This window comes from Euprymna scolopes, chromosome 45 (assembly GCF_053919585.1).
Source record: "Euprymna scolopes isolate OS-2025 chromosome 45, ASM5391958v1, whole genome shotgun sequence".
Taxonomy (NCBI): Eukaryota; Metazoa; Mollusca; class Cephalopoda; order Sepiida; family Sepiolidae; genus Euprymna; species Euprymna scolopes.
In genome coordinates this window covers 67,245,895-67,495,894 of record NC_136526.1, presented here as the reverse complement: position 1 = coordinate 67,495,894, position 250,000 = coordinate 67,245,895, and the positions used below count along the sequence as shown (strand labels likewise).

General features: G+C 34.3%; 2 protein-coding genes and 1 pseudogene across 4 annotated transcripts in view; 2 read left to right on the top strand and 1 right to left on the bottom strand.

The window, feature by feature from the left end:
• LOC145269871 (A-kinase anchor protein 10, mitochondrial-like) overlaps positions 1 to 53,725 on the top strand; it is a 165,610-nt gene extending 111,885 nt beyond the window's left edge. The window contains 12 exon segments of the mRNA XM_080125615.1: positions 1,205 to 1,303; positions 3,777 to 3,861; positions 9,526 to 9,649; positions 11,534 to 11,670; positions 18,977 to 19,121; positions 26,202 to 26,313; positions 26,434 to 26,623; positions 31,983 to 32,060; positions 40,059 to 40,141; positions 40,459 to 40,496; positions 50,315 to 50,443; positions 50,649 to 53,725. Of these exon segments, the coding sequence (XP_079981741.1) occupies positions 1,205 to 1,303; positions 3,777 to 3,861; positions 9,526 to 9,649; positions 11,534 to 11,670; positions 18,977 to 19,121; positions 26,202 to 26,313; positions 26,434 to 26,623; positions 31,983 to 32,060; positions 40,059 to 40,141; positions 40,459 to 40,496; positions 50,315 to 50,425 (1,202 nt within the window). The 3' untranslated portion in view covers positions 50,426 to 50,443; positions 50,649 to 53,725.
• Positions 53,726 to 57,961: 4,236 nt separating this feature from the next.
• On the bottom strand, positions 57,962 to 219,121 carry LOC145269870 (uncharacterized). Of its 3 annotated transcripts, none has more exons than XM_080125613.1 (4): positions 218,346 to 219,115; positions 209,273 to 209,692; positions 61,269 to 61,335; positions 57,962 to 58,810 (listed from the first exon to the last, which is right to left on the bottom strand). In XM_080125613.1, exons 1-3 carry the CDS (start codon positions 218,686 to 218,688, stop codon positions 61,301 to 61,303), a joined length of 798 nt encoding a protein of 265 aa, XP_079981739.1. In that variant the 5' UTR covers positions 218,689 to 219,115; the 3' UTR covers positions 57,962 to 58,810; positions 61,269 to 61,300. The 3 variants fall into 3 exon arrangements, with proteins under 3 accessions (XP_079981739.1, XP_079981738.1, XP_079981740.1); XM_080125614.1 differs by having other exon boundaries at positions 58,673 to 58,810; positions 61,269 to 61,332; positions 218,346 to 219,118; XM_080125612.1 differs by lacking the exon at positions 61,269 to 61,335 and having other exon boundaries at positions 218,346 to 219,121.
• On the top strand, positions 90,625 to 90,699 carry LOC145269970 (U2 spliceosomal RNA; annotated as a pseudogene).
• Positions 219,122 to 250,000: the final 30,879 nt, after the last annotated feature.

The window sequence follows — 250,000 nt, the reverse complement described above, 5'->3', positions numbered from 1 at the left end:
CAGGTGAATTTCCAAAAAACTGTTCTTTTTTTTTTTGTTTTAAATTAGAATATATTATTTATTGATCTTTTATCTTCAATTTGTGATATATAAAACTTTGGCATATAAATTAATTATTTACTTTTTAATAGACATTTCAAAATGGGGGGGGGGCGTGAATTAAAAAAAAAACGTTTGTCTAAAATATTATATTCGATTTATTGGAAAGAGCATAAAATTTCACATTGACCCTGAAAATATCGTAAAAATTGAATCAATAGAAAAATTTTGATAGATTTTTTAAGTTTAAAAATTGAAAAATACTGAACTCGTAAAATTCAATTAATTTCATTAGTTTTTTTTTTTTTTTTTTTTTTTTTTACACGGTGGTCACCACTTATCAAGGCCCGGAAGCCACTCAGGGATAAGGATTATTGCAAGTACAGTACGTTAGTGTGGAGATTTAATGAAGTGTTTACTTAAGAGAGCGGTTCATTAGGAATTTGTTAACGTTGGACTTAAAGACATCCAAGTTATAGTCAGGTGGGAAGCAGGCAGATGGAACAGAGTTCCACAGGTGTGCAGTTCTAAGAAAGAAGCTTTGTTCATGGAATCCACGTTTTGATTTAGGCACAGATAAAGAGTTTTTAAAAAATAAAAAAAAATATTTCTATTACTTTTTATACAACTTTAATAGTTTATTTTGGAAGTATAATCTATAAAGAAAATAAGCAATCCACCTTTAACAGAGAAATTACGAGATTTTTATATTTTATTCGCAGTTTCGTGTTAGGGGTGTCAAAAATTCCTACAAAAATTCTGATACACCTGTGCGATACAAATCAATCTAATACTATAATAGCATTAAGCAATTAAAGCCGAAAAAGCTTGCGGAAAATGTGGAAATTATTTTCTTGTCATCCACAAATTCATTGAACGTATTCCTTATGTTATTTATCGCTTAAAAATTACAATATTTTATAAAAGATGCGGCACAAGGGCAAAGTGGGTGTGGCTGTCTACTTTGTCTATTCTAGTTTACAGGCACCACAATACTAAGAGACGGCAATGTCGAAGAGACAAAAGCTTATTGCTTGGGTTTTTCACTTGCAAACGTTCAAGTGGCTGAAGTATTTCAAACACAAAACTTATTGCATGAAAAATTAAAGAAATCGAATTTGTCACACTTAGATGTTGATGTGCGTTTCGTTTTTTTTTTCTTCAGGTATAGAAAAAGATGCAGTCAGTATTTATACAAAGTATATTTCTTTTGATGCGAGCCACCCGATTGGCATCACGGATGAACTGAGGAACGAGACAACCAGTACGTCAATTTTGTCCTTTTTTTTTTCTTTTTTTTTTCTATTTTCACCTTTTTTTTTTCTATTTTCACTTCTTTTTTTTCTATTTTCACCTCTTCTTTTTTCTTTTTCTATTTTCACCTCTTCTTTTTTCTATTTTCACCTCTTCTTTTTTCTTTTTCTTTTTTCACCTCTTCTTTTTTCTTTTTTCTATTTTCACTTCTTTTTTGTTTTTTCTATTTTCACTTCTTTTTTTTTTCTATTTTCACTTTTTTTTTCTATTTTCACTTTTTTTTTCTATTTTCACTTCTTTTTTTTCTATTTTCACTTTTTTTTCTATTTTCACTTTTTTTTCTATTTTCACTTTTTTTTTCATCGTTCCTTATTTTTTTTTACATTTTTTTTTAATTTTTCTTTTTTCAATTTTTTTTTTCTTTTTTCAATTTTTTTTTCTATTTTCACTTTTTTTTCTATTTTCACCTCTTCTTTTTTCATCGTTCCTTATTTTGTTTACATTTTTTTTCTTCTTTCATTTTTTCACTTTTTTAAAAAATTTTCTTTTTTTAATTTTTTTTCTTTTTTTAATTTTTTTCTTTTTTTAATTTTTTTTTCTTTTTTTAATTTTTTTTAAAAATTTTTTTTCTTTTTTCAAATTTTTTTATATTTTCACCTTTTTTTCTTTTTTCAATTTTTTTTTCTTTTTTCGATTTTTTTTTCTTTTTTCGATTTTTTTTCTTTTTTCGATTTTTTCTTTTTCAATTTTTTTCTTTTTCAATTTTTTTCTTTTTCAATTTCTTTCTTTTTCAATTTTTTTCTTTTTAATTTTTTTTCTTTTTTCATTTTTTTTCTTTTTTCATTTTTTTTTTCTTTTTTCAATTTTTTTTTCTTTTTTCAATTTTTTCTTTTTCTTCACTTCATTTTCTCTTTTTCTTTTCCTTTTTTTCCTTAACTATTTCAACATTAAACTAAAAGATTTTTATATCTTATTATTTTATAAATCAATTAAAACATTTTTTAATAAAAAAAATTCAATTCCATGAAAAATCTATTATCATGCAACTTAAATTTCAAAATCCGATTTTAAAAAGTTTTAAATCCGAAATTATTTTTTATTCAACATGTTGGCTTGTTTATGAAGAAACAGAAATGCATTTCGCTAGATTTAATTTTGTAACAATTTTTTTAGTGGGATTTTTTAAATGTCTTTTATGAATTGTTGCATGTTTCAAACAAAAAATATGAAAGTCATATAAAGGATGGGAACACACACACAATTTTATTAATAAATTAGCAGGGAGACCTGACGTTACCCAGGCTCCAGTGAGGATCAACGAATGTTCCATGCCATATTTTTATTATCACTGATATCGATAAAATCGCACATTTTTTGCAATCAAACCTATCTAAGAACACTGCCAGATACATAAAGTATCTACTTTGTCAACTAGGTTCTAATTCCTGTTCCATCACCGCAATGTTGCATCCTTATGCCTATTTTACAAGTATTTTAATGGAATGTACTCTGATGAACTCTTTACACTTGTTCCCCCCTCAACATACATATCCCCAAATAACCTGCTTAGCAACAAAACCAACCCCGTCACTGTTGAGGCCCCTAAATACCAGAAAGCTTTTTACTCTAATAGTTTCTTCCCCCAAACAGCTAGACTTTAGAATTCCCTTGCTGCTACCTGCTTTCCTAACTGTACTGACATGCAGAAGTTCAAAATATCTCGCTAATCTTTCTTAGGCATGGTCCCAATTAGTAGCCTCTTACGTCCACGTCGCGATGTGTCTTGTTTAGCGCGAAGGTGAGTAAAAAAAATATTTGTGTGAAATTTCATAATCCATAAGGAATGAACTAATACATGGGAAGTGCTCGTCTGAGCTCCAATCTCTGGTCCCCCCTTGCCAATCTTTCACAAAAAAACACTCGTCTAGCTGAAACCACTGTCAGTAATTTTCCCCACTCTTTATCTGTGCCTAAATCAAAACGTAGATTCCAAGAACAAAGCTTCTTTCTTAGAAGTGCACGCCCGTGGAACTCTCTTCCGTTTGCCTGTTTCCCACCTGACTACAACTTGGATGTCTTCAAGTCCAACATAAACAAGTTCCTGATAAACCGCCTCCTTAAGTAAGACACTTTATCAAATCTCTATTACTAACTATTACTACAATATTGTCCTATTGATTACTGTACACGCAATAACCCTTATCCCCAAGTGGCCTCCGGGCCTTGATAAGTGGTGACTTCCATGTAAAAAAAAAAAAAAAAAAAAAAAATACACACACATACGCACACACACAAAGTTCCTTTTATACATAAGTAAAGATTTAAATTATTATTGGGTTATTTTGCATATTTGCCGATGCAAATCTTTTCATGTGGATCACCTCAGAAGTCGTTTGGATCGATAAATATAAATATATGAAATAACCAATTTTTGTAATCATTTATGAAAAAACTGAACGTCTTTTGTATTTCTTTCTTTTCAGGTAAAATCTGTCAGGAAGACGGCAAAGTCGATCCACAATGTTTCGTTGATTGTCAACAATACGTGCTCGAACGGATGGAAAACGAGTAAGGAAATGATTCTTGGCTGATGCCGATGTCTTCATGTAACTTGAGATTAGATGCTATGTTTCGAATAATAAGGATTTTCCTAAACTTAATCTTGAATCAGTTCGTAAAAAAAAAAATAATGCACTCTTGAGATGAAATAGTTTTTAAAAAGTTTGAAACAACGTGATGATGGCCGCTAACTATGGAAATTAAATTATTTAAAAAATAAAAAGTTTAATTAAAACAAGGGAAATTAAATTATTCAAATAATAAAAAGGTTAATTAAAAAATGGGAAATTAAATTATTTAATCAATAAAAATGTTAATTAAAAAAAGGGAAATTAAATTATTTAAACAATAAAAGGTTTAATTAAAACAAGGGAAATTAAATTATTCAAACAATTAATGGGAATTTTATCATGACGTCCAATGAAGGTTATCCCATTGCACAAAAAACAAAAAAACAAAAGAATACCACGATAAACAATTTTTTTTTTTTTTTTAATACATGGAAAGGTAAACAGGGAAAGAAAGGTATAGTCAGTTTCATGTTCACCAATAACAGTGTCTGCCAAATTAGTCCCTCTGGCGGTTCTCAAAGAACTCTATTAACAATATTGTAAGGGATAGTAGGGGTAAGTATATAGGTGTAGTCAGGGCTTACTGCGTGTCAAAGAACTGAAATAAAACACATCAACACTTAATCTTTTTAAGAGGGTGTATGTAAATTACCTCCCTTGCGCCATCAACTTAAATGTTCTCATTCGAGAAAATTTCAATCCTCTTGGTTCTGTAATCCAAGAAAATAATCCAAATCTTCTGTGGTGTAATGTATTTCTATAGAAGATTTCTTGATTCCTTTTGACGTAAATTCTAATGCCTCACTCGAGTTAATGTTCTTTTTTTACAAGAACAATTCTAGGCCTTAAATTAGTTCTTTCTTCCTCGGTGAAGAGGTCGTTGCAATTTCATTTACAACTCGGATTTTTTAAACAGTCTTTTCTGACTAATTCTGTATCGTCTTCCTTGATGAATCCCGATTAAAGAAAAAGAAACCAAACCACTTGTTTCTCTTGTTTAAAACTTGCGATTTTTAACGTCTTTTCTCTTGACACAGGATACTGAGACGACTTCTTTCTCTTGTTCAAAACTTCCAACAAAATGGTGCACACATCTCCTTTTATCAATCGAAAGGCACGCATTCAACACGTGATAATAGAAGCAGTAGCAGCACAAGATACACCAAGAGAGGGGGGTAAAGAAGGGGAGGGAGAGAGAAGGAAAGACAGAAGGTGGAAAAAAGTTTCTACACAATAAAAAGTTTAATTAAAAAAAGGAAATTAAATTATTTAAACAATAAAAAGTTTAATTAAAAAAGGGATATTAAATTATTTAAACAATAAAAAGTTTAATTAAAAAAAGGGATATTAAATTATTTAAACAATAAAAAGTTTAATTAAAAAAAGGAAATTAAATTATTTAAACAATAAAAAGTTTAATTAAAAAAAGGGAAATTAAATTATTTAAACAAGAAAAAGTTTGATTAAAAAAGGGAAATTAAATTATATAAACAATAAAAAGTTTTATTGAAAAAGGGAAATTAAATTATTTAAACAATAAAAAGTTTAATTAAAAAGAAGGGAAATTAAATTATTTAAACAATAAAAAGTTTAATTAAAAAAAGGAAATTAAATTATTTAAACAATAAAAATTTTAATTAAAAAAAGGGATATTAAATTATTTAAACAATAAAAAGTTTAATTAAAGGAAATTAAATTATTTAAACAATAAAAAGTTTAATTAAAAAAAGGGATATTAAATTATTTAAACAATAAAAAGTTTAATTAAAAAAGGGAAATTAAATTATTTAAACAATAAAAAGTTTAATTAAAAAAAGGGATATTAAATTATTTAAACAATAAAAAGTTTAATTAAAAAAAGGGAAATTAAATTATTTAAACAATAAAAAGTTTGTTTAAAAAAGGGAAATTAAATTATATAAACAATAAAAAGTTTTATTGAAAAAGGGAAATTAAATTATTTAAACAATAAAAAGTTTAATTAAAACAAGGGATATAACATTATTTAAACAACAAAAAATTTAATTAAAAAAAGGGATATTAAATTATTTAAACAATAAAAAGTTTAATTAAAAAAAGGAAATTAAATTATTTAAACAATAAAAATTTAATTAAAAATAAAAAGATTAATTAAAAAAGGGAAATTAAATTATTTAAAGAATAAAAAGTTTTATTAAAAAAGGGATATTAAATTATTTAAACAATAAAAAGTTTAATTAAAAAAGGAAATTAAATTATTTAAACAATTAAAAGTTTAATTAAAAAAAGGGATATTAAATTATTTAAACAATAAAAAGTTTAATTAAAAAAAGGAAATTAAATTATTTAAACAATAAAAATTTAATTAAAAAAGGGAAATTAAATTATTTAAACAATAAAAAGTTTGATTAAAAAAGGGAAATTAAATTATATAAACAATAAAAAGTTTTATTGAAAAAGGGAAATTAAATTATTTAAACAATAAAAAGTTTAATTAAAACAAGGGATATAACATTATTTAAACAATAAAAAATTTAATTAAAAAAAGGGATATTAAATTATTTAAACAATAAAAAGTTTAATTAAAATAGGGATATTAAATTATTTTAACAATAAAAAGTTTAATTAAAAAAGGGATATTAAATTATTTAAACAATAAAAAGTTTAATTAAAAAAAGGGATATTAAATTATTTAAACAATAAAAAGTTTAATTAAAAAAAGGAAATTAAATTATTTAAACAATTAAAAGTTTAATTAAAAAAAGGATATTAAATTATTTAAACAATAAAAAGTTTAATTAAAAAAAGGAAATTAAATTATTTAAACAATAAAAAGTTTAATTAAAAAAGGAAATTAAATTATTTAAACAATAAAAAATTAATTAAAAAAGGGATATTAAATTATTTAAACTATAAAAACTTTAATTAAAACAAGGGATATTAAATTATTTAAACAATAAAAAGTTAATTAAAACAAGGGAAATTAAATTATTTAAACAATAAAAAGTTTAATTAAAACAAGTGATATTAAATTATTTAAACAATAAAAAGTTTAATTAAAACAAGGGATATTAAATTATTTAAACAATAAAAAGTTTTATTAAAAAGGGAAATTAAATTATTTAAACAATAAAAAGTCTAATTTAAAAAAGGGATATTAAATTATTTAAACAATAAGTCTAATTAAAACAAAAAAAATTAAATTATTTAAACAATAAAAAGTTAATTAAAACAAGGGAAATTAAACTATTTAAATAATAAAAAGTTTAATTAAAAAAGGAAATTAAATTATTTAAACAATTAAAAGTTTAATTAAAAAAGGGATATTAAATTATTTAAACAATAAAAAGTTTAATTAAAAAAGGGAAATTAAATTATATAAACAATAAAAAGTTTGATTAAAAAAGGGAAATTAAATTATATATACAATAAAAAGTTTGATTAAAAAAGGGAAATTAAATTATATAAACAATTAAAAGTTTAATTAAAAAAGGGATATTAAATTATTTAAACAATAAAAAGTTTAATTAAAAAAGGGAAATTAAATTATTTAAACAATTAAAAGTTTAATTAAAAAAAGGGATATTAAATTATTTAAACAATAAAAAGTTTAATTAAAAAAAGGAAATTAAATTATTTAAACAATAAAAATTTAATTAAAAAAGGGAAATTAAATTATTTAAACAATAAAAAGTTTGATTAAAAAAGGGAAATTAAATTATATAAACAATAAAAAGTTTTATTGAAAAAGGGAAATTAAATTATTTAAACAATAAAAAGTTTAATTAAAACAAGGGATATAACATTATTTAAACAATAAAAAATTTAATTAAAAAAAGGGATATTAAATTATTTAAACAATAAAAAGTTTAATTAAAATAGGGATATTAAATTATTTTAACAATAAAAAGTTTAATTAAAAAACGGATATTAAATTATTTAAACAATAAAAAGTTTAATTAAAAAAAGGGATATTAAATTATTTAAACAATAAAAAGTTTAATTAAAAAAAGGAAATTAAATTATTTAAACAATTAAAAGTTTAATTAAAAAAAGGATATTAAATTATTTAAACAATAAAAAGTTTAATTAAAAAAAGGAAATTAAATTATTTAAACAATAAAAAGTTTAATTAAAAAAGGAAATTAAATTATTTAAACAATAAAAAATTAATTAAAAAAGGGATATTAAATTATTTAAACTATAAAAACTTTAATTAAAACAAGGGATATTAAATTATTTAAACAATAAAAAGTTAATTAAAACAAGGGAAATTAAATTATTTAAACAATAAAAAGTTTAATTAAAACAAGTGATATTAAATTATTTAAACAATAAAAAGTTTAATTAAAACAAGGGATATTAAATTATTTAAACAATAAAAAGTTTTATTAAAAAGGGAAATTAAATTATTTAAACAATAAAAAGTCTAATTTAAAAAAGGGATATTAAATTATTTAAACAATAAGTCTAATTAAAACAAAAAAAATTAAATTATTTAAACAATAAAAAGTTAATTAAAACAAGGGAAATTAAACTATTTAAATAATAAAAAGTTTAATTAAAAAAGGAAATTAAATTATTTAAACAATTAAAAGTTTAATTAAAAAAGGGATATTAAATTATTTAAACAATAAAAAGTTTAATTAAAAAAGGGAAATTAAATTATATAAACAATAAAAAGTTTGATTAAAAAAGGGAAATTAAATTATATATACAATAAAAAGTTTGATTAAAAAAGGGAAATTAAATTATATAAACAATAAAAAGTTTAATTAAAAAAGGGAAATTATTTAAACAATAAAACGTTTAATTAAAAAAGGGAAATTAAATTATATAAACAATAAAAAGTTGAATTAAAAAAGGGAAATTATATAAACAATAAAGTTTAATAAAAAAGGGAAATTAAATTATATAAACAATAAAAAGTTTAATTAAAGAAAGGGAAATTAAATTATTTAAACAATAAAATGTTTAATTAAAAAAGAGAAATTAAATTATATAAACAATAAAATGTTTAATTAAAAAAAGGGAAATTAAATTATTTAAACAATAAAAACTTTAATTAAAAAAGGGAAATTAAATTATATAAACAATAAAAAGTTTAATTAAAAAAGGGAAATTAAATTATTTAAACAATAAAAAGTTTAATTAAAAAAGGGAAATTAAATTATATCAAAAAAAATTTAATTAAAAAAGGGATATTAAATAATTTAAACAATAAAAAGTTAAAGAAAGGGAAATTAAATTTAAACAATACAAAGTTTAATTTAAAAAAAAGGGATATTAAATTATTTAAACAATAAAAAGTTTAATTAAAACAAGGGAAATTTGATTATTTAAATAAAAAGTTTAATAGAACAAGGTTTAAGTTTACATCCACTTGGATGTCACAAAAATCAAAATCAAAACGAATAGTTTGAATAATTCAACATCAATTTTCATCCCCCAAAAATTCCAAACACCATTTTTTACCGTTTTTTTTTGTTTTTTTTTGTTTGTCTGAAATGATCCCTTTTTAGCCCTAGTTTTTCTCTCCCTTTCTCTTTTCACACTTTCTCACTCTCTTCCCTTTTCCATCTCACTCTCTGAATTCTCACGTGCCTTATCTTCTTTCTTTCAGTTATTACGCTGACTTCCTGCACAGTGTGTTCCATTGCAAGCATCAAATAAACGTGTTGACGAGCGGCAAAGTCTACTTGGCAGATATCTTATACAACGACACGGCCATTTTCTACTTTATGGAAGTGAGAACTCAACTTTTTAATTTTTTTTTTTTGCGATTCTCATTTTAGAATTGTTCTTTGCTATTCTTTTAGGTTTATTTTTAGCAAAACCCACAACCCATTAGCACAGAATCAATACAGCTATTAGTATGTTTTGTGGGTGTGTATATATATATATTTTTTCTTATAATATATATCAATCCTTATTTAAGGAGCTCAGTGTAATTACAGAGCAATATAGAGAATAACTGACAAAAATTTATATTCCAAAATTCATGATGTTGACCATCTTATAATTTATTCCTTTAATTCAGTTGACTTATACAATTCTTGACAGTATCTGTTTTGTAGCGCAAAATCAATCAATTATTATATCAATCAGTGAATCTATTATCCCCTTAACTCATCAGAAGAAATAGCAACAATCAATCCGTGAAAAGGAATTGAAATGTGATTTGACATGATTAAAATCCGAAAATTGTATAAGTCAACTGAATTAAAGGAATAAATTATAAGATGGTCAACATCATGAATTTTGGAATATAACCTTTTGTCATTTATTTTCTATATATGTATTATATATATATATATATATATATATATATATATATATATATGTACAACAATAACAGTATAGCAGTATAGTTACATTTCAAGATCCAAATATTTATTTTTTAGATAAAACACCTCCAGCATGTTAAAATTTCAGTACATTTTTTTACAGATCTGTTTCATTATGCAGAAGCAATTGGTTATTATGTCAATACCGACTCTTCTTCTGCATGTACTCTTCAGAAAAAAATAGAATTTCTTTGCTTAGAAAGAAAACTATGCATGACAATATGTTGGAAAAAAGACAAAAGAAAGAAAAAGAAAATTCATAGCCGATTCAACATTGTTGGTAGTTCCAGAAGGTATCTTGGTTCATATTGATGAATATGAACTAAGATGGCATTTCAAAGCTAAATGCTTCTCATCAGAAGGAGAAAAAAGTCAGCATTATATAAGAGTATAGGCAAAAAAGATAATACTATTTAAGTTTAGTAATGGAATAATTTAGGGGGAGAATTAATAAAAGAGGAGTAAAACGTTAGAAAAAATTTCAAAAGTGAAAGAAGAGAAGTGTTGAGTAGGACAGGGATTAGGGAAAGAATATATTTAATAAGAGAAAAAGATGTTGAATAGATTAGCATCCCCTCTCATTTCATCTTTATTTGAATCAATTTTTTTTTTTTTCTTATTTTAATTAAGAATTATCAAAAAAAAAAATTTTTTAAGAATTATTGAAAACACTTTTTGCACTCTTTTTCTTTTTTTTTTTTAAAAGAATTATTGAAATTTTTTTTAAAGAATTATTGAAATTTTTTTAAAAGAATTATTGAAATTTTTTTTAAAAGAATTATTGAAAACACTTTAAAACTTTTTAAAACTATTTTGTATCAGATACGTTTTTTATGGTATTTGATATTTTATTTTGATTTCAATAATTTTATTTTTATACTTTCATAAGCATACATTTATTATATAAATTCAAATAAAAACTTATTTTTGAAATTAAAAAAAAAAATTGATTTTATAATTTCATAAACATATTTCTTATAAAATTTCAAATGAAATAAAAACTTTTAAAAGATTTTATTAAAAGTGCAATTTTTATCTGTTTAAGTTTGTTAATTTTTATAGTATATATTTTTTAATAATGCCCTTTTCTTATATTTTGTTTCGATAAATCGCTTCAAAATAGAAATACTGAAAAACAATGAAATTGAAGGAACTGATTTGCTTTGTCACCGTTTCCAGTAGCGTCCCACAGAAAATTAGGAAATACATTAGTTGGTTATAACCCTTTTTTTTTTTGTTCCCCTCCCCTCATTTAATTTTTTTTTTTCTTTTTTCTGTCTTCAGTTTATGGAGCAGGAAAACGCGATAAAACTGTTTCAATTCTGGATGGCGGCTGAGAACTTCCAACAACATTTGTCCCTCTCGCATGGTTGCTATGATGGCCTTCAAGCACAGGACGATGCTATGGTGCTTTACGACAAGTATGTCAGTTTCTGATCGTGTCCTCCCCTTTTTTACATATTCATGTATACGTGTATATATAAATATATATATATATATATATTTATATATATATATATATATATATAAATATATGATGATGATTGCAACGTTTTGTCAGACGAGTGCCACTCCCTTAGACACTTAATGTCTATGAGCCGAAAAATGACTTTTTTTTTTTTTTTTTTTTAGTCCTGGTGAATTCACATGCTCAAGCAGGCATGATATTGAAAACGGTCATTGAGATCAATTATTGCTTCCAGCATTTCAAGCCTCCACGCGTCACAACTTTTCCATCGCTACAGGACCATTTTTATAGACAAATGCCTGAGAGAGTATCTATACACAGATGATGTTACAGAGTTTCTCTCTCAGTTCAAAATGTTGAGATCCAGCAACAAGCAAGAGCAAAATAGCCAGCAACAAGTTAAACTGCAGACCAGCTTAATGTGGGTACTGGTCTCCAGCTTTATGGTTTTTTAAATCAGAAATTAGCTTCTCCTAGAAAGGTTGCCTTTGCCACGACTTACGGGAGCCTACTCTACCGCAACACACACATACATACACACAAACACACATGGTGCTAGTTGGCCGTTGACCTTGAAAAAGGGTTCATTCGCCCTTTGAAAGGTCTTGTTTTTAATCCTTCAGGGAGACTAGCCACCCTCCTCACCAAACCAGTCTTGTGGGGGAACCAGTTTAGTCGCCGGTGACCTGACCATGAGGCAGGTAGTATTGGGTTGCATATATATATATATATATATATACTAGCCTTGGCGCCCAGCATTGCCTGGGTGTTTGGATGTGTGTGTTGAGAAAAAAAAAAATTGGTTGTAGGCAGGCAGGCTCGAACCCGTACCGTGAAGGAGGAAAAGAACATGAAAAAAAAACGTGATGTTTTTGCTGTTTTGCCCATCGCCAAACCAGAAGTGATGTAGGTTTAAATTAAGGCTAGTCAATCGAAAAGAGAGGATGGCTTTCGAAAACATCGGCAAAAAAGCACCCAGTTGAGGGTGAAGTGATTGATGTTTTTAGCCAATTTTTCTGTATTTGTCGTCCGAAAGGTAGGTTTCACAATGATACCGATCTCGTGAAAATCTGTCGCCTGTCGAAAATTTTAGGCAGACAAACATACATATATACACACATTTAAACAAACAGGTTAGATTTATAGTATAGATTATATTGGACGCAATATATAGTAATGATTTAAAAAGTTTTTAAAAAAATTAAAGACTCGTGCGCCACCACCGAGAATCAAAACCAAAACCTTCAGCTTACGATCTTTTTTTGCCTCTGCTGCCAATGACTGGGCAATGGAGACATATTTACGGCAAGGCTAAAAATTAAAACATGAACAAATAGCTAATACGTTATGCGTTCGTAATGACGGTATTCGACCGTCACCTGGCAAATTTCATTTTTTTTAATTTCCACCGATTTTTCTGGGCTAAAACCCAAATATACAGTTTCGCATGGATTCGAATACCTTATATATGAAGTTTCATGTATGTAGACCAAAAACTTCAGGAGGAGTTTGGTAGGCAAAATTTGTTAAATAAAAATATATACGCATACATAAATATATATGCAAACAATTTTGTATTTACTATAAACTTTTTACGCAAATATTATGCAAGTATAAATCATGTAGAATATCTGCATGAATAGAATTACACGTAATAGTTAACTAAAGATGATCATCCCATAAGAAAACCGAAGAAACTAATAGGGAATTAATTAAAATGAATGTTTAAAAGAATATGCAAATTAGTTAGATCTTTTGCTAGTGAATGCAATTCAACGAACCATACATAACAAAATTGTATTTTCTTTTTAAATAAATAGAGAAAGGGATTTTAATATGAATATCAATACACATGCTTGAAAAACGAATTTATAGGAGTATATATATATATATATATATATATATATATATATACATACCATATATATATATGATGTTGATGATGATGTTGTTTGCCCATTGCTTCCTGGCTCGTCAGTTTGATCCAAGCTCTGAAGTATCTTCCGTATGTAAGTTTTTTCGAATCATACGTTTCCTCTTGTGTTCCTCAATTCAGTAATCATGGCTTTTTGTGGCTTACAATATGCTAGGAACATCTATTTTAGGCTTTCCCACCAGTTTAAATAAAAACCAAGCTGTCCTTGAACCGTTTCCCCTGTCCTTTTGTGCTTCTTCATATATATATATATATATATACTAGCAGGATCGTCATTTTCCCGTTGGCGACTGTCGATGAGAACACACGCGGTTCACGAAATAGAAATATGAACAAAGGAAAAACACAAACGCCAATGTTCACATATAAATTGACTGTTGGACTTGTGAGTGTGTGTGTGTCTTCTCCCCGTCCTATTGATATTACATTCGTCTATCTCTGTTTCACAGTCAACTCTAGAATTGTCCACGTCTCTATTTCACAGTCAACCTTATAACTGTTCAACTGTAGTCGTTATCAACTCCCATGCGCCGTCAAGGGTATCTAGTTGTCAACTCTAACTGTCCAACTTCCATCCGCCGTCTAGCACATCTAGATGTCAACTCCTGTCTCCTCTGTCTTGGTATGTCAGGGCGCCCACCCCACCCTGGCTACCGGAAGCTGGCCTTCCCTGTTTTATCAGTAGGTTTCTATTGTTATTGTTTGTTACTTTCTATCTATTGTTGATTGTAGGATATTTCCGATTTCTTTGTTTATTCTAAGCTATTTCCTCTTCCTTTGTCTATTCCCCCCTCTCAGCACTTAGTGGCTAAAATCCACCTCTGGGCCACTTTATAGTATCACAAAACCCAAATATAAAGTTTTGCATGGGTTCAAGGTTCAAATACCTTATGTATCAAGTTTTGTCTGTAGACCAAAAACTGACAGAAGAGTTTGGTAGGCAAAATTTTTAAACAAAAATATATACATAAATATATATAGAAAGAGGTTTGTGTTTATTATAACCTTTTTACGCAAATATTACGCAAGTATAAATCATGTAGAATATCTGCATAAATATAATTACACGTAATAGTTAACTAAAGATGATCATCCCACTAGAAAACAGGAAAAAAATCTAATAAGGAATTGATTAAAATGAATGTTTATGCAAATTAACTAAATGCAGATGAATGCAATTCCACGGCCCATATATAACAAAGTTGTATTTTTTAAAAATAAATGAAAAAAAGGGTTTTTAATATGAATATCAATACAAAAAAAAAACAACACAAATTTATAGGAGTATAGATAGCAGGTATCTCATGTCAACAGACAAAATCACGAAAATGATTATTTTGGTTATATGCTATTAACAAAAGGATTGAAATGAATAAACAAAGGATGAAGACATTTTATGACAAGTGTTTGTTTACATTAACTCCCGGACTTGGAGACAATCTCTTTCAATCCTGTCACTAGCCAGGCTCCACTCTTGACTCTGTTGTCTCTCAACTAAAACTACATGTATATCTAAACCCTTTATCACATTATGTCACAACCACGTAGCCAAATAATCAAAATCATTTGATACAAATTTGTCCGTATTTTGTTTCATCTGAACATTTAGTGTCATATATACATATGATTGTTAAAAAAAAAAAAAAAAGAAGCTAAATATATATTGTTTATTTATTTATATATATATATATATATATATATTTTGTGTACAGAAAGTTGTTAGTTGAGACAGGTCATTGGTACCGTCGGTTTCAAGCCCGATAATAAGGCCCGTTTAAGGTATCCTTATCGAGCTCTCTTCAGCCAATATTCGGATACCTTAAACGGGCCTTATTATCGGGCTTGAAACCGACGGTACCAATGACCTGTCTCAACTAACAACTTTCTGTACACAAAATATAAGTACGCTCTTAAAATTTGGATTTTCCTTTTAATTGAGCACTCTGCTGGAATTCTTTTTCCAAAAAAACTAATCAAATTATATATATATATATATATATATCTATAAAAGTGAACGTGTCTGTCTGTATATATATATATATATATATGATTGTAAAAAAAAAATAAAGCTAAATATATATTATTTATTTATTTACTATATATATATATATATATATATATATATATATATAAAAATGAACGTGTCTGTCTGTGTACATTTCCCTATGCAATAACTCTGTCAATTTTTAATCTATAGACTCGAAATTTGAAATACCGGGTACTGAGATTTGGGAAAATCGATGTGACGGGTGTCAGCTAGAAATTTGGCTATTAAGGGGTCAAATTTCAACGATTTGACCTTTAAGAACTCTACCAAACTCCTCCGACAATTTTGGGTCTAGACACTTGAAATTTTAGATATAGGTTCCTTGAACCTGGATCTAACTTAATAAAGTGATTTGAGCCCGAAACTATAAATTTTAAGGGGTCATAATAGGGGTCAAAGTTTTAAAAAATTAACCATTTTTTTTGTTTTTTTGCTTTTTTTGCACAGCATACACCTCCAAACACCCGAGCAACGCCGGGCACCCCTGCTAGTATATATATGTATTTATATACTATATATGTATATATATATATATATATATATACTATAGATACAAGAACCAATGTTGCTTGTGATTGAATGAAGAAAACAGAGATTTGAGACCATTTCCACTGCCTTCTCTGGGAATTTTTAATTTAAAAATTTTTTTCCTTCAAAGTGCTCAGAAATCAAGGGCTCCCATCGTAGGATCTAACATTTGATTTCTATACGAGACTCATCGATATTTGAATATTTTATTTAAATTCTCATTTACATCTCGAACATTGAGTTAGTAAAGAAATTGGGAACCTAATTTTCCTCTTCTTAATTGACCATTTAAATATATGTTAGAGTGTATCTTTCTTGTTGTCTCTTGTTTTTACTGGATTCCATCACAAGAATTCATCTAGTCTGGTAGAGACTCCAGCTTTGTGCTTTTACTTGCGGTAACATCACTTGGAGAAAGTGTACCATTCGTCATGCCAGGTTGCCCTGACAAACCCCTGTACAGAGAAACCTTAAACACATTAGTAGATATTATGTGCAATCTTTCCTTACTCAAGGGATGCAACTCTTATGGAGTTATTTCCCCTTAAATCTTCACTGTTTCTTTTTTGTTTTTTTTAACTGTCATGCTTGAAACAGGGAATGGAATAGGAGAATGGGAGTAGATCCCCATGGTAGGGTTTAATCCAAATTTTATTACTTTTGTTGCATGTAATTAGTAGTTTTTCTTTTTTTAGGCGATTACATAAGCATGGAAGTGTGATTTTTTTTTTTTTTTTTTTTTTTTTTTTTGTATTTTATTGTTATTGACTTTTTTTCTGAGTTAAAAACTGAATAAATTCACTGTTAAAATACATCGGTTTTCTGTTGAAATGTTGGGGTTTGTATTAATGTACACATAGATTCGAAAAAGTTGTCAAAAAACAAAGATATAACAAATAAATGTTATCAAATGCAAGATAAGTTACTTTTCTACCAAACTGGATATATTTTTTGTGTTTTTATTCAATGTAACATGTGTATTCAGCTCGAAAACCATACAGTGTTTACCGATGTATTGGAAAATTCAAGATGGCGTCTGACTCTCTCTTTAACACGGTAAGTTTGGGACAAGGTGTTATAAATAAAAAACTGGATAAAATACTGTTAAAACTCGCTCAATATATGTTACCGTGACATAGGTTGACATATATTCGGCGGGTTTTTAATAGTACTTTGTCTATTTTTTTATTTATAGCACCTTTTCCCAAACTTACCATGTTAAAGAGAGAGTCAGACGCCATCTTGAATTTTCCAATACATCGGTAAACACTGTATGGTTTTCGAGCTGAATACACATGTTACATTGAATAAAAACACGAAAAATATATCCAGTTAGGCAGAAAAGTAACTTATCTTGCCTTTGATAACATTTATTTGTTATATATTTGTTTTTTGACAACTTTTTCGAATCTATGTGTACAGTAATACAAACCCAAATGTTGAAATTAAATTAAAAGCTATGCTTTCGTGTGATTTTTTTTTTTGGGGGGGGGGGGTCGGATTTTGTCCAGTATTTCTACTGGTTGTCTTCTTTTGCTGGATTTTTATTTACCACAAGATCACATTGTTACAAATTTTTCATTTGTTGAAAGTTAGTGAAAATTAGCTTCTCGTCCATTAGCACTTTTGTGATGGCAAATTTTCAAATTTCCAACAAACTTTGAATAATTATGATTTGTTATGTCTAATTGAGTTACGAAAATAAATTTCGTACAATGTGTCGACATAATTTTTCTTAAATATGATGAAAATAAAACTTTAGTTTTGGATATATGCTATCAACAAAAGATTAATTTGCTTGACTTGTTTACAAATAAACTGAAATGCATTCTGGCGGATAAAATTTTGTAATTAAATAGTTTTTTAAGTAAGATTTTTTTCTTATCTTATATTATTAATCAGGAGGTATTAGAAATGGCTACCACAGAAAGGTTTCTAATAAGAATAATACGAAAAAGACAAATGAGATTCATGGGTCATGTCTTCAGAAAAAGCGGAACAGAACAGATTAGTTTGATGGAAACGAAGCAGAGGAAGACAGCAAGAAACATACGTTGATAGTCTGAATACCTTGGCGAGACCAAAAATGATGAGCAACAATGCCTCGAGAGAGATGGAGAACCATAGCCGTCAATGTCTGTACCAGGCAGGACACCACTTGATGATGACGACGATGAAGAATTTTTTATTAAAAAAAAAATTCCAATTTTAAATAAGACAAGAAGGTACTTGTACAGTTCAATCAACTAAAATGAAAATATCGAAAAAAAAAGGTTATATTGTACGTTTCCATTTTGGATTGAAGATCTCCGAAAAAAATTTCATTTAATTTGATCGAGTATTTTTTTTTTTTTACAGCAGAAAAACATGTTCTTATGAGAGCGCGTTGAAGTCAGCCATTATGGAATTTGTTGAACATGCCACGGGGAGATAACTCCATGTAAAGTGCCGATACTCCCTCCCCATCTTTAATTCTAGCTTTTCTTCCTAAAGATCAAATATTTTGCTCGGTATCATAACAAATTGTTTTTTCGTTGTAAAAAAAAAAAACTGCTTGATGAAATTAAGTGAAATTTTTTTTCCGGAAAACTTTGTTCCATAACGGATACGTGCAACATTAGCTTTTTTTGATATTTTCATTTTTTAATGTGTTGATTAAACTGTACAAGTACGGAGAATATAAACTCATAAATTTCAAATTGTCCCCATGACCATTTGTTCGTAACCAATATTTTTTTTTTTCAACAGATATTTTTCGTTGCAAGCCACTGAACCGCTCGGCTTTGACGATAAAATCCGATTGGAAGTGGAAAGCAACATTTGCCGCGAAGGAGGGCCATTACCCGACTGTTTTGCGAAACCAAAGAATATGGTGCTTCGAGTTATCGAGAAGGTAAATCAGACTTGTTTCTGTTTACATTGTTTTTTTTTTAATGAGTCACCAACATGGTTAAAAGACACTCAAGGATAAGTGTTGATTAGGTGAATAAATTTTTAGTTGAATGATGACGAATATTACAAGAGGATTGAAATGAATGAACAAAGGATGAAGACATTTTATGACAAGTGTTTGTTTACATTAACTCCCGGACGTGGAGACAATCTCTTTCAATCCTGTCACTAGCCAGGCTCCACTCTCGACTCTGTTGTCTCTCAACTAAAACTACATGTATATCTAAACCCTTTATCACATTATGTCACAACCCACGTAGCCAAATAATCAAAATCATTTGATACAAATTTGCCTGTATTTTGTTTCATCTGAACACTTAGTGTCATATATACATACGATTGTAAAAAAAAAAGAAGCTAAATATATATTGTTTATATATTTACTAGTGTTGGGACGATTCCTAATTTTTATACGATTCCGATTCCAGGAAAATATTGATTAACGATTCCGATACCAAGTACAATTCCGATTCCTAGGGAATTTATTGTTTTGAAATATACCAGGTAGTTTTATACTTATGGTCGGTAGTTCCCAAATATGTTCCCTAACTTTGGAAGAGATATTTTATGTCTACACCGTCGTGTTTTGGTTTAAATAAAATTATTATATAGTAAACTAAACGGAAAAATTAGCAAAATTTATTTTAGAGAAAATTTATTTTACTTAATTGGAATACAGAAAAAAAAACTCAAAGAAAATAGAATTTATCCTTCAGAGAAAAAACAAATAAAATAGAATTTATATAACAGAACAAAAACAAGAAAATTAGAGAATAAATACACACGATTCATTATTTTGGTCCTCATTATTAACAGATTTGATGAATTAAATAAAAAAAATATAGCGGAAGAGAAAGAAAATATATACTAATTAAATATAAAAAAGATAAATATTTGATTTAATAATTTATAAATGAATGTGCGTAATGAAAAAAAAAACAATATACCACGTGACATGGCGCCGTAGATACAAAATAACCTTTCCAAAGTTAACGACCATATATGAGAAATACCATTAATCGAAAGTTTTTGTGTTTTATACCAAAAGGTAGGTATAGCGAAAAGTTACAATTAAAGGAATTTCAAAAACGATTTTTTGTTTAGCTATTGATAGTTGTATTTGTGACGGCAGTTCTTCAGACCTCCATAATTCACAAGGAGTAGTTAACACCTATTATTTTTTCTTACTTTTTCATTGCTTTTACACGTTGTTTCTAACGTGAAGAATAAGTTTAGCCAAACTAATTTTGAAATAGGGTATATCAAAGGAACACATATAAAAATGATACCACTATAAAAAACAAATGAAATACTAGATAAAATTGAGCAAACATAATTACCAAAATTACAGAAAAAGATTCAAAAAAACAAACAAAAAATGGTGAAGTTTGTTGAGTGAAATGAATTATTGAAAGAAAATTAATTGAACTAATAGAAATGTTAAATAAAAAAATGTCACATTTCAATATTTTTTTAATAATTAAATTCTCAGGGTTGTCGAAATTAAAAATTAAGTGATTTTTTTTTTTATTAGACTTCTTTCGAAGCTTGTTACCTTGAAAAATACATTTAAAACCCTGTTTTTTTTTTAAAATAAATTGAAAAATAAATGCAATTAAAAAAATTTAATTGATAATTGAAACTTTTAAAACATATTAAACATTGAAAAATTACTTATCTCACAAATTAACGTCCAATAAAGTAGATCCAGTCTTCATACAGGAATTTGGTTATAATAAATATATCTTTCCCAAACTTAAAAATTAAATCTTTTTTTTTTTTTTTTTTTTGAGAGAGAGAGAGTGCTTTAAAATCGCCGGGGAGTGCCGCCTAAAATTTTAAAGAAGTAAATTTTAGGAGTTTAGTGCCTTTCAAAGACGGTTATCATAATTTATTATCATCATTTAATTTCCTTTCCCCCCCCCCCTACACCTTTCCACGTGGTTCAGTAGTTAACCAGTGCTCCTGTTGCTGTCAGTCAGCTATCTTTACCTAAGTTTTAATTTTTAGTTAAAAGAATTTTTCATGAATGGAATCAGCATTTTTAAAAATTATTTTTTTAGTTGTATATATTGTATTTACTCTTTGAAGTTAAGGAGGGTTAAAAAAAAAAATGGTGACACCTAGATGGTGACGTAGGCAAAAAAAAAAAAAAAAAGACACTGCGATTTCGACCCTCACTAATAAAACTGCTCTGAGTGACTAGTTGGTAATTTTTTGTTCCTTTTCTTTTTTATTTTGCTCCTCCAATTTATTTGGATGCTTCATAGTAAAATGTTTTAACATGTTGGTTGTGGTCATGTTAGATGGTTTTATTCCTCGCAATATTTTAATTTGACAGACTTTGCAAATGGCTTTCAACTCATCATCTTCAAAAAGACTTTTTTTTTGGACTTTGGGCCATATTAGAAAATTCAGTTTATCTGTAAACAAATAATTTACTATTAAATTTTGTTTTAAAGCTAGTCACTTATTTGGATAATTAATTGAAAATAATCCGCTAAAAAAGACAAAAAGAAAAAAATATAAAGGGATGGGGCGGTAAATTGTACCAACCGGTAGTTAACAAAAAAAACTTATAGAATTTAATTTTTGAAACCAATGTATAAAAGTTTACATAATGAAATGCAAATATGCATTTTCGGGTTTGTATTACTGTACACATAGATTCGAAAAAGTTGTCAAAAAACAAATATATAACAAACAAATATTATCAAAGGCAAGATAAGTTACTTTTCTACCAAACTGGATAATTTATTTTGTTTTTATTCAACGTAACATGTTTATTCAGCTCGAAAAACATGCAGTGTTTACCGATGTATTGGAAAATTCAAAATGGCGCCCGACACTCTCTTTAACATGGTAAGTTCGGGAAAAGGTGTTATAAATAATAAACTAGACAAAATACTATTAAAAAAACACCGAATATATGTCAAAATATGTCACGGTAACATATATTGAGCGAGTTTCTAGCAGTATTTTGTATAGTTTATTATTTATAACATCTTTTCCTGAACTTACTGTGTTAAAGAGAGTGTCGGGCGCCATTTTGAATTTTCCAATACATCGGTAAACACTGTATGCTTTTCGAGCTGAATAAACATGTTACATTGAATAAAAACCCGAAAAATATATCCAGTTAGGTAGAAAAATAACTTATCTTGCCTTTGATAACATTTATTTGTTATATATTTGTTTTTTGACAACTTTTTCGAATCTATGTTTACAGTAATACAAACCCGCATTTTCTTTTGAATTTTTTTTTGGTTGACTGTGTTCAATTCACACATGGTTGATGCGGTTCAATATTGCTAAACTATAAGTCCTTAGTAAAATTCTATTTATAAATACTTTTTAAAATGAAATTATTTAATTAATCGTAAATATTATTTAGACATAAAAATTAATTGATTACAAAACCTTTTAAAAATATATATATATTAATTTCTTTTTCGTTCGGCAAAAAACTGCGCAAAACACTTTTAATTTTCAATTTAAAATTCTAGAAAAAAGATTATATTATTCTGCTTTTAATATAATCAAATTCAGGGTTTTATCTTTCTGGAGAAAAAAAAAATAATGGATTTTATTTCAATTAAATTAACAAAAAAAAACTTGACTGAATTGAATTAATTACCCTTAAATTAACGAAGGGGTTATTTAATAACTTTAGGTTTGGAAGAGATAGGTATGGGGTCGATTTTTTTGAAACTTCAAAAGAAACCGACTACTGTCAAAACTTTGCGAAATAATACAACGTGATCAATTTCATTTTAGAGATATTTCTTTCAAAAGCCTTCTTTTAAAAAAAGAAAAAAAAGTATATTGTTCTATTAAACCTTTTACTGTTTAAATAATTTGACTTTGCTCGTTTTAAGAAAATATAAGTTGAAAAAGCATTTTCATTCAGTATTAGAAGATTTGTCAGTAAAAAAAAAACAATCGCCAAAAAGATAAGCGTTTTTTTTTAATTTTTACTCGCAATGTAGAGCCCTGCATACTTCTTTTCAAGTTAACTCTTTTGTAGTTTTGATTACAATAGATCTGAATGAATGAACCTTGTAAGGGAGGGGCACTAAGCATTGCCCTGTTAATAATGAATTTCTTTGGTTTCTTTTTATTTCTCTCTTGCGGTTAGAAATATCAGGAAATTTTTTTCTTTTTTTCAACATCAGACTAAAAGAATCGTAATGAAGGAATCGGAAAATTAAGGTATTTTTTAACGATGCGATTCCGATTCCTCCCAAAATACACGATTCTTACGATTAACGATTCCGATTAATCGATTATGATTGTAAAAAAAAAAAAAAAAAGCTAAATATATATTGTTTATATATTTACTATATTTGTTTTATCTAAGCATTTAGTGTCGGCTTAAAATTCCTGACATATTTTTTGTAACATTCCTTTTTATTCAAAATTTTTCTCTGATTATTTTCCTCTACATAACATTTAACAAGATCAATAATGATAATCGTTTAGGGTTATCTTGCGTTGCCCCAGCACGCTAATAAAATGTTGCAACTGAACTTTTTTTCTGGCGAAATTGTTTAATGTTTTTCAAACTTGATGAATGTAGAAGAGACGGGTCAGATGATCAAAAAATTTTGAATTCCTAATTTTGATCTTGAATACTTCAAAGACGATTGAAACAAAAAGTAAAATGAATAGCAGTGTTTCCGACATCATAAAATATTTGATATGGTACTTGTTTTTTATTCTTTTTAATGGAAATCGTGTTGTATAGCCGACACCAAAATGTTGTATATTGCGGTGTGTGATTATTTATGGGTGTATATATTTATCGGTGTATGTATTTATGGGTGTATACATTTATGGGTGTATATGTTTATGGGTGTGTATGAATGAGTCTTTTTACTGTGTTAACGTGTTTGTCATAATCTCCTGTTCGTCATTGTCTAATGTTCAAAATGTTTGAGTTGATGCATGTATAACGTGTATATATATATATATATATATATATATATATATATATATATATATATATATTGGTCTCTCCCATCAATTTCCAACAACTTATTGTTTAACTTCATTTCTGTTTCAGCCATCACTTGATGTAAGGAACTAAAAAAAAAAAACTTCAAGGTCAAAAACTTGATAACGATAAATATTATGCAGAATAGATTCTGAATCAGAAAACAGCAATTCTTTTCCCTTTGTCAGAAACGTTTCTCATGGAATGTGAGGACAAAAAAAACAAAATAAGGGATGCTATAGTTACACGGCTGCTGAAATTAAACCCAAGATCCACTTCTAAATTTAGTTGTTAGAATCGGCACTAATCGGGGAAGCGTTTGATATGATACGTGGGATAAGATCATTTCTGACTGATGGACTTTCAAGGCTGCTTTTCACATTAAAAGAAAGCGCAAAAACGGACAGTATTAAGTTTGTTATTCCAGAACAACAAAAATTTTTTCAGATGAAATAAAAGATTTATTTGGCAAAATCAAATCGGGGCAGGTGTTCGGATACAGAAGCAACTGTTGATTTTATTAAATTAGTTTTTACATAATCACTGGGATTAAAATTAAATGTACAAAAGTCAAGTATCATGGTTCAAGTTTGCTCTAAAATAGAATATTCATTTCGAATGTATCCCTGTCGTATAAAAGAATCTACTGTTGATTTTATAGGCTGGGCCTTTCTGCTTGTGTGGTGATAAAACTTTTCAAATTCACTTGTGATGTTAGGTTGTATAAAAGTGTTAACTTTGTTTAAAATTGAACTGTTCCTTTAATTGATTTTTTTTTTTTTGGATTATCGATTTTTGATACTTATCAGATGCATTCCGATACAAAACTTACATAAGAACACTCCCAGACACATCAAGTACCTTCATGTAAAATTTTTTTAAATTCGTTCCAGCCGTTTCTGAATCCATAGGGAATGAACACACACACACACACACACACACACACACAGAGTTCCTTTTATACAATAGGTAGAAGTGCTATTTCCATTTGATTCTCAACAACATTTGTCTTATTTATTAGCAGACTGTTATCCTCATCTTCATAGTTGTTTCACAAAATTTCGGCCAACTATTCCTCTGGCTTTCGTCAGGTGATTAACTGCAATGGGATAGGAATGCAGAGTCTCTTATCCTCAGTAATTACTGCCTTCCATAGTTGTTGTTGTCTCACCAGGTTGTGGCCAACTAACCCTCTGGCTGGCTTTGGGTAGGATTGAAACTGCTATCTGCAGACATTACTCAACATCTTTATCCAGTGCACCACAGTTTACAACCTGACGAAGGCCAGAGAAATAGTTGAAACGTTATGAAACAACAAATAGAAGATAAGAATAATAGTTCGAAAATTAATAAATAAATTAATACGTAATAGATAAATAGTAAATTAATAAATAAATAATAAATAAATTAATACATAATAGATAAATAATAAATTAATAAATAATAAATAAATTAATACGTAATAGATAAATAATAGTTCGAAAATTAATAAATAAATTAATACGTAATAGATAAATAATAGTTCGAAAATTAATAAATAAATTAATACGTAATAGATAAATAGTAAATTAATAAATAAATAATAAATAAATTAATAAATAATAGATAAATAATAAATTAATAAATAAATAGTAAAATAATACATAAATAAATTAATAAATATAAAACTAATAAATTAATAGATAAATAATAAATAATTTAATAAATTAATAAATATTAATTAAATAGATAATAAATTAATAAATGATAATAAATCAATAAATTAATAATAAATTAATTAATAAATTAATGAATAATTAATAAATAAATAACAAATTAATAAATAATAAATTAATAAATAAGTAATAAATAATAAATAAAAAAAATTAATAAATAAAAAAAATTAATAAATCAGTAATAAATAAATCATCTCCAAAGAATTCCAAAAGTAATAAAAGAAAAAATTAGTCATAATATGAAATTTGGACTATTTCCAACCTTTGACCTCTGCTGCCATTCTCAAAAGTCTTTTGTTTTATTTTTCAGGTCTACTTCCCTAGTTTTCTCAGTGGAGATCTTTATTATAAATTCTTGTCAGAATTAATCAACACGGTTCAGCTTGCAAATGACTTGCCACAGAAATCGAGAAAACGCCTCGGTAAGTTTTGACACGATGCCACCAACCCCTTTCTCATACGACCACTTTAGTCGTTTCAAACTGCATTCTTCGTTTCTTTAAATATTTTAACTTTGCCTTTATCATTTTTTCTCCCCCTAGGGAGTGATGCTTCGTCGGAACATAGTGCTGGCAGCCAAAGTACCGGTGCAGAGAGTGTTGGTTCCCGCAACACCCTTTTGGCAACTGACACCAGCCACCTGAAGAAGGCTTTGAATAAAATGCAAGTTGACTTGCGCATCGACTCGGTGCTTCTTAATCCAGATTCTTTATGGAAGCGTAGTGCACCAGGGTACGTACAACTCCCTACTCTTCTCTCCCTGTTATTGCCACACACACGATACCAAAATTTCAAACAAAAAAAAATATGTATCCAATACATGCATATTTTAACAGTGTCGGCAAACAGTCCATTGGAATCTCGGACAGTCAGGTAAAGACGGTAGTTTCCCGTTGATTTACGTCTTGATTCGGGAGTGTATCTCCCCCAGTGAGTTAAACGCACCCTCAGATACCAACTTGGAAATTTCTATGAGGCCCCTAGATGCCAGAAAGCCTTCTACTTAAATAGCTTCTTCCCCCAAACTGCTAGACTTTGGAATTCCCTTCCGGGTCCCTGTTTCCCTGACTGTATTAACATGTAGAAGTTCAAGTGTAATGTAAAGACATCTAGCTGCTCAACTCCCTACATAGTATTGCTGCAAATCTGGTCCTTAAATAGTAACCACTTATGACTTAGTGGCACTGTGCCTTATTTCGGGTGAATAAACAGTAAAAAATAAAACATCTAGCTGAATCCACTTTCAAAAATTTTCCCCAACCTTTATCTGTGCCTAAATCAAAACGTAGATTCCATGAACAAAGCTTTTTTCTTAGAACTGCATGCCTGTGGAACTCTGTTCCGTCTGCCTGCTTCCCACCTGACTAAAACCTGGATGTCTTCAAGTCCAACATAAACAAATTCCTGATGAACCATCCCCTTAAGTAAACACTTCATTAAATCTCCACACTAACGTACTGTACTTGCAATAACCCTTATCCCTGAGTGGCTTCCGGGCCTTGATAAGTGGTGACCACCTTGTAAAAAACGAAAAAAACAAAAACCTAACATATACAAAAAGATCTTCCTTCTGATGACATAGTGAACACGTAATCAACTCACGACAATTGCGTGATGTCAGGTATTCTTGTTTATCAGCTCATCAATATTAAAATTCTTGACGTGTTTCTAAATTCCATTCTATCAAATTAACATTCCTGTTACATTCTAACGTAACAAATTCTCTTTTGCAAACATATGTTCAGGTTACTCAGCATTTTCCCCGGAACCAACAACATGATGATAAAAAGGCCTAAAATGTAAGGAAGATAATTCATAGCATGTGGTGGTGATGATGATGTCTATATTTGGATTCAAATGTGGTATTTCAGCCTGTTTCTACTCCATCATTAGTTTCATAGCAAGTGCTCATCTGTTCCACTGGTCGATTACAATATCGTAGCCTTCAAATCCAATGTTAACAAATTATTGTTGAATCGTCCCCTTAAATAATCAAATTCTACTCAATTTAAATCATTAACGGTTACTGCACTTTGTTCATTAACATTCATTACATTCATTAAGCCTTATCCTCGAGTGGCCTTCGAGCCTTGATAAGTGGTGACTCCCTTGTAAAAAAAAATGCTTCACTTGTCAACCTGAATTTGCCTTTAAGAAAAATTTTTTAAAAAAATCGTAAAAAGTTAGTTTCATATTAAAAATGCAAATACACTCATTGTAGATTAAAGCGTTAACATAATTTTAGAGAATAAATATTAGTTATTTTTAAATAATAAATAAAAGACAAAAGCGACGGATTTTTACAAGATGAGTATCATTTGAAGCTCGATCCTTCAGACAAAAAATACCGAAAAATTGGCTAAAAACATTAATTTCTTCACCTTCAACTGGGAACTTTTTTACAGGGAGGGGTTGCTTTTTTCGCCGATATTTTCGAAAGTCATCGCCTCTTTTTGATTGTCTAGCCTTAATTAAAACCTACGTCACTTCCGGTTTGATGGTGGTTGTAACAGCAAATACGTCACTTCCGGTTTGATGGTGGTTGTAACAGCAAATACGTCACTCCTGGTTTGATGGTGGTTGTAACAGCAAATACGTCACTTCCGGTTTGATGGTGGTTGTAACAGCAAATACGTCACTCCTGGTTTGATGGTGGTTGTAACAGCAAATACGTCACTTCCGGTTTGATGGTGGTTGTAACAGCAAATACGTCACTCCTGGTTTGATGGTGGTTGTAACAGCAAATACGTCACTTCCGGTTTGATGGTGGTTGTAACAGCAAATACGTCACTCCTGGTTTGATGGTGGTTGTAACAGCAAATACGGCATTCCTGGTTTGATGGTGGTTGTAACAGCAAATACGTCACTCCTGGTTTGACGGTGGTTGTAACAGCAAATACGTCACTCCTGGTTTGATGGTGGTTGTAACAGCAAATACGTCACTCCTGGTTTGATGGTGGTTGTAACAGAAAATACGTCACTCCTGGTTTGATGGTGGTTGTAACAGCAAATACGTCACTCCTGGTTTGATGGTGGTTGTAACAGCAAATACGTCACTCCTGGTTTGACGGTGGTTGTAACAACAAATACGTCACGTTTTTTTCCTGTTCTTTTCCTCCTTCGCGGTACGGTTCGAGCCTACCACTTTTTTGTTTTTTGCTCAACATACACCTCCAAACACTCGGGCAATGCCAGGCTGAAATGCTAGTATCTTATAAAGTTGTTTTTGCTGTATGTGGAAGATTAATATATTGTACCCAATAATATAGTAATGATATTTCAAAAGTTAAAAAAAAAAACTATACATGACTATGGTGTCATCAGAATTGAAACCAAAATATGTAGCTCTCTAGCATTATTTCATACCAGGGATTTCAAAACCTAAAAAATTAAGGCAGTTATTAAAACCTGGAAAACATATCGTAGTTCATGATGCTCTTTTCTCTTCCCTGTAACCTCTTTCCCACAGAAGAGACGTCGCGAGACTGCTCTATCATTATTTTCAATGGCAAGTGCTTGTCTGAGCTCCGATCTATAGTCCCCCCCTCACCAAACTTTCTTAAAAAGCACTCGTCTAGTTGCAACCACTATCAACAGTTTCCTTCCACTTTCTATCTGTGCTAAATCTAAACACAAATTCCATGAACAAAGCTTTATTCCTAGAACTGTCTGCTTGGGGAACTTTGTACCATGGGTCTGCTTTCCAGCTGACTACAACATGGTTGTGTTCAAGTCTTAGGTAAACAAGTTTTTTTTTAGTTATCTCCTTAAATAGTCCACTGCTACCCAATTTTTACCACTAACAATCACCACAATGTTGTCTTACAGACCAACGTACATGCATTAAACGTTATCCTCGAGTGAGCTTTGGGCCTTGATAAGTGTTGACACTCATGCAAAAAACAAAAAAGAAAACAATTTTTCTTTTCGTCCTTATTTTAATTATATTTTAAATTAGTGAACATCTTGTTATCTCGTTCGACGCTCATTTTGAGGAACAATATACAAACAATATAAACAATATACAAACAATATAAACAATACAAACGATATAAACAATATACAAACAATATACATACGATATAAACAATATACAAACGATATAAACAATATACAAACAATATAAACAATATACAAACAATATACAAACAATATAAACAATATATAAACAATATACAAACAATATAAACAATACAAACAATATAAACAATATACAAACAATATAAACAATATACAAGCAATATAAACAATATACAAACAATATAAACAATATACAAACAATATAAACAATATACAAACAATATAAACAATATACAAACAATATAAACAATATACAAACAATATATAAACAATATACAAACAATATACAAACAATATAAACAATATACAAACAATACAAACAATATACAAACAATATATAAACAATATACAAACAATATAAACAATACAAACAATATAAACAATATACAAACAATATAAACAATATAAACAATACAAACAATATACAAACAATATAAACAATATACAAACAATACAAACAATATATAAACAATATACAAACAATACAAACAATATATAAACAATATAAACAATACAAACAATATAAACAATATACAAACAATATAAACAATACAAACAATATATAAACAATATACAAACAATACAGACAATATAAACAATACAAACAATATACAAACAATACAAACAATATAAACAATATACAAACAATATAAACAATACAAACAATATAAACAATATACAAACACTATAAACAATACAAACAATATAAACAATATACAAACAATATAAACAATACAAACAATATATAAACAATATACAAACAATACAGACAATATAAACAATACAAACAATATACAAACAATATACAAACAATATAAACAATATAAACAATATACAAACAATATAAACAATATAAACAATATACAAACAATATAAACAATATACAAACAATATACAAACAATATAAACAATATACGAACAATATAAACAATATACAAACAATATACGAACAATATAAACAATATACAAACAATATACAAACAATATAAACAATATACGAACAATATACAAACAATATAAACAATATACGAACAATATACAAACAATATAAACAATATACAAACAATATACAAACAATATAAACAATATACAAACAATATAAACAATATACGAACAATATACAAACAATATACAAACAATATAAACAATATACGAACAATATACAAACAATATAAACAATATACAAACAATATACAAACAATATAAACAATATACAAACAATATACAAACAATATAAACAATATACAAACAATATACAAACAATATAAACAATATACAAACAATATACAAACAATATAAACAATATACGAACAATATACAAACAATATAAACAATATACAAACAATATACAAACAATATAAACAATATACAAACAATATAAACAATATACAAACTATACAAACAATATACAAACAAAATCTATTTTATATAAAATTTAACAATAGCTAAATTTTAACATTCCAATTTCTAACATTCTATTTCTGAACGTTGCTTACAAGGTTCGAGTCTCGGCTTATCCTAATCTCATTTTCACTTATCTAATAAGGGGACAGCCCTGTTTCCTGTAACATCTGCAGTGATGGGACAGAGGATGAAGTTTAGCAGACGGTGAGGGATCAATTAGGTTAAAAAGTTTTGTTTGTCTGTTGTGAATATTCCAACTTTTTGTGGCTGTCTTTTGCATTTTGTAAATCTCTTAGGATTTTGTCTGAAAATTGATGTTTTTGTTTTTAACTTTTTTTTTACGTTTCTGCTGTCCAATCCTATAAAGATTCCCCCCCCTCCCTCTATGGAGCAATTTCTCTTTGACTCTTTATTATTAGCATTTTGAGAGCTCTGGAAAAACCAAGGTACTTTTCTTTGAGAGGAACCACACATATTTAAGCACTATTTTAAGGAGGGTGAAGATTGAGCGGATGTGTGTGTGTGTGTGCCCTTCAATAATGATTACTGTTTTTGTTTCCCTTCACATCTGACCGTCATTCTTATCCGACACGTGTGTTATTTCCAGATCGTCATCGTCAGCATCATCATTGTGCTGCCATTCTTCGACCTCTGACACGTCTCATCATCCGACCCACAATGAACCGTGAGTTTAGTTTTGTCAACAACAACATTATTGAAACGCAACCCTTTCCCCATTTTTTTTTATTTTTTGCTTTATTTTTGATTTTGCTAAATAATCTGATTTCCGACTCCCCACAACTCTCCTCCTCGCAGTCACCTTATCCCTGTTTGGCTTCTTTTTTTTTTTACGGTTGTTTTTCTGTTCTTTTTATCAGTTTCTTTGCAATCCTTGTATTTGTGGCGAAAAAAAGTTTTGTAAAACAAAAAAACTTTCATGCATGTGGCGGTGGAAAAGGTAGGGGCAGTGTTTGATTTTTATTTTAAAGTTAAGTATGTGTATTTTATTTGCCTGATCGTAAAGTATGCTTCAATATATTTTAATATTTTAATTAATGCAGATTTCGTATTTATTATTAAAATCTTTATTATCTTTATTGATTATATATTTTACCCAATATATAATAATGATTTAAAAAGTAAAAAAAAAAAAGAAAATGACTTGCATGCCATGAGCTAGAATTGAAACCAAAGCATTTAGCTCTGCAACCTGATTTGGTACTGTTTGAGCAATCATCAGATTAATAACAAAAACATTAAAATTTAACATATCAATGTATTTTTGCACATGTGTAGAAGATCATTTTAAGTTGTAGTTCCAAGTTTTTTCAGCAGCTATTTTTACTGGCTAAAACCAAATTGAATTTGTTCCACAGCTCCAAATCTCCTACATTTCAAGTTTTTAGACCAAATTTTGACAGAGTAGTTTGGTAGAGATCGTTCCTCAGACACACGAACAAGATCACTTTTTCTATAAATTTGCATGTAGAGAATTTATTTCTAAACTAATGAGGCGATCAGTATGAATTTTGAAGATGAAGAGCATAGTGGTCAGCCATCGGATGTTGACAACGATCCATTAAGGGCCTTCATCGAATCCAATCTATGCATATTTGAGAACTTGCTTCTGTTTTTTTTTTTTTTGTTATTACATTTTCACCCCAAACAAGACACAGTGCCACTATGATGTAGGGGACAGTCAGTCAGTCAGTACAGTTGGAGAAGCAGCAACCCAAAAGGGAATTCCAGAGTCTAGCAGTTCTAGGGAAGAAACTATTAGAGTAGAAGGCTTTCTTACAACTAGGGATGTCTATCATGCAAGGGTGGAACTTTGCTGCTTTTCGAGTTTGTCGGGGGTATTTACATTGAGGTGGTACAATTGCTTGTAGTTCGTCGGAGCCTTCACCATTAAAATGGCTTGTAGAACAGGCAAAGGAATGCAACATTTCGTTGATTGGACAGGAGTTGAAGCTTTGATGACAGTTCAGGGCCTGTCAGGTTGGCGACTCTTTTGAAACCCTGGCCAGGAGTGAGAGACTAGTAGCAAATGTGACAACAGTACTCCATACATGGGCGAATGGTGATACTTTCAGGCGTAACTTTCTAGCACAATACAAAGAGCCCACCTTTTCGCAGTAGCTTTGGCAATGCTCTCAATATATCTGTACCAACTCATGTTCCCTGTGACCATTAAGCTGAGTAGTTTGAATTACTTTCAGCTAATGAATCTTTAGTCACAGCTATTGGTGGTTAAAAAGGTTTCATGTAATTATTGAAGGAAACGAGCTTAGTCTTGGCAGCGTTGAATGTGATTATCCGTTTTTGTCCCCATTCCACTACAGATTGGAGGTCTTCCTCTAGTGTTTCTACCATTGCCTTTGATATGTGTTCATTTGTTTTCCCTCATACCTGTTCTAGAGCGTGATGCCATCAGCAAATATACCCATCTTATGTGACGTACGATGATTTCCAACCACTTGAGAGAGATTAAAAACAAAAACTTGATGAGTGCCTCACAAATTGAACGACACGCAAAAGATACGTCATTTAAAAAAGTATCATCTTCCTTTTTCACGCAACAAAAATGACCAGTTTCTCGACTGGGTTGTGACTTGTGTTGGAAAGTGGGTTCTTTACGACAACTGGCTATGCTCAGCTCAGTGGTTAGATGCCGACGAAACTCCATGACACTTCCCAAAGCCAGAGTTTCACCAAAAGGAGATCATGTTTACTGTTTGGTGGTCTGTGACTGATCTCATTCATTACTGTTTTTTGAATGCAGACGAAACCCGATGATGACAAAAGTAATGTCAACAAATGGATGAAATACATCAGAAACTTTTGTTTAAAATAGGATTTTGCAAATTGAATTAATTTTGTTTAAAATAGGATTTTGCAAATTGAATTAATTTTGTTTAAAATAGGATTTTGCAAATTGAATTAATTTTGTTTAAAATAGGATTTTGCAAATTGAATTAATTTTGTTTAAAATAGGATTTTGCAAATTGAAATATTTTTGTGTAAAATAAGATTTTGAAAATTGAATTAATTTTGTTTAAAATAGGATTTTGCAAATTGAATTAATTTTGTTTAAAATAGGATTTTGCAAATTGAATTAATTTTGTTTAAAATAGGATTTTGCAAATTGAATTAATTTTGTTTAAAATAAGATTTTGCAAATTGAATTAATTTTTTTTTTAAATAAGATTTTTCAAATTGAATTTTTAAAAAAATAATATTTGTCAAATTGAATTTGATACATCAAGGTGCCGTACTTTCAACTAAGCTCCAACCTTTGTTCCATCACTGCAATGTTGCGCCTTTTTTACAAGTATTTTAATGCAATACGTTCAAATGAACTCCTCGCATTTATGACCCCTCGGCATACCTCTAACAATATTTTACTGCAATGGTCGTTAGATGTCGCAAAATGTTTTGCTCTAATAACTTCTACACTCGGACTTTAGAAGTCCCTCCAAATTACCTGTTTCTGACATGCCAAAGTGTAAACCAACATCTCACTCATCTCTTCTAAACATGGTCTGAAATAGAAGGCATTTATTTATACGTGCGAATAAAAGCCTTGGTTCACGGTAAACAAAATTTTTTTTAAAAATCGTTTGATCATTAAATTTGTAATCCAACCAAACTTTTACGAAACAATAAATGGCTAAGAACAAAGTGTGGTATCTGTTCTGATGCTACACTTCACCTTTTCTATTCTCGGTCAGTGGAGGAGAAATCCTTCATGACTGAGACAATTTTTAGTTTTGTTTCTTTCTGAAGTGTCCCTTTTTGGGAAGCTGGATTTTCCCCACCATTAAAAAACGACCGTACGTTGAACTCTACCCTTGTGAGGAGGAAAGTACATAGGAACATTAAGTGATTCTAATTTTTTTTTTTACTTGGGAGTCACCACTTATCAAGGCATAAAAGCCACTCATGAATGTAAGGTGATAGTGTAGTAATCGTTAATAGTGTAAATTGAGTAGAATTTGATTATTTATGGGGACGGCTCAACAAGAACTTGTTTACATTGGAGTTGAGGGCTACCATGTTGTATTCAACAGGGAAGCAAGACAGCGAAATAGTGTTCCACAGACAGGCAGAAAGAAACTTTGTTTCTGCATTTAGATTCAGGCAGAGATAGTGGGTCTTTTTTTTTTTTCATGGAGGTCACCACTTATCAAGGCCCAGAGGCCACTCAGGGATAAGGGTTATTGCGTGTACAGTAATTAATGAGTTAGTATTGTAGTAATCATTAGTATTGGAGATTTGATAGAGTGTCTTAGTTAAGGGGGCAGTTTGTCAGGAATTTGTTTATGTTGGACTTGAAGACATCCAAGTTGTAGTCAGGTGGGAAACAGGCAAACGGAAGAGTTTCACAGGCGTGCACTTCTGAGAAAGAAGCTCTGCTCATGGAATCTACATTTGGATTTAGGCACAGATAAAGAGTGGGGAAAATTACTGACAGTAGTTTCAGCCAGACGGGTGTTTCTCGTGAAAGATTGACGAGGGAGGACAAGATTGGAGCTCAGACGAGCACTTGCCATGGAAATAACGATAAAACAAAGACAGGCTCGCAACGTCTCTTCTGTGGGAGAGAGGCTGCAGGGAAGATAATAGGGCATCCCCCACTAAGCTACGAAGTCTATTTTGTACTCTGTCAAGGTAGGATAGGTTGTTTTTAGCAGCTCCTGCCCAGATGTGGCAGCAGTACTCCATCCTTGGACGTACTTGGCTTTTATACAGATAGAGAATTGCATCAGTAGTAAGATATCTTCTGGAGCGGTAGAAGGATCCCACCATTTTCCCAGCGTCCTTGGCAACAGACTTGATGTACATGTTCCATTTCAGATCAGGAGTAAAGGTCAAACTTAGAAGCTTGTCAAAACATGGAGCCTCTCCAAGCTATCCTGTTTTCTCAATCATTAAATCATTTCTCTTCGATAGGCTCATAAGAGTAGTGGTAGATGGACAAAAATCGGAGGCCTGCAATATAAATGCTGGAGTCCCTCAGGGGTCAATCCTAGGCCCAACTCTCTTCCTGATCTACATCAATGACCTCCCTAAACACATACTTAAATCATTCGTTGACATCTATGCTGATGACACGACCATCTACGGCAACACATCAAAGGCTGTAAATGACAAAGTTCTCTCTGATTCTCTCTCCTCTGATCTCGAGCGCGTGGTTCAGTGGGGGAAGATGTGGCTGGTTACCTTTAATGCATCCAAAACCAAACTGCTATCCTTACATCATCAACGCTCTGATCCCCATCTGGCATCAATTGTGATGGATGGCTCTCGTCTAGCCGAATCCACTGTGAAAAATTTCCCCCATTCTTTATCTGTGCCTAAATCAAAACGTGGATTCCATGAACAAAGCTTCTTTCTTAGAACTGCACGCCTGTGAAACTCTGTTCCGTCTGCCTGCTTCCCACCGGACTACAACTTGGATGTGTTCAAGTCCAATGTTAACGAATTCCTAATGAACCGCCCCCTTAAGTAAACACTTCATCAAATCTCCACACTAACGTAATGTACTTGCAATAACCCTGAGTGGCTTCCGGGCCTTGATAAGTGGTGATCACTGTGTAAAAAAAAAAAAAAAATTTCAATTGATGCCAGATGGGGATCAGAGCGTTGATGATGTAAAGATAGAAGCTTGATTTTAGATGCATTAAAAGTAACCAACCACCTCTTCCCCCATTGTACCACGCGCTCAAGATCAGAGAAGAGAGAATCAGAGAGAACTTTGTCATTTACGGCCTTTGATGTGTCATCAGCATAGATGTCAACGAATGATTTAAGTATGTGTTTTGAGAGATCATTGATGTAGATCAGGAAGAGAGTCAGGCCCAGGATGGACCCCTGAGGGACTCCAGCATTAATACTGTGGGCCTCTGATTTCTGCTCATCAACCGCTACTCTTATGAACCTATCGGAGAGAAATGATTTAATGATCGAGAAAACATTTCCAGTGATACCGTAGCTGGAAATCTTGTGAAGTAGGCCCTTATATCATACCTTATCGAAGGCCTTCGATATGTCAAGAGCAATTGCCCTGGGCAGGAAGCCTTTGTCAAGAGATTCACTAATCCTATGAGATATAACCATTAGCACATCTGCTGTAGCTCTTGCGGAGCGGAAACCATATTGTGTGTCACTAAGAAGGTTGTTTCTGTTGAGGTGGTTGACTACTTCTTTATTTAATATGGATTCCAACAACTTACTCATGACACACAGGAGACTTATTGGTCTGTATTGAGAGGGAGATGACTTTTCACCTGAATTCTTAAATATAGGGCATACTGATGAGGTTTTCCAGGGTGTTGGAAAGCAATTCTCCTTAAGGCAACGCTTAAATAGTTTTATAAGTATGGGGGCCAGTGCTGGTTGAAGCTTTTTCAGCACTATAACTGGAATGCCATCAGGGCCAGTTGCTTTACTGGAATCAAGGTTCTTGATTAGTTTGGCGACCTCACGCACAGATATTTGTATGTTGCATAGCATGTTGTCTGTTATAGGGGGAAATACGGGGAGTCGATGGCTTCGCCGCATAGGGTAGAATTAGCTGCAAAGTTCTTGGCAAATAGTCTGGCCTTGTCTGATGCTGACGAGATGACCTCAGGTCCATTGATGATGGTTGGGATAGAACGCACGCTTCTGTTCAGGATCCTGTTTGCTGATTGAGATTGTCGGACTGACTTCCTCATCTTGGTTGTTATTGTCACAACGTTTCGGCCGTTTTGCCCTCCGGCCTTCGTCAGGTGTTTTGTATCGAACTGGGGGACCGTTTGTTAGAAGTCTCGAACCCAACCCTTTATTATTATTACAGGGTTACCGTGTTCGGACTCCAGCTAGGCTTTGGGACATAGTTGCTGATTCTCTGTTTTTTGAATGTTACTTTTTCACTGCCTTCGTTCAGGATTGAACTCAGCACCTTTGGGTAACTGTAAACTTTGATACAACGTCTAGGACCACTCGGCTATATGTCACTAGGTGCTGAGTTCAATCCTGAACGAAGGCAGTGAAAAAGTAACATTCAAAAAACAGAGAATCAGCAACTATGTCCCAAAGCCTAGCTGGAGTCCGAACACGGTACCCCCGTAATAATAATAAAGGGTTGGGTTCGAGACTCCTAACAAACGGTCCCCCAGTTCGATACAAAACACTTGACGAAGGCCGGAGGGCAAAACGTCCGAAACGTTGTGACAATAACAACCAAGATGAGGAAGTCAGTCCGACAATCTCAATCAATGAAAACACCTCATCTCAAAAATACAGACAATTACTATCCTGTTTGCTATTTGCCAAAACTGGTGGGAACCAAGCCGCTGCTCAGCTACTTTGGATTTGATGGACTGAGTATATAGCTCTCTTGCATTTTTTATTACTCTTTTACAGTGGTTGCTGGCAGTCCTGAAGGCAGCTTTAGTCTCAGTGCATCTATTACGTTGGTAGCTATGGAAAAAGTGATTTCTGCGCGCGATGGCAGCAGCACATTCTGGGGAGAACCATGGCTGGCTGTTAGGTTTTTGTTGGAATTTTTTGGATGGTATGAATCGGTCTATGCCTACAATTAACCATTCGGTCAGGTCTGATACTATAGAGGACACTTCCTTTTTAAACATGGAATGCAAAGGTAGATCAGATATGAATGTACGGAAGCTATCCCAGTCAGCTGTAGAGTATCGATATACAGTATGATGGAGAGGTACGTCTGAAGACTTATTACATTTTGTTTTTATCTTAACTGATACAACGGAGTGGTCGGAGGATCCCAGAGGAGATAGAACGGAACATGAACATAGCTCAGGGGAAGTTGTGAGAAAAAGGTCTAGAAGGCTTGCATACTGACCTGTAGTATCGAGCACACGGGTGTGTTCGTGAACAATCTGAGTGAGGTCATAGGCAGTGGCAAATCATGACAGAACCTCCCCTCGTCATCTGTCTTATTTAAGTGGGTCAGCCATTCCACATTATGGCCATTGAAGTCACTGCAAATGTGAATCTTAGCCGAAGGATGAGCAGACAGGATGTGGTCAATTTTCTCAGATATGCTCTTAAAGATAGTAACCCCGCTGTTGTGGGGGCGATAGAGGGCAAATATGAATGCAGTGGTGTAAGCTAGTGCAACCCGGAAGCACATATAAGGTAAATTAGGGTCTTTGCAATCGTTTATAGTATTTATACATTTATTGGATGCAAAAGAACTTTGAATTGTTTTTATTTACATATGAATTTGCTAAGAATTAAAATGTGCTTTTTTTTTTTTTCAATCAATAAGAAAATATATTTTTGCCGTTTCCATCAAAAAAAAAAAAAAAAAAAAACGCACATGCACACACAAGATGTTTTGTAACTTTATTACAAAAGATTTTGTTTCCTCTTACAATAATAAAATTGAGGATTCTTTCATGAGTAAACTTTAAATTCTTATTGTCTCCCGATATAAGGTTTTTATTGCAAAACCCAAGAGAAACCAAATCGCTTTATTGTTTTCTTTTTTTCTTTTTTTAATATGGAGGTCACCACTTATCAAGGCCCAGAAGCCACTCGGGGATAAGGGTTATTGTGTGTACAGTAATCAATGGGATAGTATCGTAGTAATATGTACTGATTCCTTTAACCCCAACACACGCAACATGATTAATAGATTTTTTTTTTTCCTTTTTAGGAAGATGTCATTCGGACGCATCAATGACCTTGGACAGTTTGTATCAGAGTATGACCCTGAACCAGAACTGGAAAGGAAAAAATGTACGCTATTGTTTTTTGTGACATGATATTTGTGACGTGATATTTTTGTGACATGATTTTTGTATGACATAACTATATGATGTTATATTTGTGAGGCCATTATGTGATTGTGTGACGTGACTTTTGTGTGATGTGATATCTGTAACATGATTGTAATAATTGTGACATCATTGTGTGACATATTTGTGTGACATCATATGACATTTGTGTGACATTTCTCTGATGTGTTATGATTATGTAACGTAATATTTGTGTCTTGAAAATTTTTCGTCAAAAAAAATTTTTTTTTTCTCACTTTGTCTTCATTATATTTTCAGCTTCAATGTTTTTCCGAAAAAGGAAGGATAGAGAAAAGGTAAGCGTGCTAATCTTATTTTCTGTTTGACCAACTTTCACATCTCATCAACTCTCACCTGAAAGAAATATATATATATATATATATATATATATATATATATATATGTATATATATACTTCATATTTTACACCAGTTTTTTTCTGTTTGCAATTTTTTTTTTTTTTATATATATATATTCAATTTTCACCCCAAACAAGGCACAGTGTCACTTTGAAGTAAGGGGCTACTATCTGGGACATAAGTTGCAGGGATATTATGAAGGGAGATGAGTAGCAAGATGTCTGTTCACATTACACTTGAACTTCTGCATGTCAGTACAGTTGGAAAAGCAGAATCCTGGAAGGGAGTTCCAAAGTCTGGCAGTTCTGGGGAAGAAACTATTGGAGTAGTCACAGAAATAACCGTACGACCTATGTAAACAAAAAGTAGCTTTACACATATTGTCACATTTTCCGTTCTTTACCATATATATAAAATGGATTTGCTCTTCGATTGGGACATATTTTTCATTCACACAATAATTACAGTGTCTGAGGTGCTGAATACTCTTTTGTTTACAGAAATCGGAAAATTCTGCTGCGAAAATGTAGTACCATTCTCACAAACTAGGATTTTAGGGATGGCAAACCTGCTGAAAATTTCCGGTTTCTTTACAGTTTCATTTGAAATAGTATGATTCATCTGAAAGATTTCTGGTAACTTAATGTAAACATCAACCAGTATGATGTAACGTTGTCTAAAGAAACTTCAACAAAAGACTTTTTTTCATGGAAACATGCAAGAATAAAGATGAAAAAGAAAATAGAAAATTTTTTTTATATCTTGTTAAACTATTTCCAAATTATTTTATATCTTGTTAAATTATTTCCAAATTATTTTATATCTTGTTAAACTATTTCCAAATTATTTTATATCTTGTTAAACTATTTCCAAATTTTTTTATATCTTGTTAAATTATTTCCAAATTTTTTAATATCTTGTTAAATTATTTCCAAATTATTTTATATCTTGTTAAACTATTTCCAAATTATTTTATATCTTGTTAAATTATTTCCAAATTATTTTATATCTTGTTAAACTATTTCCAAATTATTTTATATCTTGTTAAACTATTTCCAAATTATTTTATATCTTGTTAAATTATTTCCAAATTATTTTATATCTTGTTAAACTATTTCCAAATTATTTTATATCTTGTTAAATTATTTCCAAATTATTTTATATCTTGTTAAACTATTTCCAAATTATTTTAATATCTTGTTAAATTATTTCCAAATTATTTTATATCTTGTTAAACTATTTCCAAATTTTTTTATATCTTGTTAAACTATTTCCAAATTATTTTATATCTTGTTAAATTATTTCCAAATTATTTTATATCTTGTTAAACTATTTCCAAATTATTTTATATCTTGTTAAATTATTTCCAAATTATTTTATATCTTGTTAAATTATTTCCAAATTATTTTAATATCTTGTTAAATTATTTCCAAATTATTTTATATCTTGTTAAACTATTTCCAAATTTTTTTATATCTTGTTAAACTATTTCCAAATTATTGTATATCTTGTTAAATTATTTCCAAATTTTTTAATATCTTGTTAAACTATTTCCAAATTATTTTATATCTTGTTAAATTATTTCCAAATTATTTTATATCTTGTTAAACTATTTCCAAATTATTGTATATCTTGTTAAACTATTTCCAAATTTTTTAATATCTTGTTAAACTATTTCCAAATTATTTTATATCTTGTTAAATTATTTTCAAATTATTTTATATCTTGTTAAATTATTTCCAAATTATTTTATATCTTGTTAAATTATTTCCAAATTATTTTATATCTTGTTAAATTATTTCCAAATTATTTTATATCTTGTTAAATTATTTCCAAATTATTTTATATCTTGTTAAATTATTTCCAAATTATTTTATATCTTGTTAAATTATTTCCAAATTATTTTATATCTTGTTAAATTATTTCCAAATTATTTTATATCTTGTTAAACTATTTCAAAATTTTTTTATATCTTGTTAAACTATTTCCAAATTATTTTATATCTTGTTAAACTATTTCCAAATTATTTTATATCTTGTTAAATTATTTCCAAATTATTTTATATCTTGTTAAACTATTTCAAAATTTTTTTATATCTTGTTAAACTATTTCCAAATTATTTTATATCTTGTTAAATTATTTCCAAATTATTTTAATATCTTGTTAAATTATTTCCAAATTATTTTATATCTTGTTAAATTATTTCCAAATTATTTTATATCTTGTTAAACTATTTCAAAATTTTTTTATATCTTGTTAAACTATTTCAAAATTTTTTTATATCTTGTTAAACTATTTCCAAATTATTTTATATCTTGTTAAATTATTTCCAAATTATTTTAATATCTTGTTAAATTATTTCCAAATTATTTTATATCTTGTTAAATTATCTCAAAATTATTTTAATATCTTGTTAAATTATTTCCAAATTATTTTAATATCTTGTTAAATTATTTCCAAATTATTTTATATCTTGTTAAATTATTTCCAAATTATTTTATATCTTGTTAAACTATTTCAAAATTTTTTTATATCTTGTTAAACTATTTCAAAATTTTTTTATATCTTGTTAAACTATTTCCAAATTATTTTATATCTTGTTAAATTATTTCCAAATTATTTTAATATCTTGTTAAATTATTTCCAAATTATTTTATATCTTGTTAAACTATTTCCAAATTATTTTATATCTTGTTAAACTATTTCCAAATTATTTTATATCTTGTTAAATTATTTCCAAATTATTTTATATCTTGTTAAACTATTTCAAAATTTTTTAATATCTTGTTAAACTATTTCCAAATTATTTTATATCTTGTTAAATTATTTCCAAATTATTTTATATCTTGTTAAACTATTTCAAAATTTTTTAATATCTTGTTAAACTATTTCCAAATTATTTTATATCTTGTTAAATTATTTCCAAATTATTTTAATATCTTGTTAAATTATTTCCAAATTATTTTATATCTTGTTAAATTATCTCAAAATTATTTTAATATCTTGTTAAATTATTTCCAAATTATTTTAATATCTTGTTAAATTATTTCCAAATTATTTTATATCTTGTTAAATTATTTCCAAATTATTTTATATCTTGTTAAACTATTTCCAAATTATTTTATATCTTGTTAAATTATTTCCAAATTATTTTATATCTTGTTAAATTATTTCCAAATTATTTTATATCTTGTTAAACTATTTCCAAATTATTTTATATCTTGTTAAATTATTTCCAAATTATTTTAATATCTTGTTAAACTATTTCCAAATTATTTTATATCTTGTTAAATTATTTCCAAATTATTTTATATCTTGTTAAATTATTTCCAAATTATTTTATATCTTGTTAAATTATTTCCAAATTATTTTATATCTTGTTAAACTATTTCCAAATTTTTTTATATCTTGTTAAATTATTTCCAAATTATTTTAATATCTTGTTAAATTATTTCCAAATTTTTTAATATCTTGTTAAATTATTTCCAAATTTTTTAATATCTTGTTAAACTATTTCCAAATTATTTTATATCTTGTTAAACTATTTCCAAATTATTTTAATATCTTGTTAAATTATTTCCAAATTATTTTATATCTTGTTAAATTATTTCAAAATTATTTTAATATCTTGTTAAATTATTTCCAAATTATTTTATATCTTGTTAAACTATTTCCAAATTATTTTATATCTTGTTAAATTATTTCCAAATTATTTTATATCTTGTTAAATTATTTCCAAATTATTTTATATCTTGTTAAATTATTTCCAAATTATTTTATATCTTGTTAAACTATTTCCAAATTATTTTATATCTTGTTAAATTATTTCCAAATTATTTTATATCTTGTTAAACTATTTCCAAATTATTTTATATCTTGTTAAACTATTTCCAAATTATTTTATATCTTGTTAAATTATTTCCAAATTATTTTATATCTTGTTAAATTATTTCCAAATTATTTTATATCTTGTTAAACTATTTCCAAATTATTTTATATCTTGTTAAATTATTTCCAAATTATTTTATATTTTGTTAAACTATTTCCAAATTTTTTTATATCTTGTTAAACTATTTCCAATTTTTTTTATATCTTGTTAAATTATTTCCAAATTATTTTAATATCTTGTTAAATTATTTCCAAATTTTTAATTATCTTGTTAAATTATTTCCAAATTTTTTAATATCTTGTTAAACTATTTCCAAATTTTTTTATATCTTGTTAAACTATTTCCAATTTTTTTTATATCTTGTTAAATTATTTCCAAATTATTTTATATCTTGTTAAATTATTTCCAAATTATTTTATATCTTGTTAAATTATTTCCAAATTATTTTATATCTTGTTAAACTATTTCCAAATTATTTTATATCTTGTTAAACTATTTCCAAATTATTTTATATCTTGTTAAATTATTTCCAAATTATTTTAATATCTTGTTAAACTATTTCCAAATTATTTTATATCTTGTTAAATTATTTCCAAATTATTTTATATCTTGTTAAATTATTTCCAAATTATTTTATATCTTGTTAAATTATTTCCAAATTATTTTATATCTTGTTAAACTATTTCCAAATTATTTTATATCTTGTTAAACTATTTCCAAATTATTTTATATCTTGTTAAACTATTTCCAAATTTTTTTATATCTTGTTAAACTATTTCCAAATTATTTTATATCTTGTTAAACTATTTCCAAATTTTTTTATATCTTGTTAAACTATTTCCAAATTATTTTATATCTTGTTAAACTATTTCCAAATTTTTTTATATCTTGTTAAACTATTTCCAAATTATTTTATATCTTGTTAAACTATTTCCAAATTTTTTTATATCTTGTTAAATTATTTCCAAATTATTTTAATATCTTGTTAAATTATTTCCAAATTATTTTATATCTTGTTAAATTATTTCCAAATTATTTTATATCTTGTTAAATTATTTCCAAATTATTTTATATCTTGTTAAATTATTTCCAAATTATTTTATATCTTGTTAAACTATTTCCAAATTATTTTATATCTTGTTAAACTATTTCCAAATTATTTTATATCTTGTTAAATTATTTCCAAATTATTTTATATCTTGTTAAATTATTTCCAAATTATTTTATATCTTGTTAAATTATTTCCAAATTATTTTATATCTTGTTAAATTATTTCCAAATTATTTTATATCTTGTTAAACTATTTCCAAATTATTTTATATCTTGTTAAACTATTTCCAAATTATTTTATATCTTGTTAAACTATTTCCAAATTTTTTTATATCTTGTTAAACTATTTCCAAATTATTTTATATCTTGTTAAATTATTTCCAAATTATTTTAATATCTTGTTAAACTATTTCCAAATTATTTTATATCTTGTTAAATTATTTCCAAATTATTTTATATCTTGTTAAATTATTTCCAAATTATTTTATATCTTGTTAAATTATTTCCAAATTATTTTATATCTTGTTAAACTATTTCCAAATTATTTTATATCTTGTTAAACTATTTCCAAATTATTTTATATCTTGTTAAACTATTTCCAAATTTTTTTATATCTTGTTAAACTATTTCCAAATTATTTTATATCTTGTTAAACTATTTCCAAATTTTTTTATATCTTGTTAAACTATTTCCAAATTATTTTATATCTTGTTAAACTATTTCCAAATTTTTTTATATCTTGTTAAACTATTTCCAAATTATTTTATATCTTGTTAAACTATTTCCAAATTTTTTTATATCTTGTTAAATTATTTCCAAATTATTTTAATATCTTGTTAAATTATTTCCAAATTATTTTATATCTTGTTAAATTATTTCCAAATTATTTTATATCTTGTTAAATTATTTCCAAATTATTTTATATCTTGTTAAACTATTTCAAAATTTTTTTATATCTTGTTAAACTATTTCCAAATTATTTTATATCTTGTTAAATTATTTCCAAATTATTTTATATCTTGTTAAACTATTTCAAAATTTTTTTATATCTTGTTAAACTATTTCAAAATTTTTTTATATCTTGTTAAACTATTTCCAAATTATTTTATATCTTGTTAAACTATTTCCAAATTATTTTATATCTTGTTAAACTATTTCCAAATTTTTTTATATCTTGTTAAACTATTTCCAAATTATTTTATATCTTGTTAAACTATTTCCAAATTATTTTATATCTTGTTAAACTATTTCCAAATTATTTTATATCTTGTTAAACTATTTCAAAATTATTTTATATCTTGTTAAACTATTTCCAAATTATTTTATATCTTGTTAAACTATTTCCAAATTATTTTATATCTTGTTAAACTATTTCCAAATTATTTTATATCTTGTTAAACTATTTCCAAATTTTTTTATATCTTGTTAAATTATTTCCAAATTATTTTAATATCTTGTTAAACTATTTCAAAATTATTTTATATCTTGTTAAACTATTTCCAAATTATTTTATATCTTGTTAAACTATTTCCAAATTATTTTATATCTTGTTAAACTATTTCAAAATTATTTTATATCTTGTTAAACTATTTCCAAATTATTTTATATCTTGTTAAACTATTTCCAAATTATTTTATATCTTGTTAAACTATTTCAAAATTATTTTATATCTTGTTAAACTATTTCCAAATTATTTTATATCTTGTTAAACTATTTCCAAATTATTTTATATCTTGTTAAACTATTTCCAAATTTTTTTATATCTTGTTAAATTATTTCCAAATTATTTTAATATCTTGTTAAATTATTTCCAAATTATTTTATATCTTGTTAAATTATTTCCAAATTATTTTATATCTTGTTAAACTATTTCAAAATTTTTTTATATCTTGTTAAACTATTTCCAAATTATTTTATATCTTGTTAAATTATTTCCAAATTATTTTATATCTTGTTAAACTATTTCAAAATTTTTTTATATCTTGTTAAACTATTTCAAAATTTTTTTATATCTTGTTAAACTATTTCCAAATTATTTTATATCTTGTTAAATTATTTCCAAATTATTTTAATATCTTGTTAAATTATTTCCAAATTATTTTATATCTTGTTAAATTATCTCAAAATTATTTTAATATCTTGTTAAATTATTTCCAAATTATTTTAATATCTTGTTAAATTATTTCCAAATTATTTTATATCTTGTTAAATTATTTCCAAATTATTTTATATCTTGTTAAACTATTTCAAAATTTTTTTATATCTTGTTAAACTATTTCAAAATTTTTTTATATCTTGTTAAACTATTTCCAAATTATTTTATATCTTGTTAAATTATTTCCAAATTATTTTAATATCTTGTTAAATTATTTCCAAATTATTTTATATCTTGTTAAACTATTTCCAAATTATTTTATATCTTGTTAAACTATTTCCAAATTATTTTATATCTTGTTAAATTATTTCCAAATTATTTTATATCTTGTTAAATTATTTCCAAATTATTTTATATCTTGTTAAACTATTTCAAAATTTTTTAATATCTTGTTAAACTATTTCCAAATTATTTTATATCTTGTTAAATTATTTCCAAATTATTTTATATCTTGTTAAACTATTTCAAAATTTTTTAATATCTTGTTAAACTATTTCCAAATTATTTTATATCTTGTTAAATTATTTCCAAATTATTTTAATATCTTGTTAAATTATTTCCAAATTATTTTATATCTTGTTAAATTATCTCAAAATTATTTTAATATCTTGTTAAATTATTTCCAAATTATTTTAATATCTTGTTAAATTATTTCCAAATTATTTTATATCTTGTTAAATTATTTCAAAATTATTTTATATCTTGTTAAACTATTTCCAAATTATTTTATATCTTGTTAAATTATTTCCAAATTATTTTATATCTTGTTAAATTATTTCCAAATTATTTTATATCTTGTTAAACTATTTCCAAATTATTTTATATCTTGTTAAATTATTTCCAAATTATTTTAATATCTTGTTAAACTATTTCCAAATTATTTTATATCTTGTTAAATTATTTCCAAATTATTTTATATCTTGTTAAATTATTTCCAAATTATTTTATATCTTGTTAAATTATTTCCAAATTATTTTATATCTTGTTAAACTATTTCCAAATTTTTTTATATCTTGTTAAATTATTTCCAAATTATTTTAATATCTTGTTAAATTATTTCCAAATTTTTTAATATCTTGTTAAATTATTTCCAAATTTTTTAATATCTTGTTAAACTATTTCCAAATTATTTTATATCTTGTTAAACTATTTCCAAATTATTTTAATATCTTGTTAAATTATTTTCAAATTATTTTATATCTTGTTAAATTATTTCAAAATTATTTTAATATCTTGTTAAATTATTTCCAAATTATTTTATATCTTGTTAAACTATTTCCAAATTATTTTATATCTTGTTAAATTATTTCCAAATTATTTTATATCTTGTCAAATTATTTCCAAATTATTTTATATCTTGTTAAATTATTTCCAAATTATTTTATATCTTGTTAAACTATTTCCAAATTATTTTATATCTTGTTAAATTATTTCCAAATTATTTTATATCTTGTTAAACTATTTCCAAATTATTTTATATCTTGTTAAACTATTTCCAAATTATTTTATATCTTGTTAAATTATTTCCAAATTATTTTATATCTTGTTAAATTATTTCCAAATTATTTTATATCTTGTTAAACTATTTCCAAATTATTTTATATCTTGTTAAATTATTTCCAAATTATTTTATATTTTGTTAAACTATTTCCAAATTTTTTTATATCTTGTTAAACTATTTCCAATTTTTTTTATATCTTGTTAAATTATTTCCAAATTATTTTAATATCTTGTTAAATTATTTCCAAATTTTTTAATATCTTGTTAAATTATTTCCAAATTTTTTAATATCTTGTTAAACTATTTCCAAATTTTTTTATATCTTGTTAAACTATTTCCAAATTATTTTATATCTTGTTAAATTATTTCCAAATTATTTTAATATCTTGTTAAACTATTTCCAAATTATTTTATATCTTGTTAAATTATTTCCAAATTATTTTATATCTTGTTAAATTATTTCCAAATTATTTTATATCTTGTTAAATTATTTCCAAATTATTTTATATCTTGTTAAACTATTTCCAAATTATTTTATATCTTGTTAAACTATTTCCAAATTATTTTATATCTTGTTAAACTATTTCCAAATTTTTTTATATCTTGTTAAACTATTTCCAAATTATTTTATATCTTGTTAAACTATTTCCAAATTTTTTTATATCTTGTTAAACTATTTCCAAATTATTTTATATCTTGTTAAACTATTTCCAAATTTTTTTATATCTTGTTAAACTATTTCCAAATTATTTTATATCTTGTTAAACTATTTCCAAATTTTTTTATATCTTGTTAAATTATTTCCAAATTATTTTAATATCTTGTTAAATTATTTCCAAATTATTTTATATCTTGTTAAATTATTTCCAAATTATTTTATATCTTGTTAAACTATTTCCAAATTATTTTATATCTTGTTAAATTATTTCCAAATTATTTTATATCTTGTTAAATTATTTCCAAATTATTTTATATCTTGTTAAATTATTTCCAAATTATTTTATATCTTGTTAAATTATTTCCAAATTTTTGTTTTAAGTAAAACATTTGATACATCTGCCTCTTCAATTTGAATTTTATTATTCAGACCTTTTATGTTTTAAAAGAACGGAAGATTGTAAGTCCAAAATGTTATTGTCATTTTTTGGTTGCTTTTTTCAGGAGCAAGAGGACATGGCTGTCCAGATTGCCCAGATGATCATATCAGACGTAACGTCCATTACCCAAGCCAACCAGAAGCCATCCTATTCATCTTATGAAGAAGCCACATGATATTGGCATTCATTAATGGTGAGCAGTTTTCTTTTGTTTTTTTGCTTTTCAAAATGAAAACAAAATTTGCTTTAATTTCAATTAGATTCAGGAGGTCATCGATGTGGACTCAATGTGCTGCCATGTCAGAGTTGTCAGGACTGTTGCATCATTTTTCTTAATCTGTTTGTCGTCCCTATCATGATTCCATCTAAATCAAAATTTCTTTTTTCTCATCTTTCAGGGCTGAACATGATGTCCGTGTACAGAAAACTGAGAAAAAGTGAATGAAAAACAACCATATTGGACTGTTACTCATTCAAGCAAAATGAATCCCACCCTCTTTTCTTTCTTTGAAATTTCTTTCTCTTTCAATCGCAAATGATTCTGTTTGTTACAAAATCTTGTTACGTATTCAGAATTGCACGGAAAACTAGAGAGAGACGTGTGTGAACGCATGAGAAAAGCAGGACATCAAATTGCTGTTGGTGAAAAACAGAAATAAAAACTTTAAAAAAATAAAAACTTTAAAATAAAAAAAATGCTTTATCATTACCCTCTGCCCCCCCCCTTCGCGTCTTTGTCTTCCCTTCACCCCACCTCCAGTTTCCCAAATTAAGTTGCTCACATTCCCCCACCCCCTTCACCGACATCATGAAAAGTTATATTTTTTATTTTTATCAAATGTTTATGCTCCCCTCCATTTCTTTTTAGACTCTATGAACTGGATTCATGCGCCTACTTGACACCACACACTTCCTCCTCCTCCTCCAAAGACAAAAACATGGCAACCCAATAGAAGAACCCAATTTCTGCCTGCTGAGATTCTACTCTTTTTTTTTTTTCCAAGGGAATTACAGATTTGCAATAATTCTACCTTTGATATCTTCGACCTGATCCACACATGCACACCTCCACCTCACTACTAGGTATTGGTTGTGACCACCCCACCTACACTTTTCTACCCTGAGAGCTCCCTACATCCAAACAAAAAGGTCAACATTTGCTGCTGCTGCTACTCGGGTTTTTATAGTGTCCTCAAATTGTTTTGGTTGTTTTTCTTTTTCCTTCAGATTCTATTTTGGGAGAAGATAGATAATTTCCGGGGGGCGGAGGGAGACACTGAAAAATTTAATTCTTGCAAAATTTTTTCATGAAGGAATGAAAAGGAAATGAAAAGCCTTAAGTCAGAAGAAGAATGTTGCATAAAATAGAAACAAAAAAAAAAATTATAAGGCCTCCATTCCCCTAATTTATATTATTTGCAACTTCAGTTAAACAGGTGAAACACAGAACAATATATATATATATATATATATATATATATATATGACATTTTTATCCAAACTCAATCTAGAACCGTGATTTCATTTCAATTTCATGGACTTTGAATCTAGCAGTGGATTTAAGTATAACTTATATATGGGGAAGGCTGAAATGATATATATTGTACTCAATTTTTTAAAAGTGTTCAATTACTAGTGTAAAGTTTAATATATAATATAGATATTTACGTGTTGAATACATTCATGCTAATGGTTTCCTTGCAAAAAACAATCCACTGTGTCAAATATGTAAATATTTCAATATATATGCGCGTGTGTGTGTGTGTGTGTGAATTACAAGTGCAAAATTGTCAGATGCAAAATCTATTATGTACTTAATTTATGTAAGTCACTTTTGCTAGCGTGTTGTGGATGTGGTAACCAAAGTATTAACCATCCACAAAAGAGGAGGAAGAGGTTGGGCACTGCTTAATAAAATCCTCAGTAGGCAAGTTGTGAAGTGGTCCATATTTTTAGTTACAAGTTCAAATCCTTTTGGAGTCTTGTTGTTTTGTAGATAATTTTAGCCGTTTATGCAATACAGAATTTGTCTATGCAAAACACATTCTGTAAAATGCAACAATTACTCTAGAATCCAAATTATAAGAGTCTCTGATGTGTTGCTTAACTTTTCCAAAATTCTTGCAAACTTTCGCAAATAATAGGATAAAAAAAATAAATGCTATGTTTGGCTTTTAACTTTTAGTCGTCTTCCGGTGAAATTGTAGCGCACACACACACACATTTTATTTTGATGAAATACGGGATGCACAAATAAGAAGATTTTCATTGGAGGAGGTCGTATGACATCACATTCAGTTCTAATTACAAATGTGATCACGTTCACGGTGATCACAGTGTCTAAAAGTACTATGGTTCATTACAAACATTTGAGGGTAAAAAAACCCATGCAACTAATTTTGTTAAGAAGAATGTGAATTGCTTCCAACACTTTCGATCCGTTTTGATATTTGAAAATTCTCTATGTAAGTAGATAAAAAAAGAACAAAGTTTGATAAAGCAACCACAACTTTTGGAAGAAAGTTTTTATTTCTCTTACCGAGTTAGCTGACATGCAAGAGTTTGAATTTTGAATATCTCTGTAATTTTTTTGCTTTTGCATGTAAAACCTGTCATCCCTTCTGCAGATCACAGTACAAGTTATCATTCCTGTGACTCCACCCATTTACAGTGGGATCACTCTACCCGGGTCACAACATAAATTGTTATACCTCCTGTTAATATACTCCCCTCCTCCCTTTACACATGACACGCACAAAAAAAAAAAAAGGTCCTCACATACACTTTTCTGAATTTAAAAAGGAGGCTGGACAGAAATTGGCAGAAAAAAAAAATGGAAGAATTGTCTCCCCCCCCCCTTCTTTTTATAAATTTTTAAATGAAATTTTATTTTTTTATCCAAGTAGCTTGTAGGTATGTTAGTTTCCCAGTGTTAAAACTAAAAGGGTTAATTTGCCATAAAACTCAAGCATTTCACTAGATTAGAGTTATAAAAATTCTAAGTGGTCATCGTGATATTTTTTAAATGAGCTATATTAAAAAAATTTGAATTTTATTTATCTTTTTTTTTATTTCATCGTCTGGTTTATTTTTATATTGTGGTTGTTGTGCATCTTTCTTTTTTTATTCATGGTCAGTGTGCATTTGGAATGGTAAGTGGATTTGTGAAGAAATCCTCCGTTTCATCGCCAATAACCAAAATGTACAAGCAGATTTTGAGATTTTTTTTTTTTTTTTTTTTTTGACCAACCCATCTTAAAACATGTCTAATCCTCTCTGCATTGGGGCAGGGAAGAGGGTAGTTGAAAAGCAAAAATGATTCACACACACACAAAAAACTGTAAACAACTTTGTATAAAATATTTGAATGATGAAAACTGATTCTGTAAAGAAATTGTTTCAATTTATGCTTGAAAGGTTTTTGTTTTTTTTTTCTGTTGTTGATACTGAAATAAAATTGTCTGTATGAATTCTTTCTAGTCTTTTCATTGTTGTGGTTACAGATTCTATGGAATGCCTATTAAAACAACATTAACAAGACAAAGTACTAAAAGTTTTGTCTGATACATTTCTTTACCCTGCTGAAAGTGAAAATGGTCATCTCTGACTGAACAGATTTTTTTTTACCCCAAACAAGACACAGTGCCATTTTGACATAGGGGGCTACTATCGAGGACATAATTTGCAGGGATACTATGGAGGAAGTTGAGCAGCAAGATATCCATTCACATTACACTTGAACTTTTGCATGTCAGTACAGTTGGGAAGAAGGAACCCAAAAGGGAGTTCCAAAGTCTAGCAGTTGTGGGGAAGAAGCTATTAGAGTAGAAGGCTTTCTTTCTGTATAGGGGTGGGATTTTGCTGTTTGTCGGGGGTATTTACGTTGAAAGGGTACAAGGGTTTGTAGTTCGTCAGAGCATTCACCGTTAAAATACTTGTAGAACAGGCAGAAGGATGCAACATTTCACCCAAGGGACAGTGGTTGAAGCTTAGATGACAGTTTAGATGACAGTATGGCGACTCTCTTTTGAACCCTGTCCAGAAGCGAGAGACTAGTAGCAGATGCACCAGCCCAAATGTGAAAACAATACTCCATACATGGGCGAATGGTGACCTTGTAGAGATACAGGATACTTTCAGGCATAAGTAGCTTTCTAGAATGGTAGAGAGAGCCCACTTTCTTCGCAGCAGCCTTGGAAATGTTCTCAATATATCTGTTCCATCTCATGTTCCCTGTAATCGTTAAGCAGAGGAGTTTGAACAAAGTATTTTCAGATAATGTATCATTAACCATTGCTATTGGTGGTTGAAAAGGTTTCTTGTAATTATTGAATTAAATGAGTTTAGTCTTGGCAGCATTGAATGTGACCATCCATTTTTGTCCTCATTCCACTACAGATTGAAGGTCATCCTCAAGTGTTTCTGCCATTTCTTTTGATATGTGTTTGTTTTCCCTCGTGGCTGTTATAGAGTGTGGTGTCATCAGCAAATATACCCATCTCAGAAACAATTTTATCAAGGAGGTCATTTATCAATATTAGGAATAATAAAGGTCCAAGGGTAGACCTCTGATGTACACCTGCATCTGTATCATATTGTTTAGATGTACGACCGTCGAGAACAACCTGGATTCTTCTGTTATTTAAGAAAGATTGAATTATGTTAAATATTCGTCCAGTGATACCATATGATCTGATTTTTCTGAGAAGACCATCGTGCCATATCCTGTCAATATATGTAGGGCTACTGCCCTACCCTCACCTGCTTTATCCAGTGTATGGTATATACGTTCAGAGATTACAGTTAAGGGCTTGTCTAAATCCATATTGTTGGTCAGTCAGAAGTTTAGCAGCTGTAAAGGTGATGGACTAGAGCTTGATTAATTATGGACTCAAATATTTTGGCGAAAAGCAGGAGGAAGCTAATGGGGCGATAATTTAATGGGTCAGTTCTTTTGACAGAATTCTTGAAAATTGGTATCACAGAAACAGTTTTCCAGCAGTCAGGAAAGAAAGATTCGTTAATTATTTGGAGAGAACTGGAGCAACCTCAGCGGAGTATTTTTTTAAAAGCACAGCCAGGATGGGATCGGGTCCACACGCTTTTAAGGTGTCTAGGTTTTTTATGATAGCATGCACCTGAGAAGGGGTGATTTTCAGATCATCTAGTGTGGCGTCTGTCTGCAAAGGAAAGTCAGGGAGGGAGTGGTTTGCTGGGTCCAATGTGGAGTTGGAGACAAACTGACTGGCAAGTATGTTAGCCTTCTTGGTTGCCGTGCCAACAACCTCATGATTTTTGGATAGTGGGGGAATTGTTGATTGCCCATTATTTACTACACTGTTGTAGATTTTCCAGAAATCATGGGTTCCTAATTTCTGTGCTTTGATGTGTTTGTTGGCGGTTTCAGTAAATTCTCTCTTAGCTGTCGCTATTTCTTTCTTACAATTATTTTTAGCTTCCATAAACTTTTGTCTGTTTGTGCTGGACTTATGTCGGTTAAATCTGCAGTACACATGCTAACTTTGAGCAATGGCAGTTGCACAAGTAGAAGTAAACCATTGGGAACAGTGGGGTTTGCTATAGAATTTCCGCGTGGAACATGCTTCAATTGCCATTTTGAACGATTCAGTCATCTCATTTGTGCACTGCTCCATAGGAAGAAAAAAGATGTTTCCCCATGGGGCATCTCTGATTAGATCCCTGATGGCTTCCCAGTCAGCTTTCTTATAGTACCTTGTCATTTTGAGCAATGGCTCTTCAGTTTTGGGACAAGAATTAAGGGCGATTTCTACCATTATCACAGCATGATCAGTATTCTTGGATCGGCTATGGGCATTCGGTACACAATCATCAGGAACTGTTGTCAGAAATAGATCTAGATATTGATCTTGCTGGTCTGGGAAATGTAACCGTCTGTGATAGGGAATGAGATATAGAGAAACTATGCGTTAGACTACTAGCTGTGTCTTTAAGTAGAGAACCCAAGCTAATTACTGTGGTGGACATTGAAGTCACGAAATACACGTACTTGTGCGCTAGGGAGAGTGCTGCATCTATGCTGTCAGAGACTTTGTTTATTAGGGTACAGTCCTGGGTAGAAGGAGATTGGTAGAGAAAATATAGGTAGCTACTGTTATTTTGCTTGTTAAGTCTAAAGCATATAAAGGCCTGGTCGTCTGATTCTAGTTTTGTTTCTCTAGTCAAAACTCCCATCAAAACAACAAATAAGGATTCTTCTGGTTCAACTGTAGACATCAGTTCCAGTGAAGAATGTCATCATTTTTTGACTTCAAGAAACTTTATTTTACATCTTACTTACAATAATACTCACCGGAGATGGAGAGGAGAAAGGTAGGGATCTTTAAATGTGGAAATGAAATCCTCAAACAATTTGAGCAGTGATCAAGATTATTTCTCTGGAAACTCTGATAAAAATAATTTATATCATAATTCACAAGAAAACTTTTTGTTGCTTCTTCATAAATACAAGAACATAAGTCATGAGACTGCATATTTCTATCTGACAATGTAAAAAGGGGCCAAAGTGTTACCTGGACCAAACTTCTATATATTGGCCCAATGTTGTGTCATGGAAATGTTGATAAGTCATAAAATATTTATCTGATAAAGCTGAAATTTTTCATGGTGGTTATTGTTATCAAATAGCATCAGATCCATAATCAAATTTGGAAAAATCAGAAGTTGAAATTTCGATCATGATCAAACTTTTTATGGTCATGATCATATAAAATATAAGACTTCATTGGCTAGTGTGATTCTTGAACAAAACTGGTTATTACCAAAAGTAAGTGACTTTCACCTTTTCTATGAATTTGACTTTTGATCTAGATATCCAAAAATGAAATCATTTTTAAGTCAGACCATAACTGATATTTTGATCAAGTTTAGTGACCAATGGTCATTAGGCTGTACACAAAGAAGCAAACTTGACTGAAAACATAATCTCTATCTTGGCATAAATACCATAAAAAAAAGTTTCTTTCAAAGATCAATAATAAAGCCAGTTCTCATAAAAGGTTTCAAGTTAAATTGAAAATTGTTGTGAAAACAGTGAGGGAAGGAGTGTAGGGAGGGGTGTGTTTCCAAAATGATATCCCTGCCATCCTTCTCTCCACTTCCAGATTTGATGAATGACACTTCATGACTTTGATCAAACATTCAACAATTACATAAAAATGTGTAACAGACGTTTTTTTATTCAATTTTTGAAAAGGTTCAGTTTGCTATTCTATAAATTTAATATAAAATGATCTCACATATTGCTTGAATTTTCGAAAGGGAACATTTGGCAAAAGACTGGTTGACAAATGAAATATAGGTAACATTTGAGATTAAAATTCCATAGAAAACTGAACCCTTTACTAAAAATTGAACTATTAAATAAAAAAAAAAAAGTACTCTTTATAATCTGTAAATTGTGTGCTTAATTTGTAGTATTCGTATGGCTAAATATTTTCACCTGCAACAACTATTCCAGCCATTGTCCAGATAGGGAATCAAATTTTGACATGGGGAGAATACAAATCTCTGAATTGTTATTTAAATAAGAAATGGCATTTCAAACGGGCAGCATTTACAGAGTTTCATTTCTCCCTCTTTCAACCTCCTCTTTTTCTTCTTTAACTGTAGAGAATACACAAAAAAACAAAAAAAAAACAGACGGAATAAAACGACAAAATCTGGAAGATAATGATGCAGCTTAGGTTTTTGTAAAGGAGGTGGGGAAGAAAGCAAGAGTTTATACTTCATTCCATGTCAATTTTTTGCCGTAAGATGGTGTTCTTAGAAATAAAACTTTTTGAACACCAATAAGAAAAAACATTGAATGCCCTAATTTGATGTCTTTCAGAACAAAAGCGATATCACATGACCGAAAGTGAGGGGGGAGGAAGAGACAAATTATGAATAATGTGCTAGTTGTCTCCCCTCAAATGTCAGATGTACACGTTGATGTTCAGCCAAAATAAGTCTTTTTTTTTATCGATGATGATGATGATAATGATGATGTAAGAATGTTTTTTAGGGGGAGAAAGGGGTTGTCTGATTGTCTGCCCTTGAATGATGAAAGGGTTCGGCATTTTCCCTAACACCACTTGATTAAAGCAATGTTTAAGATTAAAAAAGCCCATGTGGACACGGTTCCATATTGCAAATTGAATGAGCTTCTTTTTTTTTCTTTTTTTTGCATAACCGAATCTTTTCCTAATTCAACAGAATTTAACAAGTATCTTTGGCTTGTGATAGCGTATTTGTGGACATTGTGTCACTTTCTCAAATATATGGCACTCACAAAAGAATCGGATAGATAAAAAACGAGAATCTCGTCCAATAATTGTCCGCAGAAAGCGACTGATATCAAACACCATCGAGAACTGGGTGAGCCTCATGGTGACTGTGTGCAGTTCGTTGAGAGTCACTGAAAGCCAAATGTCAGTCGCCCCAGGTGCTGTTGACACGTTGACCAAAACGAAGGCTTCGTGCAGGAAATCAAAATCCAAAGACAGCCGGACATACGTAAAAAAGACTGTCCGCATACTTTCTGGAGAAAAAAAGGGGGAAAAACATAGAAATGAAATAAAAATCAAAAATGCAAAAAAGACAACTTTTTTATGATTGTGTTAACTATTCATCTATAAACATTTCATTTAAATGCAACACCAGTAGATTTACTTAGTAGAAATAACCAATTTATATAAAGGGTAATTCTGTGTTGCATACTTTTCTAACGTTGTAAGTAACGCAATTTAAATTGAAAAATAGATGCATGTTTCCTTAAAATCATGTCTAAATAAAAATAAATGACATTAAAAATAAGTTATATCTAGTTTTATCATATGCATGGAATATGTTTTCTTTTAGAAATGAAGATAGGCAATCATTTCTTTCCAGTTTTTTTTATTCAGTTTCTTTCTGTTATAACAATTTAAAAGTAGATTAGAGTTTATCTCATAGTTTTCAACACAATAGACCAACTCATCAGAAGTGTTTCTTTAACGTTGCTTAAATTAAATCATTTCTGTCTCATACCAAGAGACTAAAAACTTACACAGGAACTAGAATATATATAGATAGTTGTGTTTGCTACATTTATATATTTTTTTTATTACGGGTTCTGTTAAAATAATGAAATTGAGAGTTGAAATAGTTAATGAAAGAAATGTTTTTATTTTGAAAAATGCTTTATTAAACAAATACACAACTGAATAATTAAAATGTACTCACCCAATGCTGGTAAATAAGGCTGCTTGCATCATTTCAGTAAAACAACATTATCAAAATTTTGGAGAGATAAATATTCGATCTACTGTTATTAGAGGCAATTAATTTTAAGAAATACATAGTATAATAGTTAATGTAAACGCATGCAATTGTTTACCTCAAAGTTAAGCTATAAGGTCATGTCAAATTTTAAAATTAAAGCTGATTTTTCTCTTTAGATTCTTAGTGAAAAAACATCTCCATTTTATCAATCCTCCGGGCCAGAAATAATATTGAAAAAAGAAAATTAAAGTAAAGTACATTCATTTTATTGCAAAGAATGTGATGTAATAATGACGAATAAAAATTGGCTAATAAGAATTAAATATTGCTAAAAAAATTCTTTGAAAATCTGACTAATTTATTAGATAAGCTACTTTTTACATATCTAAATAGACCAATTTTCTGCAAGCATAAATCTGAAACGGAATTTAATTTTGTTTCATTAATAACAAAACCATTTTTTGTTTTTATTTTAAAGCATTAAAAAAATTTTTGCGTGACACATTTAACATCTTTTCATAAAGAGAACAAGTTGTTTTCAAATTTGCTCTTACATATCTCATGGTTTTGTTTAAAAAAAAAAAAAATTTTGAAAGACAAATTTTCATTCGTATTCGAAAAAGTTAACAAACCTGATGGAGTTAAAGCCCGGAGATGATTGCTAAGATGGTATGAGAGAAATAATGTTCATCAATCATTAAAAAAAAAAAAAAGTTAGAAAGGGTCAAGACGAAAATAATATAAACTTAACACATAAACAAAACAATGGTTTTTGGAAATTTTGTTTATAAAAAAAAATGTTAAACGTGAAAAACAATAGCGAATTTACCAAAAGTGGAAATGTAATTGCTGAGAAAATTGTTGTCTACTGAAAGCCTTGTTGTAAAACTAGTTGGAAGGAGAACTGGTCATTTACCATTCTTTGACATAAGAGACACTGGAAGAAGTGAATCTTCTGAGCTTTTCAAAACATTTGCATGCTAATATGTATTTCCTATTCTTCCAATTATGATCCTTATTGTAGCCCCCAACACTACCACACACACAAAAGCTACTGCTATGTGTGCATTCTGCATCCCTGGTAAATAAATATCTAAAAGGATGCAGAAAAGGTACACATTTCATACTTTTGCTTTATAAAGAATCTTACCATCTTCTGTCCGATACATATGTTTTCTATGCCTATCACATTTCTATTTTACTTTGATCATTACCACAACTTTTTTTCTAATTCCGGAAAGAAGGTAAGGGGATTGAAAAATTGAAGGTGTTTTTCTTATTTTCCCTGTTAAAATATTTCTTCTACAAACACTAATGACCTATGACAACTATGACAAAATTTTTTTGTATTGAAATATGAGCATCACCAAATTGCGACTGGAAATCTTTCTCATTTTTAAAGAAAAAAAAAAAGAGTTTACTTGAACTATAATTAAATGTGAGTATTGTTTTTAATTTAAATAAAATAAAAACAACATAACAAAAAAAAAAAAATCTTCTGTAAATTTTAATCATCTGAAATTATTTTTTTAGATGATTCAAATTGTTTTAAATGGCGATGATGCAAAAACAAAAACACTTGAATAACTCCTTAGTTCGAATCTATGTAATTTATTTAGAAATTTAAATTAGGACCCCGTTGCATTTCCTGAAATCACCAGCTGATCTCCAAAATTCAGCATCACTGGAAGAGCAAAGAAATTGGCCACTTGTGGAAAGTCTGATTTCCTACTAACCTATGGAAGCTTTGACCTTATTTTGTCTTGGCTCACTGCTCCAGGTATGCGGCCGGGTCTCGGTCTGCTGAAACAAAAAAAACAGAACAGCCAGCTAGATTATGCGTAAACAAGCTGAGCAAAGTTTATGAAACATTGCAATCTGATGAGAAAAATGTTTGCAAATATTTTAGAAGGAAGAAACTAAAAAAAAGTCAAATTTAATCCAATTTAGGAAAGGTGAAAATAAAACCTTGAGGGAAGAAAGAGATTGCTGGGTGCACCCACGCACTCGTAAAAAAGATTTATTTCAGATTGAAATTCTGAACCAGGTTGTTTGTAAATGTATCTGAACATGTGCCACATTGTCTAATTCCAACCACGTTAGAAACAACTGCTGCTGCAGATGTGCTCTGACATGTTTACCTTAATTCATGAGGGAACTTTTGACAGCATAACAAAACATAATTGAAATTGATTAGCCTCAGCATAAAAACAAGCAAGATTAAATTTCCATACACGCAAAGTATTAAAAATAATGTATTTACAACAGCATTAACGTTGACTTTAAGATATTACTGACCCAGTTCATGTTATTTATTATCAGACATCTCACTTCCAGTGGAAATCTTTTTATCGAATAAACATGTACCGAGAAACAGTCAGTTTTTCTGTCCACTTAACACGAGTAAAACCAGGACGGATCTATTTTTGATATGCGGCCATTAAATTTGCGGGAAAGCATGACAGACTGATGGACTTCTAAAGATGCTTGAATGCATCTAAAATAAAATGTGTCAACATCAGCTGCTGACACAGTTGCGTGTTTAACAATGAAAATGTTAAACTTAAACATGACGGACTAACATAGCCATATTTAAAGTAAACAAAAAATCCCCCTCTATACAAACGGTCAAATGTGTTTATAACAACTTTACAGTTCTATTTTTTAAACAATATGCCATCAAACTGCACTTATTTTTTATTCAACTAAAACAATTCTAAAGCTTATATATATGAAATGAATAAAGTTTTGTAAAAAAGATCCTCAACTCATCTCTATACAATATTGCAAGCAGCAAGGCTTTAATTTGTCCAATGAAAACGAGTGTCATTTCTTCACCTTTAATATTTCTTCACCTTTAATATTAGATTAACTTTGGCATGTTTGACCAATACACTCGGACATATTGTGAATTGGATTTAAAAAGATAATTTTCTAATTATACATCTCCAAATAAACTGCTTAACAAGAAAGTTAGTTAATCAAGTATGAAAGATGTATTTTGGCTTTGTGTCTTATGGCATTTGCCAATTGCCGGAAGCGTTGAAGTGACAAGAATTCTGTTGAACGACCCATTCCTACCACAAATTACATGGGGAAGTCAATGCTTATTAATATCTATGAGATTTAAAATGGTGGTTCAAGTAAACAAGACTGAAATCTCTATTTTATGCAGAAATTTTCCGCAATATAATCCATGGAAGATCTGACCCATTTCACTTGATTAATAATCAAGCACTTTTTGGATAAAATTGATTATTAATTGTCTTAAAATAAAATTCTAATTTACTTTGAAAATTTTCATTTAATGTTTTAAGCTACTGGCAGCCATATTTTTATTCATTTTTTTTTTTTTTAGATCAAAAATATTTTGAAGTTTTGAAAATGCTTTCTATAGCACAACTTTGAACATTTACGCAAATGAAAATAAGTTTTAACAGAATTTAATAAATCCAAATAAAGCCAAAATGGAGTTGATGATTATTATATCAATAAAATGGTCAAAATGTTGATAACATCAAAGTTATATCTATTAGGCCGTAAACTAGAATATTAATTTTCTGACAAGAAATCTAATTTAAAACTAGCAACTTTATCTAAACATGGACAAATATCAAGCAGAATAGGCGAGATATTTCATGGGACCTTAAGGCTAGACGGAACAGAGTTTCCTTCCCAAAAGGTTCCACCAAGACTTCAGTTCCTAATATATGGTTATAATCACGATTAAAAGAAAAAAATAAAACAATTTGAAAACATCGAGTTTGTACAAACGCCTCTCTCACATTGTTTACACATTGCTCCAGAAATATTTCTCGTTTAAAAGAAGAAAAAAAACGTAAGCCTGTGGAAATTCCAGTTAATTAAAAACAAATCGGTTTAATTTTATCTACTTATCGTATATTTGTATTAATTTTAATCAAATATAACGAAAAAATATTTTCCCAACATCTGTGAATAAACTATCTTCCGGCCTCCATCGGTAAGCATCCCTATCGCCACATGTTTCATCACTACACTACCTTCTCTCTTTCTCATAGTATGTAGATTACAGTGTGTATATAGACAGCTGCTGCTGGATGCCGTGTATGATACTTTTTTTTTTTTTGGTCACCAAGACGAAATAAAGTTTTATTATGTAAATGGTCCAAGTTCTGCACGTTAAGGATAGATACGAAATGTGAAATTGAATATTTGTTTCCATCCATGTGATAATATCATGATGGAGTAATAAAAAGTTAATTGGGAAGGGAGGTTCAGCATCATAATTTCCTGTTGATTCATCCTTACACACTCCAACGGTAGCCCCCTCCTCCCATAAGATTTCCTTTAGGAAAATATTTGCAAAGCTTTTCTCAGTTTCATCAACTTTGTACAGTTTGTCATGAAACAATCTAACCATTTGTTCAGTTGGAAAAGGGGACTTTTTTTTGTTGTCAGAAAGCAGATGACTACGGCATACCAACTAATTTGTAAATGAACGTCCATATAAATCGACGAAAATATCCTGACACAAGATTAAAGGCATACCAAATATTCTTCGAGTGGCCTTCCATATAAATTGAGCAAAATATCCCCCAAAATCATTAAGGCATATCAACAAGCTACCTCTTCCTGCCCCTCCCTACATGTATTGCTACCTCATTGTGGTGGGGAGGCTTGTGTGTTTCCATAACCTTGAAGGTTATTGCCCCGGCGGGGGTGGGGGTGGCAATATCCCCTAGCCAGTTAAACCAAACTGGGCAGGTTTCAGGTGAGAGATCAGATGATAACCAATATCTGGTCCTCAAGGGGTTGGACATAGAGCCAAAGCAACCCCTTCCTTTAAAAACTTTAACATTACAGAATGTGAACAAGGAAATTCAATGAATCAACAGCCCTCCAACGGGAGAATGTATGACATCAAGTAGTGAATGTCATATTCATCAGGAAGCTACTTGGCTGACAACCGTTATCTCAATGAGGACCATCATCAAAACATGGACTACATGAGAACAGTTGTAAGAGTTTGCCAAGGACCGGGAAGATGCTTGAAAATCATAGTTTACGAACCCATACCCAAAGTTAGGTGACAGGGGTTGATGATGCGAATGAACTAGTTTTCTAATGGTTTTCCATAATAATTTAGCCAAAGATTAAAGATTTTAATAGGATTGAGTTAATCATCATGATAAAATATAAATGCATACATTTTAGTTTTCTATTGGGTTTCCATGTTAATATAGTTAAAATACTAATGCTGAATATCTGTCTCTGGGGTACTGGAAATAACACCTGACCGGAAGGATACTACCCAGTTGATGGATGAGGAGACTCTTCAGCTGGCCGGAAGAATAACAACCAGCTGATTGATGCAGAAACAGATGTAAGAACACCTGCAGACGTATCAGGAGAAAATAGATTACATAGCTGGAAGCCATGTTCCATAAAGGGCATGGCTAGACTGAGTGCATAGGCAAAATCCCGGAATGGGTGTGGCAATTGAGGATGCGTGGGTGTCCCAACATGTTATATTAATCGGCTGGAATTTAAATTAACAGAACGTGGCTGGTTAGCAAATTGGAGAGATCAACTTTTGGCAACTCTCGTGCACTCTTTACCATTCACGACTCTCGCTGACTTTATTCGTTCGCAGCCAACAATAAACATTATACATAAATGATGGCACCATTCTTTTAAACACAGCAGCAAATTAAAAAAAAAAACATAAAAATTAGATACAAACAATTTAAAAAAGATAAAAGACATATGGACTAATTTCCAAATGGACGTGTATAAAACATCAAATAATAAAAACACATCAAAGCATATCAACTTATTTCAATTTTCATATAAATTAATAAATGAAGCAAAACATTGAATAATACTTCAAAAGTGGGCATGATGTAAATATAAAAAAAAAATATCCTGGTAAAAGATTGATAATGATCACGGCCTACTCATAAATATGACCCTATATGTCACATTTACAGGCTGATTTCTTTTATTGCCTAACGTCAAATGTAAAAGCAGGAAATACAAAGTTATTTTTGTTCAGTAAACTGTTTACAAATATTTTTTAACAAATAAACAAAATAAAAAAAATAAATATTTTGTGGGGAGAATTAGGAAGAGTTATATAATGCGTTCAAATTTACCAAGTAAAATATTAAAGGCATTCACACTGGCTGAGTGATTGTCTACAACAATAGGCCTAACAAAGATCCAGAATTTATCAGCGGAAAAATACACTTTAGGATTTCCTGAGAAAGCCACTCACCATTTATTGTTACATCCAAACAACTGATGATACTGTTTTTTAGATCAGTAATCATGAATACTATTATTCCTTTTTAAAGCTCGTGATTTTCATTTGCATCAACATACTCTTCGCCATGAAACTGTGTTCTTTTTTGAAGCAACATTTCATCAACTAATAAAACACAGAAAGATAACCTTTTTCCAAGAGTGATTTTACTGCTTTAATTGATCCCACACCCCCATTTGAATTTTTTTGAACAAAGAAAAAGATGGTAATGGAAATTTCTCCAGAAGTAATTTGTAAGCTTGCCTTGATATATAGTGCAGTAGTAAGGCATGACGTATTAGATCTGCAGAAAATGAAGGATGGTCTTTTGGTTTATAATCTTGTCTTTTTTGTAACTCGTTTAAAATTGAATCAAGTATGGCTCTTTTTGCACTACGTTTTTGATGTAGGTTGGAAATTTTTCTAACATGCTAAATTTTGTAAGTTTAGCATTATTTCCATATATAAACCATGATGGTAATGGTATAGGATTTCCATTGCATTGGACATGAAGGATTCGGTCAATGTTGTGATAGTTGTGTCCCCTTGTTATAACTTTGAAGTTGAGAAGAGTTATTGCCCTTAGTTATTATTGATTTTCTTATAATGGTGTCATATAAATAAAGCATGTGTTTACCTAGTTCTAATTTTATCCAGTTATCGCAGTCATCCTGTCTAATGAACCCCATAACGTAACATGGTGTTAGAAACGGAATTTAAGGACACACTTATACCAAAAATGAAATGAATTGAAATAATGAATTAGCCATGACATATGTTTTCCCTTCACAAGGATTTAAAAAAAGCAAAAAAAATGAACACGTGTTCATCTTTATACCATAACATAATATTTTGGCAACTTCATCTCAAGTTTCTCCCAATAATAGATTGGTCCAGTACAAACCTTGCCAAATCAAAGGACAGATTTATTTGGCAAGTCAGGCTGCATTTTGAGGGTCCCATGTGTGACAATGACTAGAAGCTTAGATATCTTTTATTATGAGCTGGTGTCGAGGGACAAAAATAAGTTACACATCTGTTTTTCGCCATGAAGAAGAAAGGACTGTTGAAACATACATTAAATACTTTAGACAGTATGCGAACCAAAGGTCGAATTTTCGTGTAGCAAGACACAAATGGCTGCAGTGCAAACAAAATTCAGACGAATCGGCACACTTGTTCTTGAAACGGCTTTGCCAAATAGTCAGTGTGAATATGACCAAATGGTGGAAGACACTCTTATAGTTGATCTCTTCATTCTAGCATTAAATTAATTAAAGAAGGTAATGATTTGGAGATAGAAACATCATTATGCATAGTTGAGACCAGAAAGGGTCTACCTGGTGAATATACCATTCATGTGGACTCAGAAATACCACCAGTACCCAACTCAACGAATCCTGATAACTCCAAAAGATAAGTTAAAACTGCAATTGAGCTCCTTAGTAGCCTAAGACATAATATTCCCTGCAACTGAACCAACCCATTGGGTGAATTCATTTGTTTGTGTAACTAAAACCAATGGTTCGGTCAGACTATGCCTAAAACCTCATGACTTAAACAGGGCAGTGCGTTGACCACATTATGAGGATGTTGCTGCGGCGCAAAATGATTCACAACTGTTGACATCAAGTTTGGATACTGGCACCTAAGTCTGGACTAGAGTTTAAGAAGGCTTACAACATTTATAACACCATATGGCAGATACATATTCAACAGGTTTCCTTATGGTAGTAAAATAAAAATGTGCCCAAGATGAATTTCAGACAGCCATGAAAGAGAAATTTGGTGACCTTAAAAATATCCTTTGTATATGGGATGACATTCCTATATGGGATGACATTTCTATATGGGATGACATTTCTATATGGGATAACATTTCTACATGGGATGACATTTCTATATGGGATGACATTCCTATATGGGATGACATTTCTATATCGGATGACATTTCTATATTGGATGACATTTCTATATGGGATGACATATGGATTCCAAGAAGATGGTAGTGATCATGGTGAAGCACTAAAGCAAAGGACAAAATCTGCAAGTTCAACGCAGCAAAATTTGTGGTAAAGACATCTGAAATACCCTTTTTCGATCATATCCTTTCAAAACATGGCATCAAACCAGATCCTAGCAAACTAGAAGTGATTATACAAATGCTACCACCTGAGGATGTAAAACGGTTCACCAGTTTTCTAAGATTGATTAATTACTTAAACAAGATCTCACCACGACTTACAACCTTGACTAAACCCCTTTGTGACTTGATATTTATAAAAAATGATTTCATGTGGCCATCGCAGCAACAGAAAATATTTGAGGAAATCAAAGAAGAGATTGGAGGAAATACAACACTCCGATGTTTTGACCCAAAGTAATCTATTGTGCTCTACAGGTAGATGCATCAAGTGCAGGTATAGGTGCAGCTCTGCTAGGAGGATGCCATTGCATTTGCAAGCAAGACATTGTCAGGCCTAGAAACTTGATACTCAAACATCGAGAAGTAAAAGTTGGCCATCGTTTTTGGCTTGGAGAGATTTCATCATTATGTGTGGCATCAGAAAATAACCACACAGATCATAAGCTATTAGAATTAATAGTGCTAAAAATCCTATCATGAGCACCTCCAAGACTTGCAAAAATGCTATTGAAAGTCGAAGGATATGATTTTATAGTGAAATATAATCCAGGAAAAACAGTACCAATTACATCATATCATGAGTATCACGTAGAACTAGAAAGCACATTGAAAGAATTGATCTCAATGTTCACAATATGATAACTTATTTAACCAACTTTTTCAGTTTAGAATATCAGAGTTGAGAATTACTAAAAGAACTTATAAATATAGTTGGTCTACCAATCGAGTTGACTGTCCATATTATCTCTTACCTTTTTGAAACTTTACAGATGTGATTTGGGTTCAAAATAGTAAGAGTCAGTCTCCCTGCAAAGAGGTATATTGGAAGAACTCGATACATCACATCAAGGAGTTGACAAAACTAGATTATGAGCTCGTTCAGTTATATACTGGGTAGGAATGAATAAAGATATTGAGGATATAGTACTTAATTGTCACACCTGTCAAAAGTATCAGCCAAATATTCTTGCCAAATCGATGCACCAGCATGAAACACTTACTTACCTTTAGCAACATGTCAGCACAGATTTATTCTCAATAGCTGGGAAAGAATATCTGCTTGGACCGGTACAGCTGAAGTCCATTCATACAATGCCTCTAGTCCACCTTATCAGTAGCCATCATCAAAAATATAAAGGCAATATTTGAAGAACAAGGTGTACCGGAAGTTCTATACTTGAACAATGGTTCACAGTTCACGAGCAAAAGATTTAAAGTCTTTTCTAGATTGTACAGCTTCCTACACAAGACATCGTCTCTACATTATCCAAAATCAAATGGATTTGCCAAGAGGATGGTCGGAATATGTAAGAAAATACTGCTAAAGGCAAAAGAAACAAGACAAAACAGTTATCTAGCGATGATGGCATACAGAGCCACACCAATGTCTGTGAGCATCAACTTTCCAGCAGGATTGTTCAATGGCCAAAAAATATGGACATCACTAATATTCAAGCAGAAACTTGGCACTGAGCAGACAAGAACAGCATTACAGTAAGAACTGTTATGACAGGCAGCATTATAGACAACACTCACCTCTACATGCGGGTCAGAAAGTTTATGTTCAGCAAAACAAAGCTATGAGAGCCTGGAATCATTCAGCATTCTGCTGCGGCACCAAGATCAGACATAGTTGAGTCTGAAAGTGGTAAATCTGCCGAAGGAATAGGCATTATATCAGGCCAGCTAGAAAAAACTCGATACTTGAAGGCAAATCTGACCAACCTCACACATCTGAAGAAATTGCATCACAAAGGGAACTGCACATCAGCAATATTCCAATACTATACACATTTCAGAACACATCATCACCAGACCTTAGTCAGAGAAAGAAATCTGAGAGCCAAGCATCACCCACATGGACAAAGAAGCCAAATACTGAATCACACACGAGTGGATCCTGCAGATTTACACCAGAGATAAAAAGATCCCAAAGATGTATAAAGGCTCTACAGAGACGAGATCTATAAAGCTCCCTACATCCTTAGAAAAATAGATTTTATATTCTCCCATTAACAAAAAAATAAAAAATAAAATGAAATTTTCTTAAATAATTAGATAAGTTCACTCAACTAAAAAAGTGATATTTTGTGATAGTTATGTCCCCTTGTTATAATTTATTATAAGTTATTGCCCTTCGTTATCATTGATTTTCTTGTAATTGTGTCTTATAAATAACGCATATGTTTACCTATGAAAGTGCAGCACAAATCCTAGTCAGGTTTAATGGCTTCCTCCAAAGGAGAAAATTTCATGGGAATATGAAATTTACAAGTGGTCTCCAGTCGCATGTATATCTCTATTAGGGGAGGTGATGACGTTAGGTTTTTGCAGCTCTTGCAGAAAGGTGTCACTGTTCTCTTAGATACAGCGCCTGATATTCTCAAATTGGTCACCCATCTGGTACTGACCAGGTTCAACATTGCTTAATTTCAGTGTGTTTACCTAACTCTCATCTTATCTATTTATTATCGCAACCATCCTAACAGACGAACGCCATAACGTAACAGTCAATACAAATACATTATTTCACAGATAAAAAATGTGTTTCAAGGTCAAAGACTATTCTATAAATTAGAATATAATCTTCAATTTTTTTTCATTCAAATGGTACAGCAGTTCGCAGTCAATTTGGTAAAATCTGTTATAATGTCAGTTGGAAGAAGATCTTGTAATTCATCTTTTTCAATCTGCCATTGCTTTAGGAGTTTTCCAAAATCTGTTTGAATCAGATGATTTTTCTAAAATTTGTTCTGAATGTATGGTGGGTAAGTTGGTATATTGTTATGTAAATTCTAATTCTATTTGTTTCTTTTTCTTTTCTAAGTATATTAATCCTCTAAATGTTTGATGCAAAGAACTGAATTTTTCGATTAACAAATTTTATCCATTTTTTGAAAAGATCGGATTTTCCAAAAGGAAAAAGAAAATTTCCACTGTTCATATCATATCCACTAGAACAACCAAATGTCAAATATTTGTTAACTATTGTTTTGTCATACAAAAATATCACAAAAACCTTTAAAATTTAAGAAATGCAATTAATGCCTTAGCAAAAATATATGATATAGAGTTTAAAAAACAAAAACATCGCTTATGCAATTGAAAACCAAGCAAGATCATTCCTGGTCGCTAATTATTTATTGTTTTAATTTTTAAAACCAAAGTGTAAGCATGCATTTTAGTGTTATGATAAATTTTCTTGAAATGTATAAATTACTAGACTACCCGTGACCCGTTGGGTCAGTATATGTTATAGCTAGCTATGGAATAGTGAGTATACAGAATTAATGTATAAAAGTGTAAGTGAGCATACAGAATTAATGTATAAATGTGCAAAAATTGAATGCACACACGTGCAAAAACAAACATGGCGACCAGTGAAAACAATACGGAATACATTGAATAATAAAGGTTTTAACATCACTGCTCATAGATTAAATGAAAAATCCTTTATATAAGAGGGGTGTAAAAAAAAAAAAATTGAAAAAAAAAAAAAACGAATAGAAAAAAAAGATAGGAGGGAGTGTGCATTACACAGGTCCACCCTAGGATTATTTTTTTTTGTGTGTGTTAACAGCCTTAAAAATATCAGGAAATAATAATTCACTGAATAAGTAATATTTAACGGTGAAACCTTTTTCAAAGCAAATCACAAAGAAAAAAAATGAAAAGTCCAAACCACACACACGTATTGAAATGTTTCTATATATTTTTCAAATGTTTGGAACTTATGATCTCACCCCCCAAGAGAGCTATATGTCCAGTCTGTTAAATCCAAAGTAGCTGATCAGCGGCTTGGTTCCCACCAGTTTTGGCAAATAACAAATAGGATCCTGAACAGAAGTGTGCGTTCTATCCCAACCATTATTAATGGACCAGAGGTCATCTCGTCAGCATCAGACAAGGCCAAACTATTTGTAAAGAACTTTGCAGCTAATTCTACCCTATGCGACGAAGGCCATCAACTCCCCATATTTCCTGGCATCAATTGGGATTGATGGCTCTCGTCTGGGAGAGGCTGCATGTTTTGACAAGCTTCTGGGTTTGACCTTTACTCCTGATCTGAAATGGAACATGTACATCAAGTCTGTTGCCAAGGTCGCTGGAAAGATGGTGGGATCCTTCTACCGCTCCAGAAGATATCTCACTACTGATGCAATTCTCTATCTATATAAAAGCCAAGTACGGCCAAGGATGGAATACTGTTGCCATATCTGGGCAGGAGCTGCCAAAAACAGCCTATCATGCCTTGACAGAGTACAAAATAGACTTCGTGGTTTAGTGGGGGATGCTCTTTTCTCTACCCTGCAACCCCTCTCCCACAGAAGAGACGTTGCGAGCCTATCCTTGTTTTATCGTTATTCCCATGGCAGGTGCTCGTCTGAACTCCAATCTCTGGTCCCCCCTCGCCAATCTTTCACGAAAAACACTCGTCTAGCTGAATCCACTGTCAAAAATTTCCCCCACTCTTTATCTGTGCCTAAATCAAAACATGGATTCCATGAACAAAGCTTCTTTCTTAGAACTGCACGCCTGTGGAACTCTGTTCCGTCTGCCTGCTTCCCACCTGACTACAACTTGGATGTCTTCAAGTCCAACGTTAACAAATTCCTAATGAACCACCCCCTTAAGTAAACACTTTCAAATCTCCATACTAACGTACTGTACTTGCAATAACCCTTATCCCTGAGTGGCTTCCGGGCCTTGATAAGTGGTGACCACCGTGTAAAAAAAAAAAAAGAAAAAAAAGTAGATTTTCTTTTTAGGTTAAGTCGTAAAAACCCAAATATTTTTTTTAAATATGTAAATTGATCAAGTAGTTTTTTTTTTTTTTTTTTACATTAGAAAAATAAATATTGGTTTGAAAACAATTCCAACTTGCAATGAAAAATACAAATAAAATAATTGTAAATAAATAATTTGGGACACAAAACAAGAGTTTTTTTTTAATTAAGTTCTCATTTTAATCACGCACAACTTGAGTAAAGAAAATACTTTAAAAAAAATATGTAGGTGCACCTGAACAATCAGCAGCGCCTTACAATTTTTTCTTTTCGTCTTTCTTCAACTATTTCTGCGGATTATTATCGATTGGACATTAAGCTGCCAGATAATAAAAAATATTGAAAAAAAAATCAATATCTAAAGATTTGAAGGGAGTTCAGTTTTGTGTACAACGTCCTAAGTCGATCCCCCATTTCAGAACCGATTTACAGCCTTGCTTTGACGTTGGCTTTTCAGCCCTCCCCCTCACTGTTATTATTATTTTTTCTCCCTTTTTTTTTGTGGCTTTTCACTTTGAGAAAAGTTCGGTCTGCCCCTCCCATCATTATTTGTTTAATTTACTTATTTACAACTTTTTAAAAGGTGTTTTTGCATTTAACGACCCACACTATTTTTAAAAAATAGTATTTTCAAATTAAATTAAAGTTTACAATATATTTTTTGTAAATTGTTAGTTGAAAGTGCAGAATTATTACAAAACACCCTACCCTCTCATGCTAAATATTAGGTTTCTAAATAATAACGTTATTTCAGCATGGGTCGTTAAATGCAAAAGTATCATTTTTAAATAATTACATGTAAATTCATGTAAACAAACTGGGGGGGGGGCTGAAGAATCCTTTATATAAGAGGGATGTAATCCGTTGAACAAAATTTAAAAACAAAAAGAAAAGAAAAAATATAGTGTGCATTGTATAGGTGCACCTAGAAGTGACTTTTCCAGGGCATTTTTATAATGTTAAAATATTGTAACATTAAATATAATAGTTGAAAAAACGAAACATTTTTTTGTAACAACTACTCAGAAGTGAGTTTTCCAGGGAATATTTGTAATTAATCAGAAGTGACTTTTCCAGGGTATTAAATAAATAGTTGAAAATAGATAATTTTTTGTTCAACTAATCCGAAGTGACTCATGCACGGTATTTTTGTAATTAATCAGAAGTGACTTTTCCTGTACATTTTTTTTTAATTAATTAGAAGTGACTTTTCCAGGGCATTTTTGTTATGTTAAAACTTTGTACCATTAAATATAGTAGTTGAAAAACAAAATATTTTCCTGGCAATTAATCAAAAGGTACTTTTCCATTGTATGTTTGTAATTAATCAGAAGTGACTTTTCCAGGGCATTTTTATGTTAAAATTTGATAACGTTAAATATAGTAGTTGAAAAAAAAAAAATGCAGTATTTTTTCTTACAATTAATGAAAAGTGACTTTTCGGGGGCATTTTTATAATTAATCAGAAGTGACTTTTCCAAGGTAATAAATAAATAGTTGAAAAGGAGTTTTCCTAACCACTGACACCAATTTTTTTTGTTTTCCATTTGGATGAAACATTCCACTTTCATTTTATGGGATGGTCAAGATGATAACGATCAAAACGAATTAGCGTTTATATAAAGATTAAGTGATATTTAATAGTGTGACTATATAAATTATAAAAACTTCTATTTATATTTGTTTAAAATTAAAATAAAAAAGGTTTAAAATTTTGAACAGTTGTATACATATATTGTTTAAAATAAATAAAAAGCGTTTATTATTTTAAACGTTTTCTTCATATTGTTTATTTTTGAAAAATAATTTCTGCTTATGGCTTTGTTTTTAGTTCTTCACACATGAGCATTGTAAAGCGGAAACGGAAACAAGCAAACGATTTGAGTTTTATAATATAATAGATTTACGTTCAAAAAACGAAATTCTTAAATTCTTTCAATTTTTTAAATTACTAAAGCGGTCAATCTGTTGATTGTTTTTAGTTTCAAGTTCAATCATCTCATAACAAATCAGCCTGTAATATGACATATGGTCTATATTCATAAATGGGCCATGTAATGACTAATTTCAATCGGATACTCCAACCATCACTATCATCAAATAAAGGAACGATAACACTGTCATATAAAAATAAAATATATGGAATGAAGTTTCCAAATGAGATTCAGTGTAAACTGAGACAGATATCATGACACACAATTACTGGATAAAAATTATTTTTCTAATATAATTACATTTAGATTAAGAAATGAAATAAAGAAATAGAATTTTTTTTTTTAAACTGTTTTTCACCCCAAACAAGATATATTGCCGCTTGAAACAAAATGCTACTATTTGAAATCATATCTAATGGGAGATTTGGGAGAGTTGAGCAGCAAGATGTCTGTTCACATAACATTTAAACTTCTGCATGTTAGTACAGTCAGGGAAGCAGGAAACAGGGAGGGAATTTCAAAGTCTAGCAGCTCGAAAGAAGAAACTATTACAGTAGATTTTTTGGCATCTAGGGACCTCAACAGTGAAGAAGTGGGACTTTGCTGCCTGTCTGATTAGTCAGGAGTGTACGTTGAGGGAGCACATGTGCCATCAGTTCATCAGAGCACTTGTACAACAGGTACAGAGATGAGATAGTGCAGTGATGGAACAGAGGTTGCAGCTTGGCCAACAATGTAGGACCTATTTGATTGGAGACTATTTTTTGGATACGCCAGCTCAGATGTGACAACAATACTTCATGCATAGGCGAATTATGACTTTGTAAAGATTTTCTAACATGGTAAGGAGCCCATCTTCTTTGCAGCAGTCTTGGCAATTTCCTCAATGTATTTGTTCCAATTCATGTTGCCTGTGAATGTGAGGCCAAGTTTGAAAGATAGGCTCTCAGGTAGAGTGTTATTTGTAATGGCAATCGTTGGTTGAGAAAGTTTTTTGTAGCTGTTAAAGGAAAGAAGATTAAGCTTAGTAGCAGCAGCATTAAATGTTATGATCCACTTACGGTCCCATTCCACTACTGACTAAAGGTAATTTTCTAGGGTTTCTGCCATTGCTTCAGATATGTGTACATTCGTTTTTCCCTAATGTCTATTACAGAGCGTGGTGTTATCAGCACATATAACCATCTCAGACACAATGAATACCAGGAATAATAAAAGTCCAAGTATTGGCTCCTGGGGCACACCTGCATTAATAATTAATATGTTGTTTTGACATACAGCCATCAAGGACAGCCTGGATTTTTCTCTTGTCTAGGAAGGATTTGATTCATCCAGAAATACCATAGGATTTTTTTTCACAAGAAGCTCTTCATGCCAGACCTTGTCAAAGGCTTTGGATATATCAAGGGCTACAGCTCTACCTTCCACGGTTTTATCCAGTGCATGGTGTATTCGTTCAGAGATGACCATTAAAATATATGCAGTAGAACAGGTCAGAAAAAAGCTTAATATTTACAAGATGGTGGACTAGTGCTCGATTGATTAATGACTCAAAGATTTTAGCAAAGAGAAAAAAAGAGACTGATAGGACAATAATTCAGCAGATCAGTTCTTTCACTAAAATTCTTGAATACTGGTATCACAGAGATAATTTTCCAGCTATCAGTGAAGCAAGACTTGGCAATGCATTTGATGACGAGTTTGGAGAGGACAGGGACTAGCTCAGCTGAGCATTTCTTAATTAGTATGACAGGGATGAAATCAGGCTCACGTGCCTTGGAGGTGTTTAGTTTTTTTTCTTTTATGATATCATGGACATGAGGAGGAGTGATTTTCAGATCTACAAGTCTGGTTTCTGTCCGCAAAGGGAAATTTTGAGAGGGAGTCGTTTGAAGGGTCTAAGGTGGAGGTGGAAGTGAACCGCCGGGAAGGCAGGTTAGCTTTCTTGGTTGCCATACAAGCGATCTCATGATTGTTGAATAGTAGGGGAGTTCGTGATTGTCCATTATTCCCTACATATTATAAACTTTGAAGAAATCTTTTTCTGCAATTCCATCTTTTCCTGATTTTGTTTCAATATTTATTAAATAAAGCATTAAGGGTAGATCAACTTGTTTTTTTTTTTTTTTAACAAAAATGAATATAAATTGTGCAAAACTTATTTTCTAATTATTGTAATCGATATAAATTGAATAAAGTATAAAAGCCATAAGAACGTTTTTATAATAGAAAATCATGTGTTGTACAAAACAGCTTCTTGTAAAGTCGGTTCTCTCTATCGCTCTGAGCATTTTCTCACACCATGAGGCTATTTTCTTTCTCTACAGATCTATTATCAAACCATGTATAGAGTATTATTGTCATATTTGTGCTGGTGAATCTCTGTTTTATTTGTGAGTTCTTGAAAAGATGAAGAAACGTATCTGCAATTTAATTAGCCCAATACCTTCTTTCCTGTATCCTTTCTTGCACAGATGTGATATTGCTAGTCTCAGTCTTTTTTATATGAATATTATTATGGTATGTGTTCTTCAGAATTGTCTGATCTATTCCCTGCTTCCTTTGTTTCAGCTCGTTTAGTTTCATCAATTCACTGGTTTGAAACCTCATTGTATGTTATGACTTGCAATAAGCCACAAAGAAAACAGAACAACGGAATAGAGTTTAAACAATGTATTACTGGAACAACAACGTAAAAAGGTTACAAAAGAGTAGTAAACGTCATCGAACAGGCGAGGGTCGCTCTAGTGTTTAATCCACACCTGAGATCAAAAGGTCTATGGTTTATATAATGGATAGAACAGTCCATTTGGAGGGTGATTCCCCACAACATTGTAATAAGAGCTTCCTATTCCAGTAGAAGTTTTCCAAGAACTGCAAACTTGTGGAACACTCTTACTGCTGACTGTTTTCCTCCTACTTATAACCTTAGTCTTTTTTAAAACTAAAGCCAATAGACATCTCTTTTTGCGATAATTATCTTTCATTCTTGTTAGCTCCTTACATCAAGTGGCTTCACATCTTGTCTAGAGCAATTTCCATTAAAAAAATACCATAAAAAATAAGCCAGAATAATTTGTTATTAGAATATTAGAAATTAGTATAAACTGAGAATCACCATCAACATCATCCTTTAAAGATTGTTTTATATATTGGCATGTGTAAAAAATAGTTCTTGGAAATTTAATCTCTAAAATAATCTTTCTTTCAAATTCATTCACTGTTAACCATTTATCAAGTGCTAAATTAACCGTATTTATTGTTTAACATTGCTTGGATGTGATAAAGGTAGTAGTCACAGTTTTGGAAGAATCAAATGGCAAAACCATGATAAAATAAATTTTGTTTTCTAATGGAAATTCATAAAATCCAGGCAAAGCATTTTTAAATTTTATCAATCTACGGTACCATGGTTTCTAATATAATTTATATGAATTAAGAAAAACATAATAAATGTTCAACTACAACAATTTGTTTTCTAATGGAAATGATAGGAATTGGACGAAATATCCTGAAATATTAAACTACAACTTGGTTTTAAATAATGATATATACGAATTTGCCAAAACCTCATACAATATTGGCCTACCACAACTGCTTTTGCAATAATAATTCATAGAAACCTCATGCAATATTGAGCCATGGATGAGTTCATTGGAAAAAATCATAACTTATTTTATATAATGAAGATTGATAGAAATTGAACAAAACTTCATAAAAAAGTTTTTAATAAAATTGATGGCATACATAGATACCAGATGTTCATTTACAATAAAAAATTAATATAAATTGTACCAAAACCTCATAAAATATTGAACCACAACATCATGTTTTCTGATGATAATTTACAACAAATTGTTTTCTAATTTAATTGCAAGAAATTGCATGAAACACCCTGAAATATTAAGCCACAATAACTTTTATTGAATGATAATAACATAAATTTGACAAAACCTCATGAAATATTGCATCACAAAAACGTGTAATAAAAGTTGATAGAAATTAGACAAAACACCAGCTAAAATAATTTTTTCCTTAGTGAAATTGATATAAGTTAGGGTTTTCAATAAAGAGTCAATATATTTAAGAGTTCGACTGGACTTTATGACAATATTGGCAGGTTGGAAAAATCAAATAAAGGGTGATATGCAATGGACACAAATGTCAAAGTAGACAAAGAAGGGCAGAAAGAAAAAGGGAAAGGAAAGAGAAGAATAAAAACTGTTAAGTGCTCATAAAAGAGGGGGATTCGATAAGAATTGACCTGTTTCTTCTCAAGAGAACCTCTAAGTTATTTTAAGCAATAAAAAATAATTATAGATTCGATAATGGAGAGATTTTATCTGTCTTGGGGACATGGAGCAATAAAATTGTTGACAAAATGTAATAGCCCTTTGTCCAGATATGCTAAAACATTTCACTGAATTAGCCATCTGTTTTTGTTTTTTTTTGTCATCATAAACCAAATTTTGAATTGATATCAGGAACGGGAGCGGGGCATTGACTGCGTTTTTCAAAATATGTTAGGATTGCTTATGGTAAACTAAAAATCACACACGCACGCACGCACACACACACACACACGCACACACACACACACACACACACACACACACACACACACACACACACACACACACACACACACACACACACACCGTGCATTAATTAAAATACTGCCATTAACCACTATTCTGAGGTTTGAGACTTTGATAACAAGTAAACACATTTGTGTGATTTTAAGGGATAGACTAGAATGGTGAGAGGAAAACTTTTTTCAGAGTAGTAGTAATAGATTGAGTCTCATGCAGAAGAAGGAAAGAAAGAGCACATGGTAAATCTGCTGACCATTCCCGATGAAGAGAACCAGTAAACATGGCAAGAAGTTAGAACAATATTATCAATAATTGGAAGTTAAATTCTACTGGTAAGAAAGACAGTTATGGCCCCAGATTCTTGATATAACACAGTCACAAAGAAGACAGAGAGCCAAACAGAGAGAGAGTCAGAAGTCAGAGAGAGGCTCAACCAGACTGGACTGAGACACTTCTCTTTGCTCCCCACACCACAGCACTGAAAGACTAACCCACAGACTTAAGACTAAAACTTGAAAATCACCAAACTTCACAAAGGGGTCTTGTCCAGACATGAATGATAAGGGCCTAATTTTAGACTTGTGAAAAATCAGTTTATAATCTTTTATTTTCTACAAATAATTATTGTTATCCAAAATACCAGTTGTTGAAGTGTTGTTCTTTCTTTTTTTGCTGGAATGACTTCTACTACCTATTGATACAGCCCTTGGCAACCGATGCCGGGCAAGTTGCCCTCTCAATCTTTAACAACATGAGGGGAGTAGTAATTCATTGGACACGACCTTTCAACACTCAGGGTCTTCACCAAAGTGACTGCCGAGCACTAAGAGATCAACCAGGACACAGAACGGCCAAATTTAGTGACGTCACTCACTAGGTGTCATTGGAGTTCCGTATATTTGCTTCATTTCTCCATCTTGTGGCCTGCTGGAACGGCAAAATTTATGATCTGGCAGAATTGTTCCTGCTTGGTAACTATTATGACATCTGGTCTTCTTGTTTGGATGGGTTTATCTGTTTGTATGTTCATCTCCCATAGAATTTTGTGATTTCTGCTTTCAAGTATTGCAGTTTATTTATTTTTGCACTATTTGTTTGAGTACAAAAAATTCACAATACTACATGAAAGGCTAATTCAAAACCTGAAAAGATATACCCCACCCTCCAAACAATATCTGAAAAGATTTGCTAGAATGGATAACTAAAGATAGAACCACACTGATACAAAAAGACACATGAAAAGAAACCGCTCCCCAGCAACTACAGCCCTTGCTTAGGTATCATCTGGAAAATGTTAATAGTACATGTGAGAGCACAAATTTACTATTCTCTTAATAATTGTGGACAATTTCCAGAGGAACAAAAAGGATGCCAAAAAGGAAAAAGAGAAACATATGATGTACTATACATAGATTAAAATATCCTGAAAGAGTTAAAAAGCAAAAAAAAAATATAGCTATGATGTGGATCGACTACAAGAAAGCGTACAACAGGGTCTCTCAAATGTGGATAATAGAAAATACCATACAAGATTATCAACTTTATAGAAAATGCAATGAGAACATGGAAACTTGGACTGACAACTAACAACAAAGAGGTATCTCCCAAGGAGATTCCCTATCACGACTACTGTTTATCATAGTCATGATGCTCCTTAAGGAAGTGCCAAGTTGGATACAAGTTCACTAATACAGATAAAAGAATGAACCACCTAATGTATATGGATAACCTGAAACTTTTGCAAGAATCAAAAAGGAACTAGAAACACTAATATACAAAACCAGAATCTTCAGCCATGATAGCCAAATGGGATTTGGTATGGAAAAGTGTGCACTGCTAGTTATAAAAACGGGAAACTGGAGGCAACAGAAAATATGGAACTACCCAATCAAGCAGAGATGAGGGCATTAGTTGATTATGACACTTACAAATATTTGGGAGTTTTGGAAGCAGACTCCATCAAAGTAACAGAAATAAAAGAGAAAATCGGAAAGGAATACATAAGTACAAAAAACTCCTAGAAACTAAACTATATAGTAGAAACCTAATAAAAAGTATATTTTCTGTTGCCTCCAGTTTCCCTTTTTTATAACTAGCAGTGCACACTTTTCCATACCAAATTCCATTTGGATATCATGGCTGAAGATTCTGGTTTTGTATATTAGTGTTTCTAGTTCCTTTTTGATTCTTGCAAGAGTTTCAGGTTATCCAAAAAAGTGCTCAGCCGAAGTAGCTCTAGTTCTCTCCAAACTCCTCAACAAATGCCTTAATGAATCTTGCTTTCCGGGCTGTTGGAAAACTGCTTCTGTGGTACCAGTATTCAAGAATTCTGGCGAAAGAACTGACCCATTAAATTATCGCCCTATTAGCCTCCTCCCACTTTTTGCCAAAATATTTGAGACCTTAATTAACAGTGCTTTAGTCCAGCACCTTACAGATGCTAAACTTCTGACCGACCAACAATATGGATTTAGACAAGCCCGTTCCACAGCAGACATCCTAACTGTAATCTCTGAACGCATATACCATTCACTGGACAAAGCGGGAGAGGGCAGAGCGGTAGCTCTAGATATATCTAAGGCTTTTGACAGGGTATGGCATGAGGGTCTCCTCAGGAAGATTAGATCATACGGTATCACTGGTAGAATACTTAACATAATTAAATCCTTCTTAGATAAGAGAAAAATCCAGGTTGTCCTCGACGGTCGGGCATCTAAACAATATGATATAAATGCGGGAGTGCCTCAGGGATCTATCCTTGGACCTCTACTGTTCCTGATATTCATAAATGACCTCCCTGACAAAATTGCCTCTGAGATGGGTATATATGCTGATGACACCACACTCTATAGCAGGCACGACAGGAAAACAAATGAACATATATCTAAAGTAATGGCAGAAACACTAAAGGATGACCTCCAATCAGAAGTGGAATGGGGACAAAAATGGATGGTCACATTTAATGCCGCCAAGACTAAACTGGTTTCATTCAATAATTACAAGAAACCTTCTCTACAACCTGTAGCAATGGCCAATGACTCTTTATCTGAGAGTACGTCTTTCAAGTTCCTTGGCCTAACATTCACAGGAAACATGAGCTGGAACAATTACATCGAGGGCATTGCCAGGGCCGCTGCAAGGAAGGTGGGCTCTCTCTACCGTGCTAGAAAACTACTAACACCCAAAAGTATCCTGTACCTCTATAAGGCAACCATTCACCCATGTATGGAGTATTGCTGTCATATTTGGGCTGGTGCATTGGCTACTAGTCTCTTGCTCCTTGACAGGGTTCAAAAGAGAGTCGCAAATCTGATAGGCCCTGAACTGGCATCTAAGCTTCAGCCTCTGTCCCATCCACGAAACGTTGCATCCCTCTGCCTGTTCTACAAGTATTTTAATGGTGAATTCTCTGATGAACTGCAAGCACTTGTGCCCCCACGACGTAAACACCCTCGACAGACCCGACAAGCTGCAAAATCCCACCCCCACACTGTAGAGATCCCTAGATGTAAAAGATCTTTCTACTCCAGTAGTTTCTTCCCCAGAACTGCTAGACTTTGGAATTCCATTCCAGGTAACTGCTTCCCCAACTGTACTGACATGCATAAGTTCAAGTGCAACGTGAACCAACATCTTGCTGCCCAAATCCCTACATAGTACCCCAGTAGTGGTTTCCCCTGATAGTAGCCCCCTACACCAAAGTGGCAATGTGCCTTGTTTGGGGTGAAAATGTAATAAAAAAAAAAAATAAAATAAAAATAAACAAATGTCATTAGTAACATACTCCAGACTGTTCATAGGTTAGATCAAAGAAGAACTGAGGTATCTTGACCAGAAGATCAGGAAACTCATGACCATGCACAATGCACTACACTCAAAGGATGATGTTGACCAACTCTATGTGAAAAAGAAAGATGGAGGAAGAGGGTTTATATAGAAGACTGTGTGAATGATACAAAAAAAGAATTAGAAAAATACATAACACAGAAAGGATAATTACTGCAGCAAGAGACACTGAAAAAAAAAATGAACAAAACAGATAACAGAGAATGGGCTTTCCTGAGGCCACAGTCCTAGTTGAAGAAAGGTCAGCTAATGGTCTACTTTTGTTGCATGTCTGATACCCTGCATAACCTCTTGTTCAGCTCCCCCTTACCTAACTGAAACTCTTTAAAAACATGATGACAGTACAATAAGAAAATAAGCTTAAACAGGCTTAGGGACAAACAAATCCAACTTGCCTCCTCCCTTGAGGCTCGCACTCACGAACATCCGTGGACTTAGAACTAATTTAGCTGATGTTGAAGCATTTCTCTTAACAAATACCCCGGATATCTTAGCACTACGTGAGACTAACCTACACTCCTCCATCCCCTCTAACTACTTTAACATGGCTGGCTATCTCCCACTCTGCCGTAAGGACTCTGACAGACATATGCACGGACTTGGAGTCTACATTTGTGACACCCTCCCCTTGACTAGAGAAACAAACCTAGAATTGGACGATCAAGCCTTTATGTGCTTTAGACTTAACATACAACACAACATTAGCTACTTTTATTTTCTCTACCGCTCTCCCTCGACCCAGGACTGCACCATAATAAACAAAGTCTCTGACAGCATAGACACAGCACTCTCCCTCGACACTAGCACACAAGTACATGTATTTGGTGACTTTAATGTCCACCACAAAAACTGGCTTGGATTTTCTACTTACACAGATGCAGCGGGCAGCACAACACAGCTTCGCTATATCTCACTCCCTATCACAAATGGTTACGTTTCCATCCCATTTCCCTGACCAGCAAGAAAACCACGCATTACTTCTAGACCTATTTCTGACCACAGTTCCCGATGATTGTACAACAAATGCTGACAGCCCACTCGGGAACGCTGATCATGCAGTGATAATGGTCGAAATCGCCCTAAACTCTGGACCCAAAACTGAAGAGACAGTGCTCAAAACAACGAGATATTATAAAAAAGACTGACTGGGAAGCCATCAGAGATCTTATCAGAGATGCCCCATGGGGAAATATTTTTTCTCTTCCTGCTGAACAGTGCGCAAATGAGACCACTGAATGGTTCAAAACGGCAATTGAAGCACATGTTCCCATGCGGAAATTTTATAGCAAGCCCCACTCTCCCCAATGGTTTACTTCTACTTGCGCAACTAGTATCTCATCCCAGCTGTGTTATTAAAAAAGTGCTCCGCCGAAGTAGCTCCAGTTCTCTCACAAACTCTACAACAAATGCCTTAAGGAATCTTGCTTTCCGGGCTGTTGGAAAACTGCTTCTGTGATACCAGTATTCAAGAATTCTGGCGAAAGAACTGACCCATCAAATTATCGCCCTATTAGCCTCCTCCCACTTTTCGCCAAAATATTTGAAACTATAATTAACAATGCTCTAGTCCATCACCTTACAGATGCTAAACTTCTGACCGACCAACAATATGGATTTAGACAAGCCCGTTCCACAGCAGACATCCTAACTGTAATCTCTGAACGTATATACAAAGCGGACAAAGCAGGGGAGGGCAGAGCGGTAGCTCTAAATATATCTAAGGCTTTTGACAGGGTATGGCATGAAAGTCTCCTCAGGAAAATTAGATCATACGGTATCACTGGTAGAATACTTAACATAATGAAATCTTTCTTAGATAAGAGAAAAATCCAGGTTGTCCTCGACAGTCGGACATCTAAACAATATGATATAAATGCGGGAGTGCCTCAGGGGTCTATCCTTGAACTTCTATTGTTCCTGATATTCATTAATGACCTCCCCAACAAAATTGCCTCTGAGATGGGTATATATGCTGATGACACCACACTCTATAACAGGCATGACAGGAAAACAAATGAACACATATCTAAAGAAATGGCAAAAACACTAGAGGATGACCTCCAATCTGTAGTGGAATGGGGACAAAAATGGATGGTCACATTCAATGCTGCCAAGACTAAACTGGTTTCCTTCAATAATTACAAGAAACCTTCTCTGCCACCAATAGCAATGGCCAGTGACTCTTTATCTGAGAGTACATCTTTCAAACTGTTTGGCCTAACGTTCACAGGGAACATGAGCTGGAACAATTACATTGAAGCATTGCCAGGGCCGCTGCGAAGAAGGTAGGCTCTCTCTACCGTACTAGAAAACTACTAACACCCAAAAGTATCCTGTACCTCTATAAGGCCACCATTCGCCCATGTATGGAGTATTGCTGTCATATTTGGGTTGGTGCATCTGCTACTAGTCTCTTGCTCCTAGACAAGGTTCAAAAGAGAGTCGCCAATCTGATAGGCCCTAAACTGGCATCTAAGCTTCAGCCTCTGTCCCATAGATGAAATGTTGCATCCCTCTGCCTGTTCTACAAGTATTTTAATGGTGAATGCCCTGGCGAACTGCAGACACTTGTGCCCCCACGATGTAAACACCCTCAACAAACCCGACAGGTAGCTAAATCCCACCCCCACACAGTAGAGATCCCTAGATGTAAAAGATCTCTCTACTCCAGTAGATTCTTCCCCAGAATCGCTAGACTCTGGAATTCCATTCCAGGTCACTGCTTCACCAACTGTACTAACATGCAGAAGTTCAAGTGTAACGTGAACGGACATCTTGCTGCCCAAATCCCAACATAGTACCCCAGTAGTGGTTGCTCCTGATAGTAGTCCCCTACACCATAGTGGCAATGTGCCTGGTTTGGGGTGAACATGTAATAAAAAAAATTAAAAAAAAAAAAAAGAAGCAAGGGATAAGACAAGAAAAGAAAAATGGGAAGAGAAAACTACACGGACTATTGATAAGAATGACAAAAGATGAGACTCATGAAAACGCTTGGATATGGCTATGAAAAGAACAACTAAACAAAGAAACTGAATCGCCGCACAAGATAATGTGATTAGAACACATTACATTATTATTATTATTATTATTATTATTATTATTATTATTATTATTATTATTTAGAAAGACTGTTTTAAGTAAACAATTGCTTCATAATTTAGTAGAAAACAAAACTATTACAGCATCTTTTATTATAAAGATCTTTACAAACTTCATATTCACATAAACTCCCTATCTTATGTTTAAGTTAGGGTGTGGTATCAGTAGTCCAAATGTTAGACTCTCCACCACCTGAAATTTTAAAGACTACAGAAATCTTCCCTCGCTAGTAATAAAATATATATATATATATATATATATATATATATATATATATATATATACTAGCATTTCAAAACCTTATATATATATATATATATATTAGACCTTTTCAAAATTGACCTTTTTCTTCAAACATATGGAAACTGCTATTATTCCCATTCTCCAAGGTCAAAATTAGCTAAATATACCAGTTATTGTGATCTTGGACCTTAGCTATGCCTGCCTCAAGAGCCATGTAATTTTATTGTTGACGTTTTATTGTGCTTACTACCATATGCAAGAAGATTTTATTAGCTTTCATTTGGTACCATTTTCAATGCTATAGCATCAACCTCTGGAAAGCTACAATGAAAATAAGGACATAATATCCCATATTTTGCAGCGTTTTTGAAAAACGTCAACAATAAAATTACATGGCTCTTGAGGCAGGCATAGCCAAGGTCCAAGATCACAATAACTGGTATATTTAGCTAATTTAGACCTTGGAGAATGGGAATAATATCAGTTTCCATATGTTTGAAGAAAAAGGTCAATTTTGAAGAGGTCTAATATATATATATATATATATATATATATATATATATATATATATATATATTTGTTTACTGTATTTTGGGGAAAGAGTTCCGACAGAGTGCTCGATTACAAAGAAAAACTTTTTCAAAATAAGAGCTATATATTTGTTTATTAATTATACAGAAGTTCAGAAAAACATTGGTACTGTCGGTTTCAAGCCCAACACAACGGGAAACCGTTCATGGTAACACGTAAATAATGTTCAGCTCTCGTCAGCCATCTTGTTTTCTGCTCCCGGGGCAAATTTTTCCAGGTCCGCATTTGTTTGTTTATATAATGATGTATGTTTTTATTTAACTATAGCTTATTCCGATCTCTGTGTATTATATTTTAATCCAGTATGAATATCCTGCTTTTTTAATTTTTAATTTTTTTTTTTATTTAATGCATTTTTATTTAATGCATTTTAGTAATTATGTACTGTTTGTTTTGTATCCGGTCTGCCTTCTATTGATTTTTGTTGGGGCAAAGGGGTAATTAATTTATCTTATTAGACTTCCTTTCCTTTTTTTCAGTTAAGGAGAGATAACCCTTGTTTCAGTGGTCTAGGGGAGGTAACTAATCTATCTTATTTATTCTTTTAACCTTTTTTGTATTAATTATTATAATAGTTGAGGGTAGGTGTGTAATTTAATTCTTAATTCTTCTATATAACTGTTTAATGTATTTCAGGCAGTCTTATTCTTCTTCTTATATACAAATATTTATGCTTAATGTATACTGACAAATGTCTAAATGTCCGTTACACTTTACTAGTTTATGCGTTAAGTTGGCTGCATCTGGAATAGTCTTGGAGAACTCCTTTAGGTGGGGTCCTCGTTTATTGTTCTGCCTTCCCAGTTTATTAGTAGCGCTTGTCTCCTATGCAGACATTCTTTGAGTGTCTCACTGCGTACGTTCAAACAGGTCTTTTGAGGATCATTAATAGCCTTTATGATGTGGTACTTCTCCGCGTCACAAAGCGGGCATCGTTTTGAGGCTGGTGAGTATGCTGGTTTTCTTTCAATGATCCTCCATTTGATGCTGAATTGTGTTCCTTTGTCTTTAAGCTGCGATACTCGGGCGGCTAAAGCTGTCTTTAGCCTCGTCTTTGCTTGAACGTCCCTTTCGTCATCCCTATGTATGTCTTTGGTTTATCACTGGTCTCATGCGTGAGTGTCGCTTCGTATACGAGGGATTTCACCTTGCATTTTCCCTCTAAAGGGCAATCTTCCCTGGATCTGCAAGAACAGCCCTCAATTTCATTTTCATTGCGTTCCTTTGCGATGATCTTTTTTATTGATGGAGTGGTGGAATAGCTGACCTTAATCGTGTTTCTATTGAACAGTTTGTGCAGCTTATGTTGTGGAGGGAAATTTCTGTCTAGCAGTTTCAGGAACAGGTGTCCTACTCGTGTTTTTGCGTTGAGGTAAAACGGAGGTGAGAACCAAATGATGTTCCGCCCCCTGTTGCGCTTGTCTTTTGTTAGCCGATTTTGGGTTGGCTGGTATTTGATGCTTTCCATGAATCCGCTTTTTTGGAGCGCTTCATTGTAATATGGGGCTGTTTGGTTGAAGATGTCAGCGTTTGATGAGAGTATGGAGATTCTTTTGCTAATATTGGCAACCATGTTTTTGAAAACCGTGGGGGGGGGGTGACAGGATTCTTTGTTTATGTACCGGAGTGTCTCTTTGGGTTTGTGGAAGAGTCTATGTGTCTTATTATTTAGATTTAGAGTTGTGTCTAGAAAGTCCACTTCGTGTATGTTGGTGCTAATAGTTATCTTAAAACCTAGTTCATGAAAAGTTTTGGTTAGATCCTTTCTAAGCTTATCTAGGCTAATCCCATTGTGATCGCGTGAGAGACAAAGGCCGTCGTCTCTATACAGGCCAAATGTATGGTCTGGGAATTTTTTGTTTAGAGTCTCTAGTAGGAATAAGCCTATTAAGTCGCAGATGTCTGCACTATCGTAGGCCCCCTTGCCATGTCAAATGGGTCTTCTGGGTTTGATTTTTTTACCCAGGTCTTCCCTTCATAGAATAAGAGGGTTTGTCTAGCATGCATGATGGTTTCTATTTCTATATTGCAATTTTTATTTGTATTTTGATGCAAAATTCAATACTTTTTCTAGTGTGTCTTTTGTAATGGAGGGGTAAAAGTCTGTGATATCTAGTTGAGTGAATTTGCATCTATGTGGGTCGGTTATATTGTTGAACCATTTTAACACTGACTGCATATTCCCCCATAGGTTGAGGTTGGTTTTACTTATTATATATTCTTGACTATTTCTTTAATAATAGCTTTACTGGCTAATCCTATTTCGCTTTTGACTGGATTTATAAGTCTGCAGGATGGATTGTTGGCAAAGTTTTCCTTATGGTCTTTTAAAGTTACGAACGCTTTTCTCTTAGCTAGGCGGTTAGTTCTATATTCTATGCCTAATTTCGTAGCTACTTCTGTGGCTTCTATGTTAATAGATCTGTATGTTTCTTTCTTTGCTATTTGGTATTTATCGTTAATTGCGTTTAACGTCAGCTGGGTTTTCTTTGCTTTGTCCATTTTGTATAAATTTTTGGTTTTATCAGAGAAAACTATTGCGTTATTATTCCTTTTTAATCTCTTAATATCGTTGGCTCTGGAATTTGTTTGGCTTGTATTTGAACTCTAATGCTGGAATAATGTCCAATAAGTCCTTTTCAAATTTATCTAATTCGTCTATTTTTCCTGGGTATTTAATTGATTTTAACCCAAAATAGTTTTTTCCTGTCTTCTCCTGGTTGCTCACCTCATTCAAAACTTTCCATCTCATCCTCTTGATGACCTCTTCTATTTTTGTTAGGAGAATCCTCGTATATAGCTGGTTGCTGAGAAGCCTTCTTCTGTGATGTGGGTTTCTTTCTCTAGAGTGCTCGACCGTCGGGCTGTTGGTGTTCAACTGTCACTCCTAGCTGGGGCTATGTATTTGTTTACTTATTTTGGGGAAAGAGTTCCGACAAAGTGCTCGATTACAAAGAAAAACTTTTTCGATATAAGAGCTAAATATTTGTTTATTAATTATACAGAAGTTCAGAAAAACATTGGTACCGTCGGTTTCAAGCCCAACACAACGGGAAACCGTTAATGGTAACACGTAAATAATGTTCAGCTCTCGTCAGCCAGCCAGATGGTTGACGAAGAGGACAAGCATATTTTTTCCAATCTGACTGAATCTTACAATGGACAAAATCTAAAGAATTAAAACAAATATTAAAAAAAGATTAAGCAACGATTCTTGAAAATGAAAATTAAGAAAAGTTGGACAAAATATCATTTTCTAACGATATCTTAAGTAAAACTTCTTAAAATACTGAATCACAACTTGTTTGTAATGTAAATTAAAAGAAATAGACAAATCATTATAATATTATTATCAACAGCAACTGGTTTTCAAACAATTTATACGAATTGGACTGAATATCATTGAATCTTGTTTCTAATAATCATCATCATTATTACGCTTATTTATCGCTCTGTCCATTATCATGCATCCCAAAAAAGGGAAAGCTTATCAACCCTTGAAAAGGAAAAATATTTAAAAAAAATTTGGTGTCGCTGTTGAGACAAAGCTAATAAAAATGATTTGTCTTTCTTGGCCTTTTGGCTAAGATCAAAGTGTAGTATCTGTTCCGGCAGATACTGCAAGCAAAGACCCTATGTGGGGGCGACCCCACGGATAAGACCTTGGTCAATGTAGGGGCAACCCTTCATACCAATTTTCACTATCCAGCTCCCCTACTCCCCGGGGAGTTGGTCCCCATTTCCCCTTCACTCCTCACATTAAAAATCGGCTTTGTGCCTAATTTGCTCAGTGGGGGAGCAAATAAATACCGTATCTGTTCTTCAGGTGCTATATTTCAATTTCTTCTCTCTCAGTGGAAGAGAAATCCTTTACGACTAAGACAATTTTTTCTCCACGTTAAAAAACGACCCTGGTGTCTAAATCATCCCCGTGGGGAGGCATTGTGAATAGGTACTATTTTTAATGTAACAAAGTTTTAATATTTAAAAAGTAACTGGAAAAGTTATTTCTGATTTAATTACAAAATGCCCTGGAAATGTCACTTCTGATTAATTATAAAATGCCCTGGAAAATGTCCGTTCTGAATATTTTTTTTTGTTTACTTGCCTCCCCACAAGAGCGGAATTGGACATGAGGTCGGTTAAAAATTTAGAGGGATATCAGCTCCCCAAAAGGGGCACTCTGGTCAATAACAAAAATACTAATGAAGGATTTCATCTCCATTAACCAAGACCAAAAAGGGGGGTGGATTTAAGTCACTGGAATTCTGAAACTGATACTACACTCAGACATTCATGTTGAAACAATGGTTGCCTAATCTCTAACCATGTTAATGTTTTTATGTATTACTTTCGAAAAGCTGCTGAAACAGTTTATGATTTAAACATTACTTTATTTCAAGTATATTTTAAGCAGTAGGTTACGGGATATGAAGTCATTCCCGGAAATTACTCAAACCGTTAAGGATTTAAACATTACTTTATTTCATGTATATATATATATATATATATATATATATATATATATATATATATATATATATATGTATATTTTTACAAGGTGGTCACCACTTATCAAGGCCCGGAAGCAACTCAGGGATAAGGGTTATTGTAAGTACAGTACGTTAGTGTGCAGATTTAATAAAGTGTCTACTTAAGGGGGCAGAGTGGGGTTGGGGATATTAAATCAGTCCCGAAAATGGGTGAAACCGTTTACGCATTACACATTACTTTATTTAATGTATATTTTTAACATTGGGGTGGGAAATATGAAGTCGGTTCCGGAAATGGCTGCAACCATTTACGTTTGGGATATTACTTTATTTAATGTATATTTTTAACAGTAGGATAGGAGATAAGAAGTCAGTCCCGGAAATGGCTGAAAAAATTTATGATTTATACATTACTTTATTTCATGTATATTTTCAACAGTGGGGTGGGGTTATAAGTCAGTTCCAGAAATGGCTGAAACAGTTTACTATTTAGACATTACATTATTTCATGTATCTTTTTATCAGTGGGTTGGGGATATAAAGTCAGTCCCGGAAATGGCTGAAACAGTTTATGATTAAAACATTACTTTATTTAATGTATATTTTCAACAGTGGGGTGGCGAATATGAAGTCAGTCCCGGAATTGAATGAGATGTGCAAATATATACTATCAGAAAGCGTCGCCCAGTATTGAATGAGATAGGTCAAAAACATATAGTAGCAAAATACCTAGCATCGCCCGGGATCGAATGAGATAGGTGAATGATATATATTAGCAGAATATGCGGTGTCACCCGGGATTGGATAAGATAGGTGAAACATATATACTATGAGAATACCCAGAATTGATTGATTTGTTTGTAATGAAATAATCATCCCAGGCAATATATCAAAGTTATTATTTAAGTAAGGGGGAGCGACATAGTAGGTTAAAGTTATGAAAATTATTGTCGAAATTAGTAACATATCCAAGAATTATGAAAAATGATGAAATGTGAGTTACTTGATTGGTGTGTTTGTAATGATATAATAAGCCCAGACAATATATCAAATATATTATATAAATAGGAGGGAGAGGCATAATCTGGGTTTTAATTATAAAAATGATTCTCGAAATTAGTAACATATCCAGGATTATGAACAAAGATTAAATGTGAGTTAATCGATTGTGTGTTTATAATAAAATAATCAGCCCAGGAAATATATCAAAGTAATTATGTTAGTAAGAGAGGGCGATAAGGATGGTTTAAATTATGAAAAATAACTGTCAAAATTAGTAACATATCCAAGAATTATGAAAAATGATATGTTATTTAATGCATTGGTGTGTTTGCAATGAAATGATCAGACCAGACAATATATCAAAATTATTATTTTAGTAAGTGGGGCGATGATGTGGGTTAAAATGATGAAAAATGATTGTTGACATTAGTAACATATCCAAGAATTATGAAAAATGACGAAATGACAGTTAATTGATTGGTGTGTTTGAAATGAAATAATCATCCCAGATAATATATCAAAGTTATTATTTTAGCAGTGTGGGTTGATAATGTGGGTTAAAAATAATTGTCGAAATGAGTAACATATCCAAGAATTAAGAAAAATGGTGAAGTGTGATGTAATTGATAGTTGTGTTTTTTATGAAATAATCAACCCAGACAATATATCAAAGTAATTTTTTAGTAAGATAGGGCGACGAGGATGGTTTAAATTATAAAAAATTATTGTCGAAATTAGTAACATATTCAAGAATTACGAAAAATGACGAAATGTGATTTAATTGATTGGTGTGTTTCTAATAAAATAATCAGCCTAGACAATATATCAAAGTTATTATATATGTAATGGGGAAGGAGATAAGGAGGGCTTAAATTATGAAAAATTATTGTCGAAATTAGTAACATATCCAATAATTACGACAAAATGATGAAATATTAATTAATTGATTAGTGTGTTTGTAAGGAAATAATCAGCCTAGACAATATATTAAAGTTATTATTTAGTAAAAAGGGAAGGGCGAAAATGATGGTTAAAATTATGAAAAATGATTGTCGAAATAAGTAACATATCCAAGAATTATGAAAAATGATTAAATGTGATTTCATGCATTAGTGTGTTTGTAATAAAATAATAAGCCCACACAATATTTCAAAGTTATTATTTTATAAAGGAGGGGGTGGTAATGTGGGTATAAATTATGAAAATCTATTATCGAAATTAGTAACACACCCAAGAATTATGAAAAATGATGAAATGGAAGGTAATTGATTAGTGTGTTTGTAATGAAATAATCAGTCCAGCAAATGTATCAAAGTTATTATTTTAGTAAGGTTGGGCGACAGCGTTGGTTTAAATCATAAAAAAATATTGTCGAAATTAGTAACATATCCAAGAATTACGAAAAATGATGAAATGTGAGTTGATTGATGTGTGTGTGTGTGTGTGTGTGTGTGTGTGTAATGAAATAATCAGCCTAGACAATACATCAAAGTTATTATTTTAGTAAGGTGTGTTATATGGTGAGTTTAAGTGATGAAAAATTATTGTCAAAATTAGTACCATATCCAAGAATTATTAAAAATGATGAAATGTGAGTTAATTGATAGTTGTGTTTTTTATAAAATAATCAGCTGATACAATATATCAAATTTAATATTTTAGTAAAGGGAGGGGCGATAATGTGGGTTGAAATTATGACCAATTATTGTTGAACATAGTAACATATTCAATAATTATGAAAAATGATAAAATGGGAGTTAGTTGACCGGTGTGTTTATAATGAAATAATCAGCCCAGGAAATATATCAAAGTTATTATTTTAGTGAGGGGGCGATACAGTTTTAATAAAAAGTAGAATAATATGATTGTGCCTTCATTCATGCTGAACAAAACGCCCACAGCATGCCCAGCAACAATATATGACATATGAAAAATGCTGCTGTGGAATTTCCACAGGTCTTGCTAGTTTATATTAATTCGATAAAACATGATAAAATATTGAACCATAAGTTGTTTTTTAATAGAAATTGATAGAAATGTAACAAACTGTGGCTTCATAATTATGATTGAAAAGCTTTATAAAAAAATAACTATGCTACACTTTTAAACTCATTTAATATATAAACATTTGTTGTAAGTTCAAAAAGTTACAGGGGTGAATCAATAATGATAGGCAAAATTAAATGAAGTCATTTTTTTTTTTTTACAATTTGAAAAGAAAAATTAAATAACCTTGACTCTCACCTCCAATCCTATAAGGTTCCTGATTCTCCTGGGGATCTTTTCAAAACTATATGTAGCCTCCATGGCATCCGATCTGTGATCCTATCACCTTGGTCTTCCTCTTCTTTTATTTTCCTTGATTGCTCACTAACAAAATCAACAACACAAAGCAGTGTTATCACCAGAGAGATAAGGCCAGCTACAGGATGGCAATATTCATGACATGTGGTTGAATCAATGAATAGTGGTGATAAATGTACAAAAGAGAACAGCTGGGCAGAAGCAGTAAATTGTCTGTTTATCTGTCTATCTATCTGTTTATCAAATTATCTGCATATCTATCTATTTATCTGCGTATCTATCTATCAATCTGTCTATATAAATATCTATCTATCTAGTGATGAGTGAACAACAGAGATCTGAAGTCATGTTTGGACAACATGTCAAACTGCGACCCGGTCAGTTTGCACAGGAAAAATGCGAATAAGGATTGGAAGTGACGTGTCACATGTCACATGTTCCGGTTTACACAAGCATAGTTGATAGTTGGATCTGGGCCACCAAGAGAGACAGATAGGCTTAAAATGGGTCTCCCCATGAGAGAGGAGAAGTTTCAGAATTGAGGCATAGAAGAACTCTCCAAGCCAAAAATCATCGATCACTCCCTTCTGCTATGACGAATACCTGAGAGTGAATAAAATACATAAAATCCCACATTGTCTTCAGTCTTGCCTTGAGTGTTCCTTTAAACAGATTCCAACTACCCCAAGGACGGTTGAAGAAGCTCCTAGAGACAAACAGCAGAAACGGGTATGCCATCATGTATTTGTTACGTGTATTGTGTTCTGACACCACTAGATGAGGCAAATCACGGGCTGCTAAAATAGACATTTAGGACAAGGACAACAGTCTGTTACACAACATAAGATACATATATATGATCCGTTTATGATAAGAACATAACAGACTATTATTAGGCTACGTATACACATTCAACACATCAAGATGCAAACAGTATATGCATATGTAGACCCTCCCCCATATACAATATAACACCTGGTCGCAGGACCAGAAATGTAACCCAACCCGGCCTTAAATGTACCACTTGGGCACTAACTATAAGTCCCAGTGACTACACTTTTAACTCTGTCTAGTAGTGGATCTTTCAAAGGTGACCAGACTCTCACTGGTTACTAGAAAATACCACTCAAATGCTTAGAACACACAGAATGTGCATTACCCTAAGTCTGTGTGGAAATAGTCTTCTTCAGATGGCTGTACATCGCTTCAACTTCAGACTGAATTCTTTTCTCAATGGCTTGGTCTGTGTCTTCTCTATGTGGGCGTCAGGGTAGATTTGAAATCAACTGCACCTTCAATTCGACAGGCAATCAAGAAAACCAGTGGTCATTTTCCTTATAAACAAAAACATAATTATTCACTGAAAGTTACAAAATTCTAATCGTTCATAAGTTCTGACTCTAAATACAAATACTCTGGAGACTGGCGGCTTCCATTAGTAAAGTGAGGGCTTGTATTCTTCACAGTGTAGATTCAGGCGTTAGAATAGGGTGAGACTTAAGTCAGAAGTTTCTCTCTGACTGGTGTGAAAGTCCTAAGGAGTTGGCAGAGTGTGTCTTAAGTCAGGGATTCCTCTCTGACTGGTGTGAAAGCCCCAGGCAGTCGGCAGAGAGGCTATTTTTGCCTTTTATTACATTAAGAATCAGGTGAGCTTAAATCAACCTCCAATTCCCAGAATTTTATTTCACAATTCTCAGAAAACCAATCTGAAGCAGTTTTTGAAATTCTCCAGCTCTAAAAAATGTTCCTTTTTTTTTCTTCCTTAAATCTGAATCAACACATTGCCACTCTGAACAGGAGGGTCCATTGCTGTCACCTTCCACCATCACTTACATAGGAGGGTCCCTACCTTTTTTGCTTCATTTGTACAACCAAGTTATTTTTTTTCAAGTGCCATTTTGTATGAGTAAGAAAACAAATAATTTGGTTATTTTGGGGGGAGGAATCAAATTCCTGGACAATAATTAATAGACACTTGTATCTACCATTCTTTATTCCAATAAACTCATAATATCTGGCCTATATTTCGGATGACCCAATAATAAATTTTGACCACCCAGAATTTGGTTACTTGCTTTTATTAACAGGGGTGGCCTATTCATATGAACTTGTCAAATCGCCAGAAGGCACCATTTCTAACATTTTTTCAAGATCTCTTTATATTGTAAATGTCATTTCCAGCTAGTGTTTCTTTAATGGTCGTTTATGCCAACACAAATTATCATGAAAGAAATCAGATTTCTTCTTTATCAATATCCACAAATAAGTGTGTGCATGTATTAAATCAATAACAACTTTCAGAAATACTCCTTCCGGTCAATTGATGGAGCATTTAGACCACCAACTATAAAAAACATTAGGAGTAGAATTTGGACACTGCAACTATTGCATTTGACAGCCGTTTATTATTGTCCAATTCTATCTGTGAATTACAATTGTAAGCAGTGGAAACCATTCTCTTTTAACTCGAACTCTGCATAGAATAAAGTTGTAGTAGGTAGTTTGTTGATCATTGGGAGGAAGTAGAATTTTTTTAGACGTCATCGCCTCTAACATTTTCTTTATTGCACTGCAAGATTACATAATCTTCAACATAAATCGCTGCATTTTGGATGTCTTTGTGCAATCAACTTTCTGGAATAATGCAATGTCTTGCTGTATTTTTTAAATATATCCTTTGAATTCCTTAGTATCAGACATCAAAGAGGAAATATTAGTGTAGATGGTGTTTAGGGCATACAATGTACTGATTCTGCTTCCAGACAGTTAATACTCCTGTACACTAGATAATTGCATTAATTCCTGAGCATATCTGACCCCCTTTTGTAGCTTGATAATCATCAAAAATGTCCAGAGATAACTTTGCATGATCGGTGCATTTCTTATGGTGATACATTGAATGGAAATAAAAGCTATGTTTGAAGTAATAAAAAGTTGTCTTTGTGTTAACTATAACATGACAATTAAGTCACATTGTAGCTCAATTTAGGCTTTTTTCTTAATCTATTACTTCATATTTGAAGTAATTTCATGCATTTTTGAAAACTTTTTTAAGTATTGATTATTGGGAATTCTTTCTTATAAAATTCTTTCTCTTCAAATTTTTGTCTTCGATATTAACTTTCATATTTATTCCGTCTGGCTCTACTTATTAGATAACAATCAGTATGTCTATTGATGTATGCTAGGGACAACTATTGTAATCTGTTGTGATATGTCAATGACAAGAAGGTTCTTGTGGAATTTTAAATTTTGATTTCAAATGATGTATTTTTAAATAAGTTTTCGTTATAATATCTTTACTTTATATATAATTTTAAAGAGTGTTTTTCGCTCTATCTGATCGTTTAAATTACAATTGTTTTAAAACAATTGTCTTCTTTTCAGAACGTTAAATACAAGATGAAAAAAAGCACATTCATACAATTTTTTTATTTCAATTCAAGCTTGTCCAAAAAGCTGCTGAAACAGCTTACGATATCAACGAAGTGTTTGGCCTAGGAATTACTACTGAATGCACAGCACAATGGTGGTTTAAGAAATTTCATGGTGGCAATGACAGTCTTGAAGAGGATGAGCATAATAGTCGGCTATCCGATGTTGACGCCAATCCATACACAACTGTTTGAGAACTTGCTTATGAATTACAACGATTTCCAACTACTTGAGAGAGATTGGAAAAACAAAAACTTGATAAATGGGTGCCTCACGTATTGAACGACAAGTAAAAGAAATGCCATTATGAAGTGTTATCTTCCCATCTTTTATGCAACAAGAACAACTAGTTTCTCGACTGGGTTGTGACCTACGCTCATCTTAGTAGTTAGAAACTGATAAAGCTTCACAACACTCCTGAAGTCAGAGTTGCACCAAAAGAAAGTCATGCTAACTGTTTGGTGGTCTGTGACTGGTCTCATCCACTAAAGTTTTTTGAATGTAGACGAAATCATTACGGCAGAGAAGTACTGTCAACAAATGGATAAAATGCATTAGAAACTTTAACAACAACATCCAACATTAGTCAACAGAAAAGGCCCAATTCTTCTGCATGACAATGTCCGAATGCACGTTGATAAACTGACCCTTCAAAAAAGAATGAATTGAACTACAAAACTCTACCTCATCTGCCATACTCTCCAGACCTCTCACCTACTAACTACCACTTTTTCAAGCATCTCGACAACTTTCTGCATGAAAAATACTTAAAAAACCTAAGCAATATCAAAAATGTCTACAGCGACTTCATCACCACCAGAACGCAAGACTTTTTACGTTACAAGCATAAAGACACTTGTTTTGCATTGGCAAAACTATGTTGATTCTGATGGTGTTCATTTCGATCAATAAATCTTTGTTTGAGCCGAAATATATTCATCTGAATTTAACAGTTAAAAACGGCAAGAACTTTCTTGTCAACTTGATATGTGTATGTGTATTAATGAATGAATGAATATGTGTCCTATCTGTATTGTATGCATTAGGATAATCAATCAATGAGAAGCCTCTGACCTTATTATTAAAATATCAAATTTATCTATATACAGAACTAATGTCTTTAAAACTTAACAAAGATGAGACGATTACGGACTATGTAATATAGGGCAGAAACAACAGCAAATGCATTAAAACTTTCAAGTGAAATAAGCAATAGCCTATCAATCTCAATGACGCTTAAGGGATTTACAGCCGATTTTAAACCCTTTACAACTGTTATAACGCAAAAAGACAAACCCATAACTTTCAGTCAATTTAAAGTGGTATTGCATAGTTACGAAGAGATGAATCGGATGATCATGGACAATAATAACTAACAATATCATGAAGTTCAAAAATTCTTCTCGAAAACCGACACAACCAAATTACACATCTCACCACAATGTTTTCTCCAAAATAATTTTCCCAAGAGAAAGAATAAAATTATCTGCTATAATTGTGGGCGGTTTCCAACATCGATATAAAAACTCAAAAGTGGACGCCATCAAAAACATTGAGAACTTTAATGAAGAATAATGAAGAATATACATTTCTATTCACATGTAAATTTGGCAATACGACAAAAGGTAAAAATTTTCTTGAAGACTGCAGCATTACAAGGAATCTGATTTTCTTAATTTTGATATGAACTTTAATCCACAGAGTCATTTTGTCGAACTGGCTAACGGTAGTCAAATAAATGATATAGTCTTGAAAAGAGGCGATGCTAAAATATCCCTAAAAAATAATAAAGGCCAAATATATAACTGTATTTTTAAAAATGCTCTTTACATACCTACATTTAAGTAAAATATATTTTCCGTACAAGCAGCCATAAAACAAGGCATGGATATAAAGTTTGGCCATAACAAGTCAAAATTGATATACCCAAATGGAACTGTATTTGACATTAAAGAAAATGGCCGACTATATTATTTAAAAAGTATGGTCCCTCAAAAACCGCCTGTCATGATTTGGAAACCTGGCAAAAAATTCTTGGACACTGCAATACTACTGATATTAAAAAGTTGCCAACTGTAGTTGAAGGCATGAAAATAATACTTCAGACGATCTCCCAAATTGTGATGTTTGTGCACAGGGAAAAATGGTGAAATACATAAGCAAAACACCAGACAAAAAGGCCACCAAAATTCTCTCACTTGTACACTGTGACCTTGTGCATTGGGATCCAATGTCTAATGGAAAGAGATAACTTCAGGTATGCATTAAATTTTGTTGACGATTATTCCGGTTTAATTATGGTTCATTTTTTAAAAAACAAATCCGACACTATTCTAGCCACTAAGAAATATTTAGCTGACATCGCCCCATACGGCTCTGTAAAATGTATTCATGGTACTGAATTTATTAGTAAAGACTTTGAACTTCTATTAATTAACCATCATATCAAACATGAGAAATCGGCCCCTTATTTCTCATTTCAGAATGGCACTGCTGAAGAAACCCTTTTTGAAATCGCAAGATGTTTACTTATCAAATTAAAATTAGCCCAAAGTTTATGGGCGTATGCTTTAATGGCAGTGGCATATATCAGTAATAGATGTTCAATAAAAGATTAGGCAAGAAAATACCTGTAAACTAAGTATTAAAAGCAAAAATGATATTTTCATAGGTTATGATAAAACAACCCGACTTATTTAATTTATTCTCTTGACCAAAATGCCATAAAAAAAAGTTAGATGTGTAAAATCCAATGAGACATTTAATTTAAAAAATGACGAACCAATGAACAAAAAACGTGAGGAAATATTACTTAGTGTTTTTGTCGATCACTACGAAAATATTAATAATGATGACAATTGCAGTAAAACTACTGACGTAAATATTAACCAGACACGCCGAGACTCAACCCCCCCCCCAAAAAAAAACAAAAAAAAAACAGACTCCTTAAAAATTGAAAAGCTACAAGATTACACAGTAGATTACTATTACTTGTTGAAAAGCGCTCCAGAAAGTTATATTAATTCAGAAAATCACCAAGAATGGAAAAAAGCTATAGAATCCGAATTGGAAGCTTCGTCTGAAAAATAATACATATGAAATGGTACCAAAAGGATAAGAATATAATTTCTTCTTCCTGGGGGGGAGGGAGGTCCCCCCAAAAATCATGGCTACTGATAGAAGAAACTTTTAAAGCAAGATTTGTTGCAAAAGGTTTTTCACAAATTCCTGGGGTTAGATATTTTGCCATATTCTCACCAATGAAAAATTTAATGACAATTAGGATTTTATTGCAACTTGCTATGCAATACAATTTAAAAATACATCAAATGGATGTAAAAAATGTTTATTTAATTGCTCCGATTGACTGTGAGATTTATATTGACCCTCCTGAGGGATTTAAAATGAAAAAATAAAAATTTCATATGGCAACTGAATTTCGCTTTATGGTCTCAAACAAAGCGCTCACAATTGGAATCTAACACGCCATAATTATTTAATAGAACAAAAATTCAGGCAGCGTCCCGTAGATGCATGCATGTATACCAAAAATATAGGTAATAAATTGTTGATTTTGTTTTTTTTGGGTTGACGATATATTACTTGAGTCAGATTGCGACAACACTTTAAAAGATGTTAAGAATAAATTAAATGAAAAATTTAATATGGCCGATCTTGGACAGTTATCATTGTTCCTTGGTATACAGTTTACATGAAAATTAAACTATAACAAATGAACCGATCATGGTACATTGACAAAATCCTGCTAAAGTTTAGAATGCAAGATTCCAAACTACGAACAACTCCCATTGAGATTGATATAAATAAAAATACTGAGACCAAAACTAAATTAATAGATGATCGATTATATAGAGAAATTATTGGAAGTCTAATCTATTTGATGACCGCCACTAGGCCTGATATATGTTAAACTGTAACAAAGCTATCTCAAAAATTATCAAAACCGACAATTAAGGACTTAATTCATGCAAAACAAGTCTTCATTATCTAAAAGGAACCAAGGAACAATCTTTAGTATTTAAAAAATCCATAAACCCCCCCAAATTAGAGGGATTTTCAGATTCAGATTGGGGAAACTTTGAGAATCGAAAAAGTATAACTGGATACTGTTTTAGACTGTCAAAGACTGAACGTATGATCTCCTAGAGAACTAAAAAACAACAAATTGTGGTCCTGCGAAGCAGAGTTTGTTGCACTTTCGCACTCAGTGCAAGAAGCAATTTTTCTAAACACCCTTCTAAGATCTATTTTAAAACCAGATCTAAGTAAAAAACCTGGTGATTCATTGTGACAACCAGAGTAATATTTTATTAGCAAATAACCATGATTCATCAAAGGCATATTGATATCAAATATCATTTCATAAAAAATAAAGTCAGTAAAAAATCTATCATTCTAAATTATGTAGAATCGGAAAATAACATAGCCGATATTTTCACTAAATCGGTAACAAAGATAAAATTAAAACATTTTATTGCTGAACGTTTTGGAATTTAATTTTGAATAAATCTATTTTCAGAAACCCAAAATGAGAAGTCGAACCCGAAGGATGTTTCAAGTTTTTGTTTAACAAATAAAAAAAAGATTTTTTTCTTCCTTCTTCAGAAAACCCTTTCGTTTTTAGAAAAAAAAACACACACACACACACACATTGTATGTATATAGATATGCATGTGTATGTATATGTATTAAAATAATTGAATTAAAAGTGTCATGGCTTCCTCTTAAAACGTACACGTTCTGTATATATCTATGTAGTTAAACAATTGAATTAAGTGTCATAGCTTCCTCTGTGAACGTACACGTTCTGTATATCTGTATAAAGAACCGTGCGTATATGTATGTATTTGTATATATGTTTAAAAATAAAGAAATAAATAAAAAGTAAATAAATAAAAAAAAAGAATCTTAAACAATTGGATTAAAAATGGCTTCTTTTTACATACATTACACCAATATACTTACTTGAGAGTAGTTTCTGACCAATGAAAATAAATATCACAAAAATAAAACAAAAAAATGAAACCAAATTGAGTCCAGATAGACCTTTTCATTATATCAAAAAAGGGGAGGGGGTGTTAAAACGTTTTTGCTATAATTGGAGGGTATGACTTCCATAATTTTATTTATATTTAATTATTTATATCTATTTGTGTCTTTATTTTTCTTGTTTTGCTAGCTTGTCTTAAGATGAAATTCGTCACCCCCCCCTCCCCGTACAAAAGCCTGCCAAAGTAGTTTCCAGAATTTACCACAAACCGAGATTTATTTTCTCCTACATTAGAAGATAGGACTTTATTTAAGTAATATGCTTAATATCTAATATTACTATAAGCTCGCTTGTATTGAAAATGTTGCTTCCTTGCTAGCTATACCAAACCACTGAATATAGCTTGTCTTACTTTCAATTATATTTGTAACTGAAATGCACAGTGACCTTAGCTACGTCACTAGGACTATTACTGAATAGATACACAATGCTTTGAGCCTGACCTAATTGACTGTATTTAACTATTCCGACGCACCATGTACTAATAGTTTCTCTCATTACGGTACAAACAAAATAAATAAATTTTTATATGTATTTAGTAATAAAAAATGCAAGAGAGCTATATGCCCAGTCTGTTAAATCCAAAGTAGCTGATCAGCGGCTTGGTTCCCACCAGTTTTGGCAAATAACAAATAGGATCCTGAACAGAAGTGCGCGTTCTATCCCAACCATTATCAATGGACCAGAGGTCATCTCGTCAGCGTCAGACAAGGCCAAACTATTTGCAAAAAACTTTGCAGCTAATTCTACCCTATGCGACAAAGGCCATCAACTCCCCATATTTCCTCCTATAACACAGAACACGCTAGGTAACATACACATATCTGTGCATGAGGTCGCCAAGCTAATCAAGAACCTTGATTCCAGTAAAGCAACTGGCCCTGATGGCATCCCAATTATAGTGTTAAAAAAGCTTCAACCAGAACTTGCTCCCATACTTACGAAACTGTTTAAGCGTTGCCTTAAGGAGAAGTGCTTTCCGACTCCCTGGAAAACCTCATCAGTATGCCCTGTATTTAAGAATTCAGGTGATAAGTCATCTCCCTCTCAGTACAGACCAATAAGTCTCCTGTGTGTTATGAGTAAGTTGCTGGAATCCATATTAAATAGAGAAATAGTCAACCACCTCAGCAGAAATAACCTTCTTAGTGACAAAAAATATGGTTTCCGTTCTGCAACATCTACCGCAGATGTGCTAACGGTTATATCTTACAGGATTAGTGAATCTCTTGACAAAGGCTTCCTTTCTAGGGCAATTACTCTTGATATATCAAAGGCCTTTGATAAGGTATGGCATAAGGGCCTATTTCACAAGATTTCCAGCTATGGTATAACTGGAAATGTTTTCTCAATCATTAAATCATTTCTCTCCGATAGGCTCATAAGAGTAGTGGTTGATGGGCAAAAATCAGAGGTCTGCCATATTAATGCTGGAGTTCCTCAAGGGTCAATCATGGACCCAACTCTCTTCCTGATCTACATCAATGACCTCCCTAAACACATACTTAAATCATTCGTTGACATCTATGCTGATAACATGACCATCTACGACAACACATCAAAGGCTGTAAATGACAAAGTTCTCTCTGATTCTCTCTCCTCTGATCTCGAGCGCGTGGGGGAAGGCGTGGCTGGTTACATTTAATGCATCTAAAACCAAATTCCTATCTTTACATCATCAACGCTCCATCCCCATCTAGACAGCCGTCTAGCTGAATCCACTGTCAAAAATTTTCCCCACTCTTTATCTGTGCCTAAATCAAAATGTAGATTCTATGAACAAAGCTTCTTTCTTAGAACTGCACGCCTGTGTAACTCTGTTCCGTCTGCCTGCTTCCCACCTGACTACATCCTGGATGTCTTCAAGTCCAACATAAACAAATTCCTAATGAACCGCCCCCTTAAGTAAACACTTCATTAAATCTCCACACTAACGTTCTGTACTTGCAATAACCCTTATCCCTGAGTGGCTTCCGGGCCTTGATAAGTGGTGACCACCGTGTAAAAAAAAAAAAAAAAAAAACACCCCTGCTGGATTGCTACGTTTATCCAATATATACTTCTCCAAGACGATTGCCTCTGTCTGATTTGCATGTTGAATTAAAAAAAAAAAAAATTTTTTTCTTCTCTAACTAAACTTTACTTGACGCTCTAAATTATAATAATTAATTCTACTGTATTCCGTAAGTTTAATCCTCTCCTGAAAACTAACAATCTGCTCTACTCCCCAAGCTGCCACTTACACTCATACATTACACACGACTGAGAGCGGGGTCCTAAACCTTCGCATGCTGACCGATTGGAAGTCATTATCACTAAACATCTATACATTTCTACTTCTAAGACATGCATTAGTTTATTCTTATCCAGGTAGATACTAGCTACAGTCTATACTTAGAATTACAGCTATCTATATTACATAGCAATAGCTGTCGCTTCCTTAGCTTTTCAATGTTAAATACAAAAACTGAACCGATACTCTGCAAAATACAACTTCCTGATTTTTAAACGAAAGCTGAAGATATCTTCATTAGAACAGAAAACATACTTAATACCTACAACCTCCATATATTCGCATCTGCTGGAAATCTGCCCATATATCTATTTACTTTATTATACATACTGAATACACCATAACTTATAATTTACTTCCAATTATACTTGTACTGTATTGTATTTCATATCAAAAATGATGTTACTTGTATCTACATTGAATATACATCTTAACCCTCCTGCCATCTAAAATATCCAGAGCTTGTACAACAAATTTTTAGTTAATTCTAATATCAAGCCAACATAAAAATAAGAAAAGGAAAAAAAATTTTTTTTAATTATAAATCTAAAAGAAAAAAATATTAAACCATATTAACTCCTTCCAACAAACCTGTTGCAAATATAACTGCTTCCACTGCATGAACTCTTACTCACCCCCTCCTCCAGTAACAAACAATGAAATAGCAATGTCCCGTAATCACTTTGAGGAGTGTAATTTTTCAGTAGATATATAACCTTTATAAACTAATCCAGTAACATTAACAACCCATGCGGGGTTACAGATATACCTGGATTAGGACCCAGGTGCAGGGCAAACCCTCTCGGTGCTGATGGACCCATAGATCTTCCCAGATCATTCATCAAGAAGAAGGAAAACTCTGAAACTAAACCTAAGGAGAGGGGGGTCTCTCCAGTATTGGATTACAACCTTCCTAGAGCTGGTGACTCAAAAAAATTACCGGTCTGCAAACCTAAACTGCTTAAGGAGTAGATAGGCTCTGTCTATCGGCTGGCTTCCATACTCCTTCTTTGCCTATTAGCCAGGTGTACAGGTTGAATCACAGGGATTCAAAAGAAACACTCAGTGGTCGATCTTGTTTCCTGACTAGGGAAATGAATGCCGTTTTCCCCACTCCCAACACATCCCATCCCTTAAACTAGGCACTTGGGAGTGCTTGAATGCCATAATGCCAGTGTAAGTAGATTGGGTTGACCATCGTCTGATGGGTTGAGGGTACCGGATAGACAGTTCCTGGCTGCTGTTCCCAACTGGTAGTACAGGAGCCCTAACTCTTTGGTAGCGCTTAGAGCGGCTGCTCCATCAACAGTTGTATAATATTGGGATGTTTGTAGTGCCATGTCGCGCATGGAAAGGAACCCTGCACTCATCCCCGGTGGGCTATCCTGAGGCTATAATCCTAGTAGATGGAAGGTCAACTGATGATGGTCTGCTTGTGTTGCATGTCTGGTATTCTGCATAACCACTTGTTCAGCACCCCTTACCTAAACTAAAACTCTTAAAAATAGTGACAATACAATAAAAGACTATGCTAAAACCAGGCCAAAACTCAAACAAAACCAACCTGCCTTCTCCCTTGAGGCTTGCATTTATGAACATCCATGGGCTTAGATCTAATTTAAATGATGTTGAAGCATTTCTCCTAACAAACACCCCGGATATCTTAGCACTAAGTGAGACTAATCTACACTTCTCCATCCCCTCTAACTACTTTAACATGCTTGGATATCTCCCACTCTGCCGTAAGGACTCTGACAGACATATGCATGGGCTTGGAGTCTATATTCAAAACACCCTCTCCTTGACTAGAGAAACAAACCTAGAATCGGACGATCAAGCCTTTATGTGCTTTAGACTTAACATGCAACATAACATTAGCTTCTTTTATTTTCTCTACCGCTCTCCTTCGAACCAGGACTGTACCCTAATAAACAAAATCTCTGACAGCAAAGATACAGCACTTTCTCTCGACACTAGGGCACAAGTGCATGTATTTGGTGATTTCAATGTCCACCACAGCAACTGGCTTGGATTTAATACTTACACAGATGCAGCTGGTATCACAACACATAACTTCTCTAAATCTCTATCATAAATGGTTACGTTTCCAACCTGTTTCCCGGACCAGGAAGAACAACATGCATCACTTTTAGAGCTGTTTCTGACCACAGTTCCCGATGACTGTGTAACGAATGCCCACAGCCCACTTGGGAACGCTGATCAGTGATGCAGTGGTAATGGTTGAAATCGCCCTAAACTCTAGAGCCAAAACTGAAGAGCCAGTGCTCAAAACAACGAGATATTATAAAAAGGCAGGGATCTCATCAGGGACGTCCCATGGCAAAATATCTTTTCACTTCTAGCTGAACAGTGCGCAAATGACACCACTGAATGGTTCAAAACAGCAATTGAAGCACATGTTCTCATGCGCAAATTTTATAGCAAGCCCCACTCTCCCCAATGGTTTACTTTTACTTGTGCAGCTGTCATAGCACAAAGGCAGCATGCGTACCACAGATTTAAGTGACATAAGTCCGGTTCAAACAGACAGAAGTATATAGAAGCCAGAAGTAACTGTAAGAAAAAAATAGCGACAGCTAAGAGAGAATTTACTGACACCAAAAAGCACAGAAATTAGGAACCCATGACTTCTGGAAAATCTAAAACAGTATAGTAAATAATGGGCAATCAACAATTCCTCTACTAGCCAACAATCATGAGGTTGTTTGCTCAGCAACTGAAAAGGCTAACATGCTTGCTAGTCGGTTTGCCTCCAACTCCACACTGGACCCTGCTAACCACCCCCTCCCTGACTTTCCTTTGTGGACAGATGCCACACTAGACAATCTGAAAATCACCTCTGCTCAGGTGCATGCTATCATAAGAAATATTAAATAGAGAAGTAGTCAACCACCTTAGCAGAAATAATCTTCTTAGTGAAACGCAATATGGTTTCCGTTCTGCCAGATCTACAGCAGATGTGCTAACTGTTATAGCTCATAGGATTAGCGAATCTCTCACCAAAAGCTTCCTCTCTAGGGCAATTGCTCTTGACATATCAAAGGCCTTCGATAAGGTATGGCATAAGGGTCTACTTCACAAAATGTCCAGCTACAGTATAACTGGAAATGTTTTCTCAATCATTAAATCATTTCTCTCCGATAGGCTCATAAGAGTAGTAGTTGATGGGCAGAAATCAGAGGTCATCAATATTAATGCTGGAGTCCCTCAGGGGTCCATCCTAGGCCCAACTCTCTTCCTGATCTACATCCATGATCTCCCAAAACACATACTTAAATCATTCATTGACATCTATGCAGATGACACGACCATTTACGGCAACACATCATGGTACAGTGGGGGAGGAGGTGGCTGGTTACTTTTAATGCATCTAAAACCAAGCTCCTATCTTTACATCATCAACGCTCTGATCCCCATCTGGCATCAACTGATATTGGTGGCTCTCGTCTAGAGGAAGCTCCATGTTTTGATAAGCTTCTGGGCTTGACCGTTACCCCTGACCTGAAATGGAATACGTACATCAAGTCAGTTGCCAAGATCGCTGGAAAAATGGTAGGATCCTTCTACTGCTCCAGAAGATATCTCACCCCTGATGCAATTCTCTATCTGTATAAAAGCTAAGTATGTCCAAGGATGAAGTACTGCTGCCACATCTGGGCATGTGCTGCTAAAAACAGTCTATCCTGCCTTGACAGAGTACAAAATAGGCTTTGTGGCTTAGTGGGTGATGCCCTTTTCTCTTCTCTGCAGCCTCTCTCCCACAGGAGAGACGTTGCGAGCCTGTCCTTGTTTTATCGTTATTTCCATGGCAGGTGCTCGTCTGAACTCCAATCTCAGGTCCCCTCTCGCCAATCTTTCACAAAAAACACCCGTCTAGCTGAATCCACTGTCAAAGATTTTCCCCACTTCTTATCTGCGCCAAAATCAAAATGTAGATTCCATGAACAAAGCTTCTTTCTTAGAAGTCCACGCCAGTGGAACTCTGTTCCGGTTACCTGTTTCCCACCTGACTACAACCTGGATGTCTTCAAGTCCAATGTGAACAAATTCCTGATGAACCACCTCCTTAAGTAAGACACTTTATCAGATCTCCAAAACTAATGTACTGTACACACAATAACCCTTATCCCCGAGTGGCTTCCGGGCCTTGATAAGTGGTGACTACCTTGTAAAAGAAAAAAAAGAAATCTTGATACTGCAAAAGCATGTGGACCTGATCTCATCCCGGCTGTGCTATTAAAAAGTGCTTCACCGAAGTAGCTTCAGTTCTCTCCAAACTTTACAACAAATGCCTTAATAAATCTTGCTTTCCTGCCTGCTGGAAAACTGCTTCTGTAGTACCAGTTTTCAAGAATTCTGGCGAAAGAACTGACCGAGTAAATTATTGCCTCATTAACCTCCTCCCACTTTTCGCCAAAATATTTGAGACCATAATTAACCAAGCTCTAGTCCATCACCTTACAGATGCTAAACTTCTGACAGAACAACAATATGGATTTAGGCAAGCCCGTTCCACAGCAGACATCCTAACTGTAATCTCTGAACGTATATACCATTCACTGGACAAAGCGGGGGAGGGTAGAGAGGTAGCTCTAGATATATCTAAGGCTTTTGACAGGGTATGACATGAAGGCCTACTCAGGAAAATCAGATCATACGGTATCACTGGAAGAATACTTAACATAATTAAATCTTTCCTAGATAAGAGAAAAATCCAGGTTGTCTCCGATGGTCGGACATCTAAACAATATGATATAAATGTGGGAGTGCCTCAGGGGTCTATCCTTGGACCGCTATTATTCCTAATATTCATAAATAACCTCCCTGACAAAATTGTCTGTCAGATGGGTATATATGCTGATGACACCACACTCTATAACAGACACAACAGGAAAACAAATGAACGCATATCTAAAGAAATGGCAGAAACACTAAAGGATGACCTCCGATCTGTAGTTGAATGGGGACAAAAGTGGATGGTCACATTCAATGCTGTCGACTAAACTTGTTTCCTTCAATAATTACAAGAAACCTTTCCTACCACCAATGGCAATGGCCAATGATTCTTTATCTGAAAGTACATCTTTTAAACTCCTCAGCCTAACGTTCACAGGAAACATGAATTGAAACAATTACATTGAGAGTATTGCCAGGACCGCTGCGAAGAAGGTAGGTTCTCTCTACCATACTAGAAATCTACTAACACCCGAAAGTATCCTGTACCTGTATAAGGCCACCATTCGCCCATGTATGGAGTAGTGTTGTTATATTTGGGCTGGTGCATCTGTCACTAGTCTCTCGTTCCTAGACAAATCTCAAAAGAGAGTCACCAACCTAATAGCTCATGAATCATCATCTAAGCTTCGGCCTCTGTCCCATCGATGAAATGTTACATCTCTCTGCCTGTTCTACAAGTACTTTAACGGTGAATGCTCTGACGAACTGCAAGGCAAGCACTTGTACCCCCTCAACGTAAATACTCCCGACAAACCCGACAAGCAGCTAAATCCCACCTCTTAATAGTAGAGATCCCTAGATGTAAGAGAGCCTTCTACTCTAGTAGTTTCTTCCCCAGAACCATTAGACTTTGGAATTCTCTTCCGGGTCCCTGCTTCCCATACTATACTGACATGCAGAAGTTCAAGTGTAACGTGAACCGATATCTAACTGCCCAACTCCCTACATAGTACCTCTGATTCTTATATCCCTGATCGTAGCCCCCTACATCTAAGTGGCAATGTGCTTTGTTTGGGTGAAAATGTAATAAAAATAGAAAATAAAAAATTTGGACGATCTTAGAACAATCAATCAATCCGACCTCATTATAAAAATATTGAATTTTGAATTCTAGTCAGTTCGCTATTAGTCTCCATCTTGACACAACTAAACCACTGCTTTTTGTAACTGCATTGATTCTTTGCCGACTAGATTTCCTAACACTATCTTTGTTCTACAGAATGACTTAATACTTAACATGAGTAATCTGCAGTTTCACAGAATGACCCATCAATCATGATCCGATACTAATGGTTAAAGGGTTTCAACAACTCAGCCTGCTGTCAAAAAGTAGTATATCATTGACTTTTGTTTTGCAACAAATGTTTTTTAATTATTTTATATGTCTATGTGTATAAACTTTCGAGGAGGCTAAAATATCCCTGAAGAATCCACCGGAACAGCCCCACTTCATCATAAAGATTGTATGTGGCTGAAATTCTACATCTCAATTGATTGAGTGATAACCTTCTGTTGCATCTAAAACTTCTTTGGGATAGGGAAGTTGGTAATTACATTGAGCAAATATTTAGAAAGAGGATGCTTCTAATTGAAGATCAACTGTAGTTTGATATATCATTGATGCTTCACCCCTAAAAAGACTAAAGTCGAGAGGGCAGTCAAGTTCTTGGAACCAAATTGAACAGGTCAGAATTTAGAATGTCGTACAAATGCTGACAAGAACCCCCCCCCTTTTTTAATTACAAGCTAATTCGCTATGAAATATAAAGTTGATGCGACTGAGACTAAAGTGGGATTTGTAAAAATTGAAAGCATTGAGAAATGAAAAGATTAAAATTATTGTGTTGAACTTTGAAAATTAAAAGCATATAATATAATAATAATATGTAATGTTCTTTCCACTCCCATGTCGTACATGTCATGCAATTCTTCTAGTTCACCAATCCCTAGGCAGCATAATGGGACATCTTCCTTCTCAACTTACTACTGTTTTTTATCTATGTTAATACATCTGCTTTGTTTCTCTCTGAAGCCATAAACACAGCCTTTATTCACAGTTCAAATTCAAATACTAATCTCTTAGCATCTCTAATCTCCGTCTTACAATCATTTCTCCAACATCATTTGTTTCAATTCTTCCATTCTCTTCCACTGCAGAGTTCATCCAACTTAGTACTGTGGTTGAATCGGTTTGTATTTTGATTTCTCTCAACCCCCATTTTATAGCTACATTGATGCCTTTCAGAACAGTGTATAATTTGGCCACATTAATATGATTATAGTCATTCTTTTTTCTCAACCATGCTGCATCCTCTGCCACCAAACCATCAATTTCTTCAACCATGCTGCTTGAATCATACCACATCACTCTTATTTCTGTTTTAAGTATATGCCAAGCTCCAGTAACAGGATGATTTTTTTCTACATCAGCTAGAATTTCCTGTATTAACAGTTTTGCCCTCCCAGTCTACTCCACTTTCCCTTCTTTTAACACAACTACATGCTATCACAAATATCTGGCAACTGGACAGTGTCCTAACGATTTGCCGCAGATAGAAAATAACTCCAATCTACCAATTTTTCCTCCTATTTCTGGGATCTTGTTGCCATGTCTGAATATTAGTTCTTCCATCGTTCTTTCATTAGTTTAAGACAAAGTGCTGTTCCTCCGTCCAGACATTCTGCTAATTTTGTTGTCAGTCCAAATCCTGTCAAATGTTCCACAACTTCTTTTGTTGAAATTTTCGTTACATTCATCATTATATCATCGAATTTTCGTTACATTCATCATTATATCATCGAATTTTCGTTACATTCATCATTATATCATCGAATTTTCGTTACATTCATCATTATATCATCGAATTTTCGTTACATTCATCATTATATCATCGAATTTTCGTTACATTCATCATTATATCATCAAATTTTCGTTACATTCATCATTATATCATCAAATTTTCGTTACATTCATCATTATATCATCAAATTTTCGTTACATTCATCATTATATCATCAAATTTTCGTTACATTCATCATTATATCATCAAATTTTCGTTACATTCATCATTATATCATCAAATTTTCGTTACATTCATCATTATATCATCAAATTTTCGTTACATTCATCATTATATCATCAAATTTTCGTTACATTCATCATTATATCATCAAATTTTCGTTACATTCATCATTATATCATCAAATTTTCGTTACATTCATCATTATATCATCAAATTTTCGTTACATTCATCATTATATCATCAAATTTTCGTTACATTCTTCATTATATCATCAAATTTTCGTTACATTCATCATTATATCATCAAATTTTCGTTACATTCATCATTATATCATCAAATTTTCGTTACATTCATCATTATATCATCAAATTTTCGTTACATTCATCATTATATCATCAAATTTTCGTTACATTCATCATTATATCATCAAATTTTCGTTACATTCATCATTATATCATCAAATTTTCGTTACATTCATCATTATATCATCAAATTTTCGTTACATTTATCATTATATCATCAAATTTTCGTTACATTCATCATTATATCATCAAATTTTCGTTACATTCATCATTATATCATCAAATTTTCGTTACATTCATCATTATATCATCAAATTTTCGTTACATTCATCATTATATCATCAAATTTTCGTTACATTCATCATTATATCATCAGATTTTCGTTACATTCATCATTATATCATCAAATTTTGTTACATTCATCATTATATCATCAAATTTTCGTTACATTCATCATTATATCATCAAATTTTCGTTACATTCATCATTATATCATCAAATTTTCGTTACATTCATCATTATATCATCAAATTTTCGTTACATTCATCATTATATCATCAAATTTTCGTTACATTCATCATTATATCATCAAATTTTCGTTACATTCATCATTATATCATCAAATTTTCGTTATATTCATCATTATATCATCAAATTTTCGTTACATTCATCATTATATCATCAAATTTTCGTTACATTCATCATTATATCATCAAATTTTCGTTACATTCATCATTATATCATCAAATTTTCGTTACATTCATCATTATATCATCGAATTTTCGTTACATTCATCATCATATCATCGAATTTTCGTTACATTCATCATCATATCATCGAATTTTCGTTACATTCATCATCATATCATCAAATTTTCGTTACATTCATCATCATATCATCAAATTTTCGTTACATTCATCATCATATCATCAAATTTTCGTTACATTCATCATCATATCATCAAATTTTCGTTACATTCATCATCATATCATCAAATTTTCGTTACATTCATCATCATATCATCAAATTTTCGTTACATTCATCATCATATCATCAAATTTTCGTTACATTCATCATCATATCATCAAATTTTCGTTACATTCATCATTATATCATCAAATTTTCGTTACATTCATCATTATATCATCAAATTTTCGTTACATTCATCATTATATCATCAAATTTTCGTTACATTCATCATTATATCATCAAATTTTCGTTACATTCATCATTATATCATCAAATTTTCGTTACATTCATCATTATATCATCAAATTTTCGTTACATTCATCATTATATCATCAAATTTTCGTTACATTCATCATTATATCATCAAATTTTCGTTACATTCATCATTATATCATCAAATTTTCGTTACATTCATCATTATATCATCAAATTTTCGTTACATTCATCATTATATCATCAAATTTTCGTTACATTCATCATTATATCATCAAATTTTCGTTACATTCATCATTATATCATCAAATTTTCGTTACATTCATCATTATATCAACAAATTTTCGTTACATTCATCATTATATCATCAAATTTTCGTTACATTCATCATTATATCATCAAATTTTCGTTACATTCATCATTATATCATCAAATTTTCGTTACATTCATCATTATATCATCAAATTTTCGTTACATTCATCATTATATCATCAAATTTTCGTTACATTCATCATTATATCATCAAATTTTCGTTACATTCATCATTATATCATCAAATTTTCGTTACATTCATCATTATATCATCAAATTTTCGTTACATTCATCATTATATCATCAAATTTTCGTTACATTCATCATTATATCATCAAATTTTCGTTACATTCATCATAATATCATCGATGCATGAATCAGTAGCTTCTTTAGATTAGCTTTCTTTCTCGAACACCATTTTAAAAACAGCTGCCATAATCTTCGGCGCAACATTCAGTCCGAATACAAGTCATGTTAGGCAATAAGTTTTTCCCTTATAGCAGACCAGCTTGTACTTCCATAGTTCCTTTGCATCATGTAGTTGTAAGTAAGCAGACTTAAGGTCCACAATCGCAGTTCCTCCCACCAACTGTCTCCACTTCCTCATCTTTTCATCACACACATCTATGGTTAAATTCGCAGAAGTCTAACACTGGCCTAACTTTCCCTTTTGTGGTCTGAAACACTGCCATCAATGGTAAAACACCTTTCTCCTTTCCATGGTAGAAGAATACCTTCTGCTATCCATCTTTCCTATCCTTTCTACCTCCTCCTCAGACTCTGAGATTTTATCACTTTCCAGTGAATTCTTATAATGTCACTCTATTCCCTAACACTGGAGACTCTCCATTCCATTTTCATTTTACTGTCCACTTCTTTCTATCAAAATTTACCTCAAAGTCTTTATCCTTAAGTTTACAAACATCCGGTAGATGGGCAGCTACAGCACAGTGTATGTAAAATGTTTTTGACTCCTAATGGGGGTATGCGACCAATGGATTCGCCAATCATTTTTATAACCACCGGCTGTGCTAAACAACCAATGAAAACATTTCAAAATTATTATAAAAATTGTCGAATTTTGGATTCAATCAGTTCGCTGTTAACTACGCCACGGACTGCATTTGATTCTTGGCTACCATCTTGGTTACTGCCAATTATTGATCTGAACTACGCCGCCATCTTTGTTACTGCCAACCGCATTTGATTCTTGGCCACCATCTTGGTTACTGCCAATTACTAATCTGAACTACGCCGCCATCTTTGTTCAACATAATATCTCAAAACTTAACAGGTTATGCGCCCAGCCATCGTCTTTTCATTGATGGATCGGAATCTAAATTCGAATTGTATCAGGTAAAATTTCTGGGATATCTAAGGATTCGAAAACTACACAAAGTGATACAATCTCCAACAGAGAATCCTAACGACCCCGAATTTCTCGAAAAGAACGCGACTGTTTTTGCAGATCTGATTCAATGCGATAGAAGTCTGTCTCTGATTATAAGAGACGCATTGGATGACGGACAGAAAGCATTGAACATATTAAGAGAACATTATTTATCAAAAGGGAAACTGAAAATTATATCACTATATACAGAATTAACGTCTCTGAAACATAACGAGGATGAAACTATTACCGACTACGTTATAAGGGCAGAAAAAACTGCCAATGCCTTAAAACTCTCAGGTGAAATAATAAGTGATAGCTTGTTGATATCAATGACCCTCAAGGGACTTCCAGCCGATTTTAAACCATTTACAACTGTTATAATTCAGAAAGACAAACCCATAAATTTCAGCGAATTTAAAGTGGCATTGCACAATTACGAAGAGACTAGTCATATGCTTGTGGACAATAATAACTCCAGCAATATCATGAAGTTCAAAAATGCTTCTCGAAAGCAGACACCACCAAATTACGCACCTCACCGCAACGTGTTCCCTAAAAGTAATTTTCCTAAGAAAAAGAATAAAATTATCTGCTATAATTGTGGACGACCCAATCACAAAAGTTTCCAATGTCGATATAGACACTCTAAAATGGACTCTGTAAAAATGTTGAGAACTTTGAGGAAGAACATACATTTCTATTCACATGTAACTTTGACAATACCACAAACGGTAAAAATCCCCTTGTAGACTGTGGTGCTACAGCATACGTTATCACCAAGGAATCTGATTTTATTAATTTTGATTAAAACTTTTAGCCACAAAATCATTTTGTCGAACTTACTGACGGTAGTCAAATAAATGACATAGTCTTGAAAAAAGGTGATGCTAAAATATCCCTAAAAAATAATAAAGGCAAAATCTGTAACTGTATTCTAGAAAATGCTCTGTTCATACCTACATTTAAGCAAGACATATTTTCCGTGCAGGCTGCAATTAAACAAGGCACAAATATAAAGTTTGGCCCAAACAAGTCAAAATTGATATACCCCAATGGAACTGTACTTGAAATTAAAGAAAATGGCCGACTATATTATTTAAAAAGTATGGTTCCCTCAAAAACTGCCTGTCACGACTTGGAAACCTGGCATAAAATTCTAGGACACTGCAATACAGCTGATATTAAAAAATTACCAAATGTAATCAAAACCATGAAAATAATACCTTCAGACGATCTCCCAAATTGTGATGTGTGTGCACAGGGGAAAATGACAAAATATATAAGCCAAACGCCAGACAAAAAAGCTACGAAAATTCTCTCACTTGTGCATTGTGACTTAGCAGGTCCGATCAGCCCGATGGGGAGAAATAATCTAAGGTACATTTTGAACTTTATTGATGATTTTTACGGTTTAATTATAGTTTATTTTCAAAGAACAAATCCGACACTATCCTCGCCACTAAGAAATATTTAGCTGATATTGCCCCGTACGATTCAGTAAAATGTATTCACTCAGACAATGGGACTGAATTTACTAGTAAAGACTTTGAACTTCTATTAATTAACCACCGTATTAAACATGAGAAGTCTGCGCCGTATTCCCCCTTCCAAAATAGCATGGCTGAAAGGGCATGGCGAACCCTTTTTGAGATGACAAGATGCCTACTTATCGAATCGAAATTAGCGCATAGTTTATGGACGTACACTTTAATGGCAGCAGCATATATCAGAAATAGATTGTTCAATAAGAGGCTAGGAAAAACGCCGTATGAAGCGTTTTGCGGTGTAAAACCTTAAATGAACAGAATGCATCTATTTGGTTCTGATTGTTTTGCATTTCTAGAAAACACCAGCAAACTAAATACTAAAAGCGAAAGAGGTACTTTCGTAGGTTACGATAAAAACTGTCTGGCATATTTAATCTACTTTCCAACCCAAAATGCCATAAAAAGGTTAGATGTGTAAAATTCAATGATACATTAAATTTTAAAAATGGCGATCCAGTGGATGAAAAACGTGAAATATTACCTATCATCTTAATCGATCACAATGAAAATATTAATAACGATGACAATTACAGTAGAACTTCTGACGAAAATATTAAGCAGACATGTCGATACCCAATAAGGGAGCGAAAAAGGCCAGACTTCTTACAAATTGAAAAGATACAAGATTACGCCATGGATGACTGTTACTTGTTGAACAGCGCACCGTAAAGTTATAATGAGGTGATTAATTCAGAAAATCACAAAGAATGGGAACAAGCTAAGATATCCAAATTTAAAGCTTTATCTGAAAATAACACATACAAAATAGTGGCAAAACCAACAGATAAAAATATAATTTCTTCACGTTGGGTTTTTTCCAAAAAAATCACAGCTTCTGGCAGTGAAAATTTTAAAGCAAGATTTGTTGCAAAAAGGTTTTTCACAAATTTCTGGAGTGGAATATTTTGCAACATTTTCACCAACAACAAATTTAACGACAATTAGAATTTTATTACAACTTGCCGCTCAATACAATTTAAAAATACATGAAATGGATATAAAAAATGCTTATTTAAATGCTCCAATTAACTGTGAAATCTACATTTACCCTCCAGAGGGATTTAAAATGAAAAATAAAAATTGGGTGTGGAAATTAAATAAATCATAATATGGACTAAAACAAAGTGCACATAATTGGAATTTAACACTCCATAATTATTTAATAGAATAGGAATTCAAGCAATGTCTCATAGACGCGTGCATGTATACCAAAAATGTGGGTAATAAATTGTTGATTTTGGTTTTCTGGGTTGACGATATATTACTCACCTCAAACTGTGAGAAAACTTTAAAAGATGTTAAAAATGAATTAAATAAAAAATTTCAAATGGCCGATCTTGGACGACTGTCATGGTTCCTCGGTATAAAATTTACCTGGGAAAATGAAACTATAACTATGAACCAATCACGATACGTTGAAAAAATTCTGCTCAAGTTCAGAATGTAAGATTGCAAGCCGTTTTCAACTCCCGTTAAAATGGACATAAATAAAAATATAGGGACTGAAACAAAATCCATAGATAATCGAATATACAGGGAAATGGTAGAGAGCCTCATCTACTTGATAACTGCAACTAGGCCTGACATATGTTACACTGTAACAAAGCTATCTCAAAACTTATTGAAACCGACAATTAAGGACCTTAATCATGCAAAACAAATCCTTCGTTACCTAAAAGGACCAAGGAACAATCTTTAATATTTAAAAAGTCTACATATCCTCTAAATTTAGAAGGATTTTCAGATTCAGATTGCGGTAACTCTGAGGATAGAAAAAGTATAACGGAGTATTGTTTTAGACTGTCAAAGACTGGACCTATGATCTCTTAGAAAACTAAAAAGCAACAAATTGTTGCCCTTTTTACTTGTGAAGCAGAATATGTGGCTCTTACTCATTCTGCGCAGGAGGCAATTTTTCTGAACACCCTTTTAAAATCTATTTTAAAACCAGATCCAAGTAAAAAACCTATAGTAATTCATTGTGACAATCAGAGTAATATCTTATTAGCAAATAATTCTATGATTCATGAAAGGCCGAAGCATATTGATATCAAATATCATTTTATAAGAGATGAAATAAGTAAAAAATCTATTACTCTTACTTATGTGACGTCTGAAAAAAATATAGCTGACATTTTCACTAAACCTATAAAAAGAATAAAATTAAGACATTTTATAACCGAACTTTTTGGAATCTAATTATGAATAAATCTCTTTTCAAAAACCCAAAAAGAGAAGCATGAACAGTCAAAATCACAAACACAAAAAAAATTGTAAATTATCCCGGCACGACGTTAAACTGCAACCATTTCTACCTTACTAACCAAATTAACTAACTAATAACTAATATAATGTTTCCAGTTTTTGTTAAAAAAAAAAAGAAAAAAAAAGAAAAAAGTCACTTATTGGTTTATTTTTATTTGTTCATTTATTTGTTTATTTTTATTTTTATTTATTTTTCTTTCCGTTTCTCAAGTCAAACCAAAATTGAATCGGAAAGGATTTTTCCATTATATCAAAAAAGGGTGTGTGTAAAATGTTTTTGACTCCTACTGGGGGTATGTGACGAATGGATTCGCCAATCATTTTTATAACCACCGGCTGTGCTAAACAATCAATGAAAACCTTTGTCCCTTCCACCAACTGCCTTCATAGTGCCACTCCTACTGCATGCACTCACACGTCTAGAATTGATTAAAGTAGTGGTGCACCAAGCATCAACAACTGCAATCATTACGATATGGTTCACCACCACTTCTATTATCAAAAGAAGCCAATACTGCACCTTTATTCTGTTGGCAAGGTAGCTACTGGCACAGAAGCTCGCCTTTGCTTGTTTCCTTGATGCTACAGACAATATCTTGCAATGTAGCCAAACTTTCCACAATTGCAGCACCTTATTCTAGGTAACTCCTTACAATCTTTTATAAAGTGCGATCCTCAACATCTGAAACACAGAATGTATTGGTGATTTCTTATTTCTCTTTGTATTTCTTTGTGCACTCGCTGCCATTGTTCCAGTATCTCAAATTCTTTTGATGACCAAAAGCCATGCAGTTCGTATTAGTTTGCTAATGTCTATTCTTTCTTCGTGAGATAATTGCTACAGATACATCGTCTGGGAATCTCGTAATGAAAGCAAGTCTGGCTGTATGATCCAGCCCTATCCTTAGGTGTCCTGCTAATCCAGCTAATCTTTTATTGGATTGGCATAAACATTAATCGACTCTCCTGTCCACTTCAAACGTTTTAGCTTTTCATATGATTCAAAAGGTCCTTTGGTGAATATTGTCACTAGTCTTTACAGATTTGTATTATTATTTTAAGTTATAAATTACAGAAAAGAAACAAATTTTGAATTTGTTAGCATTTCAGACCACAGAAAATGCAGCAGTGTTTAAGAGGCTACTAAAGTCTAGCAGTGTTTGACAAGCTAGTAGAGTCTAGCAGTGCTTGAGAGGCTAGTAAAGTACAGCAGTGCTTGAGAGGCTAGTAAAGTCTAGTAGAGCTTGAGAGGCTAGTAAAGTCTAGCAGTGCTTGAGAGGCTAGTAAAGTCTAGCAGTGCTTGAGAGGCTAGTAAAGTCTGGCAGTGTTTGAGAGGCTAGTAAAATCTAGCAGTGTTTTAGAGGCTGGTAAAGTCTAGCAGTGCTTTAGAGGTTAGTAGCTTATAGTATTGTTGGAGAGGCTGGTAGTGTTGGCAGTGTCTGAGCGACTTGTAGTGTGTAGCACTGTTTGAAAAGCTATTAGTGTCTAATGCTATTTGAGAGGCTAGTTGTGTCTTTCACTGTCTAAGGTACTAGTAGTGTCTAGTGCTGTGTGAGAAGCTAGTAGTGTTCAGCAGTGTTTTAAAGGCTAGTAGTCTCTAGTGCTATTTGAGAGATTAGTAGTGTCTGGCAGTGCTTGAGAGGCTAGTAAAGGCTGGAGGTGTTTGAGAGGCAAGTAGTGTCTAGTGTTGTTTAAGAGGCTAATAGTGTCTAGAGGTTTTTGAGAGGCTAATAGTGTCTGGCAGTGTTTGAGAGGCAAGTAGTGTCAAGCGCTGTTTGAGATGCTAGTAGTGTCCTGCACTATATAAGAGGCTAGTAGTGTCTAGCGCTGTCTGAGAGGCTAGTAGTGTCTAGCGCAGTCTGAGAGGCTAGTAGTATCTAGTGCTGTTTAGGATGCTAGTAGTGTCTAGTAGTATTTTAGAGGTTAGTAGTGTCTAGTGGTGTTTAAAGGCTAGTAGTGTATGTCAGTGTTTCAGAGGCTGGCAGTGTCTGAGAGGTTAGTAGTGTCTGGCACTTTTTGGGAGGCTAGTAGTTTCTAGCGCTTTTTGGAAGGTTAGTAGTTTCTAGTGCTATTTGAGAGGCTAGTAGTGTCTAGCAGTATTTGAGAGGCCTGTAGTGTCTAGCAGTGCTTAAGATGCCAATAGTGTTTTGCACTGTTTGAGAGGCCTGTAGTGTCTAGCAGTGCTTAAGATGCCAATAGTGTTTTGCGCTGTTTGAGAGGCCTGTAGTGTCTAGCAGTGCTTAAGATGCCAATAGTGTTTTGCGCTGTTTGAGAGGCCTGTAGTGTCTAGCAGTGCTTAAGATGCCAATAGTGTTTTGCGCTGTTTGAGAGGATAATAGTAACTCGTATTGTCTGAGAAGCTTGTAGTGTGTTCAGCGCTGCTTGAGAGGCTAATAATAGTGGTGCTTGAAAGGGCTTGTAGAGTCTAGTGGTACTGGAGAGGCTAATAGTGTCTAGCAGTGCTTGAGAGGCTAGTAGTTTCTAGCGCTGTTGGAGAGGCTAGTACTGTGTAGCGCTGTTTGAAGGACTAATAGTTCTTAGTGCTGTTTTAGAGATTAGTAATGTTAGCAGTGTCTTAGAGGCCTGTAGTGTTTAGCAGTTTGTGAGAGGCTAGTAGTGTTTAGTGCTGTTGGAGAGGTTAATAGTGTCTAGCACTGTTTAAGAAGCTAGCAGTGTTGCCAGAGTCTGAAAGGCTTTTAGTGTCTAGCACTTTTTGAGAGGCTTGTAGTTCCTAGCACTGTTCTAGAGACTAGTAGTGTCTAGCATTGTCTGAGACGCTCGTAGTGTCTAGAGCTCTCTGAGGGGCCCGTAGTGTCTAGCGCTGTCTGAGAGGCTCGTAGTGTCTAGAGCTGTTTGAGAGGCTAATAGTGTCTAGCGCTGGTTGAGAGGCTAGTAGTTTCTTGCACTGTTTAAAAGTGTAGTTTGATGTAATTTGCATATCAATGAGGCTACGTACAGGAATGAGGTAATATAAGGCCGGAAGTCATAATAGCAGGGTTCGAGTTGGGAGAACCGGACTGAAGGGACGGATTTTACAATATCGTTAGAATACTGACAAGAATCCATTTTTTTTTAATTATAGAGAGGCTAGTAGTGTCTAGTGCTGTTTAAAATGCTAGTAGTCTCTAGCGCTTTTTTAGTCTAGTAGTATCTGGCGGTGCTTGAGGCTAGTAGTGTCTAGTGCTGTTTAAGAGGCTAGTAGTGTCTAGCGGTTTTTGAGAGGCTAGTAGTATCTGGCAGTTTTTGAGAGGCAAGTAGTGTCTAGCGCTGTTTGAGATGCTAGTAGTGTCCTACACTATATAAGAGGCTAGTAGAATCTAGTGCTGTCTGAAAGGCTAGTAGCGTCAAGTGATGTTTAAGATGCTAGTAGTGTCTGGCAGTATTTGAAAGGCTAGTAGTGTCTAGTAGTGTTTGGAGGCTAGTAGTGTCTGGCAATGTTTCAGAGGCTGGCAGTGTCTGAGAGGTTAGTAGTGTCTGGCACTGTTTGGGAGGCTAGCAGTTTCTAGCACTTTTTGGGAGGTTAATGGTTTCTAGAGCTATTTGAGAGACTAATAGTGTCTAGCAGTATTTTAGAGGCTATGGCTCAGAGGTTTTTTTTGGTTAGTTTATAGATGGAGAAGGGGTGAAGGAAATGAGGCCATAGAGGTCACGACAAAGAATACATTTAATTGACAACGTTTGAAGTATGTAGAATCTGACTCCATGCAATTAAGGACAGACGAATATTGAAGGTTGAGAACCGGTTTATTTATTAATGACAGTTTTAATTAGAAGAGGTAAAGTGTTCATAGGATGTTTGTAGGTGTGTATGCATTGATAAGGAAAGAACTTTTGTAGGCTTGTATAATTTAACAAAGAATGAATGTTCGTAAGCGTACTTATCTTTTCGGACGAAGGGGGTGGTAAGTGGGTGGCCAGTCGTGCTACTGTCAGTGATATGTGTCCTGGCTTTTAACTTGAAAGCGGCGACTTCTTTCCTCAACAGCTAGCAGCACGGCATCTTTGCCTCCTATGTTTTTCTCCTTTCTTTTTCTTTGGTTTGTGTGAATTAGGCATTGGTTAGAATTGAAGGCCCATAACATGAGAGCGTAGTCGGCTTCAGTTCACTGGTGCCTTATTTCTTTTTCTTCTTCATCTCTTTAGGTCGGGTGGGAGAATCCGTCCGTGCGTTCACTAACGCAGCAGGGCGAATCTTCTCTCTCTCCTTTTTGGTCCCCTCATTTTATAGTCGCAAACCGGCTCCCAATGACTGTGATATTTTAGACCTTTATTTTAGGCGCGGAGCTCTGCCATTGGTTGATAATTCTTTTGTGGTTATCTTATTTTTTCTTCCCAAGCGGAAGCGATGCGTGGAGCCATGTGCAAACAACGATTTTTTATTTTGTCTCTCATGGTGGATGCGTTAACATCAGATTGGCTGCCAATTCTCATCATGTTTCCACAGGCTTGTAGTGTCTAGCAGTGCTTAAGATGCTAATAATGTCTTGCGCTGTTTGAGAGGCTAATAGTAACTAGTGCTGTTTGGGAAGATTGTAGTGTCTAGCACTCTTTAAATGGCTAGTAGTGTTCAGCGCTGCTTGAGAGGCTAATAGTGTCTAGTGGTGCTTGAAAGTGCTTGTAGTGTCTAGCGGTACTGAAGAGGCTAGTAGTGTCTAGTGCTACTGATGAGGCTAAGTGTCTAACAGTGGTTGAGAGGCTAGTACTCTAGCACTGTTGGAGAGGCTAGTGCTGTTTGAAGGGCTAGTAGTGCTTAGTGCTGTTTTAGAGATTAGTCGTGTTAGCAGTGTCTTAGAGACTTGTAGTGTCTGGTGGTGTTTGAAAGGCTAGTAGGATCTAGCAGTGTGTGAGAGGCTAGTAGTGGTTAGTGCTGTTGAAGATAATAGTGTCTAGCACTGTTTAAGAAGCTAGTGGTGTTGCCAGAGTCTGAAAGGCTTTTAGGTCTAGCACTTTTTGAGAGGTTTGTAGTTCCTAACACTGTTCTAGAGGCTAGTAGTATCTACCATTGTCTGAGACGCTTGTAGTGTCTAGAGCTGTCTGAGAGACTAGGAGTGTCTAGAGCTGTCTGAGAGGCTAGTAGTGTCTAACACTATTTTAGAGTGTAGTTTCATGTAATTTGCATATCGATGAGGCTACACACAGAAATGAGGTAATATAAGGCCGGAAGTCATAATGGCGGGGGTCGAGTTGAGAGAACTGGACTGAACGGGATGGATTTTACAATGTTGTTCGAATGCTGACAAGAATCCATTTCTTTTTTTAATTATAGAGAGGCTTCTAGTGTCTAGTGCTGTTTGAGATGCTAGTAGTCTCTAATCCTTTTGTAGTATAGTAGTGTCTGGCGATGCTAGTGCAGCTAGTAGTGTTTCATGGTGTTTGAGAGGCTAATAGTGTCTTGTGCTGCTAGAAAAGTTTGTATCTCTAGCTCTGCTTGAGAAGCTAGTAGTGTCTGGCACTGTTTGAGAGGCTCAAAGTGTCTAGCAGTATTTTAGAGGCTAGTAGTGTCTTGCAGTGTTTAAGAGGCTAGTGGTGTCTGGCAGTGTTTTAGAGGCTAGTAGTGTCTGGCAGTGTTAGAGAGATTGGTAATTTCTGGCAGTGTTTGAGAGGCTAATAATGTTTAGGGGTTTTTGATAGGCTAGTAGTGTCTAGCAGTATTTGAAGGTGCTGGCCTGGACATGCGGTTATGAGATGACTTTTAAGGATCATGAGAGGAAACAGTTTGATATGCATTGATTTACATATCAATGAGAGATTATAAAAGACTAAAGTCGAGAGGGCAGTGGATTTGAGTTTTTCAAACCAAACTAAATGGGTTGCAACGTAGAAAGTTACAGATACTGACAGTAAATCTTTTTTTAATCAAACTTTTCAAACCATAGCGCATATCAGCAACTTTCATTTTATGGGAAATATTTTTAATGAATAACATGTATAGATATGCATTGGATGACTTTTAGAAATTCACTTCTAAACTAACCTATCTCAAGCCAGGTCTTTACTGATCCCTATTTTCCCACACACCTATTTTTATCTCTTCTTCCCATGTTTTTCTTAGCCTTCTCTTGAACTGACTATCCTAACTGTTTTTATCTCCAAACTCAACAACTCGCATTCATTCTTTCAACATGCCCATACCATTTGTATACATCTCCCTATACTGTCCAGATTTAATCTTCCTCTAAGATTATCACAACCAAGTTTGTCTTTAAAACGCATATATTTATTGTAATATTCTCATATAATTTCTCTCCATGCAACACATGTCCTCATCCCTTACTGGCTAGGTTCCCTTGTTTTATTTTACTTCATTCATCCTAAACAAGACACATTGCCACTGAAACGTAAAAGGATACAGGACATTCTAAGTGGAGAGTTGTGCAGTGAGATGCTTGTTTACATTCCATATCCATTTCTGCTGGTAGAATAAAGGTAATAGAAAGCAGAGAGGGAATTCTGAAGGCTAGTACTTTAAGTAAAGAAAGTATTGGAGTAAAAAGCTTTCTGACATCTAAGAACCTCTAAATGAGTGTGATTTTACTGACTGATGGATCAGTGGAGGGTATTAACATCGAGGGGGGGCATCAATGCTATCAGTTCATCAGAACACAATCCATTAAAGTACTTGCAAAACAAGCACAAGAAATACAACACAGTTACGAAAGAGGCTTGAAATTAGTGATTAGAGTGGAAACTATTAGATGCTCCATGCATTTCCAGTGGCATCTAAGTTCTTCCCCATCACCATTATGTCTCATTTTCGTGTACACAAATTTATCTCCCTCTACATACCAACAATTCCAATGCTAACAAGCACCACAAGAAATGAATTGCAACAAATTTATTGTATACACAATGCTTACAGACACAACAAAAATTGAATTGCACTAAACTTATTGTGTACCCAATGCTTACAGACACAACAAAAATTTAATTGCAGCAAAATTATTGCGCACCCAATTCTTACAGACACAACAAAAGCTGAATAGCAATTAAATTATTGTGTACCTAATACTTACAGACACAACAAAAATTGAATTGCACTAAACTTATTGTGTACCTAATACTTACAGACACAACAAAAATTGAATTGCACTAAACTTATTGTGTACCTAATACTTACAGACACAACAAAAATTGAATTGCAATAAACCCAAATTGAATTGAACTAGACTTTTTGTGTAACTTATACTTACCTATACAACAATAATTGAATTGAACCAAACTTATTGTGTACCTAGTGCTTACAGACACAACAACAATTGAATTGCAAAAATTTTTTTGTGTACCCAATATTTACAGACACAACAAAAATTGATTGCAATAAACATGTTGTGTACCCAGTGCTTAGAGGGACAACAGAAATTGAATTGCAATAAACTTATTGTGTACCCAATTCTTACAAAAACAATACAAATTGAATTGCAATAAACTTTAAATTATTGTGTACCAAATGCACACAGACACAACAAAAACTGAATTGCAATAAACTTATTGTGTACCCAATACTTACAAACACTTCAAAAATTGAATTGCAAAAACATTATTGTGTACCCAATGCTTACAAAAATAACAGAAATTGAATTGCAATAAACTTATTGTGTACCCAATACCTACAAACACAACAAAAATTGAATTGAACCAAACTTATTGTGTACCCAATGCTTACAGACACAACAACAATTGAATTGCAATAAACTTATTGTGTATCCAATGTGTACAGACACAACAGAAATCTTATTCAACCAAACTTATTGTGTACTCAATACTTACCTACACAACAAAAATTGAATTGAACCACACTTATTGTGTACACAATGCTTACAGACATAACAGAAATTTAATTGCACTAGACTTATTGTGTACGCAATACTAATAAACACAACAAAAATTGAATTGCAATAAACTTATTGTGTACCCAAATGCTTACAGACACAATAAAAACTGAAGTGCACAAATCTTATAGTGTACCTTATGCTTACAAACCCCCCAAAAATTGAATTGCACCAAACTTATTGTGTACCCAATTCTTACAGACACAAGAAAAATTGAATTGCAATAAACTTATTGTGTACCCAATTCTTACAGACACAATAAAAATTGAATTGCACTAAACTTAGTGTGTAATCAATGTGGGGAAAATGGCTTACCGTACAAATGTCCTTGTGTGTGTCTGTTCTGTGAGTCACACGTGTCGAGAAAAAAGAAAGAGTCCATTATGGCTAAAGTGACGTTTTGTAGTGAGCGAAATCTCACGAGATCACGTGTGCGTGCCTTATAAAAACAGGTCACTTGTCAGTGGGAGAGGATCAAGAAATCATTTGACATTTCAGAAGCGGCAAAATCAGTTGGGAGAATTTGTGTGAGCAGTGATTTTTGTCTGTTGATCGACCGCTAGCTATTTCAGCTCATTTTTATGCAATGGACAAGTTTGACCTGAGATTGATACTGGAGTTCGACGGCTCCTCCGGCGAACCCTCGGAAGTTGAGTGGTGGGAAAAAGCTGAGCTTATCTGTCGGCTTTGCAAAATAAAGGATCCCACACTTGTCATCCCATTGAGGCTGACCAAGGGGGCATACTTCATTTATCAACAGCTCAGGTACGAACCAACTCGAGGAGGTTAAGGAGGCACTATACGCGGCCTTTGCTATGGACCCTTTTATTGCCTGGAGGCAGTTCACCGCCGCCACCTTGGGTTGGATGAGATGGTGTACATCTATCTGGCAGATTTAAAGAGATTAGCTGCGCTATTTGGTGGAGTGACTGAACGCATATTAAGTTGTGCCTTCTCACAGGACTCCCGGACGACACCAGCCGACTGCTACAAGCATTGTCAAGGCTCAGCGTGATTGGGCTTCAGGAATTGTTGGCTAGAGCCCGCAATATTTTAAAAGAAAAAGATGCAAAGCTGGTGCTAGCAGCTGCAGAAGCATCTAGTCCATTAGAAGATGGCGTAAGCTGTTATAAATGTGGCGGGCCAAACCACTTTTCTAGGGACTGCCGAAGCCAAAGCAGAGTAAAGGACACGTCTGCTCAGGAAACACCAAGACGCATGCGTTGCTACCGGTGCAGCAAGCTAGGTCACGTAGCAAGGAGTTGTCTGGGAAATGGACAAGGGGAGTAAACCAAACTCCTATCCTTAGATCATCAACGCTCTGATCTCCATCTTGTATCAATTGTGATGGATGGCTCTCGTCTGGGTGAGGCCCCGTGTTTTGACAAGCTTCAGGGTTTGACTTTTACTCGTGATCTGAAATCGAACACGTACATCAAGTCTGTTGCCAAGGTTGCTGGAAAGATAGTGGGATCCTTCTACCGCTCCAGAAGATATCTCACTACTGATGCAATTCTCTATCTATATAAAAGCCAAGTACGTCCAAGGATGGAATACTGTTGCCATATCTGGGCAGGAGCTGCTAAAAACAGCCTATCCTGCCTTGACAGAGTACAAAATAGACTTTGTGGCTTAGTGGGGGATGCCCTTTTCTCTACCCTGCAACCTCTCTCCCACAGAAGAGACGTTGCGAGCCTATCCTTGTTTTATCATTATTCCCATGGCAGGTGCTCGTCTGAACTCCAATCTCTGGTCCCTCCTCGCCAATCTTTCACGAAAAACACCCGTCTAGCTGAATCCACTGTGAAAAATTTCCCCCACTCTATATCTGTGCCTAAATCAAAATGTGGATTCCATGAACAAAGCTTCTTTCTTAGAACTGCACGCCTGTGGAACTCTGTTCCGTCTGCCTGCTTCCCACCTGACTACAACTTGGATGTCTTCAAGTCCAACGTTAACAAATTCCTAATGAACCGCTCCCTTAAGTAAACACTTCATCAAATCTCCACACTAACGTAATGTAGTTGCAATAACCCTTATCCCTGAGTGGCTTCCGGGCCTTGATAAGTGGTGATCACTGTGTAAAAAAAAAAAAAAAAAAAAACTATAGCGCCAGAATTCTCCCTAGATCATTGACAAATAGGGCGCTACCCACAGTGAGCGTGCGCATGAATCGGTGTGAATGCTTTGCGCTCATAGACACAGGGTGCACGCAGACTCGTGCACAGGCATGCTGTGATGCATGGGACAAGAAGAGGATTCCAGTACTGACAGTTGGCAGGGGCACACTAGCCTCTTGTGGAGTTAGTGTCATTCGTACACATGTCAGTGATGGCTTACAGTAACTGTATGAGCCCTGGTTGTGAGCGGGGACATCTCTGCTATTAGGAATGGACGTTATCAAAGAATTGGGTGGGGTCCGTATTGATGTTTGGGGTAGGGCACATTTCTCTAACGCCTGCCTTGCTCTAGATGCATCCATGAAACTGGAACAGCCTGACTTTCATGTGGAATTCAACCAGCGTATGAGATCGTGGACAGTTTCTTGGAAATGATCGGACGAGCAACCACCCGCGAAGTTGTACAATAGGGTTCTGGAATATAAAATTCCCCCTGGAGCTCATGGAGAATACGGTAAGGAACTACAGACTTGGATAAAAAATGGATAAAAAGATGACTAGTTCCCTATCCAGAGAAGGAATTGGGCCACCCAAAGTGTTTGATCCCGTTAATTGCGGTTATCCAGCATAATAAACAGAAGGCGAGTCCGGTATTCAATTATCAGGAACTAAACGAGCACATAAATGTATGTACCGATAAGTTAAGGGAATGGCGGCAAGCAGGATCTAATGTATCTGTGATGGATCTTCGTAAAGCATACCTTCAAGTGAATGTACATCAGTTACTATGGCCCTATCAAATAGTGCTCATCAACGGAGAAAGGTATTGCTTAATCCACATGGGATTTGGACAATGTGGCGCCATCAATTATGCAAAGGATTGTTGACGCTATATTGACTAAGGATGAGCACATTCAGCGGGCAACATCTGCATATATTAACGATGTGCATGTGGATGAAGAAAATGTGCCTGCAACGCGCATAAAAGAACATCTTCACAACTTTGGCCTTCTCAGCAAGGAACCAGAAAGGCTACAGGACGGTGCAAGAGTGCTCAGTTTGCAGGTCTGGAAAGAAGATAATGTCCTGTGTTGGAAACGAGGCAATGAAATCCCAGGTATGCCCTGTGTTTTTACATGACAGAATTTATTTTTATTGTGCAGAAAGTTGGTTGGAGACCTTCCTGTGGGTGGCAGCCTTCGTATTGGAGTGGCATTCATCAAACAGAGAGCCTCTGACGTCACTACCGGATAAGATAACAAAATTTATGACACCCCTCTCAATACAATGGTCAGAGAGGTCCTCACCAGAGTGCACAAAGAAGATTCAGCATGGGGCACATGTTGTGTCGACAGCCAGGATCGTAGTGTATGGGTTGACACTAGCTCTCTTGCTTTTGGCGTGTCGTTAGTCCATGATGGAGCCGTAGTGGAAGACGCTTGCTGGTTATGCTCAGAAATGGACTCCCAACATATAAACCTGGCAGAACTCCATGCAGTGATCAAGGGAATAAACTTGGCAATCCTTTGGAAGACAACCACCCTGCGACTATTCACAGATTCTACTTGTATCCATAAGTGGATTTCAGACACTCTTACCGGACGGGCTGGAGTGCGAACCAAATAATATATGCACTATCAATGGAGGTCAGGTCCAGCATAAACAAGGCAGAAGGGTACCTCAAAGATGGCTTGATGCCATAAAAAGAACTGTTGACCCTACGCAACCTCCCTGCGCCGCATCTATGATCTCTGGTCAATCTAATCAGATTAAGTTAATCCACCAACAAAGCGGGCATCCTGGAGTCAAGCGGACCCTATATTTCGCTAACTTGGTTGAACCAGGAGTGCGAAGGGCATACGTCATGAAAGTGGTCAAAAACTGCGTGGAATGCCAGTCCCTTGACCCGGCACCCGTTCGCAGGGAAAAGGGGAAGTTGGAAGTTAGAAGCCACTGGAGTCAGCTAGCGATAGACATTACTCACCACAATGGCGAGGATTTCCTAACTCTCATTGATTTTGGGCCATCAAGGTTTGCCATATGATACAGTCACTACTGTCTGTCAACTAAACAATATTTTCCTTGAATGTGGACCGCCAACAGAGATATTGCTTGACAATGGTGCTGTATTTACCAGTGAGCAGTTTAGAAAGTTTACAGACAGCTAGGGAGTACATCTGAGGTTTTGATGCGCCCATGTACCTAGTGAAAATGTGATTATTGAATGGAATCATCGAATTGTCAAAACAATCGCGGCTAGATCAGGCTGCACAGTGTTCGAGGCAGTTTACTTGTACAATGTAACCCCGGAAGATGATGTTTCACCCTCTATGGCGCCGGCTGATACATTGCATAGGTATCACATCAGGGTGAAGGGCATAGAGATGAACCCGCTGCCTGAACTGGAAGTAGCCGGAGAGAGAGTGAGGAAAGGGGATGTTGTTTGGATCAAGAACCCGCGAGGAAAGTGCATGACAAGGTATGGAGTCGGGCAAATCACTGAAATAATCAGCCCAAAAGCAGTGCGGGGTGGATGGCGTGCCCCGTCATGTTAAGACATATGGTTAGTAACGCTACCATCACTAGACGACACGAGCGAATCAGAGTCAGAATCTAGTGAGGCATCACTCTGGATTGCAGCACCGCCATTAGACAGTAACTCTGAGATTAGTAGCCCCCCCAGAAGACATAGAGATTAGTAACCTCCATGAAGAAAGAGAGATGCTCGACCCACAGAGCGCAGACGAAAGCACAAGTGAAGATGAGACGTGTGTCGTCCCCCCTGGAAGAAGCACCCGGCAAAGATGATCACCACCCCCTTGCCATCTCTGTGATCATGAGATCAGGAGAGAGTGTGGGGAAAATGGCTTACTATAGAAACGTCCTCGTGTCTGTCAGTCCTGTGAGTTGTGCGCATTCAGAAAGAAAGATTCCATCATGGTAGTCATGACGTTTTGTAGTGAAGGAAGTCTTGCAAGATCAGCTGTGCGTGCCTTATAAAAACAGATCATTTGTTGGTGGGATAGGATCGAGAAATCATTTGATGTTTGAGAAGCGGGAAAAGCAGTTGACAGAATTTGTGTGAGCAGTGATTTTTGTCTGTTGATCGACTCCAAGCAATGCTTACAACAATTTAATTGCACTAAACTTACTGTGTACCCAATACTTACAGACACACCAAACATTTAATTGCTATGAACTTATTGTATACACAATACTTACAGACACAAAAAAAATTGAATTGCTGAAAACTTATTGTGTACCCAATGCATATGGACACAACAAAAATTGAACTGCACTAAACTTATTGTGTATCCAATACTTATAGACACAAAAAATAATTGAATTGGATTAAACTTATTCTGTACCCAATAATTACAGAAAAAAAATAATTCAAAGGCCCATAACTCATTGTGTACCCAAGGCTTACAGACACAAAAAAAATTGAATTGCAATAACTTATTGTGTACCCAATACTTGCAGACACAACAAAAATTGAATTGCAGAAACTTCTTGTGTACCAAATACTTAAAGACACAACAAAAATGGAATTGCAGAAAACTTATTGTGTACCAAATACTAAACCAAGCAATACAAATTGAATTGCAGCAAAATTATTGTGTACCAAATACTTTAATTGAACCAAATTTATTGTGTACTCAATGCTTATAGACACCACAAAAATTTACTTGAACCAAATTTATTGTGTACCCAATGCTTACAGGCACAACAAAAATTTAATTGAACCAAATTTATTGTGTACTCAATGCTTACAGGCACAACAAAAATTTAATTGAACCAAATTTATTGTGTACTCAATGCTTACAGACACCACAAAAATTGAATCGAAATGAACTTATTGTGTACCCAATAATTACAAACACAATAAAAATTGAATTGCACTAAACTTATTGTGTCCCAACCGCTTAAAAACAAATTTAATTGCACTACATTTATTGTGTATCCAATGCTTAATGACACAAAAAAAATAAAATTGCACTAAACTTATTGTGGACCCAATGCTTACAGACACAACACGAATTAAATTGCAATAAACGTTTTGTGCGCCCAATACTTACAGACCCAAGAAAAATTAAATTGGAATAAACTTATTGTGTACTCAATACTTATCAACACAACACAAATGCTTACAGACACAACAAAAATTCAACTGCAATAAAAATATTATTGTGTACCCAATTCTTACAGACACAACAACAGTTGAAGCTACTGTGTACCCAATTATAACAGACACAACAAAAATTAAATTGCACTAAACTATTTGTGTACCCAATGCTAACAGACACAACAAAAATTGAATGGCAATAAACTTATTGTGTACTCAATACTTACAAGCACAACGAAAATTGAATTGGACTAACCTTATTGTGTACCCAATGCTTACAGACACAATAAAAATTTAATTGCAATAAACTTATTGTGTACTCAATACTTACAGACATAACAAAAATTGAAGTGCAATAAATGTATTGTGTACCCAATGCTTACGGACACAATAAAAATTTAATTGCACTTAACTTATTGGACACTAAATGCATACACATGTAACAAAAATTGAATTGCAAATAACTTGTTGTGTACCCAATGCTTACAGACACAACAAAAATTGAATTGCACTAAAATTATTGTATACCGAATGCTTACAAACACAACAAACATTGAAGTGCAATAAACTTATTGTGTACTGAATGCTAACAGGCACCACAAGAATCAAATTGCACTGAATTTATTGTGTGCCCAATACTTAAGGACACAACAAAAATTGTAATATCTCGAAAATAATTGTGTAGCCATGCTTACAAACACAACAAAAATTGAAGTGCACTAAACTTATTGTGTACTAAATGTATACAGATGTAACAAAAATTCAATTGTACTAAACCTATTGTGTACCCAATGATTACAGACATAATAAAAATTGAATTGCAAAAAACTTATTGTGTACCCAATGCTTACAGACACAACAAAAATTGAAGTGCAATAGACTTATTGTGTACGTAATGCTTACAGATATGACAAAAATAGAATTGCACTAAAATTATTTTGTATCCAATTGTTATATTCTATATATTGTGGGCGAGAAATGCGTATGGTTGCAAAAACAAGAATATGACAACTTAGTAAATTCAATTATATTTATTTACCACAATCGGATGAAGTATTGCTGATTTTTTTTCCCGGCATCAATGATGGTCACAATAAAGTCTTGTTAAGTTGTAAGGGTCGTCTAGAGGCGAGAGCAGGGTTTAGAGACAGCTGGTCTGTTAAGACGTGGTTGTTCCGTGACGCAGGGTATCAGCGCGGCTTGTCTGATCGTGACGTTGTGGAGATGTCGCATGATACAGCAGCTATCGAATAAACACAAAGCACACAAATAAATGCCGTTCACTTGTGTATAGAAAATCCCGTAGTGGCTGCGATTTTCCGGTTGGCCCTCTATTTTTTCCCCCCCGGAAGTTCCGCCCAGACTACCTCCCAGATGTTCAAAATCACCTTTTCTCTGCACTCGAGATGACAAAATCTTCCGTTTCTCGCATCAGGGCAAGATCTCATCTTGTAACACAATACTTACAGAAACAACAAAAATTGAATTGCACTAAACTTATTGTGTAATTAATGCTTACAGACAAAACATAAATTGAATTGCACTAAAATTATTGTGAACCCAATTCATAGACACAACAACAGCTGAACTGCACTAAACTTATTCAGTATGCAATTCTTACAGGCAAAACAAAAACTAAATTGCACTAAACCTATTGTGTACCCAATGCTTACCGACACAACAACAACTGAATTTCACAACAGTCTTTGTGTACCAATTGTAACAAATATGTGTAAGGAAAAATTCAAGATGGCGCCCGACTCTCTCTTTAACACGGCAAGTTCAGGAAAAGATGTTATAAATGTTGCAGCAATTCAATAACCGTTATACACCGGTTCTGCACGGAATCCAACAACGGTAAAATATCCTCACACGGCACGAGAAGAAACAGCCACACGATTCCCCGGCCAACTCAATCGTCGCTCTCCCACGTCTTTCTCCTCACCCACTTTTATCGTCGTTCTAGGCCGGCTAAATTTGCATATTGCGAGAATTCGTGTGACTTTGCGAGACATCATACTTTACAAAAGACGGCGGCCACCATCTTGGTCTTTCTTTTCTATTTTTGGTCGGTAACGCTGAGCTGGTCTCGAGGTAAGTCTTTTCCCCTCATCCGTCTCTCCCACGTACACACACAACACGCAAACACGCGGGCGCTTATCTCCTGGATGCACGTTACACCAATGCTTACAGACACAACAAAACTTGAATTGCACTAAAATTATAGTGTACCCAATACTTACAGACACAACAAAAATTGAATGCAATAAAATAATACTGTACCAAATACTTACAGACACAACAAAAATTGAATTGCACCAAAATTATTTGTTGTGAAGGAACATAACTGGCTATACACCGGTTACAAACTGTATATATATATTGGACTGTTTGGCAGACAGCGGCAGACAGCGGCAGACAAGCAGTCGCAGTAAGACGGATAGTCTTACGTGTTGATTATCAGACTTTCTTCCCCATACTTGTTACTATGTACTTCTATTTACCTTAGGCGAGCAGCCTTACGTTTCTGTATTATAAATAAACCCCATTACACATACCACTCGGTGTAACTCACGTTTGTCTTATTTTCCTAAGTATTTAGGAATATAACAATGGCGATGAAAGGATGTTCTTTCTCTTAACAGAGATAAATTACCGTACCAAGGACTGTGTACAATGCAAGGATTTTTTGTTTTACGAAAAAAACAAACTACACAAGGATTTTTGACCACGTGCGTCAATGAATTTAAAAATTTTTCCTACCTAAAGTAGCGAAAAGTACGGATTTTTCTTCGTAAAGAACTCACAAGAAATTATAGAAACATGTTCAAGGTAAAGTGGAATTTATATTTATTTTGACAAGTAAAAAAAAAAAAAAAAAAAAAAATGGTCGCAAGTTGAATTCGAAACTACACTAAAGGATTACGAGTTTCGAAAGAAAAAATATAAATACAACGACTATTGTACCATTTTATGCCACGTGGGAACGGCAGCCATATATTTTTTTTTTTTTGGAAAATTAATTGTTTGTTATTGCCTTTATATAAATAATTGGAACTATTTGTCGTGGGAAGTAAGAAATATTTTGTGTATGAACTTACGTTGTTGAAAAAAAAAAAAAAAAAAAAAAAAAAGAATTATTTTACAAAGCCTGTTGAATTACTATGGATGAACTTTGTTGAAACGTGTTGTGTCTGCATATTGCTACTAATTTACGATATACGTAAATTTACGATTTTTCTTTGGAATTATTGTGTAGAATTCGAAAAGACATTTTTGTACTAGAAGCTAACATGGAACAATTAGCAGAGTTAACTAAGGCTCTAGCCCTTAGCATCCAGGAACAGACAAAAATGACTCAACAATTTTTAGCGCAACAACAACAACAACAACAAATTCAACAACAACAGCTACAGCAACAGCTGCAACAACAACAAGAAAGAACACAAAAAACTTTAGAGGCACAACAAGAACAAACAAACATACTACAACGACAAATGTCGACACAGCAAAAGAATTTAGAAAAGCTAATTCTAACGTCGACCGGGAAGAAGACTAATTTTTCTGCCGAGGGTATTTCAAATTCACTAACGGAATTTCGTTACTCCCCGGATACTGGTGTTACTTTCCCTGCATACTACAGAAGATACGAAACAATTTTTACGAAAAGATGTTTAGACTGGACCGATGAGGAAAAAGTTACCCTGCTACTACAAAAACTGGGTACTGATGAAAACACCAAGTATGCAAATCTAATTCTACCAAAAAAACCGGAGGAGGTTTCGTTCGAGGAAACAATTAGTACCTTGTCGAAAATATTTGATAAAAGGGATAGCCTATTTCACTCTAGATACAAATGTTTGAACATTCAGAAGGCAGAAGCTGAAGACTATCTAGAATATGCTTGCACTGTGAACTGTTTATGCGAATCATTTAAATTGAATGAAATTTCCGCAGACCAATTTAAATGTTTAATCTTTGTACAAGGTCTCACAGCACCAAGGGACAAAGATATACGTTCACGGATCCTAACAATTATGGAGGCGGATCCTAACATAACATTGCAAAAAGTCACTGAAGAGTGTCAACGTCTGATTAACATAAAGAAAGACAACACTCGCATTGAAGAGAAAAATATTTTTAAGGTGCAGCAAGTAAAAAGGCAAGGGACCACAAGAAAGTCCAGGTTCCAAGAACACAGGATCCTTAAAGGATACAAAGACCCAAAGCTAAAGTGTAAATGTTGTGGTAGTTTAAGACACAACAATAAGACCTGCTGGTTTAGGAACAAAATATGTTATGAATGTGGTCTCAGAGGTCACAAGGGAACATACTGTGCCCAGAAGAAAAGACAAGGGACCGATAATGTAAATACGCTTCGCATGAATAAAGAAAAAAGCTGCGAAAGACGGAAATATGTTGATGTTCGGATAAATGGACATCTGGTTACATTGCTTCTGGATAGCGGTGCAGATATTAGTATTATAAATGAAGATATATGGAAAAGGATAGGTCGACCTGAATTAACGAAAACCAGAAAGACGGCGAGAAGTGTGTGCGGCAAAAGATTAGAGTTCAAGGGAGAATTAAAATGCAAAGTGACATTCGCTAACCAGACTCATAAATCCAAAGTGTACGTCGTACCAGGAAAGAATACATGCCTGTTTGGGGTAGATTGGATTGTCCTGTTTAATTTATGGGAGAAACCCATAAATTCGTTTTGTAACGTTTTAACTGCAGAAAAAGCAAACCAAAGGGAAGACTTCCTGAAGGATTTGAAAACTGAATTTCCCAATGTTTTTGCCGAAGGACTAGGACTCTGTATTAAGACAGAGGCAAAATTTGAATTAAAGAAAAATGCCACTCCAGTATTCAAACCTAAAAGGAATGTGCCTTTTTCAGCGATGGACGCAATCGAAAAAGAGTTGGATAGACTTCAACAACTGGAAGTCATTGAAAAAGTTAACCACACAGATTGGGCAAGTCCAACCGTGTATGTAAAGAAAAAAAATAACAGAATAAGGGTCTGTGGAGATTTTTCAACGGGTTTAAATGACTGTCTATTGGACCATAATTATCCCCTTCCGTCCGCAGAAGATCTGTTCTCTAAGCTTAACGGAGGAAAAATTTTTTCTAAGATAGACCTCTCAGATGCTTACTTGCAAATTAAGATCAGCGATGAATGCTCCAAATACTTAGGCATAAATACTCATAAAGGCATTTTTAAGCTAAAGAGGCTTCCTTTTGGATTAAAGGTTGCTCCTGCTATTTTCCAGCAAATTATGGACACGATGCTGGCAGGGTTGGAATTTTCAATGGCCTACCTTGACGATATCCTAATTAAAAGTGAAAATTTGCAAGATCATAAGAAGCATGTAAAAGAAGTATTCAAAAGAATACAGGAATTTGGTTTTAAATTAAGCCCAGAAAAATGCGATTTTTTTATGAAAAAAATTAAATATCTAGGTCAAATAATCGACAAAGAGGGTCGAAGACCGGATCCACAAAGGACTGAAGCAATTGAAAAGATGCCTGCTCCAGATTCAGTGACAAAATTAAAATCGTTTTTGGGATTAGTTCAATACTATGCAATTTACATCCCTAACATACATAATTTAAGAGCTCCTCTTAACGAGTTACTGAAAAAGGGTGTTAAATGGAACTGGAATAAGGAATGTGAATCTGCTTTCCAAAATATCAAAAGATGTCTACTGTCAGACTTAGCATTGGCACATTTCAATCCAGAAAAGGAACTAATACTAGCAACGGACGCCAGTGATTACGGTGTTGGCGCTGTATTACTTCACAAGTATGAGGATGGTAGGACAAAAGCTATCGCCCATGCTTCAAGAACGTTGGTTGCAGCGGAGAAAAATTACAGCCAAATTGAAAAAGAGGCGCTGTCGATAATATTTGGAATTACAAAGTACAATCGATTTCTCCATGGACGATCTTTTATTTTGCAAACCGACCATAAACCCCTACTTACCATATTTGGATCAAAGAAAGGCATTCCCACACATACTGCGAATCGATTACAGCGATGGGCTGTAACCCTCTTAAACTATCAGTTTAAGATGGAACATGTATCCTCAAAAAAGTTAGGACACGCAGATGCATTATCACGGTTGATCCCTAAAAGAAGCGAAAGTTTCGAAGAAACGGTAATTGCTGCGCTTAAAGACGAAAGTGAATGTACAAGTTCAATGTGTAATATGATACGTGAACTTCCGGTAACTTTCGAAAAAATAAAAAAAGAGGCAGTAAATGACATTTTCATTAAGAAAATGAAAAATCAATTGGGATGGATAAAAAAAAAATAAAAAGGTAGATCAAACAACGCCTTTTTCCATCTGTGAAGATGTGCTCATGTATGGTGAGAGGATCGTAATTCCACTAACGTTACAGAGGAAAATTCTGAAGGAATTTCATACAGGTCATCCGGGCATTTCGAGAATGAAATCCCTTATGAGAGGATATGTGTACTGGCCTGGTATGGACAAGGAAGTTGAAAAATGTGTCAAGACATGCAGAGGATGTCAATTAGCAGCTCGAGATCCTCCAGTAAAAACGACGCCATGGCCAAAGACGGACCTACCCTGGTCACGTCTGCATATTGATTATGCGGGACCTATAAATGGTTATTTTTACTTGATTATTGTAGATTCTTTTTCAAAATGGCCAGAAATATTTAAGTTTAGACATCCAACAGCAAAAAACACTGTGAGTGCGCTTAATGAAATTTTTAGCCGTTTTGGAGTGCCAAAAACCTTAGTGAGCGATAATGGAACAGCATTTACTGCTCATGAATTCAAAGAATTCTGTGACTCACTAAATATTCTACATATGACAACACCTGTGTACCATCCACGATCGAATGGGTTGGCCGAAAAATTTGTAGATACGTTTAAAAGGGCACTTAAGAAAAATCTTACTACGGACACAGACGAACAATGTATTCAAACATTTTTAGCAATTTACAGGGTGACACCAAATCCTAATAATAATGTCAATTCTTCCCCGGCTGAGCTAATGTTTGCAAGAAAGATAAGATCTGTCTTCGATAGGCTGCTACCAGAGAAAAAGAAAGTTTTAAAAAAAGAAAACCTTAATACCAAGTGCTTCTCCCCAGGTGAAAATGTATATTTCAAACATTTTCAAAATGGACGAAATCAGTGGGTTGAAGGTATTATCAAAAAAAGGATTGGGAGCATGGTCTATACCATCCAAGGATTAAGTTTTGTCTGCAAAAGACACAGAAATCAAATACGTCCCAGACTGTCTCCAAATGTGGAAGAGACACCAATGGAAACATTGTGCGATATTTTTGATATACCAAAACCAGCGTGTGTACCGCAAACAATGAATACTTCGCCTGAACCGACCATACGGGCTGGACAGAAACCTTTACCCCGGGTAACGCTGACCAGAAGGAAAAGCGCAAGAAAGAGAAAAGTTACCAGGAGATTAAGCCCTGACCCTAAAAGGAAGAGGTATTTAAGCTAAAATCAGGAAGATTTCAGCTTCAGGGGGAGGTGTTGTGAAGGAACATAACTGGCTATACACCGGTTACAAACTGTATATATATATTGGACTGTTTGGCAGACAGCGGCAGACAGCGGCAGACAAGCAGTCGCAGTAAGACGGATAGTCTTACGTGTTGATTATCAGACTTTCTTCCCCATACTTGTTACTATGTACTTCTATTTACCTTAGGCGAGCAGCCTTACGTTTCTGTATTATAAATAAACCCCATTACACATACCACTCGGTGTAACTCACGTTTGTCTTATTTTCCTAAGTATTTAGGAATATAACATTATTGTGTACCCAATACTTACAGACACAACAAAAATTAAATTGGACTAAACTTATTGTGAACCAATACTTAAGGACACAACACAAATTAAATTGCACTAAACTTACAGGCACTACTAAAATCGAATTGCCCTTTATTATTGTGTATCCAATGCTTACAAACATAAAAATTGAATTGGACAAAACTTATTGTGTCATCATCATCGGCGATCACTCGTGTCCGAGTAAGACTGTCCGCCGTTGTGGCTTCTGTGGGTCCTCAGGTGAGCATAGAGCCCAATCCTAGACCCAATTTTTCTTGTGCAATTTGGGCAGATAAAGGTAGTGGTGGTGGGGTGGGGTTGGGTGTGTCTGGTTGATATTCTGTCCTATCTGTGCCTGTGTTTATCCTCAGCAGCTTGATTTAGGTCACTGCTATAAAGCACAGCACCTTCGTGGATAGCGCTCCTCTATGCCAACCTGCTCCTAGCCACGTCCTCCCATGTCTCAAGGTCCATGTGAAACCACTTTAAATTTACTTTGATGTCGTCCTTATACCTCATCTTTTGGCCACCCTGGGCACGCTTTCCCTCAACAAGCTGAGAGTAGAAAATCTGTTTTGGGAGGCGGAGATCCGGCATTCGGACAACATGACCAGTCCATCTGAGCTGGTGTTGAGCAACAATAGCGGTGATAGTAGGAATGTCAGCCTCACTCAGGACGCTGGTGTTGGTGCGTCAGTTCTTCCAACTGATTCTGAGAATTTTTCGGAGGCATCTTTTGTGGTACGTCGCCAGGGTTTTTAAATGCCTCTCGTATGTGGTCCAGGTCTCCGATCCATAGAGAAGAGTGGGCAGCAAGACAGCTTTGTATACCATGATTTTGGTCTTTGCCAGAAGGTCACGGTTCTCAAATACTCTCTTCATTAGCCTTGAGAAAGCCCCACTGGCACAGCTGAGACAGTGTTGTATTTCATCATCTATGTTGGCTTTTGATGATAGGATGCTGCCTAGGTATGGGAAGTGGTTCACATTTTCCAGTCTAGCGTTGTCGATGGAAATGTTTGGGGGTGAGACTGGAGTACTGTTTGGTGGTGATTGATGGAGGATTTGAGTTTTTTTTATATTGATTGTTAGTCCTATCTGTTTGTACGCCCTCGTGAAGGCAACCAGTGTACACTGTAGGTCCTCTTCTGAGAGGGCTACAAGGGCATTATCGTCTGCATACTGTAGCTCCATAATGGATATGGTGTTTGTTCGACCCTTGGCCCTGAATCTGTTGATGTTAAAAAGTCACCCGTCAGTTCTGTACATAATCCGAACTACACGGGGAAGATGTTTGTCCATGAGATGGAGGATAGCAGTAATGAAGATGGAGAACAGGGTTGGGGTAATGACACATCCCTGTTTCACTCCTGTGTCAACCCTGAAGGGCTCTGTTTCATCTCCACTACTACTGAGGACTGTAGCTGACATATTGTCAAGTAGCAGTCTCAGTACCCGAATGTACCGCTCTGGGCATCCAAACCTTGCAAGAACCAGCCAAAGGGCTTGACGGTTCACCAAGTCAAAGGCTTTTGTAAGGTCTATAAAAGCCATGTATAATGGTAAATTTTGCTCCCTGCCCTTTTCTTGGAGTTGACGAGCAGTGAAGATCATGTCCATCGTGCCTCTATTTGGGCGAAAGCCACTTTGGGACTCGGGAAGGATGGTTTCTGCAAGGGGTGTGAGCCTGTTGGCCAAAACCCGAGCTAGGGCTTTCCCTATGGTAGAGAGGAGAAAAATGCCCCAGTAGTTCCCACAGTTTGCCTTGTCTCCCTTCTTAGGGCATCTCTAAGTTGTGCAGGGATTTTCTCTTGTTCCCATATTTTGAGAGGTAGGGCATGGATATGTCTGAGAAGATCAGGTCTGCCTTTCTTCAGGACTTCTGCTGGGATGCCGTCAGAACCAGCCGCCTTGTTGTTTTCCATCTTCCTAATTGCATCCCGCACCTCTTCCAGACTGGGTGGTTCTCCCATGCTCTCAATTATGGGCTGTTGAGGGAGTTTTTCAAGGGCCTCCATCTCTGTAGTGGTGTCCCTGTTCAGAAGATCCTCGTAGTGCTCTTTCCATCTATTTGTTATTTCTCCCTTTCCTTTCAGCAGCGTGAGCCCATCCTTAGACCGAAGGGGGGTCAGAGAATGGTAGCTGGGGCCGTATACCACTTTTGTGGCTTCAAAGAATCCTCTGGTGTCCCCAGAGTCAGCAAGCTGCTGGATCTCCTGAGCCTTCTTCATCCACCAGAGGTTCTTCAGCTTCCTGACTGTCGATTGGACAGCTGCTTTAGCCTTGGCATGGGCAGCTCTTTTAACCTTGCAATTGATGTTATTCTGCCAGGTGATAAAAGTTTGCTGTTGGATTTCAGTATCGATTTCATTGTACCAATCCTGATGTTTCCACTTTTTCTGTCCTAGGATGCTTATACTGGAGTCCATGATGGCAGAGGACAGCTTGTCCCAGTGCTCTTCAGCGTCATGCGGATACTGCTTGGACTGGTCCGCACTAAGAGCTACCTGGAAGTGTTGTTGGTAGGTGATATCGCCCAGCTGCTCGATGTTGAACTTTGGTCGGCTCTGTCTTTTTTGCATCCTTTGCTTCCGCATTAAATGGATAGACATGATGGAGCGAATAAGACGGTGGTCGATCCAACAGTTGCCATGGTGTTCAGCACATCACAGCAGTCTTTGGCACGGACAATGACATAGGACAATGACCCCTGTCTGGACTACCGCATCCACGCGGTCGGAAAAAGAAAGAAAACTTACGCTTATATTTTGGAACCTGGAATGTGAGGACCCTCATGGACAACAAAACAAGTGATCGGCCCGAAAGAAGAACTGCCATTATCTCAAGAGAGCTAAGGAGGTTCCAGATTGACATAGCTGCGCTCTCTGAAACCCGACTGGCTGACGACGGGCAGCTGAGGGAGGAGAAAGGCGGGTACACCTTCTTTTGGAAAGGAAAGCCTGCAGAACAGACACGTATCCATGGCGTGGGCTTTGCTATAAAGAACAGCCTCATCCGCCACCTCAATGATCCCCCTGTGGGCATCAACGAACGCCTAATGACCATGCGCATGATGCTTGCGGGCAGCCAAATGGCCACTATGATTAGTGCGTATGCTCCAACACTTGATGCACATGATGAAATAAAGGAGACCTTTTATGCTGACCATGACACCATTCTATCCGGGGCCTCCAAGGGGGATAAGATAATCCTACTTGGAGACTTCAATGCCAGAGTGGGACGAGACCATCAGCACTGGAGAGGAACGCTTGGAAGAGAGGGGGTTGGGAACACAAACTGAAATGGTACACTTCTACTGACAAAGTGCTCAGAACATAACCTGATCATCACGAACACACTTTTCCGACAAAAAAACGCATTCAAAACATAATGGATGCACCCTCGAGGTAAAATCAGGCACCTCATTGACTATGTGTACCAATTCTTACAGACACAAGCAAAATTGAAGTGCAATAAACTTATAGTGTACCCAATACTAACAGACACAACCAAAATTGAATTGCACTAAACATATTCTGTACCTAATGCTTGAAGACATGACGAAAATTTAATTTCACTAAACTTATTGTGTACCTGATGTTTACAGACACAACAAAAGTTGAAGTGCAATAGACTTATTGTGTAACCAATGCTTACAGACACAACAAAAATTGAATTGCACTAATCTTATTTTGTACCTAATATTTACAGACACAACAAAAATTGAATTGCACTAAAATTATAGTGTACCTTATACTAACAGACACAACAAAAATTGAATAGCACTAAAAATTATAGTGTACCTAATACTTACAGACACAAAAAACATTTAATTGCACTAAGCTTATTGTGTACCAAATACCTACAGACACAACAAAAATTAAATTGCATTGAACTTATTGTGTACACAGTGCTTACAAACACAAAAACAATATTATTGTGTACTAATGCTTACAGACACAATAAAAATTAAATTGCACTAAACTTATATTGTTCCCAATAATTACAGACAAAAAATTGAATACACTCAAATAATATTTTACCCAATGCTTACATACATAACAATTATTTAATTGCACTAAACTTATTGTGTACCTAATGATAATAGACACAACAAAAATTTAATTTCATTAAAGTGAATTTCACTATACTTATAGTGTACCCAATACTAACAGACACAACAAAAACTGAATTGCACTAAACTTATTACAGACACAAAAACTTATTACAAAAGATTTTAACTGCACTTAAATTACTGTGTACTCAATTTTTACAGACACCACAACAGTTTAATTCCAGTAAACTTATGTTGTACACAATAAAAATCGAATTGCACTTTATTATAGTGTACTCAATACTTAAAGAAATAGCAAAAACTGAATACACGAAAATCATAGTTTACCCAATGCTTACAAAACAATTATTGAATTGCACGAAACCTATTGTGTACCCAATACGTAAAAACACAAAAAAATATTATTTGCACTAAGCTTATTATGTACCCAATGCTTACAGATGCAATAAAAATAGAAACGCACTAAAACAATTGTGTACCCAATTCTAACAGACAAAATAAAAATTGAATTGCAATAAACTTATTGTGTAACCAATGCAACCAGAGACAACAACAATTGAATTAAACTAAACCTTTCATGTACTCAATGCTTATAGAAACCAGAAAAATTGAAACTTATTATGTACCTAATTCTAACAGACACAACAAAAATTGAATTGCACTTAACTTATTGTGTATCCAATGCTTACAGACACAACAAAAATAAAATTGCAATAAACTTATTGTGTACTCAATACTTATTATGTACCTAATTCTAACAGACACAACAAAAATTGAATTGCACTAAAAGTATAATGTACCCAATTCTTGCGGACACAACAACAGTTGAATTGCACTAAACTTATTGTGTACCCAATGCTTACAGACACAAGAAAAATTGAATTGCATTAAACCTATTTTGTACACAATGCTTACAGACACAAAAAATTTTTTAATTGCACTAAAATTATTGTGTACCCAATTTTTATAGACACAACAACAGTTTAATTGCAGTAAACTTATCGTGTACCCAATTCTTACAGGCATAAAAAAATTGAATTGCACTAACCTTATTGTGTACCTAATTCTAACAGACACAACAAAAATTGAATTGCACTAAGGCCATCAACTCCCCATATTTCCTCCTATTACACAGAACACGCTAGGTAACATACAAATATCTGTGCATGAGGTCGCCAAGCTAATCAAGAACCTTGATTCCAGTAAAGCAACTGGCCCTGACGGCATCCCAATTATAGTGTTAAAAAAGCTTCAACCAGAACTTGCTCCCATACTTACGAAACTGTTTAAGCGTTGCCTTAAGGAGAAGTGCTTTCCGACTCCCTGGAAAACCTCATCAGTATGCCCTGTATTTAAGAATTCAGGTGATAAGTCATCTCCCTCTCAGTACAGACCAATAAGTCTCCTGTGTGTCATGAGTAAGTTGCTGCAATCCATATTAAATAGAGAAATAGTAAACCACCTCAGCAGAAACAATCTTCTTAGTGACACACAATATGGTTTCCGCTCTGCAAGATCTACCGTAGATGTGCTAACGGTTATATCTCACAGGATTAGTGAATCTCTTGACAAAGGCTTCCTTTCTAGGGCAATAGCTCTTGACATATCAAAGGCCTTCAACAAGGTATGGCATAAGGGCCTACTTCACAAGATTTCCAGCTACAGTATAACTGGAAAGGTTTTCTCAATCATTAAATCATTTCTCTCCGATAGGCTCATAAGAGTAGTGGTCGATGGACAAAAATCAGAGACCTGCAGTATTAATGCTGGAGTCCCTCAGGTGTCAATCCCGGGCCCAACTCTCTTCCTAATCTACATTAATGACCTCCCTAAACACATACTTAAATCATTCATTGACATCTATGCTGATGACACGACCACATCAAAGGCTGTAAATGACAAAGCTCTCTCTGATTCTCTATCCTCTGATCTCGAGCATGTGGTTCAGTGGGGGAAGTCGTGGCTAGTTACCTTTAATGCATCTAAAACCAAACTCCTATCTTTACATCATCAACGCTCTGATCCCCATCTGGCATCAATTGAAATGGATGGCTCTCATCTAGGAGAAGCCCCATGTTTTGACAATCTTCTGGGTTTGTCCTTTACTCCTGATCTGAAATGGAACACGTACATCAATTCTGTTGCCAAGGTCGCTGGAAAGATGGTGGGATCCTTCTACCGCTCCAGAAGATATTTCACTACTGAAGCAATTCTCTATCTATATAAAAGCCAAGTACGTCCAACGATGGAATACTGCTGCCATATCTGGGCAGGAGCTGCTAAAAATAGCCTATCCTACCTTGACAGAGTACAATATAGACGTTGTGGCTTAGTGGGGGATGCCCTTTTCTCTACCCTGCAACCTCTCTCCCACAGAAGAGACGTTGCGAGCCTATCCTTGTTTTATCGTTATTCCCATAGCAGGTGCTCGTCTGAACTCCAATCTCTGGCCCCCCCCTCGCCAATCTTTTACGAAAAACACCCGTCTAGCTGAATCCACTGTGAAAAATTTCCTCCACTCTTTATCTGTGCCTAAATCAAAACGTAGATTCCATGAACAAAGCTTCTTTCTTAGAACTGCACGCCTGTGGAACACTGTTCCGTCTGCCTGCTTCCCACTGGACTACAACTTGGATGTCTTCAAGTCCAACGTTAACAAATTCCTAATGAACCGCCCCCTTAAGTAAACACTTCATCAAATCTCCACACTAACGTACTGTACTTGCAATAACCCTTATCCCTGAGTGGCTTCTAGGCCTTGATAGGTGGTGACCACCGTGTAAAAAACAAAAAAAAAATTGCATTAAAATTATTGTGTATTCAATGCTTATAGAGACAACAAAACTTCAAGCTCAATAAACTTATTGTATACCCAATGCTTACAGACACAACAAAAATTAAATTGCACTAAACTTATTATGTACCTAATTCACTAATTGCACTGTATTATTATGTACTCAATACTTAAGAAAATTATAGTTTACTCAATGCTTACATACAAAACAATTATTGAATTGCATGCAACTTATTGTGTACCCAATATTTAAAGATACAAATGCTTATAAACATAAAAAAAAATAATTGCACTAAACTTCTTATGGACCTACTTCTAACAGACACAACAACAATTGAATTGCAATAAACTTATTGTGTACCCAATATTTAAAGATACAAATGCTTATAGACATAAAAAAAATTAATTGCACTAAACTTCTTATGGACCTACTTCTAACAGACACAACAACAATTGAATTGCAATAAACTTATTGTGTACCCAATGCTTACAAACACAACAAAAATTAAATTACAATAAACTTATTGTGTACCCAATTCTTACAGACACAACAACAATTGAAGTGCAATAAACTTATTGTGTATACAATGCTTACAGACACAACAAAACTTGAATTGCACTAAACTTATTGGATACCCAATGCTTACAGACATAATCAAAATTGTATTTCCCCAAACTTATTATGTACCCAATGCTTACAGAAATATCAAAAATTGTAACTGCACTAAATTTATTGTGTACCCAGTGCTTCCAGACCCAACAAAAATTGAATTGCACTAAACTTATTGTGTACCCATTGCTTCCAGACCCAACAAAAATTGAATTGCACTAACCTTATTGTGTATCCAATGCTTACAGACACAACAAAAATTGAATTACTGTTGCAATATTTTGGACGTATAATGGGGTATGATCTCACACAGTCGGACGATTCTATTTATAAACGATGCTGCTAGGAACTGATGAATCGAATTAATTCACGTTGCTACCAACCAACCAATCAGAAACCAGAATTGCTCCATAAATATTAAACCTTTTTTGTAACAATTTCACATGTTTTTTCCGTCTCGACACAGTAAGAATATTATGCTCTGTGGAACTGCCTACTGCAAACAAGTCACCTCTCAGGACTTGTGTGTAACAACGAACCATCTGAAACTGTTCTGTCTACTGCAAACCAGTCACCTCTCAAGACTTGTTTAGAACAAGGAACCATCAGAAACTGTTCTGAAACTAAACATGGCTTACACTTCTAGAGGTTATGTGCCCAGCGTGCGTCTTTATTTCGATGGATCCGAATCAAAATTCGAATTGTGGCAAGTTAAATTTCTAGGAATCCAAAAGCTACACAAAGTACTTCAAACACAACCTGAAAACAGAAACGACCCCGATTTCATTGAAAAGAACGCAACTGTCTTTGTGGAATTAATACAGTGTTTAGATGACCGAAGTCTATCACTGGTAATGAGAAAAGCCCTGGACGATGGCTGCAAAGTATTAAACATATTGAGAGAGCATTATTTATCGAAAGGAAAACCCAAAATTATTTCTTTATACACTGAACTGACCTCTCTAAAACGAATGGAAGCCGAAACTATTACTGATTATATTATAAAAGCCGAAACGACTGCAAATTCTTTAAAAATGTCTGGTGAAGTTATAAGTGACAGTCTGTTAATTTCCATGGTCCTTAAGGGATTACCGAGTGATTTCAAGCCATTTACCACCGTGATAACCCAGAAAGAAAAACCCATGACTTTTAGCCAATTCAAGGTAGCACTCAGAAGTTACGAAGAAACTGAAAAAATGATCACAGAAAAAAACGAATCCACAAATATCATGAAATTTAAAAATACACACATATAAATATCAAAATTAAATTATACCCATGGCAGGAATAAAAACCGCAACTTTGCCAAAAACAATTTTTCTCCTAAGAAAAGTACAAAAATTATTTGCTATAATTGTGGACGATCTAATCACAAGAGTTTCCAATGTAGATACAGGACTCAAAATGGCAACTCCATTAAAAATGTGGAGAGCTCTGTTAGCGAACATACATTTTTATTTTCGTGTACATTTAATGCTTCAACAAACAATAATAATTTTCTTGTCGATTGTGGGGCCACGGCACATGTGATTACAAAGGAATCTGATTTTATCAATTTTGACCCCAACTTCAAGCCACAAAATCATTTTGTAGAACTAATTGACGGGAGTCGAGTAAATGATATCGTTTTGAAAAGAGGCAATGCTAAAATCTCGCTAAAGAAGAATAAAGGTGAAAAAACGCTCTTCTAATCCCAAAATTTAAACAAAATATATTTTCTGTACAAGCTGCCACAAAACAAGGTGCAAATATAAACTTTAGCCCCAATAAATCAAAACTGGTATACCCGAATGGAACTGTATTCGACATTAAAGAAAATGGAAGACTATATTATTTAAATAGCGTAGTCCCATCGAAAACCGCCTGCCATGATCTACAGACATGGCATAAAATTCTTGGACACTGCAATATTCCTGATATCAAAAAGTTGCCGACTGTAGTTGATGGAATGAAAATACAAACATCAAAAAACTTCAACTGCGACGTCTGTACGCAAGGGAAAATGACAAACTATCAAAACAAGATACCAGACAAAAAGGCCAAAAAAATCCTATCAATGGTGCATCGTGACTTGAACGGTCCCGTAGAACCGATGGCCAGAAAACATTATAGATATGTGTTAAATTTCGTAGATGACCATTCAGGTTTAATAATGGTTTACTTTTTAAAGAACAAATCTGATACCCTGCTAGCAACTAAAAAATACCTAGCCGACATGGCTCCCTACGTCGAAGTCAAGTGTATTCGCTCTGACAACGGTACGGAATTCACCAATATCAGGCATGAAACATCAGCTCCTAGATCGCCACACCAAAACGGGACTGCTGGACGTGCGTGGCGGACACTTTGAAATGGCAAAATGCCTACTCATTGAATCAAAACTCCCTAAAAACCTCTGGACGTACGCACTTATGGCGGCAGCCTATATATGCTACAGGTGCTTTAACAAAACACTATCTAAAACTCCATATGAATCTTTCTGTGGTAAAAAAACAAATTTAAGCAGAATGCATATATTTGGTTCAACTTGCTTTGCATATATAGATAAAAAGAGTAAACTAATATTAAAGCCGACAGAGGTATATTTCTTGGATACGATAAAAACAGTCCAGCCAATTTAGTATTTTTTCCAGAAAAAAATAAAATAAAAAGAATCCGATGTGTAAAATTCACAAACACGTTTAATTGTAAAGACGAAAATCCGTCATATGAAGAAGATGAAATTATATTCCCTCAAATAATTAAAACAAACGAAGACAATAAAAATAACGGAGACAAAAGTGTCCATAATGATGATGATATGAAAGTCAAAAGATATCCCAAAAGAAATAGAAGGCGACCCGATTTTTTTGTGGTCGACAATATAAAAGATTATCAAATTGACTATTGCTATTCAATGGAAAATGCGCCAAAAAGCTTTAACAAAGCAATTAATTCAGAACATTGTGATGAATGGAAAATTGCCATGAAAAAAGAAATAGATGCCTTAACCGAAAATGATACCTATACAGTAGTGCCTCTCCCAAAAGATGAACATGTTATTTCTACAAGATGGGTCTTTACAAAAAAGACTACAGCATCAGGCGTAGAACAGTACAAAGCTAGATTTGTTGCTAAAGGGTACTCTCAGATTTACGGTATAGAATATTTTTCTACGTTTTCACCGACCACAAACCTAACGACAATCAGAATTTTATTGCAAATCACATCACAATATGACCTAAACATCCATCAAATGGATGTAAAAAATGCTTATTTGAATGCCCCAATAGACTGTGAAATTTATATTACCCCTCCAGAGGGATTTGTAATGAAAAATAAAAATAGCATGTGGCGACTTAACAAGTCATTATATGGTCTAAAGCAAAGTGCTCAGTGTTGGAATACAGTATTTCATGATTATATTATTAAACAACAATTTAGACAATGCGCTGTAGACCCCTGTTTATATACCCAACACAAAAACGATAAACTACTGATTTTGGTTTTGTGGGTCGATGATATTTTAATCGCATCAAATTGTGACATAATGTTAACCGATGTTAAGAACAAATTAAGTAAAAGATTCAAAATGACCGATCTTGGCAAAATATCCTGGTTTCTGGGGATAGAATTTACTCAAAGCAAAGGACTTGTTACGATGACTCAATCAAGATACATCAACAAAATACTATTAAAATTTGGAATGGGAGAGTGCAAAAAATGCTCTACACCGGTCGAAAATGATATTAATAAAAATATACACACAGAATCTGAAATAATAAATGACAAACAATACCACGAAATTATAGGTAGTCTTATATATTTAATGACTGCAATCAGGCCCGACATATGCTAAACTGTCACAAAAATTATCACGACCGACAATGAAGGATTTAAACAGAGCTAAACAATTCCTGTGTTATTTAAAAGGAACTAAAGAACAGAAGTTAGTATTTAGAAAATCAAGAAATCCCCTAAAATTAGAAAGGTTTTTGGATTCAAACTGGGTAAATGACGAAGATCGCAAGAGTATATCCAGATATTGTTTCAGACTCTCAGAAAATGGGCCTATTATTTCATGGAAATCTAAAAAGAAACAGATTGTATCTCTCTCTACGTGTGAAGCAGAATTTATCATGATCACACACACGACCCAGGAAGCACTCTACCTTACAAATATCCTAAAGACTATTTTAGAATCAGAATTAACTAAAAGCCCCATAGTAATTAATTGTGATAATCAAGCCAGTATAGTCTTAGCACAGAACACGATAATCAACCAAAGATCTAAGCATATAGATATCAAATACCATTTCATAAAAAACGAGGTGAAAAAGGAATCCATTATTTTGAACTACATATCATCAGAACAAAATATCGCTGATGTATTCACGAAACCCGCAACCAGAATAAAGTTACAGCGTTTTTTTTTCTCAAAACTTGTTGGGGTATTCGACTGAATAATCTTATTTTTTCACGGCCCTGTATGTATATAAATTTCTATATATCAAAAAAAAAAAAAAAAAATAGTCCTGGACAAGACGTTAAACTGTATCCATTTTATTTGTATTAACACTTTAACCTACTAATGCGTAACTAATACTCTTGCTGAAATAAAAAAAAAGTCACTTAAAAAAAAAACTTCTTTGTAATTTTCCTTTCCGACAAAATACTTTTTGCATGCTTATTTTAAGGCGCGCAGAAATTACAATTGACTTTTATTTATTTTTTTTGTGCACATTAGTTTTCTTTCTTATTTTTCAAAAATGCCTATCTTTTTTTTGCATTGTTTTAATTAACAAAAAAAAAAAAAGAAACAAAAAACAAAAAAAACTCTTTAAACGGGTACATATTGCATGTATGTTTATTTTTATGTATGCGTTTCTTTTTTTTCTTTTCTTTTTTTTACAAATTTAAGAAATGGCTTCTTTTTTCACATACCCACCCCTTCTAATACCTTCCATTTCTTTTATTTCTCTTCTCTGTACACATATATATCTGTTTGACATTTGAACACAATTCAAAATAGCGTCTTTTTACATGCTAAAATTCTAAAACCCAAATGATTTCTAATTTTTGTTATGTATAATTGAATATAAAAATATATATTTATTTTTGAGCAGAACGAACACAAGGGACTTCCCCATTATAAAAAATAGGGAGAATGTTGCAATATTTTGGACGTATAATGGGGTATATATTTAATTGCTGCCCACATCAGCAAAATGTGGCACAAGGCCAGAAAGTGGGAACCCCGCAGGCTCCCCTAAAGAAGGGGCACTCCTGCAATTTTAAAAATTGCCTGAGTAACCCCGTCGGCATTACCCGGTCAGGGCGCCTCAGGCAGCAAGCAATAAACTTGCCCCACCGGAAAGCCCGGTGGCAAGGCCTGGGAGGGTGGACCTCCCAGGTATTACCCAGGCGGCGTACCTCAGTCCAACAGGTGCTGGGCCGGTTCCCGGCCCCTCACCTGTTCAGCTGAGTGTCAAGTGACAGATCCTTGACGTGTACTACCCTGTCTACCTGCAGCCGAAGCCGCTAGAAGACCTTCCCCATCAGACTTCTAATGGGGGTATCGAACAATTCTATTTATAAACGATGCTGCTAGGAAGTGACGAATCGAATTAATTCACGTTCTGCTACCAACCAATCAGAAACCAGAATTGCTCCATAAATATTAAACCTTTTCTGTAGCAATTTCACATGTTTTTTCCCGTCTCGACACGGTAAGAATATTTTGCTCTGTGGAACTGTCTACTGCAAACCAGACACCTCTCAGGACTTGTGTGTAACAACGAACCATCGGAAACTGTTCTGTCTACTGCACCAGTCACCTCTCAAGACTTGTTTAGAACAACGAACCATTGGAAACAGTTCTGAAACTAAACATGGCTTACACTTCTAGAATTACACTGAAGTTATTGTGTACCCAATGCTTACAGACACAACAAAACCTTAATTGCATTAAACCTATTGTGTACCCAATGCTTACAGACACAACAATAATTGAAGTGCAATAAACTTATTGTGTACCCAATGCTTACAGACACAACAAAAAATGAATAGTAATAAACTTATTGTGTACCCAATGCTTACAGACACAACAAAAAATGAATAGTAATAAACCTATTGTGTACCCAATGCTTACAGACACAACAATAATTGAAGTGCAATAAACTTATTGTGTACCCAATGCTTACAGACACAACAAAAAATGAATAGCAATAAACTTATTGTGTACCCAATGCTTACAGACAAAACAGAAGTAAATTGCACTAAACTTATTGGTTACCCAATGCTTACGGACACAAAAACATTTTAATTGCACTAAAATTATTGTGTACCCAATTTTTAGAGATACAACAACAGTTTAATTGCAGTCAAATTATCGTGTACCCAATGGTTACAGACACCCCAAAAATTGAATTGAACTAAACTAATTTTCTTCTCAATACTTTAAGACAGAAAAAAATTGAATTGCACTAAAATTATTGTGTACCCAATACTTACAGACACAATAAAATTTTAATGGCTATAAAATTATTATGTACCCAATATTTACAACAAAAATTGAATGGCAATAAACCTCTTTTATACCCATTTCTTGCAGGCACAACGTATACTGAATTGCACTAAACTTATTGTATACCCATTGCTTACAGACACAACAAAAATTGAATTACACTAAACTTATTGTGTGCCAGATTCTTACAGACAATTGTGTAATTGCACCTTGAAACAAAACAATCAAAATTTAATTGCATTGAAGTCTTTGTGTACCCAATGCACTAAAATTATTCTGCACTTAATGCTAACATACACAACAAATATTGAATTGCACTAAACTTATTGTGTACCCAATGCTTAAAGACACAATAAAAATTGAATTGCACTAAACTTATTGTGTACCCAATGCTTACAGACACCACGGGAGTGGAATTGTAATAAACTTATTGTGTACTAAATGCATACAGACACAACAAAAATTTTATTATAATAAATTTATTGTGTAACCAATGCTTACAGACACAACAAAACTTGAATTGCAATAAACTTATTGTGTACCAAATAGTTACAGAGATAAAAAAAATTGAATAGCATTAAACTTAATGTGAACCCAATGCTTACGAACACAAGAAAAATTGAAATGCACTACACGTATTGTGTACTCAATGCTTACAGACACAACAAAAATTGAATTGCAATAAACTTATTATGTACCCAATTCTTACAGACACAACAAAAATTGAATTGCACTAAACTTATTGTGTAGCCACTCGAGGATAAGGGTTAAAGTGTGTACAGTAGAAATTGTACAATATAGTAATCATTAGTAATGAAAATTCTTTAAATTTGATAACTTATATGGAACGGCTCATCAAGAACTTATTTACATTAGACTTGAACACAACCATATTGTAGTCAGCCGGAAAGCAGGAAAACGGAAGACAATTCCACAGGCGTGCAGTTCTAAGAAAGAAGCTTTGTTCATGGAATCTACGCTTAGGTTTAGGCACAGATAAAGAGTGGGGGGAATTATTGATAGTGTTTACAGCTAGACGAGTGTTTCTTGTGAAAGTTTGGCGAGGGGGGACCATAGACTGAAGCTCAGTCGAACACTTTCCATAAAAATAACGATACATCAGAGATAAACTCACAACATCTCTTCTGTGAGATAGAGGTTGCAGGGAAGAGAAAAGGACATCTCCTACGAGACTACGAAGTCTATTTTGAACTCTATCAAGGCAGGACAAGTTGTTTCTAGCAGCTCCTACCCAGATCTGGCAACAGTATTCCATCCTTGGAAATACCTGGCTCTTATATAGATAAAGAACTGCATCAGCAGTGAGATATCTACTGGATCGATAGAAAGATCCCACCATTTTTCCAGCGGCCTTGGCAACAGATTTGACGTACGTGTTCCATTTAAGATCAGGAGTAAAGGTCAAGCCCAGAAGTTTATCAAAACTTGAGGCCTACTGAAGATAAGAGCCATTCATTTCAATTGATGCCAGATGTGGATCGGAATTTTGATGATGTAAAGAGAGAAGCTTAGTTTTAGATGCATTAAAAGTAACCAGCCACTCCTTTCCCCATTGTATCACGTGCTCAAGATCAGAGGAGAGAGAACTTGGTCGTTTACTGTCTTAGATGTGCTACCATAGATGGTAGTGTCATCAGCATAAATGTCTACAAATGATGTAAGGATGTGATTTGCAAGATCATTAATGTAGATCAGGAAAAGAGTTGGGCCCAGGATGGACACCTGAGGGACACCAGCATTAATACTGTGAGCTTCTGATTTTTGCCCCTCAACTACTACTCTTATGAACCTATCAGAGAGAAATGATTTAATAATTGAGAAGACATTTCCAGCTATACCATAGCTGGAGATCTTGTGAAGTAAACCTTTATGCCATACCCTAACAAAGGCCTTCGATATGTCAAGAACAATTGCCCTAGAAAGGTTGCCTCTGTCGAGAGATTCGCTAATCCTATGAGATATAACTGTAAGCACATCTGCTGTAGATCTAGCAGAACGGAAACCATATTGAGTGTCACTAAGGTTATTTTTATTGAGATGGTTGATTACTTCTGTATTTAACACAGATTCAAGCAACTTACTCATGACGCACAGGAGACTTATTGGCCTGTACTGAGAGGGGGATGAGCGATCACATGAATTCTTAAATACAGGGCATACTGATGAAATTTTCCAGGGTGATGGGAAGCTATTCTCCTTAAGACAACATTTAAACAGTTTTGTAAGTATGGGCACTAGTTCTGGTTGAAGTTTTTTGAGTACTATAATTGGAATACCGTCAGGGCCAGTTACTTTACTGGACTTAAGGTTTTTGATTAGCTTGGCAACATCACATACAGATATATGTATATCACATTGCGTGTTTTCTGATACAGGAGGAAATATTGAGGGTTGGCGGCCTTGGTCGCAAAGGGTAGAATTAGCTGCAAAGTTCTTGGCAAAGAGTTTGGCTTTGTCTGATGCTGACGAGGTTACCTTAGGTCCATTGATGATAGTTGGGATAGAGCACACCCTACATTTCAGGATTCTGTTTGCTATTTTCCAAAACTGGTGGGAACCAAGCCGCTACTCAGCTACTTTGGACTTGACGGATTGAGCATATAACTCTCTTGTGTTCTTTATTACTTTCTTACAATGGTTGCTGGCAGTCCTGAAAGCGGCTTTAGTTTCCATACATCTATTACGTTGGCAGCAATGGAAAAAGTGATTTCTGTGCACAATGGCAGCAGCACATTTGCACTAACTTATTGTGCACCAAATGCTTACAGACTCAACAAATATTGAATTGCAATAAACTTATTGTGTACCCAATGTTTACAGACACAAAAAAAATTGAATTGCAATAAACTTATTGTGTATTCAATGCTTACAGACACATCAAAAATTGAAGCACAATAAACTTATTGTGGACTCAATTCTTACAGATGCAACAAAAATTTAATTGCACTAAACTTATTGTGTACTCAATGCTTCCACAATAAAAATTGAAGTGCAATAAACTTATTGTGTACCCATTGCTTACAGACTCAACAAAAATTAAATTGCAATAAACTTATTGTGTGCCAAATGCTTAAAAACACAACAAAAATTGAATTGCAATAAACTAATTGTGTACTCAATGCTTACAGAAGCAACAAAATTTGAATTTCACTGAACTTATTGTGACCAACAAAAGGGCATAGGCGCAACCAACATTTTGGACGACGATTCTGTAGTTTCGGGCGAATATGACATTACAAAAAAGTCACTCACAAATTATTTTATGCCGCAAAAGAACACGTACAAAACGTTCAAGTTTCAATGGGCCATGCAAAACCCGGACAAAAGCTTAGACTCGTACCATGCACGACTACAGACTCTAGCCTTCACGTGCGATTTTGAAGATAAAGACAGAGAGATCCTAGCTCAAATTTTTCAGGGGAGCACATCCTCTAAAGTCAGAAGGAAGGCGCTAAGGGACAACTCTATGCTAAGGCAAGTCCTGGACAAAGCTAGGGTAATCGAACTGGCTTATATGTGTGCTGCAGACATGGAGCGTAATGAACTACATGCTCTTTACAGCAACGAGAACTGCACATGTCTCACACGTGGAAATAACGAAAATTTCAACACCAACAGCAGTAAAGACAGTTGTTGTGAACACGCACAGCAAAAAAGTCGCCATGACACCTCGAAGAATCAACCGCGTGGTGGACAAAAAAAAGATGGCAGACAGCAAACGTGTCACTATTGTGGATACTCTTCTACACACCCGACTTGTCCAGCCCAAGGATAAGCATGCAAGAATTGCCACAAAGGAAAAACACTTTGCGAGAGCATGCAAAGCAACGCCGGTAAGAGTAATTCATTTCACCAATCCTCCCCTAGTATCCCCCTCTACATCTAGTGATGAGTCTGTGTACTCGGTGAAATTTACACCATCAATTAAGACACCAAAAGTTACCGCCCTTGTCAATAATTTCCCTGTAATGTTTGTGGTAGACACAGGTGCTAGTGTCAATATAATTGCTGGACACATATATGATGGTTTAAAACACAAACCATGTATAAACAAAACAATGACCCAGATATTTGCATACAGATCTAAACATGCCATACCCATCCGAGGATTTATTAATGCGAGCATAGAATTTCGTGATAAATCCTGTAGGGCTAAGATATTTGTGGTCAACAGCGACAATCTTTAGTTGGACTGCAGAACCTCTTCAGTGGTCATTCTGCTGAAGCACTGGAAATGATAACGTTTAACTTCACGTTCCATGTGACAGTCCCAATTCAAGACGAGTTCCCCACACTGTTTGATGGAAAGATGGGAAAAATTTCCGGAGTTATCATTAATCATCAGTTTCCCCCGTAACTCAGCGACAGGCACAACAAAAATTAAATTGTAATAAACTTATTGTGTACCCAATACTCACAGGCACAACAAAAACTGAATTGTAATGAACTTATTGTGTACCCAATGCTTACAGACACAACACAATTGAATTGCAATAAACTTATTGTGTACCCAATGCTAATAGACACAACAAAAATTGAAGTGCAATAAACTTATCAACCGAATACTTACAGATACAACAAAAATTGACGTTAAATGGGCTGGTAAACAACAAAATAAAAAAAAAACAAATACAATATGCAAAAGTCCAGCTAGAATTCGTCACTAACAACTTTATCTCTAAACTTGCAACAGATATTTTATCAGAAAACTGACCCCATTCGATTTGCATGCATGTGCAGTGGAAGATGAGATCTTGTGAGATTCCACGAGACTACACCTTATAAATCCATGACTGCCATTTTTAATTTCTCTTTCTCTAAGATCCCATCCAAAGGTAAGTTGTATGACCGCATGACACACACACACACGGGGGCGCTTTCCTCTTTGATTATTACATTCAACTGTACAACACTAAACTAATTTTGTAATCAATACTTACCGACACAACAAAAATTGAATTGTAATAAACTTATTGTGTACCCAATGCTTACAGACACAAGAAAAATTAAATTGCACTGAACTTATTTTGTACCCCATGCTTACAGACACAACAAAAATTTATGTGCAATACACTTATTGTACCCAATGTTTACAGACAACAAAAATTGAATTGTAATAAACTTATTGTGGAGAAAGAAGTGGCTTACCATTACCGGGAGGACAGACGATTTTTAGTCACTAAAGCGAACGGACGTGTGTAAAAGAAGAGGTAGAAGAAAGGAGTGTGGTAAACGAAACAAACAACGACTCGGTTGAAAGTAGAGTTGTAACGAACACAAGCTATTTCGGCATGACATCAGGATTTGACCCCAAGCTAATTCCCCTGTTTGATGGCAGTAGCACTGATCACTCAGTGCAGGAATGGGTGGAAAAAGCAGAATTATGTCAGCTCAGTGGGGTGAAGCGTATGGAATGCGTGGTCCCAATGCGCCTCACTGGGAGAGCATATGCAGTATACGAGCAGTTGGCTGATGAGAAGAAAACAGATTTTGCCTGCATCAAGCGCACCCTTTTTACAGCATTTGCGTTAGATCCAGTTACTGCATGGAAGGAATTCATGGCCCGAAAATTACATCCCGGGGAAACGGTGGATGTGTATCTGGCTGAGCTAAAAAAAGCTATCGGTCCTTTTTGGAGGGATGTCAGACAAAGGCTTGGTGTGCGCCTTTGTTGCAGGATTACCTAAGAGTGTGGACATCCTGGCATCAAGCGGACACTGTACTTTGTCAAGATGACTGATCCAGGAGTAGAAAAAAAAGATATCCGAAGAGTGGTGGTAAGTTGCGAGGCCTGCCAATCCATCGACCCAGCTCCAGCATGATGGAAGAAAGGGGAGTTGGGAGTGAGTGGTAAGTGGCAGAGAGTGGGCATGGACATCACACACTACGGTGGCAACCACTTCCTTACCCTCATCGATTGTGGGCCTACACGTTTCGCAGTCTGGAGACTCCTCAGGCGCCAGGACTCTTGCAACATTATTCGCCAGCTGTCATCCGTGTTCTGTGAAAGAGGTGCGCCCGATGAAGTGCTGACGGACAACGACCCAGCCTTTTGCAGCCATCAGATGAGGCAGTTCTTACAAGAATGGGGTGTGCGGCTGCGGCTTAGATGCACTTATGTGCCTTCTGGCAATGGTATAGCTGAGAGAAGCCATCACAGCATCAAAACAATTGCAGCCAGGAAGCAGTGCACCATCGCAGAAGCTGTGTACTGGTATAATCTCATGCCAAAGGATGACGTCTCTCCAGGAACGGCGCCTGCAAACGCAATCTATCAGTACCGTGTCCAAGAAAAAGGAATCCACCCCGATACAACTGTGGCCACTGAGATAGAACGGAATCGATATGCCAAAGGGGATGCTGTCTGGGTGAAGCCGCCAGGAAACCGATGTACTGACAAGTATAAACGGGGCACAGTGACCGATGTGGTGAGTCAGCAGTGTGTCCAGGTTGATAGCGTACCCCGTCACGTTAGGGACCTACGGCCGGCGACACATGTGCCATCTCCAGTGGACAATGAGAGTGACTCTGACTCTGAGACGAGTGGGCCATCACTTTGGTTTGCACCATCCCTATCAAGCAGTGACTCTGATATCAGTAGCCTCCATGGAGATGAAGCCTTCCCCGACCATCAGGCGGTGGATGAGAGCGCACGCGAAGACAAGAGCAGCACTGTCCCCCTTTGCAGAAGCACCCGACGGCGGCGATCGCCACCCCCCTACCATCTCTGTGATCATGAGATCAGCGGGGAGTGTGGAGAAAGAAGTGGCTTACCGTTAAAGCGGCTGCGCGTTTGTGCATGCAAAGCACAAATTGAGAATCAAGATGGCGCCCGCATGCGTTTATGTGGAAAAAAGTCTCGGGGAATCTCGGGGAATCTCGGAGAATCTCGTACCCTGATTCCATAAATAACGAGGAAAGGAAAGTAGGAGGACAGACGATTTTTAGTCACTAGAGCGAACAGACGTGTGTAAAAGAAGAGGTAGAAGAAAAGAGTGTGGTGAACGAAACAAACAACGACTCGGTTGAAAGTAGAGTTGTAAAAACACACTTACTGTGTACCAATTGCTTATAGACACCATAAAAATTGAATTGTCATAAACTTATTGTGTAACCAATGTTTACAAAGAAAACAAAATATGAATTGCAATAAAATTATCCTGTAACCAGTGCTTACAGACATAAAAAAATTGAATTGCAATAAACTTATTGTGTACCCAATGCTTACAAACACAGCAAAAATTTAATTGCAATAAACTTATTGTGTACACAATACCTCAAGGCACAACAAAAATTGAATTGCACAAAACCTATTTTGTATCCAATGCTAACAGATAAAAATTGAAGTGCACTGTACGTATTGTGTACTCAATGCTTTCAGACAAAACAAACTTGTCGTGTACTCAATGCTTTCAGACAAAACAAAAATTGAAGTGCAATAAACTTATTGTGTACCCAATGCTTGCAGACACAACAAAAATTGAATTGTAATAAACTTATTGCATACCCAATGGTTATATACACAAAAAAAATTAAATTGCACTAAACTTATTGTGTACCCAATGCTTAAAGACACAACAAAAATCTTTTTTCTCACCCCAAACAAGGCACATTGCCACTTTGGTGTAGGGGGCTACTATCAGGAGCAACAACTACTGGGGCACTATGTTGGGATTTGGGCAGCAAGATGTCGGTTCACGTTACACTTGAACTTCTGCATGTCAGTACAGTTGGGGAAGCAGGGACCTGGAATGGAATTCCAGAGTCTAGTGGTTCTGGGGAAGAATCTACTGGAGTAGAGAGATCTTTTACATCTAGAGATCTCTACTGTGTGGGGGTGGGATTTAGCTGACTGTCGGGTTTGTCGAGAGTGTCTACGTCGTGGGGGAACAAGTGTCTGCAGTTCGCCAGAGCATTCACCATTAAAATACTTGTAGAACAGGCAGAGGGATGCAACGTTTCGTCAATGGGACAGAGGCTAAAAGATGCCAGTTCAGGGCCTATCAGGTTGGCAACTCTCTTTTGAACCTTGTCTAGGAACGAGAGACTAGTAGCAGATGCACCAGCCCAAATGTGACAGCAATACTCCATACATGGACGAATGGTAGCCTTATAGAGGTACAGGATACTTTCTGGGTGTTAGTAGTTTTCTAGCATGGTAGAGAGAGACTACCTTTTTTTTCGCAGAGGCCCTGGCAATGCTTTCAATGTAATTGTTCAAACTCATGTTTCCTGTGAACGTTAGGCCAAGCAGTTAGAATGATGTACTCTCAGATAAAGAGTCACTGACCATTGCGGGCAGAGAAGGTTTCTTGTAATTATTGAAGGAAACTAGTTTAGTCTTGGCAGCATTAAATGTGACCATCCATTTTTGTCCCCATTCCACTACAGATCGTAGGTCATCCTCTAGTGTTTTTGACAACAGCCCGAAAAGCAAGCTTCATTAAGGCATTTGTTGTAGAGTTTGGAGAGAACTGAAGCTACTTCGGCGGAGCACTGTTTTAATAGCGCAGCTGGGATGAGATCGGGTCCACATGCTTTTGAAGTGCCAAAGTTTTTTATGATAGCATGCATCTAAGCAGGGGTGATTTTCAGATCGTCTAGCATTGCATCTGTCTGCATAGGAAATTCAGGTAGGGGTGGTTGGCAGGGTCCAGTGTGGAGTTTGAGGCAAACCGACTGGCAAACATGTTAGCCTTCTCGATTTGTTAAGCAAAGAATTACCATCACTTTAAGAGATTCTACACTATATTCCATTAGGATGGAAATAAGTAATGCAATACCGTCCCTATTACAAGAAATAGGTGATAGAAAGGGCAACATATCATACTGTAGTTCCAGCTATAGAAGGAAATGATTGATGAAGCCAGGAAATCGGAGAAGTCGCCTGGGAAACAGGCCTAAATGTTGCTTCTGCGATGCTGCCAATAGACCAGGAGCAGAAACCCACTATTTCCAAAACTGCCCTTTTATGCCACTTTCAGACAGAAAATTCCTTCAGTCTAAAATTGGAGATATCGAAATCCTATCAGAAACTGAGGAAGATGACGAAGACTTAGAGTGTTATAGTTCGAATAATAGGATAATTCAAATCAAAAGACCCGAGAGTCCCAAAATCAACAGAGTAGATATCATATCGTCACCGTGTATGGAGGTAGAAGTAAACAAAGAAGATGCGGACGTTACACTAGACACCAGTATAGAATGTAACCTAATTAGAAAGAGTGAAGCAAGACGACTCAAACTGAATATCTTAGCTACCACCCACAAAGCGAAAATGGCAAATGGTGTCTCCCTATGGAAATAACAGGTGAGATTCACTTTAATGCTTCCAGAAAATGTCAAATCACAAAACAAACACACTTCTTTCGTTTCGATGGGCTTGTGGTAAAAGATTTAAATTGTGCCATTTTGGGCGATATGCCATTCATGGACAGAAATGATATTTATCTTCGTGCAAACACAAATTGTGTATACCTTGGAGATGCAATTTCAAATACATAAGCATAAAAAGATGCGCAAATGTTAGAGCAGCAACCATATTACGCATCCCACGTCAAACCTGCTTATTACCTGGCTCAGATATAGCTTTAACAATACCACCAGAATACCGAAGTGAAACAATTTCGGTGGAGCCCAAACCCACTGATAACCATAATGACTGGATCCAATGTAAAATAACCAAACCAGAATACGACAAAATAACCCTCACAAACAATTTAACCACACCTCTACTTATCAATCGGCATGAACAAATATGCCAGATACGCTCTACTACTCAGATGCCTCTCACACATGATACGTCAAAGCCACCTCCACTGATTCTGGCCTCTGAGCAATCGGACAGATCAGCATCCTCAATCATCCTCAATCAAAATGAAAAGTCCACCTTCCACGAGACAAATGAAAAGTACAGTCAAGTGTTTTCACCATCACTAGGATGCTACAATGGAAAATCTGGTGAATTTTCAACATAGAATTGATATGAGTACATCACTACTACCACAAAGAAATGGACGCATCCCTATGTACAACCGAGCGAACCTAGAACTCCTCCAAACAAAAATTGACAAACTATATGAGCAAGGTATCTTCGTGCGACCAGAAGACATAAACATTACCGCAGAATATGTAAGTCCTTCATTCCTCATTACGAAATCTTCAGGAGGCCATCGACTAGTAACTGCATTTACCGAATTGGGCCGATATATCAAACCGCAACCTGCTCTCATGCCTAAAGTTGACGATATCATCAAAGATATCGTTCAGTTCAAATACATCATCAAATGTGATTTGAAACAAGCATATTTTCAGATATCCTTGGCCAAATCATCAATGAAATATGTAGGTATTTGCACACCATTCAGTGGAGTATATGTCTATACAAGAGTGGTAATGGGTCTCCCAGGCTCCGAATCTGCTTTAGAACAATCAATGTCCAAAGTATTCGGCGACTTGATGATTAAAAGATCGATGGTAAAATTGGCCGATGATCTATATGTCGGCGCCAATACAGCCATGGAGCTTAACAGTGTATGGGGAGAAGTGTTACTAACACTTCATGAGAATAATTTAAGATTGTCCCCATCAAAAACTATTTGCTGTCCGACATCAACAGAAATCCTAGGTTGGCAATGGACCAGGGGAACGCTCAAAGCTACAAGCCATCGTCTGAATATTTAGCTATCTGTGATCCCCCTGAAACCATCAAAAAAACATGAGATCATTCATAGGATCCTACAAGTTCCTGAGTAAAGTCATACCTAAGCACTCGGATTTTTTAGCACCTCTGGATAAAGTCTGCACAACAGGTTCATCAAATGACAGAATCCGATGGACGTCAGCAAAAGAACATCTTAAGCAAGCAAAAATCCTGACCTTACCGAGAAGAGAGAACCAACTACAAATAATTACAGACGCATCCACGACTTCTGCTGGCTTAACAGCATCCCTTTTCGTCTTGAGAGGAGACAAAGCTCATCTTGCAGGTTTATTCAATGCTCATAAAATATCTAACCAAGCAGGTTGGCTAGCCTGTGAGTTGGAATCTCTGGGGATTGCTTCAGCTATCAAGCACTTCGGTCCATATATAATTCAATCGGAACATGTTACCGAAGTGCTCACAGATAGCCGCCCCTGTGTACAAGCATATGAGAAACTCCAACGTGGTGCATTCTCTGCGAGCTCTAGAGTCATAACGTTCCTGAGTGTTATCTCTCGATATTCTGTTAAATTATCTCATATACCAGGGAAAAATAATATATCAGATTATGCTAGCCGGAACGTTATTCATTGCAAGGAAAAATGCCAAATTTGTAAATTTATCAACGCCCTGGAGACATCAGTAATTAGAGAAATCACTGTAAAAGATATATTAGCTGGTCATTGTCCGATCCCATACATGAAACGCATGTAACGCATGGATCCAGGCTCAACAAGACTGTCCGGACTTATGACAAGTGTATAGACTATTACGCAATGGCAGAACTCCATCTAAGAAGAAGAAAGGTTTAACCTCTATTAAAAGGTATTTACAACATTGTAAACTCTCATCAACCCCAGCAGATGGGTTGATCATAGTTACAGAGGAGGAAGCCTTGCGCTCAGCTAGACAGAGAATCATCATTCCCCAAGGAGTATTAGACGGACTTTTAGTCGCTCTACACTTACAACTTCACCATGCCAGTAAACACCAGTTAAAGCAGATTTTTAATATGGGATTCTATGCACTGGATGTGGACAAGGCCATCAGTCGTACCATAGATAGTTGCCACACCTGCATGTCACTAAAGGAGATACCAAGCCAATTCAAGAAACAATCCTCAACAAAACTATCAGATAAAATTGGGAGCTGGTACGCTGGTGATGTCGTAAAATGTGAATGACAACTAGTATTATTGGTTCGAGAAAATGTTTCTGCCCTAACACATGCAACATTACTATTATCAGAAAGCAGCCAATCTCTAAGAGATGGTTTAATCACAACCATATCGAGGTTCTGTCCCTCGTCAGGTGATGAAGTAAAGATCAGGGTTGATGGCGCTTCTGGATTTCAAGCCCTACGCACAGACAGTTTACTGGGATCATTCTGTATAAAAATAGAGATTGGAGAGATAAAGAACTGTAACAAAAATCCAATTAGTGAACACTCAGTATCAGAATTTCATACGGAATTATGCAAATTAAAACCATCCGGCAGTAAGATAACGGACACTGAGTTGGCTGTGATAATATCTAATATGAATAGTAGAGTTAGAGAAAACGGCTACTCTTCTCTAGAAGTTTGGACAATGAGAGACCAAACCACTGGAGAGAAACTACCGATAGATTAAAGAAAAATACCAAAATAGGTTAAAAAGTCACGAGGCATTAGCTAAATATAAAGGCCGAGGCAAAACTACTGAGATAAAAATCGACATCAAAGTTGGGGAGATTGTCTATCTATACCAAGATAGGGTGAAAACTAACGCCCGCAGTAAATATATGGTGATGGAAGTTGGAGATCATTATTGTACTGTGCAGAAGTTTACGGATAGACAGTTTAGGGGGAAAAGATACAAAGTCAAGAAATGTGATATTATCAAAGTTGAACAACACCCTAACAATTCCACCAGCGATCAAAACGGAAGTGAAAATGAAATAAATATCCCTAAATATATCGAACCCGACTCATCATTCAATGAACAATCGGACTCTACTAAACATAGAGACAAAAAGCATGCAAGATGACAGTACAAACTGTATGGACCCGATAGAAGAAAGCCCTCCAGAGTATAGTTCCTGATAAAATTAGTGATCTGTGTCGGTCTTCATGAATCCGAAGACGTCCAAGATTTTTAGAAGAGAACTATGTGATGTGTAGAAACTCTGATTAAGTTCTATTCAGAAATCATACCCACACAACTTGGGGGTGAGGGGAGAAAGAAAATGAAGAAAACAGGACTCTGTCACTGCTTAGTGACCATTCAGCATAGGAATATGTATCCTGTTGAGATGCTCTCCGGTTACATAAGAACTACATACTTATATAAGGCCGTCAACACTACCTACGAGCAGTGCTTTATTCAAGTTTGCTAACTATTTGGCGCTTTGTCTCTAAAGGGATCGTTTTCTCACATGGATTATTGTTGTCATCTGCTTTTCCCAGAAAAAGCACATAAAAGCCACACACGTTGCAATAAACTTACTGTGTACACAATGCTTACAGACACAACAAAAATTAAATTACAATAAACTTATTGTGTACTAAATGCTTACACACACAACAAAAATGGAATAGCACTGTACGTATTGTGTACTCAATTCTTATAGACACAACAAATATTGAATTGCAATAAACGTATTGGGTACACAATGCTTACAGAAACAACAAAAATTGAATTGCCATAAATTATAGTGTACACAATGCTTACAGACACAAAAAACATTTAATTGCATTAAACTTATTGTGTACCAAATGCTTACAGACACAACAAAAATGGCATTGCACTATACGTAGTGTGTACCCAATGCTTACAGGCAGAATAAAAATTGAATTGTAATAAACTTATTGTGTACACAATGATTACAGACACAAGAAAAATTGAATTACAATAAAATTATTGTGTACTCAATGCTTACAGACACAACAAAAATTAAATTGCAATAAAATTATTGTGTTCCCAATGCTTACAGACACAAGAAAAATTGAATTACAATAAACTTATTGTGTATTCAATGCTTACAGACACAAAAAAAATTACATTGCAATAAACTTATTGTGTTCCCAATGCTTACAGACATAACAAAAATTGAATAGCAATAAACTTATTGTGTACCCAATGCTTACAGACACAACAAAAATTGAATTACAATAAACTTATTGTGTATCCAATGCTTACAGACACAACAAAAATTGAATTACAATAAACTTATTGTGTATCCAATGCTTACAGACACAACAAAAATTGAATTGCAATAAACATATTGTGTTCCCAATGCTTACAGACACAACAAAAATTGAATTGAAATAAACTTATTGTGTATCCAATGCTTACAGACACAACAAAAATTGAATTGAAATAAACTTATTGTGTATCCAATGCTTACAGACACAACAAAAATTGAATTGAAATAAACTTATTGTGTACCCAATGCTTACAGACACAACAAAAATTGAATTGTAATAAACATATTGTGTAACCAATGGTTACAGACACTACAAAAACTGACTTGCAATAAAAATTTTTGTGTACCAATGCTTAAAGACAAAACGAAAATTGAATTGCAATAAACTTATTGTGTACCCAATGCTTACAGGCCCAACAAAAATTGAATTGTAATAAAATTATTGTGTACCCAATACTTACAGACGCAACAAAAATTTAAGTCCATTTAATGTCCATCACAAAAACTGGCTTGGATTCTCTACTTACACAGATGCAGCGGGCAGCACAACTCATAGCTCCTCTATATCTCACTCCCTATCACAAATTCTTACTTTTCCAACCCGTTTTCCTGACCAGCAAGAACAACACGCATCACTTTTAGATCTGTTTTTGACCACAGTTCCTGATGATTGTATAACGAATGCCAACAGCCCACTTGGGAATGCTGATCATGCAGTGATAATGGTTGAAATCGCCCTAAACTCTAGAGCCAAATCTGAAGAGCCAGTGCTCAAAACAACGAAATATTATAAAAAGACTGACTGGGAAGCCATCAGAGATCTTATCAGAGATGCACCATGGGGAAATATTTTTTCTCTTCCTGCTTAACAGTGTGCAAACGAGACCACTAAACGGTTAAAAACTGCAATCGAAGCGCATGTTCCCATGCGGAAATTCTATAGCAAGCCCCACTCTCCCTTCGACTTGCGCAACTGCCATTGCTCAAAGGCAGCATGCATACCGCAGATTTAACCGACATAAGTCCAGTTCAAAGAGACAGAAGTACATAGAAGCTAGAAGTAACGTTAAGAAAGAAATGGCGACAGCTAAGAGAGAATTTATGGAAACCACTAAAAAACGCATCGAGCACAAAAACTAAGAACTCGTGACTCCTGGAAAATCTACAACAGTGTAGTAAATAATGGGCAATCAACAATTCCCCCACTAACCAACAATCACGAGGTTGTTTGCTCAGCAACCGAAAAGGCTAACATGCTTGCCAGTCGGTTTGCCTCAAACTCCACACTGGACCCTGCCAACCACCCCCTACCTGAATTTCCTATGCGGACAGACGCCACGCTAGACGATCTGAAAATCACCCCTGCTCAGATGCATGCTATCATAAAAAACCGTGACACTTCAAAAGCATGTGGACCTGATCTCATCGCAGCTGTGATATTAAAAAAGTGCTCCGCCGAAGTAGCTTCAGTTCTCTCCAAACTCTACAACAAATGCCTAAATGAATCTTACTTTCCGGGCTGTTGGAAAACTGCTTCTGTGGTACCAGTATTCAAGAATTCTGGCGAAAGAACTGACCCATTAAATTATCGCCCCATTAGCCTCCTCCCACTTTTTGCCAAAATATTTGAGACCTTAATTAACCATGCTCTAGTCCATCACCTTACAGATGCTAAACTTCTGACTGACCAACAATATGGATTTAGACAAGTCCGTTCCACAGCAGACATCGTAACTGTAATCTCTGAGTGTATATACCATTCACTGGACAAAGCGGGAGAGGGCAGAGCGGTAGCTCTAGATATATCTAAGGCTTTTGACAGGGTATGGCATGAGGGTCTCCTCCGGAAGATTAGATCATACGGTATCACTGGTAGAATACTTAACATAATTAAATCCTTCTTATATAAGAGAAAAATCCAGGTTGTCATCGACCGTCGTACATCGAAACAATATGATATAGATGCGGGAGTGCCCCAGAGGTCTATCCTTGGACCTCTACTGTTCCTGATATTCATAAATGACCACCCTGACAAAATTGCCTCTGAGATGGGTATATATGCTGATGAAACCACACTCTATAACAAGCACGACAGGAAAACAAATGAACATATATCTAAAGAAATGGCAGAAACACTAGAGGATGACCTCCAATCAGTAGTGGAATGGGGACAAAAATGGATGGTCACGTTCAATCCCGCCAAGACTAAACTACTTTTATTCAATAATTACAAGAAACCTTCTCTACCAACTATAGCAGTGGCCAATGACTCTTTATCTGAGAGTACATCTTTCAAACCCCTTGGCCTATTGTTCACAGGAAACATGAGTTGGAACAATTACATCGAGAGCATTGCCAGGGCCACTGCAAGGAAGGTGAGCTCTCTCTACCATGCTAGAAAACTACTAACACCCGAAAGTATCCTGTACCTCTATAAGGCCACCATTCGCCCATGTATGGAGTATTGCTGTCATATTTGGGCTGGTGCATCTGCCACTAGTCTCTCGCTCCTTGACAATGTTCAAAAGAGAGTCGCCAATCTGATAGGTCCTGAACTGTCATCTAAGCTTCAGCCTCTGTCCCATCGACGAAACGTTGCATCCCTCTGCCTGTTCTACAAGTATTTTAATGGTGAATGTCTGACGAACTGCAAGCACTTGTGCCCCCATGACGTGAACACCCTCGCCAAACACGACAGGCTGCTAAATCCCACCCCCACACTGTAGAGATCCCTAGATGTAAAAGATCTCTCTACTCCAGTAGTTTCTTCCCCAGAACCGCTAGACTTTGGAATTCCATTCTAGGTCCCCACTTCCCCAATTGTACTGATGTGCAGAAGTTCAAGTGCAACGTGAAGCGACATCTTGCTGCCCAAATCCCTACATAGTACCCCAGTAGTTGTTGCCCCTGATAGTAGCCCTCTACACCAAAGTGGCAATGTGCCTTGTTTGGGGTGAAAATGTAATGAAAAAAAAACTTTTTTAAATAAAACATTGTAATAAACTTATTGTGTTCCCAATGCTTACAACATGCACAACAAAAATTGAATGGCAATACACTTATTGTGTATCCAATGCTTAGACACAACAAAAATAAATTTATTGTGTACCCAATTCTTACAGGCACAACAAAAATTGAATTGCACAAAACTTATTGTGTACAAAATGTTATAGACACAACAAAATATAATTGCAATAAACTTATTGCATACCCAATGCTTACAGACACAACAAAAATTGAATTGTAATATATATATATTTAAGAATTCAGGTGATAAGTCATCTCCCTCTCAGTACAGACCAATAAGTCTCCTGTGTGTTATGAGTAAGTTGCTGGAATCCATATTAAATAGAGAAATAGTCAACCACCTCAGCAGGAATAACCTTCTTAGTGACACACAATATGGTTTCCGTTCTGCAAGATCTACCGCAGATGTGCTGACGGTTATATCTCATAGGATTAGTGAATCTCTTGACAAAGACTTCCTTTCTAGGGCAATTGCTCTTGACATATCAAAGGCCTTCGACAAGGTATGGCATAAGGGTCTACTTCACAAGATTTCCAGCTACGGTATAACTGGAAATGTCTCCGCAATCATTAAATCATTTCTTTCCGATAGGCTCATAAGAGTAGTGGTAGATAGACAAAAATCGGAGGCCTGCAATATAAATACTGGAGTCCCTCAGGTGTCAATCCTGGGCCCAACTCTCTTCCTGATCTACATCAATGACCTCCCTAAACACATAAATCATTCGTTGACATCTATGCTGATGACACGACCATCTATAGCAACACATCAAAGGCTGTAAATGATAAAGTTCTCTCTGATTCTCTCTCCTCTGATCTCGAGCGCATGGTTCAGTGGGGGAAGATGTGGCTGGTTACCTTTAATGCATCCAAAACCAAACTCCTATCCTTACATCATCAACGCTCTGATCCCCATCTGGCATCAATTGTGATGGATGGCTCTCGTCTGGGTGAGGCCCCATGTTTTGACAAGCTTCTGGGTTTGACCTTTACTCCTGATCTGAAATGGAACACGTACATCAAGTCTGTTGCCAAGGTCGCTGGAAAGATGGTGGGATCCTTCTACCGCTCCAGAAGATATCTCACTACTGATGCAATTCTCTATCTATATAAAAGCCAAGTACGTCCAAGGATGGAATACTGTTGCCATATCTGGGCAGGAGCTGCTAAAAACAGCCTATCCTGCCTTGACAGAGTACAAAATAGACTTTGTGGCTTAGTGGGGGATGCCCTTTTTTCTACCCTGCAACCTCTCTCTCACAGAAGAGAAGTTGCGCGCCTATCTGTGCCTAAATCAAAATGTGGATTCCATGAACAAAGCTTCTTTCTTAGAACTGCACGCCTGTGGAACTCTGTTCCGTCTGCCTGCTTCCCACTGGACTACAACTTGGATGTGTTCAAGTCCAACGTCAACAAATTCCTAATGAACCGCCCCCTTAAGTAAACACTTCATCAAATCTCCACACTAACGTAATGTACTTGTAATAACCCTTATCCCTGATTGGTGATCACTGTGTAAAAAAAAAAAAATAAAATAAAAATAAACTTATTGTGTACGCAATGCTTGCAGACACAACAAAAATTGAATTGTAATAAACTTCTTGTGTACCCAATGCTTACAGGCAAAAAAAAAAATTTAATTGTAATAAACTTATTGTGTACCCAATGCTTACAGGCAAAAAAAAAAATTTAATTGTAATAAACTTATTGTGTACCCAATGCTTACAGGCAAAACAAAAAATTGAATTGTAATAAACTTCTTGTGTACGCAATGCTTACAGACACTACAAAAATTGAATTGCAATAAACTTATTGTGTACTCAATGCTCACAGACACCACAAAAATATAATTGCGCTATACGTATTGTGTACTAAATGCTTACAGACACAACACACATTGAATTACACTAAACGTTTTGTGTACCCATAGCTTACAGATACAATAAAAATTTAATTGCACTATACTTATTAAGTATTCAATGCTTACAGACACAATAAAAATTGAATTGCAATAAACTTATTGTGTACTCAATGCTTTCACATATGACAAAAATTAAAGTGTAATATATTATTGTGTACCCAATACTTAGACACAACAAAAATTGAATTGTAATGAACTTATTGTGTAGCCAAATGTATTGTGTACCCAATGCTTACTTTATTAAACTTACATACACAACAATAATTGAAGTGCAACACATTTATTGTGTACCTCATATTTACTGACACAACAAAATTTGAATTCCAATAAACATATTGTGTACTCAATGCTTACAGACACAACAAAAACTTAATTACAATAAACTTATTCTGTACTTAATGCTAACCGATATTTGAATTGCACTAAACTTATTACACACACAACAGAAATTGAATTGCACAAAACCTCCTGTGTACCCAATTCGTATAGATATAACACAAATTTACTTGCACTAAACTTCCCGTATACCCAATACTACTAATACTTACAGACACAACAAAAATAAAATTACACTAAACTTCCCGTATACCCAATACTACTAATACTTACAGACACAACAAAAATAAAATTGCACTAAACTTCCCGTATACCCAATACTTACAGACACAACAAAAATGGAATTGCACAAACCTAATTGTGTACCCAACGCTTAAAGACACAACAGCAATTGTATTGCACAAACCTAATTGTGTACCCAATGCTTAAAGACACAACAGCAATTATATTGCACTAAACTTATTGTGTACTCAATGCTTACAGACAAAACAAATATTGATTTGCAATAAATTTATTCTGTAACCAATACTTACAGACACAGCAAAAAATGAATTGAACTAAATTTATTGTGTACCTAATATTTACAGACACAACAAAAATCGAATGGCAATAAAATTATTGTGTACTCAATGCTTACGGACACAAAAACAAATTAGAAGTTTGATTAACATTTCTTGTACTCAATGCTTACAGACAGAACAAAAATTTAATTACAATAAACTTATTGTGTACCCAATGCTTACAGACAACAAAAATTAAATTGCAATAAACTTATTGTGTACCCAATCCTTACAGACACAACAAAAATTGAATTGCATTAAAGTTCTTGTGTACCCAATGCTTACAGACACAACAAAAATTAAATTACAATAAACTTATTCTGTACCTAATACGGACACAACAAAAATTTAATTGCAATAAACTAATTGTGTACTCAATACTAACAGACACAAAAAAAATTGAAGTACACTAAACTTATTGTTTACCCAATTCTTATAGACATAACAAAAATTTAATTGCACTAAACTCATTGTGTACCCAGTGCTTGCAGACACAACAAAAATTGAATTGCACAAAACTCATTGTGTACCCAATTCTTACAGAGACAACAAAAATTGAATTGCACTGAACCTATTGTGTATCTTACACACAGAACGTTTGCGAGAAGACAGAAGTTGAAAGAACTGATTCGTTCCACCTTGAAAAGAAATTCTGGCTTGTATATAACTTATCACAAACTACCCAGCTTACTTACAGGCACAATAAAAATTAAATTGCATAAAACTTCCTCTTATACCCAATGCTTACAGACAGAACAAAAACTGAATTGCACTAAAGTTATTGTGTACTCAATACTTACAGATACAACAAAAACTGAATTGCAATAAACCTGTGGTGTATGCAATATTCACAGGTAAAACAAAAAGTGAATTGCAATAAACTTATTGTGTAGTTCATTCTTAGAGAGACAAACAAAATTGAGTTGCACTAAACCCAATGCTTATAGACACAACAAAAATTGAGTTGCACAAAACTTATTGTGTACTTAATATTTACAGGCACAACAAAAATTGAATTGCAATATGTGACGAGCATGTGCAAAAGCACACAAAAAGTATGAGTTGTGCGTGCCCGCGTCGGTGGGGGGAGGGAGACCTGGGACCGTTAGATTACAAAGAAAAACGATTGTGAGCGATTCTCGCATTACCGCGACAATTGTGTTCACCTGACGGCTATAAAAAGTCAAGCTGAAACAAAGATTGCCAGTCGTTTTTTTTTGGGGGGGGGGGGGGGGTCGGTCGATGGTTGAAAAGAACTTACTTGTGAAGAGTGCAACGTTTGTGAGAAGACAGAAGTTGAAAGAACTGATTCTTTCAACTTCAAAAAGAATTTCTGGCATGTATATCACTTAACACAAATTATTTATTATCATTTCACACAAATTACTTATTATCACTTAACACAAAGTACTCAGCTTTCTTCTCCCTCGTGCGGCGACAAGCTATTTCGGTTATTATAGCCTTCGATCCAAAACTTATACCTATATTTGGTGGCAGTGAATCTGGGCAGTCAATAGTGGAGTTGTTGGAGAAAGCTGAACTAATATGTCAGCTAAGTGGCGTAAAGCGCATTGAATGCGTAATTTCAATACGTTTGTCAGGCGGCGCCTATGCAGTGTACCAGCAATTAAGTGAGGAAAAGCGGGCTGATTTAGGGTGTATAAAGAAATCCCTGTACACAGCGTTTGCTGTGGATCCATTTGTTGCATGGAAGCAGTTCGCAGCTCATTGTCTTTAACCAGGTGAAACAGTCAACGTCTTTTTGGCAGAGCTGCGCAGGCTAGCAGTCCTGTTTGGCGGCATATCGGATCAATGCCTGCAATGTGCATTTATTGCTGGTTTGCCGGAACATGCGGAAAACTTGTGGGCATCATCCCAGATAGATAACTTGGATCTATCTCATGTGCTGGCGTGCACTCGTGCTATTTTAATGACTAACCCGACAGTTCCAGAGCAAGCTGCATTAGCTGCACGATCGACACCAGTTAACTCCAAGGAGACAGATACTTTACGGAGGTATTACAAGTGTAATGGACTGAATCATAGGGCAAGCAATTGCCTGTTGGATAGTGCAACAGGAGGAGATGTCGGGGTCAAGCCTCGAAACCCTATCACGTGTTATCAATGTCAGTGGCGAGGGCACATTGCTCGATTTTGTCCGGGAAACGAACAAGGGGGCAAGAAGTGAGCACCAATCTCATCTTCCAAACTGGTGTAAATGGCGTCTTGCCAATTGTCACGGTTCTCATCAATGGACTACCACACAAAGTAACCCCAGTGCTCACAGCAGATGGAAGCACATTAAGCTGCTGTGGAGAAGGAATGCTGCAGGTTGACCTTGATGCAATACGGAGCATTAGTATAGAAGTCCTAGTTGTGGATGGATACTTACTGGGATTTCATTTATTGCTTGGACTGGACGCAATCAAGCAACTGGGAGGAGTAGCTGTGTCTAGCGCAGGAGAGGTGACCTTTCCACATTTTAGCAATGCCAATTTTGCTGCTATCACTATTACGGAGCCTGACTTCTCTGCCAAATATGACCAAGATACTCAGAAGTGGACTACATCGTGGAAGTGGGCTGGCGACCAACCTCCACTTACATTGAGAAATAGACTTGCAGAGTATCCAGCGCCAACACCGATTCGTGATGAATATGATCGGGAATTGCAGGTGTGGATTGATAATGGTTGGTTACTGCCATATCCCGAGGACGAACTTGGCACTCCAAAGGTCTAATCCCTCTCATGGCTGTTGTACAGGCAAATACAGAAAGTGCGTCCCATTATGGATTATCGGGAGCTAAATGAGTACGTGGATGTGCATTCTGCTAATGCGAATGTTTCCTTACAAAAATTGAAGGAATGGCGACAATAGGGACCAAACGTTACAATGCTGGACCTACGCTGAGCCTATTTGCAAGTACATGTTGACAAATCTCTGTGGCTGTTCCCCATTCCAAACAGTAAAAATTAAGAGACAGCGATATCGTCTTACCCGCCTCGGATTCGGGCTGAACGTTGCCCCCCTAATAATGCGGGCCATTGTTAATACCGTCCTCATTCAGGATAAGAATATAAATGAGGCTACGTCGTCATATATTGATGAGATTTTTGTGAGTGAAAGTATATGTTTGCCAACCCATGTAAAGGAACATTTGGAGAAGTTTGGTCTGGAAAGCAAGACCCCCAGAACAGTTGAGACTGGCTCACGTGTATTGGGATTACGTGTCCAAGAGGAGAACGGAAAATTGTTATGGCGGTGTGGCAGTGACCTTCCGACAGTACTTAATAGACTTACTCGTCAAATTGTGTTTTCAGTGTGCAGGAAACTGACTGGTCATTTCCCAGTGTGTGGCTGGTTGCGTGTCGCCACAGCATTTGTGAAATGAAGGGCGAATATGATCACAACTGGATGGGATGATGAAGTGCGAGACCCTATTCTAGCACGGATGATCAAAGACATTTGTTTGAGAGTAGCCCAGGAAGATCCAGTAAAAGATGACTGGTGTATCTGTGGAGAAGAAGTCACAGTATGAGTGGATGTCAGTTCTATTGCTATAGGCATAGTTGTGGAAAGCAACAGTTCTGTGGCGGAAGACGCAACCTGGCACCACACAGTGCATGAAGACAAACACATAAATGTAGCTGAGCTTGATGCTGTGCTGCGAGGCGTCAACCTTGCATTACAGTGGAAAGCTAAAACCATACATTTGCAAACTGACTCTGTCTGTGTCTATCGGTGGATAACTGACACCTTGTCTTGACAGACAAGAGTACACACTAAAGCAGCCTCCGAAATGTTAATCAGGCGTCACCTCTCCACGCTTCGAGATTTGGTCTCGGAATATAAACTAACAATCGATATGAGGTTCGTCAAGTCTCATGATAACAGAGCTGACCAACTTACTCGAGTACCACAGCGGTGGATAGATGAGGTCCGTAAGGCAACAGAACCGAGAGAACTTGTGTGCGCTATGGCCACAGAACACAAACACGATTCTCAGATACAAACAATTCATCAGTCCAGTGGACATCTCGGTGTGAAAAGGACATGGTACTTTGTAAAGTTGGTCAATCCAACAATAACTGAAACTCAAGTGTGATCGATGGTTGGGGATTGTAAAGAATGCCAATCCATAGATCTAGCTCCGGTGCATTGGAAGCCAGGTAGGCTTAACGTCACGAAAATTGAAGTAAGGTTGCCATAGATATAACCCATTTCGGTAGGTGTACTTGACATTGATAAATTGTGGTCCCAGCGTTTTGCCATTTGCAAGCAGTTGTACCGATAGGATTCGGCTAGAGTCATTAAGGAGTTGCAGAGTATATTCTGCGAAAGGGGGCCACCGACTGAATTACTCACAGATAATGGTGCAGCGTTTTGCAGAAAGACAATTGCTAATTTTACACATTTGATTTTGGTGTGCCCACATACCTTCCGGAAACGGTATAATCAATCGATCCTATCGCACTATAAAACACATTGCGGCAAGAACAGTGTACTGGTACATCGTCACGCCTAAAGATGACAAGAGAGCCATGACAGCACCTGCGAATACGCTATACAATTATAGGATCCGTATCAAAGGTATCGATGAAGTGAGATGGCCCGAGACCACAATGGCTAATCCGTACAAGAAACGGAATGCAGTTCGGGTGAAGAATCCACGGGGAAGATGCACAATGCAGTCCGGTACAGGAACAGTGACAAAAATAAATAGTCAACACTAAATATCAGTTGATGGAACACCACGCCACATAAAAGATGTGTGCCAAGCATGCCGACATGATGTTAAAATCAATGATGAACTCAATTCATCAGATGACGAAGAGCCACTGCTGTATGAACGGCCAGATGATGGAAGCCCTACAGAAGATGATGATGGAAGCTCTTCAGAAAATGATGAGGATCCAGAGCAGGACGAGTATAATGATCCGGCAAATGAAGGCACCACTGAGGAAGTTCCTAAATCTGTACCATTAAGGCTAAGTACCTGGAAAAAACGGCCTGCCCAGCATTGTCATATGTGTGATCTCGAGATCAGGGAGGAGTTTGACGAGCATGCGCAAAAGCACACAAAAAGTATGAGTTGTGCGTGCCCGTATCGGGGAGTGAATCTGGGACCATTAGATTAAAAGAAAAACGTTTGTGAACGATACACGCATAACCGCAACAATTAGGTTCGGCTGATGGCTATAAAAAGTCAAGCGGAAACAAAGATTGCCAGTTGTTTCTTTTATTTGGTCAGTCGATGGTTGAAAAGAACTTGCTTCTGAAGACTACAATGTTTGTGAGAAGACAGAAGTCAAAAGAACTGATTCGTTCAACTTCGAAAAGAATTTCTGGCATGTATATAACTTAACAGAACTCAGGTTTCTCTCTTCTTATTCTGTACCTAATATTTACAGACACAACAAAAATTGAATTGCAATAAACTTAGTGTGTACCTAATATTTACAAACACAACAAAAATTGAATTGCAATAAACCTATTCTGTACCTAATATTTACAGACACAATAGAAATTGAATTTCAATAAACTTATATTGTACACAATGCTTATAGAAAGAACAAAAATTGAATTGCAATAAATTTATTCTGTAACTAATATTTACAGACACAACAAAAATTGAATGGCAATTAAGTTATTGTGTACCCAATACTTACAGACACAACAAAAATTGAATTGCAATAAATCTATTCTATACCTAATATTTACAGACACAAAAACAATTGAATTACAATAAACTTATTGTGTATGCAATATTTACAGACACAACAAGAATTGAATTGTAATAAACTTATTGGGTATACAATGCTTACAGACACAACAAAAATTGAATTACAATAAACTTATTGTGTACCTAATACTTACAGACACAAAAAAATTTGAATTGTAATAAACTTATTCTGTACCTAATATTTACAGACACAAAATCAATTGAATTACAATAAACTATTGTGTACCTAATATTTACAGACACAAAAAAAATTGAATTGTAATAAACTTATTCTGTACTTAATATTTACAGACACAAAAACAATTGAATTACAATAAACTATTGTGTGTACCTAATATTTAAAGACAAAACAAAAATTGAATTGCAACAAACTTATTCTGTACCTAATACTTACAGACACAACAAAAATTGAATTGTAATAAACTTATTGTGGTTAAAAGTAAAGAATCTTACCTCATGCATCATGCGGCTCGTGTTAGGAAAGAAAAAAAAGAGAAAATAAAAATGGCCGCCCCCTGGTATTTATGGACTGATTATCATGTGATGTGACGAGAGGGGGGAGGGGTATGCAAATTAGATGTGGCTGGGTCTCTCTATAAAAGAGCCGTCTTCTTTATTTTGGGTGTCAGTGTGGAAAGTGCAGAGAGAAGAGAACAGTTGGATTTGGATTTGAGTTTGAGACTTGTGATCTGAGGTTGAGTTCAAATTCAAGCTATTTCGGTGCAGTGTCAAAACTGAGTGATCGAGTAAGATTGAGCAGATGGAGAAGGTGACACGGTTGCGTGGCTTAACAAGCTGAAGTTGGTGGCAAGGCTGCAGAAGATCGAGGATCTAGCCACGTTAATACCAATGTATTTGGAAGGAAGTGCTCTAGCGGTCTATCTAGAAATGGGAGAGAAGGTCAGGCCATTGCTGAGAGTATCGAAAACCGGTTAAAGACCGCATTTTCCGAGAGCGCGTTTGAGGCTTACAACAAGCTCAAAAGAGTCACCTGGACTAGGGAGTCTGTGGACGTGTACGTGGCAGGGATAAGGCGACTAGCAGGATTGGCTGAATATGGAGGACGCAGCCTTGAGAAGACTGTAAAGCTGGTGCTTGTAACTGGTTTCCCTGATCACATCTCCATGGAACTGCAACGACTTACTGATATTGAAACCATGGAGGTGGAGGAGATTCTAAGGCATGCTAGAATTTTGGCAAAACAGTCCGGTGAGCTGGGGGCGGTCACGGCTGCTGTGGCAAGCAGAAAGGAGCGACCAATGATGAAGCAAGGCTGTGGATTTACCGGTAAATGCTTTCGATGTCAAGGACCACACCTGATGAGAGACTAGGGAGCCACGGCCAGACATTATCTGTTTTCGGTGTGGCCAAGTAGGGCACATTAGCAGGAATTGCCCTTCGCTTCCGGGAAACGAGTAAAGGGGTGCTATTGCGCCAGTAGTCACCCCTTTTATACTGAACATGCGTATGAGAGTTTGTTGCCACAGTTAGTGATCACAATCAATGGAAAGAGGGCAAGAGCTCTTGTTGATACTGGATGTACAACAACACTTATTACTATGAGCGTTGCCAACTCTTGGAATGGAATCAGCAACGTTAGAGCGGTGGATGGCAGACAAGTGGAATGCTGTGGAGAGGCCGATGCGGAGATTGTAGTAAGGAATATGCCATTGCGGCTAAGAGTGATCGTGCTGGATAGACTGGTTGCAGGAATTGATGTGGTGCTGGGCCTAGACACGATAGACCAACTGGGAGGAGCTACTATTGCTAAAGGCCAGGTGAAGTTTGGCAATCAGAGTGCACCGGGAATAACAGGAAGTGTAACCAGGGGTGATACCAACTAACTGTCGAAATCCCGACCATGTCTGATTGAGGATGATAACTTTTGAGCCTGCTTCGATGGCGAAAAATGGATGGTAGAATGGCGATGGACCGCGGAGCCACCTGTATCGACGAATCGGGTCAGCTGCTACAAAAGCACACTGAAAGGAGCTGCGGAGCCGCAGTTTGAAAAAGAAGTTGAGAGATAGATAGATGAAGGAATATTAATGTCATGGTCAGGGAAAGTTTACGGAAATTTTGCCACTCATGACTGTGGTCCAACCTATTAAGAAGAAAGTTAGGCCAGTGTTGGATTTCCGTGAGCTGAACAAGTTTGTCGCTTGTCACACAAAGGACGGAATCGACGTGTGTGAAGAAGTCGTAAGGAAATAGCTGGATGGCTGCGAACTGCATGCAGTTTTATTAAAAGGCAGACTGGGACAGACAGTTGGGAAGATGCAGTTGATCAAAAAGTGCTTCTCATGATACAAAAAGTCATTGCAGAAGTGAAAAAAATAGACCCTGTGAGAGGAGAATGGCATGTAAAGGAGGGCTATGAGGGGGTGATATGGACTGATGCTAGCAGTGTAGCATTAGGGGTATTATTGGAAATAGAAGTGGCTGTTCAAGATGCTGCTTGGCTATGCAAAAAGGATGATAGCGCTCATATCAATGTTTCGGAACTTGATGCTGTGATGAAAGGCATCAATCTGGCTCTAAAATGGGGGCTACAGATAGTGAACGTTAAAACAGACTCTGCAACAGTGGTGTCGTGGATTAAATCGGAACTGTCTGGTGATAAGTGGATCAAAACAAAAGGAGCAGCAGAGATGCTTATCAAGCGTAGACTTGGAGGGCTGGGAGACTTGGTTCGAGAATTCAAACTAAAGGTAACTATTACCTTAGTTCCGTCACAAAAAAATAAAGCAGATGGGCTGACAAGAGTCAAGAAAGTCTGGCTACACAAGGAAAGAGACGGGGCTCCAGCACGTTGTGCAGTAGAGAATTTAAAAGACCTGCATAACCTGCATCATTTTGGAAAGGAACGGACCCTTTACCTGACAAGAAAAGTAAACCCGCATGTCACAATGCAAGACGTCCAAAAGGTGGTGGAACAATGTAGGGAATGCCAATCAATCGACCCTGCACCGGCTAAACATGAAAAAGGGGAACTGCATGTTGAAGAGAATTGGCAGAGATTGCCCATTGACATCACACATTATCAACATGAACCGCATGTAACTATGATAGATTGTGGGCCTGGGAGAGTAGCGATATGGCGGAAAATCAAGAATGAAACAGCAGAAGAGGTAAAGAGAGTTGTCGAGGAGGTTTTTATGGAAAGGGGGCCAGTAGAAGAGGTGTTGGTACGTCTTTCCGCTCGGAAGTTTTTAGAGACTTATGTGCAAAGTGGAACGTGGGGCTATATTTTAGAGCTGAATACCGTCCAAGTGGAAATGGAATTATAGAGAGGCACCATCGCACTATAAAAGCTGTGGCATCAAGAAGCCAGATTTCGCCCCAAGAAGCAGTTTTTTGGTAAATATGATGCCGAAGGCTGGTCAAGACGAAAATTCAGTGCCGCACCGGTCTATTTTTTCTTATGAATGGCGACATCCATTGGCTGTAACACAGAGAGAAGAACAGTTGGTGAAGAGGTGTGGGTGAAACCACCCAATTCTCGTTGCACGACTCGCTGGGGAAAAGGTACAGTGACTGAAGTACTCTCCAAAAACAAGGTAGCGATTGATGGAATGCCTCGTCACATTTTAGATATACGGAGAGTCTCCTTGCCATCAGAGGAAGGGGAGGTTGATGCTGATGTTGAAGGGTCTGAAGAAGAGCCTCTTTGACGATCACACCGTGAACGAAGACGCCCAGCATGGATGGCGGACTATGATACTAATTATTGATCTTAGAGATCAAGGGGGTGTGTGGTTAAAAGTAAAGAACCTTACCTCATGCATCGTGCGGCTCGTGTTAGGTAAGAAAAAAAATAAAAAATAAAAATGGCCGCCCCCTTATAGACTGATGATCACGTGATGTGACAAGAGGGGGGAGGGGGTATGCAAATGAGATGTGGTTGGGTCTCTCTATAAAAGAGTCGTCTTATTTTGGGCGTCAGTGTGGAAAGTGCAGAGAGAAGAGAACAGTTGGAGTTGGAGTTGGAGTGGGAATTGGAGTTGCATTTGTGTTTGAGACTTTTGATCTGAGGTTGAGTTCAAATTTAGCGTCACTTATTGTGTACACAATGCTTACAGACACAGCAAAAATTGAATTGCAATAAACTTATTGTGTACCTTATATTTACAGACACGACAAAAACTGAATTGCAATAAACTTATTGTGTACCTAATATTTACAGACACAACAAAAATTGAATTGCAATAAACTTATTGTGTACCTAATATTTACAGACACAACAAAAACTGAATTGCAATAAACATATTGTGTACCAAATACCTGCAGACACAACAGAAATTGAAGTGCTGTAAACTTATCCTGTACCTAATATTCACAGACACAACAAATATTGAATTGCAATAAACTTATTCTGTACCTAATATTTACAGACACAACAAAAACTGAATTGCAATAAACATATTCTGTACCTAATATTTCCAGACACAACAAAAATTCAATGGCAATAAACTTATTGTGTACCCGATACTAACAGACACAGCAAAAATTGAATTACAATTAACTTATTCTGTACCTAATACTTACAGACACAACAAAAAATTGACCCACACTAAACTTAGTGTATCCACTAATTACAATAGACTTATAGTGTACCGCAATACTTGAAGACACCACAAATATTGAATTATAAATATAAACTTATTATGTACCGAATACTTACAGACACAAAAAAAATTGAATTGCAATAAACTTATTGTGTACACAATATTTACAGACACCACAGAAAATAATATTGCACCAAATTCTTTTTCCACAAACTGAACAGATGAACTTTCCTCTCATGGGAGCTTTCCTAGACGCCAAACATTGATAATAACCTTGGCCATTGTAACAATTCATGTTCAGACTGTTACTTTCTATAGCATTGCAACAAATATTTAACATACATTTTTCAGAAGTAAATCATCCATATACAGCAACCTGTATAGAATTCTCTGAACAATGCTTTTACAACACAAATGATAAACAATGAACTCAGTAGAGAATTCTGTTGATTTACTTGTAACTTTTAAATGCTTGATAGCGGTGGCTAAGTGATAATCATACCAAAGGTGCAAGGCAAGTTTACACAGTCAGTCAATATTGTGTACACGAGAACTAACAATTCAGATTTTAATTTTGCAAAATATTTTTATTTAATTAAATTAGAGAAACATTTTATCATTTAATTAGCAGGACGTTTCCTGGTGAAAACCTGCCCCCCCCCCCTCCGCAAAAAAGTAAACTACGGTTGTTATTGGTGGCCACTGCCGTCCCTAAACAATTGCAGACTCTGGCAGCCATGGCCGAAATGAAATAATCTGGCTTTCACTAGCGATGAGTGCTGGTTTGGGGTGATAACATGCAGGTACTGTTTGAATCAAAGAAAAGAAGTTAAGGGAATGTATAAATCAGTATGAATTAAATTATGAAAAATGCTCCATTAGAATAATAATAGGAAGTAAAAACAGACGTTTTAGATTCTCACTCTATATGAGCTGTTTAGAGTCATCGAAATCAGTGATGGCAGTTCTAGCTGTTTCCGTTTGTTGTTCAAGTCTTCTTTTCAACTCTTCTTCTTGAATTAAATTTCATTTTTATGTTGTCTTTTTTAACGTGTAAAATAAAACAATTATGACTTTTTCACTTTATTTATTTGAATATTGTCATGTTAAGAGCATCGCTTAGAACAGCGATCCCAAACTCGTCATGCTAAGAATGGCTTTTGGAGAATATACACCCCCTCCCCCATCTTAAGAATGGCGTTCGGAATAGACACCCCTCAACATCCTTCGTAGTAGACAACTGCCTTTGGGGGGGGAGGGAGAAAATAATTCCCACAATTTAATAATTGATAATCGTTGTCAGCATACACACCTGCAAATGCTAAAAGTTTATCGTTCTTGCATACAAACCTGGCAGCCAGTGATCTCTAAGAAGTACTTGTCTCCACAAAATTAGAATGAGATTCTGTTAATCAGCACAACTGAAAACCAATAAAAGTCGTCAATTTAAAGAAAATTGTGGAGGTGAACTTAATGTAAAAACTACCCCCCCCCCGGTCCAAAAAAAGTTAAAAAAAAAAAAAAGAAAAAACATCGGTTTTACTAAATATGTACGACCAAAATTATTCTATGTATGAACAGTACAAAAATTTCACAGTACGCACAGCTCAGCATTGCCAATGTTTCCGAAGCTTTTGATACAAAACTACCGGTAAGTTTCTGAAACTGGTAAAAAAATGTTATCTCGATAATAATTTAACATACAGTGTAAACATGGATTTTCCTCTATAATTTTATGTTTATTCGCTGGATAAAAATGTACAAATAGTTTTTTTTTCTGTAGAAATTTGTTTTCATGAAATTTGGTGCACTAGCATACTTTTTCATGAACCAAAATGGCGGTTTGAAATCTGGTGTACTGGCATTAGATCATTTCACGTTAAATTTATATTCAAAACTGATCATCCACTCTAAATACTAAAATGATTGCTTTTCTTTCCGTCAAGTTTGTTTTTAAGTAATATTTCATTTTGGAATGGGGATTTAGTTAAGAGTGTAAATGTACAAATTTGTCATTATTATTATTATTATTATCATTTTTAATTTTCATCATTATTATTATTATTATTTGCATCTCCTTTTTGTTTTTGTTTTTTTACAGAAAGGCAAATCAATTTAATAACCCACCAAATTTTTATAATTAAAATAAAATTAATACTTCAATCATAGAAGGAAGGCGCACAATAGTAAACATTGTCCATGCCCTCCCCATTAAAAATGGTATTTCTAAATAGTAACATTATTATTTAGAAATTTGTTCGTAACAATGGGAGTTAGTATTTTGTTCTTACATCGTTTTCTCATTTTGCCTACCAGTTGTCGACTATTTTCAACTGTTTATGAAAACTTTTTAGAAGCATGTTTTACACTAACAACGAACTGATACAATCTGGCTTTGTTTTAAATCAAAATAAATTTTTTCTTGTCTTGAAATTTTTAATCGATTAATTACAACAAAAACATTTGAGAAAAAATATATGCGGAAATTTCCTGGGGATTTATGTAATAATTTGAAAATTTACAAAAAAACAAATCTCTAATTAAATATTCATAAAATATAAAAGAGTCGGAATCAGAATAGGGAATCATACCAGAATCGAAAATTTAGAACAAAATCGGTAATTGCATCAGAATCGGGAAAAAATTTGGAATCATCCCATCACTAATATATATATATATTAAAAAGTTTGACTTATGTCCAGATAACCAGCATCTAAAATTTCAAAATTGGCGGAGAAGTTTGGTAGTCTGCAAAGGTCAACTGTTTTAACTTTGACCTCTTGGCAGCCAAATTTTCGCCCAGAAACTGATTAAAAAGCTTGCTGCATGTTTCTTTATGTAAAATTTCAAATGTTTAGACCGAAAATTTGCTAAATAGTTTGCTAACTTTGACCCCTTGGAAGCCAAATTTTCGGCCAAAACCCGATGAAAAAGCTTGCCTTTGAATATACTTTATGTAAAATTTCAAATATTTAGACCAAAAATTGGTTGAGCAATTTTGTAGACACTGCAGAGATCAAATTCTTTTTAACTTTGACCTCAATTTTGACCCCTTAACATTTATTGTTTTGGGCTCAAATCAAATTAAAAAGTTTGATCTATGTCCAAGTAGCCTACATCTAAAATTTCAAGTGTTTAGACCCAAAATTGGCCAAGGAGTTTGGTAGAGTTTTCAAAGGTCAAATCGTTGAACTTTGACCCCTTGACAGCCAAATTTCTGGCCAAAAACTGATTAAAAAGAATTTCCCAAATCTCAATACCCCTTATGTCAAATCTCGAGTCTGTAGACTGAAAATTGACAGAGTAGTTTGGTGGGAAAATGTACATACACAGACACATACAGACAATTTCACTTTTATAGATATATAGATTAAGCAAAAAATATAAAATATAAGGCCATTGCAACTCTTGCTCATCAAAACCTTTCGCTGCTGACAAGCTCACAAACTCTTTTTTGATAGAGCCTTTTCAAGAGTGCCTGACTGATTCTATCTCTTCTATTTCTGATCCTTCCTAGCAGTCTTGGAAGGGCTTAAAAAATGCTCAAAAGTACTCAACAGCTCCTAATGCGCAAGATACCTCTCAAAATGTTCATTAGACTAAATCTATATTTATCTACAGCATACCAGAGAGCTCAGCAGCAACAAAACACACTTGGTGACTCTGAATCAGTGGAGAGCAAGGATTTTAGAATTGGCCGTTAGGTTAAAAACTCAGCTGTCAAATCCTAACCTATCAAAATCAAGTTTTTATTTTCTGAACACTCTCAACATTTTCTTGCTGCTGCCAGGTGCATAACATTGCCTCATAACAAACTGTTTTTTTTTTTTTCAGAAAGAATTCTCCCTGAAAGAACAGGTCCACTAGAGAACTGGAGATTGAGCTCTGGTTGTGTCGGGCTGCTGAAGAAAAGGATCTACAAATAAGTCATGGTTAGGTTGTTCAACTGCCAAGCTGGACAACCCCACTTACAATCTCCAACGACACGAAGCTTCCATGGCAAAGGTAGCTTTCTTCTCAAATGAGAGACCATATCATATGCCAAACTTCTCCTTGAAGACTCTCACACAATAAAACGCTCCATCTCTGCCAAATACCCACACTAACAAAGTCATCTGACAAACGCCTGCTCTCTCCTTCAAATACTGAATGAACTTCAGAAGATTGATTATTGTGACAAAGATTTGGTTTTCTGCAGATATCAAATAACCTGAAATACACTAACCCGGTTTTGCAGTTTTTCAATGCGATTTGTCTGACAGAATGAGGCAGCGAGGTGATTGTATACACAAGATCCTCACCCAAGCTTTCTTTGTTGACACTTCTACCGAATACACTCTTGTGCAATGTGGATGCGATGCTTTGCAGATTGAGGGTAGGAAGAGTGCTTACTAGTTTTGCTGTTTACTGCAGTCCAAACTCCACCCCAGACGAAGATCATGTCCTACTTGATACCATTAAAGTTGTCTCAAGAAGTCATACAGACTGCATCATACTTGGTGACTTCAATGCACCTTTTATTGATTGGCAGGTGAACGTATGTTTGTCAAACGACCTCTTCAGCCCCAAATTACTCAATACTGCTGAGGAGTGCTTTATCTGTCAACATGTTCTCCAACCTACCAGATTTAAATGCATCCAATGATCATCTCTACTCAACCTAATTTTTTCATGCTATCCTAATTCAGTGTCACAGATTCAAACCTTGTCTCTGATCGGTAAAAGTAATCATGCGACACTCTGCTTTACAATGCACACTTCCTTCACCCCTGGGATATGATCGGCCAAGATGAGTCTATGCTGCAACTAACCTTGATTTAGTTAAGATGACTGCTGATGAAATAGATTGGCCTGCTCTCATAGAGATCCAGTCCATTGAAACTTTGTGGCTAAATATAAAGCACATCCTGCTGTGACTGACAGATCTTGCAGTTCCTGTGAAGCATTTGAAATAATCAAAATGCAAACAATGGATTACTCCAAGGACCATGCAAGCAAGAAACTGAGAAATGCTGCTTTGGAAAACTATTAATTCAACAAAACTCACGCAGCATTCAAGGTGTATCGAAGGCAACAAAAAATCACGTTGAGCATCTGACTCGCGAAAGCAATTCAATGGTCAGCTGATGAGAGATTCTGGAAGAAATTCTAAAAGGTTCTATGTTCATGTACAGCGAAATCACAAACTCAACAACCAAATCGTGACTTTGAAGAGCTCTGATGGAGAAGCAGTTAATCAGCCGAACCAGCAGGTGTTACTTTTATATTCAAGGAAACGATGGCCAAGAGTCACCAAATTTGAACCTGGTAGTTTGTTGCCCGGATGAAATTGAGAATTTACTATTGACCTTAGATGTTAACAAAGATCATGGACCAGATAACATCCATCAAATGATTCTCTGTGTTGTTGCATTCGAACTAGTCATCTGTCTTTCAAAGCTATTCAACACAATGCTAAATACACAGGTTGTTCATGATGATTAAGAATGGCTACGATATGCCCAATCTTCAAAAAAGGCAGCAAGAAAATTTATTCAACTACAGACCAGTGAGTCGCACTTCTATAACCTGCAAAATTATGGAGACACTGCTAAAACAGGCAATAATGACTCATCTCACATCAACTTCAGTCATTTCAACCTCCTAACATGGTTTTATGTCAAAATATTCCTGTCTTACGAATCTCCTGGTGATGGAAGAGTGGGTGACAAGGATAATAAATGAGGGTGACATAGCAGACATAATCTTTTTAGACTTTGCCAAGATGTTTGACTCTGTTAACCACAATCTGCATATGCAAAAACTATTTTGCATATGGTCTAAACGAATCGGTCATCCACTCAATTCGAGCATTTCTATAAAGCCACTGCAACTATTTTATAAATTAGGCAAAATATCATAAAATATAAGGCCACCACAACTTTTTATAAATTAAGCAAAATATCATAAAATATAAGGTCACCACAAATATTTTATAAATTGAGCAAAATATCATAAAAGATAAGGTTACCACAACCTTTTTCTAAATTAAGCAAACTATCATAAACTATAAAGCCACCGCAGCTATTTTATAAATTGAATAAAATATCATAAAAGAGAAGGCTTTTTTATATTATGTTGAGAAGAAAGTGCTTGCGGAATTTGTAATTTTGATTTCAAATGATGTATTTTCAAATAAGTTTTCGTTATAATAACTTTACTTTATATATCGTTTGAAAGAGCGTTTTTTGCTTTGTGTAGTCGTTTAAAGTACAATCGTTTCAAAACAATTATGCATTCTTTTCAGAACGTTGAATACAAGATGGAAAAAAAACAAATTCACACAATTTTCTGATTTCAATTCAAGCTAGGCCAAAAAGCTGCTGAAACAGCTCACGATATCAACAAAGCATTTGACCGAGGAACCATTACTGAATGCGCAGCACAATGGTGGTTTAAAAAAATTTCATGATGGCAACGAGAGTCTTGAAGATGATGAGTGTAATGGTCGGCCATCGGATGTTGACAACCAATTAAAAGCCTTAATCAAAGCCAATCCATACACAACTGTTCGAGAACTTGCTTCTAAATTAGGCATAACATGTATGACGAATTTCAACTACTTGAGAGAGATTGGAAAAACAAAAAAATTGATAAATGGATGCCTTGCAAATTGAACAACAACCAAAAATTAACGTTGTTATGAAGTGTCTTCTTCCCTTCTTTTATGCAACAAGAACGTCCCGTTTCTCGACCAGGTTGTGACTTGTAATGAAAAGTGGATTCTTTACGACAACCAGCAATGCTCTACTCAGTGGTTAGACACCATTGAATCTTCATGACACTTCCCGAACCCAGAGTTGCACCAAAAGAAGGTCATGCTGTTTGATGGTTTGCAACCAATTTCATCCATTACAGTTTTGTAAATGCAGGCGAAACTATTACGACAGAGAAGTATTGTCAACAAATGAATGAAATGCATCAGAAACTTTGACATCAAGACTCAACATTAGTCAACAGAAAAGGCCCAATTCTCCTCCACAATGATTCTCAACTGCACGTTGCTAAACTAACTCTGCAGAAGTTGAACGAATTGAGCTGAAACTGCCTTATTTGCCATACTCCTCATATCTCTCACCTACCGTTTATCACTTTTTCAAGCATCTCGACAAATTTCTGTGTCAGAAATGCTTCAAAAACCATAAGTGATATTAAACATGTCTTGAGCAACTTCATCGCCACCAGAAAGCAAGATTTTTAACGTTACTAGCATAAATACACTTGTTTTGCATTGGTAAAAGTGTGTTGCTTCTGATAGTGCTTATTCTGATCAATAAATTTTTGTTTCAGCTGAAATATGTTCATCTGAATTTAAAAGCTAAAAACTGCAAAAACTTTTTTATCAACCTGATAAATTAAGGAAAGTATCATAAAATATGCCACCACAACTTTTTTGAAAATTGAGCAAAATATGATAAAATATAAGGCCACCGCAACTATTTCATAAATTAAGCAAAATATCATAACAGATAAGGCAACAACTTTTTTTTATAAATTGAGCAAAGTATCACAAAAGATAAAGCTACCATAACTCCTATATAAATTAAACAAAATAGCATAAAATATAACGCCATTGTAACTATTCTATAAATTAATGAAAATGTCATAAGAGATAAGGCCACCTCAACTTCTCCCTCACAGTACAGGCCATTAAGTCTCCTGTGCACCATGAGTAAGTTGCTGGAATCTGTGTTAAATAGAGAAATAGTCAACCATCTTAGAAAAATAACCTTCTTAGTGACACTCAATATGGTTTCCGTTCTGCTAGACCTACAGCAGATGTGCTTACAGTTATATCTCATAGGATTAGCGAATCTCTTGACGGAGGCTACCTTTCTAGGGCAATTGCTCTTGACATATCAAAGGCCTTTGATAGAGTATGGCATAAAGGTTTACTTCACAAGATTTCCAGCTACGGTATAGCTGGAAATGTCTTCTCAATTATTAAATCATTTCTCTCTGATAGGTTCATAAGAGTAGTGGTTGATGGGCAGAAATCAGAAGCTCACAGTATTAATGCTGGAATCCCTCAAGGGTCCATCCTGGGCCCAACTCTTTTCCTGATCTACATTAATAATCTTCCAAATCACATCCTTACATCATTCGTAGACATCTATGCCGATGACACTACTATCTATGGTAACACATCTAAGACCGTAAACGACCAAGTTCTCTCTGATTCTCTCTCCTCTGATTTTGAGCAAGTGGTACAATGGGGAAAGAGGTGGCTTGTTACTCTTAATGCATCTAAAACCAAGCTTTTATCTTACATCATCAACGCTCTGATCCCCATCTGGCATCAATTGAAATGAATGGCTCTCGTCTTGGGGAGGCTTCATGTTTTGACAAGCTTCTGGGCTTGACCTTTACTCCTGATCTTAAATGGAACACATACATTAAATCCACTGCCAAGGCCGCTGGGATCCTTCTATCGATCCAGTAGATATCTCACTGCTAATGCAATTCTGTATCTATATAAGAGCCAGGTACATCCAAGGATGGAGTACTGTTGTCACATCTGGGCAGGAGCTGCTAGAAAGGACTTATCCTGCGTTGAGTTCAAAATAGACTTCGTAGCCTTGTGGGGGATGTCCTTTTCTCTTCACTGCAACCTCTTTCTCACAGAAGAGATGTTGCGAGTTTGTCTCTGCTTTATCGTTATTTTCATGGCAGGTGCTCGGCTGAGCTCTATTCTATGGTCCCCCCTCGCCAAACTTTCACAAGAAACACCCGTCTAGCAGAAAACACTATCACTAGTTTCCCCCACTCTTTATCTGTGCCTAAACCTAAGCATAGATTTTATGAGCAAAGCTTCTTTCTTAGAACTGCATGCCTATGGAATTGTCTTCCGTTTTTCTGCTTTCCAGCTGACTACAATATGGTTGTCTTCAAGTCTAACGTAAACAAGTTTTTGATAAGCTGTTCCATATAAGTTAACAAATTTATCGAATCTCCATTACTAACAGTTACTATATTGTCCAATTTCTACTGTACACTCTTTAACCCTTATCCTCGAGAGGCCTCTTGGCCTTTATAAGTGGGGATGCCTATGCAAAAAAAAAAAAAAAAAATTTTTATAAATTAGGAAAAATATCAAAATATAAGGCCAGCATACCATTTTTTATTAATTGAGTAAAATATCATGAAAGATAAGGTTTTCACAACTATTCTATAAAACAAAATATAAAATATAAGGCCACCACAACTTTTTATAAATTAAGCAAAATATTATAAAACATAACACCGTCACACCTATTTTATAACTTAGGAAAAATATCATAAAATATAAGGCCACTACAACTTTTTTTATAAATTGAGCAAAATATCAGAAAAGATAAGTCACAATAATTATTTTATAAATTAAGGAAAATATCATAAAATATAAGGCCAGTGCAACTATTTTATAAATTGAGCAAAATATTTTATAAATTGAGCTAAACATGTAAAAGATTAAATGACAGCAATCTGTTTTATAAAAGAATATTTATAAATTTAATAGAATATCATAAAATTTGAAGTAACTACAAAGTTATAGAAATTGAACAAAATATTATGAAAAGAGTGAGCCACGGTTTTTCCTAATGGAAAATAAGTTGGGAAAATGTCATAAAATATTAATCCATAACAACTTTTTAAATAATAAATTTAATATAAATTAACCAAAATATCATAAAATCTTTAGCAATACCAATCACCATCATGTCTTTTATTTACCCTCTTTTTTCGCCCATGATTATACCCTTTTCTCTGATTTTCATTGGCCAACCCCTCCTAATTAACCCTGCTACATCAACTGTTCTACATTTATTAATCCAAGAACTTTCATTCATACATTTAAAATAACCATACCATCAAAGTGTCCTGTTCTGCACATATCTCTTTATATTCTACAGACTGAGGTCAACAGATCTGAAGCTGTCTTTAAAACTCATATTAAACTTCCATAATTCTCATATCATTCCTCACCATGCAACACATATCCTTAACCCTCATTGATCAGGTTTCACCATTATACATCATCACACTGGACATACACATGCCTGATAGATTCTTCCCTTGGTCAGTAATGATAACGTTCTGCTGTTTAATAATGATAAAATTCCCTGGATTTGTCTCATTCATTTTTAATACACTAGCACCTGCTTTTGTGATGTGTATAGCTGTGAGTAGCAATTCACTTCTGTTTGCCTGAATCTCGTTAATGAGTAAGAGTATGCACACAAGATGAAGAAAGCTTGAATGTGAGTCATTGGAGACTCCTTTTCGACCCCCTGACCAAAGGCATAGGGTGGGGGTGAGAAGTGGTAGCATATGTTCTTGTTTTTTTTTTAAGTCCAGTTGGATTAAGAAATCTGATTTTGTTGACCAGCTCACTATTCTTTATAAACTTGGTCAATTTGACGTAGGTGTTGGGTGAAAATACTTTCAGTTAACACGTTATTGTGAAAACTAACTTGTGTTCAAAAGTGAAGAGAAGAGCGAATCCCAAAGAAGTGGAGAAAGGGTAGCTATTAGAGCTATTTGCCTTTTAGCATTCACTTGAATCACACCTAAATCTCGCAACACTTTTAAATTTGCTCTAATGTTATTACGAAAATAACAAAACTTTAGAACAATCTCACTTGCTTCTCCCATCAAAATATATTTTCTCCACATTTGAGTTCGCATCTATCTCCATTGTCTTACAATTCTTACACACAAACTGGTTATCGTCTCTAGACCTGTAATTACATTCTTGTGTGCCCAATGCTTACAAATACCACAAAAAAAAACTGCATCCGATTCCCTTTCTATAAACTGAGCAGAGAAACTTTCATCTTTCTAGGGGATTATTTGATGGAACACCACATCACATAAAGGGTGTGCCCAGCATGTCAACATGAGTGCTCAATCCATGACAAAATGACCTCCTCAGATGACAAAGCCCCACTTCTATACAGAATGACCATATGAAGAAAGCTCCTCTGAGAATGATGCACACAAAGACCCAGAGAAGGAACAGTTCAATGATGCAACAGATGGAAGCGCCTCTGAGGAAGTTCCTGGGCCTGTACCATTAAGACGAAGCAGGAAAAAGCGGCCTACCCAACATTGTCATTTGTGTGGTCTTGAGATCAGAGAGGAGTGTGATGAACATAAGCAGAAATCATCAAGAATTGCATGCCTTAGTCATGTCTTATAAAAAACTGATACCAGCATCATGTTGAGTCATTTTGTTCGAGAGAATGTTCTGTTGAATCGTTAGAGGTATTTGGGTTTCAGTTTTGAGTAGAAGGCTTTTTGGCATCTAGGAACCCCAACAGTGAAAAGGTGCGATTTTGCTGCTTGTTAGGTTAATCGGGAGTATGCATGCTGAGGACATACAAGTGCTATGAGTTCATCAGAGCACATTTCATTAAAGTACTTGTAAAGCAGGCACATGGATGCAATATTGCAGTGATGCAACAGATATTGAAACTTTTTTTTTTTTTTACATGGTGGTCACCACTTATCAAGGTCTGGAAGCCACTCGGGGATAAGGGTTATTGCGTGTACAGTAATCAATAGGATAATATCATAGTAATCGTTAGTAATGGAGATTTGATGAAGTGTCTTACTTAAGGGGGCAGTTTATCAAGAATGTGTTTATGTTGGACTTGAAGACATCCAAGTTGTAGCCAGGTGGGAAACAGACAAACAAAAGATAGTTCCACAGGCGTGCACTTCTAAGAAAGAAACTTTGTTCATGGAAACTTTGTTCATGTTCTTCGTTTTGATTTAGGCACAGATAAAGAATGGGGAAAATTGTGGTTTCAGCTAGATGGGTGTTTTTCATGAAAGATCGGCGAGGGGAGACCAGAGATTGGAGTTCAGACGAGCACTTGCCATGGAAGTAACAATAAAACAAAGACAGGCTCGCAATGTCTCTTCTGTGGAAGAGAGGTTGCAGGAAAGAGAAAAGGGCATCCCCCACTAAGCCACAAAGTCTATTTTGTACTCTTTCAAGGCAGGATAGGCTGTTTTTAGCAGCTCCTGCCCAGATGTGGCAGCAGTACTCCATCCTTGGACGTATTTAGCTTTTATATAGATAGAGAATTGCATCAGCAGTGAGATATCTTCTGGAGCGGTAGAAGGATCCTACCATCTTTCCAGCAACCTTGGCAACAGACCTGATGTATGTGTTCCATTTCAGGTCAGGAGTAAAGGTCAATCCCAGAAGCTTATCAAAACATGGAGCCTCCCCAAGACAAGAGCCATCCATTTCAATTGATGCCAGATGGGGATCAGAGTGTTGATGATGTAAAGATAGGAGCTTGGTTTTAGATGCATTAAAAGTAACGAGCCACTTCTTCCTCCATTCTGCACTCAAGATCAGGGGAGAGAGAATCAGAAAGAATAAGAGAGAACTTTGTCATTTACGGCCTTTGATGTGTTGCCATAGATGGTTGTGTCATCAGCATAGATGTCAACGAATCCAATAATGCTGGACCTATTAGGTTGGTGACTCTTTTTTGAACTCTGTCTAAAAAGGAGAGACTAGTGGTAATTGTACCAACCCAAATGTAGTAACAATAATTCATGCATAGGCTAATTGTGGTTTTGTAGAGGTGTAAGTGTCTTTTTTAATAAGTAAAATAAAAACATTTCAACATATGATGTACATATAATGTACTAGCAGGGAGACCTGATGTTGCCCGGGATTGAATGATGATCAACCAATGTTTCACACTCCCAAATTTTTATTGCCATCGAAATCGATGAAATCACCCATTTTTCAATCAACTTGATTGATTGCCTTCTCTAATTGGGGACCCACTGCGATGCACCAGGAGGAATCTTCACATGCCTCCCCGCAGTGACTTAATCCACAATACATTTTAGTGTACATTGCACTGTAGAGAATCTACTGTTGATTTTATAAAATTATTTTTTATATATAATGGCTTGAATTAAAATTTAAAATGCAAAACGTCAAGTATCATGCTTCAATTGTGCTTTAAACAGAAACATTCATTTCGAACATGCTCCCGTCATATTAAAGAACCTACTGTTGATTTTATATGTGGGGCCTTTCGGCTTGTGCAGTTATAAAATTTCTCAAATACACTTGTGATGTTAGGCTGTGTAAGGTGTTAACTTTGGTCAAAATCGGCTGTTCATTCTTTCATCAAATTATTTTGATTGTCGATTATCAATACTTATAGAAGACATTCTGATAAAAAAAATCTAAAAACATTGCAGGTTTTAAAATGTGCTTAAAGGCAAAAACATTTAAATAAAAAAAAATAATGTACAACCAATTTTTGCTGCTTAAGAAATAACCAAAAGAGAACTGAGACATTTAGAAAAAAAATTGACTATAGTGCTTGAGTGAGCCCTACATTTTATATAAAATACAAGCAACAAAATTCAGATTTTTTTTTTTTTTTTTTTTTTTTTTTTTATTACATTTTCACCCCAAACAAGGCAAATTGCCACTTTGGTGTAGGGGGCTACTATCAGGGGCAACAACTACTGGGGTACTATGTAGGGATTTGGGCAGCAAGGTGTCGGTTCACGTTACACTTGAACTTCTGCACGTCAGTACTGTTGGGGAAGCAGGGACCTGGAATGGAATTCCAGAGTCTTGCGGTTCTGGGGAAGAAACTATTGGAGTAAAAAGATCTTTTACATCTAGGGACCTCTACAGTGTGGGGGTGGGATCTAGTAGCCTGTCGGGTTTGTCGAGGGTGCTCGCGTCGTGGGGGCACAAGTGATTGCAGTTCATCAGAGCATTCACCACTAAAATACTTGTAGAACAGGCAGAGGGATACAACATTTCGTCGATGGGACAGAGGCTGAAGCTTAGATGCCAGTTCAGGGCCTATCAGATTTGCGACTCTCTTTTGAACCTTGTCAAGGAGCGAGAGACTAGTAGCAGATGCACCAGCCCAGATGTGGCAGCAATACTCCATACATGGGCGAATGGTGGCCTTATAGAGGTACAGGATACTTTCGGGTGTTAGTAGTTTTCTAGCACGGTAGATAGAGCCTACCTTTCTTGCAGCGGCCCTGGCAATGCCTTCAATGTAATTGTTCCAACTCATGTTTCCTGTGAACGTTAGGCCAAGGAGTTTGAAAGATGGACTCTCAGATAAAGGGTCGTTGGCCATTGCTATTGGTGGTAGAGAGGGTTTCTTGTAATTATTGAATGAAACTAGTTTAGTCTTGGCAGCATTGAACGCGACCAACCACTTTTGTCCCCATTCCACTACAGATTGGAGGTCTTCCTCTAGTGTTTCTGCCATTTCTTTAGAAATGTGTTCATTCGTCTTCCTGTCGTGTCTGCCATAGAGTGTAGTGTCATCAGCATATATACCCATCTCAGAGGCAATGTTGTCGGGGAGGTCATTTATGAATATCAGGAACAATAGAGGTCCAAGGATAGAACCCTGGGGCACTCCCGCATTTATATCATATTGTTTAGATGTGCGACCGTCGAGGACTACCTGGATTTTTCTCTTATCTAAGAAGGATTTAATTATGTTAAGTATTCTACCAGTGATACCGTAAGATCTAATCTTCCTGAGGAGACCCTCATGCCATACCCTGTCAAAAGCCTTAGATATATCTAGAGCTACCGCTCTGCCTTCCCCCGCTTTGTCCAGTGATTGGTATATACGTTCAGAGATCACGGTGAGGATGTCTGCTGTGGAACGGGCTTGTCTAAATCCATATTGTTTGTCAGTCAGTAGTTTAGCATCTGTAAGATGATGGACTAGAGCATGGTTAATTATGGTCTCAAATATTTTGGCAAAAAGTGGGAGGAGGCTAATGGGGCGATAATTTGATGGGTCTGTTCTTTCGCCAGAATTCTTGAATACTGGTACAACAGAAGCAGTTTTCCAACAGCCCGGAAAGCAAGCTTCATTAAGACATTTGTTGTAGAGTTTGGAGAGAACTGGAGCTACTTCGGCTGAGCACTTTTTTAATAGCACAGCTGGGATAAGATCGGGTCCACATGCTTTTGAGGTGTCAAGGTTTTTTATGATAGCATGCACCTGAGCAGGGGTGGTTTTCAGATCGTCTAGTGTGGCGTCTGTCCGCATAGGAAAGTCAGGTAGGGGGTGGTTGGAAGGGTCCAGTGTGGAGTTTGAGGCAAACCGACTGGCAAGCATGTTAGCCTTGTCGGTTGCTGAGGAGACAACCTCGTGATTGTTGGTTAGTGGGGGAATTGTTGATTGCCCATTATTTACTACACTGTTGTAGATTTTCCAGAAGTCTCGAGTTCCTAGTTTTTGTGCTTCGATGCGCTTTTTAGTGGTTTCCGTAAATTCTCTCTTAGCTGTCGCTATTTCTTTCTTAACGTTATTTCTAGCTTCTATATACTTCAGTCTGTTTGAACTGGACTTATGTCGGTTAAACCTACGGTATGCATGCTGCTTTTGAGTAATGGCAGTTGCACAAGTCGACGTAAACCATTGGGGAGAGTGGGGCTTACTATAAAATTTCCGCATGGGAACATGCGCTTCGATTGCAGTTTTGAACCAGTCAGTGGTCTCGTTTGCACACTGTTCAGCAGGGAGAGAGAAAATATTTTTCCATGGAGCATCTCTAATTAGTTCCCTGATGGCTTCCCAGTCAGCCTTATTATAATATCTCGTTGTTTTGAGCACTGGCTCTTCAGTTTTGGGACTAGAGTTTAGGGCGATTTCAACCATTATCACTGCATGATCAGCGTTCCCGAGTGGGCTGTGGGCCTTCGCTATGCAGTCATCGGGAACTGTGGTCAAAAACAGATCTAGAAGTGATGCGTGTTGTTCTTCCTGGTCAGGGAAACGGGTTGCGCTAATTACTCAACTGGACTTACAAAGCTTGGAAAATTGCGCTAATTACTCAACTGGACTTACAAAGCTTGGAAAATATATTTTCAAAGTTTAAGGGGGGGGGGAAATATTTTCAAAGCTTCATTTAAAATGCTACGTTGTATGTAACTAAAGTGAGGAGACAAGTAAATATAAACATAGGGTAATGGTTTTTAGAAGGTAAGATAAATGTGGAAATCGATTCCTTTTATATTAATATTCCTTTTCCTTTTCTTCACACATTTTGATGGCAAATTCATTTGTTACATACGAATCAAAATTTGGAAAAAGTTTTAAGAAAAGTGCACATTTTCAGAAACTTTCCAAAAAGCTGTAGCATTGAAAAAATTCAAATCGATCACTACAACATACATGATAAAAGAACGAAAGAATGTATTAACACATGAGATTCTTAGCTTTACGATTTGTACATTTTACTTACTTTCTAAAAACCATTACGAGATCAATTCCATCTTGAACCAAGTTTCTAATCAAATAATCTTAACGAGCTTAACTTCACAGATACAATAATCAGCATAGCCAACTTTATTGCCAATAAAGTAGTTTGTATAAAATAATTCGATATCTCATTAACATGCCTGTTAAGTGAACCAAATATTTTGAAAATTATAGCAAAATAGCATTGTCAATAAGATTTTTGTTGGACAATGAAGAACCCGAAATAGCAGAAACTTGGATAAAATTTTTTAGAGCACATGACAGAACAAAAAAGTTATAAATGGCCATGTACATGGGGAACAGAAAGAAGTCATCAACCAATTTTGGATTATTGTATTTATTGCGGACTATTATCCTCATCTTTTCTTAGTAGATGAGAATAATAGTCAGCAATAAATAAAATTAATATATAATACTCATCTCAATAATGAATTCCAATTAAATAATACAATTTTGGATAGTTTGATACGTGAAGACATTTTATTGATGAATTTTATGAAATGAAAGAAATGATTTTAAAAACTATAGGATAATTGAATGAACCAAATTCTTGGTACTAAAACAAAAAATTATTGAACTTATCAGCAAATATCTATGCAGACTAAATGCCACAAGTAAATATTGTAAATTTTATCGTCACGTTGAAGAAGGTATGACTGGCAAAATCATATTCATTCAATTCAAATTAGCAGAAGGTATGTGCAAAACTTTGTATTGAGTTAAAATGTGAGAACAACTGCAGGTAAAATAAATACAGTTAGAAACCTGAAATGACTTAATACAAGCCTGAAATAACTTAATACATAAGGAGTTAAATGAAAACTTTTTCAAAAGAGAAATAAAAATCTACATAAAAGTATGGCTACATACACAATAAACCAAAAACAAAATTTTAATCCAAATATTGCAACTTAATGTAAAAAGTATCGAAATAATAAAATTAAAATAATTTCAAGGAAATAAAAGTAAATGGCGTCAACTTAAAAAAGCAAGTAAATACTGGAAGTGAAGTAACACTTTTTTGGAACGATTTTCTTTCTTAACAAAAGTTGCAAATATTGCAAAAACATTGGCATTCTGTAAAAGTGCTTTTGAAACAAAATCCATATTATAGTTGTCGACCATGTAAAATATAGTCTAATAGAATCTGATTTATTCAATATCATTAGCACACACTTAATGAAAATCTGAACTTAAGACAGATATATAAAATCAGTCAAGATGCAATAGCAATTCATCATATTTCAAAAGCCGGAACCTCCCTATCTATATGCAACCAGAGGTATGTAACTATGTAAAATGGTGTAATAAGGTATTCTCAACTGATGGAAGCAAATGTATTCTGAAATCCTTTGAGTATGTATGTGGATGCTTAAGTTGCTGGGAGAAATGGCAAATAATGTAAATAAAGGGTGAACAATAAAAGAGAAATGGAATGATGAAAAATAATTAAAAGCGAAAGAATGGAGAGGGAAAAGAAGTGAGAAAGAGAGAGAAGAGAAATGGAAAGAGCAAGAGCGTCTATTATGATATCACAATGTATCCTGAAATCCCTTGTAAAAATTGAAGGTCGAGAAGTTGATTTTTTTCTTTATTGGTTCAGTTACAGTTGCAAGGTTTTGTTAATATTGTAAAACATGCAAAAATATTGTAAATAAGGATGTTTTGTAAATAATTATACAATTTCTTCAAATCAAATACATGTTCTATAAACTACTTATAAATATTCTTTTAAAATATCTCATTTTCACAATCGGTTCAGGCTATTAAATGTACAAACTAATCAAATGGGCCTAGTATTTATAATAATTGTTTCCATAATAAAAGTACATATTAACATGCATGTTTGTGGGAGAGAACATGAATACTAAACGCTGTGTCCTCCAGTGTTTAAGGTTTCTCTGTACAAGGGTTTGTCAGGACAACCTGACATGATGATACTCTTCCCTATAAATAGACCCTGACTAAATATTCAAAATCACATCATATTCTCAGCCCAAATAAGATCTCAGTATGGATAACACACAGTGACTTATACGAGGAATGGTGCACCTTCTCCAAATGAGGTTGCCAACAGTAACAGCACTAAACTGGATACTCCACCAGACTAGATGGATTCTTGTCCAGGAATCCAGTAAGACCAGGAGACGACAAGAAAGATATATGATAATATATTCAAATGGTCAATGGGGAGAGAAAAATTAATATTCTTAACTTCTTTACTAACTCAGTGTTTGAGAGGTCAAGGAGAACTTTAATGGAATATTCAAATACCCATGTATATCATATAGAGATCAAGTGTTAGCCCCTAGGAAGGGACCCCTTGATTTCTGAAGTAAAATGTAACAAAAAATAATCTCAGATGTTTGCATGTCGTTTACATGGACACATTATGGTTAAATTTTACATTGCTTATAAAACTGCTAAACTGGCAGGATTTTCTGTTATAGGAAGTGAATGAGCTTTTTTATTGAATAACAGACATTTTATGACTGCATGAAATTGTGAAACAATGAAATCAGTAGAAAATGTTTGTGAAATGCAGATTCAATCAGCAGATTGACTATTAAACCAATCATGATAGATGAAAACAAACAAAATCGACTGCAAACTCTTGAAAAGATTTCACTTAGAGAAACTCAAGGCTACAATGCATGAAGGGCTTCATCTTTTCACACATTGAAAAAGATTTTAAAGGAAGGTCAAGAGAAGGATGTCTTTTGTCACACACTCTGTTCAATATATTCTTGGAAAGAATAATATCTGAGGCATTGAAGAATCACAAAATAATCATTTAAGATAATAGAACAGAAACTCTTCAACCTTCGCTTTGCAGGTAATATTGTTGCTAGGGCTGGTTGTGAAAAAGTACTTGTCCAGTTCATTTGTAATATCAATAGTGCCTTCAAGCTATTTGAGATGTAGATAAAGACACTCAAAAGACGAAGTTACTGGTCAGCAACACTTCAAAATCAATACCAACATCATATTAAGTTGAGGAGAAAAATTAAAAAACTGTGGGCAAATTTAAATAACTGGGATGTCTGACCAAGGATAAATGACAGAAAATCTTAGTCAGCATAAGACATTCAATAACAGAAATGTCAAACCTAAAAACAGTTATATCAAGGAAATCTTTCTTGCTTTTATCAAATGTAAAACTGACCTGAACACTTGGTCAATCCATATTTCTATATGAATGTGAAATATAAATGCAAAACAAGGTAGAGAATTCATTTGAGATGAGGTGCTATTGTATAATCATGTCAATTACAAGGACCATATGAAGAACTATGTTCGCAAGAGTTGTGTCATTAATGCAACCAATTTACACCTTCCACTTCTTTCAAACTTCTTTAGAAAAAAGATTAACTGGTTTGCTGTGAGATTGAGTGAACAGATGAAGGTTGCCTTTTAAGGCATGATGAATAGTGAAAAAAAATTGGCCATCAGGAAAAAGGTGGGAGAGCAACATCACAGAATATGGATGAAATATATGTCCTATCTTAGAAAGCTTGTCTGATAGGCCTAAAAAACAAATCTGAAACTAATGAATTGAACCACAATATAATGTAAGAACAATTATATCAAATATGGAGGGTGGTGTGACTATCTGGAAAAGTTAAAAAGTTTAGCAGAACTGCACGAAAAACTATTGAAAAAATACTATTACACAATAATAAAGCTTTTTAAGATGTAATAAAAGATTGGTATTCATCCATGAATGATTTCAAACGAAAATACCATATAATTAAGAGTTTGTATGAATAATAATTACTCAAAATATGTTCACCTTTACAAGAAACTAATCACATATATGAACATCTTAAAGAAGCCACGTCAAGTGGCTTGTTCAAATTCTGAAGAAGCCCTTCACTTTTCTGAAATATGATCATTGAATCGCTCACATGCTCTCACATAACTTATCATGAAGTGATTATACTTACCTAACGTACTTCCCAACTTCCGGTGTGTCTGCTACCGGAAGCGGCGACAAGGCAAATCAGTTTCTTTGCTTTTTCTCTCACACCTATATTTCCCCTGTGTATGTATTCTTTTTTAATTACGTTTTTCCACTCGTTCTCTTATTTAATAAGCATTGAAAATTTTTTCAATTTTATTTTAATTAAGAATTATTATTGATAAAACTTTTTAAAATATTTTAAAACTATTTGGGGAATATTATGTGTTGGATACGGTTTTTTAGGATGTTTAAAATTTTATTATTTTGATTTCAATAATTTAATTTTTATACTTTCATAAACATATATTTATTATATAAATTCAAATAAAAAACTTATTTTTAAAATTTAAAAAAAAATTGATTTTATAATTTCATAAACATATTTCTTATAAAATTTCAAATAAAATAAAAACTTTTAAAAGATGCTATTAAAAGTGAAAATAAAGACTAATTGTGTTATTTTTATCTTTTTATAATTTCGTTCATTTTTATTGCATATTTTTCAATAATTTATATTTTATTTCAATAAATTGCTTTACAATAGAAATATTGAAGCACAATAAAAGTTAAGGATATGATATGTCTTGTCATTATTTCCAGTAGCAGCCATGCCAGAAGTTAGAAAATATGTTAGCTGACTATAACTCATGATGCTCCTACATAATATATTTTAACTAGAGTTAATGAATTCACATTGCCATTTCAAGCCTCAATCTAACCCTAAAAATATATATTAAAACCACAAATGTAATATTTCTTTGCATCTCTAAGGTATTAGAAGTTCGCATAAGTCTTTAGTTCAATGCTTTTAATTTCTTCACGCCATTACAGTTTATAGGCCACAATTCAAATTATTGTTTCTATGTTTTGTAAGAAGAAATGCTTTCAAAATCACTCATCCACATCGACTTGTTTACTAGCAACAACAAAAATTTCGATGCTAAGATATTTGGTGACGTAAGCAAATGAATAAGATTCATGAGAAACTCTATAAGAAGTGAAACAAATGAAGTCTTATTGATATCACCTGAATAGTTCTACTTTGTGAGTGTCAGGACCAATCTCAGATTGTCGGTTGACCTTTGAGCAGCACTATTTCACCATGAACATTGTTTTTATGATAGAAATATGAAAACGTATGAGAAATCGCTCATGATAGAGAATTTCTTTTAAAGTTTAGTACTTAACAAACAGAGATGAGATTGTGTTTAATGGTGGTATATTATCCATCATCCTCAATGAACAAACTTTAGTATAAACAGTGGGCCGTCTCTGAAATGTATATTAATTTTTAAGAGAATTTAATCCCCCCAAAAAAGAATGTTTCTTCATGAAAGTGTTTTCACATGAAATAACCACAAAATGGTTTATTTGCTATACGCTATAGAAATAAACACTATGTAAGAATAAATATCTCTTAAATCTACTTGTAAGTTCTGTCCGTTTTTAGCACTCAATAAAATTTAATCCTTAATCATTCTTATCAACAATCTATTTGCATCTGACAATAAACTTTTAATGCCAACTTCATAAAATTCCTTTGAACATTTTGAACTGCAAAATAGAAGTGAACTCATTTTCAGTGTTTTTTTCAAGTAATCCATTCAAATGCTTAACGCAAACTTCTGAAGATTTCTGGTAATCCGTTGGAGCTAAGTCTGAGGAATATGGTGGGTAATGAACGTTTTCCTAGATGTTTGGCTTTTTGTGCAGTTTTCATATCGTATCATCATGATGGAAGATGATTATAAACTTTTGAAAGATGGAAGATATTATAAAGAATATTAAGGATTGCAGTAACGATTAAATAAACCTGATACTGTCGGGTTTTTGTTTTATTGAACCTTAAAAACAGACAGAATTGTTCTTACAAATGAACATATTGAAGGTGCTATTCCCAAAAGAAATATCTTGTTTTAATCCAGCGTTTGTGCTTATTAACTCTTGTAAACTGAAAAATAAGAAATACCCTTTTTCCCTTATTTTGTGTGCCTGTCATCTGTTTTAAGAAATCTAATATATAAATCTGTCTGCCTCTATATTTTCAAACTCTATCTCCTTCGAAACCAAAAGTCGCAGAGAAGCGGTAGAGGCCTCAAATGAATGGATTTTTTTACAAGCTGTTCTTTTATGGATCTTTAGTTGGTTAAAATTGTTTTTAGGAGGAGGTCAAAAATGGGTCAAAATGGAAAAGAAATTATACATTATAAATCCTGACTAAATATTCAAAATCTAATATACAAAAGGTCTGTCTCCATATTTTCAAGCTTTTTCTCTTCCAAAACTAAAAGTCGCAGAGCAGCGCTAGGAGCCTCAAATGATTGCATTTTTTACGGGCCGTTCTTTTATGGATCTTTAACCGGTTAAAATTGTTTTTAGGAGGTCGAAAATGGGTCATTATTTTTAATTTTTAATCACTTTATATGCATGTCACGTTTTGAATGCTACAGTTTCGGTTTAAATTAAAATATCATATTTAAGCGCATTTTACTACCCAAGAAAAGCTGGGTGCCCCCGCTAGTACAGTTATAAATTAGTCTTTCTTCAAAAGAAAAATTCTAGAATCACACAAAAGATTTACCTGCTCTTTGAGTAATGAAGTATTCAACAGTTGCATTACATCCAATGGTTAGATTGGCTAATGGCAAATCCATGGTATAATCCAACGTAAGGTTTAGTCCTTGGTGGTCAGAAGAGTTCTGTCCATCAATTAAGGTAACATCCACAGCCGATGATGATGGGGTGGTTTCCATAGAAGACTTATTGCTGGTAGATAACAGCGTATCCGGCGAAGGTGTCTGGGCTGAAATGGTAATTCCAGTTTTAAAGTGAGGCTTTGGGATGGGTGTTATCCATGTATGTGGTAGCCGAGAGGAACCGAAAACTGGTACAGAGACAGTAGATGATGCAAGCAAGTGATGAGATGTGCTGACAGAAGGTGGATTCATAGGTTTTTCTTTTGACAAAGTTCTGTTGTCTATAATGTCACTTAAATGAATACCTAAAAGTAAAGAAAACACAAGAAACATTATCTGAAAAGCAGCCAAGTATATATTTTTTGTCAAAACAAAACAAAGGCTAAAAAGAAAAATTGAATAAAACATTTAGACATAATCAAAGAATTGCTAGGTTCTCTTTTTACACTTGAATTTATTTTGATTAATTTATGTGTAAAAAATGTAAAACAATATAGATGGATGAAAAGTCAGATGTGAAGAAACTATATTTGGATAGCAAAGCTACTGATATTGTTTACAAATTGTGTTATCTTATCTTATAGGTGCACAAGAAGAAGATATGAGAGTAATTGCAATAGTTAAGACTGGATAGAGTAAGTTTGCCATTACTAATTACTAACCATCTCAGCATTATCATTCTTGACCAAAGGAAGAGTTGATCAGGCATGTGTATGCAGTGTACTGATGCATGCAAATGACAATTAGTCAATGAAGGTTGAGGATATGTGTTGCATGGAGAGAAAGGATATGAGAATGATATGATGGATGATAGATGTAGAACAGTTGAGATGACAGGGTCATTTGACAAAGGCCAAAGTAAGCATAGGAGATAAGGATGGACTTGAGAGAAAGAGGACTAAATGAAGACCTGACTTGAGATATGTTAGTTGGTAGTCAATTTCTATAAACCTTCCGACACATGCCAGCATATAAAACGTTTAATCAAAAAAGAAGAAAAAGATGATGATTAATCGATAAGCACAATAAAATTGACTCACCAAAATGAAATGACATGGGAGTATAACCGATGACAGACTAATGTTCTGTCACAAGAGTGATTCAAGCTATCAATTCCACCCACAGGATGAAGTGCTGATTTTATCAATGTTTAGGCATAGAAAATAGGTTTATTTACTACTAAAAGTACTAAATAAAGCTTGGCATGGATAACAAAATAGAAGAGTTAAAACAACATAGTGTGTAAAGTCTTTTGTTTAAAACTTCACTCTCTATGCAAACAGTCTCAGTCATGTTAGTTTTTAAAAATTTTCTCTATTTCACTTTCTCTCTTGCAATTGGTTCACAAATTGGTTAAAAAATTGGTTCTAAATAATATAAAGATTTTCTATTTTCATTTTTAAGCATTGGCAACTGGAGATCTTTGAGATTCACATTGATTTTGTTGTTTTGCTTTTGTTCACACAGTGTGCTGACCCATGATGTGACTCAAAGTTCAAAGACAGAAAGAAGATATCCAAGTGGACCATTGCTTGACAGGTACCAAGCTGTTTCAATCAATCAATACCCAACAAATGACGCCATAATCTCTTTCTTCGTCATAGCTTTCTGGACGACAATAGAAGAGACGAGTAGAGGGAAAGAGCAACATGAGAAAATCTGATGTATTTTGAAATAAAAGCAGTAATCGTTTCTTTTTTTTTAATTCGCTTTTGGAATTGCATATTTTTACAGTCAGAATTTACATGATATTACATTAGAGTTTAACTCAAGCTCCATCTTGTCTATCATATAGGGCAAATTCCACCCTCCCTCAAAATGTACCCATAAAATCATTAATAAAATTTATGATTATTTATCCAGTTATATTTGGTACAGATAAACCTTAGTCTGTGCCTGAATTGTCTACCAAGTTTCAATAAAAAATTTCCAACAGTCTTTGTTGTTTTTCATTGTTCAATATGCAGTGACACTCTGTTGATAGTCTCATCAGTAGGAGGAGGTGTGATCCTGAATAAGCTTACCATTCAGCAGACTATAACCACTCAGATCTTAAGTTAATTCTTATCTCAAAGATAATGTCTACCAAAACAATACCCAGATGATTCTTGAACTCGAGAGCATCATCACAACCCAAATCAAAGCAATGCCAAGAAAGGAGTGTGACAGTTATTGAAATTTTACATATCATATCTAAGTGTGCTTTTCACTGAATAACAATAAAATAAAGACTGTTGGATATTCATGATTGTATCTTGGTGAAGAAGTCATGAACAGACGGAATATTATTTGTACCAAGTATGATTGATTGCAGAAAGAATTGTGAATTTTATTAATGATTCCATAAAGGAGGAGGAGCATGTGGTGGGGGTGGGGGGTCACCTTGTACTTTATAATAATCTGAGAATTTCAAACGGAAGACTTTATAGAGTCTACATACGAAAATGCTATTTCTTGTACTTGCACATGACAGACTGACAAAAATGCTATTTCAAACTTGTACATGACAGACTGACAAAAATGCTATTTCAAACTTGTACATGACAGACTCCAAAAAATGCTACTCCAAATTTGTACATGACAGACAGTAGTCCAAATGATCTAAATAATACATATGAAAAGGCTATTTCAATAGATGACAGTCAGACGAAAATCCTATTTTAAACATAAGCATGACAGACTAATGAAAATACTATTTCAAACTTACACATGACAAACTGACAAAACCGCTGTTTCATGAAAAGTTGACCATCAAAGTCACTTATAGGAATGTTACACGACACGGTGAAAATAAAATATGTTCCTTCAAGCTGTATGGTTAACGATTTCAAACTGAAAACAATCAACAAAATGATGCGTTTAGATGCAACGACTTTTGCAACATTTTTTATTTTTTTTACTTTATTAAATGAACTAAACAAGTGCACATCAAACTTATAATGATTGATTACTGATATTGTAAAATCTTTATTATACATTATTTGTGGCACATAACAGTATATATACAATTCTTTTTGTCTGTCCGTCAATTCCCCCCCCCCTTTTTTTTTTTTGGAAAGTACTGAAGGGATCTAGTTAGATATTTTGTATGTTATGATAAGGTGCAACAAACTAAGTATTATCGCATCTGTTCAGTGCACGGTTAGAGAGTAATAGTGATTAGTATTAAATGCATAAAATGGCACAAATTTAATCATATTCAAACATCAATTTAGTATAAAACATACATTACGAGTCAGTGGGCTATAAACTTTACCCGTTTTTAAGGGGCTAAAAGGTTTAGTGTATATATATATATATATATATATATATATATATATATATACTTTAAGCTTTATGGCATTGAAATGAACTACATTATAGGTTGGCGAATCTAATGGTCTCAAGTCTTTTTGTTTATTTTTTACATAGAAGTCATTACTTATCAAGGCTCAGAGGCCACTCGAGGATAAGGATTATAGAATGTACAGTAGTCAATGTGATAATATTGTAGTAATCGTTAGTAATGAAAATTTGGTAAATTGGATTACTTAAGGGGCAGTTCATCAAGAATTTGTTTATGTTGGACTTGAAGACAACCAAGTTGTAGTCAGCTGGGAAGCAGACAAATGGAAGAGAGTTTCACGTAAATATTCATATAAGACAATTCCAGCAAAATAAAATTGCTCAATATACTAGACAGAGCAAATAAAATTAGAGTTTATATGTTCAAATTTCAAATTTATATATATATACTAGACTACCCGTGACCCGTTGGGTCAGTATGTTATATTAGCTATGGAATTCATGTGTGAGCGTGACACTTGTGACATAAAGAAAATAGGGTTTTTTTGACATAACAGAAACATTTCTATGAAAGTATATTAAAATGAAAAAAGAATATAGATATATTTCTATGAGTCGTTCTGTTTATTATAATTGATTATTTTTGAAAAAATTTTTTACAGTTACTGAATTATAAGTGGTTGACCATATTTATAGGTAAATGTGCATTGAACAGATACTATAATACTTATAGTTAAATTCAAATTTTGATATATCTGCTTTTTTTTTTTACATCGTTCATTTCTGTATTACGTTTAAATTATTTTAAACCCCACTCTTCCCATGTTAAATAATAATTTCGAAATAATAACGTTAATATTTTAGCGTCCTAATTGTTCTTTTGTTTTTTGTTTATTTTAAACCCCACTCTTCCCATTTTAAATAATAATTTCGAAATAATAACGTTAATATTTCAGCGCCCAATTGTTCTTTTGTTTTTTGTTTATTTTAAACCCCACTCTTCCCATGCTAAATAATAATTTCGAAATAATAGCGTTAATATTTCAGCGCCCAATTGTTCTTTTGTTTTTTGTTTATTTTAAACCCCACTCTTCCCATGCTAAATAATAATTTCGAAATAATAACGTTAATATTTCAGCGCCCAATTGTTCTTTTTTTTTTTTTTTCGCGTTTAAATTATCCAAATAAACAATTGTTAATACTGTCTGCTTTTTTTTTTTTTTTTTTACATCGTTCATTTCTGTATTACGTTTAAGTTATTTTAAATCCCACTCTTCCCATGTTAAATAATAATGTTAATATTTCAGTGCGCAGGTAATGCGCGCATGCGCAACCGGATGTCATAAACCGGAAAGTGGGTTACATACATCGTTACAAGGTCATTTGAGTTTTATAATTATATAGATATATATACCCAGCATAATTACGTTGACACACCAGTTCTCGCCAAATCACTGAAGTTAAGCAAGGATGAACCTAGCCAGTATCAGATGGGTGACCATTTGGGAAGGCTAGGTGCTGTATGTACTGTGCCAAGACATAGGAATTTCCAGGTTGGTATCTGGAGGCACGTTTAATTCACTGGGAGAGATGCACCCCTAGTCTTCATTAAGACATTCATCTAGAAGAAAAACTTTTATGTAAATACTTGAGGTTTACTGTTTACTCTGTCTTGTGGCAGCCATTGCACCAACAAAGATTAGCAGTTATACCAAAAATGTATTGTTGGTTCTGCACAAAGCCTTCACCACTATAAACAAATTATCTGTATGGATTTCATAGTAACTTAGTTGTGGCAGAGCTTACACATCGAAATCAGCAGGAAGGTCCATTATACATACACACACACACACATATATATATATATATATATATATATATATATATATATATATATATATATATATATATATATATATATATATTCCTATAAATTTGGGGTTTTTGTGTACTGATATTCATAGTGAAAACCCTTTTTCTATTTATTTAAAAAGAAAACACATCTTTGTTATATATGTGTCATGGAATTGCATTCATCTGCAAAAGACTTAGCTAATTTGCATATTCTTTTAAACATTCATTTTAATTAATTTCCATCTTATGGGATGATCATCTGATCAACTACTAGCGGGGGGGGGGTACCCGGTGCTGCCCGGGTTTTTGGAGGTGTAAAAGAAAAAAAAAGTGTTAGTAGGGAGGGAGGCTCGAACCCATGATGAACCAGAAGGCAAAAAAGAAAGTGAAAGAAAACATAACATCTTACCGCTACGCTACGAAGCCATAAGAAGTGAAAAGCATTCAAATTTAGCGATGTCAATCAAAATGTTAACTTGCAGAAATGAATGTTAGCTAGAGGCCAGTTCAGCTTTCCGCTGTTTCCTTTATTTGTTTGTTTCCCCACGATGTTGGGGAAAACCAACTCCCAACAAAAAGGGAGTGTCCAAATGAATAGCAATTGTCTGATATGAAGGGTTTTCCCCAAATTGATCAAAGTTGATTGCATTCTGGACGTCCCGGCCGGGAAGCTGCCTTTACTTTCGATTCAGTTTTGCTTTTATACGAAAAAGCCAAACAAACACGGGAGAGGAAGGAATAGCTTTAATTTAATAAAAGTCAAAGTAAATAAATGTAGATACAATGTGTGTTCACAAATCGTAGATATGTGGATATTATAACCTAGAGAGTATATAAAAAGTTCTAAAACATAGTAACCTCCCTCGAGAACCCCGGTGAAAAAAGCCTTTGCTGGAAATACAAAAACATGCGCGACTGTTTTGTCGTTTATATATATAGATTACATGTAATTATATTCAGGCAGATATTCTACATAAAATAAAGTCTATATGTATTAATTTGGCAAAATAAAGTTTATATGCATTAATTTAGAAAAATTAAGTTTATATGCATTAATTTGGCAAAATTAAGTTTATATGAATTAATTTGGCAAAATGAAATTTATATGCATTAATTTGGCAAAACAAAGTTTATATGTATTAAATTAGCAAAATGAAGTTTATATGCATAAATTTAGCAAAATAAAGTTTATATCAATTAATTTAGCAAAACGAAGTTTATATGTACTTATTTGGCAAAATGAAATTTATATATATTAATTTAGCAAAATGAAGTTCATATGCATAAATTTAACAAAGTAAAGTTTATATGCATTTATGTAGCAAAATGAAGTTTATATGCATTAATTTGGCAAAATGAAGTTTATATGCATTAATTTGGCAAAATAAAGTTTATATGTATTAATTTGGCAAAATAAAGTTTATATGCATTAATTTAGCAAAATAAAGTTTATATGCAAATTTAGCAAAATGAAGTCTATATGCATTAATTTCGCAGAATAAAATTTATATGCATTAATTTAGCAAAATGAAGTTTATATGCATTAGTTTGGCAAAATAAAGCTTATATGCATTAATTTAGCAAAATAAAGTTTATATGCATTAATTTGGCAAAATAAAATTTATATGCATTCATTTAGCAAAATGAAGTTTATATGCATTAATTTAGCAAAATTATCCAGATAATCCAATATTTAAAATCAGTTATTTTCAAAACAATTTACACATTCTTGTGCCATTAATTATTGTTTTTCTTAAAGAAAATACAGATGCTTATTTAGGCGAGTGATCAACTTACTTGTTCTCATTTGTTTTTGATTAAACTCATTTATTTTTTTTAAATCAACTGTTTATACAAAAGTATTCTAGTAACACAAAAAAGAGACATTAGACATTACAAGACTCGAACGTTTGCCTACAAAAAGGTAGTAATTAACCGCTATTTTAACAATAAAACTTGAATATCAATCAAAAAAGGGCACCGTTATACACAGCATCCTTTTTTTCTTTTTGTAAAACGAAAAATACAAGCAGTCAATGTAAGTGTGACATCATAATTATTGTTTTTAGACAGAATTGAGAATATAAGGCTAAAATTAAAGTAAAAAATAATGCATCAAAGTTTATAAATACTGAAAATAATAATGAAAATATAAAAACATATTTGAAAGAAAGGAAAGCAAAGACTAAATCTTAGAAATTAGAAAACCCATCATCAAAGAGAAACAGAAAAATGGAGAAGATGCAAAAATAAAATTTTTTTAAAATCTGAAACTCCTTTCTCAAATGGTTTCACATTTTGATTTTTGTACTTTTTTTTTGTTTTAAATCAAAATAATCATGTCTAGAAACGAATTTCTAGCAGGCGATAATCCTTGTATGTAACACCTACATAGCAAACTGAATCCCCCTATAAAATATTAGCACTAATTTGGTCTAACACATATTTTGAATCATTTACGGATTTGCTCTTTAATTAATAAAGCAATCCAAAGATTTTCTCAAATAAAAAGGAAATGAAAGCATTTTATACCATGGTGAAATAATTCTTGTGGAATATCAAATATGAAATTTACATGACAAGCTGAAACACTTTCTAAAAATTGAACGCATAATTTTTTAAGAATTCCTTTCTAATCTGTAGAGGTGGTGTTCAATCGAGAGCATTGTGAAGCATTATGAAAAGAAAACTGACTAATAAAAGAGTAGTAGTTGAGGGGGCCAAGTATTGCACACGTTTCAAAAAAATGCGAATCCTTTAAATTTCTGAGGTTGGATAATACAAAGTAAATTGTTGGATCGATAATATTAATAAAATTAAATAATAATGTTGGATAAAATGGATTAGTAGGTGTAAATAACATTGTTGGATCAATAATATTAATAAAATTAAATAATAATGTTGGATAAAATGGATTAGTAGGTGTAAATAACATTGTTGGATGAATAAGATTATAAAAATTAAATAATAATGTTGGATAAAATGGATTAGTAGGTATAAATAACATTGTTGGATCAATAAGATTAATAAAATTAAATAATAATGTTGGATAAAAGGCATTAGTAGGTATAAATAACATTGTTGGATCAATAGGATTAATAAAATTAAATAATAATGTTGGATAAAATGGATTAGTAGGTATAAATAACATTGTTGGATCAATAATATTAATAAAATTAAATAATAATTTGCATAAAATGGATTAGTAGGTATAAATAACATTGTTGGATCAATAAGATTAATAAAATTAAATAATAATGTTGGATAAAATGGATTAGTAGGTATAAATAACATTGTTGGATCAATAGGATTAATAAAATTAAATAATAATGTTGGATAAAATGGATTAGTAGGTATAAATAACATTGTTGGATCAATAAGATTAATAAAATTAAATAATAATGTTGGATAAAAGGCATTAGTAGGTGTAAATTCAAATTTACAAGTACAAGAAACAAATATTTAAAAGGGGTTAAAATTAAAATGGCATCAATATTCCAAATTATATAAATTTTTCAAAAAGAGGGTTAAAAAGTGTGTAAAAGAAAGATAAACCTTTTTATACTAAAATATTAGTATTAATCAAGTTATTTGGGGTACGTTTTTTAATCTGTCAAAACCTGAGAAATAAAAAAAAATGAGAATAAAAACAGAAAATAAACGATTTATTTTCAACAAAAAGAAAAAAATGAAACTGATGAAAATAGAAAACAAATGGAATAAGGGAGGGGAATAAATAAATTTAAAAAAATAATGATATAAGTTGTTGCAAAGTAATTTATCAGATGATACAATAAGAAAAAAAAAGGCCAGACTCACTGGTGTCTGCACTTTGGTTGGGAGGTGGTGGTCGTGGTTTCATATTGTTTATGTAATCCTCAAAGAGCTTTTGTCCTTCTGCTGATGAAACATTGTACAAGGGTATGACACTGTCGTAAAGAGTGCCTGTCTGGTCCATTGGGGCTGACGGCCGGCTATTATTGTTCGCTTTGTCTATCAGTCTACGCAGATCATCTGTTATGAAGGCAACCACAACACTGAAAGAACACAGGAAGTTGCAGAGCAACACTAGCAAAGCTAACTTCATACTATCTTCCAGCCTGGAACTTGTTGACCCCATAAAGTTGCTAATTACCCGACCAACAACGCCAACCCTTGCCATTACTGTCAATCCGGACTCTTCAACTCACGATAAAAGGACATTCTTTTTGCCATTATTCCACTATTTGCTTACGTTGGGATTGTCGAATTGTTCTTTCCTTCTCTTTTCTTGCTGCTCTTTCGTTGAGTAGATCTTTATCCTTTCTTTTGTTTTTCTTGAAGAAGCTTTTCTTATTCTTTCTACTTTAAATCATTCTTCTATGTCTTGAGAGTTGTCACACTTCTCTCTCTCTCTCTCTCAATACAAATGCGCATATGTATATATGCACCTCTGCGTATGTACATGTCTGCATGTGTGGACACAGGTAGACATACGTGCGTGTTATATGGCCGTGCGTTCACTGCTACCTTTGACAAGTGTCCCAAGTAAAAAAGTTAATGGTTCTTAAACGAGGACGGTCTAAGGTTACATTAACCACAGCCACATACAACAACAGCAGTGACGACGACGACGACATCATAATAATAAAAGTAATGATAATAAAAATACAAAAGAGTTGACATAAGTTCTACGCAGAGATCTATACAAGCAGCACAAAATACAACATAAAAGAAATCACACAACATTTTGATTTATGTGGGAGACATAGACAAGAAAATGACTTTGTGTATCAGGGTTACAACGTTGACAGGCTGACTGGGATTCAGCTGGCACTTTGCACACTGTATTTTCTCTAAAATAACCTTTTTCTCTTTCAATTAGAAGAATGAAAGAATAGGGGGGAAAATAATGTGACCAGCAATTAACTACATAAAATGGAACTGATCAGGTGTCTAGACAGTCTCCAGGTAAACGCATTGACACATGTGCGTCGATTTCTATGTGTGTACAACATATGGTGAGACATTCCTGATGCAAAGTTTTATCGAGTAAGGACGACTACACTAGTGAAGTAGTGTTGATGAATGAAAATTGCAGCATTAGGTCAACGTTAGAAAATGTTCGATCAGATTATTAGAGTATAATCTAAGTATTGGATCAAATATAATAATAAAGAATGTTAGATAAATCAAATCAAGAAAAGTAAATAACATTGTTGCATCAATAAGATTAATAAATTTAAATAACAGTGTTGGTAAAAGGGATTAGTAGATGTAAATAACATTGTTGCATCAATAAGATTAATAAATTTAAATAACAGTTTTGGCAAAAGGGATTAGTAGATGTAAATAACATTGTTGGATCAATAAGCTTAATAAAATTAATTAAATAATAGTGTTGAATAAAAGGGATTACTAGATGTAAATAACACTGTTGGATCAAGAGGATTAATAAAATTCAATAATATTGTTGGATAAAAGGGATTAGTGCATAAAAATAACAAACTTGGATCTAGGAGATTAATAAAATTAAATAATAGTGTTTAATAAAAGGGATTATTACATGTAAATAACATTGTTGGATCAATAAGATTAATAAAGTTCAATAACAGTGTTGGATAAAAGTGTTAGTAGGTGTAAATAACATTGTTGGATTAATAAGATTAATAAAATTAAATAATAATGTTGGATAAAAGGGATTAGTGGTTATAAATAACATTGTTGGATCAATAAGATCAATGAAATTAAATAATATTGTTGATAAAAGGGATTAGTAGGTGTAAATAACATTGTTGGATCAATAAAATTAATAAAATTAAATAATAATGTTGGATAAAAGGGATTAGTAGGTATAAATAACATTTTTGTATCAATAAGATTAATAAAAATAAATAATAATGTTGGATGAAAGTGATTAGACGATGTAAATAACATTTTTGGATCAATATGGTTAATAAATTTAAATAATAATGTTGGATGAAAAGGGATTAGTAACTGTAAAACAAATTGTTGGATCAATATGATAATTAAATTTAAATAATAATGTGGAATAAAGGGATTATAAAATGTAAATAACATTGTTGGATCAATAAGATAAATAAAATTAAATAATAATGTTGAATAAAAGGGATTAGTAGATGAAAATAACATTGTTGGATCAATAAGATTAATAAAATTAAATAATAATGTTGGGTAAAAGGGATTAGTAGTTATAAATAACATTTTTGGATCAATAAGATTAATAAAATTAAATTATATTGTTGAATATATGGGATTAGTAGGTATAAATAACACTTTTGGATCAATGAGATTAATAAAATTAAATAATAATGTTGGGTAAAAGGGATTAGTAGTTATAAATAACATTTTTGGATCAATAAGATTAATAAAATTAAATTATATTGTTGAATATATGGGATTAGTAGGTATAAATAACACTTTTGGATCAATGAGATTAATAAAATTAAATAATAATGTTGAATAAAAGGGATTAGTAGGTATAAACAACATTTTTGGATCAATAAGATTCATAAAATTAAATAATAATGTTGGATAAAGTGGATTAGTAGGTATAAATAAAATCTTTGTATCAAAAAGATTAATAAAATTAAATAATAATGTTGGATAAAAGGCATTAGTAGGTATAAATAACATTGTTAGATCGATATGATTAATAAAATTAAATAATAATGTTGGATAAAAGGAATTAGAAGGTATAAATAACATTTTTGCATCAATAAGATAATTAAAATGAAATAAAAATGTTGGATAAAAGGGATTAGTAGGTATAAATAACATTTTTAGATCAATAAGATTAATAAAATTAAATAATAATGTTGGATAAAATGGATTAGTAGGTATAAATAACATTTTAGATCAATAAGATTAATAAAATTAAATAATAATGTTGAATAAAAGGGATTAGTAGGAATAAATAACATTGTTGGATGAATAGATTAATTAAATTAAATAATAATGTTGGGTAAATGAGATTAGTAGGTATAAATAACATTGTTAGATCGATATCATTAATAAAATTAAATAATAATGTTGGATAAAAGGGATTAGTAGGTATAAATAACATTTTTGGATCAATAAGATTAATAAAATTAAATAATAATGTTAGATAAAATGGATTAGTAGGTATAAATAACATTTTTGGATCAATAAGATTAATAAAATTAAATAATAATGTTGAATAAAAGGGATTAGTAGGAATAAATAACATCGTTGGATGAATAAGATTAATAAAATTAAATAATAATGTTGGATAAAATGGATTAGTAAGAATAAATAACATTGTTGGATGAATAAGATTAATAAAATTAAATAATAATGTTGGATAAAAGGGATTAGTAGGTATAAATAACATTTTTGGATCAATGAGATTAATAAAATTAAATAATAATGTTGGATAAAAGGCATTAGTAGGTATAAATAACATTTTTATATCATTAAGATTAATAAAATTAAATAATAATGTTGGATAAAATGGATTAGTAGGAATAAATAACATTGTTGGATGAATAAGATTAATAAAATTAAATAATAATGTTGGATAAAAGGGATTAGTATGTATAAATAACATTGTTGGATCAATAAGATTAATAAAAATAAATAATAATGTTGGATAAAATGGATTAGTAGGTATAAATAACATTGTTGGATGAATAAGATTAATAAAATTAAATAATAATGTTGGATAAAAGGGATTAGTAGGTATAAATAACATTGTTGGATCAATAAGATTAATAAAATTAAATAATAATGTTGGATAAAAGGAATTAGTATGTATAAATAACACTTTTGGATCAATAAGATTAATAAAATTAAATGATAATGTTGGATAAAAGGAATTAGTATGTATAAATAACACTTTTGGATCAATAAGATTAATAAAATTAAATAATAATGTTGGATAAAAGGAATTAGTATGTATAAATAACACTTTTGGATCAATAAGATTAATAAAATTAAAAGATAATGTTGGATAAAAGGAATTAGTATGTATAAATAACACTTTTGGATCAATAAGATTAATAAAATTAAATAATAATGTTGGATAAAAGGAATTAGTATGTATAAATAACACTTTTGGATCAATAAGATTAATAAAATTAAATAATAATGTTGGATAAAAGGAATTAGTATGTATAAATAACACTTTTGTATCAATAAGATTAATAAAATTAAATAATAATGTTGGATAAAAGGAATTAGTATGTATAAATAACACTTTTGTATCAATAAGATTAATGAAATTAAATCATAATGTTGGATAAAAGGAATTAGTATGTATAAATAACACTTTTGGATCAATAAGATTAATAAAATTAAATAATAATGTTGGATAAAAGGGATCAATTGATGTAAATAATATTGTTGGATCAATAAGATTAATACAGTAAACTTAACTAAACAGATTAATGTTTGTAAATTACATTCTTGAACGAATCAAATTCATATAGTAAGATTATAGAATCAAACAAAATAATACTGGTAAGTTATAGTGTTTGGTAAAACAAGTTATAGTGTTTGGTAAAACAAGTTATAGTGTTTGATAAAACAAGTTATAGTTTTTTATAAAACAAGTTATAGTGTTTGGTAAAACAAGTTAACATGAGTAACATTCTTAAATCAAAGAGATTAATAGACGTAAACAACAATCATTATGATCATCATCCTGTGCCTCATCAATTGCCCTAGAAAGGAAACCTTTGTCAAGAGATTCACTAATCCTGTGAGATATAACTGTTAGCACATCTGCTGTAGATCTGGCAGAACGGAAGCCATATTTCATGTCACTAAGAAGATTATTTCTGCTGAGGTGGTTGACTACTTCTCTATTTTATATGGATTCCAGCAACTTACTCATGACACATAGGAGACTTATTGGTCTGTACTGAGAGGGAGAGTACTTATCATCTGAATTCTTGAATACATGCATACTGATGAGGTTTTCCAGGGTGTTGGAAAGCACTTCTTAAGGCAAGTTCTCGTTGAAGCTTTTTCAGCACTATAATTGGAATGACGTCAGGGCCAGTTGCTTTACTGGAATCAAGGTTCTTGATTAGCTTGGCGACCTCACGCGCAGATATTTGTATGTTGCATAGCCATGTTTCATTTCTATTCATTATCACACTGTGTACAAATGCCTGATAGACTCTTTACTTGGTCGACAATGGTAATGCTCTGCTGATTCGTAATGGTAGTTCCTTCACCTTCATTCACTCCTAATTCTTACAATCACGCCTGCTCCACCTTGTGCTCCAATGGTATCACCAGGTTAACAAAATTTCAACATCCCCAATAGCTTTCTATCTAGATATACTTTCTCCATATCTGAGTTCTCATCCATCTGCCATTGTCTTACACGTGTTTCACACAAACTGGTTACGTTTTTTTAACCTCCCAGTAATTCTACTGCACATTTTTGTGCATGTAATGCTCACAGGTATGACAAAAATTGCATCCAACTCCCTTTATACAAACTTACCACTGTTAAGGAGCTTTCCAGCACGACAACCAATCATCATCACTTTGGTCTTGGTAACATTCACAAGTTAGTCTTGCACTGTTTCATAGGCAAGTACGAAATAATTAGTATAAAGCATCTCTTCTGGACAACTTATACGAAACTCTCTGAAGAATGCTTCAAAGGCACAAGTGAAAAACAACGGACACACTATGAAACCCTGGTGTACTTCTACTTTAATATTAAAATTGTCACTAAATATGCTGTTAATTTGAACACGACTTCAAGCATTTCTGTACACTGCTTGAATAACCTTCATCATCAACTCGTTTGACGCTAGATTGGAAGTAAAACTTAGCTACTGAGAGTTGAGGACATGTGTTGCATGAAGAGAAACAATACTTCTGGTAACTTAGACTTTTATTTTGATTTCATAAAATTGTTGACATGATGGCAAATAAACACAATTTTTGTATTTTATGCTGAAAAGATATTTACTGGCTTTCCCTGTTCAGTTAGCTTACTTTTTAATTCTTGTTGTCTCCAAAATAAAGAAACCATTTTCAATCAATGAAAATAATTCTGCTTTCATTTTTGATAACATTTGATCTCACAGACAGTTAATATATTTGGGTTTGTAACACTAGGGTTTCTATATTGGCTAGAGCACTTTTATGTGTGGCAAACTACTATAAAGATATGTCATCAAAACGGAATAAACATTTAGAATAGTAAAATATTTGTTAAATATTTTACAATAAATAAGAATGTTAACTTGATAGAATGAAATTTAGAAACGAGTTAAGAATTTTAGTTTGGATAAATAATGTGGCAATGGAATTTTACTTAAACAAGTCAGAAATTTAAGCTGACAAAAATTATAACAAATAGAGTATGTGACAAAACATCAAGTGATTTGATTCTTTGGTTACGTGTATTGATGACGTAACTAGAAGGAAGATAGTCTTTTATATACACATGGAATTTAGAATTGAGAGAGAGAGAGAGAAAGAGTTGGTGAGACACAGTTGAGCTAGACATATAAGGGGAATCAGCTAGCGACCCAGAGGCTATGGCCTTTGTATACCTTTCTAGGACAATTGCTCTTGACATACCAAAGGCCTTTGATAGAGTATGGCATGAAGGTTTACTTCACAAGATCTCCAGCTACGATATAGTTGGAAATGTCTTTTCAATTATTAAATCATTTCTCTCTGATAGGTTCATAGAGTAGTGGTTGATGGGCAGAAATCAGAAGCTCTTAGTATTAATGCTGGAGTCCCTCAGGGGTCCATCCTGGGCCCAACTCTCTTCCTGACCTATATTAATGATCTTCCAAATCACATCCTTACATCATTTGCAGACATCTATGCTGATGACACTATTATCTATGGTAGCACATCTAAGACCGTAAATGACCAAGTTCTCTCTGATTCTCTCCTCTGATCTTGAGCAAGTGGTACAATGGGGGAAGAGGTGGCTGGTCACTTTTAATGCATCTAAAACCAAGCTCTTATCTTTACATCATCAACACTCTGATCCCTATCTGGCATCAATTGAAATGAATGGCTCTCGTCTTAAGGAGGCCTCATGTTTTGACAAGTTTCTGGGCTTGACCTTTACTCCTGATCTTAAATGGAACACATACATTAAATCCGTTGCCAAGGCTGCTGGAAAAATGGTGGGATCCTTCTATCAATCCAGTAGATATCTCACTGCTGATGCAATTCTCTATCTATATAAGAGCCAGGTACGTTCAAGGATGGAGTACTGTTGCCACATCTGGGCAGGAGCTGCTAGAAAGGAATTATCCTGCCTTGATAGAGTTAAAAATAGACTTTGTAGCCTTGTGGGGGATGTCCTTTTCTCTTCCCTGCAACCTCTTTCTCACAGAAGAGATGTTGCAAGTTTGTCTTTGCTTTATCGTTATTTTCATGGCTGAGCTCCATTCTATGGTCCCCCCTCGCCAAACTTTCACAAGAAACACCAGTCTAGCAGAAAACACTATCACTAGTTTCCCACACTCTTTATCTGTGCCTAAACCTAAGCGTAGATTCCATCAGCAAAGCTTCTTTCTTAGAACTGCACGCCTATGGAATTGTCTTCCGTTTTTCTGCTTTCCAGCTGACTACAATATGGTTGTCTTAAAGTCTAACATAAACAATTTTTTGATGAGCCGTTCCATATAAGTTAACAAATTTACCGAATCTCCATTACTAACGGTTACTATATTGTCCAATTTCTACTGTACACTCTTTAACCTTTATCCTCGAGTGGCCTCTTGGCCTTGATAAGTGGTGATGCCTATGTAAAAAAGACAAAAAAAACAGCAAAGCTGTCTGGCGTATGATATGATCAAAAATGTAGAATAAAAGAAGCGTGCAAGTTTCCAAGTGGGGAAACATTCTGAGAATAAAAGACATGCTATACACGCATCAATTCAGAAACATTATAGACTAGACGATCATGAACACTAAAGACTCTCACATACATGAACGCTTATATACACCCACAACGAAGAGTACATAAATACAAGGAACATTACTAAACGATCATAGAGATTCCTATCATAAATATACATTTGATATTTTGACGTTTAAATATATTCATTAAATAGATCCCGTTATATACGCACCCGCTATATAATATTATGACCGCACCATGCTGGGAGGGGGCACTACTATATATTGTGTACAATATAATAATCAATAGAGTATTAGCTCTATGATAATAAATACAAAATCTACATAAATTCAAATATCATATTTAAGTGTATTTTACGACAGGGCAATGACGGGCTGACTGCTAGTAGCAAATAATTTTGTCTTAGATAATACTAAAGCAAAGTTATTGTAAAACAATTGCTAGTTATTTTTTAATTGCAAATAAAATCGTATTGTCCTGATTATTGATAATGTAATAGTTATTTTTAATATTTCAATCAAGCTCAAGCCTATCACTTTACAGCTGTTAAACTCCTGACCGACAATCAATATGGATTTAGGCAAGCCCGTTCCACAGCAGATATCCTAACTGTAATCTCTGAATGTATATACCGTTCACTGGACAAAACAGGGGAGGGTAAAGCGGTAGCCCTCAATATATCTAAGGCTTTTGACATGGTCTTCTAAGAAAATTAGATCATATGGTATCACTGGAAGAATACATAATGTAATTAAATCCTCCTTAAGAGAAAAATCCAGGTTGTTCTCGATGGTCGTACATCTAAACAATATGATATAAATGCAGGAGTACCTCAAGATTCTATCCTCGGACTCTTATTATTCCTGATATTTATAAATGACCTCCCTGATAAAATTATTTCAGAGATGGGTGTATTTGCTGATGACACTACTCTCTATAACAGGCACGAGGGGAAAACAAATGAACACATATTTAAGGAAATGGCAGAAACATTAGACGATGACCTCTAATCTGTAGTGGAATGGGGACAAGTATGGATGGTCACATTCAATGATGCCAAGACTAAGCTTGTTTCCTTCAATAATTACAAGAAACCTTCTCCACCACCAATAGCAATGGCCAAGAACACATTATCTGAAAGTACTTCCTTTAAACTCCTCGGCCTAATGTTTACAGGGAACATGAACTGGAATAGATACATTGAGAGCATTGCCAAGGCTGCTGCTGGTGGGCTTTCAGTACCTTGCTAGAAAACTATTTAATTAATTAATGATCTTCCAAATCACATCCTTACATCATTTGTAGACATTTATGCTGACGACACTACCATTTATGGTAGCACATCTAAGACAGTAAACGACCAAGTTCTCTCCGATTCTCTCTCCTCTGATCTTGAGCACATAGTACAATGGAGAAAGGAGTGGCTGGTTACTTTTAATGCATCTAAAACCAAGCTTCTCTCTGTACATCATCAACATTCTGATCCACATCTGGTATCAATTGAAATGAATGGCTCTCGTCTTCAGGAGGCCTCAAGTTTTGACAAGCTTCTGGGCTTGACCATTACTCCTGATCTTAAATGGAACACATACATCAAATCTGTTGCCAAGGCCGCTGGAAAAATGGTGGGATCTTTCTATCGATCCGGTAGATATCTCACTGCTGATGCAATTCTCTATCTATATAAGAGCCAGGTACGTCCAAGGATGGAATACTGTTGCCACATCTGGGCAGGAGCTGCTAGAAAGGACTTGTCCTGCCTTGATAGAGTTCAAAATAGACTTCGTAGCCTCGTAGATGTCCTTTTCTCTTTCCTGCAGCCTCTATCTCACAGAAGAGATGTTGCAAGTTTGTCTCTGATGTATCGTTATTTTCATGGAAAGTGTTCGACTGAGCTTCAGTCTATGGTCCCCCCCCCTCGCCTAACTTTCACAAGAAACACTCGTCTAGCTGAAAACACTATCAATAATTCCCCCCACTCTTTATCTGTGCCTAAACCTAAACCTAGATTCCATGAACAAAGCTTCTTTCTTAGAACTGCACGCCTGTGGAATTGTCTTCCGTTTTCCTGCTTTCCGGCTGACTACAATATGGTTGTGTTCAAGTCTAACGTAAATAAGTTCTTGATGAGCCGTTCCATATAAGTTATCAAATTTACGAAATTTTCATTACTAATGATTACTATATTGTCTAATTTCTACTGTACACTCTTAAACCCTTATCCTTGAGTGGCCTCTTGGCCTTGATAATGTGGTGATGTCTATGTAAAAAAAAAAAAAAACTACTTAAACCTCAAAGTATCTGGTACCTCTATAAGGCCACCATTCGTCCATGTATGGAGTACTTTTGTAACATTTCGGCTGGTGCATCTGCTACTTGTCTCTCACTCCTGGACAGGGTTCAAAAGAGAGTCACTAACCTGATAGGTCCTGAACTGTCATCTAGGCTACAGCCTCTGTCCCATCAAGGAAATGTTGCCTCCCTCTGCCTGTTCTACAAGTATTTTAATGGTGAATGCTCTGACGAACTACAAGCACTTGTACCTCCTCGACTTGACTACCCCAACAAACCTGACAAGCAACTAAGTCCAACTCCTTTACAGTAGAAATCCCTAGGTGTAAGAAAGCTTTTTACTCCAATAGTTTCTTCCCCAGAACTGCAAGACTTTGGAACTCCCTTCCAGGATTCTGCTGTCCCAACTGTACTGACATGCAGAAGTTCAAGTGTAATGTGAACAAATATCTTGCTACTTATCTACCTTCATAATGCCTCTGCAACTTATGTCCCCGATAGTAGTTCCCTACTTCAAAGTGGCCTTGTTTGGGGTGAAAATTAATTTTAAAAAAAAGTTCTAAGACACGGATATTTGTAAATGCAAGCCTCAAGGGAGGAGGTGAATCGTTCGAGTGTGTGTCTGATTTGATTGTTATTTTAGATTGAGCTGTTGTTTCATTTTATTTTGTAGTTTCACTTTAGGGAGGGAGGTGCTAGATAAAGCGGATGTGCATAACCACCATCATGCAACACAAGTAGACTATCAGCCAACTCCTCATCCACAGGAATGTGGCCTCAGGAATGTCCACCAGAGAGGAGTGCAGGGTCCCATTCCATGCGCGACATGGCACTGCAACTATTCCGATATTATACAACTGTGATAGAGAAGCCGCTCTAAGCACTACCAAAAAGTTAGGGCTCCTGTATTTCAGTCGGAATACAGCAGCCAGACAAAGTTTCAAACTGGTACCCTCAAACCTGTCAGACAAGTGTGGCCCAATCCAATCATATTAGCATGCATGATAAACAAGCACCCTCAAAATGCCCAGGTTTAGGTAAAGGGAATGAGGCAGATGGGGGATGGCGGCAGCATTCATTGCTCTAATCAGGAAACAAGGCTAAGCATTGGGCGTCTCTAATGAATCCCTGTGAGCGCACCTCTGCTCCTGCCTAATAGGCAAAGAAGGAGTATGGAAGCCGGGCCATAGGCAAAGCCTATCTACTACTTAAACATTTTAGGTTTGCAAACAAGTGATTTTATCAAGTCACCAGCTCTCTGGAGGTTATTGACCAAGATGGAGGAGGCAGCCCTCCCCCTTTTTGGTGTCAAGACGTATGAGGTCAGTGGTAGGTACAGGTTTAAATATGGGAGTTTTCCTTTTCCTAGATTGATGACTTAATCAGATCTATAGGTCCATCAGTAGCGAGGGGGTTATCCCCACATCTGGTTTCAAAGCCAAGTATTTCTATGCCCCCACATGGGTAGTTAGGATCATTCGAGTTAATATCAATGATAATTAGTATCTGCTTTGAATTTACACTCCGCAAAATAGGATTAAGATTGGAAGATGTGGTTATTCACATGTTTTGAGTGGAAACGTGGGTGGAGGTATGCATGAGTATGGGGTGTAGATTAAAGGTTAATATCTACTAGAGTTCAGCAAGGATTAAATATGGTTTGGGGATTAATAAATACATTGGAAGAATTATAATATAAAGAGTTAGGATACGATTTGAAATGAGTTTCAGGTGTTAGTTTTCATGTAAAGATAATCACCACTACTTTAAGTTTAGGCCATCTAAGGGAAATAAAGATATTTGCTACTTAATATAGATCACTTTAAATATAAGTACAAACTATGGCTAATAAGTATCTATCTTATAGATAAGCTATAGATTATAGATATATGTTATAAGATAATGCATGCCTTAGCAATAGATAAATGTAGATGTTTAGAATTTATCGATTTTAAAAAAGGTAAAAAGTTACCTTCTAAAGTTAAGGACTGGAAGCTAAACCCCTCTTCCAAGGTATGTGGCATAGTATGTGATTTTATAGCAACTTGGGGAGAAGAGAAATTGGTTAGTTGTCCAGTTGAAACAGGAGAGATGATATATCTTACAAGAATGCAGTATTAATATACATGAGAATATATAGAGTTTTATTTGACCAAAGCTGTTGCAAGTTGTTATTAAAATGTCTAACATAAATTGCATTCTAGCTCTTATCAAAAGTATCTCGTTCATGCTTTTCATAACACCAGTTTAATCTTTACACAATCGTAATTGCATTTGCAACAATATGTTTCCTGAACAATTCAAATTGTCAACAACCAGCTGTTCAGTGCTACAATATTTTTTAATGTTAAAGTTTGAAACTGATCATTCTATTCCACGCACATGTAAATCAATAGCTTAATGTTCATGTAAGCCCTCAAAAGTATGTCAGTGCAGGACACATATGCATAACTTATGTGCAAGTATATTATAGTAGGATAGTATTAAACCGACATAAGATATGCATAAAAAATAGTATGAGTCAAAGAAAAAGAGAAAGCGTTTTAAATTTTGTTTGGTAAACGTGTTTAAAAAGCAAAAGTAAACTAAATTCTTTTCTCCATATTTTTATTCTTAATTTTGTTAGATTTTTGTACAACCCTAAGCAATCAGTTTTCGATACTTGGTAGATTCTCTTATAGATTTTCTGGTAATTGTTGTATGTCATGTTGATTTCCTTGCCTTTTATCTCCTTTAACATCTGGTCATCTACGTATAGCAGGTCGTGTGTCCATCTTATCACTTTCTGGCATTCTTCCTATCCATGGTTATTAAAGGAGTGGCAATTCTGTTTACATGTGGTTGATATATAGATGATCAGTGTGAATTTGCTTTCGGGTTGCTTCGTTCTTGCCGTCTTTCTATGTTCACCTAGTTCTTCCTTTAGTCACCCACTCTGTTAAGTTTCGATACATCTTTTCAGGTTTTGTCTTCTTTATGTTTCTTGTTCAATCTCTATTCTTTTTGCCAGTCAGATTTTGCATCTTCTATTGTTTTAGCTTCTCTTTTTGCCTTATCTTTTTTTTTTTTTTACCTACGCATCACCACTTATCAAGGTCAAGAGGCCACTCCAGGATAAGGGTTAAAGAGTGTACAATAGAAATTGGACAATATAGTAATCGTTAGTAATGGAAATTCAGTAAATTTGTTAACAAGTGGAACGGCTCATCAAGAACTTGTTTACGTTAGACTTGAAGACAACTATATTGTAGTCAGCTGGAAAGCAGGAAAACGGAAGACAATTCCACAGGCGTGCAGTTCTAAAGAAAGAAGCTTTGTTCATGGAATCTATGTTTAGGTTTAGGCACAGATAACGAGTGGGGGAAATTATTGATAGTGTTTTCAGCTAGACGAGTGTTTCTTATGAAAGTTTGGCGAGGGGGGACCATAGATTGAAGCTCAGTCGAACACTTTCCATGAAAATAACGATAAAGCAGAGACAAACTCGCAACATCTTTTCTGTGAGAAAGAGGTTGCAGTGAAGAGAAAAGGACATCTCCCACGAGGCCACGAAAGTCCTTTCTAGCAGCTCCTGCCCAGAAGTGGCAACAGTATTCTATCCTTGGATGTACCTGACCCTTATATAGATAGAGAATTGCATCAGCAGTGAGATATCTACTGGATCGATAAAAAGATCCCACCATTTTTCCAGCGGCCTTGTCAATAGATTTGATGTACGTGTTCCATTTAAGATCAGGAGTAAATGTCAAGCCCAGAAGCTTGTCAAAAAGCCATTCATTTCAACTGATGCCAGATGGGGATCAGAGCGTTGATGATGTAAAGATAAAAGCTTGGTTTTAGATGCATTAAAAGTAACAAGCCACCCCTTTCCCCATTGTACCATGTGCTCAAGATCAGAGGAGAGAGAATCGGAAAGCACTTGGTCGTTTACTGACTTAGATGTGCGACCATAGATGGTAGTATCATCAGCATAAATATCTACAAATGATGTAAGGATGTGATTTAGAAGATCATTAATGTAGATCAGGAAAAGAGTTGGGCTCAGGATGGACCCCTGAGGGACTCCAGCATTAATACTGTGAGCATCTGATTTTTGCCCATCAACTACTACTCTTATGACCCTGTCAGAAAGAAATGATTTAATAATTGAGAAGACATTTCCAGCTATACCATAGCTAGAGATCTTGTGAAGTAAACCTTCATGGCATACCCTATCAAAGGCCTTAGATATATCAAGAGCAATTGCCCTAGAAAGGTTGCCTCCGTCGAGAGATTCACTAATCCTATGAGATATAACTGTAAGCACATCTGCTGTAGATTTAGCAGAATGGAAACCATATTGTGTGTCACTAACAAGGTTATTTTTGTTGAGATGGTTGATTACTTCTGTATTTAACACAGATTCCAGCAACTTACTCATGACACACAGGAGACTTATTGGCCTGTACTGAGAGGGGGATGAGCGATCACCAGAATTCTTAAATACAGGGCATACTGATGAGATTTTCCAGGGTAATGGGAAGCAATTCTCCTTAAGACAACGTTTAAACAGTTTTGTAAGTATGGGCGTTAGTTCTGGTTGAAGTTTTTTGAGTATTATAATTGGAATACCGTCAGGGCCGGTTGCTTTACTGGAATCAAGATTTTTGATTAGCTTGCCAACATCACGTACAGATATATGTATATTACAGAGCGTGTTTTCTGATACAGGATAAATATTGGGGGTTGGCGGCCTTGGTCGCAAAGGGTAGAATTAGCTGCAAAGTTCTTGGCAAAGAGTTTGGCTTTGTCTGATGCTGACGAGATTACTTCAGAACCATTGATGATAGTTGGGATAGAGCACACACTTCTGTTCAGGATTCTGTTTGCTATTTGCCAAAACTGGTGGGAACCAAGTCACTGCTCAGTTACTTTGGACTTGACGGATTGAGCATACAACCCTCTTGCATTCTTTATTACTTTCTTACAATAGTTACTGGCAGTTCTAAAAGCGGCTTTAGTTTCCATACATCTATTACGTTGGAAGCAATGGAAAAAGTGATTTCTGTGCGCAATCGCAGCAGCACATTCTGGAGAGAACCATGGCTGACTGTTAGGTTTTTGTTGGAACTTTTTTGAGGGTATGAAACAGTCTATACCTACAATCAACCATTCCGTCAGGTCTGATACTATAGAGGACACATCCTTTTTAAACATGGAACACAGAGGTAGATCCGATATAAATGTATGGAAGCTATCCCAGTCAACCATAGTGTATCGATATACTGTATGATGGAGAGGTACATCTGGGGACATTATATTTCATTTTTATCTTAATTGATACAACAGAGTTTTCGGAAGATCCAAGAGGAGACTGAACAGAAACTGAACATAGTTCAGGGCAAGTTGTGAGAAAAAGGTCTAGTAGGCTCGCATACTGGCCGTCATTGTCGGGTACACGGGTGGGTTCGTGAACAATCTGAGTGAGGTCATAAGCAATGGAGAAATCATGACAGAACTTCTCCTCATCATCGGTCTTGTTTGAGTGGGTCAACCATTCCACATTGTGAACATTGAAGTCTCCACATACGTGAATGTTAGCTGAAGGATAAGTAGATAGGACTTGGTCAATTTCTCAGATATGCTTTTAAAGATAGTAACTCCGCTGTTGTGGGGGCGATAGGGAGTAAATATAAATGCAGTACTGTTAGCTAGTGCAACCGGGAAGCACATATAGGGTAAGTTAGGATCTTCTCTGGAGATGTCCCTACCACATGGAAAGCCATCTTTAATATAGGCACATATTCCATGCCCATGGCGATCTTGGGAGTCAGATTTAGAAGTTAAGTTAGAGTAGCCTTTAATTACGAACTCATCTAAGGAAATAGTCTGTCCAATGCCAGTTTCACTTAAAAATAAAAGGTTAGGTTTAGTCTCCTGTAATTGGGTTTCAACCTGTGGAAGGTTAGAACGTAGACCCCTGATGTTGGTGAAGGAGACATGGTAGTGGGGGTCTGCATTGGAAGTTGGAGATCCGGGTTTAATCGTGTATTTTTTCTTGAAACTTGTCATGATGGAATTTTGGAATTTGTGGACTAGGTCATCAGACTTGCTTAGAAAAGGATAGAGAGGGGAAACTAAGAGAGAAAAAGAAACAAAGAAAATTTTTTTTTTTTTGTAAAACATGATAAGGTAAAGCCGTGACAATTACCCACTTATATGGCATTGAGAGGCCCCACCAGAAGCTACTGCATGGTCCAGAATCCATTCACCAAATGGCAATACAGCAGCCCCAGTAGTTTGCGCCTGCTGATAGGACAGCCTTCTTAGTGGTTAATCGAAAGTTCGGGTCGCTGACTATCAGGCGGATAACGTCAGCCCAGATAAAACGTTTACCTCCAGCACCCTTACTAGTGACATGGCTACAAGGATAGACATAGAAACAGAAAATTTCCGCCACCTCTGCCAACTGTTCGCGCAAAATACTGCCAACCTAGAATACAGCTTTTTTCTCTCCCTTTGTTAGAAAAATCACTCATTAAAAAAATGAGGACTGAGGGACAAATAAAGAGAAGCGAGAGTAACACATCCACAATACGGTTTCTACTCTCCATTAAAAAAAAATAATAATAATAAGTATTGCACTTAATAAAAGTCCAATTGACATGTTTAAGGGAAAGTATGGTGATAGATTCCCCTCTCACAAACTAAAAATGAATACAATTTCCTAATTTATTTTTGCAATCAGCTTGTAAGCTGCTTCTTAATAATATGTATAGTTGCTAATTAACTAATTACTGCACATTACCTAGTTTGAGGTCAGCTATTCTTCTTTTTGTACTTCATTGATGTAGTTTACCAGCCTGCTTTCAAACTCTGGCTTTATTTGTTAATCCTTTTGGACAGGTTGTGTTTGTATTTTTAGTCGAACAATTTACTAATTTGACTGCATCATCATGTACTCACCAAAAGTTTTCACACAGATCTCCATCACTAATAATAACCAGTGGTATTCCCTTGAGTTTGAGTGGCAACAAGTCCCCTCAGATTTTCAGTGCTCTCCACCTCTTTTGATAACCATTGCAAATGATTTTGCATTATCACAACAGCCAGTTACCATTGATTTCTTGCTAATCTTCTCTGGGATTCCAATAATCTCTGCACTCTTCTAATAGCGGTCTGGTTAATGTTCTCTCCTTCATCAATGTTTGTGTGTGGTATCAGCCAAGGTTGGTTCCATCACATTGTGGTTTTTATTGGGGAGAAGCAATTGATGAAATTCCTTTACATTCACATGATGATCTTCTTTGTTTTTTTTAAATTTTTATTGCAACTTCCACGTGACCAGCTATGGTTTGTGAATTTTGTGAATTGCTTTCTGCATTCAAGGATTTTCCTTAAGGTTTCAACTGTTTTCATCATTGCCATCTATTTTTTTTCTTTTTTTTTTACATAAGAGTCACTACTTATTAAAGCCCAGAGGCCACTCGAGGATAAGGTTTCATGAGTGTACAGTAGTCACTAGGACAATATCGTAGTAATCAATAGTAGTAAGGTGAACGGCTCCTCAAGAACTTGTTTGCGTTGGACTTGAAGACAACCATATTATAGTCAGCTCGAAAGTAGGAAAATAGAACAGAGTTCCACAGGTATGCAGTTCTAAGAAAAAAGCTTTGTTCATGGAATCTACGTTTAGGTTTAGGCACAAATAAAGAATGGGCGAAATTATTGATAGTGGTTTCAACTAGACGAGTGTTTCTCATGAAAGTTTGGTGAGGAGGAACCATAGATTGGAGCTCAGACGAGCACTTGCCATGAAAATAACACTAAAGCAGAGACAGGCTGGCAACATCTCTTCTGTGAGAAACAGGTTGCAGGGAAGAGAAAAGGGCATCTCCTACTAGGCTACAAAGTTTATTTTGAACTCTGTCAAGGCAGGATAAGCTCTTTCTAGCAGCTTATCCTGCCCAGATGTGGCAACAGTTTTCTATCAGTTTCAGTCTTCCATTCGATTTCAATTTCTCAATCTTTTTTTCCAGGTTAGAAACCGTTAGAGTAGAAGGCTTTCCCACATTTAAGGATTTCTACCGTGTATGGGGTGGGATTTTGATGCTTGTCGGTTTGTCATGGGTATTTCCATCGAGGAGGTTCAAGTTTGTTGGAGCATCCATCATTAAAATACTTGTAAAACAGCCAGAGGGATTCAACATTTCGTCAATGGGACAGCAGTTGAAACCTAGCTGATAATGCAGGACCTATTAGGTTGGTGACTCTCTTTTGAACTCTGTCTAAGAGGGAGAGACGAGTAGCAGATGCTCTGGCCCAAATGTGGCAACAATACCCCATGCTAGAGCGAATGGTGGCCTTGTAGAGATACAGGATATTCTCAGGCATAAATAACTTTCTAGCACGGTAGAGAGGGCCCACCTTTTTTGCAGCAGCGTTAGCAATGCGCTCAGTGTATTCGTTCCAACTCATGTTCCCTGTGAATGTTAAGCTGAGGAGTTTGAACGAATTACTTTCAGGTAATGTATCTTTAGCCATGGCAATTAGTGGTTGGAAAGGTTTCTTGTAATTATTAAAGAAAAGAAGCTTAGTCTTAGCAACATTGAATGTATCCATTTTTGTCCCTCGTTCCACGACAGACTGAACATGTTCCTTTAGAGTTTCTGTCATCGCCTTCAATACATGTTCATTCATTTTCCCCTCATGTCTATTATAGAGATTTTGTGTATGTGGCAACACCAGGCTCATGTTTAGTTTATCTGTGATTCTATCATAGGGATGGTATTTATCTCTCAGTTTTGTGAGAGATAAGGTGTGAAGATAGAGAAAAAATAGACAAAACAGTTACACTCACACACAAAATTTACCTATTGGCATGAAGCATTGAAAGAATCTCACTGAAAATTTTTATCTATGCTTCCAAGCCAGTTTATTCAAAGTAAGCGGGGGCGGGGGACATTTATTAACGTTTTTTTTTTTCAAACTTAAATATTATTATAGTTAGTATTAACTATTTACTTTATGGCCATTACTAATACCAGACATGTGACTGGGGACGGACATGTGAAAACCAAAGGTACTAAATAATTTGTGAGAAATGTCACTAAAACATTTCTCATGAGTTATTACTTACTCGTAGGAAACCAAAATTTCTACTTTGGTTTTCACATGTCTGCTCTCAGTCACGGACTCCAGTCACGTTTGCCTGGCCTGGTAATAGTAACTGCCATGAAATAAACTAAACAGTTAATACTAATTATAATAATATTTAAGTTTAAAAAAAGTTAATAGCTGACCTCCAACTAGGTAATGTGCAGTAATTAGTTAATTAGCAACTATACATATTATTAAGAAGCAGCTTACAATTATTGATTTACTAGCAGACCGCCTGGCGTTATCCAGTCATAAAATATGCATTAATATTATATTTTAATTAATGCAGAATTCTTATTTATTATAAACAGAAATACTATAGGTATTAAACATAATGTTAAATTCCTTTAAAAAAAAAATGAAGTAAAAAAAAAAAACAAAAGAAATGGAGACATGTGCATGGGAATATTATGTTTTTTTTCTCGTAAGTATAAAAAAATACTGAAACTGAGATCGAAACTGTTATATTCCTAAATACTTAGGAAATAAAGACAAACGTGAGTTACACCGAGTGGTATGTGTAATGGGGTTTATTTATAATACAGAAACGTAAGGCTGCTCGCCTAAGGTAAATAGAAGTACATAGTAACAAGTATGGGGAAGAAAGTCTGATAATCAACACGTAAGACTATCCGTCTTACTGCGACTGCTTGTCTGCCGCTGTCTGCCAAACAGTCCAATATATATATACAGTTTGTAACCGGTGTATAGCCAGTTATGTTCCTTCACAACACCTCCCCCTGAAGCTGAAATCTTCCTGATTTTAGCTTAAATACCTCTTCCTTTTAGGGTCAGGGCTTAATCTCCTGGTAACTTTTCTCTTTCTTGCGCTTTTCCTTCTGGTCAGCGTTACCCGGGGTAAAGGTTTCTGTCCAGCCCGTATGGTCGGTTCAGGCGAAATATTCATTGTTTGCGGTACACACGCTGGTTTTGGTATATCAAAAATATCGCACAATGTTTCCATTGGTGTCTCTTCCACATTTGGAGACAGTCTGGGACGTATTTGATTTCTGTGTCTTTTGCAGACAAAACTTAATCCTTGGATGGTATAGACCATGCTCCCAATCCTTTTTTTGATAATACCTTCAACCCACTGATTTCGTCCATTTTGAAAATTTTTGAAATATACATTTTCACCTGGGGAGAAGCACTTGGTATTAAGGTTTTCTTTTTTGAAAACTTTCTTTTTCTCTGGTAGCAGCCTATCGAAGACAGATCTTATCTTTCTTGCAAACATTAGCTCAGCCGGGGAAGAATTGACATTATTATTAGGATTTGGTGTCACCCTGTAAATTGCTAAAAATGTTTGAATACATTGTTCGTCTGTGTCCGTAGTAAGATTTTTCTTAAGTGCCCTTTTAAACGTATCTACAAATTTTTCGGCCAACCCATTCGATCGTGGATGGTACACAGGTGTTGTCATATGTAGAATATTTAGTGAGTCACAGAATTCTTTGAATTCATGAGCAGTAAATGCTGTTCCATTATCGCTCACTAAGGTTTTTGGCACTCCAAAACGGCTAAAAATTTCATTAAGCGCACTCACAGTGTTTTTTGCTGTTGGATGTCTAAACTTAAATATTTCTGGCCATTTTGAAAAAGAATCTACAATAATCAAGTAAAAATAACCATTTATAGGTCCCGCATAATCAATATGCAGACGTGACCAGGGTAGGTCCGTCTTTGGCCATGGCGTCGTTTTTACTGGAGGATCTCGAGCTGCTAATTGACATCCTCTGCATGTCTTGACACATTTTTCAACTTCCTTGTCCATACCAGGCCAGTACACATATCCTCTCATAAGGGATTTCATTCTCGAAATGCCCGGATGACCTGTATGAAATTCCTTCAGAATTTTCCTCTGTAACGTTAGTGGAATTACGATCCTCTCACCATACATGAGCACATCTTCACAGATGGAAAAAGGCGTTGTTTGATCTACCTTTTTATTTTTTTTCATCCATCCCAATTGATTTTTCATTTTCTTAATGAAAATGTCATTTAATGCCTCTTTTTTTATTTTTTCGAAAGTTACCGGAAGTTCACGTATCATATTACACATTGAACTTGTACATTCACTTTCGTCTTTAAGCGCAGCAATTACCGTTTCTTCGAAACTTTCGCTTCTTTTAGGGATCAACCGTGATAATGCATCTGCGTGTCCTAACTTTTTTGAGGATACATGTTCCATCTTAAACTGATAGTTTAAGAGGGTTACAGCCCATCGCTGTAATCGATTCGCAGTATGTGTGGGAATGCCTTTCTTTGATCCAAATATGGTAAGTAGGGGTTTATGGTCGGTTTGCAAAATAAAAGATCGTCCATGGAGAAATCGATTGTACTTTGTAATTCCAAATATTATCGACAGCGCCTCTTTTTCAATTTGGCTGTAATTTTTCTCCGCTGCAACCAACGTTCTTGAAGCATGGGCGATAGCTTTTGTCCTACCATCCTCATACTTGTGAAGTAATACAGCGCCAACACCGTAATCACTGGCGTCCGTTGCTAGTATTAGTTCCTTTTCTGGATTGAAATGTGCCAATGCTAAGTCTGACAGTAGACATCTTTTGATATTTTGGAAAGCAGATTCACATTCCTTATTCCAGTTCCATTTAACACCCTTTTTCAGTAACTCGTTAAGAGGAGCTCTTAAATTATGTATGTTAGGGATGTAAATTGCATAGTATTGAACTAATCCCAAAAACGATTTTAATTTTGTCACTGAATCTGGAGCAGGCATCTTTTCAATTGCTTCAGTCCTTTGTGGATCCGGTCTTCGACCCTCTTTGTCGATTATTTGACCTAGATATTTAATTTTTTTCATAAAAAAATCGCATTTTTCTGGGCTCAATTTAAAACCAAATTCCTGTATTCTTTTGAATACTTCTTTTACATGCTTCTTATGATCTTGCAAATTTTCACTTTTAATTAGGATATCGTCAAGGTAGGCCATTGAAAATTCCAACCCTGCCAGCATCGTGTCCATAATTTGCTGGAAAATAGCAGGAGCAACCTTTAATCCAAAAGGAAGCCTCTTTAGCTTAAAAATGCCCTTATGAGTATTTATGCCTAAGTATTTGGAGCATTCATCGCTGATCTTAATTTGCAAGTAAGCATCTGAGAGGTCTATCTTAGAAAAAATTTTTCCTCCGTTAAGCTTAGAGAACAGATCTTCTGCGGACGGAAGGGGATAATTATGGTCCAATAGACAGTCATTTAAACCCGTTGAAAAATCTCCACAGACCCTTATTCTGTTATTTTTTTTCTTTACATACACGGTTGGACTTGCCCAATCTGTGTGGTTAACTTTTTCAATGACTTCCAGTTGTTGAAGTCTATCCAACTCTTTTTCGATTGCGTCCATCGCTGAAAAAGGCACATTCCTTTTAGGTTTGAATACTGGAGTGGCATTTTTCTTTAATTCAAATTTTGCCTCTGTCTTAATACAGAGTCCTAGTCCTTCGGCAAAAACATTGGGAAATTCAGTTTTCAAATCCTTCAGGAAGTCTTCCTTTGGTTTGCTTTTTCTGCAGTTAAAACGTTACAAAACGAATTTATGGGTTTCTCCCATAAATTAAACAGGACAATCCAATCTACCCCAAACAGGCATGTATTCTTTCCTGGTACGACGTACACTTTGGATTTATGAGTCTGGTTAGCGAATGTCACTTTGCATTTTAATTCTCCCTTGAACTCTAATCTTTTGCCGCACACACTTCTCGCCGTCTTTCTGGTTTTCGTTAATTCAGGTCGACCTATCCTTTTCCATATATCTTCATTTATAATACTAATATCTGCACCGCTATCCAGAAGCAATGTAACCAGATGTCCATTTATCCGAACATCAACATATTTCCGTCTTTCGCAGCTTTTTTCTTTATTCATGTGAAGCGTATTTACATTATCGGTCCCTTGTCTTTTCTTCTGGGCACAGTATGTTCCCTTGTGACCTCTGAGACCACATTCATAACATATTTTGTTCCTAAACCAGCAGGTCTTATTGTTGTGTCTTAAACTACCACAACATTTACACTTTAGCTTTGGGTCTTTGTATCCTTTAAGGATCCTGTGTTCTTGGAACCTGGACTTTCTTGTGGTCCCTTGCCTTTTTACTTGCTGCACCTTAAAAATATTTTTCTCTTCAATGCGAGTGTTGTCTTTCTTTATGTTAATCAGACGTTGACACTCTTCAGTGACTTTTTGCAATGTTATGTTAGGATCCGCCTCCATAATTGTTAGGATCCGTGAACGTATATCTTTGTCCCTTGGTGCTGTGAGACCTTGTACAAAGATTAAACATTTAAATTGGTCTGCGGAAATTTCATTCAATTTAAATGATTCGCATAAACAGTTCACAGTGCAAGCATATTCTAGATAGTCTTCAGCTTCTGCCTTCTGAATGTTCAAACATTTGTATCTAGAGTGAAATAGGCTATCCCTTTTATCAAATATTTTCGACAAGGTACTAATTGTTTCCTCGAACGAAACCTCCTCCGGTTTTTTTGGTAGAATTAGATTTGCATACTTGGTGTTTTCATCAGTACCCAGTTTTTGTAGTAGCAGGGTAACTTTTTCCTCATCGGTCCAGTCTAAACATCTTTTCGTAAAAATTGTTTCGTATCTTCTGTAGTATGCAGGGAAAGTAACACCAGTATCCGGGGAGTAACGAAATTCCGTTAGTGAATTTGAAATACCCTCGGCAGAAAAATTAGTCTTCTTCCCGGTCGACGTTAGAATTAGCTTTTCTAAATTCTTTTGCTGTGTCGACATTTGTCGTTGTAGTATGTTTGTTTGTTCTTGTTGTGCCTCTAAAGTTTTTTGTGTTCTTTCTTGTTGTTGTTGCAGCTGTTGCTGTAGCTGTTGTTGTTGAATTTGTTGTTGTTGTTGTTGTTGCGCTAAAAATTGTTGAGTCATTTTTGTCTGTTCCTGGATGCTAAGGGCTAGAGCCTTAGTTAACTCTGCTAATTGTTCCATGTTAGCTTCTAGTACAAAAATGTCTTTTCGAATTCTACACAATAATTCCAAAGAAAAATCGTAAATTTACGTATATCGTAAATTAGTAGCAATATGCAGACACAACACGTTTCAACAAAGTTCATCCATAGTAATTCAACAGGCTTTGTAAAATAATTCTTTTTTTTTTTTTTTTTTTTTTTTTTCAACAACGTAAGTTCATACACAAAATATTTCTTACTTCCCACGACAAATAGTTCCAATTATTTATATAAAGGCAATAACAAACAATTAATTTTCCAAAAAAAAAAAAATATATGGCTGCCGTTCCCACGTGGCATAAAATGGTACAATAGTCGTTGTATTTATATTTTTTCTTTCGAAACTCGTAATCCTTTAGTGTAGTTTCGAATTCAACTTGCGACCATTTTTTTTTTTTTTTTTTTTTACTTGTCAAAATAAATATAAATTCCACTTTACCTTGAACATGTTTCTATAATTTCTTGTGAGTTCTTTACGAAGAAAAATCCGTACTTTTCGCTACTTTAGGTAGGAAAAATTTTTAAATTCATTGACGCACGTGGTCAAAAATCCTTGTGTAGTTTGTTTTTTTTTCGTAAAACAAAAAATCCTTGCATTGCACACAGTCCTTGGTACGGTAATTTATCTCTGTTAAGGGAAAGAACATCCTTTCGTCGCCATTGTTATATTCCTAAATACTTAGGAAATAAAGACAAACGTGAGTTACACCGAGTGGTATGTGTAATGGGGTTTATTTATAATACAGAAACGTAAGGCTGCTCGCCTAAGGTAAATAGAAGTACATAGTAACAAGTATGGGGAAGAAAGTCTGATAATCAACACGTAAGACTATCTGTCTTACTGCGACTGCTTGTCTGCCGCTGTCTGCCAAACAGTCCAATATATATATACAGTTTGTAACCGGTGTATAGCCAGTTATGTTCCTTCACAACAGAAACCAAAACCTAAAAACAGTGAGTCAAGTACGATAACTATTAGATCAGCTTGACATGGTCTTTAAAAAGTGTTTTCAAACCTACTTATTCTTAAAATAAGTAATCTGTCATGTGAACAATTCAAACATGCATATTCGTGAGACAGTTGACAAACAGATAAAAATTCAATGACCCTCCCCCCTACATACCAATTTTTCCATTTGGACCCCTTAGCAGCATTTTCACTTTTATATATATATATTTCCATAAAATCCACCATCAGTTAAAATACTGCACGTATGTTCAATAAGTAAACTAAAATATCTTGTTAATGATTTAATTATTTATAAAGAAATATAAAATTTTCATCATTTAAATCTGATATCAGCTTTTTTTGCAGTGGATCATTTTTATTAATGTTGCCATCAATTGCTTTGGCAATTTTCAATAAAATAAAATGAACTGTTGGTACAATATTATGTTCATTTAATAATGGATGCAACTTAATAGCTGCAACAGTTTCATTACAAAAACACTTTCAAACAATGAGAAACTTTTTGGTCCCTGAACAGGTTTTGGTTAAACTAGCTCATCAATTAGTTTGATAGTTTAACAAACTGAGTATTTTGCTTTTGTAAAAGACCTTTGACAACTCTCCCTGCTAGTGAATGCTAAAACTTTACAAATAAAAAAGAAACTTCAAAAATTTCATTTTCATTTTTTATTTGGAGAAATAAACAAGAATCGATTTATAATAAAACTGAACTATATTCAATATTATTTAATGAAAAAAAAAAAAGAAAAAAAAAAAGAATTAAAAAATATAAAAGTTTTTTACTTGCCTCCCCACAAAGGCAAAGTTAGATTTTAAATGTAGGGAAAATCGAACTCTCCAAAAGTAATGCCTCTCATTTTTTTTTATTCTGCCTGAATGGATCAGAGGGGAGTGCAAATTACATTGCTATGATAACTGAACTTGTGCATTCCTGACCTCAAAGTTTTGTCTCTATTGCAAATATTGACAGTGTAATACTCTAAGAATGGGTCAGAAGCAGATATGCATTACTTAATTCCACTATGCAGAAAAAATTGAACCAAGCAACATTCACCGGAACCTGTTGAACGTTTATGAAGACGATGCAGTTGATGTCAGAACAGTTAGGAGATGCGTTCATAAATTTCAGTGGCAGCAGAGATGTAAATGACAAAGAACTTGGACATGACTACAAAAAGGTTAGTTGAACAAAGAAACGGGATCACCACTGACAGATGCACAAAACAACTCGATCCAGACAAACTATATCAAATTTGAGAATCTTCATCTCCAAAAAATAAAAAGTATTTGTCATTATTATTTTTTGCTTACAAAACATAATTTCTAATGTTTGTTTTTTCGCCTATAAATAACATTACTTTAATACATTCATCATAATTACTTCGTCTTTCATCTAAATATTAAGTAGGATATTTTTGCACAAAATTTCAAATATTTTTTTCATTACTAAATCTAAAGCAGTAAAAGATAGGTAAAGGCGGAAATCAACACATCCATATACTATAGCAGTAATGCTGAAGAAGTAGAAACTAGTAAGCAATAAAATATGATGAATGTCTGCATAAATACAATTGTGCTTACATCATATATCTTAACAGGTAAAAATCGTGAATACTTTGTAATATTTCTTTATACCCATAAACCATGTCTTGGTTTTTAATTATTCATGTGACTATTACTCACATGACAACCACTTTGATTTATCTCCCCTTAACAACAACAAGAATATTTATAATCGCACTAAATTTTCTTCTCAGTTGCAAATCCTCACGAGAACAATTGTAATTTGACACCTTGTTCAATTTAAGCCACATTTTTCAGCTGTGAATATAAAGTCCGATTCAAGGGAAATAATATGTGTAAAGAGAAGCAAATATGTTTTGGAAAAACTTTTTGCAATCAATTGTTCTCAAAAGAACTAAACAAATATTTCTAATCATACTTTCAATGTACAATGGACAAAGAGAAAATCTAGTCAGCCTTTAAAAGGTTCTTTTCTAGTAATCTAGCAAAGAAGTTTGACAGATTGCAGCAATATGGTACTCTCCTTCAGCCCACCATCAAACTGATGCAAAGGAAGTGGGGTATCACTAGGAAAGTACACTTTAAAAGCAGACCAACATGTTCGTTTTTCTCATCAAAAATCAATGAATTATGCAATTTTAATGAAATTATCAGCACTAGCGGGGCCTGTGGAAATTCCACAGGGTACTCATTCATATGTAATATATTGATGTTGTCATTCTGTAGATGTTCAGTGTAAATTGAGATGCTCTGATATTATTGTAGCTTTTTTGTTAAAACTGCAAAAGCATTTATCTAAGCTAGCACGAACACTCAACAAAGCCTGGTTGTAAAGTACACTTAAATATGATATTTTAATTCTTGCAGATTTCATATATATTATTATAGAGTTAATGTTCTATCGATTTTTATATATTATTAAGTTGCGATTTCAAAAATAAAAAACATATCCATATGACTTGGGTGCATTAGCTTGAAATGAAACTGAATTAAAAACTTATGAAAAAAAAAATATATATATATATAACTTGAGTTCCTTCAGCCACAATCGAAGCAGACAACAAAACTTCTTCATAAAATTATTATAAAAAAAATAGATGACTTAAATGCCATCAGCTATAATCGAAATTAAAACCAAAACTTATGAAGAATTCTTGATAAAATTATTTATAAAAAAAAAAAATAAATGACTTAAGTGCCATCAGCTATAATCAAAACCGAAATGAAAACTTATGAAGAAATTATGGTAAAATTATTTATGACAAGAAATGGAAGTACATAACAATTAAACAACCCGGATGTAAGAGTAACATAGAATATAACACACACACACGCTATCATATTAATATATAGATTTCTTTCACCTGTATGTGTTATTAAAGCATTAGGGATCTTAATTTCATGTTCATATTTTTTTATATATATTAGACATTAAGGCTAAAAGCCACTCAAGTATAATTGTCACTTGAATGATTAACAATACTATGAGAAGATTGGAAACAATGGGTATGATGGACAGTATTTGTTTACATCTAACTTGAAGACGATCACATTGTAATCAACAGGAAAGCAGTTCCACTGTATTGCGTTTCACAGATGGGAAATTCTTGGAAACAAACTCTGCTCATGTATGTTCTTTTTGTTTTAGCTATATAGAAAAAGAAAGTTGTTTGCAATTTTTTTTTTATTGATGGGTCACTAATTATGAAGGCCTGAGAGGTGTGGGGGAACTCAACCGTAATGGTTAAAGAGATTGTCAGATGATGATTGCCATCATAACCAGAAATTGGAGCTCAGTCGAGCACTTACTATAGATGGACAAGAGAGGCTAGCAACATCCTTTCTGTGTGAACGAAGCTCTAGGAATGAAAAGAGATCCTCTTCCACTAGATTGCAGAGTTAATTTTGTACTTTGCCAAAACAAAAAACAGGTGCTTTAAGCGGCATCTCCTCAAATATAACAGCAATACTCCATCTTAGTAAATATCTGGCTTTTCTACAGATAAGAGTTTTGGCTGTGAACCAGAGATTGGAGTTCAGTCAAGCACTTTTCTTTGGAAATTGTACCAATTTTTTCATTTTTTATTTTTGCAGCATTAATTGTTTACATTGTTAATACAAAAGCTTTTCCATAAACATGTTTACAATAGACATTAAATGTTTTATTTGTTAAAGTTGTTTGTATAGCACCATGGGAGATACAAAACTATTATTTTTATAGCATTGTCTGATACTGTGATTTTGCATGATCTTTGGCTATCATTACAGAACTTGCTGTTTCAATATGAAAGCCAGAAGCAGTTATACAGATATGTAATACGATTGGCATCTGATCATCTTGTTCTGTGAGATAGTAGCATATAAACAGTTTATATTGTTTCGGAATTTGTATCATATTGATTTTTTGGACTACTGTTCTCATCTTGAGTGTTATTTTTACTACGTTTCAGTTGAGGTAACCTCCAACTTTCTTCAGATGTATCTTGTCAAACTCAAGAATTTTCTGTTGCATTTGGGATAGTATTTCAAACAGGACCTTTTATTTTACTCACGGAGGTAGTATGTTCTTGTTCCATCAGCCGTAACTGAGTAGAAGTCCTAAGTAATTTACAATTGTAATTTGAGTGTCACCCACACTAAGAGTTAAACTTTCAACCTCCTGAAGAGTGTAATTTTACCAAGTACTTTATCTACTACGCCATGGGTCTTTGCAGCTAGAGGACATTTATTTCTGCCACATCAATCTGACACTAGTTGAATGTTCTTAACTTTAAAGACAGTAAAAAAATTATTTATTTTACATTTGTATATTTAATTCCACTGGCAAAAGTGTATTGAGAATAGTGGTGACTATACAAAAAAGTGATTTCTGAAGCACAAAAAGTTGCTAGTTTTAATGGTACCACACACATCTTCGTAGCTCTTGAACATTTAAATTTTTTTAGTTAAAAATAAAATAGGAGGACCATCGTATGTTTACTAGGGGACATTGGTTTCTTAATAACAATCAGACACAAGCTAAACGTCCTTAGTTTATACGCATAAAAATCTTTTTTTATTTATTTCACATTTGTATAATAACCCTAACGAAATTTTAAAAAATAATGTGATTTTATATTGTCCAAATTGAGTTTTGTTGTGAAAATAACGCTCAAGACAAGAATAGAAATATATGCATATATATATATATATATATATATATATATATATATATATATATATATATATATAAATGGAATATGAAAGAAGAAATTTTGAAAAAAAAATTGACATTTTAGAATGGGGGATCACTTTTGTATATAAATTTAACATAAAATGAGCACCCACTTTTGGCCACCAAGCGTTTAACGAAACATCTCACCTCTAAATGAAGATCTACAAAAAATTAATTCCAAAAACAATTAAATGAAGTTTTTCGTCATTTAATGTTTCAAATGTAATTCCCCCCCATCTGTCAAAAGGAATTGAAATGTGATTTGACATGGTAAAAATCCGAAAATTGGAAGAGACGCTGCAGTTACCTTTATATTTTTCCATTACGCCATATTGAATTTTTTTATTTTTATATTTTTTTTTCAATTACTTTTCACGGATTGATTGTTGCTATTTCTTCTGATGAGTTAATGGCATAATATATCATGGATTGATATAATGATTGTATAAAATATAATAGATTCACGGATTGATATAAGTGATTGATTTTGTAATACTGTCAAGAATTGTATAAGTCAACTGATTTAAAGGAATAAATTATAAGATAGTCAACATCATGAATTTTGGAATATAATTCTTGTCATTTATTCTATATATATATATATATATATATATATATATATATATATATATATATATATTTATATATATATTTATATATATATATTTATTTATATATTTATTTATATACATATATATATATATATTTACATATATATAAATACATATATATTTATATATAAATTTACATATATATAAATATATATATATATTTATGTATATATTTATATATATATATATATATATATTTATATTTATATATATATATATATTTATATATATATCTATATATATAAAAATGTAATTCTTGGTTCGTTATAAGCGAATAAAACCATATTTCTACGTTACCAATTTATTTGAAATTTTCAAACAACCCATCTTTAGAGTCGAGGGATGTTTTTATGTTATTAAAATAAATTTACCTTGCGAATTATTAAAATATTAAATAAAATAAATATATTTTCGTAACCGTTAGTGCGAAGCTGTTTTGTTGATAAAACTGAACTTCCAGTTCGATTCATTTCACAGCCATGAATTCACAAAATGAAGTAGATTTCATTTTCTGTTTACTCGATAAGTAAAAAAACACAAAAAAAAAACATAATTCATTTGTTTATCTTCCAAATTTTTTAATTTAAACATTTTTTCTTTATTATATAAGGCAAAAAAAAAAGTTTATCGCTTGCTTTTTGAGTTTTTTTTTGTTTTTTTTTGTTTTTCGATATAAGATTGGTTGGTAAAAGTACAGTTTTTTTTTTACGGATTGGTAACTTGCTTGAATAATATTTGGTGCTAATGCAAAGAGTGGTCCACACTATTTTTTAAATCGTATTTCCAGGTTTAATTCAAGTTTTATGATATGTTTTTTTATTAAATTGTAAGGTTAAAATACAGATTAGGT

Coding starts and splice junctions, on each gene's coding strand:
- LOC145269870 (XM_080125612.1), bottom strand. CDS start 218,688: ATGGCAAGGGTTGGCGTTGTTGGTCGGGTAATTAGCAACTTTATGGGG. Junction 209,693..218,345: donor CAACCAAAGTGCAGACACCA/GTGAGTCTGGCC, acceptor CTTTACTTTTAG/GTATTCATTTAAGTGACATT. Junction 58,811..209,272: donor CTTCATTACTCAAAGAGCAG/GTAAATCTTTTG, acceptor TTTTTTCTCCAG/AAAGTATGCGGACAGTCTTT.